This window comes from Ammospiza nelsoni, chromosome 1 (genome assembly GCF_027579445.1).
Source record: "Ammospiza nelsoni isolate bAmmNel1 chromosome 1, bAmmNel1.pri, whole genome shotgun sequence".
NCBI classification, from domain to species: domain Eukaryota; kingdom Metazoa; phylum Chordata; class Aves; order Passeriformes; family Passerellidae; genus Ammospiza; species Ammospiza nelsoni.
In genome coordinates, this window is record NC_080633.1 from 88,446,278 (window position 1) to 88,648,552 (window position 202,275).

Genomic DNA, 202,275 nt, shown 5'->3' on the forward strand with positions numbered 1-202,275 from the left:
CAGCTCTGTGGCACCTGAGGATTGCAGCACACCCTGGACCTGCTCAGGTAACTCTGAGATCCCAGAGTCCAGATGCAGCAGTTCCCACATGCAAGAGACAGAAAAGAGAAGCATGCTGTGCCACACCTGGCCAGATGCATGATTTTCCAGAAATCATGGAAAATGTTATGCTTTAGGAGGGCTTGATGGGACCCATACAACCCAGAGTCTTGCTCCAGCTCCTAGAGCAGGTCACAGAGTCAGGGTCCTGGCCGTTTGGCTGCCACTGCTGCTGAACCAGTCCTGGGTGAATCAGTCAGCATCATCTCTGCTGCTCCACTGTCCTACAAGACAAATGGTGACTGCATTTTCCAGGGCATTGGGAAACAGAGGGGATATTATCATGTCTTTCTAGGACCAAAACTCAGGTTAAAAAAATATTAAAAATTCTCTTTAAATATTTACTGGTGGAGATTTTGTTCTAAGTAATGAAAAATGTCTGATCAAACGTAATACTCCTCTGCAAATATTAGGGTAACAAGGCAAAGAGAGCATGGAGTGAAACTGCTCATTTTTTGAGGTTCTGCCTTCTTGTGGAGCAAGAAACTCTGAGGACTGTTTAATTTCAATTTCCCCATAAGTAAAAGCATGTTCAAATAAAGCCCAGGGCACATAAATCTTTGCACTTACAAATCTGTACAAGTTTTGTGCAAATGTGACACACACAGACCTGTGCTATTATTTGAACTGTGAGTCATAGAAAAAAGGAATGTAACAGCCAGCACAAGGACAGCTGAATGAATTTTCATCATCCTCCTTATAATGATGTGATAAACTGTCATCAGGGCTTCCTCCTGTTGTCAAAGAAAGCCCCACTACCTGTCAGAGGAGCAGGAACCCCTGGCACATCCCCTGCCAGCCCTCAGTATAGGCACTGCAAGTCCTTGGTGGTGCTCGATGAAGGCAGCTTGCACATGAAGCGTGGGCTTCATCAGATGATCACTGAAACCAAATTTGCTCCTTGGAAAACATGCACACATTCCCACAGTCCCAGGAAACAGTGGGCTGCCAAAAGAAGATTGCCTCAGCTGACCTGGCCTAGCTTTTTCCTAGCAGAAAATACATATTGAAAATCCTTTAGGCCAATTTGCCAACTTCTGCAAAGACCTCATGGCCTGTCCTCAGCTAAGTCATTGAATGGGCTCACAACTGCCCTTCCAAAAATGCTGAGGGCGGACAGCCAGGATGATTTTACCCACCTGTATTCCCACAAAACTGACCACAGTGTTGATCCAAACAGCCCTTGTGGGAGTTCCATGAGAAACCAGTGAATGTGCTCAGTGAATTTCACTCTGTTGTCACAAGGCTTCTTCCTTGGGCATCAATCCTGTCACACTTACAGTTTTATGAGTCAGGAGGTGAAATGCATCTGGCTGCTGGGGAATTGATAGGAGAAATAAAGGGCTTTCCTTGAAGCATAGCTAAGTGCCAAGCTCTTCATGCAAAGCTGCAGCCTGCAGTGTGCTGACCACACTGCCCTTACAGGCACAGAGAAATCAGGCCGCAAAAGCAATAAAGTGGCTATATGGTTTGCCAGAAAATCTTAAAAAAAAAAAAAAAAAAAGGAAGAAAGTATAAAAGCACCTGGATTTAGTCAAAGTTTTGCTTCAGAACAATGTGGTAACCTTCCTTTCCAGAGAAGGTATTATCTTGAGCTTTGGGTGGTGGGTTCTGGTGCAGGCTCTTCCATAACACCCATGATTGGTTTCCTCTCCCTATAGAAACAGCATTAGTCCATCCAGACCAGGTGCTCTGTTTGAGCCAAGACATTGCAAAGAGATCTCTGAGGCCAGTTTCTGACTGGGGCCCCAGAGTGCCTGGGAGCACACGCACCAGCTTGTCCTTCTTGGTTCCTCCTCATCTGCAGGAAGAAGGTTGGAGATCAGGCTGGGATCTGCCATGCTCCTTGCTGTGCCTTGTCTGTAGGGATATCACTAGGTGGCCCTGTTAGATTGCCTATTTCTAATGAGCAAGTTTTTAATCTTCAACAAAATATTGTACTGTTAGTGATTGGAGATTTTTAATTTTTTTTTCTTTCTTTTTGGATTCTAATTTTGAAAGAAATAATTTCCTGATTGTGGGAGCTTGCTGGTAGGTTTATTACCTATATTTTCACAGAAACCCTTCAAAACTACAACATTGGGCTAAAAGAAATGAAATTTCTTTCAGAAGAGGATTCTTTGTACATGGTTTGAGATGACCTTGGCTCTAAAGTTAGTAAATGCATATAAATAAAAGAAGATGGGCTTTGAGTAGCTGATAATCTGGTCTGCTTCAGTAGAAAGGTAAAGCCAAGTTTTGTACAGGTTGGCTCAGTGCCAGGTGGAAAAGGACAAGGTTTTTTTTTTCAAGTGGAAAAGCTGACACATTTGCTAGGACTCCTTACATTTACCTGGGACTGCTCAAGGACAATGCATCAGCTTTTCAATCCTGCCATGTGTTACTTGTCCTCTAAAAGGTTATTTGTGCTTCTGTGAGAGGCCGTTGCAACATTCAGCTCTTCATCACAACCCTTTCCAGTTAGAAAAACCAGGAGTGTTTATACAGTGAAGCTTGAAACCACTTGCACAGCTGCAGCACGAGGGCAGCATGGGAGGGAAAGAGTTTGTAACTACAAAAAGTCCCACAATCACATTTCCCAGCACTGAGGATCTGTGTTTCATTCCTTGTACAGCTGCTTGGCTAATCAGCATTGTGAATTTTATGGAGAGCACAGAGTATCAGCACATTGTGTTGAATTTCTTTTGGGTCTGCTGGGAGAAGGGAGTTTTAAAGGTCAGAAAAGAAGAAATTATTCTAATTATTCTCCTAGTGCCTGGGAGAAATAATGGGAGTAGAGGATGTGCTGTGTGGCAAAGAGTGATGCAAGCTCTCAAAAGTTATTTTTGAGTTATTGGTGAGTTACTTCCTGCAAGCAACCACCTCTGCTACAAAAGAGAGGTTGACACTCCACCAGTTAAGGAAAACCCAAAGACCAGTTTGGCTCTTCAGCAGTGAGCTGACCTTGCAGTCTGAACACCTGAACACCTGATTCAAAATTGTGCATGCTCCAAAAGATCAGCTGCCACAACAAAAGTCATGGAGATTAGAGAAACCAGTGAATAAAGAAGCCCACACCTCTTCAATATATTCACCAAACCAAACAGAGCAAATCTTCATCCCCAGCAAAGTGTCAGTGGAGAGGGGAGGGCACAGAATATTTGTCCAGCTGGCACATTATAGCAGAAAAACTGCATTTTAAAATGTTCACTGTCTTTACATAGGATGAAAAAGCAAATGGGTGGGTTTTCTCCACTAACATCAAGTCAGCAAACCCACAGTGACATCTGCCAATGCCAATGGAAGGAAATCTGTCCGGGATACTGCAGGAATGATGGTGATTGCTCCTTGTATACCAAAACAGCATCAGCCCCAGTAAGAGAACAAAGCCCCGGTTCTCAAAGCAGAATATTTCTGTTCTGAACATCCTGACTAACAAAAACATGAAAGGTCTGGCTTAGGACTCAAAAAGACCTCTCCTCTTTTTTGAAGCCATTTCACTTCCACAGTGCTGGAATTTCTCTGGGAATTTGCCGGGAAGCTGTTAGGAAGACTCATGCCACATGTAAGATTAGGCATCCTCTGGGACCCCTTCCTTTCCAAAGGACACAGCTTCCAGCTGAGGAGCTTTGAGATGAAACCATGACCATCTTGCTGATTAGGGCTGGCCATTTGCAAGGCTTTCCAGGGGTTATTTGCTTGTTCTAGCCCTGCACTTGAATAAACTAAACATTGCATTAAGTGGCAGAGGCCACACAACATCTGTAAAACCTGCAGACTGAGCTGCCTGAGAACCCCCTTTGTTTACCCATGGATGCAGGGAAGGTTTTGCAATGAGAAATGGCAAGGCAATTTGGCACAACAAGAGGCATTTCCCACTTAGAATTCTCATGATTACACAGGATCAAGTGGTGTGTACAGCCACACATGGGATGGTGACAGAGTTCTCTCTCAAACACTGCAGAAGCCAGCAGGTTTATAGCTGTAGCTCAAGAGAGACCTGTCACCTTTCAGCCACTGCTCTTAAACTTGAGCACGTGTCCCCTGTCAGGTGCCAAAATGTTACATGGAGCAGAAATAGAAATTAAAGGATACTTAATGCAGGAAAACCTCCCAAAGAAGAGGTTTCTGCTGCCTGCATCCCTTTCTTCAACAGTGGCACCCCTTATCCCAAGAATAAATTATCCACATATTTCTAAGCACCAAGGCAAGAAACAAGGGCTTTTTACATCTTTCCCAGCCTTGCCTTCTCCACACAATAGTTATTTTCAATTACAGCCAGCTTCCATCAGCATCCCTCACTCTCCTTGCTTGCAGGAGACAAGTTAGATTTGACTTTGTATTTTCACCTAAGTTGTTCTCTGGGCTGTGGAGGAGGAAAGGGAAAGAAAGAGAAAGTGAGTGTAAGTGAATATCAAGAACCTGCCTTAGATAAAATATTCAAATCTTAAAGTGAATAATACATGGGAATGGAAAACATTTTTCCAGCTATGTGCAAGCCCAGTGCACTGTAGCAGAGACCGTAGCAACCTGGCTAGCAGCACCTTTCAGAGGACCAAAGGAGGCAAAAATTCTGCACCGCTTCTGTTATTAACTAAATTCCCCTTCAACACTGCAGCAGCAGATGCAGACACAGAGCATGCATATGCTCACACTCACACACACACACACACATGTACACACATTCTTTACACTTCTGCTCCAGCAGCAGGGGTGCAAAGCAACAGCAGAACTTTGTCAGAGGTTTCAGCTGGAGGCTGGGCTGCTCGGTGCTGCTGATCAGCAGGGCCTATCCCCGAGATGATTAATAGAGGTTTGCTTTGCAGCTGCCTTGTCACCAGCACTCTGCACTCCTGCTGCCCCCCCTCTCCATTCCCTGGTGGCCATAGCAACATCCCCAGCACTGCCTGCAGCGCCAGCTCTTCCCTCCTTCCAGGCAGCCTCCGCTCCAGGAAACCATCCTCGTGAGCAGCAAACCTGTGCTCTCCACACTCACAGGCTTTGAAATCTGGGACCATTTCCCAGCAGGATTCTGACATGCACCAGGTGCCAGTGGCCCTGCCCTCCCCGGCCCATCCCACCACGGCCTGCTGCTGAGGAGCTTCCCAGGGGTGAAACGCTGCAGACACCAGGCTCAAAGCACGGCTGGCTTTACCTGCTGGCAGCATTTCATGGGCACCTTTGGAGGCACTTCTGCCCTTCACAGAGGGGATGAGCCTGGCTTTGCTGCAGCTCTGCTCTGTGCACTGGCCCAGAGTGCCTTGCCTCTCCTTTCTTTGTTCCTCTCTAACCAGAGGGTTGGCTGAGTTAAATCCTGGCAAGTCCCTTTGTAAGAGCTGCTGAATCCCAGCTGTAGCTGGGAAAATGCCATCCCACTCCACTGGATGGGAAAATGCTCATCTAAGGACATACTGTAGCCTAGGCTGCCTGAGCATCCATTTAATGGGTGCCACACTGCTGTGGGAGCTGCTCATCTCCCTGCTCTGACAGGGTGCAGATGTTTTCTTCAGTGTTATTTTGGTTTCAGGCACAAAGTGCACAGAGGCTGGAAAATAAGTAGCCCTAAGGGATTTTGTGAACCCCCCTTTTGCTGCCTCAGGATACTCATGCACCCCTGCTGTCTCGAGGCACTGTGCACATCTAGAAACCAGGAATAGGAAAGTAGACAGGAGAGGGAACACAGAGGCTCTCAATTCCCACTCACAGGCTCTGGGGAGCAACTCAGCACTTGTATAAATGCAGGGACAAGGGCCTGTACTGCTCAGCAGCCAATTCAGGTAATGGCCATGCCAGGCTGAAACTGCTGCTCTGGATCAGCTCTATTCACAGCATTCCTCTTTCCAATTTTTCCTGGCACAAGTGTTCCAGTAGGCTTAGCTTTCAAAGCACTTATTGCTGTTTAAAAAAAACCAAAAAAACCACAGACTGTCTCTAAGGCTTCCACAAGCATACATACAGCTAGAAGGAAAGATTTTGTTTACTTTTTAAGCCCTTTCTCGCCTTAAGACATAATTCAGTTATGCAAGCAGATAAAAATGTTTCTTATTGCAGGCCAGCATATTTCCAGACAGAAGTAATCATCATTAGCCCATTTGATTTCTAAGTAAACAACCTGATTAAGTATTGATCATTAATCTATGATATCGCTTGGATTCGTTTTAACTTTGCACATTAATATCAGATGCTGTGAGATGCAAATACAATAGATTCACTTTCCAATTTCTTGTCAGAATATTGTACATGTGCTACTGCAGTATCCCAGGCTCAGATATTGCATTTCTCCCCTGAGGTCCAACAAACAAGAATTTCAAGAGGGCAGCAAATGAATTTTTAGCCTGAGGGAAAATGTTTGATGAAAAAAGTCACATTGTTAATAGTTTTCATGGAAAATGAGATGAAAGTGGGGTTGAAAAAAAAATACTGGCATGGTTTTAGCTGTTAGTGCCACTGAGGGCCTGATAAAAGCTGTACCTTGTCATTTTTTAGACTAGTCTCTCTTGCACACCAGGGCTCCCACTCAGGCTCACACAAAGTATTCCTCACTGGGTATAAGGTAGGAGGAAGACTGCTGCTCCCCGTGGGCAATGTCAGGAAAGAGAGCCTGCCTGGTAAAAGCTAAAATATAATTCAGGAAGCATTATGATATCTGGATTGACTAAAAATCGTTATTTTTATTGGAAGTATTCCTTCTCATGGTGAGAAGTTCTTTACTCCTGTGAATAGCTAGCACGTTCCAAATAACTGTGAGAGCCCAATTTATCCAACAGAAATGTCGATGGAAATCATTTGGGTCAGCTTTCAGAATACCACCTTGCACTTTGAAAACATCAAGCAAAGTAGTCTTCCTGTTCTGTCCATCAGGAATTGATGGCAGACAGGCCAGGTGGATTGGACAGCAAAAGGGTTTTAGTGCACAGAGCTGCTGCTCAGCTCATGGCTTCATCACCAGTTGAAGGAAAAATGTATGGGGGCATTAAACAAACACTGCATGCATCACCACATTGTTCCCTTGAAAGTGAGGCATGGTGACTACAGAAATCCATCTGTATTGTTCTTGGATTCACTGTGAGTAGTAAACTGATGTGCAAAAACCCCCCAATTACAAATCACATATGAAATCCAAACAGTCCTGAAGTGCCAAGAGATTTCGTAGGAGCCCCTGGTGAGGCAAGATGCAGCTGGGGTAACCTGCTTCTTCAGCCTCCTAATTGCCTTGATCCATTTTCAAGGAAGAGGATAAAATGTCACAATGACATATTTTGCTTGAGCTAATCAATGCTGTGGGCTGCAAAGCAAAAGAAAACAGCCCCATTAATTCACAATAACCTTCTTCTGAAACCTTGTGGGATTTTATGCTTAGCTGCTGCTAAACAGAGGAGGTTAAATAACAAAAATGCAGAATCACTTGCTTTGCTTCTGAGCTCTGATGGGCAGCCTGATAAGATGGATGCTGTGATGGGATCCAGACCAGACACAGCAGCTCCCTCAGGCTCCTGTGCCAGCTGCATTGCCTGTGCTCACATGAGTCACTGCTGGGCCTCCTCCTCTATCCTCAGCAAGCAGCAGCAGACATGGTCTGAGGAGCAAGGGAGCCCCTGAGGAGCCTGCCCTGAGCTCAGGCTGGAGCAGCCTCAGGGCCCAGGAGAGCTGCAAGGCTCAGGTGGCAGCAGGACATGCCAAGCCATTCCTGTGTGCTCCTTCAAAGCCCTGTGTGAGTGAACCTCGGCAGAGCTCCTGGTGTGGGCTGGTTTGGTTAGTTAGTTTGTTTGCAGGTTTGCACTTCTTTTGTTAAATATGAACAGAAGTTAGGGTTAGTCAGGGAGGAGGTCCTGAACCTTCTTTCCCAAAACTGTCCTCCTGCCCTGACACAAGAATGCTTTCCCTGCCTCACTGCCACACCCAGGGGCTTCTTCCATCCCTTTCTATCTGTGCTCCATAGCCTATGTGCTCTGAGAGGGCAAAGAAAGCCAACAGTTTTCCTAGGATTACTTTTCAACAAAAATTACTCCTTTTTTAGCAAAACTTACTAACTTACTACTACTGCTTACTAGTTCAATTTATTTTAAAAGTAAAAACACTCTGAGGAAAGCGTCCCTTTAAAAAGCAAACAGACCAGTAGCAATGGAGTTAAAGCCATTGATTTCAAAGCAATTGGAATGCCAAAAGCTTGATAGGTGACCCCTGTGGATGGACTATTATGCAATAAGTTTATAGCTGTCTAGAAAGGGCAAGGAAGAGTAAAAATAATTAGTCTGGTATGGCAATGAATAATTTTTTAAAATATATATATTGTTTTTAGTCTGACAGGACACAGGATAAACTAGAAGTCCCTACTTAGTAAGAAAAATGACAGAAGCAGCCTGGGACATTCAAGAGGGCTGCCACAGGTCATCTAACAAGCAGCAATAGGTATAGAGTTTTAATTTATTTTCTTAAAAAAAATATGAAATCATTAGCTGAAGACTTTGGTAGCCTTCTCCCTTCCCAACACAAAGCAATGAAACAAGCAAGAGATTCAAGAGCTTCTTGGGATACGATGGGAATGATTTTCTGCAAAGTTAAATTGAAGAGGGAGGTTTGGAGGATAGGTAGCTCTCTGAAGAAACAGTATTGAAAGCACACACACACACACAGAGGCTCTGCCAGTGCGGAGGAAGCATTGCAGGAGAGCAGCTTGGCTCTGCTGGGAGCTATGAAACAGCCTGAGACTTGGGAAGAATAGAAAAATAGGACAGAGGGGAAGCTATTCAGGAGAAGCATGAGAGAAGAGCATGGATTTATAAGGGTAAAATCAAAGGCCAAAGACACAGAACAGACACAAAGAACAGCAATATCACCAGGAAAGTATGCAAATTAATACATTAGCAAGAAAATAGAGATAGATCACTACCCAGTGGGAAGGGAGCCCTGAGGAATGGAACATTCTGCTTTGACACAGCTAGGAGTGGATGGGCAGAAGAATAACATCCAGAGAAAGGGTAAAAGAGACAAGATGATAGCAGAAGAGAAGGAGCCATAGAGTACTCTGGTAAGGTAGAAAATGCTTGAAAGTTTGTTTAACTGATTAAACCTGAGGAAATGTACCCAGATTGCTCATCAGCCTATGGGAGAACATGTCAGAATGACCAGAGATTTTTGTTGAGCACTTGGAGAAAAAAATGGCACTTGGTAATGGGAAACAAAAGAGCAAAATGGTCCTTTAAAAAATTACTTCAATGTCCAGTGATAACAGAGCAAGTGGTTTCAATTGCAGCTCCTAGAAAGGCACTGGAACAAATGATCTAATTATATGTCAACCTGCAGTAAGCAAACGTTACAAGCAACCAACATCTCCAACTCATAATAAAACCCACATCAAATCAATCTAGTTTTTAACACATTGCCATACCAGAATATAAAATCTGAGAGGTTTGTGGGGATTTTTTTGTGATCCCCTCTCCATTGTTTTGGGTTTGAGCTGGGTTTTTTTCCCCACATCCAGCTAGGTTTGGAAAGGAGAAATAATTGGTCACTGAGTGAAAAAGAGGAACCTCGGGGGACTTTGGTAATACAGGAGCTTAATAATGTGCCATGAAATTAGATCTCTTTAAATGTTTCTCTTTATTTGTATATATTACAGTCACTGCTTTGTATCTCTGGCTATCCAGATCACTCACACAGGCTCCCCACCATGACACAGGTGCTGCAATGTATTTCTTTAAGCAGCACAGTAGGAATAAGGTTTACAAGGAAATCTGGGGTTCAGAAAAACCAGATGAATGTAAATACACATTTCTGTGTGCACATGAAAGCGTACTGCAGTGGCATCCAGAGCTGTTTCAAAAATAATTATGTGCATTAGTCATGGGGTTGAGCAAGGAAAGGTTTCATAAAGGCAGAGTTGTCAGCCTCCATCCACACACAGCCGCGTGTGGGGAGGTGCAGGCAGAGATCTAAGACGTGAAACTGGCTGATAATTACCTTACACCACCCAGCAAGAAAAACTAAGCTGTGAAAGCCATACAACACATGTGAATTATCACCCCACATAGAGGGATGGGTCTCTGAGGGCAGGGGCACAAGCTGCCAGCCCTGGGGGCAGAGGGTGGTGAAGATTCTCAGTGCTGCAGCTGCCTGAGGATGGACATGTAGGCCTGGGGAAGTTCTGGTGAGAGACATGAGACTGAGAGATTTCAGGGACCCACAGGGGAAACCTAGTGGGTGGCTGCAGGCTTTTCCTTGTGAGGGAACGTGGGCAGCTTCCAGGCCATGGTACCAAGCTGGGAAGGCATGGTAAGAGGGGCAGCTGACCTGAGTAGGGGTCTTGCTTTCAATAAGTGATGGGGACATAACAGAAGATGATGGGAACACCTGGAAGTTGTGGACTGTGGTTCAAAAATTCTACATATCAAGACCAAAAAAAATCATTGGTTAGATTCCTCTCCTCCCTGGGTTTCCTTGGCTCAATACACATCATCTAAATAAATCAAACCACTGGCCACTGATAAAAAACCAACAAACTAACCTCAACTTTCCAATTGTTTCAACCCAAATAATTAAGAGAAAAGTAACCAACCTTTTCAACAAAAACTCTAAATTTTCCCCTTTTCCTTTAGCAACCTCCTACAACACATGAACATAACTAGTGGCTGCATTGCAGACACCATCTGTTCCAGCACAACAGCAACTCACCCACTTCTACCCACTCAGCATGACCAGAATTTAGCAGTGCATGCTGCATGTGCAGGGGAGGCACATGTGTTGTGAGTGGTGGGGGAGAGCAAACTAGGATAAGGAAGGGACAATCACTGCTAGAGGGGGAGCAGAGTGCAGGTCTGCAATGATTCCTTCTTTTTGAGAGCATAATGAGTTGACCACACTCGAGTAGATTGAGAAAAATTCATCCTGGGATAACCAAATGTTTCACCATCTTGCAAACTGCCTAGTACTGATGCAGCCATCCAAACCTATTGCTTCCTTGCCACCAGCCACAGCCAGCAATCCAATCACTTTAGTGTGAAAATCTTCTAGTACTGTGCTCCACAGAGAATTTTCCACGGGTAGGGCATCTCATGGAATATGAGTAAATCATTCTGGTAGTTAGCCTGGGAATTCTGGCATCAGCCCCGGCACGGGCAGAGGACTACAACTTGGCCCTCAAATTCACTTCCCTCATCCAATAGTTTTGCTTTGCTGCCATGAGATTCTGCACCTAACCTTAGGGGAAATTCAAATTACTGCATCTCACAGGACTGTAAAACAAACTTTGCTTGGCAACAAGACACAGTACCTCATCTGTGGGAAGCTATACAAAAATGCATTCTCCTGCTGAACTTCAGCTCTAGCTACATCCTCTCACTGTCCCCAACAGGGAATGCATGAAATCTACCAAGACCTTTTTCTGTAAGCATTTTAAACAATTAGCACAATTCCATGAAGGCGCAATTTCTGTGAAGCAACAGGAACACAGTGATAACAAGGTTGTGCCCAGGGTTTCAATTATCTTTGCAGAAAGGGCTCTGTACAGAAGGCACTGAGAGCTTCCTCTCAAGGCATGCTGCCAGTGCTGTACTTCCAGTTTCTATGACTTTATGCTCTCTTGCTTGCTATACTTGGATAATCCAGGTTCCATGCAGCATCATTCCCTTTGAACTTGGATGCTTTGGTAATTCCATCAGCTCACACAGCTAAACTTCTGCTCTTCAAATATCTGCTGAAGTTATATCTGCCTCATTTCTGTAATTGAGCCGTTATTAAAGAAGTTATTTTCTCCTATATTTAACCTTTGTGTCACACCTCTGTTTCCTTATATACCATGGCTGTGTTGACTGTGCATGAATAAACTGTTCTGTCCCTCCTCTGCATTAACCCAAAAGCTCATTGGAAGTGGGATTGCATTTGATAGTTATGTGCTCAGCATCAAGAACCCTAACTGCATCAGATTACAAACTTGGATAATAATTGGCTTGATTAGGGCAAAAGGCATGATATGTAAACCAGTGCTTGAATATACACTGAATGTAATCATTGCTAGATAAAATATTTTATTTTCCCTGTTCTCTGCCATCTAAACTCCCTGAAATCCCAGGAAATCACTTTCCTAAGTCATTACCCTTAAAATAATCCTCAATCTACATAACCTTGTTATGACAGAAGAGCAAACAGTTTATGCAGATGGCAATAAAGCAAGCAAGATTCAGTGTCACTTGAAGTAGTAAATTATGCATGTATTACAGGAATCTACAAAAGCAAAATCCTATGCATATAAATAATAAAACCAGCTTATATACAGATTTTTTTTCAATAGTTTGAATCACGTTTTTACTTCAAAACAAAAAGTACCGTAGCACGCTAGAAAAAACCCACTCCTTATTTATACATATTATTGATATTACCTGTATGGCCAGCTTCATTTTAGACTGAACCTTTTTAATACTGTTTATGGTTGAGATGTCAAACTGAATATATGTGTTCTCTACCCATTTTTGGAGCTACTTTTGTTATTCACTTAAATGTTCTGTTGTCTCTTTCTATGCATGGGCTCACATACACATCTCTCTCTCTCTATACACCCCCTTCCTATCCTGTCTTGATAGAGAGATAATATTTGAAAGTAATACCATTTAAACAAATCTTTAGGACTCCTGCAAGAGCACTTGCCAAGATGGAACTTCTCAGTTACACAGCTGAGGAGTTGTAAGCCAGGCCAGTTCTGAGCAGTTGCTGCCATAGAGGGTGAAGTTGAGCAACAGAGGCCAAAGAGGAAAAAAGCAGCATCAGGCCATGAGGGAACAGATGACTTAGAAAGGGAGCTCAGACTGGCTGTGCCACTCCCTGCCACAGGGACTGAAGATGGACAGCTTGTTTCCCTTAGTAAAAAATCCAAGGGGAATGGGGAGGAGGAAGAAGCATAGCAAACTCCTTGTAAGTGGTTATCTTCCAGTCTTCAGCAGGTTTAATAACTCTTGGGTTCTGTAGGTTTCCTGCATCCTGAATAGCATCTAAGCTATATTCAGTCCTAACTTTCCTTCAGCTGGAAGTTCTACTTCTCCTCAGTTCCTGCTTTTCTTACCCAAGTAGGGGGAATATCCACTGTATAAGAAAGAGTTCCTACAGAGGTGGCATTTTCCAGCTGGGTGCCTTGAGACAGCTTGAGACATTTGCTCATGTGCTGACATCCCATTTGACAGAGCAGGCAGAGTTACTGAGGTAGCAGAGATGGAATATCACAGTACTGAGACCTGTTCTTATGGAGGACAAAACAACATCCTCTATTCAAAATACAAGTGTCCTCAGCAGTACAATGTGGGGAGGTTTTCTTGTAATAGTGTTTCTAAAATTGAAATAAAAGCCCAAAACCAAACCAAAAAAAAAAAAAAAAAAAAAACCAAAACAAAGCACGAAAAACATCACAAAACAAATGAAAAATCAACCCAGCAGGACAGATGAAAATAATTAAGCCCTGACTCTTCTAAAAAAAAAAAAAAAAAAAAAAAACCAAAAACCACAAAAAACCCCCCACTCACAACCAGTCAGGAGGCAGCAACAAGTAACTTTTTAGGCAAAATGTATTTCAGTTTCTGGCACGGTTACCTGAATGCTGGAGTCACTGCATCCTTTTAAGCTAAGTGTTATACATAAGCAAATTGGCCCCATTTGAAAGCAGCAACCTTATGCTAACTTGGAATCTGTATAATTGAATGCAAAGAGCTACACTACATTTCCATGACATTTATATGAACATTCATGAGCAGAGTTACCCAGATCAGAGCTGAGGACTCTCATGCTCAAAAAGGACAAACTACTTAGCAAGGAGTAACATCCAGTATTTAAATGAGAATTTATCAGGTTTAAAAGAACAGGGCATTTGTACTGATACAGAAAGCTCTGAAGGCCAAATTTACACTTCAGCAGGAACAAACCCATTAGCAATCAGCATTCCTATTCCCACAGCACTCTGGGCTACATCAAAATACACAGTGAGGGTTTTCACACACCTTTCCATCCTGTTATTACCATCTGACACCCCAGCTCACACCATCATTTGTGCCAGTGCAACCTGACTGTCCTTAAGCAATTAACCCCTGGGACTGAGAGACAGCTAGTGCTGAGGAAACCTTTTTCTATCAGTGCCAATTAACTAATTTTTTAAACTGTAGCTGATCCACAGATGAACTAAAAGGCTCCTGTTATAAATGATGCTGCATCTTTCGTGGGTGGCTGCTAAATACAATGAAATAGAAGTAAATCAGAACACCTTTGCTTAAAAATAGAGTGTTGCAGTTCTTTGAGCTCCCCAGTAGCAGTGCCAGGCCACACAAAGGTACAGAAGTGTACAGAGGACTCTGGCCTTTTATCATGCTCCAGTAGAATATTGGTGCCCCTTATTCCTGAAGATGGACCTAGGGATCTGAACCGGCTCTGAACCCAGAGATCAGCAGCAATGACCCCAGTCTCCCCAAATGACTCTCTCCAATGAGTTAGTCTCATAGGGTTCATTTTAACAAACTCTGAACTCTTAATTTTGCCACTCAAAATGAAGAAACAAGTTTTCTTAGCAGATTGGCTTTTGCACATGCCACCTTTGCATATTTATTTTTTAGTATATGAAACCCAGTTTTATTGCATTGTACTAGGACTGACCAAAAAAAGAAAATGAATCCCAAATGGACATGAAACCAGATATTAATAATTTTTATTACATTAGTTAAAATATTTTACTTTGAGTACTAAAAGGAAGATAAGCTAAATTGATTCACTGCTTCAAAATGCTTATATCACTGAACTAAGGCATGAAAAAGCTAGACATGAAAATAACATATATACTGGGGAATGCCATTTGACATTTGTATTCCCAGTTGTAACAAATTCAAGCAAGACTGTTCAAAGGGAGGTTCTCTTGCCTATGACTGCTTGTTAGGAGTCTTTTGACTTACATAAAGGCACTCCTTCCACATTGCCAGCTCCCTGGCTGAGCACCTCACTCCTCTGGTAGCCAGTACCATAAGGGGTAGCCAGTACCATAAGGATTTTAAAGGATTACCTTGTATAGAGGAATGGAACACTTTCATATCCAAAAATCAGGTGTAACACTCAGCAAGTTAAAGCAAATTAACACTCAGCCCTCTTCTCCCCTCTAGCAATCAGCCATGGCACAGCTACAAGCTTGGAGTTTACTTCTGCCATATCTCCTTCAAAAGGCCCTTCTTGCAGCCTATCTTGCTATCAAGCTGTGAAGATAGCAGTACATCTTTCCATAAATGGCTTCATTTGGATTTCCAGCAAAACCTTCATCTTGAATAGCTGTGTAGCTGTAAGAGACCCCAACGTGCACACAGATCCCGTGTCTGAGCTGTCCAGACAGGTGGTTTTGGCCTTGTGCTCCTTTTCACTGAGATTTTATTGAATTCATAACTTCATCATGAAGGGTTATTGGCCTCAAGCTTGAAAAGACTAATCAGCAGGCAGAGCCACGCCTTGTAAACAGCAAAACGTGCTGGCTGACAACCATCCCAGTTCTTAACAAAATCCCAAACATATTTTCAGGTCAATGCTCTATCCATCTGCTAGTGTTTCATTCAATGTGTTCTCTATTTTGAAACTTATGAACTTGCATTTCAATATGCATGTAAACAGAAATAATTCAAGAACAGCATCACTGGGCTCTGATTTGTTGTGAAAACGTGATCACCACCATGGGGCAACAGACGGTGGAGAAGATTACTCAGGCATGCTGGTGAGTCCCCTGAGAACAGAAATCCCAAAAGGAAGGACAGGCTGCAGATTTCATATGTAGGAGCAAAAAACAAAATCTGCACTCGAGCAAAAAAGAAAATCTGCACTCAAATGGTTATGTGGCATTGCATGACAAGACTGCAAAGGTATATTCACCTAATTAATCAAGAAAATCCTCTTTCATAGAACTTGTTGCAAGTGAAATATTCCTAAGAGTTTGTGACTTGCTTGTTTTCATTTTTTACTGTGGTATATAGACCAGACACTTCCCATTCAAGTTTGATTGCTTAGATAAAATTCAAGCTGGATCCACGTGTGATTTCTTAGATGATTCCTATCAAAAAGGCCAATAACATTTAAATGTAATTCTTATTTGCTTTTTGAATAAGCCACAGTAAAACCATATAGCCAAAAATGCTTTATTTGACCATTAGCCACATAACCAATATGCATAAAATGGTGACTATATTTTTTTCAAAACAGTTCCAAATCCCAAGAAAGCTCTACTGAAAACATTAAACAACCCTTTATTCCTATAAAAATAAAAAAGAAAAATTATACATTCAAGAGGTGTCTACACTTTTAAACAATAAATTAAACTTTGTAATATCAACATCAATTTACATTTCAAATGATTTAAAAGTACAGCGTAGAGTACAAAATAATCTCTTTCCTTACCTTCCAAATGCATCAAATACATTCTTTTATTCCTTTAATGCACTGGCACCTAAGATGCTAGAAGAAACTATAGAGTGCTTCAGGGAAAAGAAAAAAAAATTTAAAAACTTTAAGCTATAGTCCCCAGATGGATATTCTCTTCCAAGATTTTGCTGACAAAAATGCTAACTGAACTTCTATGAAAATACAAGCTTAGTGACTAGAAAAGTGAAATTTTCTTCAAAACTTGCAAAAAACCCCAAACAACTTCAGCTTTCCCAACTGTTATGCAATTTATCCCAGTACTATAAACACATTTCCATATCAGTTGTAATCAGTTTTAACCATTACATTATTTGTGAGAATGAGTGGCAGGCAGATTTTTAAAGCTTTTATAGGACTGTCCCCATTATATACCTTGTATTTCTCTATCAAGGTTACACAGTGAAGTGTGAAAATCTAAATAAATTATGTGTAGTGCTCACTGCACAGGTTACTGGAACGCAAGCACTGATACTCATAATTTATTTTGCAAAACTGGGATTAGAAATAGATTTACATTTGAGTGCATACACTAATTCACCACCTGATTTCTACAGACAGTAATTCAGTTCCTGCTAAGCCCCAAGTTTTCAATCATGTATGCAAAGCTCTGAATTAGAAAGGCCCTGATCAGGACTAACCCAAGTGCTGCCACACTCACCTGTTGCTTAACTGAAGCAAATGAAGCCCCCTGCAATTAACACTGCTGGGCTGAGCTTTTTTGGGTTTTTGGAATGAAGTGCTATGATATCCTTGCAAACCCATACAGATACACCTAATCTCACTTTGAACCAGACTGCTGAGGTTAGATAATACAAATACAACCCCACTAAAAACAGTCTAGGCTGTGGATTTACTGTGCATTTACTGTTTCTCCTTCCCAAAGGAAGGCAGCCCTTTTTCCTTACTTCCCTGCAATCAGGATTGCAGCCAACCATGTACAAGAAAGTTGACAAATAATGAGGCATTTGGGCTGATGATGCACTTTCTGTGCTTTAATGGCCATACTGCACACTAGCTGAGAGCCAATTTGCTTTATGACTAGGTCAGCTGCCCCCACAGCTAGGAAGGTACTTCGAGCAGCTAACCTTTGCATATTGTAAGAAAAACGATTTTTTTTCCTTTTAAATGGTATATTTTGTACAGAATTTGGTAAACAGTCATTCCTTACTTGAAGATTTAGATGTTAACTTTTTTTCTTTTTTATTTTAAAGCCTAAATTCTAGCTCGGTGCATGACCACTTCCTGATGCTTGGGAGAGCAAGCTCCAAGGACTATTTACAAAATGTTTATACTGCAAAAGGCTGATACAAATATGATGCCACTCTGGCTTAAGCTGGTAACTGATGTTAGGTGAGGGGTTTAATAGCCCTAACAAAGCATCATCTTCCTCTTATGCATGCAGGGCAACCTCAACAGGATTGCAGGCAACCTCAACAGCAGCGCAACCCAGTCAAGACATCAAATGAAAACAGACAATATAGTTTATAAGAGGAAAATATTTAAGAGTTTTTTTTTAATGTTACTTAAGAGCACAAACAAAGTAGATGAGGAAAATATTCCACTTAAAATTATTTTCTAGGTGGATTTGACAAAAATTAAATCCCACGGTCAACAGTATGGTGCTCTCTATCACTCACAAAAGTATTGTAAAGGAAAAAGAGTAAAAAAAAAAATCTTTTCCACCTTACTTTATCTGTTAAAAACATTTTCATGTTCACAATGTTTGATTTTTCTTCTTTTTATATTTAAGTTAAATCCAGGTCTTATCTGCCCCAAGGAAAACATTTCTTACATGCTTTTCCATATATCTTTATGATTTCTACCACTGCTAGCAGCACTGTTTAGAAAAGAGATCAGTCTGAGACTGAACACCACTCTGCCCCTTCAGCAGGTGAAAGAAAAATATCCTTTCTTAAGCAACAGTAACATAACTTTGCCTGCCTGAGACAAAGCCAGTTTCACACTTGTAGGAAACCTCAAAGTAATTTTATAAGGCAAAACAATGACATTTCAAGAAACAAAATCATGTAAGTCAAGTAAACACAAGTTAAACAGTTAACAGTAAACTTAAGTGTTTCACTAATGTCTATTAAAATAAACACTTTAATATTTTAAATACAACTTTAATTAAAGGTTAGCCTGCATCTAAACCCAAAATAAAGCACAAACTAAGACAACTCTTAGTCAAGTAGTCTGCAAGCAAATGTCCCCTCCTGAGATGAATTTGTCTTTAAAAAAAAGACAAAAGAGAAAAAAAAGGACAACAATATTTCCTGGTCTCTTACAGTCTATACAATTTGTTTTTTCCCATATTACTAATCCTCAACATTTGCTCTTTATATGAGTGGTAAGAATGCTACTGTCACAGTAGCATTGAGTAGCAATGTAGCACAGTAGTCTGAGCTGAAAAATGGTCAAATCCATTGATATTATGTGGTACTTCTTTTAATTCAGAGAAACTTCCTTTTTCTTTAGAATGACAGGCTTCAGTGACTGCAGATGCTACTGTTTGAAGCTTATACAGTGCTAAGTACTCTAAAAATCATATTGCATTAGACTGGTATATTTAAACTGTTAATGTAAACTAGTTAAAACAGTCAGTCATTTGAGATGGCTGAGCACTATCAGTGTCAGAACTTAAATGCAAGAAACTCATATAATCAAAACATTGTTTTATATAATGAATTAATCATCCACATGGCCATTGAACAAAATATTTAATGAAAATTTTACCTTCTGTATAGCTTCAATTAATAAATGCTTTTAACCAAGTAGACTGGTTGCAGGTTACTAATCAAAATATAAACATTTCCCAGCACGTTTTCTGGAAAGGCTGAAAGAATCAAATAAACTCGCACTTAAATGCTGCATTTCAGGATAGAAAAATAAAGCCATTATCAGTGAAATAACTATGTTTTAATTATAATTGTCTGAGTATGAACCACATGCACCTATTTTGAACATTTATGCATTTAGTCTGACATAAGAATACTGTCTATAGGGAAGAGCTTTTTTTGTAAAAAAGTATCATACTATAAAGCCAATGCAAAGTTCATTATATAGTTCAGAACTAGAGTTCTTCTAAAATAGATATATATTTAACCAAGTATTGCAGAGTAGGAAATATGAGGCACCAGAAAAGGAAAACCAACAGTTAAAAAACTGAGTGCATATGAAGACTTATTGCTGAATTTGTGGGTACATTTTGACTGCATACAATTTAGTATCAACACCTAAAAGACAGGGTAATTAAAAGCAAACCCCTAGATTACAATTATTTTTTTTTGTTTTTGGTAAAACACCATCACTATTCAAGGTTTGGTTGTATTTTAATGACTTGTATTTCATACATCTGGTTACACAAAAGGAATTCATGGTTTAGGGCACGGTTTTTCTTATTTTTAACGTAGCAAGACCTGTCCCTTTCACCTTTATCTCAGAAGTGTTCCTCTGTGAGATTTCTGAAGATGTGCTGAATAGGCAGTTTAGTTACTTCCACATCAAATATAAAGCCACTAAGTTAAAATTTGTTTAATTCTGTAGAAATAAATGTTAGTGTATTTCACAGTGATGAAAACGTCAAGGGTTTATTGCTCCCTCTTCATCCACCACCACCACACCAGACATTTTGAATACTTATTTTCATGACCATGCCAGCACAGGGAAAATCAAGGGTAAAATGTTTATGAAGGTTATACAGAATCTTTTCTTCACAGCATCTTCTACCACTTGCCAACTGCTTGATAATTAACAACTTTGTGCTCACAAGTTTTAACTCCCACCAAAATCCTCCCAAACCAACCATTTAAACCTATATCTTCATGATTTCCTAATTTTTGTGAAAACAAAAGTCAGCAGTAAGATGTTTTCATAATTATGCTTTCATTGCAAGATCAGATCTAAGGCATACTTCATTCAGTGCAAAGTCATCACACACTACAGAGAGAAGACAAAACCCCTTCAATTCTCCCATATGGATCCTATAGGTACACGTGCAAAACCCAGCAAGACTGAAATAAAGATGGACACAATATACAAGATACTTGTGTAGTTAATATTTCCTCCTAGGTATTTAAAAAAAAACAAACAAAAAACTTATAGAGATTACTATTTATATAGCTTTGAGCATTCTCTCTGTGGCCAGCAATTTCAAACAAGTTATTAAAATCCAAGAGCTCCCCAATGATATTACCAAACCCATCCAAGTTTACCAAAACAAGAGCAGCATTTGTTGTCATAACATGACAGTCATCCTTTAAATGCACACATACTAATCCAAGTCAAGCCTATACCATGTATCTTGAGACTGGAATTATACAAGAAATACATTTACAGTGCTTTGGTAAATACATATTAAACATGAAGAAACATAAATAGAAATTGGAATATAGGAATAACCTTGAACACAAAGAAACCATGAGTACTTCCATGAAAGTCACAAAGATGCTCTAAATATTTTCTTACAATTTATTTTCTTGCCTTTTTTCACTTCTTGACAAACTATTAAATGCAAGTCATGCCAACTGCAAGGGATGACTCTGAGACCTGGGCAGAGGAAAACTTAAAAAACAAAAAAGAGATGTTTTAACAGGCAGGCACACACGTAACAAAGCTTCCCAAGCAATATGTGCATGTCCACTACCATTTTACATTTGGAGCTACAGACTGATTGAGCTGCTTGATGCAATTTAGCAAGATAAGAGTGAACCAGTCTTTTGGTTTTTGATCTATGCCCAATCAAGCCAGATGACAATGATACAAAATATTACAGAAAACTCCAGTCGAAGTGAAATTTGGAATGCACTATGTAAAGATGAGCACAAACCTATTCACCATTCAAGCTAACAAAGCCAAGAATGTTTCCATGTTGCCAACTACTCTGCACATCTCAATTAAAACTCTTTTGATCAATAAACAGTAACTCTTCAGCTAGAGTTAAAATTGTAATCTTGGAGAAAGCATCAAGCCTACAAAAGACAAGTCAGGAATTTAGCTCATCCTACATGCACTTTCTAGTTACCTCCTGAGGGAAAAAAACCATAGACTTCCAGTAATATGAGAGATGCATATTGTACAGCTGTGATAGTTCCTATAATGAAACTCCAGCTATAAATGATAATATCCATAATACAAACCATAATTCTAAAATACATCTGAATATGTGTGTGCATATATATCTCTCTGAAAAAAAAATTATCTAATTTTCTCTTTTATACATATAAACATCTGGCTAATATGCCCCATAAAAACTTTACCCTATGTAGGACTAATTTTTTAAATAACAGAGTTTTAAACAGTCCCTTAGAATATTTTTTAAACACTATTAAAAAATTATCTCAGGTTAGTCAAAAAGCACACACAAAATAATTTAACATTATACAAATGTGGTTATACTGTTCAGAAAGTCCCATTCTCCCATCTGAAATGAAATAGAGACCAGTGTACCTTAGGGTGAATTATTCATCAATGAACAAATTCATTCTTTTTTTCCATGTAAATCTTCAGGTGAATTTAACTGCATTTCTGTATAAGCAAGAAACACAGTAAATCTGGAGAACTCTTGCAAAAGGGAGTCGTGTTTCGCTGGAAAAGAGCGCTTTGCTGGAGGGCAGCAAGTCGATATTTTATCGCCATCTGAACACTAGCAACACCTGTGCCCTTGTAAGCTTCACACCTTGAAATAGCAGCAACGTATTTGATGGGTTCAGTAGTAATTTTTCTTCCAGTATTGGATTAGACTACTTTGCATATACAGTAAGTCAAAAGTCTAGTACTTGTGTGCAACATTAATCCACATTTACATCTGAGAACTCATAAATACACGTGGAAACAAACATGACAGAGAATTAAACCTCATTTTAAGTTAAAATGTTTCCAGTACACATATAGAAACAGCAGTGAAAACTATAAAGGAGATGGACAGCAGAAACAGAAGAAAAGGGGTGCAATAACTAAAACTGTATGAAGTAGGTCACTGTCAAAAGGGCGAGTTGCAACTAAAATTGATCAACAGAAGATGTAGACTGTACCACCTGCATAAATGCCTAACTGCAGCATTATTTTCACATCACATACAGTAGATGTGATTTCTAAGCAGCATATTATAACAGCTGGCATACTCACTAATAGATTTAGGGTAACTGAATACTAAATTTCTCCAGCCCAGTGTACAGTAGTTATGCATTAACCTTTAAAGCTCTTCGTCAGCCTTTTAGTCAAGGTTAAAGTTCCATGGATATTTAGTATCCCAATAAGAAAGTTACAAATATTCACCTTCAATGAGCTTTCATATGATACAAATATATTAAATACCTTCTTAAGATGAACCATTTCAATAATAGGAGTTTTCCTTTTGCTATTTCAAAGGAAACACAAGGAACTTTGTAACTTCCAAAGTAAAGGGTGTTTAAGGCAGTAAAAGATATGTGTTAAGAGTTTCCATGATTGCTTATGGTTGTCTATGTGAATAAAGCATATTACACACAATTGCTGTCATACATTTATCTATGTGACTTTGTTATACTGTACATGATTTAGCAATCTTCTTGAGAAATTTAAAGTGCCACAGTTCATATGTGCTCATCTGTCTTTTCATGGGCTTCTAGTCCATTCTAGTTGCTTTCAGAAACAAGCCCTTGCTTTACTTAAAGAGCAGGTTTTTTAGGCAAAAAAAAAAAAAAAAATCATCCTTCACTGCTGTGCTAACTGGAATCCAGTGGTCGAACTAATACTTCTTTGTAAACACGAAGAATAGCTTCACAAACAAATTTGTATTGACTCTGTGGAGGAAAGAAAACACAAAACCATTTATGGATGTTCAGTTAAACTGCTGATTAGACAGTATTATTGAATAGGACTAACAGATCCACAGCTTCCTTTTTTCCTGAGCAATGACAGCAGAGGAGCTACAAGGATGGGAGGAGAAAATCCTACTCCTCTGTCTGTGTTCACAGTAAACAAAGCTGACATTTACTCTTCCTTGAAGGACAAGCATTAAAAAATCACACACCAAGGAAAATATAGTTCCCCAAACTAAAATAATACGTGCTTAATTTTCAGGGAAAAGAAACTATTTGTAAAAACTATGCATGACTTTTGACTAAATTTAACTTGATATTTACCTTCTTTATATAGCTCATCTATTTTGGGAGGGGTTTGGTAGTTATCTGATTATTATGAGTATTCTGAGCTTGCCAATCTTGCAGTTACACATTACTGGGCACATTTAAAGTTGACATACAGTATCTATAGGTGTGACTACCTAACGGAAACCCTTATTTTTTTCCCCCAAACAACCTAGAGTACTGCAGAAGGAGTCACTTTATTTTCAGTTTTTGATCAGACCACTTATCTCCTTTTGTAACAGAAGGGGATTAAAACCTTTCAAATTAATATTTTTGAAGATGAGTAGCCACATTAATTCTTCTCTCACTCAACATTTTTATCTCAATTAGATCTCAAAGTCTTCACAAATTAGAGTTTCTTTCCCGCATTATACTATTACAAAGACTAGCTCTTCCACGACCTTCTAACGTAACTATTTGTTAAAAACAATTAGCCTGTAAGCCTCTTCCTACAAAGTGATACAAGGAGACATTATCAATAGGACTAGTGCAGAACTAAAAATCCAGGTAGCCTGAATAAACTTTTTTGACTAACACAATCCTGAGAACACAAGATGATTGAAATTTAAAAGAACTTGCAAAGATCAAAGCATCCTCACTTCTGTGAAACTACTATTGTCAAAACCCCCAAATGAACCCTTTTCTCCAAAGTTTCATGACATATATTCAGAGAAGCAAAGCTTCCTATTTTTCATATCCCTTTTTTCCATCTTTGAAATCTTCTCCCAGCTGCTCTTGTATTGTCAGCTCCCATCAACTCTTCTGAAGCATCTGGAAACATTCTCCCACCATCTCCCAAAGGGCAGGGCAAAAAGATAACATTTGGACTGTGAAGGACCTTAGGTTGCCTCTATATACCAACAGTTAGGAATGTTATTCTTGCCCATAACATAACACAACACATTTTCTTTTAAGTACAGAAAAACTGAAAGGAAAACAGGAAGGTGGAAATGAGTTTTCTGCATCTCGATTTTCCTGCCTTTTCTTCAACCTTTCAGTCAATTACTCCCACCTTCAATAACACTTTGTTCTTATTTCTTAATTACCTTGTCTCTTCACTGTTATTGTCATTTCCATATTTCTACTGTTTGAACAAGCCAGGTGTGGTATTTAGCTCTCTGTTCAATACTTCTGTTAACTTGGGTGATCAAGTTACTGAACAAATAAAAGAATGAGCACTTCACCATTGCTTCCTCTGACTCAATCTCTGACTACTTGTTTTCCTTGCTCTTATCTGTTGCATGTATTCTTACTGCTCACTCAGCTGGTAGCTACTTCTATTATGTACATCCTAATGTATTCTGCATTGCTTACATACCTAATTTCTCTTTATTGGTTCATCTTTCTTTTTTTAAATGAAAGGCCATAGAGTTACACCAACTTTGTTATAGATTCATCATTTTGGTTGAATGATGGATTTGCTTTTTTTGCTGCTCACAGTAACAAAATTACTGGGGTCTTTGAGAAGCTACAGTTTCCACAAGATTAACAACAGACACTAAACTGACCAGGTAATAGCTCTGATCAGTTCATTCTTTTTGAGTATGCCCTGTCACAGTATGTATCTGGCAAATCATATCACCTTAGAATTGGAGCACACACAGAGTCCCCACAGGGCAGCTGAACATTCTCTAGGCAAGGCTATTAAAACTGAACTATCCCTTAATTACAACTGAAGAATCTCTAACAACTTCTCCCAGACACCCTGAGCAGGATCTCAAATATGAGCAGTGAGGCTAGCTGGAACACAGGCATGGGAATGGGATAGAGCACCCAGGACAAATCAAAATATTAGCATGCAGCTCTCTAGTATTCTGTTTTCTCACAGTTGAGGGCTTGCTTCTGTGCCTCATTTACAGCACAGAATGCCAATTTTGCTCATTGGCTTTTCACAACAGTATCTGCCTTCTTCAGAAATAACAAGCAAATTTAGTTTCACAGTATTGCTGCTACAGATCATCCCTCTCCTGACTGTGCTGACAGCAAACGGTGTAACCCAGCAAGCAAGGTAAAGAATCCTATTTTAGGTATTCATTTTCCACACCAGGAGCCTGACTGTAGCTGTATTTTTTACTATTCCCTGTATTCTTCAGTTATGTCAAAGCGTGGAGTGAAAGGACAATGCTGGATGATTTCTGTTGTAACAAAAGGAATTCAGTCCTTTGGCAAGCTGAAGTTTACTTCAGGTTTTTACATCTGATTCTCAAGAAGGGGACCACTTATAGAATGTTCAAGCTTGAACTTGTTTAGGCAATTTTAGAACCTGAGGGGTATAGACAGGTGCAACTCCAGAAGTTAGCAACTCAGCTTCCTTAAACTTGAAGTTAGTATTCTTCATCTCATGACCATCTTTATCACCAGCTCAGCTTCCACTTCAGCAAGGAACAGGCAGGGCACCCTTCAAACAACTCCCTTCCAACCACACAGTCCCAACCCTCTTCCAGAGGGTCCTTTCCTGCTGCAATGAACATGAGTCCCAGCAGCGTGCACGGACAAGCTCTGCTCACTGAGCACTCTAATGGTACACAGGCAGCTGCAGATCCTGACACTTTTATGGCCTTTGATGATCCAAGATTTCCCTCACATCTAATCATAATGCTAATTCTGCAGTCATTAACCTGTTAATGAATAGAATATGTCTTTTTAAGTTAACTATTTTTGTGATCAAATGGATTTGATTTCAATGCATTTCAGCCATTTTATTTATGAGACAGAAATGCCCAATTTAATTGTTGACTTTCCATGTCTAAACTCCCTTATTTTCATTTCTCATAGGGCATTTAGCTCTCCAAGATAACCCACACTCAGAATTCTTGTCACCCAGCCTCTCCTAAAGAAAGAACAATCTCTCATCCTTCATCTGTCTCTAATGTCAATATGTTCATTTCCAAAGCTGACAAAAAAATGGCTCTTACAAACTCAAGTTGTCTCACTTTCATCTTAAAATTGCCATCTACTTCCATGTTTCTGTTACTACTTGCCTTTAGTTTTTTTCCAACTGGGTAATGGTAAAATTTAAACAAAGGAAGTCTATATGTTCTTACAGAATTTCTACTCTAAAGTGGGCTTTTGAAAAGCTACTTCCTACTTTTCAAACCAGGCCAGAAACACTTTGATTTTACCTTCAACTTAATAACTTCCATTGGTGTTCTATACTAGAATAAAAAGCAAAAATTTACTCTATCTTCTTGCGGAGAATTTAGACAAAGGACCTGGAACAGATGATCAGTACAAGTCTGACTTTGGGCATTCTAGCTACTTACAATGTATCAAAATCAATTATCTTTTCATGGCAAGATAAGAGATATTTTAAAAATACAAAAATACATGCCTCATTAGAAAAGCAGCCTTTGCCGCTATGCTAAATTATGCTAAATTTATTTGATATATAATGTTTGATATAAAGTTTGATATATAATGGCAACTGAAGATTCATACGACTAGATCCTTTATAAAAATTTTGGACCTGTTTTATAACTTGACAAGTGCAGTATATACACAGAAAATGATGCTTCCTCTCCATCACTTACTGATGTTTGCACCATCATAGCTCTCTGGTCCCGCATTTTCCGTACAATATCCAGTGGATAAACAGGCTGGTTCCTTTCAATTAAGCACATGGCTGTTTCCATAGTGACCAACACACCAGTGCGACCGATTCCTGCACTGTGAAATACAACAGGAGAACAGTCTATAAAATGAGGCTTTTGCAAAACAGCAAATTCATATCACAATCTTAATAGTAGGACAGCCTTGGAAATTACAGGAAGACCCTAGTAAAATCCAAAGAGAGTGCAAAGTTTATTTTTACAGCAACTTCAGTAATAATTTCTGGTAATTACTAAAAAGAAAATATTTTTAAATATAAATAAAACTAAAACTTCACCTAAAGTAGATATATTTTTAAACAACTAAACTGCTCAAACTGTACAGGTTTGATATTTTTGTCTTTAAAAAGGTAAGATCTAATTGACTGCTTTCATGACATACACACACTTGAACAGCAGGAAAAGAATTTTAGCAGTACCATTCAAAATGAGATTACAACATTGTAGAGGATAAAAATCAGAAAACAAACTAAATTGCAGATTATCAGATCTGTGATAATTATGTGACTAAGCCATTTCACCAAAAGGTTGCAGAAGAAAGGAAAGACAAAGTAAATTCATCCTTTAGATATAGCATCAGTGTTTCCATCATCAGCAGTAAATGCTCGTATTGCACAGTTTAATATTTTCATCTCTTTCAAGGATCTATAAATGAGAGTTTTAAAACACAAGTACCTGCAGTGAACAAGAACTGGCTCATTCTTTACTCTCTTTGGCCTCATCCAGTTCACAAACTCCAAGAAGTCCATGGAGTCATCAGGAACACCATGATCAGGCCAAGCTACGTACTGGAGATGAGTGACGGTGTGCTGTTGTTCTGTCTAAAATACAATAAAGTTTTTTAAAAATGGCCACTCTTATGACTCCTGTATTAATGTTTACTAGAAACAAGTAATATTTTTCACAGCAATGTTTTTCTGCAGATGCAATAAGAGGTACATCGTGTAGAAAACGTTTGTGATTTAAAATTCAGTGTGAAGTATGGACATGTAATTCTCAGAAAGAATTCATAAGGCACAACATTTTCTAAATAAATGAGGTATGAAGTTTAACTTTTGTGATCTGAAATTTTTAATTTTTTTTTTTATTTATTGACTGTTGACCTATTATATTTTGACTCACCTGAGGTAAAATGCTTTAAGACATAAGCATAACAGTACTGCACAGTAGTTTAAAACTGGCTGGAACAAACAACTGAGAACAGCAGAACTACTGAGGACAATACCAATATAACAGGGATTTAGGGCTATACAATCTATTGTAAATATGTCTGTGCACTCTTACAGATTCAGGTATAATAAGGTTGCCTGCAACACTTGCTAAATCTGGTTTCTGTTAGAAAACAGTATATATACATATATATCAATCATACACACATGCTTAATGTACATATGTGAATGACATCTGTATAATCCACAGGAGAATATTTTTTTGTATGGAAGCAATATAATTAGTTAAAAGATTCTGTAGTACAGAGTTCTTTGTTTGAATTTTTGAATTATATGTAAAAACCCTGAGGTTTTACAGAAGTTCTTTCAGCTTAGCTTTTTGTTAATTTTGATTATGAAATCACTCAATCATCTATGCATTCAGATTGAGTTGAACTGATATGTTACAGATGTAACTACTGGTTAGGGTGGGAAGGAAAAGTCCTAAGATGCTCATGAGCTCTGAAGCATCATGCAGTGAGTATGTCAATCTTTACAAACTGAGACAGTCTTCATGATCCTTTATTCCTGCCACACATTTTGCAATAGTTAAGCTGTTACCTGCTTTTATTTTATGTCCATTATCGGACTTAACATTTGGCACCCCTCTGAAATAAAACTCTCCTTTATGACAGGATTAGTCTATAAAAGCTGGCCTTTCCCTAGTGGTCCACACAGGAAGGTTTCTGTGATGCTAGTGACTTTAAAAGGTTTTTCCCCTTTTCTCTTGTGCTCTCTACTGCTGAAATATATGACCTGTTTTAAATGTCTTCGACTGCTTGTTTTCCTCTCCCACTTGAGGATGTTCCACTGCTGGGGAACAGGCTAGTAGGACACAAAAGATGGAATAAGTACTCCCTATGTACTAAGTAGAGTCTTAGGGAATACATTTATTTCAGTCAAAGCAATTGCAGAAATTTACAATTGCCCACAGGGCCAAGAAGAAAAATTACACAGCTCATACTTTGCTTCTTAAAAGCAAAGCCTGAGCAATCAACAATTAAAAGGTACAGCATAAGGCCCACACGGACAACATAATCTAACATGAATGACCAAGCTCATTGTAATACAAATTACATCAGGATCCACCATCCAGGTCATCAAAAGATGCACAATGACCAGGATCTCTTCATGAAAAAGCATGCATGGCCTTTTGCTATCCAGCTCTACTGAGTAGGAAAAGTAGATCTTGATCAAATGATTGCCATTCACATTCTTCTGAAATGCTACAGATTAAAAAAAATACAAAAATATGTCTAGAAAATGTCATTAAAAAGTTCTCCCTGGAAAATCTGTACTTGCTTAATCAGAACCTCTTCAAAAGGGAAATGAGATAAAGCAGCAATTACATGTAAGAGTTTGAGCTGATTCTCTTAAATCAGAGATGTTTGAATTACAGCATCCTGGTGAAACAAATACTTGATTAATTTGAAAATTATCCAAGACTGAATATCCAGTTGCTTTCCATGTGCTTCAAGAACTTAAAGCTACACAACAGGGATAAGTGCCAGTGGCACACCTGAGAAACACTTACAGTGATCAGTAGAAGCAAAAAGTCACTTTACAAGCTTAGAACAAAGGAAAGAGCTGACTGAATTTTGACTTATCAGTACTTCAGGCTCAAATAGAGTGAACTGCATTTAGTCAAATAGTTTACAGACACTAGGTACAAAAAGTTCATTACATAAGACTTAGAGTAAGAATACACCTAGAACATGCACTTCGTCCTCACAGCTGCTGCTTTTGGTGTAAGCATCTTCAATTTTGGTTATATGCCCTAATCATCCTTAGAGACCAATACAGGTGGTTTTTAATTATTCCAGGTATGCCTCAAGCTTCGGTGCAGCCTTCCAACTATTTGTGCTTTAACATGATCAGTCTTGATTCTTCTGTTGAGCTCTTCTGAGATGATTCAAAATGCTGAAACTTGACTATTCTGCTTTCCACTTCTTTCCAAAATGCACAAGTATTTTAAAACACTTTATGTTTTATTAGCAATGTAAACAGTAAATATATTTGTGTATGTTAGAATTAGTTTTTCTGTGCATGAGTTTTTATCTCTCTCGCAGAAAATGTCAAAGCAGTACTCTGCTGAAGTCCAGATTTTTAAAGTTATTTTTAGCAGGGTTTTGGGCTTTTTTTTAAAACACATTATTTTCAAGTCTAGTGAAAGTCAGTTTCTAAATACAGAAAATGTCAGCCAATCAACACCCCACATGGAAATAACTTACATTAAAAGACCATCACAACTACTCAAATCTAGCACTTCTGCATGAAAAAAAATGCTAGAATTGTAGTTACTGGTTCCATAGCTAGGCCTACAGTACATGTTCTGGTAGCAATATTTATTTTTAAACACTATTCCTCTCAGATCTTGCTCCTTTGTACAACCTGATAATGGAAAATAGGAGGTAACTTTTCATATTCAAGTTATTAATCAGACCAGTATTCTCTACAACTCAGTTTAAATCTCTTCCACAATATTTTCTTTTAGCACTGAGGTTTTCAATGACAATCATCCTAATGACTGATAAATGTATAATTTTTCTTCATAAAAATCTGGCTTTGTTAGTCCTGTTTTATGAGTCTTAGAGAAAGTGAGACAGCAACAGCTGCTCATGGCTTGGTTGCTATTTTTGCTTAACTTGATCTTGTACACCTTGCTATTCCAAAATTATTTAATTTTGGTTTTTTTGCATTCATGTGGACTAAATTCAATGGAATTAATGTATTTGGTATTTCTCCAAATCAGCTTAAAAATTACGGATTAAAAAAAAATAGCCCAAACAACAGAGTCCAGTGACACTTCAGTAATTTGCCCAATTTGTTATCAGCCCTTTGGCCAACATTTAGCTTCTTCATGGCATTGATCCACATTTACTTAGTAAGGAGCTACAGAGGTGTAAGATATCATGTTTTTCTTACACTTCTACAGAGGTGTAAGACATCACCAGCTCTTTGTTATTGTGCTTCTTTGCTGTCACTACAGCGAAGCTGTTCAGCAAAACAACTCCAACAAAATTACTTGTGCCTCCTGGGCATTTTCAAGATATCTAACTGCAGAAGCAGCTTCATTGTGGTTAAACTAACATCCTAGATTTTGCTCAGAAGCACATGATCATTTCCAGTGAGCCTGTCATTGGGGCTGGAATTCCTGACAACGAATATGTCTGTCACAGGTAGTGCTTCAAATGCACTTGCAATACAGCTGTACTGTCAAGACCTTCAGCCACAAAAATATCCAATCTTCATCCATCTGCAGTTTGCAGCCTTGCTTATCATAATTACATCAAAAGGCAAACTTCCTTGTTTCATTCTCCTTAAATGATAGACTCTCCCTGATAAATAAAAGATTTGTGTGCTCTTCAGAAAATCAACACAGAGATCTTAGAATCACAATAATCATATAGAAAGTAGGAAATTTAAACTTGAAATGTCAACTTTAGTTCTTACTTATGTTAAAAACAAGCAATTGATTTTGCATTTCAATGTTTCAGTTAATGTCCTTTTTCACAGAAATTACAACACAATCTTCAATAATGAGACAAAAAAAAATCACAATGTAAAATTACATTAACCCTGAAATGGTCTAAGCAGGAAAAGGTGAGCTCTTTGCCACTGAGCTTCACAAACACACCTTGAAAGCTGAGTCTGAATGACAAGGGTTAAAGCTGAGTTTCTAAAGAATATATACTCTGGCAAATGGCATTTGTCATTTCTTGGACCACTGTTCATACATTATTGTGCTGCTGTGTACACTTGCCACCACATTTCTCACTTACTTTTGTTATTTGGTTCTTTATGTTTCAAAAGCAGTGAGATTTAATGGCCAATCATACATTGCAAGGCATTTATCTCAAAGGAAACAATGAAAATTTGTTTCAGGCCTCAAGCTATTTTGTCAAGGATCATAAAGAAATACATATCTCAGTTTACAAAATAGTGCACTGTGTGTTGAACTCTGCACTCTCACTACATGATTTCTTTCCTTTGGTCTGCTTGTTCTGTCCCCAAAGTGTTCTGAAGCTTTTTTTTAAAAATAAAAAGCTTCGACCAACCCCAAAAACTCCCAGACTTAGTGCTACAGTATAGCTTTTGATCTTGGTCTTGGAAATTAGACCTTTCTTCATTTTATGAGATTTAGAAAGATTACAAATAAATAATTTGCGGGAAAAGGACTAAAATTTTGGGTACATATAGTTGCAGCACTACTTTTATGAGGTTAATTTCTTCTATGCTGACATTCAGGTTTATCACTTACAGAGTAATTGGCCAAAATAGAGAAACAAATATCATGCTGCTCCCATACTGGGCAGTTTCTCATATCTAGAAATAGAAGTAGAGTAAACTATCTTGACTGAAAAACCTTTAAGGACTGACATCTGACATCTCACATGTTTATGACTGCAAAGGAAAAATTAATCACATTGAAACAAATTTGGATGCACTGTCAAGTGAGAGAATGTCAAGTTATAAATGTATGAGACTAAAGGATTGGTCATCTTGCTGTAAGAACCTGGATTAAATATTATATTTCAAAACAGATATTGTCTTTTCCTTGCTTACTACTTACTATTACTACTAGCAATTCTGCTAACAGTAAAAGCTACTTAACTATACAGAAGTTTAAAGGACTGACTGCAAATTTGCCTTTGGTGAGTACGCAGCAATTTCTTATACACCTTAGGATAGCATAAACCCTTCATCTTTTTAGAAAATACCTGTGGCCATAGAAATGTGGAAAAGAGATGAAGAAGGAAAACATATAGAAATGAAGGTCAACTTAGAAACAAAAATCAAACTTCAACCCATACAATTCAGGTTGTGGGAAGGCTAGATGTGACCTGAACATGGATTTCACAACACAATATGCTGTGTTTTGCCTTCTCTTTGCTTTCTAAATTTCTAGACATTAGTATGAAAGTATTAGGAGTTATGGAATATAAGTATTTTTCATGAATTTTACACATTTCAATTGAGATACATATGGACTTTTTTCTTTTTAAAAATCTGACTAAAGAAAATGAAAAGGAAGTGGTGAGATTCTGCATCTTCTCTCAAAACAACTTTATTATGCTTCACTTCTTTATTAGCTGTTCTAGCTGCATGTGCTATTAACCAAGTGATCTGTATTTCATCCATGAAAGGGCAGAGTTACTTAGGAAAAAAACTCTCTTTATAAATCAAAGTACTTATGAAGAGTCAGTGATTGCAAAACTGTTTAAAGAAAAGCACTAAACTTCCTTTTGATGCTTATTGCAGTACCTGTATTATAATAGCATAATGTATTACAGCATAATGTATTATAGAACTTCAAAAAGTGTGTCTTTGAAGAAGCTCTAAAGAAATAATCATACCATGTTGATCCATAGAATGTATACATATTCTGTTTTTAAAAATGTATGTGTCTGCGTGTGTTTATAGACACACATCATATCCACACACAGAGATATACACATATACATTGCCAAATAGTCTTCATCTTAGCATATGGGTATTCTTAGCATTTAGGATTCTAACATTTATCTACCTATCTATAAATGTATTCATTCAGCTTGTTGGGGGATGATTCAAGGCAAGGAGCATTTACCTCAATGTTTGTAATGACCATTTCTCTGACAACATAAGCAATTGTGCAGTCTTCAGAGTGGCACCTGACACGGAAGCAGCCGTACTCCATTACATCTGGTGGATCAGGCCAATACTGGTGACATTTGGTCTGTAAAGGAAATCAGGCACACATCAAAACTATTGGATACGAGCCCTTCCATTTCCAGCCTTCTTTCTTGTGTTATGGTTCAGGGAATTCAAGGAGTGGTACTAAATCTGTTTTAATTTGCTGGTTAGATTTTTTTCCATCCAAATTGAAAAATAACGGGACAAAATAGGCTAAGTTCTCCATAAATTTCTGTTTTAGTAATTTATAATAAATATTCAGGTAAACTGGATGCATGATGCTTTGTCTGCTGCTTATCTGTAATTGCAAGAATGACTTCTCAAGGCATAATGTGGGAGAATAAAGATATATTTATTCTGTCTTAAGAAAAGAAATGCAGGGGTTAAATGTCAACCTAACTTTAGCCATCTAATAGCAGGTTACAGCAAAGGCAAAGCCACACTTTTCTTAAAAGTGAACAATGAAAGGACAAGAGACAACTGTAAAGAAGCTGACTAGATGTTGGCAAAAACTTCCACAAAGAACAAGTACAGAAACAAGAGCCTTATGAGAATGTGGAATCTCCACCTGTGGAAATTATTAAAACTTGGAGGTGACACTGCAACTTGCACAAAGTTCAAAGTTGTTTTTGTCTGTAACTTTTAAATTGATAGAGTAGCACGAGCTGGAATTTTTGGAAAGCTAAAATTTCTTAATTTTACCTTTAATAGAGCTCAATTTTCAGAGGCTTGAAATTCAAATTATAACCATTATGCCTGAAAGTTTCACTGTAGTAATTTATCTTAACTACTTGCCTCTTCAAATTTAAGCCAAAATAATGTATTCATTTTGGGAAAAAAAAAAAAAAAAAAGAGCATTACTGAGGAAAAAAAAAAATCCTATCATACAAATCTTAACACCATTGGAAAGAGACAGTCTGGAATGCAAAATCTCCAGGGACTAGGAAAATGCTTGGCATTTGCCAATGGGGACATTCTTGACAAGAATATACATCTTTTTCTGTGCCTGAAAGTTCTCCCACAAACTGAGCAAATCTTAATAATTTCTGAAAGCAAACAAAACTTATAAATGTGTCTGGTGTGCAAAGGTACGAGCAGGATGATTAGAAGCTATCAACAATTGAACTGAAGTTTCCAACTAAAAGTATTAACTCCAGACTATTAATAATCTGTGTTCCCCCTCAATACAAAGAAATTAATATACCAATACAATCAAAAGATGCAGGGAGCATTTCTATGTCAGGTGATGTTCAATAATGTCTGCTTCCATGAGCAGCTACATAATGTGACTGTGGTGAAAACCTGATTGCTGCTTAACTCTATTTCCTTACATCTCAATCTTTATGCTGTTTAAGACCTAAAATACTCACTCCCTTGCTTTCTAAAAACACTGAGTTTTGACTGGTTTGCCAGATAAATTTGATAATGTAGGACAGATCACATACAAAATACAGCTAAAGGCTACAGTGAAGGCATATGAGAGTCACCACCTTCTCTACCTCTTAAAAAATCCAACTGTTGAGATTTCAGCTTCTAAAACTTTAAAACCAATATCTTCCCATTTAATCTAAAAACTTAATCTTTAAAACTGCAAAGGACAAATTAAATCAAAACACACCAGATTTTCACTGTGCTATTCCAAAATTCCAGGAGAAACAGAATTTATCTAAACATAATTAAAATAATTATCAGACCAATTCTAGGAAGGAACCTGAGATGTAAAAAAAATAAGCAAGCTAAATTCTAACCACTAGTAAATATCACAATGGCAGACTCCTTTGTACAGCTAGACTAGAAGATTTGCTCAACCCACTCAATCCTTACAGACATTTTCTGAATCTTTTGAAGAGAAACTGCCACATGGAGGCCAATGCTCAGGGAGAAAAATAACAGCATGTAGTACCAGTCTGATCAGCACAACTGAGTGAATGCAGTGATTTCTGTCTATCAGACAGCTGGTTTGTTTGCAAAGCAGCATAACAAAAAGCAAAATCAGGACTATCTGCCCTAAGTAATTCAGAAAGCCTGGCCCTCAGGAGAATAATTCAACTGAATAAGTTGGCCTCTTTTAGGGTTATTTAACAAACCGTAACAAAGGAAAAAAGTTCAAAGTTACAGTACATTTTTCAGCATACAGAGGAGCTGGGCACTTACCCGCCCTCGTTCAGTGAGTGTTGTTAGCATGATGATCAGTGATAATTTGTGATCCCAGACTACCTGCCAGAAGTGTGCACATGTGTGTGGAAGAGGTCCCTGAGTAGCAATGTACCGGTTCACAATGCCAGCAGAAGGAATTTCCATCTACAAAGAGAAAAAAAAAAAAAACACTCTATGTTACGTTCACTCTCACTACTCAAGTACTTTTTTAACTTTTGCATTTTATTCAAGGAAGTTTTGAGGGAAGAAGGCAAAAAAGCTAAGTAATAAGACAATCAAGATTACAATTTGATATGTAAAAAACTTTTAAATCATTAATTTACAACAGATGTAAAGCATAGATTCTGTAGTCCTTCATGCTGAACTATGAGCAGAAGATTAATAGTGAAAATGTACTTGAAAACTTGAAACTGCAAAGCTTTCTAAATTTTCTTTAATATTTAGTAAGGAATGATGTTGGGGTATATTCACCAAAGGTACTGCAAAGCTGATTATTGCCTGATACTAAACACAGGATGTTAATAATTGACTCTGTGATTTAGGTGCTTAGCTTATGTATCTGACAGAAATATATACACATTTTCCTCCTTTTTTTCCCTGACTCCCAGCCTACACTTGATTGATTAGGAAAATCAAGGCTCTAGTTTATCTTCTGGATCATTCATAGTTAGCTATGGTCATAAGCAGATCTAGAGGGAAAAAACAGCTTCATTTTATGGAGACAACTTAAGCATTTGAAGTATATGGAAAAATAAAAGAATTTTTACTGGTTAATAACTCTGCACATATCACAGTGTATCACTACATGGCAGCACTCACTGTGTATTAGGATGGTCACCTGTTTCACAACAGACACTATTTTTTAGGTTATGAAATTTTACATCTTTCACATTTACAAATCCCCCAAATTAAAATAAAATATCCTTATTCCCTAAAAAAGCCTTTTTTTTTTTTTTTCTGCTTAGTAATACAGAAAGTGAGTAAATGCAGGTCTCTGTATGACTTACATTCACATAATTTGCATTAATGTAATCTTCATCTCCTTGCAATATTATCCTTGTGGCATCATCTGCACACACACAAGAAAGAGGGAATAAAATTAGCAATTAAGAGACATACTTCCCCTCTATTATGTTTAAAAAAACCTGAGGACTTGCAGAAACACAAACAGCAGAATACAAACAGAGTAAATTACCTTTAGAAAATACAATGACCAATTACATGACTTCAATTATATAATTAAATCTTTAATCAGTAAGTTCAATATAACAGTTTTAAAAAGCAAAATAGGCAGAAACTGTACTTTAGACTCACAAGGTAGAACATCTTTGTATCTATTCTTGTCCATATTCTGAGGTACCTTTGCACATGTAACAGCCAATCCTGGTTTCTTTCTGTAAAGTTGCTGCAAAGTAGAATGAAAAATTACAAGATTTTGGGGGATGTGATTATGCTGCACACACACTAATTACATTCACACAAAAATACATAGACTGAAAAAACTACGTATTTTCTTTAATGTTTTTCCTATCCTTCTGCAAAATTCACTTGGGAGGTTTTTGTATTTAACATGACAAGAATTTCTGTTGTTGCTAGCCCATCAAGATAGCTAGAAAAATTTCTAGGAAAAAAGCAAAAACAGCATGTGAGCATCATTGATATAAACCATTGCTCTGCCAGTTTGCCTTTTGCTTTTAGAACTGCCTTTTGCAGGCCAGAAGGACAACAGTGATTGAGGGTGCAACAAGGGAGCAGTGAATGGCATCAGAACAAAAAAATAGCCACAGACTTACTCTCTGGAATCAACTATAATACAAAAATTTCAGAAAAGTTTTATTCTGTGGAATAAACCTATCCATTTCAATCCTGCAAGTAACTAAAAAACTACAACTTCAATGTATCAATCTCTTAACATGTGACTTCTTTGCTTTTGGGCCAAGGCCTATGTTGCAGACTTGATCTGGAGTAAATGGACACAGTAATGGGGTACATATTATGTGTGTATAACCAAAATTTTGAAGTTGGTGTGAGGTTAATGGTTGGATTCTATGATCCTGGAGATCTTTTCAAACTCTAATGATATTTGCTTCTATGTACATCAAACAAGACAAAAAAAGGTACAGAGGGGAAACAACAACAACAAAACCAAACAAACCCACAAGAACTGTATATATAACAACTATAGCTTTTGTGTATTAAATATACATGAAAGTACCTTACGACTGAGTTATTAAATCTGGATGTGCCACTGAACACTTACCACAGAGTTCATTATATATGAATTCATATGTTTAATGAAGATTTTGAATGTTGTTCCATATATAAAATGGAATGAAACAAATAGGAGGCTTAAATCCCATACTTCTGGTTGAGAGAAAAAGAGCAATACACAAAAATATTTATTCTACTGAGATTTGCTGGACCTTAAAATTCTGTGTTCACAGATCACTGAACTTTTCAACTTATACAAGTTGAACAAGCCATGTGAGGAGAGAACTTGATAATATATGTAATGGAAAAGTTTCTATCTGTTGTAAGCCAAGTTCCACTTTACTAGAGTCTGGATGCAATTTCTGCCTTTTTTAGGAAGACAGAGAAGAATAATTTAAAGTCAAGTAACCATTCTTGAGCTTCACTGTTGCCTGGCAAACAGTCACTTGCTATTGACATACTTCTTAAATTCTGACTAAATGGAGGATGATATTCTGGAAAAACTTGATTATTCACAGTCTACTGGCTAATTATTTACTATTTTACTAAAGTGAAAAAAGAGTTTGAGTCACCAAAGCTGATGAGTGGACACTGCCATTGCCTCTGCTTCTGAAGATCACTAAACAATGAACTCAAAGCAAGAAGACCACTAAGCCGTACCCTAGTTTATTAGATTTCAAAAAGCTTTCATATTTTTTCTGTAAAATCCTTTTATAAATATTGCCATAAAAAGATAAAATATAGGCTCAAATATCCTATGAATATCATAATATCATTTATCAGAATATCATAAAGGATCAAATATCCTATTAAGTTCACTACAGGAAATTTGTGTACAAATTTAGTCAAGAAATTTGACAATTAAGAAGATATTGAAAGTCAGTTCATATTTTTGAGCTACAACTTCAATAGCAGTAGCAACAGATTCATTGTAATTGCTGCATTGCATCCAGTACTGTGGATTTTGGAAAGCAGTTATGAACCATTGTCTACAATTCCTTAAAACCAGGGGAATTTTAATTCTCAGAAATCATAGAAAGAAAGTAAACCTCATAAAAAGAGTGGTTATACAATAAACAATACCACAACTCTTCAGCTGTTACCATTAAATTTTCCAGCTTTAAAACAAAAAAAGTAAAGGAAAAAATATCAAAAGGGGAAGAAATTTTATTGCTGTTTGACAAGTTTTCAGTGACAGAAGGAGTTACTCCAGAACCCAATGCCAATTTTATAAACCATAATAAACTAAGGTTTACTCAGAGCTACTACAAATGCTTGAATCTACAACAGTAAAGCAACCACAAACATACACACTGCACTCCATTGCCATTAGAGAAGCAGAGGAATTATCCTTTGGAATTTCTTATACTAACACTGAGGGAATTAATTTAATAAAATATGAAAATTTTATTAGCTAGTTTTCTAAGCTAACACATTGAAAAACATAGAAAAGGAAACAAAGTGCAAGAATGACCTCTGTCAAAATCCCACTACTCTACTTAATTAAACAACTACAAAAAAAAAACCAACCTGATTTAGTGAACTTTGGTTACTTGAGCCAAAAACAACTTAAATACATTTTTCTCAGCAGATGGTATTTTGTCTAAGACTTAAAACTCATTCTTCCTTATTCTAAGTAGTGAAGTGTGAAACTGATGGGCAAGTCAAATTGTTGCTCTCTTGAGATAAGATTGAAGAGGAACAATGAGATTTGCAACTAATTACAGCCCCTCCATTACTCACTGGTTACAGCTATTGTTCTACACTCACAGCATTACAGAGCTGAGTATTACTTACCTCAAACTGAATAAGGACAGTCCCACTTTCTAGCCCTCTTCTTAGCTGCTCCATAGACTCCTCCAGTGTATCACCACCGTATTCAGAACAGACAGGAAGAATAGATTCTGGCAGGGTGTGGGAATCAGCTTCATCTTCTGATATGGGATCCACAAACTGTTTAACTGCTGAAAGATGTGTATGAAGTTATAATCCATTACATAGAGCATTAATGTGTTTTTAACAGATATTAAAATTTACTAGCTTGAAATAACAACAGAATTTGCAAAACTTCAGAAAAGCAAATAATTAAAAGCCACAGTTTAATTACGCTTCTTTTTGTACTATATTACTGTAGAAACTATAAAGAGTATAATGTGCCTATGACCTTTCTGAAAGAAAAACTCCAAATGGCTGTTTATGAAGGCAAAGAACTTGAATTCCTAGCACAAGGAGGTTTTTGCAAATTTGTCTTGCCTGATGAACTGCTAAATAGGCTAATGAAACACAACATCCACCATGGTAAAAAACAAGGGAGTTTTACCTAAAGAAGTGTAGATCATAATTAGTGGAATATCTCTACAAGAAACTTCATTCAGTTTGGACCTCCAACAGCAAAACAAAGGCAAAAATCCCTTCATCACACTCCTTTGCCATTAGAGAAGGCAATTATCTTTTACAATTTCTTATGCAAACACTGAAGGAACTAACTAAAGTTAAAAAGAATTATTAGTCAATTTTCTACAACATTCCTTGCTATTGAAGAACATGACAAACATTAATAAGCAATCTGCAGAACAGTTCTGTCCCTATGAAATGTATTGTATCACCAGACATGTCCAGCTGTGGTTACCCTGCAGTGATGGGAAGAGTTCACACCTGCCAAACTTCAGAGAATGGGGAGCTGGTTATGCTCAAGCCTATAAAAAATTACCCATGGTATGGGGCCATGGGTCATCTTTAAGATTTCTCTTATTTGCAAGTTGGAAGGGGACTAGAAAATTAAGGGAAAACTAAATGCTGCATAAAGCCAGTAGAAAATAAAATAAAGAGCCCCTCTATCTTAGAAACACAAGAAGTTTTAAATAAAGCCAGTGTTACAGAAGTACCTATCACTTAGGCTGTTTCATTCCCTCTTATTTCCTAGTAATGCCTAATCCCTTCAGATTTGTATGTCTTCATGCAATCAGGAACTTTGTGTAATTGTGTGTGCTAATGTCTTACCATACCTTTTAAGGAAAGCAAATAACAAAATTAAGAGTCTGACATCATCTGAAAGCTCTTGGCATCTACAGGTGTTTAAATATGGAGCAAGCAATACCAAGCTGGATGAGTTTTCCATTTTTAAACATACTGGCTTAAAATCCTGCATATTTCAAAGATTGTCTCCTTTTTGCAGGCAGCAGTTCTGCAAGCAACCAACACAGGTTTATCCCAGTATTGTCACAAAATGTCTACTCTAAGAATGAGGTGAGGAGCAGCTTATTTGATTTGTTTCATCACATAATTGTGCACGGGAACAGCCCATGAGTTTTTGTGAATCTGCACTTGCAGGTTTTTAAAATTATGCTTTATTTACAAAAAAAAACAGCACCTCACGTCACCAAAAAAATCTTTTAAAGGGACTATTTATTCGCATAGATTTTTAGAACAAAAAATAAGAAGAAATTCTAACTTGCATGACTCTGTGGCAGTGGTAAGAACCTATATAGTTTAAACTACTTCTACTACTAATTTAAATTTAGTGAGACCTACTATTTGCACAGACCTACTCCAAGTGCTCTGAGAACATGCTTATGCAAACAGAAGAGAGTACACCACCAAGCACAAGAGCAACAGTCTCAAAAACACTAGAAGTGAATAAAATTAGCCCAGTTACCTTTCCTCCGGACCAAAAGTGCAAGCTCTCTTGTGTGGGATTCTCTGCTGGCTTTTATGAACATGACCACCTGGTCATGAGTGTGCTCTGAGATATCTCGGCCATTAATTAATACTATCTGATCACCTTCATTCAGCTTTGGAATGCATTTATCAGCCTGTTTCAAGACCAAAGAAAGACATTAATGTCATCACAATCAGTTGTGCAAGCAGGAACATATCAGCATATTAAATATATCGTGTAAGCAAAGTCTTCACAGTTCTCCTGGCAAAGTTTCATATTCTGTATCAGAGGTTCTATCAAAGGTTTCAGTTCTAAAGCTCTCGTGCTTCAAAGCTTCTCCCTAACAATAAGGAACAAACAATTCAAACAACATATTGATAGCTTTAAAAAGAATTCACATTAATCAAACAAATTGCTCTCAAAGATCTGTATTTCAGACTCCAAGTGTCAACAACCTCTGAATTTTTTGATAGTGTTTTGGGCACATGAGATAATCCAGTTCACTTTTTATGCAGTGAATACTAAGAAATCCAAACATGATTTTCATGAACATGATCAAAGTAACATGACATTCCCCACATATGCACTTTAAATTTCAAAGAAATCCACACACATTTCATATCTTTTTTACTTTGTAGAGTCTTCTTTAGATTTAGATTAACTGCTGGACTCCAAGGTTTGTTTTGCTTTGTTTCTGCCACAGTTCTCTGTATGTTTAGCCCTATGTCGAGCACAAAGCAATTAAAGCTATGGCCAGAATACGATGATGATGATGCTACAAAGATGTCCAAGGGACTAGAGCAGCCCTTGCATGCAGGAAGACTCAGAGAGCTGGGAGTATTTAGCCTAGAGAAGAAACGGCTCAAGGGGATCTTGCAATGTACATAAATACTTAGATGGAAGACACAGAGAGGATGAAGCCAAACTCTCAGAGGTGCTTAGTGACAGGATCAGAGGCAAAGAGCTCAAACTAAAACACAGGAGGCTCCATTCAAGCATCAGGAAACAGTTCTACTGCTGTGGTGACTGAGCACTCCAGCAGGTTGCCGAGATACTGTGCAGTCTCCCACCTCAGAGCCCTCAAAAGCCACCTGGATATGGTCCTGGACAACTGTCTCTAGGTGACTCTTGAGCAGAGGGGATTGGACAAGAGGCCCTCCAGGTCCCTTCCAACTTTCTGTGCTTCTCTAATATGAATATGCAGGATTCCACAATCTTTGAGTGTCAAGTAATGTAACAATTTTTTCATCATTACTATCCTAATCTTTGTCTACGAAGTCTCCAGCTACACAAGTGATATATAAACACTTCATTTCATTTATTGTATGAATGAGACATAGACCTTTACTGTTTTTATTTTTTCATAGGTGTTCCCTGTGTTTCCTTCATAGCCAGCAAAGGTTCCCTGGGCTTTATTCATCCAATATCATTAGCCCTACAAAACAACCATTACCAATCCCCTGTGAACAAGAAATTAAAACTTGATTCAATCCTGATTATGCCATGCACCAATGGCTCCTAATATATTACCAACTAGTAAATAGGAGATGGAAAGAAGAAATTATATCACAAAAAATATCACAAAGATGAAAAATGCAGAATAAAAAAAATAGTGGTAAGAAAATGAAGAAAATAAATTGGGAGTCATTTGTACCAGCAAACGGAGTTAAAGAAAAGAAAACTTAAGACCTGTCTTAGCGCCAAAAAACAGATAAAGAAGAAGAGAGAAGAAAGATGCATGCAAGGGGAAAAAATCGCATGCAGAAAAGCTGATTAAAAATTTAAAGAAGGAATAGTTGCCCCCAACTTTTTTCATAGAAATAAGAAAAGAAAATAAGGATAGGAAAGATTGACAATGATTCATAAAAAATGTAAACAGAAAAAGAATGGGAATTAGGAGCAGCCATGATGTTCTTCAATACTGATTTAACTAGGTATTCACAGGTCCCCTTGCCACATTTTTTACAATTTACAAAGGCAAGACTAAAGAATGTAACTATGAATGACTAATTAAATTACTCTTAAATATTGTTAAGTTTTTCTCTTTGAAATATAAATATTTGGGAAGATAGTTGATATAAAGACCATATAAGGTCAGTCTAGGAGAGTCAAGACATCAACAAAAACTTGAAAGAAATGGTTTCTGAGTTCCTATATCTGCCTATAATTTAAATTTCTTGGCTGCCTCCTATTAGTCTTTATTACAGATGGACTAATATCTTTGCTCAAACAAACTTTGTTAATCATGTGATATGTTAATGCACCAGCCCTCTTATTTGAATCATCTGACTATATAAAATATATCTCAAAGGAGAATTAATTCCTCCTATGCAAGCATAATTTACAGATTTTTCAGATTCTGAGCTCTTCCAGGCAATTTATTATGTCAAAGACTCTCTTTCCTATTGATACACCCGATGTGTCATTTTTATGCTCATGACCTGCTATTGCTCCAAGGAGCATGCATGGGTTTTTTTCCATTAAAAGCTCTATTACATAAAACTATAATGACCTCTTTAGCACCTGAGAGCATTAATACTGTTTGTGAAAAAAAATCTGTAGAGAACTTTAATTTAAAAAAACCCCAAGCCAAACAGATGCAATATATGGTTGTTCCTTCACTAAAATGTGCTTTCATAAAAATTTTGGGTACTCAGTCCTTCAGTTTCCCCAGCATACTACATTGCTGCTTTATTAAAAGATTGTTTTAAAAGAACTTTAGGAGGTGTAAAGAAAAATGCTGCCTTATTTTGGGGAGTAGATTTGCTTTCCCCTCCTCTAAAAAATACACATCTTTTTGTAGTAAAGTGAGAAAAAAGCGACCTACAGACCTGAGAAATAATCTTAGCAAATAATATTACCAAATAGCATCCCTGAAGACATTTTACAGGGTAATGAGTGAATCTAGAGGAAGTTGAAATAGCAGTAATGAAGGTAAGTTATAACTGAGCTAAAATAATATCAAAATGCATTCAACAGACTTAAATTTGAACTATCAGCTTCATTTCATTAAACAGTAAAGAACAGGTAAAGTTTTGTTTATGGAAAACAATATAATCAATGTTAATACCGCTATTCTCTAAAAATAAATGTATTATTTTCCTCTTGCTAACACATGACATGATTTCCCTAACACTGCTACTGAGTATTATATATTGAATAGCCGTTTCCAATTTTTTTCTGTGATCCTGGTTACTTTGACATAGTAACCACCACTTGCTCACTTGGTGGTTTACTAGGCTAGAGAGATAATTAGTCACTCTTGTCCATGCCTACGACACCAAAGGGAGACACTTCAATGAAGTGTTCAAAGTTGGAACACCTGCCGTTTTCAATCCAAGAGGAAAAAATACAGATCAATACTTTCCAGAGGACCAGCCAACTCTGCCAAAGGAAATTACTGCCTCTGGAGAAACTTCTTTCATTCTCTGATTGCAGAATGAGCCTGTTTGCCCTATGTAATTTCAGAATCTCAAATTACCCTTAGAATATTTGCTAGGTTGACCATGAAGTATCTTAGGAACTGTTTTATTTTCAATTCCTAGATGTAAGTTATAATTACAATTTCCTACCAAACACTTTTTCAAATAATTATTATGGTTCATAAAGGAGTGCTATGAACTGTGTAAATCAGGCCAAAAATCATAAATGTGACAAAAAAATAACTTCTCAAGCAATCTGTTTCAGCTGGATTAGCATCATGACATTTAGACATCAGTCCTGTGACTGCTTATCAAATTTCAGAAGAGTCAGAAGATTCCGAGTGCCTTGTATTTTTAGGATTAAGTCCGTAATATTTCCTAAGAAGTCTGCACTGAAATTATTTTATGAGAGCTAGGAAATATAGTTTGGAAAAAGGCAAGTGAAAAAATTTGATATAACATTTATCCTCACAATGTTATGTGATAATTATTTAGAAAAAAAGTTTTGAAAAGATTTTATGTTCCTATTATTATTTCAAAATTCAACAGAAGAACTCAATGGCTCTGCTGATTCTTATATATTTCACCTAGTCTATAAATATTTCCATAAGGAAAATTCTATGGCAAAATAGGAACAGAGCAAACATATGCTCCCTTTTTATGCTCCCTCTCTCCTGCCAAGTACTCTCCCATCCTATAAATAATTTTAGCCCTAAGGATTTCCTCAGCCTATTGTGGCTAGCTTAGTCAATAACAATAGCTTTTTTCCCCAAGTATTTGTCCTGTCCTGATCACACACAAAATTATTTTAACCACACATCCTTTGTCAAGGAGTTTCACAGGTCTACTATCTTCTGCACAAAGAACTACTTCACCAAACATGAAGAACCTGACCTTCACAAACTTAATTTAGTAGTCCTGTTTCTGCAGTCCTAATTTTAGTAGTCCTTATTTCTGCTGGAATTCCTTTTTCACAGTGCTTCTAATCTTGCAGATCCCTACCACATCTCCCTCAAACCAGCTATTTCTTTTAGGGTGCAGGGGCCCAAATTATTTACTTCTTCAGTAAATGATATTCCTTTTCCCCAGTTCTTGCCCCATATCAAGCATTTTCCAGTTCAGGATGCACTTTTTGAGATGACAGGAGAACACAAATATACTTTCTACTAATATCTGGTTTGACAAACTCTTCCAGATCTTTTAATCCGTGGTTTAAGATATCACTGGTTAAACCAATTCCTAATGAGAACAGTTCTGCTGCTATCTCATACTGGTTACAGGTGTCCAAATTTTTATGTGTACAGACCTTTGAGAGGTGGAAGGAGTAGCAATGGAAGGGATTAAAAGCCTCAGGAATTTACTTACAGGTGATCCTGGAGTTATTCTTGATACTAGCAATGGCATTTTCTGATCTACTCCACCCTAGAGGAATGAGAGGAATATCAAGTAAATAGCACCCATAAATCTATCATTAAGCATAAGCAGCATTTAAAAGAAGTAATTGCTTATTTTCTTTTTATATATATATTTTTATGCTGTGTCATCATGGACAGGGTTGGTAGGACTGAATTTTCATCAGTAAATGGGGCATTATGGGGTGAGTTGTGGTGTCTTTAAATGTACCAATTTCCAGTAAACTAGACTGAGTGTCTGCTTCAGGCTGTACATTCTAATAAGCATAAACAGATTAAATGGAACATTTTTTGTAACCCTGTGCTTGAAGCAAGCCAAATTTAACACTTGAACTTCCAAGGCAGACAGTTTTCTTAGATTTTGTGGCAAATGTGCAAGGAATCTGGTAGGATCAAAGTCCCAGACAATTGTACTCCTTTATTCTCTTTACATTACCAATAAAAAGCCAAGGTGAAATGACCAAACTCTAATTTTGATATTATGGCAAATTTATCATACTCTGCTTAAATGGAATTTCATTAAGGGAATTTAAAACATTTACAATAGTCAATTACCAACAATAATTTAAATTTTCTTCACAAATTAATTTTCAAATTTTCAATATGATTTCTAAAGGATATAATTAAATGGAACAGCACAAACTATTTAAATTGTTTTAAAATACAGAGGTCCCATTTTCCAAAAGGTGATGCCTTAAATTAGGCCTTCAAGTTCATATTTCAGCAGCCAAATAGGTGGTGTGCCTTGGATATGGGCCATACCATAATATATGCAACTGAAAACCAGAGAACTATTAGATGCTTATTTTTGTAAGTGTTGCTTTAGTACTTAAGGATTAGGCTGCCACTTCTAAAAATTCTCAGTCCACAGGACAGTCCTGTAAAATAGATTGCTTTCTCCAAATCATTATACTAAAAAAATTTAGTATAATAATTTATGAAGTAAATACATCTTATCCATAAAACATTTAAAGATAAGTAAAAGACAGCTGGTTTACCTTTAGATTAAATCCAAACTTCCCTTCTTCATCTGGTATGATACGCACCAATAGTAAATCTCCCTCAATTAGGTCATTCTGGAATATATAGAAAAAGAAAATGTTCTGATTTTTAGAAGAAAATATCAGCAAATTAGAAAACAGTGCAACCAAATTTAGAAGTGCTGAACAAAAACACTCTATGTAAATAAATCTTTGAAATAGGAAGAGGATATGGTTGTAGAACACACCTATGGTAGTAACCTTTTAAATAGTAAAAATAACAATGTACATCTCAGCAAATATTTTCTGGTTGCTCTGTCTTAACATCATTACTCTCATCTTAGCTTTCCTTCCAAATTGATAAATCCTATTAAAGTTCCAACCTGTTTTCATTAAAAGTTTAGGTGCAACATATGAATAGAAATGACTCTATTCCAAGAACAATGAAGTGACCATCTTTAGAGCTTTTCTCCTTTAAATGTGTTTATTTTTACGCAACAGATCCACAAGGCAGAAGAACTAAAAAGTGTCAGCAGCTAACAGACACGTTGGAAATGACAGAACTATTCTAACTAATTTTAGTTAGTTGTTTTAATTAAATGCAAGTGCCCACTTTTAGCCAGAACCCCCCTGGAACAGGCTGGGCAAGAATGATCCATGACCATAATGTTATCAGGGAGCAGCTGCTCTCCAGCCAGGTCAGAACTCAAAAGGATGATGTTCAGCCATCCTTAAGAGATGCCTGGGATAAAGCAGAGCTGTGTCTGCTTTTCAGAGATGCCTGGGATAAAGCAGAACTGTGTCTGCTTTTCAGACAGATAGCAACTTGATTTAGCTGATCTTTTTTTTTCCCTTGGAGGAAACAAGATTCAGTCATGTAAGGATTTCTATTCCACTAGGAACTTTCCCTGAAGATTCTAGAATGCTGGACACTTTGGAAACCAATGCACTTGGTAAGCTTGTTTATCATACAACCTTGGATAAATGTGAGTGGCAACACAAGATCTACTCTCATTACTACATAAAATATGCCCATCCTGAAACACAGCCACCACTTTGCCCATTCTCAAACCACAGCCCAGAGTCACACTCACTACTAGCCCTGACTTCCAAAGCACACAAGTGCCCCTACCTTATCACAGTAGTACTGACTGGAGTCTTCTGTCGAGCTGCTTTTTGTAACGTTGTCATACGTTTCTAGGAACTGCTTATCCACCCCTTCCAGTGGGTAAGAGCCAGACATGTTGTCAACTCCATTGGGAGAGCGAGCCAAGGCTTTAGGTGACAGACGGGTCAGAGAGCTCCGCGTCGGACTGTTTCCCAATATGTTCCTTTATTTTGAAAGGATAAATGTTATAAAGGTACTGTTAATCCAGATTTTTAAATTAAAAGATTTTAAAAGAGCAAGTTCTAAGTTAAAAGATTTAATACCACTTCTTAGTGGAAGTGCAGAGAAACAGGACTGGATTGTGATCTAAGCCTATCATTAATCAGTGGACAAAAATTCTGGAATAGCAAAACCATTTAATGCAAAATATTTGGATGTTAGCAGTGAAAGGCACTGTTGTAGTTGTACAGGAAGTCACAATAACACATGGAGAGGGCTGAACCGCAAGGAAAAGGCACTTCAGTTGCCAATTCTATCCATGAAAAAATCCTTTGCTGTGATTCCACTGTCATTCCTGCAAAGTACTTTTTTTTTTTTTAAAGATTTCTCCCTCTTATGAGTACCATCTCAACCTTGTCCCTGTGGGTGAAGGCAGTTTGCAGAAAAGCCAAGGTAAATTGTCAGAGAAACAGTAAATGAAGTGAAAATTAAAGGTTTAATTGCAATTAAAATACTGCGTTATTGAGGAGTTATAGCCATACTAAAGGACCCAGAACTAACTTAGGGTACAGATCTGGCATTCAAGACCTTTAGCATTCAATGACAACAAAAGTCAGTACCTAAAGCCCCCAAATCTGGCAGCTGGCCAAGTTGCCTGATGGTGCTCCAGGACTTCCCAAACATTCATTTAGCTACATTCTCTCTTATGAAAAGGATGACATACAGACCTCTCATACAACCCACCCCCTTCTTTAAATGAACCAGACTCATGGATACCATACAGACTAACCGCTCCATCCTTATAAATACTACCTAACATGAAAATATCTGTCTTGAGGAAAGCTCAAGGTATAGCAACATCACATTTTGACAGTATTAAAGTGGCAGAAGTAAATATCTTGCCAAGTAAACCTTGGCATTAAAATTTGTGAATTCAAACATTTATTTCTGCTTTGGTATTTGTAGATATATGTGAGCTTTACTGAACTATTTCCAGCAGATATTTAGAGCTGTCAATGCAGAAGTAATTCTACTCCAAGGAGTGTAGCTTTTAGCATACAGGACTTGTATTGCAGCACCCTTTGATACTGCAGCCACTTGTTTTTTGGCCTGTGAAAGTCTGATCACAGCAAATACAGGTGTCCTGAGAGGTGCCACCAAGGAAATGCATTCTTGCCATAATACCTCTGACTTTCAGTTCGACTATGTGTACTTGGCAATGGCAATGAGGTATTTCATGCAACACTTGTACTACTTTCAGTTACTACAGAAAGTGGCACTTTTTGAATGCATTCAAAGTTTCAGAATGCTTTGAAGTAGTGAACTGTAATTCCACTGTCAAAATTCTGGTTTTATCTGATAGCTTCCAAGACTTTTCATGATTCTGATGAAGTCAATGTTAAGCAAGGAGGAACACTGTGTATGTAAATACATCTTAATAAGTTTTTCAGAACACAGTCCAAAAAAACATTTCACTTACAAGTTGAAATTACAGACCGTGTAATGATTTTTTAATGTAGAAAAGAAATCTAACAATACCAGAAAAATATTATTTCAGTCAGTGTCATCTGGCACTATTTAAATAGTCACCATATAAAATTGCCAGTGGATTTTTGCATCATTGAACTTTTGCAACGGTTTCTAGCCAAGTTTTTTTGTTAATAGTGACGAGAGATCTATTATAACTTAAGACTTTCCAAATCCTGACCCCAAAACTTCCTTTTTTTCACAAATCTTTACAATCTTCATTGATTTATACATTTATTTGTGTCTTTTAATCATACAAAACCACTACTTTGAAAAATCAGTTGAAGTTATATATTTCCTTATTTATCTTAAAAAGGTAGGAGAAAGTATAAAGAAAACTCACTTTGGAGATTCTTGTTCAGATGACCTAGTAAAAAATCACAAACACAAAAACAACATTAAATGAACATAAGTTAAATCTTAAAAAAACAAGAACTAAACTCCAACTTCAAAAAAAAAACCCAAAACCAGAAAAAAAGCCTGCACAGAAACCAAAAGTTGTGCTCATAATGAATTAAAGAATAATTAACCCTATGGTGAAAGTGTGAATCAGATAACTAGGGTGTTTATGAGACACTCAGCAAAAATCCCAGGGCAGCTCTGATCACTCACTTCCACTTTTGATACAAGCCCAATACAGGCAGCACAAATCTGCTACTGCAACTCAAACTCTGCAGGAGTTTACACAGGCAATTATTTAGCCAGACACACTACATCATTCTAGAAAGTTTTAGGTGTGGATTACAATGACTACAGATGTCATTTTATAGAAGTCAAAATGTGGCAAGATCTTTATGTTTAGGTAGCCAGAAATGAGCACAAGTGGCTTCAGAAGCTTGACATTTCCAATGCTTATTCTCATGAAGCGAGGGCAGAGAAGGTGTTGACAGAAAACTTTGAGACAAAGTATAATGAAAGTAGAAGTGGTTATAGCAACGAGCACAATCTAGAATGGAAAAGAAATCAAAATTTGCACTACACAGCATTTTCCAATGCGTTCAATTAATTTCATCAAAAATCCCCTGAAACAGCAAGCTAAATGATATGACATAAATTAAAACCGTAGTAGCGCTACTAAGACAAAATTTAAAGTAAAAGTTACCAAAAAAGGTTCTTACAAAGCAAAGTTTAAGGCAGACTGGATAATTTTACAAATTCATTTAAGGAGTGACCAAAAGTCCTGGAGTGGTATATGTCCATGCAGGAAAAAATATGTGAAGTAGTTCAGTTTGAAAGTAGACTTGCTGAATTGCCAAGTTATAGGAGGCCATCCACAGTATGCAGTTAAGTTTTCAACTCATGCTCTCTAAATCATCATTAATACTAAGAGTTATCCACTACATTTCACTAAAATTACAGTAAAAATAGCACCAGTATCAGTCTAGCTAAGATTCCTTGTATGTAATTTGACAATATGAAGAAATTCTTCCTTGAGAGGCAGAGACGGTAAAACTTGATCCCTGGGGAATTTTGGAGGTTTGAGTTCTGTGTACTTTTAATACTTTTAAAACATTAAGTTTTTTCCCCTTTTATTACAGTCATATCTAACTTCTGACCCCACTGACATCCACCTCCATTCACCCACTAATATCTCTTGCTCTGTTTGTCCACAATCCCCAGAGAATTTTTGCCCTCCAAGTGTAAGCTGATCCTATGGGAATGCAAATTCACCTGCTGCCTGACCAACCCACATCTAAATAGGACAAATACTGAACTTGTACTTTTAACTCCCCAGTGAGAGGACAATATCATCTTAAAGTTTTGGGATTTTTTCCTGCCTAGTCATTGGTTTTCACTAATCTTGAGAAACTTTGCATGTTCAAAAACTCATCTCCTACTTTACATTTGATTGCATTGTCCAAATATTCTCAAGTGGAAACAGAGGCAGAGGGGCTGTACAATGACATAAGCCTTATTTCCTTAGGAAGCCACACTAAAAATAAAAAAAACATTGAATTTATTTCATTAAGCTAATGGATTTCCTTGTTAGGCAAAGAACAATGAAACTTGGTATTTCCAATGCTTATTCTCATGAAGCAACATATTTTTTACATTTTGCCACAGGAGACCTATTACCAAATCCTGTGCAGAATCAAAATTGCCCTGAGTAAACCCTTTCAAGAGTCTTCATCAAAAACTTACAGACATAGAATTGTGATGACAATCAACAGAATGCCCTGGTTTTAATATATTATCTCCACTCTATCTTCCCAAGAGAAAGAGGTAAAGAGGAAGAATAAAAACCTACTTGGGGTTTCATTCATAGACCTTCTATAAACTTACAGTAAATTTTTCATTATCTCTACCTTTGGAGACTTGAATGTGGGATATAAATTCTTAGTACTATTTGATGAAGATTTATTTGTTAAATTATTGCACTTTATTCAAACACATCAGCTCTAAACGATTGACTGAAAATTCTGCAAACTTTTAAACTGGGAAGAAAGGTGACCAAATATTTGACTGAGAAAAGCTATCAAATTCATTGTCTAAAAGAATTCATCAGAGACAGCACAGCTGCACCTTCCCAAAGTCCTCAGTAGGTCAGCATGCTAGAGCTGCAGAATTTTGCACCCCAACACAGTTAAATAGTATTTCTATCATTTAATTACTTAGCAATATGATGAAATACCTTAAACATGAATAACTAGGTGATTTTTTTTTTTGGCTACCCAGTGTTACCCTAAGCCATCATCCCCATTTCGCAACATACAAGGACTGTATTTTAAGTCAATGAAAGACAGCACTCACCAGACCAGCCATTCAACTTTTTCGTCAAGGAAGAGAGCCCTTCCTTGCAAGGAGATTAAGCTTTCCATTGGTGCAGCAAACAAGCAATCACTTCAAAACTGCAGGTAATTTCTCTTCCTCACTTCGCAATATAACTAAAATTATGCCATTTCAATCTTGCATTCAGTATGGATTGATCTATTGACAATTACCTTTAAATATAGGTCTTTGCCCTGAAAAGTCTAACTCTCCTCTTCTGTCAAAAGGACAGAATGGAAAGGTTTTAAGGAAAGACCCCTCCTCCTCATTTTGGTGTGACCTATCAGGGAATTCTGCTATTCTGAGAACTGAGGATGATGAACTACAGCAGAATAAAACCCCGAGAGAAAAGGGTCAACAGAAACAATAGCACTGTAGCAAAACTCCCCCTTTACAAACAACTGAAGGAAACATCTGTAGGTTTTGCCCTTGGGCTGTTCTTGAAGTTCTTAAAGCTTCTTTCATTGTAACACCTGCAGGGCTGGGGAAAGTGAGTACGCCAGCATTTCCATTATCAACTCTTCTCTGAGGACTCACCATTACAACTAGGGTTTTTTATTCATAAGCAAAATAAGTGGAAGGTACTTGCAGCAACGCCTTTCTGCTGCCTTTTAGAGGAGTTTATACTCAGAATATTCAGCATTTCTGTGAAGAGAATAACTGTGTAAAGTGTCATAAGTTTTTTGTACTGCATAATTAAGAGAATCAGTACAGAAAACTTGACGACTTCATGGCATACACAAGCTTTTCAGTGATTTCCTAGAAATTTCAGTCATTTGTTAACTTCTACCACCACCTTCAAAGGAATACTTTGTTACTCTGCATTGCCCCTATTGACGGTGCCCAGTTTACTGGCTTGCCAAGAAAGGTTCATGTGTTTTGATGCACAGCAACTGCTTGGGTTGCTGCAAGGTTTGCCTTATCACATATTTGCAATTCAACTTTGATACTTTCCATTTAGATGCAAAATTATTGCATTTTGAACTGGCAAGGAAAGCGTAGTACATTTGAATAAGGATATATATTTAAAAAGCAAAGTTTGCATCTAAGCAAAATATATACATGTACTATTTTCATGTATATTTGTGTGAAAAAGCACATAAAACTTAAAGTCTATTAGTAGTAGCATTATGATTCTAACTTGAAACTAATTGAAACATTCCCAGCTCCACTGTCTAGTATTAGGGTATCTTCCTTGAGATAGGCTGAAGTACACAAACAAGGGCAATAGAATTTTGTGAAATACAACAGATTTTGTAGAAACAAAGAAATTATCATATCTGTGTATGATTAGTACTAAGGATAAATAACAGTTTAAAACAAGGGGAGGGTTCTCTTATTTGCAATTTTCTACCCAAAAAGTAGTTACAGGGACTCAGCTGGATAAATCTGAAGAGTATTTTCATCAACAGTAAAGCTTCAAAAATTTTCCTCTCATGAAAAATCATACTTTAGTTAAACTAAAGATGAGTTCCCATAGTACATTCACCAAAGCTCACTATGCAGCTACAGTTATTGCCTATCAAATGCTAAGCTAAAAGAATTGAACAAATGCAGCATCCGTTCAGGAAATCTATTTTCAGTGCAATACCTTCACCAGATGATGCATCACACTCACACTAGGAACGTATGTGCACTTCCAGAAATTCATAGCACAGTGCAAGTGAATTTCCGTTCTGTATATTAGTTCATCATTTAATTTCCTTCCCTCCCAGCTCTGGGGCTGCACACATTACTCCATCTGTATCACTAGCAAAAGATAGTTTTACAATGTAAATTGAAAGATGCTTATAGCTTTGCAAGCATTTCAGACAAAAGTTTATGAAAAGATATATTGCATTTATAACAAGAAGAATTATAGACTCAAAATAATTTATGTTGGAAGGGAACCTGAGAGGTCACATAAACTCTTATTCAAAGAAAAGACATCAAAGCTAGGTGAGGGTATTCAGGTTGGCAAGCCATGTTGTGTTCTGAGGTTCTGCAAAGATGGAAATAACTCCACCTTTTTGCTGATGTATAAAAAGGCTAAAATAATCAAAATTATTATTTTAGCCTTTTTATACATGATTCCCCCCCCAATTATCTTTTGAGCATTTCCCTAGCTATAACTTGTGTCCAATACCTCACGTTTTTGCTCTGCATCTCCAAGAAGTATTGGCTCTATATTCTTGATAATTCTCTTTTGGCAGAGCAAGGCAACAATGTGACCAACCCCTCCTCGACTCCCCCAGCCTTCTGGTTCTCATGCATCATATGCTTGCACCTGTGAATATCTTGCCAGATTTATCTCATCAATCAATATATGACTCAATATATGATCTATAGCATCTCACCTGTCAGGAAGCTTTTCTTGCTGACTGTTACTACGCCTTATCACTTAGAAATATGTTTTACAATAATCTTCTTTCTGGTTAGACAGAAAATTTCACTAATCTTTTCTGTTAGGCCAGCAAATCTACTCTAAAAAAGTACCAAAACACTTGCTCCTACACAATCTGCTGTTCCAAACCAAATAGACGTGTTCAGTTTATTTAATTACAAGGTGAACAGGAGAAACAGAATACAAATCAGATAACAAGACCCTCCTCCACACAGCTTATCAGGTTACTTTTACAAGCCAATAAGCCAGTTATTTGTTCTCTTTAGCACTTTGTATATTGTGATGGTTTTGACTGAGGTTATTTTCTTCACAATGTCCAGTATAGGGCTCTGCTTTGGATTTCTATTGAATTGTGTTTTGGACTTGTGCAGGGCTGATCATACAGAGATATTTTTGTTATTGCTGAGTGGGGTTTACACAGAGCCAAGGCCTTTGCTGCTTTTTATACTGCCACGCTGATGAGGAAGTTTTGGGTGCTTGGGAGGTTGGGTGGAGACACAGCCAGGACCAGTGACCCCAATTGACCAAAGGGATATTCCAGACCATATGCCATCATGCTCAGTGTATAAAGTGGGGAAAAGAAGTAGGAAGGAGGAGAATTCAGAGCGATGGAGTTTGTCTTCCCAAGTCACTGTTATATGTGAGGGGGCCCTGACCTCCCAGAGATGGCTGAACACCTGCCTGCTCATGGGAAGCAGAGAATTAATTCCTGGTTTTGTTTGGCTTCTGTGCATGGCTTTTGTTTTCCCTCTTTAACTGTCTTTATCTCAGCCTATGGCCTTTCTAGCCTTTACAATTCTGGTTCTCTCTCCCTGATTCCATTCATGGGGGAATGAGTGAGTGGCTGCATGGTGCTTTGTTGCTGGTTAGGGTTAAACCAATGCTAATTTATATATTCTTCCTGACAAGTATACCCTTCCCATTCAGAAAAGTGCATTCAAAATCAGGAAGAAAGGCATTAAGAGGGCAAACAACAGCTATATAAATACTCCAAACTATTTCATCTATGATATAAAAAAAAAACAAGTTAAAAATATTTTAAAAAGCACAAGCCATTAAACCTGAATTTACAAGGTCAAAAATAAGCTCTTCTCCTCATATAAGGGAAAGGGGAAACAACTTCTGTGCAGGTAACACAACTAAGATTATTCTGAGCTGCCAAAATAAATTACTGTTTGTTTCAGTAATCCTTCGTGTGTAACATCTTTTCTTAAAGAAACCTGAGCTTACTAACATTCATTTAAGGGGCAGGTGCAGGTGCTGGCCACAACATGGGTCTTCCCACAAAGCCAGATGAAAACCTTAAGTCCATGAACAGAGAAGAATGGAGTATACTCCTTTTTTATAATGAACGGTAGAAAACCATGCGGCTTCTCACAGCTGGGTTCTTGGAGGTTAAGAGCATTAAACAACACTGTGGTTTTCAGTTTTCAATTCTTGTCATTAGTCTGTTTTCATTTCTCATTGCCTAATGAAGGGTGAACATCTGTATCACACCTCATGTACCCAAAGATGCTTGAGAAAAAGGAAAAATGAAAACAAGAAAAAATAAAGTCCAAAGACCCATAAATAGTATTTGGTTACGTTGGATTTAAGTTTTCATGGCAGACCTTGATATTTCAAGTTCACCAAGTGTTCAAAAAGTGTATTATTAAAACATTTAAAATTTAAACCAAACACCTTAACATAAAGACACGAGTGAAATCATTACAGCAGTTTAAGTTTTCACTTATTTACTTGAGGATAAAGGGCAGGCTAGTTTATTTTAAGGAGTTTTTCTTTTAGCTTCTTCTAAGAGTTCATGTATGAAGAGTCCTACACATATTAAGTTGCCTTTTTTTTTTTTTAAGCTACTAAGGCCAAGAACCAGACATTGCACTGGGGATGGCCAGTGCAGCCTCTCAGGAGAAAACCTAATACCTGATAAAAGATCAAGCATATCAAAGTACATGAGTCCAAAACAACTAGTCTAATGCCCTAGTTAAAACCAAGTTTGATTCAAAGGTCACTGCATAAATCAAGGATGTTTTGGAATTTCCCAACCTGATACTGAAACAATATCACATACTTCAGTATGACTATCTTATTTTTCCTGTACCTTTTCCCCTTAAGTGACACAGTAGCATACAGATCAGAGTGGTGTCAGGGAAGGCAAATCAGCAAGGATGACTTGTTCCTCTACATCTGTGAGTCTCTCCTTATTCCAAATTTGGAAACTGTAGTGGTACCTTTATCAAGACAGACTGCAACAGTGGTAATCTTCAAGCACTATGCCAGGCTAGACAAAGCAAAAATTGCAGTAAAAAAGAACTCCCTGGACAAGCCCATCAGTCTGCCTTTAAAAATAACCAGCTGTGGATTAAACCTGTTCAATGTCTGTGGGCAAAAGCCCAGGGGAGACATCCACATTTAATACTAAGGATATGCAAGGTAAACTTTTTTCTTACAAAACAGATTTAGTGGATAGGATAGGATTCTATCCATCAATGTTCAGCATTCATGGAAAGATTTTACTACACAAACGTGCCTAATTTCACTTTGCATCTTTCAACAAAGGAAGTAAGTAATAACTACTGTAAGATTGCAAAAGGAAAAAAACTGGAATGTGGACTAAGAAACTTCAGTGTAGAGAAAAAGTAGGTTTTTTAAGGGCTACTATTTTACCTCAATTGTAAAAAGGAAATGATAAATGACTATTTTATTTCACAAAAATCTAACAGTCAATACAACACAGGATCATTTATTCCATTCTTCTTCTAAACCACACAAAGTGAATTTAATGACTCAGATTTAAGCAGGCATTTTTTAATTTACTTGCAGAGTATCAAATATTATAAACATACCCAAAATACCTGATAATGCATTAGGGATAATACATCTTATCCCTCCCTAAGATGCAAGAAAAAAAGCAATGATTTATATGTGGTAGTACAGTAAAAATCTCCACAGTGAGTGATATTACTAAGATTCAGCACAGTCATTAGGACTCAGAAAATAAATGAATGCGCTATTTTCAGATTTAGAACATCCTTTTTTTCATTGTCTGTGAAAAGGCATGAAGGCAGGAATTTCCACTTCATTCTCAATAGGTGTAAGATAACTGAAACAGGAAGGAAAGAAAAAGCTACAGGGCAAGAAAAGAAAAAGCAAAATAAAAGAAGTCCTACAATGTGCTAGCTGGCAGGACACAATTTGCCAGTCACAAAACACAGCATGGGAACATAATTTTCTGTCTACAGCTTCTACCCTTATCATCTCTTCTTATGTCTGCCTCTCAGTATTTTTACTCAGAAAATACTTCTAAAAGTGTATCATCTGCAAACTTTGAAACACAGCAAAGACATGGTTTCCTATCTATGGCTATTCACAACATCTAAAGGCCTAACTTTTATGTATTATCATGGCTACTACTGCCATCAGTAATAATAAATTGTATTAAGGTTCAGCTGTCTTCCAGTCAGAAATACAGAAAAATGAAGTGACAAACTCAAAACACTTAATATACTCAAAAGAGTAACAAAATCCAAATATGCATACAACACGTTAATTTTCTCTTTTTAAAATTGAAAACTCTCTGCTATAATGTCACAATAATATTATTATAGAATTTAAAGAAAATCAGAATTTAAAGCTGTATTTAGTACCTGCACAATATCACAGAGGCAGGTGAGTCCTATCAGCTTCCATTAAGGCATTGCTTCTCAAAATACACCTTGTCTTAAAGTCACTAGGCATCACTAAAAACCATTTTTCTTTTGCAGCGCTACAAAGGAACATGCATTTCAATACACAGCATTCTCCCCAGCTCCAAGTTTTAAAGCAACTGTTTTCTTTTTGAGACTGAACAATTAATGACTTTGTACATTTGCGATAATCTGATATTCCTTAAGAAATGAGTGTAGCCATACATATAATGTAATACATGAACAAATAATCAGAGTGCACAAAGACAGGTGCTTCAACTCCTGGCAGCAAACCTAGCAGTTGTTAAGGCACTGCAGAGGAGAACAAAGTAGGTCCTCAAGGAATACAGCCAAAAAGCAGACACTGCCTTTAGATAAGCCATCGACAGTTCCTCTGAAGAAGAAAAAGATGGATGACCACCAGGATTATGAAGTTCTTGCGTACACCCAAATGCAATACCTCTTTCAACTGACAAGGCTGAGCTGATCATGTGGAATGTGAGTGAACTCTTAAAAGAGTTTACTAAGTCTTTCTCCCCACAAAAAAGGGTTTCTGACAGGTAGGAAAGGGTTGAAAAAGCTACTAGGAAACAGGATATTACATATTTGAACAGACATAACTTAGTAGTTCTTCTAATTTTACTAACAGCTCAACTACTATGTATTGTTTAATGATGCAGGGTTGGTATGCTTTTGACTTGCATTTTGTGTCATGGCATTTGCAGTATAGCAATTGGTCAAAACAAAGCTTATGCAAACAAAACTGTTTGAACTCGTAGCATTACAACTGCTTGTGACTGTTTCACACTACAGCTCTTTGGGTTTTTTGTTTGGTGCTTTTAAAAAACATCGAAATAAGCAATGGATGGTTGCCCAAGTCCTTACCTCCTCTGCGGACTACGGTTCTGAGAGAACTCTGAATCACTGTCCTTTGACGTTGGAGAGCCCTTATATGTGTAAAAAACATCCTCTGTTTCAGTAATATAACTAATCTCATTCGTAAGGTTATCTACAGATGAGTGCCGTGGTTTGCGGATTTCATGACGTAGTCTAGGACTCCGCCTTAAAAACACAGAATACACAAAGACACAGAAAACACAAAGGGGAAGATTAGAATATTTCATGAAACTTTATAAAAGAAAAACTTCTACCCTATTGCAGTTATGATCTGAATCTTCATACCAGGCCTATAAGTCTCACTTCAAAATAATCAATTTTTAAGCATTCTGTAAGGTGTACGAGGCAATCATACACTGCTAGGTTCAGTACACTGAACTGATTTGTGTTTCTCCCCCTGAAAATGCAACTTATATTATCATGTTTTAATCATCGGATGATTCGGGTTGGAAAGGACTAATGGAGGTCACCTAGTCCAATCTTCTGCTCAAAGCAGGGTCACTAAGGCCAGAGTAGGCTGCTTAAGACTTTATTCACTCATATCTCAAAAAATCTGAAGGATGGCGACCACAAAGCTTCCCCAGGCAATGACTGTCCATGTGGTGAAGCAGTTTTTCCATTATATCATGACAAAACCTCTTTTGTTTCAACATATACTTGTTGCCCCATCTGCCACTATGCAATAGTGAAAAACCCAGCCTAATCCTGTAGCTGGCCTCCTCCTAAGTAATTCTGGGCTGTCATTAGGCATCTGGGCAACCCCTGCTTCTCCAGGTTGAACATGTGCCACTACATCGGCCTCTTCTCTCACAGGGTAGGTGCTCCAACCTCCTGACTACCTTGGGGCTGGTGGTCTTTGCTGAGCTTGCTCCAGTTAGTGTCTGTTTTATATTTGCAGACACAAAGGGCTGCAGCATTCTAATGAAATCTGGAGAATGGTGGGCCAAAAGAGCATCACTTCCACTGACCTACTACCTAGAACTCTGTCAATTCTGCCAAGTTGGACTTGTTTGCTGTCAGGGCATACCAGATGGCTCATGTACCACTTCTGCCTATAAAAATTACCAGGCTGTTTTCCAGAAAGCTGCACTGTAGACAATACTGTTACACTGGGTTCTTATTTCCCAGGACACTATTTTTGTCTCTGTTGATTTTCACACATTTCCTAGTGGCCCATTTCTCCAGATTATCGAGATCACTTTGAAGAGCAGTCCTGACCCCAGGCTTATTGACTCACCTCCCAGCTTGGTGCCACCTGCAAACTTATGATCAACCATACCATTGCCTCCTCTGGGTCATAAAGAGGTTAAGCAGGACAGGTCTCAAGAGCAACCCCTGCAGTCATCTACCTTTTTTTGTTGTCCAGGTAGAGTGTGACCCATTAACAACTCCCCTCTTAGTCCAGTCATTCAACCATTTGAACATTTTTTTTTTAAACCATCTTCTTGTCCACCCATCCAGAAACATAATGTCTTAACTCGGGTAAAAGATTTTGGCAGAAAGCATGAAAGCCTTGCTAAAGTTGAGGTGACACCCAAGCTTCTGTTGTCATATATATTCTCAGAATAAAAATGTTTAAATATATCTGTACACACTACATAATTATCCTGCTAGAGTACATACAATTAGAAATGGTAGAAGGCTAGAAGGTGTGGAAAAGGCTGAAAATGGATTTACCAATTGGGGGTAACAGGAGGTGATCGAGAAGGAAGGCTTTTGGTCTCTAGGTGCTCAACTGATAAGGATCGTCTCATAGATGGGTTCCAAACCATCCCACCTATCACTTTTCTGCAGTACTGGTTGTTTACTGACCTGAAAAGATATAAAACAGCTATACGTGAGTTATTTTGCACAGAAAACTTAGATGTGCTTATGAAAGTCCATTTCATAATTTAAAGCATCCCCCTGTGCTTACCCCTCCTTACTTATGCATTTACATTCTCACACAGAGATATTTGCTGTCCCTCATCTATGACAATAAAAGTGATTGTTAATCCCTGCTCCATTGCTTATCATAAGCCTGGATAAAAATAACTTTATCTGAGAATTATTTTTAACCCAATCGTGTTTAAGAAGACAGAGGGGAAAACAGGAAATTCAGTATGTCTTACTGGTACTGAACTGAGTGCCTGACAAAAGAAGTTCAAATACAGGTAATATGTTCTGAAGCTTCCCTGTTAATACTCACAAAGGGGTAACAACTCCGCAAGAGCTTCACTGAGCACAGGACAACTTTACCCATCCACCTGCTGGCTCATTAAGAGCTAAACCAGACAAGACTCTATTGTGAAAGGAAGCCACATTGGAGTGATGTATTCTTTGTACAGATAAACCATTAAAAAAATCTGACATGAAAATAAGATCTCCAGGTCTGGACTGCTTCTTTTGACAAGAAGAAGAAAGATTTGAGAAGAAAAGGGCTGCAACAGGAAAAGCACCACAGCTAGGAAAGCAGTAAAAGTATCTTAATAGTGAAAATACACAGCATAAAGAAAATCTTGAAGTAGACTGAAATTGAGGTAAACTAACTCTTATGCATCATTTTATACAGCATTCCACGAGTCAAGCTGAGAGATAAGCTGCTCACCTTTAAGTTTACTGGCCTAGGATTTCTCATAGAAGAAACAATTTATTAGCTACAGAGAAAACACCTTCGGCCTATTAAGCTCTGAATTGTACATAATGGGCAGTTAGGCTAGCAGGTTATGTAAGGATCTTACTACAGAGCTGAAAAGCCTCAATTTTACATAGCATTGAAAAAGAATAAAGTTTAATAAAATAAAATTTTATTTTATTAAAAATAAATAAAATAAAATTGTTACTAAAGCTGTGGGTATTATGCTAAAATCAAACCTTAAGTACATGCTTTGCATTGTACTTTTTGCTAATAAAAGAAAAAGCAGACCATTTTTTTTTTCATATATACTGAAGTATTTTGCATATGTTGTTCATGATTTTAAGGGAAATCAATTCCCTCATTTTCTAAATGTACTTTAGAAGCTTCTCCATGTATATAGAAAACAGAGGAAAAACTTGGTATGAAGCATCTACATACTACAATCAGCTACCCATGTATGTTTCCATGCTTAGTAAACAAAGCTCATCAGCTCAGGAAAAGCTTTTGGCTATACTAACTATTTTATTTTTCTAACACTTTTGAATACAATGACAAGGTACCAGCTACTCATCTTCTTCAGAAACAGACGTCTTTCAAAGAACCCTTAGATAGCGGGAGCAGAGAGAAAGACTGGGAAAAGATGATGCATTATGAAAAATGCACTGTGAAGAACTCCATATTAATAAGCTTTTCATTTTTACAAGTGGCTGTTGAGGCATTTTCCAACACAGACAACTTGAAATGCAACATAACTTGTGTGATGGAAGCCAGAACCCTAAGCCCTTATTCTAATATTAAACCCCTAATCCTGACCACAAAATCACTTATAGGGTAAGTCTCTAGATATTTCAGTTAAGGCACAAAAGTTAAATAATCTCTTGAATTCAAGTAGATGCCCTTCAAATGCCAAAGATCAGCATATTTCTCAGCAAACATTCTGGGAGGCTGCCAAAGCCTTTCTGGAACGGACTGTACTATCTGTAAATGATGCTTCCTTTCTCCTATCTATTACTGAAGCTATCCTTGGTGAAAAATACAGATACATTTTTTAGCTTTTCAACAAGGAATGAGAATGCATCTAGGAGAGGTTATTCAGCGTTCAGGCCAGAATTTACCTCTCAGAATCTGGGAGATGTGATTCAGTCTGTTCCTTGAACAAGGCTTACAAGTGATTTATACAACTCAGCAGCTTAATTTAAATGGAATGCCTCTAGTACCTTAAGCTAAGAGAATCAAGAAAGGCACAGGTACCTGCAAATAAGAAATTGTACTCAAGTACTGCAACTATTTGAACTGATGCAATAAATGCCAGGCTATCTGCCTCAAATAAGTGTAGAGCATAGAACAAGAAAGCCACAAATTGCATAGGAAAACCTGTGATACTTAAGATGGTAAAACCTGAAAGTGGCAGCCTTTAAAGCTGATGGAAGCTGCATGAAATGAATTCTTGAATACAAGTCAGTCTTAAAATCTCCAGGACTGCACGCTGTGATCAGTGGAGCTTTTGTGTGCACATTTAGTTTTGTGGTTTGGTTTGTCTGTGTTTGTTTGATTTATACAATGCAAAAATTTCTTCCCTTTCATAAGGGAGAATGCAGAGTTACTTTTTTTAGTTGTGTAACTTCCACATGAGTTCAGAGCATCCTTGAAAAGGAACATGGAAAATCTTACAAAAATCTTGTTTATGATTCCACAATCATAAACAAGTCAGAAAGTAAAAATTTTCAATATGTGAAATCTGACCTCAGAAGTGACTTTTTCACAATTGTTCTTAAATCTTTTGAGAAAATAATTTGATGAGTTCATAGGAACTACTCAAAGCTTTTCAAAATTACTGTTGCTTCTTATGTAGTTAAGGAGTCTTTCATAGCAATGGTTGCTGAGTTACCTCTTCCTCATGTAGATCCCAAAATTCGTGCTTATTGCTAGTATAAACAAGGCCAAAGAGGTTACCCTAAGCTGATGGAAAGTATCTCTATAACTGATTCTCCTCCTGGAGATTCCTTAGAACTCTAAGTAAGCAATTCAGCAGAGACAATGTCTCAGAGCATTGAAATTACTTGAAAGGAATAAATTCTTAGTAATTCAAATCAACAAAGAGAACTGTCCTGTATGCTACAGACTAGTAAGATATTGTAAGAGCAGATTTGTCAAAATTAAAATGTTTGGTAAAAAAATGAAATGATACTAAACCAGTATCCTTTGGAACTCATACTGTTTTCTTTCTTAACATTACAAAGACTGTGGAATCAATGTGTGTATATATCTGTCCTATAGGAGGATCAGGATTTTCAATCTCTTTGCAAATTTGAAAGAAAGAAAGGACTCCATGCCCTGACAATCCAACAAACTTTGAGTCACCTCAACACCTCCACTACAGAGTTAATTCTAAAAATAAGGATTTTTAAAATATTAGAAAATTAGAATACTCTTTTGTACAACTAGGTTTTTTTTCCCATGTCCTAGAAACCAGATCATCTAGCTATGACTCCAGTAAAAATTATAACATTTTATCAGAATTCCTACATTGCCCTCAGGGGTTAATTGCTTTATTCACAAGCAATACCAGTGCACTTGGTATTAATTTCTGCAGTATCAAGAGACATCAGTGTGAAAAGCCAGAGAGCCACCAAAGTCTGAGGAGCCATTTGAAGCACGTTGATATCATTCAGAAGTTGAAGCTTATCCAAATAGAAGACGCCAAATCTCCAATCTGACAAATTGTATGTAAAGTTAAACTGTTAAGAGAACACGCTACAAAAAACTCACAAAAAGACACTACCCACGAAGTATTTTATAGCCAAAAAACCCAATAAAATACTTCTCCAAGAATCATGAGAAGAAGCAGATTTCTAGAGAGTCTACAGATCATCAAAGGGTCAAAGAACCCCCTCAGAATCTCACATCCAGAGAGGATAATGACACAAGACTTTCTTTTTCATTCACTATTAATATGAAATATTTTCTATATGTTTCATTACAGAATGTTTTTTGGGGGATGTAGGTAGATTGGGACGGGATGGATGAGACAATGAAGCCACAGGACATGACACCTTTGTAGCTGAATTGTTGATAAATGTAACAACAGAACAAATCAACATAACAGAAGAAATCAGAACAAATCAACATAACAGAAGAAATCACTGTGACTGATACTTATTAAAAAACATAAAAGCCTCTAAAATAAAGGAGCAGAGTAAAAAAAATCACACAGGATAGCCAAATAAGGGCTAACTGCAAAGAAATGGAGATGGACATTACAATGTCATGTGACTGGACAATAAACTGGCAGCTTAACTTTAATGACAATAGGGCTCAGTAACTGCATATGGGGAGGAATAATCCCAGCTTCATATAGGAAAATAACAGGCTCTAAAGAATTATTTCCTGGTAACTAAATCTTAAACAACACTAGTAAACTAGTGTTTCTAGTGCTTTGTAACGAGAAGAATCCAATGAGACAAATAAAGGATTAGAAGTGTCACAACAGGGCTATCCTGAATACCTGAATGGGAAAAAGTTTTTAATCTTTGTGTCAGTAATAAGTGGTTGGGGTGATACACTCCATAAACTGCCCTAACATATTAAACAGAATATGTATATTACACTAATGGCTAAACATTTCCAAACAAATCTGTTCTGCAAATTCTCTTACCGGATCATTAGCTACATGACATTTTTCCTTTCCAGTGTTTTTATACTTCAGACTGAAGCAACAAGTTGAAAAAATAGTAGTAAAATATATACCCAAACACCTTTTGAGGCAATTATAAGAAAAGTTCTAGTGTAAAGAGATCACATTGCAGAAAGTGAAACCATAACCATACAACTGGTCAAATGGTTCATCTATAGACTGAAACAAAGCTATGGACAGGACTGAACTCTGCCACTCCAACTTGAGCTACTACTGACACAAATCCTCCCATTCCCATCAAAGAGCAAAACATGCTTTCACACAATACTTACTTTGCTGGATTTCTAGAACCCAGAGTCCAATAATGTGATAATATCTTTTTCTCATGAGGTAGTGACTTCTTTGCCTGAAAAAATGTGTGATGCTCCACACAAGATTTCCAAAGATTTTTGCATGCTCTGTAATTTAACATGTTGAAGGCAACAATATGCTCTCTGGATTCATTCTGCAACAGAAGGGACCATGTTTCAACATATACAAGTAGATGAAACAGTAAACAAGATCATAAAAAAACAAGAATTATTTTAAGCTTAAACATGAAGAATACATTGTGGCAAACAAACAAACAAAAAAAACCCAGTATACAGTAGATTTTGAGCTGGAGATGGCCAAAATACCTCTATGACTACTTGAAATTACAAACTGCAAAATGTGCACTTTGCAAGTTCATGAAGTGCTAATAAAATATTTAAGTCCAGAGCAGTGAAGATTTTGTATATATGAGTATCATGTTATACTGATAAATATATTTTCAGGTTTCCAGTGAGATTTTGACCTCTTAAGACAAACAAAATTTAAAACATTCAATTAAGGGTGCAATGTCAAAAGAAAAAAAACCCTCATTCTTTGAATTCAAACTATTCATGTAAGGCTTCAATTCAATAATGTTCTTTCAAGTGCCATAATATGCAAAAAGGATATTCTTGATATTCTTTCAGAAGAAACTGAAGATGTTAACAGTGATCTTTCTTTGGGGAAAGAAAATACTTCTGATGGGACTGGAGCTGCTGCTACTGCTGTTGAAATCCACTCCTGCTTGGATGATAATGTGAGGCCACAATGAGGAGGTTCAGAAGGCAGCAGAATATAAAACTTGCGTGTCTCGATGCAAACTCTCACAAGTAACTTCAGTGCCAAAGTGCAAAACAATTGTGCCATCAACATTTATCCCAAGAGTTTTGTACAAGAGAAAGCTTTGGTTAGTTAATCTACGTATTGATGCAAAGAAAGTGGAATGAGAGCAAAGCAAAGAGTAGAAATAAAGGTAACACAAGACCTGAGACAATTGCCAGCATAGCTCAGCACTTCAGTGAAAAAACAAGTTTTCATCACTCATCTTTTCTAGCTCCTCTAAATTATGACTAATTTTGACATCTCAACATATAATTAGACAGGCAACCTTTTGCTTGTTCACAGCAACAATCCTGTTGGGAAGTACCTACAAACCATTTTGGCTGGTATAGTCAATCTGTTTTTCTTGTGGTTTTTTTTTATTCCTAGGCAGCCTATTACAATTGACACATATCTGAGACCAAGCCTGCTTTTTGCAAATCACTTCATGTCTAGTCCAGAGAATCTGTGGCTTTTAAGAAAAACAGTGAGACTCTCAAGAGAAAAAAAGATTTCCTCTTGATTTTACATAAGCACTGAAAAACATTTAACTGATTACAGTCTTTAAGGAATGTTTTCCCTATATCTATTAAAGCATTTAAAACATATTTTCTTTTCAAGATGTGGGTTTGTTATTTGAGTCTCTTACACATTGGAAACAATTTGCCAGTTACCACAATTGCTTCTAAGTAGTTACATAAAACAAAGCAGGAAAGCATAGCAAATCTTAACTCAGAATTTCTTGAAATACATGAAGCACACATCACAAAGGTTTAATGACAAATGCTATTTCTGACATACTCCCTGTCGGTTGAATACTACTTGAAGGATTTTACTCCTCCAGCAGACAAATAAAAGTAAGTGTATAGATATTTTTGTTGGCCTGAAGCACTGGCCTTTCAATTGCCACAAAAATTATTTTATCCAAACATCTCAATTATACTGAAAGGCTATAGTATAAAGATAAGGAACTGAGTATATCCAATAGTCTATTTTTAAATTTAGGTTTTATAGCAGCAATTAATTTTGCTTTTTACAAGTGTCCTTTTCTGTTATCACAGAACCTTCTTAGCAGCCTTTAAGTGGGCTGAAAGTTTCAACATGGATTTAAGCTAGGAAAAATATTTTGAGAAGTTTCATTAAAATTTATTCAATTTTTAGATTTACATCATCTTTTGTTAATAACAATCTGCCTCACTAACAGGTCACATTGCAACTTATGCTGTTCAATCTGTGTATTTTTTTAAAGGTTAGGAGAGCTCTAGTGGGATCCCAGGATATAATGCCCATCATACTTCTCAACTCAAGTTCTAAAAGAATGGCATTTTCATGATTATCAAGAAATGAGGGTTAGAGAAATTTGAGGTAAAGGGAACAATTCCACGTAACTAAAGTCTTTTGCTAGTTCAGCATATGGAAGAATTTCTGCTTCAGTTGTATGCCTACTCACTCCATTAACAGAAAATCTGAAAATATCTACAGCATTAAAGTGAAGATATATTTTAGTATGCAACAAATGAAATTGTTTTTAAACATTGGGTAAGCACATTGAAAATAAAATTTCATTTCTGAAAGGTACAAAATGTTGCCTTTAAACAGCATAGTTCCTATTCCTACCTTTAATCCTGCACCCTTCATTAAGCCTACATGTCATGAGCTTCTCTAGCATCAGACATTCACTGATTCATCAGTCTTGCTCCCCAGTCCTTATTTGGCTCTTCAGTAGAAAAAGAAATACTGCATACTCCTAATCAAGCAGCTGATCAACAGACCGGAGCAGGGGGAGGGTAAAAGAGAAGGTGAGTAGAAGGGAAAGAGTGAGATAAGGTAAGTTGTTTTTTTTCAGAAAAGGTGCATAAGGAAAGAAAAATGGAGTAAATGAAATAAGAAGAACAAATCAATGAAACATGGAACATCCCAGGGGACTGAAAATCCATTGCCTTTGGGAACTTCCTGTACATTTTTGAATCTACATACGACATATAAAATATAAAAGAGGTTCTATGGCACTCTCATCCTCTTTAGTCAAACCTTGCCTAAGAATATACAGTATCTTCTCTGTTTTCCCGACACTCTTTCATCTCTCTTACTTTCAGATTCATTTACCTATTTGCTTCTGTCTTTCCAAGCAAAAAACTGATCATTTTGAAGACTGGCACCAATGCAGTCATCTGCCCTCACACTACCCTCAAGCATCCCACTATTCTGGAGAAACCCTAGGACTCCACTCCCCTCTCTCCCTCTGCACGGCACCAGCAAGCTTTTCCAAGCAACACCACCAGAGCACTGCACACCTGATGCCCTAAATTTCAAACAAAGGGGGCTGACAAGGATGGATGTATCCACAGATTCAGTGGCACACCTGGTCTGCTTTTTCATATAAACTGAGGAGGAGTAAAAAGATCATGCAGCTGGCCTTCCTTTCCTAACAGTTTTGTAGCTCTTTAAGCACGACACTGCGTGCATTACTGTCATCTCTGGAGGTTATGAAACAAAGAACTATGATCACTTAAGAGAAGGTAAGCTAAAAGAATCAAGAGCCTTGAACTGTCATCATTTATCAAATGTTTAATTGAACAAATTAAGATTGCTGCTCTCTTCAAAAGTGACACAGGTCTCCAGAGACAAAAATTCTACATTTGACAGCAGTCAAGTCTTTATGTAATGAACACACATATTTTACATTAAGTCCACAGATAGTTCTATATTGACACTTTATTCTTCCATATTACAAAACCATTGTGAATACACTCATTTTCAGAGAATCATAAAATGGTTTGGGTGAAAGGGACTTAAAATCATTGAGTTCCAAGCCCTGTTGTACTAATCATTCTCAGAGAGTTCTGTTACTACATTTATTCTCATAGATCATTTGGAAGCTGCTATCTGAAAGTCTGCACTTATCTGCATATTTGAAATATTTAGATTTTAAAATTACTATTTATCAGTGAATTTTTAATCCTCAAACCCAGGAGAGAAGTTATTACTTGCAAGTGTTTACACTCAGAACTGAGTAGAATGATCTATCAACCACTCATTTCTTCGTGCAGTGTAATAAAAATGAACAGACTGCAAAATGTCTGCATATAGACAACATATTTAGAAACTTACAGCTAGTAAAAAAACTTTAAGATCCCCCTACAATGTGTAAGGACACACTCTGTGCATACTATCCGTGTGTGCAATCATTAGTGCTGTAACACCGTGTCTGGAAACTAACTCTTCTCAAACATGAGTCCTGAAATGTAACATGTACATACTTGCACACTCCTCAAATTTCAAAGAGCCCACCAAAATGGGAAAAAAGAAGGGCACACAGAAAAGAAAAAAGAAGAAAACATTTTCCTTTTGGGTAAAACTAAAAAGGCCTCCTTAGAAATCTGTGTTCAGCAAGACCTTCTAATCTATGTGTGTCAAGAGGTGGTCTTGTAACACAGTTTCTATAAATTTAAGAGCTTGTGTACTACCACAAAGAGCCTCCATGAACTTTAGATACAAGTTAACATTTACCTTTTCTTAAGCTTTGTCCTCAACTGAATTAAAATATTTATACGTCTGCTGATCACTAGTTTCTGAGAAGGTTTTTTTCACTGTCATATTAAATAATCGATGTTCTTTGTAAAAAATATCTTTTTTTTTTTTTTCATATTGTGGCAGCACAATAATAACCAGTAATCAAGATTTCCTTCCCCATTAAATAGACTAATATTTCAATTGTTCTGCAAAGAGCACAAAGCAACTAACAGAAGCCATCTCAACAGTTGAAAAATTTTATGTGTGCTTTATCAACTGTCTTCACATAATTTGCCAACTCCTAAAGCCCTCCATGTTACACAGAGCAGCTGGTGGGCTATTTCCCTTTTCAAACTCATGTTTTTCATCTGCAAAGCTCTCCTTTCCTCCAGGAACCTTGCTTTCTTCCTGAGCTCTGAGCCCCATAAGCTGAAGGGACCTCACAAACTCCCCCTAGTTGGGACAAGCAGTTTAGTAGATTCACTGCATTAAGGAACTCCACAGGGCAGGGAGAGCAACAAGGGGAAGGGCAGCAGATGCTGGTGAGAAAGGGGAAATATGCTATGTTAATAGATATTGGAGAAAGGATGGAGATATGCATTTCCCCGAAGTCTCCAAGGGAGAAGAAGCCTCTATGGGAAAGATAGGGTCTAACAGACTGAAAGTGGAGGGATGCAGTGTTGGAAAGGAAACAATAAAAGGGAAAAAGAGAGGGAATAAGCAGACCAGAACAGCAAGACCAAGTTAACAAAACAGAGTTTCAAAGGCACATTATCCCAACAGAGTCTTTTGATCAGCAGTTTGTAAGTTACATTCAATATAAAATATTGAATATGGTCACTAGAGCAAAACAATATTAGAGGACTACTTACATGTTTTTGCCGTTGTTGTATAAAAAACTTTTTCCTTTTGAAGGAAATTTTTAAAATGTTCACCCTAAAAGAGAGAAACATACCATGAAATACCGAGCAATGTTTAGAGTGATAAAACAATGAAAAATAATATTGTGTACAGTGAGCCTGAAAGATTAGAGCTGTAAAATATTCAATGAATAATATGCAGCCATCTCTTGTGTTGAGTGGCAAATAGATGTCCTCGTTTAATCTTTAAATAGTTCACAGCAGTTCTCTCCCACCAAATCTATTCTTGCAGCAAAAAACTCGATGACATCTTCTACACTAAGCTGCACAAATGTTAAATGTGTCAACTTTTGTATAACTTTAGAGTCATATGACAACTGTGACTAAAGGAACAAAATTTAAGACCCTAATGACATGACAAGGTTGGTCTTACAACAACTGAAACTTTGCAGAGGCTTTGCAGAATTGGTTTCATAACGTGAAAGATATCATGTATTTGTCTTAATCAGTAACCAAAATCTCTAGATAAAATCATCATTTTAGAAGGATGAAAACTGCAGGAATGAGTGTTAATATATTTTTGACTTCATTAACATTGCTATATAATTTATGTGGTAATTTTAGAACTGAACACATCTTTTTAAATATACACAGTGTGAGTACATATTTTCTAAGGTAACGATTACAACTGGAGTTGGTGCTCAAGCAATTTTCATTTTAATTATACACTTATCAGTTTTGCTAAATTAAACAAACTTCTACCCACCTGCACACCTTCCCACAGGAAAACAAGATTTGTCTAAAATACCTAAATTTTCTCTGCAATAGTTCTACTTCAGTAACTGAAAACCTGCATTCTTGGACAAAGAAATCTCTAATCTACTGTCAGCTGGAATCTTACGGAGGCCTTAAGGAAACCTATTTAAGGCCTAAACAAGTAATATTTGCCTGAAAAAAAATAATGAAAGAGTTTTGTAAGTTTACAGCTAAAAGTCTCATAATATTTTCGAGAATGGATGCTTTACAGGATGTTAGACATCAGGTATGAACTTTGTTGAAAGTCCTCTCAGTTTGGCACAGTTTCTGCATTACTCTCATCAAGTGGGATGGCATAAAAACTCATTCCCAACTGCTCACGGGAGAGGCACTTGAGTTATAGAGCAACATCCTTCACAGAGGATAAATTTATTTAACTGGCAAATTTATTCTCTCTTCACAGGAGAATAAATTTGCCAGTTACTAACAAGAATATTAATGGAATTATCTATCCCTCTTGCTGCACAAGAGGTGGAAAACAATGCCATTTTCAGAAAATGCTTTTCTCCATCAATTACAGAACCAGAAAGAAACAGGTATTTCAACACTATTCTTCAACAAGACAAACTGATGTGAAAATCAATGGAAAATTGAAATCATATCCACCTCTCCTGTTAGGCCAACTCTTAAAATACTTGTGTCATTTGATTTGCTACCTCAAACATCAGTGATCTGCGTTGCTCATCTAAAAGCTCTTGATTCTGAACTACCTGACAAGTCAGAAATTTTCAGTTGTATTTCCTGAGCTGCAGTTCATCGTATATTAATTCTTTGTTGATTCTAGCGCTACTCTGGCTGAACTAGTACCACTCAAGTTCTGTGCTTCTGGTTCTTTCTTACCACATTTCTTGACTTAGACTAAACTTCAACAAACAAGTTGTTGGAATTACTCCATAGTTGCAATCATGGTCTCGTCTTACCCCAACATGGAGCCAGCTGAAATGAAGGACACAGAAAACTAACCTGGCAGACTAAGTGAAAAACCCACCACCCAACAACAAAAAGGTAGCCAGCATCCTAATGTACCAAAACTCCCTCAATCACTCTCCACTACCTCCTGCTTCTTCTTGAAAAATCCCGAAGCAAGCAAACAAAAAACTACCAAAACTCCATCAAAACCAAAACAAGCCCCATGATTTAGTGCATGACCATATAATCACTTCAAACCAAATCAGGGCATTAAGTCTCTTTATTTTGACCTTCTCCTAAATAGAATACCCCTCTCAATTCCATTCATTCTTCTTAAAGTACAACTAAACCTACTTATTTCAGGCATGAAGAACACTTGCTACTCTGACATTTTCATTTAACAATAACTAAAAATCATTTGCAATGTTATGCCCACAAACTGACTGAATGTACACACCTAGAAAAATCTAGAAAAAAAGTCTAGGAGATTACGGTGTCAAAGCACTTAGACAAGTTCTTGAAGATGCCATACTCAAAAATTATATTAATAGAATGCATTTACTGTTATTATAACTGGTGGCTCAGCAGCCCTTCTCTCTCACCAATAATCTGTTCAGTGACTATGCAACATTCACAAATCATTAAATTTCATGGTTTACTTAAAAAGCACTCACTAGTTGTAGCATATTAAGAATGATGGATCTTTTGGGTCCCATCTTCCAATCATTCACAAGCATCAAAATAGATTTGTCACTCTGTGGGCCACAGAATCGCTAATTTTTTATTAAACTGGCAGTCCTGTCCTAGAACTTAGTACTAACAGCTGGTACTTGTGACTTGAAGCAAAGAGAAAATTTCTTTACCTGTAAATCCTATACTTTGCCACTGAAAAAAGATTCTGTCCAATTTGCTATGCAAGATACTTGTTTTCCAAGTTTTAACTAGCAATGTATTATGCAATCCTCAAGCAGTTTCTCTGAAATTTTCAAAGCAGTGAAACAGCATACACAAAATAGCATTTACTACCTAACTTTAGTTGCTGCTGATATAGAGTATTTGTATGTTTTTGCCATAATTATTTACTTGGAAAATTTGGAAATTACCACATAACTGTTAAGCACCTTTGAGAATAACTCTGCAGAGTGAACAAAACACTGCATTAAATCCAAAGCTATTTTTTAAACCTATCTTGACTTGCATTGTCGCTGACTGATCAGTCAGCTCTTTACGTAGGTTGCTTTGATTGAAAAGCATCTTTTTGCCAAGGCAGAGCTCTCTCACTGCCTCTATTCCTGAAAACTTTTGGTCCCCTTTGACTACTACCATATGGCATAGCTGTATTGTTGTCATCCACTGCAGAGTATTTTACTTAAAATTTTGGAAAGAGTTCTTCGATGGTGTTTGCTGCCACCTTGAGTTCTAACTCGTTAATGGTGAAGTTTGCACAGTCCATAGGAAAAATCACTTGATACAATTGGTGTTACATAAAGAGCCTAAAAAAATGCCACTTCAGGCATTGCAGAAATATATCCTGCTTTGAGATCTAAAATGAAATTGAGAATCTATACTACAAACACATCCCAAGCAACTCCACTCTGGTGATTTTCAATGTTTGCTTGTTTTGGTGGGATCAGGGAATGGACACCATTCCTGCACAAAGAATTATGATTAACTCATGCAAGATGCCAGGAATAAAATATCAAAAGTTAGCCCCTGTGAAGGGAGCTTTTGCTTTCAAGATGAAATTAAATTTTTAGAGAGAGGCAGAGAGAAAGCAAGAAAGTAGGAAAGCTTGGAACAACTGCATGAGCTGGCAGATGAAAATATTACTGCCTAAATCTCATATTTTAGAGTGGGAATTATTTGAACTGAAAAATCTGTGGGTTTTACTTCCCTCATTTTTTTTCTGTAAATGAGAACAGGTTTTTGTGAAAAATGTTTTAGCATCTGTGTTTTATTCCTCTGTGCTCTTCAGGAGTAAAAGTAGCACAGGAAGTTGTAGATTCCTCCTGTCCTGTGTGCTACAAACTATTTTTCTCTTCCTTGAAAAAATTCATAGTCACAGATTTTAAAATGCCATTACTCTATGATTTTCAGAAACAACTATTATCAATTCATATATTACTTAGGTCAACTAAGTTGGCAGAACAAGACTGGCAGAAGACAGAAAATGTGCCTGCAGCAGGCAGTTTTTAAAACCTGCAGCAGTTGAAAGAAGCTGAGAGGCTGATGTATGAAGGAGCAGCACTCAAGGCACAAAGATGAAAGACATGTCTTTTATGCTTCAATGTGCATTAGAAATGGGAAAATACAAGTTTTCACTATGCTGCTGCATGAGAGCATTATTATTGACATGCATTTACCCAGGATGATTGCAGTATATCCCAGGAAATTGAAATGCAACTCACAGCAAAGAAAAAAAAATCCAGACACCATGCAGTATATTTTCCCCCTAGAATTTAAATTGAGACTGATTTTATTGCTTTTCTATAGGAAATATCTGTTTGGTTGGGTTCATAAATGAAATAATGGGATGACACTAGTATTTAAAAAATACAGCTAGGGAGCTTTTGTTTTTTTTATAATTAAGGGCCAAAAAGCAAGTATAACCCACTGGAATGCATTTTTCTGTCATGATTAAGAACACTGTACTATCTTACTGAAAAAGTTATCCAGGACAATTGTTACAAATTCAAAGAACTCATATATAACATGACAAAGCTATAGTTTTATTAGGCATTAAAAAAAAAAAGTTCATACTTAGTTTAAAAAAGAAAGACTGGAAAAAATTTCTTTCTGATCCAATCCAAAAACCATAAGGAAATGCCTGACCTCCATATGATTTCTTATTCAGGTTATAATTTTAGTATGATATAACTAATAAAGCCCAAAAGCACTTTAAAAAAATTATAGCTTATTTAATTTCTCATGTCATTCATATCAGAGTTCCTGTGCACATTATTTCTTTGCAGAGGTTAGTTTCTACAGCACAATCATGCATTTAAATGTTTTATGTATCAGAGAATAATGTGAAAGTCTCTCACCTGCTTGTTAATGTTATATACCATATTTGATGACATTTAAAAATGTCTAAATTATATTATTTTACTTCCTGAAAATCTGAAACTCTAAAAACCTCGTTTTACATTTCTACTCCAAGAAGTGTCTTCTTGCTGAATGCCACATTAAAAAGTTCAGACTGAACTTAATTCAGACTGAATTAGGGGCTGAACTTTAACAGCAATACTGATTAATTTGTTTTTAAAGAGACATATTATTGGGCACAACAGCAGCAAATCTCTAAGACCACAAGGTCCTCCTAATAATCTACTCATACCTGTATGTAAATTAACTTGATCATGACTTCACACAGTGCAAGGACTTCAAAAGTCTTAAAAACTTGCCTAGGCAAGTTTTTGTTTTTATCTAAGCACAAGAAAATAATACAATATTCCATAAAGAACAAATATGTGTATTGTAGGCTTCTTTGGAAAAAACGTGAAAGCAAATGGACATAAGATTGAAAAAACTGGACATATTTCTTTACAATACAGGAATTTACCAGGGATAGAAGCTTGTACAGATGAGTTTTCTATATACAGCAATTCCACTGGATGCAATCCCAATCATAAGATCTAGATTATGGAGATCCTAAAAAAGAAAAATACTATAAGAACACAGATGCAGTTTGTGTCATTCACATTTATCTACTAATAAATTAATTTTCAAGCTTTCTATACCTAAATTGCTACACTTCAGGAATAAAATCAATTACATTTTTGAGTTTTGATTTTTGCGTATCTCCTTCCTTTGATGTTATCTATTACACATTCTAAATATTATTCATTCATAAAAGTTGTAACGTTCATCCTACTATCCTGGATGTTCCTTAGGTCTGCATCAAGAGTAAATTTGCAAGTCTAACCTTATTATTTCAGGAAAGAAGTTGAAATACTTTTTAAGATTAGTCAGGTAAATGTCACAGAATTTTGGGACCTGAACAAAAATTGCCTGATTCCATGCTGTTAAAAAAAGGATGGGAAATAATTCCTTACTTTTTCCTAAAAGCTCTTACCAAGAAAGACTGCACAGGAAATGACATCATTTCACATATCAGAATATGTTGGAAAAATACACACGTACATGAACATTTCATATAATAAATTAAATCCATTATTAACTAAACCAAAAGCTATGCATTAGCTTAACACATGCAACTGGGGAAAAAAAATCAGAATTTTACAATCCTTTCTAGGTATTGAGATACTCAAGAGAAAACATATAAGCAAACATTTGAGATTAAAAAAAAAAACCAACAAAAATAAAAAACAACAACAAAAACAAGAAGGCAGAAAGGAGGATGTTGGATGGTCATTTTGAGCGTAAACGCAGACTGATGTTAAAGAAGTTATAAATCTTGGCTTGCCAGTTCTTATGATCAATACACACTAATGTGTCATTACACGGATTTCCAAACAGACCTAAATGCATACATAAATCCACATGTAAGTAGAATCCATTGTTTCAAATATCAGGTTTGACTCAAAAGCAGTTTCAGATTGTTTTTAAAGGACAGCCAATGGTAGCAGATTCTCTTAAAGCCTTCAGTAGCACAGTTGCTCCTCTAGATGGTACTCTGGGCTCAATTAATATATGGCTTTCCTCCATGTCCAATCCCAAGTTCTTTATATTAGTAAGGTACGGGAAAATAGAACAGGTAGCATGTGCTCTGGCAATACTGTGGAAAGTCTAGAAAGTCTACGATAAATCCTTTAAAAACAGTTGAACAGAAGTGTGTTACAGCCCCATGAATGAGTGAAGTCCAACCTAATTTGCAAACCATAACACAGGAATCCAGAAGTGACATCCCTGTATTTTAATACTTGGGAAAAACACTGAGGTATTCAGGAGATTAAGTGCCTACAGTTTAGTTGTTTCTGCCATGATACGGCCACCCTAAAGCAGGGTAGAAAATTGTATTATTAGCACTTCTAGCTCACTCTAGCTTTCTGCTTTTAAAAATCAATACTGTGAAGAAAAAACAGCTTTTAAAGTAAAACCTCAGAATCGACATGATTAAGTAGAAACAAAGGATTATCTAAAACACTTGATGCGGATTAATTAGGCTAAACTACTCTATTTTCTCCAGAAGCTTTGTCAGAACAAAGTTCATTCCTTACCCTCCTCTGCACCAGCCCAAACCACTAAGCTCCCATGTTATTTGTTATTATGAATTCTCTTGTATTAGGCCTAAGAAACACAAAAACAAGATGCTGGAATAGCAAAAAGAGAGGGTCTCTTTAACAAAAAATGATACTGATGTACAGTTATTTCACTTTCAAAACATGCTGTTAAATTGCATAAGAAAGAAATAGCATGCATATTTTTATTAAAAAACAGGTAACCTGAAGAAGAAGATAATAATAAAAAGTTGTAAAGAAAAGTTGCAAAAAATTGTCATGCCAGGCATCTAGGTAGTGAAGTACTGATTCATATTTGATTTAATTTACAATTACCATTTTGATTTTTGTAGATAGGGAAATAATATTGATTAAAAAAATTTCTTATCTTGAAATGAAGGATAAGTTAACAGCAGATTAATTATTGAGCAGAGGGGATAGTGGTCCAGAGTGAAAAGGAGATTAGAAATTCAAGAAATATCAATATAGTTTTAAGATATTGAATTCACTCTCTTGAGTCTCCGAATACTATCGCATATTTTAATATTTTAGCAGTTCAGATTTTTCATCAGAAAAAAAGCAGAAGTGTTTGCAGATGAAAACTGAGCTCAGAATGAAGTTGTGTGTTTAATAAGTTGCTAAAAAAAGGCTTACACTTATATTAAATATTTAGCTTTGTATCATAAAAAAAAAAAAAAAATAAGGAAGCTATATATCCATCTGCTTGTCAAGAAACATCATCCAAAAGTATCCCACTCTCAACCACCAGTACAGGAGCACCAACTTATTTGGGCCATTAGTATAAAAGCCAAGTGTTACCTGGTTCTTCTGCCATCCACAATCTAAGAGGAACAAAATCATCAGAATCCACAGAGATAAAGCCTTTCACAGAGACACAGTTTAATTAGCCCCTGCTAAATCTGTCAAGGCACTGGGATGTGACAAAATTGGAAGGATGATTTAAAAGCAGTAGTGGGGGGGGGGGGAATATCAGGAGGCAGTGCAAACATCCCTGCCAGAGCAGGGGCAGGACATAATAGCCTCTGAAGAAGCAGCTTATAAACCTTCACTGTAAACTTCTTCTCATGTTGGTTGAGAGGTTTGCCTCATGGCATTCAATCCAAACAGGGACTTGCAACTGATGTTTTGGAAGGACAAAACTTCAGAGACAACCAACTACACCCTGACTAATGACTTCCCTTCTCAGCTTCAGGTCATTTACAGGTAGAGGATTTCCTGGTTTAGAAGCTCCTTTTATGTTTAATGGACTCCAGTGACTGCCTGACGGCTCCTGATAGCTATTTCACCTTGAGCATCCATTAAATCAGAAGTAACCCTTATAGTTCAACTGCAGCATTGTGGGAAAAGTTCCTTGACTTAAACCTGTCTCTTTTTGGGTAGACTGAAGATCTTGTTGGCTATTCACAGTCTCCACGCTGTTCACCTGCTACAGAAGGCTTTTCCTTTAAACATTCATGATTGTTATCCTTCTCTGTACTTTTCTTTTTCCATTACCTACTCCGAGATAAGGAAGGGAGAGGAAGAATGAAGATCAACATTCAAATGATATTGAAACTCAATTTGAAAAGCGGCATGATATTTTTTGGTTTGGGTTCTATTTCCTTCCTGGCAGCTTCTAAACATCTAGATGTCTAGTTCAATGGCTAGAAAAACCAGATCACTTCAAATATTTCATCCTTAAAAAAAATGAATTTTGATAAAACTATTATTTTGAATGGAAACAGTAGCAAAATCGTCTGCAGTGAAATTTCATTTAGCTAAAAATGTCTGAATCCAGTCTATTATCACTGCTGGCACTGGTAAAACCACTACTGACACCCTGCATGCAGTTCAGTGGCCTGCAGCTCAGGAAGGATAATGGAAATTGGAAGAGCTTTCAGAAACAACATCCTGTCAATATTAAGAGAATGGTCACAGTCTAGTGTGGAAAGTCTTAGCACTCAAGCTGACTTATCAAAATACTAGGCTATAATAGAAGTTAAAAGGAAAATATCCAATCAAGTTAAGTGCATATAGTGATCTCAAGTGTAACACTAAGAGCTTCTTCAATAAAGTAGAAAGATGATAGATGACCTAATGGACAGACTATACAAAGTCAGATTTAACAATTTCCTTTTCTTTCTACTTTTATCCATTATTATGCGTCTACCTTTTGATCACTGTATTTCATTAACATAAATGTAATTATAGTGGCTTCATAGTATTTTAGGAATTTCTACAAACTCAATGCAACACTCATTTGTGGCAGCATAAAGAAAAACAAGAAGAAAATATGCTAAAGGAAGCAAATTACTCATTCTATTCCTTCCTCATCATTAAAGAAATTTATCAATTTTTCATGCTAACTCTTCGTGTCAGGATTATTAACAAACCTCAAAAAATGTTAGGAAAACTAGAAGTCATCTTCATCTACAAAATCAATTATCTGTAGTACACTTCCTTTGGTTTTTACACTGCAAGTCGTATACAAAAACAATTTACTACTACACAGAAGTACAAAAGGTGCTTAATAGTAACTTGTACACTAGGATGCAAATAAAAAAAGCATTTTGGGGATTCACTTCAGATGAATAGTGTAGTCAAAAAATTAAATTGCAGTAGACAGTGAAATATTAAGACATGTTTCTTATCAATGAACACCCTGTATCTAAAAGAGTTCAAATATAGTTTTACTGGTCATCGCTCACACTGTTAAATATTTAGATTTAGCCTGGAATACAGGAATTTAAACAAGAAAAACCCTCTATATTCTTAACACTTAAGAAATTAGTGCTAGAAATTCAGAGAAATTAAACTCTTAAAACACCTGCCAACTAATAGCACTAAACAGACCATTTCATTTTCTTTCATGCTAAGACACTCAGAAACCTTTGTAAAATTATTAAGTAAAATATATTGCAGTAATTAAATAGTTTATCTTAAAAATTCTTTCTACACTTTTGAGGAGCTCTAGCTTATGTGGTTGAAATTCTAGCACCTATGTCACACATAAGTTATTGAAAAATTACCCAGCTTTCCTTAAAAATAATATATGATAAAGTCAGTGTTTAAGTATTACTTTTTTTTACTATCAATTTATGCAAAAAAAAAAAAAAGCATATAAATTTACTTTCCAAGGGAAAAATTACAATGTAAACATACTCTACCACTGTGCAATTCCACTCCATAGAATTCAAGTGTTCTTGCTATATTTATATAGCAGGACTCTGCTTCAGATTGCTTGAGGCCACTAGAAGAAGGGAAAAATAATAAATATGAACCACAGACAAGTCAAAAATAAAAGATATTGTATCATATTTATTCCAAATGCATAAAACCAGAAGAATGCTGAAGACAAGTGTCTCAGAAATAACCCCACACTAAGTAGTGCCACAATTTCTTTACTGGTGAATGCCCTGCTAAAGTACTCTCAAAAAATTAAGTGAATTATGTGTGATTTTATTACCTTAGCCACTCAGGACCAGCTATTTTTAGAAAAATCTTTTTGTTATCTGTCATGTTCAGAGGGATGAGGAAACAATTCCCCTATAAAATCTGACTTTTTAAGAAGAAGCAGTATCTGTAAATATTGTGCATTTCATAGTCTCTCAGAAAGAAGTCATGTAGAAGAAAGATAAGAAGCATGAATGCACTAATAAAATAAAGGGGAGAGAACAGACTAAAAGTTAGTTATGAAACTCACCAAGGAATAGCCATCTGATTTACCCAAAATCTCTAAGTCCTAAAATATTTTTTCTCCTGCAGCTAAGACATTAAAATCATAAAAATATTTGACCTTCTTGTCTTCAAGAAAGCTTCTATAAATACAGGTAAAACCAACTCTTTGCTAGGTAAGCTTCCAAAACAACATGCATAAAATCACATAATCAAATGCAATTTAGGTACAACCTGCACAAAGTTGACATAATAATGAGTTACGTTAAGAACTCCAGTCTCTATTACTTCCAATTAATATCCCTCTTGTTAAATGCAAAGCCATCCAAATACAATGCCCTGAAACTGCCACTCTAGGAAATCTTACATCATGCTGCAGAAAACTCAAAGCTACCTTGAACTGGAAAGCCATGGTCAGCATGGCTTGAGGATGGCATAATATCAAGAAAAAAGAGTAAAGATGAAGGAAACTACTGTTTGTCACAATACTGAGTTAACTGGTTTCTCAGATCTACAGGTATACTGACTATTGTCAGCTTAATTCTGAAAAACTTTAGTAGACTCTGTATCTTTCACTCTGTCAGAAAATTATAGAAGCAAACCAATGTGAAATGGCCATTTTATTATATAAAAGGATGCTGAATATGTTTGCAAGGCTACATCACTGTAATTTTTAAATATTTTGATCAAGTACTTTGTTCAGAAGGTGTGCTGCACACTAACAAGATATGCCTGCAAATTTTAATTCTCAGTTTGTGTACTCCATCTACACCAGACCAGTCATGCCTTGTGTCTTGAAGGGCCAAAAAGTATCTCAGACCAGACTTAGGTTTTTTACTCATTGTTGTTACACCCTCCTACTCAATTAGAGGTGAAATGAAACCATCAGGTCCCTAAGCAGATGGTAATTATTCAGTGAGATAAACAGGCAAGAGGAAACTGGTCTTGATGTTCCAATTTTTGTAGTTGTTGATACCCAAGGACTAGTGAACCTCATGTGGAATATAAGAATCCTATTTAGTTTCAAATGCATCCTTCTCACCAAACTGATGGCTGGATCTAGCAAGCACTATCAAAACCTTACAAATTTGGACAATATCTGCATCCTAAGATCTCGGGCTGCTTATGTTACTAAGCAAAACACAACAGGAAAACCACATTAGAACCAACTATATACAGAAAAATCCCCCTATGGACTTAGGGATGAACATAAAAGGAAAATTTCTGATGCTATAAAAATTCAACATGACAATAGCTGCTTTCTTAACAGCTACATACTATCCACTGAACAGTGTGACATGGACTTGTTCAGGGAATACTTCCTCAGATTTTGAAAAGCAACATAAGATCAAGGTAACAAAAACTCTGCACTGAGTTACAGCACATAACAAGACAACATAACTTCTCACATCTGTATTTCAGCAATTCAGGCCTTTTTATTTTCCTTTGTGAAAGTTTCCCAAAGCACAGACACTAAAGAATGAAAAAAGGATAGATGTTTATAGGGTTGGCTTTGAAACCCTGTAATATAAGAATACCAATTTCAAAGCTATAATAACTTACAGATAACCTATACGGTTTACAGCAATATTTTTTAATCCAGATTAGCAGAAATTTCATTCCAAAGGAACAACGTTCTCTCAAAGGTAAAAAAATGAATTCTTCCTTTCCATCTTTCCTTCCTAGCAGCTCTGGTGAACACCAGAACCATTCTTGTCAAGTATGCTCTTGGCACTGATCTAGTCAAATTCATGTCTGCGACACGGGAATGCCAAAGGAGTATGCAAGAAATACTGCCAGGATATACAACAATTTGTCTGCCTTTCCTCGCACTCTGAAGTAAATTGGCCTTAAGAACTAAGTTTCTAAAGATGTGTTGAAATAATTAAAAAAAAAAATTTCAAGTTCAATTTACTCAGTATTTTTATTCAGACCTTCAATTACCAACACCTCTGTTAATTTTAATACAGATGTTAAACTTCTCAACCATCAAGGCTTCTTCACCCCAAAGACACTCAATGAAAGCACTGATATCACTGAAAGGACACAGAGAAGAAAGGAGTCTTTCCAACAGACCCCACCACACCTTAGTCTGGACCAATGCTAACTTCTGATCTTTCCTCTGCAGTTTTATATCTCTTGCTACCACAGCACTAAATACCTGAGCTCAACCCAGCCAATCCAAGACTTTTCAGAAACTTGCCCTCACTGGTCTCCAAGGTGACTGCTTCCAAAAGACAAGCAGGTTTATTCATTCCTGTCTAAAAACTTCCCCTCAAAAAACTACTGAGCCTACTGGAAACTGCAAATTAATTTGGAAGGAGTAGAAAGAAGCATCAGCTATTGTGTGCTTGAACATGAACTGTTTGGAAAGCAGCCCAGATTAGTATCTCCAACAGAAAGGACAGCTGGAGTTTAGAGTTCAGTGGTTATCTTCTTTTGCTGCATAAATGACAAGGACTGCTCTGGATGCCTAGGGACCACACGTGAAGTTCGAAACTACTCACTACACCCACTAGCAGTAAAGAAACCAGAGGAAAAAATAAGAGTATTGAAAGACGAGAAAAAGGCAGCTGAGGGACACTAGGAAGACATGAAAATGGAAATATTTCAGGGTATAAATCAAAGAAACTAAGAGAGCAGGGAATTAGCTCTGCTGCAGTTAAGATACAGACAGAGAAAACAAGTCTACAGAGATTTGGATTTCATTTGCTCACGGACAATTTCTTAGATTGGTGTATTTGCATTCCGCTTGCAAGTATCTGATCAACACCACTAATTCCAAAGCTGCAGTCTTACAAGAGACAAATCAGCAGGGTCAGAAAAAATAATTAGCAGTGCACTGACTGGAATAATCTGTTGCAGTCTTTGTATTACACTCAGGAGAGAGGAGTGAAAGCACAAAGTTAATTGAAGTGGTTTATGGCTATGGCATTTCTTGGAGTTTATTCCCACATATATAGACAAAAAAAATCTGTAGAATTTGAAAAATGATCAAATGTTCTTCATGCAGCAAACTCCTCAAACATCTAGTATAGTGTTCTAGATTGTTGACTTCAATAATATTTAAGGCTAACTAATCTCCTGGAGGTTATAACTAGAAATTTATTTAAATGTTTCAATACATTAGCATCATACTCTGCATATAATTAAACTAGCATCTCTATGATAAACCCGAGTATTTCATTTAACAGCTACATAAAATACAACTGGCTGTTGTAATGAAACTGCTAAGAAATCGAATCTTCCTTTTGACATCTTTTTTTTTTTCTTCAAAAGCTCAAGAGGTGAGAGAGAACTAAAAGTTCACATTACCTGTGTTGCTCATGTAGTGTTTCTACTTTGGTAAGAAAATCTTTGTTCTGCTCTGGTATGAAGTTGTAATTTGAAAGATATCCTGAGCAATGCACTGAAGCATTATAGTCTCCAAGTTGTGCTGTTAAGAAACAAGAAACACATATACAAAGTTTTCATAGTTAATTGGATTTTTCTTTAGAAGAAATTCCTTCTCATTAAAACGCATACACTTATGGGAAAATGCAGAAATTACCAATTATTTCCCAACAGACAAGAAGTGTTGAACATTGGGAACTGTATGACCTCAGCGAGGTACGATTTTTTTCAAAATACACTTACCATGGCTATAATCTCAGGCACTGAATGACTCAGTACTTTATTTAGTTACTTATGTAGCCTCACTTTTGCATCACAACCAGTAACAGCACCAGACAGATGTCATGTGCTGTGCTGACACACACGTGCTGCACTGTAACATCAGAGAACACCAAATTGCTTCAGTAAGAGATGGCAAATGAAATCAGTTTGACACTTTTACTTGACTAGAACATATTAGAAGTTTTCAACAAGATCTGTCATTTACAAAGCATCCAGTCTTTCCAAATTCAGGTGAAATTTGCTCTTCTACCAACTGTGACACCGTCCTAGAAATTCAGCTGTGAATTACTTAACAGAAAGTGTGAAATAACTGCTGATTGACATATAACATTACCAAGCTGCTACAAAAAGTAAATAACTACAACCTGTACTAACCTCCTTTTTCATAAGGAGTATGGAATAGTGATTACAAAGCCTTAAAGTTTCTCAGAAGTTATTGGTATGATTTGCAAATTAATACAAATGAAAGTAACTGATAGACTGCAAACAATTCAGCATCAAACGCTCCTCAACTAAATCAAAGTTCAAGAGCACACTTTTAGGATATACTATCAATAATATTAACACTATTTTCCAGAAAATTTTTAAAAAAGTACAGCAGAGCTATTTAAGTGATTCAAGTTGAGGGGCATAAGAGGCACATCAGAAATAATTTACACATAGTAATTATGTAGGATGTGTAATGCAGGGGATAACTAATATTTCCCACATACATATATTCCAATTGCATGATTTATATGTTCAAGAAAATGGAACTGCAATGATACAATACAATTCCCAGGGAAATGCAGTCAAAAGCCAATATAGTTGCACACTTAATTGTCTGCATAGAAAGACATATTTAAATAAAAAAAGGAATGATAAAGAGAATCTGATTTACTTTAAATGCAGAAAGTCTTGCATACTAAGTTCTTTCTTTTAAAAGGTAGCCTAAACTTTAAATTAATTAGCAAGTGGCAGGCAAAGTACTACATATTTTCCAGGAGAGCCAAAACATGTATTTGAACATTACCGGAAAATTTATCTGAATAAGAACAAAAAAAACAAGAATGAATAAAAACAAACCAAAACAAAAAAACACGAAATCAAACAGGACAGATGATGCAGAAGTATCATAAGAAACTGAAATGGTTTTTAGGAATATCTATATACTGACAAAAGCCTAACAATGCTAAGTCTAAGGCAACAACAATAAAAGTGAAAATTTGAAACTTTTAGAAATAAGTAGTATGGTAATAGCAGTGTAAAATAAAACCCACAATTTCCCAATTACAGTAGTTGATTGAGGATCCCTTCCTTTGCTAGTCATTAACACAACCCATATTTTCTACGAAACAATCTACATCTTTAAGATTTACTGCAGCCAGTTTGAATTCCAATCTTGCCAACGGGAAAAGACCAGACTGCCAGAAATACGATAACGTCGTTTTCTACTTCAATTTTCTTTGCAATAGGAAAAGATATTGTTACTGTAATATTACCTTCTCTAAAAGGGGCAACTGTTATTCCTCCACACATTATGAAGTAGTCTTCTTTCTGATCTTCTAAATAGGCCACTGGATTTTTTTCCTCTTGCTACTAGCTACCTGAGGCCATGCCAACAAGGGGAGCAATTTAGCTTCTCCAACTCCCTAGCCAGCTGCTACAGTAGAAGAGAAACATCTTGTAACACTAATGATCTTGTGTAAAATTTAATTATCCAAGCAGGAAAAAAAGTTCGGACATATCAAGATGCCGGCAAGAATAATAACCCATGATGCTTCTATCTCTTTACTGATTTTCTCCAGAAGAGAAAAGAAGGGCAGAAAAAATTAAAGACCTATTTCTAATCTGAGTTTCTCCTGACATAGTTTCTGCTCTGATCATGAGACAGCAGATACTAACTCAATGAAGATAAAGTTAGAGTATAAAAATAATAACATTTTAACCTTTCCCCATTCTAGACCACTGTTGCTCTTTAATTTATTATAACTGGCAAACAATATAAAGCAAAGTGAGAGAAAGTGAAAGCAAGGATGAGTGAAAAAACAAACAAACCCCTGATATTTGAATATCAGAATATTGTATTTTAGACCTATATATCTAATATGAAAAGCTTTAAATGAAGGAATGTGATGAACCATTAATTTAGAAGGACATATTCAGTAAAAACAGGATATTTATTTTTAATTTCTAGTAAAAGAAGAGTTCAATATCCAAGTAGCCATGCCAAAACACTAGTTCTACAAACTTTCAATAAAGTAAGAGCTTATAAGTGCTTGAAACACAAGTCTTGAGATCATCTATGTTTACAGAACATAGGATCTGTAAGCCATATATCCTTCATGCTTTTTTCAAAAGTAATTTGTTCAGATATCCTTCAAGGTGCAGATGACATTGTTCTCCAATTCTACAGACTTTGCTTGTAAATAATAAGAAAAAGAATTGCATACGAAGTAACAGCACTGGAACCTATTTCTGCACATGGGCATTTCAATTAACTTCAGATACAAGAAGGGAAATGTATGAATGGCTCATCAGCTAACCATGATGAGAAATCAGTTATAGATCATTTGGACAAATTTACCCAAAGAAATGCCTACAAAAGCTAGTCTTTACAAAGTGGGTAATTTCAAATTTCTATACATCTAGGAAGTGTATCAGAAAAGAATCAAGCAGGTTCATATTAAATTTGTAAATTTATAGCAATTTTAATATTTTAGATCAAATGAATAAAGCACAAAATTGAATTGAGTTGCCTGTTTTAAAAAAAGGATAACTACATATAAAGATCAGGTTCACAGGGCAAAAGAATAAACAAACCACAGGAAGAGTCTTGCATATAAATTGTAAAACCTCTCACGTATAAAACTGCAGTCCAGGATTAAAACATAGTTAGGATCTTATGACTGGCCTCCAAATCAGGACAGTAATAATGACTCACATTCTTGAGATGAGGGTGAAATGTGTATTAAAAGCTAATGATTAATTTATCTTCATATGAACATTGAGGTACAAAAAGAAAATATCTTAATCTATACAGTTTAATCAGTTTAGAAATTTTAAGTGATTGCTTCTTGGCACAAAAAGAGAACAGAAGAAAGATGAACTTCCTAGTATAAACTGTTTCTGAAGAGTAACTAAAAATTATTCAAGTGTTAAAATGTTTCAGGAATCAAAAAATAATCTGCTACAGCAGAAGTTAGTTTCAAAGAACCAATATAAAAATGCAGATGCTTACTAAACACAGACTAAAAAGGTACATTGGAATGCACAAAATGACACCATGTTGAAAATGGTTTTCAGAGAGAAATTTTTAAAAGGACCAAAACCCTCAGAAGCTGAGAGAAGGAAACGTGTTTCAACAAGTGGAACCTGTATCCAAATAAGGATGCGAACACGAACACTAACCCACTCAGTCCTTAAGAAATTGTGATGTCCCTACAGGACAAGTAGAACTAGCTATCATGTGAGTTAAAACTAATTTGTTTTGTAAGAGGAAATAATGCTTCACACTCAAGTGCCCTTACAAAATGTTCAGCCTAGGCATGACTGTAAATAGCTGCTTATGACCACTTACAACAGCTGGCCAGAATGAGAAATTAGGCATTAATAAAAACAAAGGAACATTTGTAGAGGAAAAATAGAGAAAACTATGCATGCACAATGGTAGTCTCCAAGTTATTTAGCACTCCAGAATGAAAAATGAGCCAGTCATTGTAATGCCTTTTATTAAAAGAACTAAAAAATAAAAATCAGCAGCTCAAAACCCAGACACAGTCAAACAACAACACAAAACAATAGTCACAAGGAAAAGGAAGAAACAAATTAGAAAATATAAATTATAGTGAGTTGCTGTTTCTGCATCTCAAATACAACATGTACTTCAGAAACCATACAGACACAATCAAAAAAAACTATTGAGAAAAGAAAAGTATAATCCAAAGTACAAAAAGCATTCATTTTGAGGAGGCAGTAGGATAAAAGACTTACAGGAATAGTTACCAGTACTCCCAAAACATTGTGAGGCTTTACCAAACTAATGCATCTGACCCTCTGCCATGTATGCTGTTTCTCAGCATTCATCACTACTCATTTGAGAATCACAAAGTCATTTGGGTTGGACAAGACCTCTAAGATCATTGAGTCCAACCCTTAATCCAGCACTGCCAAGCCCACCCTAAACCATATTCCTCTGTGCCACATCTATACATTTTTTAAATACCTTCTGGAATGATGTCTTCACCACTTACCTGGACAGCCTCTTCCAAAGGCTGACAATCCTTTTGGTGAAGAAATTGCTCCTAAGACAGAACCTAAACCTTCCCTGGTGCAACTTGAAGCTGTTACCGTGAGTGTAATTCTGTATTACATGGATCTTGACCTTGGGAAACTCCTCTTTCCCCCTTTTTAGTTATGTTACACAAAAACATTTAATAGGTTCATCCAACTCAAAATACAGAAGAACAGTAGTATCAAATCTGCAGGCACTGCAGAAAGTCAGCTCCCTCAGCTACAGCACTGGCCAGTATCCCAATCTGGGATTCTCCACTCTGGGGACTATATCTTGTTTTAAAGTGTTACAGTTCAAAAATTATTTGTGGCTTAATGGAAGACCATCACAAACAATATTTGAAGCAATGATCTCCTGAAGTGGCTTCTGTATTGCGTAACACAAGTGCAAAATATAATTAGTGAAAACCAGCACAAAAGAGCTGGAAAGTTGCTGTATATAAACAATCAGGACACTTAGATGATCTGTTGTACAGAGATGCCAGCAAGCTCAGGAGCAGCAATCTAGAATTCAGTGAACTATATGGAAGAAAATGGGTTTTTCAATTAATCTCTCTAAGCTGATTCTTGTATTGGGAGTTTCATCACCATCACACAGATAACACTGGCACTGCTGATGACAGGTACTGTAAGAGAGGATAAAAGGTACCTCTGGCTGAACTGCACTGATGCAGGCTTCAGAAGAACAGATGTGACATGCACACAATCCTCAGACTACCCAACACACCTAGTAAGTAATTTCTAATCCTGGCAATTCAGCTCAAAGTTCTCTCTGCTAATCCAGTCTGATTTTAAGACACAAGGGTTAAAGATGCCCTGGAAAGAAGCAGAAACATGGATGATCTGTAAGTAAGTCTCTCAGCTTCTATGAGATGTCCTTATGAACACTATTTCACTTGAAGAAAGCATGGGTAGGGAGCACACACAGAAAAATCCCCAAATGCTAACCATTAAAAGAGAGAGGTTTCCAAAAACTAGGAAGTCTGAGGGGTCAACATAATTTTTATAAAGTGAGGTAAAATGATGGCAAGTCAGAAGAAAGAGTCAGGCCTCACCGTGCTGTTGATGTTTCTCTAAATCTTGCAGCCCACCTCTATCTCAGGGACATCAATCTTCTGGCATTCCCAAAATTCTAACACTCTTATTCCCAGTTCCTGAGAGACTTTCACACTGAGTTCACCTTTCCTTGACTCCTCATCGTCACCAGCCTCCCTTTCCCTAGAAGAGGTCCATTGGAAGCCCTAGCAGCCAGGTAACCCCTTGCTGAACAAAGTCCCAGAGACAGACTGCAGTGTGCTAGAGATGATCCCTGGGTCTCAAAGCAGGGCTGAGAGGAGCAGTACCACAGGAGAGAAGAGCAACTGATGCTCAGGAGAAAACAAGCTTAGAAGCATTCATTACTTCTTGTCTGGCTTTATTGCTGTGCTTTAGATTCAAGTCCCAAGTCAGCAGTGGATTTATTAACATAAGAGCATATTCTCACAAAACCCATGGGAGTTTCTTACATACCAGTAGCTGGACATTTAAACAATGGCCTGGAAATGGCAATTTGCTACATGAAGTGATAGAAAACAAGTGGTGCTAAATCACCATTTGAAATTTTAAAAAAGAATAGTCGTACTGTATAGGTTTCCTTATTTGGGTTTATAGACAGTACAACCTTCCCATTTTACACTACTAAAATCACATGATTTATCAATTTTTTTTCAGTATGAGTGTATCCTTCCAACTTCACAATGATAAAATTATTTGAAATGCACCTTAACAAGTTCTTCTCTAAAAAAAAAAAAAAATTCAAAATCCACTGACTGTTTCATCACAAAGCACATTCCTGATAATACACTAACAACTTATTCTTGAAGTGCCTCAAGTATGTTCGTAATCAGGTTCAGTCACATGTTCTTCAGACACAGTATTCACACCCACTTGCATTCCCCTGTAACTCAGCCCCACCAGGCAAGGCAGGGTGTGCTGCAGCAGGGCAGAGGGACACGTCAGAGCTTTATTTCAGAACCAAATGCCTGAGCACAGGGCACTACAGAGAAGCAGCATCTCAGCAGATATCACCAAAAACTGTCCCCTTGCAAAACTCAGACAAAGCCTCTGAAGGCCAACCATACAACCAGCACATGGAAGAACTTTAGTTAAGAAGCAAAAGCAGAAATATCAAACACCAGACTTCATACACTGTGAAAGAGATCTGCTTCAGCCCTCCCATCAGCAACAACTGCTACACCTTTTAAATAAACAACCCACAAGGTTATCAGACAACAAAGATTTCCCCTTCTGCATACAAGGGAAGCTACAGAAGGAGAGAGCAGCCTGAAAGCCACCAAGAAGTGGGAGTAAATAGCTCTGGTAGAGCTGATTCATGGCAACCTCAGACAATGGATTTCTTACAAGCAGCTACCTCATACCAAGAATTTCAGCTTTCCTTACTAAGTCAGATTAGAAATTAAAATGCTAATAGAAAACTACTTAAAACAATTTCTATTGACAGGAATCACAGCTAACATGACTCAGTAAGGAGACCGAAACCCTTGATTTCAAAAATGTCTTTCCTATGCCATGATCTTCAGATAAAAGCAAAAAACGAAAAAATTAAGGGAATATGTCTTTCTATTAAACATTTCATTCCCTACCAATGCAGAGAATAAATATCAGTATCACACATACTGCAACAGAAAGGAAAACAGATAGCAAAAAATAGTTACTTTTGGGTTTGGGGTTTTCTGTGAGGTGGCTTTTTGATTAAAATTAAGAAATAAAAAAAAAATCCCCACCACCTGGTAAAAGCAGCACTATCAGAAGTTAGAAAAAAGAGATAAATAGCTCAATGGAAAATCCAGAACACAGCATGAAAGAAATTATTAAAACACACTAGCATCCTTTGACAATCTTCACCATCATTCTATCATTCTCCTTTAGCACAGATAACTGTGTTAGTAGGTATCCTAGCCTAAGTACTAAAAAGGGAACAGTCGTAAAACTGAAGGGGAAGCAGGAACAGCTTGGGGATTTGGGGTACACTACATATATCATGATTACTTTCCCTTTCGATAAAACCTTTGCATTCTTCATTTTTGAGCTTTAGCACAATTGGATCACCAACTCATTTAGCAATCCTAATGGTGCAGAGTGTTTCAGCCTTCAAGTGCCCTTACTGGGCCTCAGAAACACCAGAGCAGGATGCATTTCATTTGGCACCAAAACTGGGACTATGGGAAATTTGGAAAATTTCAACTGTTCTTACTGAAGCTTGAATCTCATTACAGTTTCATTTTATAAAAGGGTGCAACATATGATATGCTTTAACATAAAAGCAAATGTTTCAAAGACTCTTAGGGTTTCAACAGATAAGAGTTTATCACATTCCTCTTTGAAAACCACTTTAATTATTTTAGCTTGGTTCTTATTTCAAACAAAAAATACCTCAATTGTTTCTGTGGGCCTTGTTAGCCTTTCCATAAAAGAAATGAGATTCAGTCTAATAGTTACACAACTATTCTCGCTTATTTTCCCCTGACTATTTTAACAAATATGCAAACTCCACTAAACCCCCAACCTGTTTTTTTTTCTTTATTTGTTTAATGAGAAAGGTCTTCCTCCAGCTGTTTTCCACTATCTGTTGAGGATGCTTGTGAGGCATTGTCAGACTCCAGTTTGGTTTTCCCATACAAGATGTTTTCTAGTATCATCATTTGAAAATTTTTTGCTAGCTGAAGGCAGATGAGAAGGATGTAAGTTCTTATATGTAAAGTCACCTTAAATGTGTTGCAAAGGGCCAGTTTTACATAGCTAAGAAACCAAATTCCATGAAACAAACATTGTGTAAGAACACTGTAGTTTCTTAATTGTGAGTTTACCTTCCTCTTATCTGTTCTCTAGATGACCACTTATTCCCTTGGAATGCTGTCTCGTAGCTATTAAAACACACAGTAAGTTTCACAGTTTTGTTTCCACTGACAATGCAAACCTGACTTTTTTTCAGCAGTCAGAATAACACATAAATAGCAACATTATTCTTGTATCAACTTTTTTTTTTACAGGCCTAAAATCATTCTTTTTCTATTTAGACTGCCACTGGAGGCTGCTGTAATAACCTTCACCTGCATACTGAATACTCTGCACAAATAGATAAGGAAAGAAATCTTTCCTGACTTTTCAGTGCCAAAGAGCCAAGAAAGTAGTTAGTCAAATAAATTTATTAACAAAATAATGGTTGATTAGTACTTACATTGTACTGCATATGATGCTAGGACAACAGCAGAATTAATGGGGCATGACAACCTGGAAAGGAGAGGAAATAATTTTATTTAAACATCGGCTGTATGTTTGTCTTATTGAAACTGTCTCACAATTAGTTCAGTATGTGAAGACTAATTTATCTTCAAAAGAGTATCTGATTTTTTCTTACTAAGTTTGATAGTTAAAGCACAGTACAAGATATTATACAGCCCTTTAAGTGAATGGAAGGAACTAATCAGAAAAGGACAAGCTCAAGCTCTTGCTGGATGCTTAGTCAGGAAAGAAAAAGGAGAAAATATTTTTATGAGGCTCTGGACATTACTTTAATAGGTATATTCTGGTGTATTTAAAATGAGACACAAACATTAAAATACCCAAATGACAAGTACAAAGACAGCTCTGATCTTATGACCAAAACTGACTCTATAAAAGAAAAAAACCCAACACCGGTAGGCAACTGACATTTGGCAGCAAATACTAGGACCATGTTTTCCTTGTTACTTTTTTTAAATATACAAACACATAGAAATCACAGCCAAATAAACCACTGGGTATATGCCCACCATACAGGTAATATAACCCTGAAATGAGAAACAATAGCATGAACTGCCCGTTACTATTCCTGATTACTGCACTAGGTATTGGGTCCCCAGGTTTGGAATTCCATGCCTGGCACACCAAGCCTTGCATAAATATTTCTGTGGCTGATGTTGAGCCTGTTGACACACAGCATCTCCTACAGCTCATTTACAACAGACTTCTAAACCATTCTTAATAAGTGAGCTATGAGAAAATTTGTAACATTTCCTAGCAACATGATTTTCCTTTAAAGCAATGTTTCACAAGCCATATTTATGGGATAACTGGGATAATTTTACAGCAACAATACCCTCAAGTCAAAGGCTTTTTAATTTTATTTTAAAAAAGAATTATAGAGAAAGTGAAGATTTGTCTTATTACCTTCCCTCTGCAATATCAATCTTCAACTGCAGAAAGAATAAATGCCTAGAAAATATTTTTTTGGAAAAGAAACAAATGTGCATTTATTTTTAAATTGTATGATTTAAATAGCTACATATATTAGTTTTACTTAATTAAATTTCCCAGCAAGCTATACAAACAGATGAACAAATATTAGTGGCATTTACAAATATGCAATCATACACCCACTTACTCTCACAACATTTTTAAGGATCTTTGGCAGTTTCTACTGCAGCTCCAAAGCCACAGTAGTAATGTTGCAATTGACTCTACAAAAACCAAATCACCACTGAACTGGGCTCTTTTTCTCCCTGGAATACTCATTTGGAATGCAAATTTAAAAAAAAAAAAAAAAAAAAAAAGGCAAAACACCCCAAATCTCAATCAAGGCTGACTGTGAGAGTCTATCTTGGAGCTACTCAGTGGAGGATGAGACATTTCTCTAGCAGCATATGCTGACAAAAAAGCTCTTAAAGAATTCCCCAAGAGCAGTTCAGTCTTCCTCTTATTAGAGGGTTTGACAATGTTAGTTTATAGTGATACTGAAGAGTGGGCATGTGAAGAACTTTAAAGAGCAGATCTTAAAATAATTTCAGTTTTAAACTGCAGAACAGCTTAAAAGTGCATAATTAACAAATACCAAAACAATCAAAAGCTAAATTTTCTACAAGAAATATAATTTCACATGTTGTACTACTTATATTCCCAAGTCACTGAAATTAATAAGCAATGAAAGTGCTACAGAAATGCCAGATTAATGGCCAGATTAACACGTGCCTTCAAATTCTAAACTCCAAATTACAGGCACTGAACAAAACAAGTATTCAATTAAAACCTTGTAACAAATTAATTGCAAATTGCTTACAATTCATGCACCTCACCAGCCCAAAAACTCAAAGATAGGTTTAAAAATAAAATTTCAGAAGTCTATTGTAAACTGAAGCATTATACATATTTGCATGTTACAAGTAATGGGCAAACTAGAAAACAAGAACTGTTATCAGTTCTTCACCAAAAAAAACAAACCCCACCCTCCCACACCCTCAGCACTAAATCTACTACACATGTTCAAAACTGACTCAATGTTGATACAAAACTTCTAAGATAGATAGACCTAGGGCATGCAGACCCAAGAAAAAAAAATTCAAGATACAAATAAATGTACTTTTAACACCGACATCTTTGTACTAACTTACACTCCAGCTGTACCTCAGAGTTGTGAGCTGTGTATATCAGAAACTACTCATTTGAGCATGGCGTCAAGCTCTCCATTCCAAATGCATTCAATACCAAGAGTAATAGAAAGTTACCCATGTAATAAAGCATAATTTGCCAAGCTGCAGACATGGGTAAGACACATTCTTAGTTCATGAAGGCAAATAGAAGTTACCTGGTTTGTTCTTGCTGAAGTGTGTTAGGATCAGGTATAAAAAACCTTACACGAAAATGAAGCGTGCAGGGAAAACCTCCTGCAATATTTTAGAAGAGCAAATCAATATTTAGTTTAAAACTACATGAAAAACCACATAGAAATCTCATGCATGAAACTCAAAGAAACTATGCAAAGTCTCTCCTGATGCCCAAACAGCAACTTTGAGAAGAAAATACTCTCAAATGCAGTAACACTTTAAACAAAAGTACTTTGCATATGCTACATAAAAGGCATTACTGACCTTCCTTTGCCTCCTAAGTATTAGAAGAGAGAAAAGCACTAAATATATTTAAGGTATCTCAGTTGGGATAATGCTCAGTTCTATCTAACATACAAACACATTAAATTACAGCAGTCCAACATGCTACTTTAGTATATGAATTGAAATAAAAATGCATGATCTGTAGCACAACGTAGAAATGAGAGTGCTGAAAAACATATCTCAAGTGTCACAGCCCAAACTGGGACAGTGCCACTCAGTGCCACTCCTAAGCTGCTCTCTGGCCAGGGTTATGCTGGCTGGCCTGTCCCTCTTGGCAGGCATTCTGTGTTACCCAAAGCTGCATAAAACAAGACATACTAGAACAACAGATGCACCTGGAAGTGTGTGGCATTGGTTTTTTTGGTTAGTTTTTTTTTAACAAGAATGTATAAATTTGGGGTTTCCTATTGTATGTGAGATAAGCAATTCTCAGAACCTATGCACAAAACTGGCTATTCCTCTCTCAATCAAAACTCCTCTTCCTTTGCTTCCCTCTCAGGAGGAATTCACTGGCACCACAATATGACTACTGCTTTCATGGCCATCTAATCATGTCTAAAACTGCTCAGAAACCAGGTTTAGCTGCTATTATAGCATCAAAGTTAATGATCTAACAAGTCTTATTTCCTCTCAGGTAGGAGTAAGGAGAAGTAGAAGAATCTGTTGAAAAGACTGGAAGACACAAGACTTGCTCTTGAAGCAAAATCTACCATTTGGACAATATGCATTTGTTCTAGCCATAAGAATGTAGAAAAACAGAACTGCAAAGTTACAATCAAGATAGTAAAAATAAGTCTTACCTTTTAACTGTTTTCTAATAGGTTTGCTTGGTTCAAGCCATCGCTGTGAAATGAAAAACTATTAGATGGATTAAAAATAGTTACAAATAAATACTGTTTATGTGCACGTGTGTGCATGAATATGTCTGTATAAATACATGTGTATATATTTATACACACATATACATGCACACACATTTACTATTTACTATACTTACAGGTGAATCTACAGAAGTCTCGTTTTGCTGTAAACCAAAATATTCCTTCTCTGTCACACCCAGCTGGTTATAGGTCATATCCAACAAAATCTGTCCAGTGTCTTGTTTCTGAAAATAAGAAAAGTTTATAAGTGGAATCTGCAACACTTACACATTTTAAGATACAATTAATTGAAGCTCATTTAGTTTTGGGTTTTTTCCTAATATAACTCAGGAATAAAATAGCTGCTAATTCATCAATTCAAAGGTTTTCAGCAGTAAGAACTTTACTCTGATAAAGGTTTGGGTTTCTTTCCAAAATACTTTAGGCACATGAAATTTCCTAAAATGAACAGATATTTATTCCAGCCCTTGATGTGAGTGCAGCAAATTAATTGCAAGCAGGTCACCTCTCCCTTGCCCACAGTGGGAGCCATGGCCTTGCCTGGAGTGGCAGCCTGCAGGGATGGCTTGCAGACACACGGGGCTGCTCTGGCCCCTGCTGTCACCACAAAGCAGCATGCTGTGCTTCCACATCAGCTAATAAAAGGCAAAGTAAGTATACCCCAGGATGGGGAAAAAAAAGGAGGGGATCCTGTGATCCAGCCATGAGATGCCATAAATCAGCCTGCACTCTCACCTGGCCCTCTGTGTCCACATGCTCAGCTGCCATTCAGCCACCCCATTTTGTGCCCAGATGTCCCCCGTGACAGGAATCACAGAAGAACTGGCACAACACAGTATCAAACAGGCAGCAGAGATCAGAAGTCTAAGGCTGGTATAATTTCCCCCAAACAAAAAAAAGAATCTCCATGCCATGGCATTGTGGAAAGCAGATTAACAAACTTCTGGCACAGAACATTATGAACCAATTCTACTTTAAAAAGCCATCAAACACTGAATCAAAAAAACAAACCCCCTCAACAAGACAGCAATCCTAAATATGCTAATAAGTAATACGTTTTAAGTCAAGATTTTTCCAAATGTCTCTCTGAAAAGCAGAAATAATCTGCACACATTAAAAACCCCAACCCAAACAAACAAAAACTCAGAGGAAAACTATTTGAAAACTGCAAAAGACAAGCAGTTTATTCTTGAACAAATTTCTTAAAAATTCAGCTCTGGTTTTATTACGCTCCAATTCCTTAAGAGAAAGTCTTGATTTTTTGAAAATAATCTTGAAACAAAGGACAAAGTATAAGTCACATTACTGTGGCTGGCCCCAGTCTTGCTCAGTATGTAAGTGTTCACTTATAAGCCAATTCAATTCTTTGCTTAAACGTTTTTTTTATAATCGAGCAGCCCAGTAAGGCCTGTTCAGAAGACAGATTTCTATGATTTTTAATAGGGTACAACACTATTATGATTGAGTACTTTAAATCTCATCATATTTCATAGTCTTTCCTTATTTCATAGGGGCATTCTTCCTATTAAGGAGATGGGAAAAGAAAAACAAAATTTCAAGCAATGGACACCCAGTTGGCCCATCTTATTGTGGAGGATTATCCAACATTTTCTACTGCTAGAGCAGAAGTCCTAGGAGCTCATTTGTGACTTGAATGTTCAGCTTTACCATATCTGGCTGTTGGCTTCCCATGAAAAGCTGTGCCCATTTTTCTGGAGTAAAGTCACATGTGGAGAAAACAATGTAGGCAACACCCAGATGTTGAAACTACCTTTTCCTCTCCAGCACTCTCCCATCTTACCTAACTTTCAGAGAAAACAGTTGAGATCTCACAATAAATGTGAGTCCCCACAGGCCTATAAAGGCTGTGTGACCACTGAGAGCAGCAGCTTTGCACCCTCCTTTTAACCCATCTGCACATTCCCACTCCCACACCCTCCTTTTAACCCAGCTGCACATTCCCACTCCCACTTTTCAAACAGGCTGCTGCCATAGTCAAACCACAGCATTGATCAAATCCCACTTTTTTCTGAAACAGCATAGGCCTAACATCCAGCTTAGAAACTGAACTGCCAGTCACAGGTAAGGACCATGCAAATGTGCATTCCTATTCACACAAAGCCATGGCACCATGCACCTGTCAGGCAGATCTGTTCATCAGTGGCATTGCTTCCACCATGCAGACTGAGATTTATCCATCGGAAATTATCCATGTGTGTACACAAGAGGGCCCCATGGAAACAGCAGATTGCACCTTATGAAATAATGGGCATTTCCTGACATCTGTAAGCTCATGTCTAGCACTGACCATATTCATTTCCCCAGGGTTGGGTTTTCAGAAGCAGAAAGTTAAAACACTTTTAAGTGTCATCATGACACCTGCACAACTCAGAAGCCTAATTTAATTGGACACCTATGGTGTGAACTTTTGACAGCATCTAAATGAGCTCCTGAAGTTATATTATGACCAAAAGCAGTAATTACAGGGGATGGGATAGATATTTGGATGAAAGAAGGTGTTCAGGAATATCAGGTTTCATTATAAATGGAGCAGAAACAAGACCACAGAGGGTAGATTCTTCTGCTAATTTTTAGTTTGAATTTCAACACTTCCTATTCCTTTTGGTGTCCTTTCTTCACAACAGCATTATCTCCAAATTCCTTTTTCAATTTCCATGCTTCCAGTCTTTCATCTCAATTCAGATCCCTTCACCTTCTCTCTCCCCAGCCCCTCACAATTGCATTCCTGCCTCTCCCCCAGCATATATGAATTGCTTAACCTTCCCATTGTTTCCCTGTAAAGACAAGCAAGCTCCCCACTATGACATCTTCCTCAGCAGAGTTCTTTCTTTGCAATGTTCCCATGGGTCTCCCAACCCTAAACCCAGCTGTTCAGCCAGCACTAGTCTCATCCACCTACACATCTATTTACTTCTCTTCTTACTCTCGACATTTCCTAGAAAAAAAATTAATTCCAGCATTACTTTTATGTGGTTCTAGTTCTTGCCCTCTGGTACTAAATGCACAGTTTGTTGGGGTTTTTTTTGTTTTGTTTTGGTTTTTTTTCCCCAGGGCATAGACCAAGCATCCAGTCAAGAAATCTAAGCTAAATAAAAAATGTTATTTTAAATTGTTCAAGTCTTGTTAAAATTCTCAGTTATAAGGGGGTTTGTTGTTTTTCAAGGAAATGTTTATTTACTTAATTTTGGTATTGCTTTAAGAAACATTTGAATTATTTTTTGGTCTATATACCTAAAAATGGCCACACAACTCATGCTGCACAATCTTCAACTTACTTTGTAAATTAGCAGATTTGAGACCTAGGTGTAAAGTGAGGCAGGTTAAGCACGTCACATCAGAGCTTCTGAATTTTGACATCCATTTCAATACAATTCATAGCCACAGCATATTCAAATACTGCAATGTGTCAAGTGCTTTACAACACATCCTATTTTCACTCCCCTGTGCCATAGAAGGGCAAAACCAACATGAACATTGCTCAGCTATACTGGGCATTAGAATCAAGTTCTCCTTAACCCTATAATCCATTAGAGCAAATATTTAAGGCATTTCTAATTAAGCTCCTGTTTTTCTATAGTGTAATTTAAAAAATTATGTGTCTTCCTCACTAGCCTGTGCTGCTGCAATGACACAAATTCTTGAGAATTTCAAAGTTTTTACTGAAAAGAAACATTTTCAAGAAGTTTGTGTGTTTCCACCTGAAAAGAACTATTTATTTCACCTTTATGAAATCTACCAATCCTTATTCTGAAGTATTAAAAGCTTTGCATCAACCACCTCATAACCACAACTATTCACCTCCATTTAAATCTGTCTTCAAATCAATTACAGCTTATGTTGGATAGGCCAAAAATTAATACTTCAAGCGCTCATAATTAACACCTGTTACATTCTACTCATGCCACAACAAGTTCCTACAACATTTAGGGAATTTAAGTTAGTCAAATTCAATTTCTAGTAAGTTAAACAACTGTGAAGAGAAAAATGCCCTCCATTACTTTTTAATGTCAAATACTGCCTAGAACCTGAAGTGATCAAGACTCACTGCCCTAAGAACAGCATAAACTTAAGTGGAAATTGTTAGAACCTTGGACTAAAGAGGTAAATCTGCATGCAAAGTTCTTCAGGTTGTTAACTTTTACAAGGGAAGTGGTACAAAGTGATCATTTTGGAGGACAGTGCAATGTAAAGCATATCTCCCTGTCCTCTGCAGAAGCTTTGCCCCCACTCTCTGGTAATGGTAACCTCCCAGTTAAGCACCACCTAAGCTTTTGCAAATTCAGTCTGACTTCAGACACAATGCTCAGTGCCCACCACGTGCTGTTTGAGGTCATCCTTTCCTAATTTAGCCTGTAACACTCCTTTGCAACCAGACAGCCTATGTCCTTCGGTCCTAAAAGGTGCACGAGCCTGAACACAGTGCTACCACTTCCTTTTCATTTCTGCAGTAATTTAACACACAGCCAATTTGCTCTTCTGCTATCTCTGTCCTTGTCTCTTCCTGGAATTTATTTACCAACCTGATGCCCTTATTCAACCATGGAAGATTTTGTTCATCTAGAATAAACAGAACTGGCTTTTTTTTCCTAAGGTACAGTTTTCTGCAGAGCAGCCTAGTTTTACTTTCTATGCCTGCCTGATTGGAACTTCCCTCTTTTGTCTGCAAGTGGCCAGGATCCACATGTGACATTCCCAGGAGGGTTGCCTCAATGCCAAGACTAACGCTGCTAATACTTCCTTGACACTGGCTGAAGATTCTTGCCTGGTGCATGAAAGCACTCACCTTTTCAGAACAGTAATACATGAGCAGCTCAGTCTGCAAACTGCCACTGCTCTCTATTGTTTGCAACTGAAAACTGAGCTTAAAAAAACATTACCTCATCTCATAAAAGCTATTAGTTTACACTACTGATTCTCCTCACTGCAATTACTCCTTGTTCAAGATAACCTGCTACCTCATATTCCTGTATCTTTTTGTTGTTAATAAGGCCTCAAACTTAATATTTTTGATTTTTGGAAAAAGTTTCAAGAGCAACACATTAATGAAATCTGACAGTCAAGAACTCCCTTTAAAGCCCTCGCATCATTTAATATCTCCTTCTCACCAAGATCTACAGCCACCTCCTCAGCCAACTCCTGGCCCACCCTGTAATGTTTCTAGATTCCATATACTTTAGCACAGTATTTTCCTACATAAAGGTCATACAAAATATTTGTCCAAGGACAGCGCTTTAACCCACTGCATTTCCTCTACCTCACAAAAATGATTTAAAACAAACATATATATGAGGTTAGTCATTCCATTCTAACTTTAGGAAAACTTCCCCGCCACTAATTCTTTCCTTCAGCATTTATTATTAAGTCTTGCCCCACAAACGGCTAAGACTAACAAGCCTGCTGTAGGGCAGATCACTTTCTCACTGTCCTCAGAGGCATCATCAAATTTCATACTGTCTTACTGCTTTCCAGTCAAGTATACTGACCTGACTCAATACAAAACTAAATATTTGCTGCCAGCCTGAAACTTCATACAGCAGTTCTTTCAACATGCAGGGACACAGAGTAGCATTAAACCATCCTGTATTATCAAACAAGTAGGAAAACTTGGTGACAGATACAAAAAAATTCTGCAAGACTGCATTTTTCTATGAATGGTTTAAAATTATAAAACTCACACCCACAGTCAAAAAGAACCTCTAAGACTTGTACCTCAGTTGATTATTTTAAACATACCATGAGTAATTGTGTGTGTTCATTTTAACCATCATATTCCTTCTCAAATACCGGAACAAGAAACTTAACTGAGGTGCAAGGAAAAGAAAAACATTCCTTACAATTCAAGCTTCAATTCTTGCAACTTTTTGAATTATTACAGCTTCATAATTTTATTTCTAGAAGGAAACACTATTACTAAAAGACAACTAGTCTAAAAGCAAAAATCCCAGGTATTAAACAAAAACATAGAAAATGCAATTCAGAAGTGATCTGCCACTCTCAGTTTTATACCTTCTCAAAAGTCAGTTTACTTGAGAGATGCTTCCCAAGTGGTCATTCCTGGTAAATGAGTCAAAGTAGAGCAAAACCAGAAAATACCTGCATGTTTATATCAAAAGTTACAGATAAATTTACATTATTGCACAATGGAATATACATAATATAATAAATACCTATTAAACACACTCATACATGTTATATGAGCAAATTCTCTATATATCAGAATGACAGCTAACATTATCTCCAGGTGAAAAGCCTATGCATTATAGTCTTAGAACACGACAGAGGTAACAATAGGGACAGAGGTGAGTTAACCTTACCATAAAACTGAAACACCCAAAATTTACTAGGGGGCTTCAAGAAGCCTGGATATAATTAAAGTCAAGTGCAACATTCAGCACTAAATGCAGTCAAGTCTTTGCCTCAAATGTGGTTTTGAAATAACATTTCCAATTCTCAGCTTCCATGCACCTTCAGTTTTTTGCCTGGACTTTGGACATGTTCCATGTAAGTACTGGAACACATAACAGTGGAACAAGAAAGGCCATGTCAGCCTTGCATAGTTAACATACTCTGTGGACGGTAAGCAATGCAGTGGAATGTGTCTGTCTGTTCTCCTATGTGAACTTTCTTGATAAGGATGACCTACAACCAGCACATACTACAGGTTATACTGATGAACTCTTTGTGATACCATGAATCCAAATTTCAGATTCACTGCAACTGTGGTATAACACTTTTATATAAAAACATTGAACAAAATAGCTCATCACTTCACTACTCTGCCAAAGTAACAAGTCCAGGAGAAAAGCAGTGCTGCTCTCTTGCAATTAAATCTTTGTTTACAGCTAGTCAGAATACCAATATTCTTTGGGATAAATGATTAATAAGAACAACTTTTAAGAAAGCAAATTATGCAGCTATCTTCAGGTTTCTCAATAGATAGAAAGTTGCTCTGGTTACATCCATATGCAAAATCTACCTTCTTTTTTCCTTTGTCCAGGTTTACAGTACTTGGTTTTTATTCCCTTCCTACAGACAGAACCACTGGGAAAACAAAGTAACATCTGAAATATCATTCAGCAGAATGATTAAGAAGAAAGTTACATATAGGTGGACCTATAAAAGTGCCATGTCATCTGGTAACAAAATGTGATGAAAATCAGCTCTGTAGGCTCTATAAAGATCTTGTTCCTAAAGAACGAAATGAAAGTTTTATCTCTATTCTCCCTGTTCTACTCTCTGAAAGATTCAGTATTTTGAGATACCATTAATGTTCTACCACCATTTTCAAAGATGTTAGTACTAGTTCAAAACTCCAAAACATACACATTTTAATGTGTTGTAAGTTTATACTATTTAATCAATTGTCTTTCTATTAAATTTAAATCCACCCCATATTTTGTAGTCTCGAGCATATGTACATTGTCAACAAGATAACAGAAATGACAACATAGGAATATCCATTTGTTTAAACTTACAGTAAATTTATCTTAAGTTTCTTCTTACCCATGAGATTTGTTTTCTTTAATGTTATTTTCCTATATACTCCCCTTACGACTTTGAAAGAAAGAAATCCTTTTGCAGTAAGAATTCTGTGTTCAGAGAGCTGCTACATGACAAGCAATGCTCAGTTGGTTCCATCCCACTGTCTTTAGAATGAGAGAACTCTCCAATTCCACTTATGCTATTATATGGACAAAGGCCAAGCTTCAAGTATTCTGCTTTTCCACAGTTACTTTCTACTATTTGTTGATGAAAATATAATTATGTCAATGAACATAAAGCATACTTATGCATATGTAAATATTAGCCTAATGTTAATTCAAAGTGCAACATCTATCCAAATTTTGAACCTTCACAGACCAGAACCAGGTACCACTAAAACACAAACAACCCTGAAGAATTCTCAACTTTAATTTTCCACTGATAATACTGACATTCTTTAAAGAGAAAACACTGAACTCTATGCTTTAGAAGAAGTGATCCTGTTCAGGTCTAGTTCTCCAAATTCTGACAGATTAGAAAAATTCAGCATATTTCAGCAATAATTGTAAAAGCAGAGAAAGTAAAAAACCTAGAAAACTTATTTAAAATATCCAAAATTCAGAGTACATATTTTTATCCATATATCTTGTATCTATGTCTAGTCTCTTCAGAAAGCACGTTCCATTTTAATAATGTACTACTGCATCATTTAATATATTTCTGCTTATTTGTCTTCTGGATAATTATGCCATGTGATATCCATATTTAATTTCTTTAAAATATGGAACTGTCAATTAACACATCATCCAGAAATGAATTTAATGTGGAGAAAAACATCTTGATACGAGAAACAGTTTCTCTGAAGCAACAAAGAAAGATTTCACTAGTGGGGAAAATCTGTTCAGAGCAAAACTTTTTGTTCTTCAATAAGTACATGCCCTTCAGTTCATGACCAGCCGACTCCCAGACTGACCACAGACCCAAGTTATTCTTTGGTCTCTTTGGTCACAGAGATAAAACTGAATTATGCTGGCAATTAAAATAAACACACAAACACAGAGTCAGGCTGAATTTTTCTGCTAATGTAAGCAGAACTTGGATACAGAAATTTTCTGCAGCTGGTTTCAAATCCTTTTGAGAAATGGACCTTATGACACTACCAGAGTGTGGCAAAGCCTGTTCTTAGGCTGGTATCAAGGTTAGATAATCAAGAAGGGCCATCCTCACAGAAAAGTACAGCCTCCCTCATTACCAGCTCAGTACTCAAAGAACATAAATCTGCAAAACCCTTTTCTTAGGCCATAACACAGCAGGGTAGCTGCACTCCCTGCTTGTTTCATGTAGAGCAGTAATGAGTTCTACATCACCCCTGTGAACAGCTCAGCATCACAGCTGCAGTAAAGGAGGCCCTTACAATTCCTGGATGGAGGAGGTAACCAGCAGTGGCACCCTAAGGATACACTGAAGTTCAGGAGAGAAATCAGTTGGGTTCAGAATTTCAAAACAAATCATAGAATGGTTTTGGTTGGAAGGAACCTTAAATGTCATCTGGTTCCAACTCCCCTACCATGGCCAGGGACACCTTCCACTACTCCAAGTTGTTCAAAGCCCCATACAGCCTGGCCCGGGACACTCTAAAGAATGGGACAGCTGCAACTTCTCTGGGCAACCCATTCCAGTGCTTCACCACCCTCACAGCAAAGAATTTCTTCCTAATATCTCATCTACATCTCCCCTCTCTCAGTTGGAAGCAAGTTCCCTCTTGTTGTATCACTACATGCCCTTGTACAAAGTCCCTCTCCAGCTTTCTTTAGGTACCAGAAAGCTGCTTTAAGGTCTACACAGTTCCTTCTCAATGGTTCCCGTTTTGCACTCACTGCCTAAAGGAGGAAATGGGGAGCAAATTTCACTTGTATAGTGCTAGCCTTCAGGCCAAACACTACACTTAAAGCTGTGTAAACATCTGTTTACAAAGAAAAAATATACTACTATGCATTAATTTAATACCATTTTGAATTCCTCACTTTACACAGATCCTTGTGCAGGGCAGGTGGCAATTATGCCAGCTCACTGACAGACAAGACAATTCCTAGGGCATGGTGGAGACAAACAATGGAAACTATATACTAACATGTTGGTCCTCCTCTTACTCTCCTTCTACTCCACTTCCCAGTATTACACACATATATGAACAGATAGCATGTAAAATACGTACTAAAATCAGACTAATTCTGGATATACTATGGTGAAAATAACTATTTTAACCTATCAGATAACTTATATTTCAATCAATATCCAATGTCCAACAGACAAAGTTAAAAAACAAAATCAGTCTGCAGAGAACTGCAATAAGACTTGGGAAAATACAACTTCTGGGTGCACTTTTGAATGTCCTATTAGAAAGCATAGTGTAGTCTAAGATATCTAAACAATACAACTTCCTCCGCCAAATGTTTATTCTCAAATAAGGTAAATTGGATAAAATAAGTATAATATTAAAAAATACACACAAATCTTACACACAATTCTACTTAAATGTATCCACAGTTTTTCTGCATGGTAAAATAATTCTACTGAAAGCTGATTCAGAAGTTTCCCTTGTTTTCATTTAAAAATGAACTGATATATTAAATCAGTACTAAAGGTTATAAACCTTGCAGAATAAAATACATTAAAAATACAGAGTACAAGCCTCCATTAACTCCCTTTCCCTCCCCACACCCAAATAAAGAGACCGTACTGAAGTACAAAAGACTGAACAGAATAGTCCTACTGAGCCACAACGTCTTCACTGTTTACATCTTTGCATTTCTGAAAATATGTACTGACATCACTACAGGAATTTATAATGCCTCCTTCTTTCAGGAGGAGTCCTTTCTACTAGTCCTTTGACGGAGAAGCATATCCCAGTTGAGGCGTTTCCTTTAAATATTAATTACTTATTCACAGTTGATAATGATCACCAGATCTGTTTCTTTGTGGTTCCCATATCATATAGAAGACTTTTATCCAGACATAATCTGCATGCCAAGATTTTATGACATTGAAGTTGGTTGGCTTGAAAGTAAATTAAAACAGCACTTTTTAATTCCACTTCATAAGCAGTAATTCTGCAATTTGTTATGACAAAGCTACATCTTTAACATCCTTTGGAGATACCACGCCTCAGGGAGGGTCCCATATTTCATCTGCAGCTTTCAAACAAATTTCTATGTATTTAAAAAGAAAGTAGTTTTCCAAACTTACGTTGACTTTGAAGCTTTGTACTGAGCCATCCAAAAAGTGGACGTTACAGATTATTTCTGATCGGGCTTTATCTTTTGGTAGCTCTGATGCTCGTATGTTATTTATCCTCCCACCTAAGGCTCGTAAACGGGAGTTCATAACTATTGCTGAATAACCTATAAAACAAAAATTACGTTTAATGACAGTTCTTATAATTCTCTATATTTGTTTTTCAGAGTAACTTACAACATCATGAAGACCTCATTACACCCCAAGCTAACAAATGCTTCTTATAGAAAAGAATAAGTTGTAAAATTAGCCTGTTGTAAACCAGAACATAAATGCATAAATATGGAGGGGTTCCCATACTGTAAATGGGAACATTATCAAGAAAATTACAGGTAATCCCTGCAATGTATACCTGGGTTAGGCATGAGTCACTGCCTCAGTTTAAATCAGTAAAAAACCCCAAACAGCTACTATAATGTAGGAAGGCAACATCAAGACAAGTTTTTATCATCTGTAGCCAGGAAACCCCTTACCCCCTTTTACATTTCCTACATATTTCTGCATTTACAATACAAGTTCCACTACAATAATTCTGTTTACTCTCAGGTGACAAAACAGTCTTGAGTTAATGCAAATCAGGTTCTATCAAGTAACACTTTGTTTCAGGAATATATATGCAAACACCATATGTAAGGCAAGCAGAACTAACTCTTAAAACATGTCAATATTTTACAGTCTAGCATACATCAATTCAGGAAGCCAGAAATTAATATCAAGGAAGAACATCCCACAAGAAAACACTTCTTTTGTTGCTTAAGCTTTTTTCTTTAAAAAAAAAAAAAACCTCTTAATGAAAACCAAAACTCTAAAAACCAGTATTTACAAATTAAAACAAACAAAAGAACAACCCATCAAACAAAAAAAGCCATTCATTGAAATAAGAAGTGAATTAAATTCAGACAAGCCTGTAAACATTTCAAGCCTCTCTTCACTGGATCAGTTTACCAATTAACATCACAGCGTTTAAAGCCAGTTGGCAAGCGAAGCAGGGGATAGTTTTCCAGGTTAATTACCATACCAATTACCAAACCATTCCTCACTTATAAGGGGACAGCTACAAAGAGACTTGCATAATGCGAGTGTTACATAGACTGCTGGCCAAACTAGACGGGACCTATATGAGCACTATTTTGCCATCTCCCCTTTTTTCTGTATCTGCCTTAAAACACAGGCTGGCTTTTCTTTTATGCAGCTACAGAAATTGACCAATTTAGAAAAAAAAAATCACTCAAAATAGCAAAGCATTGCCTCTACTACATATCTCTTTGAAAGGGAAACATGAAAAGCATGAAGAGCCATGAAATGTACAATTGCATAAAGTGCTCTTTTTGGGGTTGCAAAGACAACAAAGCAGCGCAGTGATCCTTCTCAAGTCTGTGTAATCTATACTCAGAAGCAGCTAAAACAATTGCCTTCTCAGAGACAGCTCAGAAGTCAGACACACATTGGCATTCAACACTTCCAACAACACTCTCATGGGTTTTCCTGTCAGCCAATTGATAGTTCACCATTGTATATTTTCTAAAATCAAAACTGTAAGCTATCAAGACTCATTTTTTTAGCCAGCATGCATTTTTTTACTCAGAAAAGGTGTGGGTTGGGGGTTTTAGATATTTTTTTCTCTGGTTCTTTTTTTTTCTTTTGTTTTTAAATGAGGGGATAAAAAGGAAGAGGTAATCTTTAGGAGAATTATGAACAATATTTCCATATAAACCACCAAACACTCCTGTTGCTTAGAAATTTTTCTTGATATACAGTCTGCATTTAATCATAGTTTTGGTTTTGGGGTTTTTATATCCAGAAAATGGGCTAATTCATGACCGGTTGCTGTTAAATAAAGCATACAGTTATCCAATTATCAAGAGTATACAAAAAGTTGATGACAAACTAGGATTGTAAAGGAAGCCTTCAGTCTCACATTCTCTAATTTTCTAGCAGCTAAGTTTTAAACTATTTATTAAGCACTATGTTCACCTTTCACCAAAAAGTCAAGTGGCTACATGAATTATACTACAAAGTCTTTTCTCCACTCTCCCCCTCAGCTGGCAAAAAACACCTTCTCATTTGCAAAGTAGCTCTCTACCCACTAGTCCAGTGTTAAGTGGAAGGTTATCCTTCACTGTGGACCAGCCACTAGATGAGAGAGAATGTTTTGGCAGCCAGATTCAAAGCTTCATCAGCCTGGCCTTAAGGGCTCAGTCTGCATTCCAACACCTAACAGTCCCTAACACAGACTTCTCCATTCCTGGGAGAAAGGCTATTTGACCCCTTTTGCTTATAATGCCCGACCTGTCTTACACTTCCACCATTCCCTCTCTCTATGCCCTAATTATATTCAAACTTTGCCAGGCTTCAGCAGAGCGCAACAGTCCACAGGAGTCTCCAGCACCCTGCTCCTGGTCTACCCAGAGGGAGTAAACAGTGCTCAGCCCCTGAAGCCCTAGTGCAGAACATGCTTCAAGTTAAGCTACACCTGGAGACCCTTCAGACATTTTGATACCTAAGTCTAAACCCTCTCCAGCACAGCATTATTTTTTCAAGTGTTACAATATAGCCAGATCTTGCTACTCACTTGTTCAAGCTTCCAATGCAGAAGCCAATAAAATAGCACCAATAACATTTATATACATATGTGCTTGCAATCCAGAAAAAAAAAAAAAAAAAAAAAAACCAAGAAAAAAACACCAGCAAAAAAGAAAACTCTTATAACTGCAAAAAAATTAACCTGAATAAATCAAACTGAAGATTTTTATTTAAATGACTGTGCATAGTAGCACAAGTAATTACAGGTCCATTTCATACCATGGTCCCTCTATAGGAAACCCAGCCTATCTATCTCCTGGATAACCTAAGCCATCCAGGAGCTAACAGTAACACATACTTTTGTATTGCAGTTCATTATAAAATGAGAGGTGCTTAGTTTGAAATTTGTAGTCTTGTGCTAGTTTTTCAGTTACCTCTGGTTTAACACCTTCAGGTGATCTGCTGGATGCTGGGTTATATGCCCCAAGTGAAGCAGTGAGTTGGAAATTTATAATGAGAAATTCAAACCTGCTACTGTGACCAGTTTGCATTGGGTTCACAAATGAAAACCTGAAATTCCTTTATTTTTACCATTTTATGTAAAATCACACCAGGAACACAGAGTTCATAGTTTGTGCTTATGGCAAGCAAAGAGCCCCAGCTGGGGCTATCCTCAACAAAGCCAGCTGACCACAGGAACTGTGCCAAGACAGGGACAAATGGCTGAGTGTTTGGATGCCACAGCTATCAGTCAACTGGAGCTCAAGGGGACTAATCAAGGCCTAGGGAACTGCCACCAGCTGGAGTCCCCAGCAGAGAAAGCCACACCTTCTCCTTCCCACCTCCATGGCCTTGAGCACCACTGCGCCAAGTGAGCTCCTCAGGGAGCTGTGTTAGGAGTGTCACAGCACAGGAACCTGCTGACACCACTTTTGTATGTCCCACCTCAGCGTGCCACATGCTCAGCAAGTCTGCAAGGAAACAACTTAGAGAATCCCAAGCCCAAAGGGCAAGGGAAGGAGAACAGGAGACAGGTGAGCAGCTGAGTTGTTGGCACCTGCTCCATGACTTTTCATCCATAAGTGAGCTGTTTAAAGCTGCATTTTAACTTGGGCCAGATTACTGGAATGGCTTATGGACCCCAGTGCAACACATAGAAGCACATGAAGGAACCTGCAATGGCAACTGCTTCTGGGGAAGGGAGAGGGGCCACTGAGATGCCCAGCACAACCAGAAACCTTATGCTTCTAAGACAAGGGCTCTTAAGCCCCAGCAATCACCCTCCAGCCCTGAGCAACCAGAACCAGCCATTACATGCAAATCTCAGTTCCTGTTTGTAGCCTCAGGAAGAAGGCTGATTCAGAAATGAAACCAAATTTTAAAAACCTGTAAGACAATTTAATATTATCAACAAGTCAGTACTTCAATGATTTTTCCCTTAAAAAAACCCAGGAAGTTGGGAGGTATATTTTAATTAAACAAACAATCAAAACACATTGAAAACACAGTTATTTTCACAGTTATAAAGTATAAAACAAACTTGTGGAATTCTACCCCATAATGAAATCATGCAGTAGGCTTACAGGAGAAATACAAGAACAGATATGGAAAGAAGTTAATGTTTTCCAAGTACATTAAACACATTTCTGGACAAGTTTGGTTATGCATGCCTTCTCCTACAGTAATGTTGCAGTCAAGCAGAACAAAAATAACATGTTTTCCTCATCTTTGGTATTGAAGACTGACTTTTAAAACTACATTTTTTCCATACCAGCATTTGATTTCTTTGGAAATTGCTGGTAAAAAAGCATAAGACTCCATTATCAGTATAACTGCTATTAACTTATTTTTTACCAAGTAATTAAATCAAGGGCAGATTTGCTGAGTATACACTCAAAGACCTTCTACATATAATCACACTGTGTATAACTGTTAATAGACTTGTTGGGTTTGTGATTGTTTGAGGCCTTTGTTGTTTTTTTGGGGTTTTTTTTAATAAATTATTTATTACCTCCACTTCTTCAGGTCAGTAGGGATAATTTACTCCTGTAAATGGGTACACTCATGTTTTTTGTAGGAGGAGACTACTGCACTAAGTTTTTTCAGTTTATTACAGACTTGACTGAAAACACTGGCCTCTAAAAAATCAGAGATATTACAGAATCAGTGGGAATGTCATATACAAAAGGATAGTGCTTCCAACTCACTTTCATTGTCTGAGTGACCACCCCAACAAGGAAGGGGAAAACAGTAGTACTAACAACATGGTCAAGTCTTGTATGTCCTTTCAATAACAGTGACATTTTATGGTTATCTGTTTCTTTACTTAAAAGGTACAAAATAACTGACATGGGAATGGAAAGAGGTATAACAAAGTAAAGGTGTCTTTGTGGCAATGTATATCCCTAAGACAACTGATACAAATGCTCTTCAGCATGCATCAGCCCACGTAGTCAAGAATTACTTACACAGAGCCCTATCTATCATCAGTGCATCTTAATGATGACTAAATTATTCAGCCAGATTTTCCAAATAGAAGAATTAGGCTTAACTCACAACGTATGAAAACCAGGTTCTGCTTCCACCTTCTGCAGAGGAAATGCTTCATCTTTTCCACATTCCCAATAAGAAACTAAATGCCCCCCTATTAATAAAAAATTCAGCTCTTCTATTTCTCTTGGGAAAATCTCAAGAGGTATTTACCACAATACAAATTACCAAGCATTACTAAAGCAATACCCAAAGTAAAAGATAAACGTCAGTTTGAGCAGTGGGTGCAGATCACCATTTTATCCTTATTTGTAGTTATTTCTTCACCAAAATTTCCTGACATATTCATGTAAGTTATATAGAAGGTAAGTGTGGAAGCCAGAAGCAACATGACGAAACTTCACATTACTTGGAAAAACAAAAGCTAAAAAAAATCCGATCCAAAGTAATTAAACCATAAATATAGAACAAGCATGAAAGCTTTAGATGATTAAGCCTTATAGATTATGGTATAAAAATACCTCCAAACTGAGATATAAAGAATAAAAGACTTGTTGCAGCATGGCCTTCCTTAGAACAGGAATAAAGGTTAATATCCATATTGAAAGTTGGTGCATGTGTGTAGATACACACACAACTTCCAAAGCAGTAGCTGCAAGTTTTCAAACTACTTCTCTTTAAGAAGGGCAGCAATATCATTATAATAGAGACTCTTCACAGCAAAGTTAAAATCAAAAATTAATTTTATTAAAGATTTGGCTTTCTTAGATTTGTTTCCAGTGGCTATGACACCTATGACATTTTCAAGCACAGCAAAACTACTTATCTGCCGTGTAAACAACCAATAGGTCTAGCTAAGTATTCTAAGAATGATATCAAAAATTGAACTACTAGTGCTTAAATCATTCTAGTTATCATCTTTGGTTTTCCAGAAAAAAAAAAAAACCAAACCTATAGGCAGAGATCCTTCACAGAAAATTAGTTCATATAAGCAAAAAACATAGGCATTTTGAAGTTATACCTCAAACAGGCATAACACATATTGCCAGCCCATAATTTACCAGAACCAGCACAGAACTGAGCAAAGAGAAAACATCCTTCCACAGTAAAATATAATGATACCTCTTCTTCATTTAATAGCCCTTAATGCCAGAGTTCACCCACAAATAAACCTTCAGGGTAGACCACATACAGTATGACACCTCTATTTGTTTATTTAGAGCGCATTTCAAAGCATTTTAGTTTCAATGAAGGTAGGTACAAGGAAGAAAGACTCATTCTAAAAACAAAAACCAGACCACAACTAATTGTGAATGCTCTTTCCTCTTCTAACCAGCATAGAATTGGAATCTAGCTTTTTATTTCACTTTTAAAAGGCATAAGTAAATAAACTAGATTTGTTCCTAGGAATGTCTAGGAATCAGGTACCTACCTATCTACAGTAGTCATTGACTCTCAGAAGAGAATCCAATATATGCAGGTGAATAAATTTTAAAAAGTCCCTATACCACAACAAGAGGTTAGATGCTTAATTAGTGCAAAAAATAAGTAATCAAGTGATTTGCAAGCCTTCCCTGCACTTCATTTAGCTTTTCATTATAACACAACCCTGGTAAATTCACATTGCAAAGAGTTTTCATGGGAAATCCAGCTATTTTAAACTCTGGATTCAGCAAGACCAGAAATGAATATCAAAAGCAGACTAGTAGAGATGGATGGGGAAGGAAATATGCCTTTCATCTCTAGCATTATAATGTACCCTGACTGACATGCCACTGAGACCCCACTAACCCAATATCATACTGAAGGTAATGCCAGCAGTGTGAGCAGCTGCAGTATCCGGTGCAGAAAAGCCATGCACCACAGTAAGCTACCAATCCTCATTTCAGTTCTGCTGCCTGGGACCTACATACACTCATGCAGCTGCACTGGGAACATTATTTCTGTTGGGGACCATCCTAAGTGGCAGAGTAAAAACACTAAGTGACCAAATTATCCTGAAAAAAAAAGGGAATAGTCACATCAAACTTTTGTTCTATATATGCATATATACTCATTCCAATGCAAGTCTTAGAGACAAAGATTTAATTTCAACTTTTCTGAGACCCTTGTTTCTTCCTGTCCTCCCCTTTTGAAAAGGGCGTGCTGTAAAGATTTACCAAAAAGATTTTTACCCAAAGAGTTGTAAAACATGCACAGCTTCAGCCATCCCAACAGTTCTTGCTGTTAAGACTGAAGAGGCAGAACAGGCTGCCATCAGGGTAACAGAGATTATTAGACCAAAATAACCATACTCTTTACATAGTAATAGCCTTTACATGGGGGACTGGGGGTTAGAAGGATTATCCCAGCCTTTCAGCAACATGCTCAGCAGCAAAGACTGCTTATCTGAAAACTTAATCTTGAAATCAGATAACCTAAAGGTAACTAAACTCTAGAAGAGCTTATTGGTGGAAAAACAATACTGACCATGAATTTCAGTGTTGTTCAGATCTTGTGTTTTTAACGTCCCTTATTCCAACTTCTGAGGTAAATATTTTGGTCACATTTGATTTGATTCAAAAAGATTGTATGAATAACTCCTCAAACTTCCAGGGTATAAATCTGGTAATGCCAACTTCACAAATGCTCTTTTGCATACATACAATAAAACCACACAGGTAAGGCACTGTAGAATCCAACGTGTCATTTCAGAGAGAATGAAGCATTATTGCTAGACCTAAGACACAGCATTAGCACAAGTAAAGAGATGGTATCTACTGCATGCAGAATGACTGAGAGCAGAAAAACTAGGGGGAGGAAAAAGCAAGAGACCTCCCTACACTGCTAAAATACTGTGAAATACAGGTGAGAACAAGACACACCTACAATGCTTTCACATTTTTTGCAGATTTTACTGCTCACATCAGAAATCTTTATGATGCTCATTTTCAAAAACCATTTCTAAAATAACACCTTCAGCCAGTGTGTTGAGGGCAGTAAACAGCATGCTGCTTCACTTCCTGCACAGTGCCAATCAAAGAGTTCAGGAACTCTATGGCTTCCTCTATTGCCTGCCTCAGCTTTAAGCAGACCACAGAACAAAAGAAAATCATCTCACCAAAAAATGCAAGGGCTACCATTACTTTATTTTCCAAATAATGCCTTTGGGTGGTAACTAACAATGTTGCATGAATTCAAAATAAAAATTGCTGAAAGCCAAAGTTCACCTTCCCCAGCTTGGTAGTGCCGTACACTAACAACACTGAAGAGTGGAAGTGAACACTGAGTCAAAGTGAAAGCTGAGCACTGCAGTGCCCAGCTGTCAACATTTTCCATAAATATGAGAGTTTATATAGAATAAGTAATTTACACCTTCAAATTTTCAAAACCAAGTAAATAAGCATCCACCACTGAAATTTATAAAGACAAGCAGCTAACATATTCAGAAATCTTAGTTAGCAAATTAATCATCACATCCAAAACTGAAATACAAAAAATACCTCATTCTATTGGCAATGAGCCGTGTGTCATGAAACTTTTGTATGACACATAACATGAAACAAGAACCATCATGTCAATTTTCCTGCCAAGTAAAGCTGTTACATTTAAGCAGAATTATAATCATCTCCATGACAGATTCAAGATGAGATGTAGAAAAATAACCAAAGCTTTAAGGATTAAAACGTATTTCCAAAACATGCTTTTAGAGGGAAATTCTACTTTTTTATTATATCCGTAGTATGATACTAATCAAACAGTCAAGAAACTTTCGCTTCTACTTCTGGTTTTAAAAATGCCCTAAAGTAAAACTGGGATTATTCACACAAATCTCACACTATCCACTATGCTTACAGGTTAATATAAATCTCTACCCCATATAGGGTAACATAAACAAATACATATAATTTTCACTTTTAAGAATGTTGGTGAGAGTGTCAGAAAAGTATCAAGTCCCCATATAATGTACTCTATGTGAGACACACTCTTTTCTGATAGCAACTTTGAACTGTTGTCCTCCACTTATAAGTTAAATCACAAACTGCAGAAAATGCCTCTTATGGTACAGGCATATTAAAAAAAAAAAAAAAACCAACAAACACCAGCTTTCTAAAACAATCCTCTTCTCATATCTCAAATACATGCCTAGAGTAATTTTTCCCGTGCATATTAACCAGACAAATAAAAGAGACCTTTTACAACTTTTGCCTCCAATTAACACAGTATGTTTGAATGTCAAAGCTACAGTGATCTAAGATTTCAGTCTTTGCGACAGGACTCATGCCATTGTACCTCACAAAGCAAAACATATTTAAGCTGTTTTTTAAGAAGCAGGTAAACAGCAGATTGCATGCAGAACAGAGTACAGACTCACACATAAAGGTGTGAATCTAGATGTTCACATACTATTTCTGATGCTGGCACTATTGACATTTTGTGAGCCAGTCGCTTTCCTCCACCTCAAATTGAACATGGACCAGGACAGAAATAATTGGCAAAGCATACTTTTGAAAACTGTGAAAAAGCAGGGGTATAGGTAGCTGGAGTGTGGATACACTTAAAAACTTGTTCTTCTATATAAGGTCTGAATGGCCCTTAAATCTGTCAGCTCAGAAATGCTGCTGGCAGTGGTGACTGCCATTTTTTTGCCAAGGGGGAAAGAAGGAAAGAAAACACCTTAATCATGGATGTGAGAGTATTAATGAGTACTAATGTCATGGAAAGCTAACTCAGCCTTTAAAGAAAACAGAAATTCCACACAAAATTCAGTGCTGGATTGTTAAGAAATAGCCTGAAATTGAGAAATAGCCTGAAATTACAGATGACCAAAGTTTCCTTTGTGCATGGACACAGATGAGTAGCGGATCAAGATGTGCCACTGTTACCCAGTGTTTTCCACTGTGGGCAATCTGCTCAATCTGCTCAATCTACTTCTCAACACAACAGAGGACTGTGTACCATTCAGGCTTGGGAAGAAAAAGTCTTATTACTGGCAACAAAAAAACCCAGTTCATACATTTTGCAAGAAAACATTTCGGACCTCAGAAGAAAACCTATCTTGTAAATTGCGTTAATGAACAAAAAACTCTTCAGAATTACTATGAATTATCTTTCTGAACCCAGATACTTCTTTTAGAACTTAAAGCTTAAAACTTCACAGAACTGTTTTCTATACATTCCTGTTTCATATATTTTATAATACACATTCTGCTGCAAGCCTTTGAAATATGTTCCGTTAAGCATGATAGAAGATTTCTGTTATAAATCCTATGGCTTCAAAAGGTCTCCAAAAGGATTTGGAACACAGCACAGGCAATCTGCAGTTAACCACAGAATACTATTGAAAAAGATTAAATGGTAGAATAATCAAATGACAGCAATTCTTCCTTTAAAAGAAAAAGGAAGGACACAATAGCAATCTGCAAATTGGAAGTTATGCTATGAAGGAGAACTTCAAGCTGTATGGAGAGAAAAAAGTATTTCTTTTAAAGACTATAATTCTATAATGCACTTTATACTCCAGCACTGTTCAAAATGATGAGTTCAGGAGATCCTCAAGTCTCACAAAACTAGTTGAAGGAATTACACAAAGTTCTACTTCATGATTATTGGGAAAGAATTTAAAAACGTGCTGCAGAAGTCTTGCATCTTGGAGTCAAAACCTAAACAACATGATAAAATTAAAACACCTCCTGATACTTTGATCATAACGTCTTGTTTTTACATATTCAGATAAACAAAACTGAAGTTGTTCACGTAAGAAGTTTACTTGCCCTGTGAGGGGACTAAGGGAGAAGAACACCTCCAGAAAATTTACAACTTTTTATATGGGCATCTAGTGATAGGAAAGGGGGTAATGACTTAGGCTAAAAGAAGAGAAATTCAGTTTAGGTATTAGGCAGAAAATCTTCACTATGAGGATGGTGAGGCACTAGGATGGGTTGCCCACAGAAGCTGTGGATGCCTCACCCCTGGAAGTGTTCAAGACCAGGCAGCATTGAGCTTTGAGCAACCTGGTCTAGCAACCTGGAAGGTATTCCTGCTCATGGTAGGGGTCTGGAACTAGGTGATCTTTAGGGCCCCTCCCAACCCAACCCAACCCATTATATTTGATTTGTAAGTCAAGAAGAAAAAGCAAACACACACTGTGGAAAGCCAGTCTAGGAACATCTGCATTTTGTAAGCACTCGCCAGAGATGAACAGCTTACTGCCATTCTTTCCTCTCTTCATCTCATCTTCTTCCCGCATTTATGACTAATAGAAGTATTCGTATTTTAAGCTTACGAAAGCACACTCTCTCTTCCCTTTTCAAGTTTTTTCACAGACTTCAAAACATCTAGTATCACAAGAATTTGTATCAATAAGATCAAACTGTTCTCCAGGACCTGCAGGAGCACTGACAGCAGCTCTGCAGCTTTTGTACAAGTCCTCCTCCTCCTGCACAAAGAGAATAGGCAAACAAAAAAAAAAAAAACAATGTCATCCAAACTGGATAGACATATTTCCAATTCCTGCATGTGCTTCGACATCCTTACTTTAAAAGAAGAAAGTAATTCCTCCACACAGTGAAGAAAAGATAAAGTAAACATACTACAAAACACGTCCTAGCTTGCAAGCAATTTGTGCTTTCTGGTTTTCCTTAAGTATTTAAACAGTGTATGTTTCAAACCAGCAAAATCCAAACATTTACATCTTTACATCCCTGTTAGACAATTTTTTTTTGTCCACCCTACAAGATTAACATACACCCTGTGACCATGGTGCACCACACTAGAAGGAGACTGCTCCAAAAAGCACTCACCTAAAAGAGATGCTCCTGCATCTTCCCTCCACTGCAAATCCAGTGCCAGCTATCTCTTGGTCATTTTCTTCCTTTCAACACATAACTTCAGGCCCCAAAGAGCCAAAAAGCAACTTCCCAGTCAGGATTCAACAAGGTTTTGGTGCCAAGCTCAGGCTGGACAGCCCTATCCTTGGCAGCAGATATCTCTCTAGACCAGGGAAGGCAGAGCATTCCTCCACCATCACAGGCTGGAGTGAGTATATTGGGACAGCTTTTAGACAAATACCCCCTAAACCTTCTGCCATGAGGCCACCAAAGCAGAGTGAGCATGAGCCATGCAATCCAAACTGGAGTTTGGGGGAGTACAATTGAATGGATTAGAGTGAGATTTTGTAAAGGAGTCTGGTAAAGAACTGCTTGCTCTTGGGTGAAGTACTGCTTTGGTTTTGTTGGGAAACAGGGAAGGGGGGCTGTTTTAGGGTTTTTTGTGTTTTGTTGTTTCTTCTCCAATTCTTCTACTGACATATAACACTGGCACAAGTAAGGCAGGCCACTTAGGTCCTTTTTGTTCATTTTTAACATAGCTGTCCAGCAAATGGGCATTTATAAAAAAGCCTCCTGTTGCCACCTGAAGTAATGCAAGTCTCTTCAGTCTTGTTAAAACTCCCATGCAGAGCCAAGATCACATAATTTAGAGATTTAAACCATCTCATTTTTGAGAATGCATCCCTATGTATCAACTGCTGCTATTTTTCAGAGTTTATAATTCAGAGCCTAGTTTGGTTTTTAAGTTCCAAATCATTCAGTGCACAATACAATGCCAAGCATTTTCAAACAAACACACCAAATTTTGCCAAGTAGATCTGACATGCCCCAAGCCTTTCTATTTCAGTTTTTGTATTCCTGGCTGGCAGGTAGAATATTTATCTACTTCCCACACAGCAATCTTAGCATGCTGTGGCAACCGATTACAGAGGAATGCAGGCACTAGGCCAGCATTGCTGGTTTATACTGAAACAGGAGCAAAAAAAGGAGAGCTCTGCTTACAGTCCTGAGATCCGGTATCTCTCCCAGTTTCCTCACTGCTCAGCACTTTTACAATGCAGAGGTAATGGGCAATGCCTCCCCACAGGCAAATTCCTCAAAACCTAATGTGGAAGGGCTGGGAGAGGTAGAGGGATTTGGCTGCAGCATCTCATCAGGTTAGAGCCATGATCACAGAATAGCTGGAATGAGAAACAGGACAGAAGTCCACAACTACTAATGTTTTTTTGCCCTTATGTTTGTTCATAACCCAGCAATACACCAGAAGTACATTTGAAAGGAAAGGCATCAAAACAAGGACTACTTGAAAACACAGTACTGTATTTCTAGTTTTGCTTAAGACTAGTCAATTGACCAGAAATGAACAGTACAGCAAATCAATGACAAACCAGCCTTTTTTTCCTGGAAATAGCTGATCATCATGAAACCTTTAATGGAGAAATTAATTTGAAATGGGCTCTTCAATGTCATCAAGCTTATTTTACCTTAGCAACTGAATAAAACAGATTAGCAACTTGATTTTGAAAGCTATTAGCTAAACCTTTACATAGATCTCTAATATTTAAGCTTATGCTGTAATCAGTAACAAAGGTAATGACCCCTACTCCAGATTGCCTACCCTAAATTACACCTAAATAAAAATACTCAGCTTTGTTTATTTTATCTTAATTGCTTTCCTAGTGCAAAATGTACCTTGTCACGACCAAGTAAGTGGTCTGCTTGCCCACGAGAGCTTTCTGAATGCGACATCAATATTTACTCATGCCGAATGCTCTCAACTGCTACATGATCTTTGGAATTAAAGTACAAATTCTGACCCACGCCACATACACTTTCCTACTATGAATAAAACCTAGTATTTCACCCAAGCAAGTTTGCCCCTTGCAAAAATGGGGTGGGGATTCAGCTTCAGCATGCACTGCAAATTAACTGCTAGATCTAGCCAAAACTTGCAAGGTATGTAACCTTCCACCGGGTTAAATTCATGCAGCAGCACAGAGCCACCCTCTTGAAGCATATGACAAGAACAGAAATTCTATCAAAGTAAAGGCAATTTGCAAGACTAGAAAGAATAGTTGGTAGGACAGTTTTGCTGGGGACTGACTGCAATGACAAGCTGGCTGCCTACCCTGAACCAGTAAACACAAAGCAGCCAAAGTGAATCACAGCAGCATGTTAGGAAGGGAGCTCTAAGAGATCTTCATAGCAGAGCTCTGGCTGGGAAGCACTTCAAAACCTTGAGGAAAAAGCAAGAAGGGAATGCCTCCTGCTTTATTTCTTATCATATTCATGAAGAAAGAGCTCCCTTTTCCATAAATTTCAAAAGCATTATATCAGATGAGTTCAAACATAAAAATAAATCAGGACTGATAAGACTAATTGAATCAGGAACTAGTGCAGGCTCTGAAGAATATAAGGGGTTTCAAGTAGAATAAGCAGAAGACCAGGCATAAAATCAAGTGCTGGATGAATAAAAGCATAATGGGACGGAACAAAGCAAATGGTAACACAGGTATAACAACCATGCAGAGGTTGGAAGAAGAAGAAATTAGATAAGACAGTGAAGGGGAATTACCTGGCATCTTTAAAAAAATGAATGAAGTTTGCTCCTGAAGAACTAGATCAGTGCCAGGCAAAAAAAAAAAAAAAAAAAAAAAAAGTATTAAGGATTTGTCCAAATTCCTACTATCACCCTTAAAAAAAAAGGGAGAGAGGTTAAACCATTGATTATTGTGAAATAAAATATGGTGTTTGGGGCATTTTTTTGGTTTGGGGTTTTTTTGGGAGGTCATGGTTGCTTGGTTTTTAAAATGTCCATTGAAGTTTCAGTATCTTTTGTGGGTTTCCCTTCATAAATGCTAGATAGCATGATTTCATGCTGAGTCTGAAGTGCTTCCTTGAAAGCACCCCATTTTAGTCCCAGCCAGTCTCAAGAAATGTTATCTGCACAGTTGGGTGAGAAGTCAGATGCATCCCATTCAACTATCTGACATTCTCTTACTACTGAATTTGTCACCTTTTTCTCCATCATGACTCAAATTATTTGTGTACAGACAGCTAACAGTGACCACATATACACCTTAACTTCTGTGACAGACATGTACTACTACACTTAAACACAGGTCTTAACATCTTGTTTTACAGATAAAGGTTTGATCTGCCACAAATATTTTGCTATCATTCACGTTTAATGCTTCAAGACCAACTCCTCAGGTCCACCTTATTAATATCTCCAGAAGGAGAGGGAAATGAAAACCTCAGAAGAACAAGGATGACAACTCTTTCTGGTGGTATTACTACAACCATCACCACAGACTGCACTAATTACTTTCTTCTACCTCAAGCTTTCAGTATGCAACAGTTTAGCAAACTATCACCTTCTTATCTCTAAGAACCTTTTGCTCAATGGCCAATATTAAATCATGAAAGGAAAAACTGGCAACATTATTAAAGATGTACAAAATTAGACAAGCACTGTAGTGTACTAAGCTTGTAAAAAAGAAATGTACATTCTTACTCATGTAGGTGGAATTAGAGGATTTATACTGCAATTTGCTTCAGAAAAAAACCAAAATTATTTTGATCAATTAATCAAACTTGGAGAGCAAAAAGAACAGAATATCAGGGTAGTTGAAGTAAAAATAAAACCTTAGGAGGCTGTAGAATTTTTGATAAATTTAGAAGTTCAGCTACTACAAAGTGTTATCAAACCTACAAAATTCAGTAATACAACTGCCATTACAAATGCAGTAAAGAAAGGATTAAAAAATTCAAAAATGCAGATTTAGATGGCTACTTTCCTCTGGTTTTCAGCCTTGCAAACCTCCAAAAGAGGCCTGAAAACTGAGCTTGGAAGAGAAGCCTGGCTGTGCTGGGCCCACTGCCGCCCCCAAAAGCGTGGCTGCAGGTCCCCAGCCCAGCACACCCTGCTGCAGGGACACCATTAAGCAGCCCCACGCTGGGAACACGGAGATCCAAGCTACTCATTAACCAGGGCTGGGCAGGAGGCTCCCAGAGCCCGCCCGGAGATGGGGCTGTTCCCAGAGCCAGTGCAGCACCTGCTCTCGCCTGGAACAAACTCCAGGGAAAGCCCCTGCCCCGGCACAGCGGGCACAGGCGTTCAAAACCACCAACCCCTCTGTTCTAGGACTAATCTGTTTGAAGATCTTCTCCCCCCTTCCCTGCCCTGTCACCTAAATTATAATATTTTTAATTGTGCAAACAGTAGTTAATTATAAATCTAGCTATCCAGAGAAAGGTGACAGCACACCAGAGCCTGGAGCAGCGCTCTGGTTCGAACATGGTCTGTGATGGATGCAATTATGCTAAGGAGTCACGAAAGAATAAAAACTTCTACATCAAACATCTCTTCTGAAAAGCAAGCACAATGCAAACACCTTTCTGCCCACTTCAAGAGCAGGTCCTAAAGTGGTTAGGTGCCAGGAAAACAAAAAAAGTAGGGCTGATCTAAATGCAAAGAAAATATGATATCAAATCATTTTAAACAAGCAACAAAGAAAAGAATAAATCATTAGCAACACCAGGTAAAAAAAAATACAAAGTTTTCATTTTGAGAAATGCTGACCTTGTAACTGTTTTTCTCCCTGCTTGAAATAATTTTACTAGCTAATGAAAAGAAATAAAAAAGTTAAAAAAGAACCTGATGAGTCATTATAAAACAGGCTTGTTAAGTATATCAGTATATATATGTACTCCTCTTCTATTGCAAAGTTAAGCACTGGAAACAGCATTTAAAACTTGCTAAATATACTCAAACGAAATCATAACTAAACCAAGTAGTCCCTGCACCTAATTTTACAAGCAAATCAGTCACAGGTTAACATAAAAGGTTTTGAATATTTAAGTATACTTTCCCATGAAGTAGCTTACAGGATTTTGTTATCTCCAGTAAGAGATCCTTAAGTTCCACTCTGAAAGCCAGGTCTAAATTTTTAGGTCTCCTGTACAAATTTTACATAGTATATGCACAGACATCTCCACAGACCTCAGGACTATTTCCTGAACCAGCAGACAGCAGAATTACCTTGGCAAAATTTGAAAGGCTAATTTGAAATGTCATACAGGGAATGCCAATAGATTACATTGACTTTGTAACAATTTCTACAATGAATGGCTGGGACAAAACCAAAAAGACACCAAGAAGGCCAACCACTACACCTGGCCAATTTGAAAAACAGACAGAAAAATTAAAAAAAGAAATCCACCAACAAAAATGTCCAGAAACCAACCACAAACTGGATATGTTTACTTCAAAGTGTTTTGAAACAAATATAGCTCCACCATTTATAAGCTTGTCTTAACATGTTCAATTTGTTCTGCAGCAAACATATCAATATATATGTTATTTTCATATATATACATATACATAGACAACATGCCATCAGCCATAAAACCTTCATTCAGGCATTCATAATTTACATAAAACCAATAACAAAGGGGGGTAGAAAGTATTTGTTATTATTAGTCAAACGCTTTCTGATTAGGTTTGAAACTAGGTTGTTAAACACTACTCAAGTAGCATGGTGTGTGTCAAGCAAACTCCTTACAGGATGCAATCTCCATAAGAGCTCTTTCTGCTCTCATATAAGTAAAAATAACTATCACCATTATACCTATTTCTCTAATATAGAACAACAATGAAAATTCTTTTAGTAAGTTTATCATTGCACACTGGCAACGATATTGCATTGGCAGACTGATTTCTCACATTTTCCTTTATTTTAACAAGATTAATGTATACAATATATATATATATATATAATATTAATATTTTATATAATATTATTAATATTATATAATTATATATAATAGATCATATATTATAGATTATATCATTATATATATTACATTATATTACATTATATATAATGTATATATAATAATAAATATCCTTTATTTTAACATGATTAATGTAATTTCCATTATACTACCACAAATATCTTGGAAAAACATGGCTATATATGACCTAGATCACAGAATCATAGAAAAATCTAGGTTGAAAGGGACCTCTGGAGATCATCTGATCTAACTGTTCTTGAAAGTAGGGCTTTAAAACAGATTTTCCAAGGTCCCTTCAGGTCAAACCTTGAATACTTCCAGCAAGGAAGATTTCAGTACTTCTCTACATAATCTATTCCCAGAGTTACATAGTTCTCAAAGCAAATATTTTTTCCTCTTATATACAGACATCTAATTAAAAAAAAAAAAACACCAAAAATGAAGAAAACAGTAAACATAAGCACCCTGCAAATAAGGCAGAATAATAGAATTTATTGTCTGCAGAATATTTAAGTAAATAGAGATTTATAATAGATGTAATTGGTCAAGTCCTATAATTTTTACTAAATAACTTGATAATATATCAGTGATCCCTTTTGGTGAGTACCTCTGGCACAATCCACTATCCGAAGAGGGTCATATAGGCATTCCCAGATGCCTCTGAGCATGCAGCTATGAATGCTCTCATCTCTTAGGGTTCCAAGGTGCCAGCTCCCCAAGCCTGAGCCCTTCCCCTCTTCTCCCAGACCCCAGGCCTTTGCGAGTCCCACACATTCCTCCATACTGCCAGTCCTGCCCAGCCATCAGACAGAGGATGCAGAGAGCACCCGTGCAGGTAGTGACTGAACATAAATCAAGCAGCTGCTCACTCTCTGCCCTGTGGGCAGAGCAACACAGACATCTGCAGAGCCTTTCACAGCCCTAGGGCAGGCAGTAAGCTCTTGATGTAGTTCACAGCTTGAGGTCTGTAAGACATTACACATATAAAATGTGTTGAAACCAAGAGGATCGAGCATTACAGGTGCAGGGATGGACAACCAGCACGCTTTTTAAACGGCAAAACTCAGGAGTGGAGTGTTTATTTGACCCAATCTTGCTTGAGGTCACCTGACAGCACATCAGAGTTAAGTGTATGAAGAAACACAAACCTGTACCTCATTTACTTGTCACACATCAACTGCCAAAAGGGATCCCTATGAATGGAAAAGGACATTAATAAAGCCAGGCTCCTCATGCTGTCTAACCTTATCTGTTGGCAAGAGGCACATTTGCTGATTGCCTTGAAGGTGCCTCTAATCAATCCAGTAAAACAGGCTTTTTTATTACCCATGTTAAAAGTTCAACTTTGCCTATAACATGCAGATGGTTGTAAAGCCAGTTTTTCTCCACACTGCCAGAAAAGAAAAGCAAACATGCTTCAAGGAATGCTGTGAGCAGTCTCTAAGCAAGAGAGGCCATTTCACAGCTCTCAGTGCTGGCACGTGGCAGCTGAGGACCACTGACAGACACAGGACTCCTGCAGTGCTGTGACCATCTACACAACTGAGGTGACACCTACAGCAACACTTTCTTCAGAGCTTCCACAACATTAGGTCTCCTGTCTACTTCTGTAAAAAAAGTTGTAAGAATAAGCATAGTACCTTCACATTAGAAATAATTTTACTTAATTAAATAAACTATGCCTTCTAGTCCCTAAAGGGGGACTATAAGAAGAGAGGGAGTCTTTTACATGAACATAGTGGCAGGACAAGGGGGAATGCCTTCAAACTAGGAGAGAGTAGATTCAGGTTAGGTATTAGGACAAAATTCCTTCCTGTGGGGATGATGAGGCAGTAGATGCCTCATCTATAAAAGTGTTCAAGGCCAGGTTGGATGGGGATTTGGGCAACCTGTTCCAGTGAAAGGCGTCCCTGCACACAACACAGAGGTTGGAATTTGATGACCTTTAAGGTCGCTTCCAACCCAAACCATTCAATGATTCTATGATGATAAGCAATGGAGGAGACAGACCATGTTTGGTGGTTACACTAATGTGTTCATAAATGTCTGAGGGACAGAAGGCAGAGGGACAAACATAGGCCAAAAAAAATCTACTTTTGCCTTTGGTAAATGAGGTGATAATAAAGACACAGTGCTGGACACTTGCAAGACTAAGCAACATGAAGATTTATTTCCTTCATACCCAGTTAACACAGCTTGTAATTGTCTTTGGCAGATTACTTTGACATCCTAAAGGGAAATTTTAAGCCAGTTTTTATACTTCCTGGGTAATCAGCAAATAAAAGCAAAACTAAATAAGGATGACCATAGTACACAACACAACTCTACTCCAAGTCAGTCCAACGTAGCACACGCTGGTTATCAAGTAACCGAGGCTGTATCTGACAATAGCAACAAAATCACTTGCTCCTTAGAGTACTTGGTGACAGAGCTAACTTTAGACACAATATTACAGATTCTGGAGGCTTGGTTTTAAGATGATATTAATTAATATCTGAAAATTCTGTTTTCAGAGCATATTATCCTTCAAAACTTCTTTTAATAAAGAGTTAGAATCCTCCTTTGTAAGCTAAAGAAAAGAAAATGGGTAACACATCATGAGAAAGGTTGGTTTCCTGTATAAAACAACCACAACTCCTCTGCAATCCTTTTGCTCCAAGAAGATGGAGGGTTGTTTTGAAGAAACATTATTTATATTGTGTTTTCAGAACCAAGAAGTCAACGCAAATAAGAAGAAATTATTTGAGTGATCCATTACCTTCACCAGAATCATACAATCACTTAGGCTGGAAAAGATCTCTAGGATCATCAAGTCCAGCCATTAGCCTAGCACTGACACCACCCATCCATTTCCCTAAGTGCCACATCTACATGCCTTTTAAATATCCCCAGGGATGGTGACTCCACCACTTCCCTGGACAGCCTGTTCCAAAGCTTGCTAATTCACTTGGTGAAGAAAATTTTGCTAATTCTGAATATGCCCAACCTCATATTCCACTGCATTACTGTTTGATTACCACAAGACCTCTGACAGCTCACAAGTCACATAAATTTAGTTAGAAATCAAGTATAGTTAGATGAATGACACACAGTAAAATCAAATGTCCTGCTATCTCAGGATCTAAAGCCAATATCAGGATCTAAAGCAAATATCAGGATCTAAAGCTAATATAATACTAACATATAATAAACAGGGTTTACCAGTTTAGCACTGATTTTAAGCAACTGCATAATTTTAAACAACCGTGTAATTCTTCTGTTCATAGTGACAAGGAGAACTAACTGTGAGGCTGCAACCCCATGCAATCTGCTCCAAAAAAGGTATGATGTTCCCAATTCATTCCAGGGAGATACTACCTGATATATGCAGAATGCTGTTGGCCAGTTCAGGCTTTGTAATTGAACAGCAATAGGACACTTAACATGATACATCAGTTATTTGGTACCTCTGGTCAAAAGCACCAAGTATCACATGAATGAATTGAAAGATTAAATATTTATCTGAAAAATAATAAAGCACTATCTGTTCAAAACAGGTATAAGACAAAAAAAACTCCAAAAACCACAAAAGACACAACCCACAGCTTTTCCCACTATCAAACACTGAATCACTTCCTAGTTACCAAGAGCCACTGTGCTTCCCTTAATCCTGGAGCCTTATCAGCTGCCAAGTGCCAAATCACCAGCTTCCTTAAAATAGGCACCTTTTCTCCAGATGTGCATTTACAATATGAATAGGAAGCACAGTAACCAAAGCTGGAGAATAAACTTCAAAAAAATTGAACTTAATGAATAGAAAGCTACTATTAGGACAGCTGCTTTACTACAAGAGTATTCTGGGGAGTTCTAAAATATGTTAGGGATTTCTGGTTTCTTGATTTCTAGTGCTCCCTGAATGGTGTGGTCTCACAAAAATTTCCTTCACTTATTAAATTTTCTGGCAACTACTTCAAAGAAAAACTGTTGCTAACGTTGAACCAATCTGAAAGCAAGAAGGAGAAACCTCCATTGTGGCTGTAAAACCCTACACCTATGTGCAGTCTTACTAAAACCTGTTAATTTTATATACACAAAGTATAGTATCACAAGCATTTTGACAAATTAGGAGTTCCCTAATATTTGCACATCTGAATTTTCTCAGTGATACCTCAAATTGCTTATAATTTTGGAGTAAACCAGAAAGCACTGATTCCACCCCAAACTGTTCTCCACAACTCTAGGTTATAAACAAGTATTGGATTTTTATCACTGGTTTGCAACCTTCTATGGTACAGCCATCAAATGCTGCACGGCTCTCCAAGTAGCATATGTTGTCTTGTTCTACTATTGCATTTTTAAAATTGTTTTACTAAATACATGGAAAACTTAAGTTTTTTAACTAAGTACTCATGCTTAGCTAAATTCTTAGCAACCTTTTCAGGCATCATACTAAATAAACTATATTTACAAAATCATGCTGTGAAGATAGAAAGGTTTATGATCATTAAAACAATAAGGTCTTTCTGTAAAAATATTATCAAAAGACATAATCTCTTTTCAAACTAATTATTAATAGAATAATGCAAAAGACAATTTTTAGAGAGGCTTATGCTCTACCCAAAGTCAAGCTCAACAATGAGTTACCACCATCAAGTGAAAACTGTGACATCTTTTTTAGGCATCTAAAAATGTCATAGATGGAAGTGGCAATGGGCAGAACAGATACTAAAATGGCAACCAGGTTTAGTTTACACTATTATTAATAGAAGGATTGTTCTAATAAACAACTGCACTGATTCACAAATGGAGAGAATAAAGACTAAAAATTGAGTTAGGCATATGAAAGGGTGTAAACATTAATCAAATAGCAGTAGTCCAGGCAATTCTATGTGAAAGAAGAAACTATCAGAGTGCAATAATTTTATCTCCTTAAAGTCTTTTGATAATCAACACAATCCACTGACACACTGAACACAAAACTAAGAAGCCAAGGACATCATAAAAGCTTGAACTATACCATAACTATGAACTTTATGCACCCTGTTGGCCAGGATATTAGACAAATGTTTTTAAACATGTTTCCAAAGTGCTTTAATACATCTTTACTGATATACAGATATAGATATATAGATATATATGGCTAGAAGCATGTGCAAAAACTAGAAATGATCTAATCCTACAACAACCTCTGAAACCCAATAAGGACAGCTTGTGCTCACTGGGTTGTTCAAAGACGCCTTTCTTTCCTACAGTAAACATGGACTCACATATTCTGAAAGAACAATGTAAAGATAAGGCAAGCTGTACTTTAACATGTGCTAGCTGACCTTCAACTTGACCAAAGTACAATCTACTGTAACTACAGGCTCTTAGTGTGCTAGCTAGAATATCAACAACACAGTCAAGAAGATACTTTCTTCCAAACCACTAGCATTGAAACCATAGCAAAAAAAAAATTAATACTTGCATGTCCTGAACTCCAGGTACACATTCACATCTGCCTCAATCAAAAGCTGTGCCTCTATCTACACCATTATAGTTCCAGAAGCACAGTACCTCCCCATCTACGTAAGAATATGCAAAAAAAAAAAAAAAACCAAATCACAAAAAGTTATGAAAAGCATTTAGACTGACACAGATGTAGAAACAGAATACTACTGTACATACATGGAACAAAAACCTTAAGTTTAAAAGAAAAAACCACCAAAAGTGAGTGAAACTGCGGAGATCAGACCTCTACACACTTGGGCCAATCCCTGGGGAACAGCCCATGTTGAACAAGAGGATCCATGGCCACAGAACTGCAGGCAAACAGCGCAGGAACAACACTACAGTAGGAAATCCCACATGTATTCCAGTCACAGCTCAGGCTCCCAGCTTTGATTCATAAAAATGCGTCATTCCAGAGAGCGTAACTGTATCACATAACTTGCTAGGGAAATAGCCATGGTTACTCATCACAGCTTGCTGTTATGAACTGCTGGCTTTCCATAACACTGCACACACCAGATTAAAATCTCTCTGGGGGTGGAGGGAGAGGATAGCAGGAAATCAATGAACAAGATGTCAAATCATAACTACTTTCATACTTCAAAGTGCAAATAAAACAGCATTTGACTTAGTAGTGAAATACTTCACTGTTGATTTCAGCTGCTCCTTCTCTAGAACTATTTTTTAAAGTCTTGCTCAGGCTAAGAGAAGAAAAAAGCCTGGATCAGAATAAATAATAAATTACTTGAAAAGAGGCTTTTTGCATCTTACTACACAAAACCTTAAAAGGTAGCTTTACTTTGTGCACGTGCACATTTAATTTGACCTTTAAACCATATTGTTGAGGCACAAGCCTTGGTTAGCACTACTGGCACCTGTCAGAATCACCAAAATTACAGCTACCTCCAAAACACTGCAACTGTATTTGCCAGCTACAAAGGCTGAAGCATTTTATGATTTCACACAAATTTTAGCATTACTTCTTCTTCAGAAAATATTGAAGTGAAGCATATTTTGTACTGTCCACCTTAACATCATACATTAAATATTTTATCTTGTTCGAACAGTTATGTGAACTGAAAGAAAGAGTACACAATTATTTTTATAATACATTGCAATAGAAGAACAAAGAGTTGGAATCACTTTCTGTACACCCAATTTTCTTCTCCTTGCAGAGAACTTAAAAACTGATTTTATTTTCACCTTGAATTATTAAAACTCTCTTGAACTCCTTGTAAAACTTTACTTCTCACTAAGATACCACACATTTGAATTGAGGGTTTGAATTGAAGACTTACTTTTTCTTCACTTTTAATGAATTTCTATGAGCACACCAATTTACATTAGTGGGAGAGTTCCAAAAACAAAACTAGTGACTGAACCTGTGGTTGGTAAGTTACTACCTTAGTAACACAGTATTGATTGAGAGCAATTACCTAACCAATTTCAGAGTGCACCAGCCACCAGCTTGAATTAGTAAGATAAAATCTGGCTGTTGACAAAGATGATAGAGTAGGTGGCTGTGATAAGGGTTACTACCTTGCCTCTTGAAACATACTCACTGAATTGGTCAATACAAACAAGCATGCAACTTATTAGCTTGGCTGTATTTCAACTTTGTGATGCACGGAAAAGAACAATTTCATTTTTGGCAAAACACCTTTTAGAAAGCCTAATACTCCTCCTGCCAAAAAAGGGATTGAGATCACTTATCTTGAAGAGTTGCTCTCAGGTCCAAATTCTGAAAACCACAGTTTCCTCAGAAGTGTTTTTAGTCATAATTCAAAGCTTAGGACACTCTCTCCCCCCCTAACATATGTTGCTGTGCTTGTATCAAACCCAAACTTGCCAAGAGAGGGAAGTGATGAAATTACAGCCAATATGACAGATTAACATATGCTCATAGCATGCACACTGCTTCTGGGATTTCTGTTTTATTTGTAAAACTGCATTACCTGTTTAATGTTCTGTAATCTTCACATTGAAGAGACATTTGCAGAAGTTTAACAGAGGGAAGTTAGTCAGAGAGATACATCAGACAAGACCACTCCTAATGATTTTCATTTCAAATAGAGGCCATTAGGATAATGTGCTGGCTCAGACTTAGGGACCCAGAGCCTGCAGAGAGCCACCACATCCCTTATGCAGTGATATGCTCTCCTGTTAAATCAGTGATGACAGTTCTTGGACAGAAGAACTGCATTTCTTAAAAGGAGAAGAATTGTTATTGGAAGGAGACACATGCTAAGAAGGGATAGTAAGATAATGTGAGACAAAAAGGCTCTTGAACCACAGAAGTGTGACAGAAAGCCAGAGGAACCCCTGGTGAAGAGGCAGATAAAGTTCTGCTTGTATCTTTTTCAACTTTTTTCTGGAAACTGATTAAAAAATACCTCGCATCTTCCTGAGGAGTACCAGATGGATAATCTGTATTCCAAATGTATGTCTACAGCCCATATTTTGGGACATCTCTTACTTGTAAGCCAAGAGCATGTGAGACTCACCAGGTGAGCAACAGTACAGCAGTGCATCAAGAACCTACAAGGTTTTCAAGTCTCTCTTGATTCCTCTTGACCCAGAAGATAGGAACCCTTTGTTACCATTACTCATGTGTAATGTTTGGAAATCTAAACCAAAATCTAGCAGACAGACATGACCCGACTTCAGCATGGACCAGATCTCAGCACAACCCAAGCAATCAAATTATGTATGAAGTATCAGTGTTTTCTGCCAGGAGAAGGCTCTTCAAGATTGTGAATGCTGTAAGACAATAGGAAGAAAAATTAAGGCCAAAAATAAGCTTTATAAAGCAAGCTATCAGACAATGTTTTCTATAGTATCTGATTTTGTAGCATTTCATGAATGCCAGGGTATGAAAAGAAGAAAGAGAAGGAACCCAAAGTCGCATAGTGGGCACGTGACTGAGTTTCATATTACAATGCTAATAATAGAAATTAGAACTACTCAGTGAGGTTCAGTGCATGCTGACTGAAGGCAATGGTATCATAGGGTATGGGCAGATTAGAATCAATTATCTCAAGGTATGTCAGGATGAAACTTGCAGCACATCTGTTACTCCACTCCAGGCTTGTGTGCCTGCTCTTTCTCCTTAGTAAACACCTTGACAGAAGAATAATTTACCTCCCATAAATTCCCACTTGTCATGAAGAAAGCCCACATACACCTTCTGACTTCTAGGCTTTGAGAAGAGGAAAACACTACAGATCATGAAAAGCATCCAACTCCAAGACAAAACTGCAGGCAGAGCATTTCTAGTTAACACTGACACTTCCCTTTGCTGGATTAAGTTGCCTAAACTCTGTCTCTCTCTTAAGAGATGACCCCAGTTCAGAGTTACTTGACTGATTCAAGTGAACCATCCCATGCTCCAGTCCAAGGTATGGGATGCTTCCATCAGGGGCTAAAGTGCCAGAGCTATGGCTTCTCATCAGTGTTGTACCAAACCTCCCCTCCCCTGCTGACTAACATCATGCACTCAACACCATGGAACAAAATGTACACTGCGCTGCTACACACAGGTAGCCAGAAGGGAAACCAATGCTACAAACACCAACAAATACAAGTGGGAAGCAAAATAAATATTTTTTGCTTAATATACTTTTTTGAGAAAACAGCTGAAAAATGTTGCTCTCTGATTTTCCTGAGTGAACTTTCCAGTAGATGAGCACAGTGTTGCCTCTGACAGACATCAGTTCTCAAGTTCATAGTTTTATGAAGATTAGGGAATGTGCTTCCCAGTCAAAAAACAAACAAACAAAAGAACCCCCAACAACTGAAACCAAACCCACACCACAAGGTTTCCACAAAACTTACAATGAATATTTACCACATTTAAAACAATGAGACTGGTAACTGTGGTGCTCATCACCACTAAGCTACATTTTACTTTTAACTGGTTGAGTTTTAATGAACAAATACCCTACGTATAGATGCCAGCACGGCAAATATATACTTGTGAATGAAGTGACACAACAGAAGAACTGCTCACTGTACTGATATTTAGTCCACTTTGGAGAATCTAACATTAATGACTTCTGTGCACAAGACTTCTGGTGTTGTACCTATGTAAGGTTACTCCTCCAGTGTCTATGTAAAGCTATCATTTACCCATCAGTGTAAAAAGTAGGTCACAGCTTAGAAAACTATGCACAACTGTCTCTGCTATAATACTGACTGCTAAAAAAACAGTCCACCCAAGATCTTTAGAAATCAGCTGATATTTTAGACTCCTGGAATGGATGAAAAGATGGTTTACCACCTGGTAAGCAATGAACATATTCAAGAAGATGATGATACTACCACTGGCTTTTTTGTTACTACTTTTTTGTTGCTTCTGTCTACTGCTTTAAGCATATTACACCAATAATACAAAATGATGAATTGAGAAGCAGTCATGGAGCTTTGCAATTTAATAGCATATCACTTAACTATAGCTTTATCAGCATCTTATTTTGTACTGAAAGTATTTTGGAAGCATGAAGGTAAAGAGTTAAGTACTGTAAAGTACAACATGTCACTGTGATATCACTCAAATTTATGTCCTAAAATAATGAACTGTCCCGGTCTTAGAAGATGCAAAAAGTTCATATGGGAACATTAGAAATGCTTATTAAGTCAGAGAGAGAGATGACAAGTGTTAAGAGTTCTTCCAGGAATCCACTGCTAGCAATATTAGAGTGTTTAATGAAACAAAATTAATCTTATCATCACAAGTTGATCCTTCAAATGAGCTGTTATGTTAAGTGTACTTAAGAACTATGTGGAGTATTACATTTTTTTCTTATGAACTAGAAAACAAAAATGTATTAGGTATTTGTCCCCAGCCTATCAAGACACTTTTGCCACAGGACAGTGCCAGAGAACTTCACCATCATAAAAATTTAGCATTTGTATTGCACTGGTGAGCAAGCCTTTCTAGAGATGGTAACCGAGGAGACTGTTCTTCCCCACAGCTCTGATTGCTGACTCTTTCCCTTATGATCAAACCCACTCAGGTAATAGGGACAACTTGCTTCTTGTACAACTAGTTTCAGAAAAATTTCGTTTAAAAAAAAGTGAAAATGCAACTGCCCTCCAAAGCTAAGTAAGTATCCTACACATCTACATTCACATAAATAATCCTTCAATGCAACACTGTGCAAAATTAATCCTTCAGTAATATATGCATTTCTACTATAAAGACAGTTTGTGCGTAACAGAGTAGCAATACCAATATTTAATAGCATTTAAGAAATAACTTGTTCTGCTTTGTTACATAGTTATTATGGCAGTAGCAATTTGTGACAGGCTGAAGAGTGCCACAAGGGAAGCGACCATCGCAGCAGAGAAAAAATCCCAATTGCATCTTTGAAAGAGAGGAAAGCAAGGAGCAACAGAAGGAGAGACTGACTAATTAGTTCAGATAAGTTCATTCAAGAGAGGAAACAAGAACTGCTGCAAGATGAATGAGAATTTTATATTAAAAGAGGCATCCTATTTTACCACTGTTGCATCTGTTCCATAACACGAGTGAGGCAAATAGTTGTCACACTTGACATATATGAACATATTATATGTATCTTAAATATATTACAGATATACTGGATATTTTTGCATCTCTACAGGGCAAGTCAGCACCCAAAACGCTGAAAAGTATCCGCTGTGGAGCCCCGGCAGCCTTCGTGGCGGGGGAGCTGCTGCTAACTAGTCTGTGGTGCTGCATCTCCGGGCTTTGGGGCTCTGATGCCCCGGCAGACCCATGGGGCAGGGGCAGGGCCGCTCTGCGCCCGCAGCGCTCCCGTCTTCTGAACACGCCCGAGGCACTCGGGGCTCGACAATACTCTCAAGTCCGGTACTCTGCCAACGATTTGGGGGGGAAAAGCTGGGAATAGAGAAGGAGCCAAACTCGCCCTATATTAACAGGCAGCAAAGGCGAGAGCAGGGGAGCCCGGGGACGGGACCTTCCCCGCGCCCTCCCCCGTGCCCGGCGCTAAGCACACAAGGCGCGGAGCGGAACAGAAAACGGAGGGACAGCGCGGAGCGGAGCAGCGCCGCCCCCCGAGGGCACGGCTCGACTCGGCTCGGCGGGCGACGGGCTGACACCCAGCCCGGCACAGCCGCGCACCTTCCCGCTCGCTCTCCCCCGCGCCAGCCGCCGGGAGCAGCGCTCGCCCCCGCGGGGCCGGCGGACAGCCAAGCGCGGCGCGGGCCAGCCGCCCGCCCGGGCACTCCGCCGCGCCGCCGAGGTGCGGGAGGAGGAGGAGGGAGGTGCGGGGGCGGCCCCGGCGGCACCGCCGCCCCCGCCTCCCGGAGGCGCCCCGGCGGCGCCAACTTGCCCCGCGCCCCGCGCCGCTCCCGCCGCCCTGCCCGGTACCTGCCGCGCCGCCCCGCGCCGCCGCCGCCGCCGCCCCGCTGCCCCAGGGGGCGCAGAAGGCCGTCACGGCCGTCGCGGCCGCCGCCACCGTGCGGACCGAGAAGAGCAGGTGCGGAGCGCGGCACCACGGAGCCGATCCCGATCCCGCCGCCGGCTCCGGCTCCTGCGCCTGGGCTGGCCGGGCGGGGCGCGGCCGGGCGGGGCGGGGCGCTGAGGAGCGCCCGCCGCCCGCGCCCGCCCCCTAGCGGAGGGAGCGGCCCAGGCCCACGCCCGGCCCCCGCCCGTCCCGCCGCTGCTCTCTGCCTCGGCTCCGCTCGGAGCGCTTCGGGGCTTTCCGCCGTTCCCTCAGGGGGAACCGGAGCGGTGTCACAGCGGATGGCTGGGCTGGGGCTGTTCTCTCGCCTCCCTTCCCGCCCCACAGCAGGGCTGGCGGGGACTGCCCCGCCGCCACCTGCTCCCGCACGGCCGCGGTCCCTCTCGGGTCCCGCCGTGCCCACAGCTCCTCCCGGGCTGTGCCCGCTGGCAGTGCGGCACGAGGAGCTCTGGTGGCCGGCTCCAGAAGCTGACACGAGCTCGTACCACACGGCCGGCTGTCGGACCCTGCCAGGGGACGAGGAACCGGCTGTGCCTCGTGCCATGGCCTGGGGAACAACGGGGCCGTCACAGGAGGTGCGAAGTGTCCCCAGAGTGAAGTGTCCCCAGAGCCCGCAGTTGGTGGCACAGCCCGCCCCATGGCCTCCCCGCACGGGAGGAGGGCAGGTCTGGCCGCCGGCGAGGCTGGCCAAGGCTCGGGATGCGTGCGGTGCCTCCCGCTTCCCCCGCGCCCCTGCTCCCCGCCGGGCACCGCGCTCTGCAGCGCCGTGCCGAGGGATCAGCTCAGGTCCTACGAGCGGAGCAACTGGGTCAGGGCAACTCTACACCCGTGCTAATTAGCTGAGCCTTCCTGCGGCGCTAATTAACTGAAGCTGAGGACTTCAATGGGCAAGCAATCCCGTGGCATGCTTTCTCCTGTTTTAAAGGAATTTCCTGGTGCTTGGTCCTTGTGCCCTTCTGCTAATGCGAATGTACATAAGATCAATGAAACAGTCTGCTTAAAGTATTCAGAAAAACCCTCCAAAACTGTGTGAAAGTGTTATGATGCTCTCCTGATCTGTTTTGGTCCCTGCCTTCATCCCTCTCTGTTAACTCAAATGCAGGGGTGGGAGCAGGGAGAGAGTGAGCCGATGAACCAGAAGCTCCCTGCAAGACACCCACGCCCAGAAAAAGCCCCCGGAGACAAGCCCAAGAAAAGTTTATCAGACAATTCTTTGACATGGCTGTATTGTTTCAAATTCCATATTGCCTTTCCAAGCTTAGTTCAGGGACCTCTGTGCTGCAGTATGCAGTACAGATATGTCTGCTGCAGAGATGGGGTATTCCGAAATGCAACTTAGCTCTTGCCATCTTCTTATCTGTACTGCCCTTCTAGAGAACCATTTCTTGGGATGCCACGTTCTTGGCTAGTTTGGGGAAAGTGACATGAAGGCAGCAGCTCGGGTGAAGGCAGAACAGGAGCCAGTTTGAGCATGTCTACACAGTACTGCCTATCTGAATTTGAGTACTGGGAGGAGCATAGCTGTGTCACAGATTTTCCCACCAGGTACAATGCTCACTGCTACTCAGCACAGCTGATTCATAGGATTTTGCAGATTTCCTACAGCCTTCTCTGAATGGTTCTGTCTCATGCCCGTGTTCACTAATATCTACCCTGAAAAGTGTTCTTTCCCAAATGCTTGAGGAAACCATCTAATAATCTAATCTCCAGTCATTTATTAAAGGTGCACAAACTTAATGTTCCATGCATTTAAACCTTAATGCAATATTGAGACTTCATTCTATTTAACTGTTTCTGAGATTCAGAATGAGAATTAGTTCACTTGTTAATTCTATAACATTACTCCAGAGTGTGAGCTTATTTAACTCTGGAAAAATAAGAGTGTTAAAAAACATTGGCATTGCCTTCCCAAATCAGCCCATTAGGTCACTGTGTTTCCACCAGAACCTCTGCTACTCAATAAATGAGGATTAGACCCATATAATGCTTTGTGTTCCATGGAAGGAAGTTAAATATTCTTTGAACTGATACTCAGCATTTTCCAAAGTACTTTGCAAGCAATAGTCATCATCTTTTCTTTTAGAGAGAGTGCAGGAAAACGGTGCTACATAACAAATACACAAAGTGAACACACCACCAAGGGCCATGCTGCTGCTCCCCATATTGAAGGTTACTGCATCTTGCCCTTCACATAGTCCCATGTAGTTCTGTAAGAGCATCAATTCAGAGGCATGAGAGCCTATCCATTGCAATTAATCACAGTCAGGACCTGATGACTTTAGAGATGAAATACGAGTCTATCAGGCTTTTGATTTAGTGCTGCAGTTCCTGGACTCAGGTCCAAATCTGTGCAGCAGAAAACTCTTTCATTACAAGCATCAGAAATTCTACTGCTGAGCCTTGAAGGAAATATGTAATCCCAGTCTTCCCCTGAGTAAAAACTACTACTTATTTCATCAGGTGCTACCAGTCATGCCAGTGAAGAAGAGTAACCCCCACTTTTGATTGGGAGTTGTAGATTTAATTGGAACAGACTACAGATTCTATTGCACACAATTACTTTCAGCTCAAAAATTCTGTTCTTGGAAAGCACTTTCCCAAATTCCTTGACTTTATGGAAAGGTAGAGAATCCTATATTATTAAGACCATGGAAGAGAAAAAGTAATTTAATACCTAGGATTGCCACACACAGGATACCATAGAAGCAGTGTCTCTCACCAAGAGATGATTTGTCCCTCAAAATGTGGTATCAGCTTATAGCAAACACTTCTGAATCCTCTACTCATCACCTACTTGTTAAAATTGTGCTAAATTTGATAAATATTAATTAATTTAGTGTAAATTTGTTTTCCCATCACACAATCAAAAATGTGGACAAGATACTAATTCCATGAGAATACCAACCTCAAGTTAAAAAGAAAAACCACTACTCCTCTCAGAAAAAAACCCAGACAAACAAACCCCATAAAAACAACAGGATAAAAGTTGTGTCTGTTATTTTCACCTTTTATGGCTGAGGCATTGTTATTTTCTGTAATTACACAAACAAACTCTCTTTTTGCAGGATCATCTTCCATTCACTGGACATGTTAATCCCTACAGACTGGACGTCTGTTTTCATACTCTTAAGTACCCAGCTGAAGACATCTAAGACACAGTTTTTCAACTAAATTTCTGAATGTGTTTATCCATATCTCTGAGCACTTCTTTAAATAAAAAGAAATCACAACCTGAACCTCTGGTCATTTTACTCAGAAAAAAAAAAAAAAACCAAAAAAACAACACAAAAAACCCCCTCAAAACTCAATTACTGATCAGAGGAAAGAAGTCCAGCTGGAGTAACTAACTTCCTCAGCATCGCCCATAAGTGTTGTCACAGTAACAAACATCTCTGAGTGCAGTTGGAGCAGCTCCCTGGCCAGGGATCAGGTTAAAACCAGATGAGGAAAAAACCTGTGAGTAGTGTTACTTTTAATATAGACAAATTCTGCAGTTAGGTTAGCCAGTAGTGATTTGAGGAAAAGTGTGCAGCTGTAAAAAGCTGTCAGTGTTCTATCCCAAGACATGTTAAAGGGCAGGGTGAGGGGATCTCTGAGCCACGTGGTCTAGTGGAAGGAGTCCCTGCCCATGGCAGGGTGGTTGGAACCAGATCTTTAAGGTCCTTTTTAACCCGAACTCTTCTATGACTCCATAAAATATCTGCACACACAGATTTTCAGAAATTAATCAGCCAAATTTAGGAGGAGTTACTTCTTGTCAACAAAAGACTCCTTGCTGTCAGAATCATGAACATGCTAAAGCTTCTCAAAAATTGGTTACAATTAGGGAGTTTGTGTGATTGTTTTATATTAGCAATTCCTTATCGTAATTCTTCTTGAGAAGGCAAAATTATGATCAGTTCAGCCAGAGGTAGAAACTCATGATGTGAAACTTCATCCTAAATAATTACATTCTGACACAGTTGCAACAAAAGCAGAATCTCTATAAGAAAAATATTTGGCAATCTGAGCTGTGGTTACTCTGCCTTATAGGTAGATCTGCATATGCAAGCACAGAATAAACTTCTCTCCACTTCCAGAGACACTACAGTTCTAACCACTGTCCTTATCTCAAGTTCACAAGGCATTTAAAAACATAAACCAATTGTGAACTTTAAAAAAATAAAATCCTAAGTGGCTTAGAGTATGTTCTCATTACCACAAAACACCAGTTTAAATGAATACAGACTGGGAGTGTGAATACACACAGCCAGAGAATGTTCCCAGCAGTTAGACAGTAAATTGTCTGGCCAAAGTAATTTATGTGCTTGCACAGCCTTCATGGGTATTATCCTCCTCCCACACTTTGGCTGACATTTTTGAAAGTGCTTGCATTTACTTACAAGCATGTATGAAGCAAGTCATGTGCTGATTCATGAAATGTGTATCGTGAAATATTAATTAAACAGAGTGGAAGGGCGCCGGAAAAAATTGAAGCTGGGGGTATACCTACAATGTTGCACTTAAACCTAATCAGTGAAAGTTGTACCAGGCTGCAAAAAAGTATTTCTAAGGGAAATAGTGAAAGTACAATCAATTCAGGCTTTTAAACTTCAATACATTTGAACACATAGCTGGAAAATTTGCATGTAGGTACATAAAAAAAATTGAGTAATCATTTTTATATCTACTTGATTATCTGATCAGTAGTATACTGAATATGTATTTACATGAATATTGGCCTTTCTGTTACTGACAAGTGTTCAACTCAAATTATCATTTTGGCATAGTCTTCCTTTACTGCTCCTTATGGCCACTCAAAATTTCCTCTTATTAGTAATATATAATGACTATAAATTATGAAAGTTGGAGACATATTGCTGGAACTCCTATAAATTTTTTTCATTCACCTATAACAGTATTTCCCCACTCCAGGACATATCTTTTTTAATCAAAAAGTATGATTCATAGGAAAGAAGTGTCAAATAATTTTTGTTTTGTCTAAAATTTGCAAATGTTTTACATTTAGCAATTAACCATGAAAAGCATATTTAAATTAATCCTATTTAAATGAACCCAGCATATATATTTAATATAGCTGCACAGGAGAAGCAACATGGTACTATGCTAATTTTCTGTAAAACATACTTCGTTCCTTTCAAAATTACCACTCCCTGAAGTAAAACAGGAGTCCATTTTAAGTTCTGCATCATTTGAATTTGAGATGGAGCATTGAAGAAAGCTGCTTTAATTGAAGCTTAAAAGATATGGAATTGAGCCTTTAGGGAGTGTTGGGCACTTTTCTTGTCATTCTGGTTGATTGATTTGCATGATGTAGGTGGGGAATGTTGTTGATCAGGCTGTCCATTTTAATTTTGTACTGGTTGTGTCAGCTTTAAAGTGAGGGGCGAGCACACAAGATTTAGTACAGACACTGTGCTGCAGGCCAAAATAAGTAAAATAGCATTATATACACTCTTGAAAAGTGTGATATTTAAGTCAACTCAGTATATCATATGCTGCAACATGTTATTTTTAGTCTCATATTGAGCAAGTGCCTTCTCTTTTTTTCTTTTCCCAATTCACATGTGTATAAACAAGGTGGAATAAAAGTCTTTAAACCTAACATGTCACTGTCCTGGTTCCTTGAGAAGTACTGTTCTGAATTTAGCAGACAACCAACAAACCTTAATGATGAGACTTGAGATGTCCCCTAAAGGAAAAAAACCCTAAAGCTTATTTTGCTCTTCTGATTTACATTGCAGGGTAGGCCAGATTTAGCTGCCATCCTGTGTCTCACCACTGCCTGATATCCTATAAAATCACTCGAATTAAGAGAGGCTGGACCAGTCTCCTAATTTGTTGTTACATACATACCTATTGCGCTTAGACTTCTCTTTTAAAAAGGCAGAACTCTGCTCTTGCAAGTTCTTTGTGAACCATTTCTACCCAGGGGGTTTCACTGGGTAACTGTTTCTGCCTGCATTGCTTGTGACGCTGCTGTGACCGCTGTGAAAATCAAAAGCACCTTCCAACAGATGGCACACAGGCCAATTAGTGACAGCAGTGCTTCTGCCTTACCCGGTGTCCTATATGAATGGAACAAAAAGCCTTCCCTTTCCCTGTGTTATCCTACAATAGTGTTCATTAACACTCAAAAATGGGGAAAAAAAACCTGCCACCAAAAAAACAGGTCTCTCTTCCCACCCACTCCCCACCCCATGACAAGGAAAATATGTTTCAGGAGATGAGTAATAGAGCAGCTTTTTTTCTAAAGGTTAAAATCAATGCAAAACAAAAAAAAAAAAAAACCAAACAAAAAAAAAAAAAAAACCCAAAACAAAAAAAACCCCAAAAAACAAAAAGCCAAACCAACAACAAAACAAAACAACAACAACAACAAAAAAAAAAAACCAACCAAAAAAAGCCAAAAAAACCAAACACAAAAACCCCCTTAACTATACTTCTATTAAGAGGTTCCTAATGAAATGTGCAAATGCGTCAGCATTTTTGTATTCAGCACAATTCAGTCCAGTAGCACATGGGGTTATAATGTACCTAAGGGGAGAAGACATAAAGAATTAGGTCTGGAGTCTGGGGAAGTCAAAAGCTTGGCTAGACTAATTGATTTTGCAGGCTGATGTTTTAAAAACCTATACAGTGAAAATACTAATGAGTTCCTTTTTTGGCGGGATGAGAAGAAGTTCTAAATTTAACTACGAACTTCTATTAACTTTCAGTAACTATGAGGTCTTTTGCTCCAGGTATTTAGGATATAAAACAGCTGGAGAGGTTATTCTCCTATGAGCCCCCGAAAAATGTCTCAGATATGTCTGGTGCTATTTGTTGTGACAGGCACAAAAAGGCAGAGTATCCAAGAACTTAAAAGCTGAATGTTGTAGCATTGAACACACAGATGCCCAGAGTAAAATTCTACTTTCAGCTCTTGGGCTGCTTCAACAGAGTACATAAAGAAAGTTTTCCAGTTCAGGTTGTGTTGGAGAACTGTGTCAGCACATTGAATCAGGAGTGCTTGGTCACTGTTTTCAGCAGAGAGGTGCCAGTGTCAGTGGTTGGAAGTGCTCCCTACACAGGTACCTGTCCAATCTCACATCTCTGCCTCAGGTGCTCCAGAGAGGCACTTCTGTTCACTTGGGATCTGTTTCCACCAGTGTGTTCTTACATGCAAGTAAGATTTATGTCCCTTATTTCTGGATTCTAATCAGGACCAGGTACTCTCCAAGCTGTGGTTTCACAGCCCTGTTACTGCAAGTGTGAGTGTGGGCAGGAGTGGAGCTCGAGGGACATCGACTGCACATTGCCAACTCCAGGTGCAGCCCCAAGGTCTGTAGTTTGTTGTCTGGTAAACATAAAGGGTTGAGATGCAGGAGTTTTAGATTTAGTCTAAATCCCACTTTAGACTTTCTAGATACCCTTGCTGTCCCTGACTTTTCATGCTGTTCATACTTATGAACAATTCTCATGAGAAATTATTTGATGCTCTGAAAAGACTGTCATCATTCTATGGATTACACACATAGAGAAGAATTTAAAGAAATCGACTGAAAGGTGTTAAAATAATTCAGATTTATAATTCTGACCTCCTGGCAAACTCCTCAATTACAACATCCCATTTATTATTGGACTATTACATATTCCTTGTCACAAAGCTATCTTTTTGGAGGTTACTGAACTGTGTTAAAATGTTTGCCACTTTTGAGAAGAAACATAACCTACTGATTTTCTCCCTCTTTGTTACAAAACCATTTCTAAAGTTCAACATGATTTCTCAAAAGTTAGTCTTTGAGGCAGCACAAAGATATCTAGACAATGGTGTTTAGTTTTGTTCTCCCTGAATCACCTTATGATGGAATTTGCAGTGAAGCTGATGTCCTTGCAAGGCAAAAATAGGAAAACAGGCTCTGAGTTGCTACTTTAGATACTTAGATTGACTCATTCCCATCCAGAGTAAATAGGAACAAAATTTATTATCCAGGTCCCAGGCACTGCAGTCAAGCGTTCTCATTTCTAATTATTCCAAGCAGAGTGAGGCATATTTTTTCCCCAGAGTGACCAGGTGCCTAAGCAACCTTTAGAATTGCTTTAGTTAGAGAAAGAAGTCTAATCATTATATCCTACTTTCCTAGCAAAAAATAAATGCCAGCATTTCTGGATTAGACATGTGGTAAGAGTGGCATCTAATGGCTCTGAAATCTTCAGGATGGTGGAGGAGGACATACTGATTTTTAAAGGGTCACATATAGGTGTTTTGCTGTTTTATTAGGAAAGGTAGGAACAAACCAAGAATTTTGGATGCCACTAGGCATCTAGTTCCACTGGGATCTGCAGTTTTTGATGCACAGATGCATATGGAACCTGTGTGGAGCTAGTTTGCTGATGTGATGAGTTTGTGTACTCTTGGTTGACTACCACCCCTATAAATAAACAAATATATAGCACTGTCACATGTTCTTCCTTTCCTGCCTTCCACTCCATGTGAAATTTTTATAATTCTTGAATTACAATATGACATAATCACCCACATTTCCTCTGGCAGCACTATATCTCTGTAAAGCCTGATAGCTAACAAAAACTGTTTTCAAAGCAGAGCTGATCTCATTGCTGATGCTTGTCCATAAAGATGTTTTGGCATGATAAGATTCTGTATAAACTGATGTGTTTGTTATTGAAACAAACCTTAAGTTTTCATGCCTATTCAAAAAGGAAAAGAAAAAAGATGGTAACTTCTTTACTGGATGGAAATGGCAAAGCAAAAAAGATTTTGACATTTTCTAGTTGCTAAAAGACTATTATAAATATGAAAAGAAACAAATTAAGCTGATAAGAGTAGGATATTTAGCCTTTATGCAAATGATTCCTGATGCTTCTCCTCCAAACCTTTCTTTATGAGTCAGTAGCTCCAAGTACCACACACTGAACACTGCTGCAACCTGGTATGCTGCTATCTGGAAATTTCAGATTAGACTCTGTTTAAAAAATTGTCAAGGAACAGACCACAAAATAAAGAGGGGGTGGGGGGTGAGGAGAAGGGGAGGTGGCAGTAGCTGCTTACAGTGGGTTAGATAGAGGCTGCTGTTCTGGTCAGAGAATTATTTGGAGCAAAATAGCTACAGTTATAGGTAGGGAATATAAATGGAAATTTGAATGAAATATATACAGTTATATGACCCACTAATGACTCCAAAAAAGGGCGTAAGATGAATGAGTCACTGAGTTTTAAATATAGTTCCCTGCTGCAATGGTTTTATCATCAAACAAGGCTCCACTTGAATTAAAGGGGAGTGGGGGCTATATGATGGGGTCGTACAGCTATGCCTCAGTGACAGCAAAGGCAAAGGCTACACAAGTTGTTTCCATTATAAGCAATATGAGAGAGAAGCGTTTGCAAAGGGGTGACTCAGATCAGAGAGCTTTCAGTTTGACTCTGATACAGTAGTTCAGATAAATGCGCTCATTATTTTCTATAGTCTGTGACCTTTCCTGATTCATAAATAGTAACATTTATTTTTCTGCACAATATTTATTTTAACACTGTTACTATTGATTTCACTGTATTTCATCATTTGTTCCAATTATAAAGTTAGGCTCACTTACTAATATAAGATCAGCAGCTTTCTAAAGGCAAAGAAAATAGCAAAGTCGTGCTAGGATTTTAACAGCTGAGAACAGAAATAGCCTTTGACACAATGCTTTTAAACTATTTTTTTTAATTACATGACACAATTTGTTTTTAAAGAACTGTGATGTATCTTACAGACACATGTTTGGCAAAGCATGGTCATTAGAGAGGTAAAACAAACATAATGACTTCTGCTTTGCTGGCCACCAAAACAGCACAGGCAAGGAAGTGAAGAGTTTTACAAGATCCTTTGAAAATATAAACCCAGAGACAACATTACAAATGTTCTACCTATCATTTGCAGTGCTGTCTTTGAAGGTCATTTCTAATTTCAGTCATGATTTGCATGAAGTAAAAAAGTAATTCAGATAGACTGCTAAAAGGTTTGTGGGTTTAAGGGGTGATATATTGCTATACAAAGCTTCTGAGTGCTTATATGCAAAAATATGTCACAGAACTTCAAGAGATTTTCTTTGCATTTTTGAAAAAGTGAAAGGAAACTTCAAAATAATGATAAAAAGTTAACCTATTTTTTTCCCCATTTCTTCTCTCCTGCATCACATATGCATATTTCTAAAGAGATAAGAAGAATGAACTTCACTGCTGCTCTGCTGCAAACGTCTGTAGAGACAAACTTAAACAATTATTTATTTCTCAGAATAAATAAAACAAACAGCAGCTTTCTTTCCCTGGAAATTTTGGCATCATTTAGTGATAAGAAACCTCAAAAAGCTTCTGGTATTTAAAAGCTATTAGGAACCCAATCCAGCCAGCCTTTCTCCTGTCTCCAGCCTGAATGGATTGGCTGGCTCTTAGGAGCGAGCACAGCATGAGAGCACAGGGTTTGCCCCTTGGCGTGGGTGACTGCTGTGCAGCATTGCCCAAGCTCATCCTGCCACAGCAATAGAGCTCAGAGTTTAAGCTGCCCTTCAATCCCTGCTTTAGCACAAGCTGTTTATAAGCTCTCTGGTAGCTTGTTAATGGAACAGTTTACATTGATTATAATGACACCAAAGAAGTAATTAAGGGGGAATATTTTAACTGTACCTGAATTTAACTTGCCCTGTGTTGCTATGCAGATTGCCTGGTGTGTATATAACCTCACCTTGAGAACATATTTGTAAAGGTAGAACGTAAAAGATAAAAAAGTAGATAAAAGTAGTACGGAAACATAACAATATTATATGTGAGAGGGGGCATGTCTGGCTGATTTTTTCCTGTCAATACCAAGACAACTGTTATCTGCAAGAGTTTCTTTGAGTTAGCATGTTCAATAAATTCAACCTTGGCAACTGTGCTGACAACCAGCATTAAGGTTATAGACTTTAGATTATAAAAATCTTTTCTCCCACCTATTGTGAAATTCAGGAAGTGCAGCTCAAAGAAATGGAAGAGATACAGCAGGCCTGAAGCAAATGCTGAAGAGCTTGTGATCTCCCTGTGCTTATTTATGTGATGAGTCCCAACAACAACATTGGCATTTCCTGCAAGTCACATTTGTCTGGGAGTCTTTGGAGATTTGTGACAGAGAGGACAATGCATCCTTTTGTCTGCAACCTGTGCATGCCTTTTAGGGGTTTCATGGGTCTGTCCTGGTATCCCTTGCAGTTAAATATCTCAGTGTCTCTTCCACAAGCTGGGATAATTGCCACCACAGAAGATGTGTGTGTTATATGTTTAGACATATGCTCATGAAAATCCAATCTTTTTAAGGGCATGCAGTTTCAAATAACCCACTTTCATAATGTTCATAACTTAGTGTGGAATTAAATAAGATTTGTAATCCATGCTGTAACAGGAGTATTTAGTACATAGAATATTTTGTGGGGTACCTGCTGTAGAATGCTATTGCCATTAACTTTGCAACTCTAAACTTCATGCAAAAATTTGGTTGATACCTGCAGTACCAAGTGCCTAAATATTAATGGAACTAGCACAGATTTTCACATCAAAAGCATGCAAATATTCAGAATGAGTTATTTACTTTTTTATAGTGAAGACCTAGAAAAAGAGTCTTAAGTAAAACATTATAGCTCTAATTTTTTGATGGACTTATTATAAGGAGCTTGGTGAGTTTTGTTAAAGAATTATTTGAAGAAATTGACAGTGGTGATCTATATAACACTGGGGCAAAACTCATGCTGTTTTCATATGAAGGTAGATACTTTTGAAACATTTCTTGTGTACTTTGTATAACAAAGAGAACTTGTTTCAATATAATATTTCATGATGAAAATAACATTTTGCCAAGGGTATAAAACATGAAGTTTGATTTTCATTAAAATTTTCGGTCAGGAAGGCCTTGGTATATATTAAAAATCAATAACTGTTTCAGTCTGTTTTTAAATCTTATTTATTTCTATTCTAACAGAGGGTGGGAATAAGAAGCCCCCTGGTGAAAAAACTAGTATCTTTGTGTTGAAATGGGTATTAAAAATCACATTATGTACTTAGGGACTCAAAACTGTACATGTTCAGGTGCTTTATTCTGTGCCCATAAAGAGTCCCATGAAAACTGAAGAGGACTGTTCATATGCATGAAGTTAAAACACATTTCTACACAGTTGAAAGTTTAAGATCTGGTTTAAAAAATTCATTATGGAACCATAATTTTATTGCCTTTATATTTCCAGTGAAAAGAACATTTGGTATAGTATTTTGGGTTTTTTTTTCATATCAGACAAAACTGCTCTGGAACTCTACACATCATAGGAGAGAAATGAAATGCAGGAAATAAAAATCACTGTCAGCCCAACTGTGCAAGTTTTCTGTGGGACATGTTTTTTCAGTATCTTGAAGTCACTCCTCCAGATTGTATTTCAGGGACAATATGAGAGTTTAGACTTAGAAAGTGACACCAGGATCCAAGCACTGGAAAGCATTGCCTGTCAGTCACTTCTGAGGACAACTTGAAAATGATTAATGCAACAAAATAAATTGAGCATGAACTCAAACGACTTGGTAAGGCTGAGTCATAGCAAAAAATTTCTATGAAGCTGACTGGCTGAGAAACCAGGCCTTTCTGTTTCATAACGGCATAAACTACTTTTTTTAAACAGTCAACAGTGCTGTTTTCTGGAAATGCAAAAAATCTTCCTCTACACAGAAGACAGATTTGTGATTTACTCCACTTTAAAATGCAGGCAAAGGACCATATCTGCCACACACTGTATTTTTAATTTATTTTATCATTTTCAAAAATGCAACATGAGGAAATGCCTTGAAAAATAAATAGCTCAAAAGGAAAAAGACAATTTGGCCCATAGATGAGTGGGGTTCCAGATGTAATTCTAGGGGGTTTTTGCTGAAAGGAAATGACCTTATAATTAATATAAGATGGTATGATCAACCAAATAAAACTTTCCGTTTCTGAAAGTGCAACATGGGGGTTTTGAGCATATGGAAGGGAGGAAAACACTTTTATTACAGTCATACATTTAGCCGAGAATGAGCAAATAGATTATATTTAAAGAATGCTTTTTCTGGTGACTGGGAGTAAGGCTCAGAAACAAATCCTTTTAACCACTATTATTAGCCATCTCAGAGGAGAGAGGGAGATATTTTATCTGACTCTGCCCCAGTTTGAAGACCTCTCAGTAATTTTAAGAAATTGAAGTAAAACTACATGAAACTCATTTGTCCTAATTTCTAGGGCCTACTAAAGAGATCCATATTGCAAATCTAATCTAATCTAAGGAACGATGCTTTAGAGGGCTAGTCCCCTGCTCTCAAACATAAAGATTTCTTCCCACCAGCTCTTCTCCTTTGCCCTAGAGAGGTTGGGATTTTATTTTATATTTCAAATATAAATGAAACTCTATCATCTTAATAGAAGCTGGGAACATTTAAAATTCAAGATATAGTTTCTACATAATGGCAGAATTGTATTAAGGCACAACTCACAAGCACCACTTTCTTTTCTTGCTGCATTTATTCATTTGGTGACAATCTAGGTGTGGTCTCCTAATTCAATTTACATTCAGTTAAATGGCCAAAGAAAAATGGGTGGTTGTTTGTTTGTTTGCTTGTTTGTGGTGATAACCTTCCAGAAAATTCTCTTCTTCAGAAAATTGCCACCTATGTTTTCAGTACCCTGGAAAACTGATGGAAATTACCATAAATATGTGTCAGTTAGAAAAAAAAATAGGAAGTGTGTGAAATTGTAGTATAGCATTTCCTATGATAGCACCATGAACTCATGAAGCTTTAAGAAATAAAATCTAAAATGAAATAAATCCCATGGTGTCTTGAGTGGTTTTGAAAGTGTTTGAGCTGGGAAAACCATTAGTCTTTAACAGCCAAAAATACTGTGGATTTCTGCCAAGCTTGTCTTTCTAGGTTTGTATCAATCCATATTTTCCCTGTCTTTCTGATGGCTACTTGCCTTCTCAGTACCTTAACTCAAGGGTAAGGAATAAAGCTATACTTGGCTAGCAGGCCAGACTGATAAGTCAATACAAATTGCTATCTTGGAGGCCAAAAATAACTTTCTTATAATGGAATCGTGGAATTTTATTTAAATTGACAACTAGTACTTATAGCAAGTGTCCATGTTAAAAAATAATGTTCTGGATACTACAGGCACAGAGGACACAGCAGAGCTCAGGCATTACTTCCAGTGACATCCAGTCAAATGGATACACTGTCCAAGGTAGCCACAAAATTTGCAGGTTTCTATTGAATTCTGAAGTGAACCCAAGAAAGCAGATTTTGTAGAGAGAAGTAAAATTTCATTAGTTGAACTGACCATGATATGCTTAGTCAAAGAACCTATTCAGTGTACACCAGCAATGTGTGTTGCATCTTTCTAAACAGAAAATACATTGCTTCCATTTCTGGCTACATTGTGGGAATTTAATAGGTCATTAACAGTGCCTGACGATTGAAAAGAACAGCATAAAACTCCTGCTCAGCCCTGCTCACTTTCTAGCACTACAAGTAAAGAACATCACAATCTCTCTTTGGATGCAAAAGGAAATATCTCTTGAATAAAATCAACACTTGAACTGGTGTGAACCTCAGTAGAAAGATACCTGTGAGTAATTTTGTGCATGAGTATGCTGTTGTGGGGCAGGAGTGCTGCTTTGCAGGTGGGTAACTCATGGATGAGTCAGGAGCAACTCAGGTGACAAACCTGCAGGAAGTGTAATTCACAAAAACCCTTCACACTTAAACTGCCTTCCAAAGAATGTCTGTCTGCAGCAGCAAGTACTCTGACATCCACAGCAATAAAAGTCTTTGCAAATCAGAGAGCTGAGATCAGTCAGACCACAAAAGCAAAGCCTGTGAAAGTGGCCTCAAATTACTAAAAGAAAGTCACAAACAAAATGATCATTCTCAGAAAGAGCTGGGGAAAAACAACCCCACAAAGCAAAAACCCCCAAAAGAAAAGACAACAAAACAAAACGCTCTCAGAGTCCTAGCACTTCTGAGAGTTCATAAGGTTCTGGAAATACTGCTGCAGGTTTTGTTTCCTTTTTTTTCCCTCTAAAAAGGGAAGAAAGAATGACATAAACATAAAAATAGCTTTTAGGCTGACAAGAACTAGTTCACCGGGATAACTGCAGGACTGTTTTCCCCGCTCTGCCGAGGAAGATGCTGATGCGCCTCTGCACAGGTCCTGTGCCGCCCTCTGCTGCCCGCCGCCCGTCCCCGCTTCCCCGCCGGGGAGAGAGGGAAAATGCCATGTCTGCAGGAGGGGAGAGAGGGAAAATGCCATGGCTGCAGGAGGGGAGAGAGGGAAAATGCCATGGCTGCAGGAGGGGAGAGAGGGAAAATGCCATGGCTGCGGGAAGGGAGAGAAGGAAAATGCCATGGCTGCAGGAGGGGAGAGAGGGAAAATGCCATGGCTGCGGGAGGGGAGAGAGGGAAAATGCCGCGGCTGCGGGAGGGGAGAGAGGGAAAATGCCGCGGCTGCAGGAGGGGAGAGAGGGAAAATGCCGCGGCTGCGGGAGGGGAGAGAGGGAAAATGCCATGGCTGCGGGAGGGGAGAGAGGGAAAATGCCGCGGCTGCGGGAGTGCCGATCCTGCCCGTGCTGCTCTGGGCACCTCGGCTGGCGCTGCACAGCCCTGCACCTCCGGGAAGACGCATTCCTGCGCTTGCTGGAGGTGTGCCCGGCGCATAAACCCGGACCTGGGTGTCCCCGGTTATCCCGCAGCTTCCTCTTTCCTGAGCAAAGCAGGTTTTTATAAAGCTCCACATTTCCAGCACTCAAGTTCTCTGTGGAAATACCCTAAACCTGAAGCTTTCAATCAAGCAAGAAACTGTGAACTGGAAGTCTGGAACTCTAAGCAAGCAGAGCCTTTTCTGCGTCCAACAACGCCTTTGGAAGAGATCCACGCTGCTGTTTGCATTGCAGGGCAGCCGACCAGCCTTAGTCATGGGCCAGGAACCTGTTTACACTAGGTTGCAGCATGGTAATAACAATTTACGACTCCTGGAAATGAAGGGGTTTTGATTTGGGTGGTTTTTTGGTTTTGTTTTAAACTATGTGACATTAGCTGTAAAGAAAACAGTGGAATTCCCAGCTGTGTTAGCCCTGGTAAACTGAGCTGAGGGGTTGTTGTTGCTGATGCTCCTGTTAAAAACAAAATATAAATTTCCTATCTAAGGATCTCATTCCATAACTCCATTTTTCCTCTCTCAAATCCTTTCTGATGTATATTGCAGCCCTCACACTGCACAGTTCCTTTTCAATACCATTTTCAAAAGTTTTGCCTTTTTCTTTTCAGAAAGCAGTTTGCCATTTTCCAAGGATGCTCCCAAAAAACTCTGCTCTGTTTTGCTACTTATCTTTGTTATGATGATACACTTTCATAAGTGTTTGAGCCTTAAAATGTAGATCAAATTAGATTCTCTGCAGTGAGGAAGCAATGTAAATTGAGATGAGGACTTGAGAGACATGTTTGCTGCTGGAGGTCCTTGGCTGTTTGGCAGCCAGCAGAGCTCAAAACTGAGCAGAGATGAGTTAACATCAGAGAGGAGAGCCAGAAGCCCTGAAAGAAAGAGGAGGAATAAGAGTGTGACCACTGAATCATGTGGCATGTTCCTGTCTGTGTCTGTCACGATGGGAGGAGGTGTGTTATTGAGCAAGCCACGCTGTTTCTCATTGCCTGTAATTACAGATACACCCATAACTGCACACACAAGCTTATCACAAAGAGGATTTCACCTCCCTTTGGACATGAGCAATACTACTATGAGTTTCTGTCACAGGCAGCACCTTTGTGCGGATGGAATTAGGTAGAATTCTCCAGAATGCTGTAAAGTCTTTAGTTTTCTAGCTACTGTGATAATCTTTTCTAAATTGTTCAGTACTGTAGCTCAGATACCAGTTCTGGGTCATCTCGTGTAAGAGTGACCCTCTTCACTCTCAGGAATCCCACAATGATAGCAACATTTTTGGAAACATGTGGTCATAACAGGAAGTTAAACACACAATAATCCTGTCTCTACCTCACTACTCTTTGTACACAGGCAGAGTCTGGGGAAAAAGAGCAGCTCCTAGTCACATATAGATCATCTGTGTTTGGACAGTGCCATGTGCACAGTGCCACATGCACTGAGATTGCAGGACCAGCCATCATTCCATCTCCTTGGCTGGTAGGTCTGAGGATTTACCTCCCCTGCAGCCCTGAGGGGGTTCAGATCCTAGATCCAAATGAGGCATATTTAAAAAACAAACAAAAAGCCATCTGTTCCTGTATAAGCTGAGAGCAGAGACTTCAAGACCTGCAAGTTGTAACTGCTTATGACTTATTTCTGGTGAAGTCAGGACCTGTCCTACATGTCCATAGCCAGTGTTTATGGCTGTCATTTTTCTAGCCAAGAGCTAGATTCCTAGATTTTCCCAGCTGCCAACTGAGTCCTTGGACTCCTTGGCATACCTTCTGTGCTAATCATTTGACTCCCTGATGAGGCTGTCAGTGTGCATAAGGACTTGCTGGACTGGCGGCTTGGGGTCCAATCCATTTCTTCACTGAAGATAAGAGGAAACTTTTTCCTGACATTGCTAAAAGTGCAAAGGGACCACAGCAAAATGAGGGAGACTACGCTCCACATTTTCTTTCATAGCCTTCGTAGCTCCCTGAAACTGGGTAAAGAGGTAGTTCTCCTTTACCGCTGAGCAATAAAATCATCACAGCCAAGTAAAATTAATATTTTTTTGGTGACATTTAATGAAAAATAGCTGGATCAGCAAAGCATATCAACAGGCTTGATCAAATACTTATAACACTTACTGATATTTTCTAGTTTTGTTTTCACATTTCCCTAAGATAATGAATGGGAACAGGGTAAATACATGCACAAATTATCAACTGAGGTGCGTTGCATAAGTTTAATATGGGTTTTAAACATGCTTTAATGAGCAGTTTGAAGGTTGCTACCCCACTGACTTCTAAATGTTAGGCTCAAGATCAATTTTATGCTCTTCCAGTTTACTCTGAAGTACACAGTAATTATTCCTATTTTTATCAGCTAACAGCTAACAAAATTATTTGATGCTATTTCTTCCATTTGTTTCCAATATAGGAATAAGATTTCCCCCACATGCGTTTGGCTGCATTAAACCTTAATTAGAAAAATGAAAGAACAGATCTTTGAGAATTCAGTTAACATTTGCTAGCACTTCATTAACTAATGCCAAATGCAGGAAGGAAGCAAACATTCCATTCTTTAGGAAAATGAATGAATGTTAGTACATTATTATATGGAAAAAATAACATAGGAAACATTATCACAGGTAGAAAGTGTATTATTCCATTCTGATACTAGAGGAGAGGGAAAGCAAACTCTAACTTCAGTTTTGACCAGCTCATACAGTTGTTTTACCACTGTTGTTTTACGTTGAAATTTGCATTGTACTTGTTTCCAACAGCAAGAAAAAACACCTGGGTCTGAGTTTACCCCTTGCTTTCCCTGGCTGTAGCAAGCACTGCCCAAGGTAGGGGTGACTTCAGCTCTGCCTGCCCCCACTGTGCTTGCAGACCCCGTGAGGTGCTGGGGTGCGCTGGTTGGCCTGGCCACACTGTGCTTATTGCTGCCACTGAGTGACCTGCGTGGATACAGCCAGCCCTGGCTGCCCAGAGCTGTGACTTTTTCATCCACAGAGTCATGTGGAGAGTCATGCTGCAGATAACCTAGCACTGGGAAGTGAGTGCCAGCCTCTGAACAGCTGTGATCTCCAGAGATAAAACCCGGCAGCCTTCCTCTGCTCCCAGTTATCAACATCAACCAGCCACTGAGTGGGACCTTTGTTGGCCACAGCCGTGCTGAAATCCAGTGTCAAATGCTGCTGTGATGGCTGTGCCTCCATGATGATCCCTGCCTTCCCTCTGGCCTTGGGACTGGTGACTGGGCAGTGAGCTGCCCTGCACACATGTAGAACAACACACCCATGTATATCTCATCATCTGCATGCAACAGTTTAAAAAGCTGAAATACCAATAGTCACAGCATCCAAAACAGAACTACTGTAAATATTGAATAGTTACTGTAGTTCTGTTTTTCGGGATAAATAAATCTTGAGAGTCACAGGGAGCTCCAATAACAGAGGCTATTCAGTTCAGAAAGGAACAGGGGTGTAAATGTCATGGCCTTTTAGGGACTGCATGCTTTGAAGGAAGATGGCATCACAACATTGTCCTTTACCTCTTCTTTTCTCTTAGAGCTTTCCTGAACCTCAGTGCTTTTGTGCTTAGCTGAAAGGAAAATCCACATGAACATCATTCACTGGGTTCCTCAAACCCATAACGCTGTAATGCTCTCTGACTATGTTTCAGGATCAAGACAGGACCTTTTATTTCCTCACCCCAATGTATGGCCTGATGAGAGTAGGTGCAACTTCATTTCAAGGGCTTTAACTTTTCCTAGTTTGTTACAGTGCTAAATATCTTTGAATCACAGCAATAAACAAAATGTCCAGCACCTTGTGATAACAAATACCAAAACTACTGCTGTGGAAGATGGACCTTCAGAATTCATCAGAGTAGGATTTAATTTATAATTGCATTTTCCATGCACAACTTTCAGTAATCTGCTGATATTTGTATTGCTAAAGAAATGTTCACAGGGCTCAGTTGCTCAGCTGGATTCCTGCATGTTCTTAAGAAAAACAAAAACTGGAGGCAATTAGTGTCTGTAAGTATCTGAAGCAGATGGATCCAGGCTTTTGTCAGCAGTGCTGAGCAATAAGATAATGGGCAGAAAATGTCACTCAGGAAGTTCCACCTGAATATGAAGAAGAACTTCTTTACTGTGCAGGTGACTGAGCACTGGAACAGGTTGCCCAGAGAGGTTGTAGAGCCTCCCTCACTGGAGATATTCACAAACCATATGTATGGAATTCTGTGCAATGTGCTTGAGCATGGAGATTGGAGCAGATGACCCACTGTGGTCCCTCCCAACCTGACCCATTCTGAGATTTTGTGAAATATCACCCTGGGAAAGGCTGGTCACTGGAGAAATGCCTCTCTGCCTGGTTAATCTGTAACCTGTCCACTGGAAATACTCACACTAGGAAAGGCTGATCATCACTGAGTGCTGGGCTGGTACTTCACACACAGGTTTGTGGTACTCCTGATGGTTGCTAAGCAGTAATCTATGTGAATTTGAGGAGTCTCTTTGGAGGAGAAGGATGATTTAGGTGCTGTACAGAGGTAGTGTAACCCTGTGGCTTTTTCATCTCTAAGACAACTGGAACATACAAACTGAGTGCACAAGCAGCAGGAAACTGGCATTTACCCTGTACCAGATCCTGTCCTGGAAGAAAAAGGGCATTTCTAAAGGCATAAACCTTTGCAGGACCAATTAGCAAGGAAGCCTGTAGATTCTTCCTCCTGCTCTGCACCTGCCTGGGCCCTGCTTGGTGCTGGAGGAAACAAGTGGGAAAGGCTGCATCAAGTGCACTCCAAGGCATAATAGCTCTGAAACCTCTCAAGCATTGCTCCAGGAAAAAAGGGAAGGGAGGGGGCAGAACACACCTTCAGCTTTTACCTTTTCTATATGCCTTGTTCCACGGAATGAACTGATATGAAATAGTAGAGTAGCCTTAAAAGAACAGCTACTCTTTCTTTTTAAAATAGATGTAATTATTTACAAAATGAGTCCAACACTGATTCAGTGACAACCACAGCATTACCAATGGTCCCAAAGGTAAAGCCACAGCTTAGACTGGATGTATGTGCATGAAAACTTAATTGTTTATTGAAGCCAGTGATAATTTCAGTGGCTTCATCTTATGATATGTGGATAGAAAACCTAGTGGCAAAGCCACTGGGAAAGAAAGGACAAAAGTAACCTTCACTTTGAGGTTGTATTTTGTTTTGTTCTTTTTTTTTAGGTTTCTGCCTCAAATCAAAATTGGTTAATGAAGTCCTTCACTGTGAACAGTAGGTCAATTACTGTAAGGATGACATTTGTCTCTAATGAAGTGAATCTTACTGCAATTGCTCCTGCTCAAGGATATTCTAATAAATGAAGTCTTGCATCCTGATGAATTTCAAGCATATTAGAAAATTGTGAATAAATAAAAAATCCCAAAATATTTTTTAATTATGCAGGGATTTTCCCCAAAGTGAATCCATCTCATACAGGAAAGTGGCTTTAAATACCTGGTCATTTAAGAAGAACCATTTCCAAAGGGAGTATTAGAAAATTAATCTTTTGCAGATGCTACACTCATGGCATCAATTAATTAAAGAAGCTGGAAATCAGTGCAACTTTAGTACAGAAATAGTTAAAAAGCTATTAAAACACAAGCATCTTAAATAGAATGTCTGATTTGTTTTTTCTTCTTGTTTATACCAGTGTAAATCCAAAATTGGACTTTGGGTTATAAAAACTTCCTGAAAAATAATCTTTTCTATTTGCACAATTAAGACTGTGAGATGAAACATACCTCAGGCAAAAGCCCCTTAGTTATTGTGAAGTATAAAATCATCACTGAGATAACTGGAGCTGTACTGATAAATCCCAGCAGAGTGCCTGAACCATCCAAGTTTCAAAGCAGAAAAGAACTGTGGTTTGACACCTGCCTATTCTATAGATATTTCAAAACCCATGTGACTTCACCTGAAAATAAAATGAGCCAAATCCAAATTCTTCAGATATTCTCCTTGCTAACCTGCCAATCTCAGTTATCCCATTCTCTGATTCTGATTTCTGCATTTAATACCAAGTCTGATCATCTCAGCTGAGTTAAATATCTCAGTGTTTTTTGGTGCAGTAGCTAATCCATCTTTGTGCAGCCATGCAAAAGTATCACCAACAACTACCACAGAATTAGACCTCAGCAACAAGCCAACTAAAGCTGTGAGAATGGGTGAAGTGCCTCTGAACTCATGTCCATAGGGCATAAATCCGAGCTGGCAAATCCAACCAGACTTCCATGTGAGTGGGAGGAGGCATGGTTAATTTGATTAGAAAGTGGCTAAGGTGCCCATTCCTGCTACCACTGCTAAAATAATAGTAGGTGAGGGCAAGAAATGAAGATGACACATTTGCAAACAATCTAAAAAGAAGCAGTCCTCAAATTTACCTGTTCCACAACCTTCCAATGCCTTTACAACAAGGGATGTGGGTTTTCTTATGACTGTTTTTCCAACAATAGAAAATTACTTGATGTCAACTTCTGTTTTTGAATGGCATGAACTGAGTTGGGTGGAGTAGGAAGGAGCCAGCCAAGAGGAAATTTGAGGCTTTTTTGTTTTTCCCTGTAAGCAGGTATGCGTTGACTGTACTGCTTCCAAAGGCGTATGCTGCAACTCAGCATTAATAATAGCTCACAAAAATGTGGCTAAACCTGTATAATACACAAGATGTAGTCATAGCACCTGGTAGGACAGCACCCATTATAGTGCAACCTCAAGATGTCTAAGTAGTAAGTCCTCTGCCCTCTGCAAGGCCACCACATTTACAACCTATTTGCTCCCAAATTCCTCTGTCTCAGAATGACCCTGTCTAATAAAGGCAGCAGAAATCAGGTTCATGGGATTTTCCAACGAAATATTTCTACTGGAAAATTCCATTTCTGAGAACTGAAATGGTCCTCCAAAATGCAACTCTAAAAGAACAGAGAAATAAGACTTCCTGAGAAGATACTCAGTGGGCTTTGGTGCCCCCACATCTTGTAATGCCTGTGATTACTTGTGGGTTTTTCAGTCAGATTCCTGCACAGCCTTGCCACGTGGAGTGAAAAATAATCCCCAAGGTTTCTGCTGCAGAAACAAGGGGCTGGTAACCCTTAGGGTTTATCTTCACTGAACCTTAGCTTTAGACTGTGCAATACAGGGCTGGAAAGCCTCAAATCCCTGTTGATTCAGAGGTTTCCAGACTTATCTCACAGCTGGTCCCTCTTCTCATTGGCTCTTAAAAGCCATGTGGCAGCAATGGAAAGTGAACTTTCAAACTCGATTTTATTCCTAAATAAAATATTTTAATTTTTTTCTAAAACTTTTTTTGGCTGGTTGGGGTTTTTTGGTGGAGGGAGTTGGGGTTTTTTTTTGTGGGTTTTTTGTTTGTTCGTTTGTTTTGTTCTGCCACTGTGGAACATTTAGAACTCTTTTTCTTCCATTTGTCCTCACTTGGTATCTCTGGATTCCCAACAAGAAGGAAAAGTATCATTTTCACTAGCTTTAATCAAAGTCCAAAAATATAAAGAAAGAAGGAAAAAACTCCCAAACCTGTAATATGATCCCCTACTTGGGAAAGCTGTGGAGCTTTCCATCCTAACAGTGGAATTGCATCATTGGTTAGAAAGAGCAACTCTCAGAATGGTTTTGCATTGAAATACAGATGAACAGCAGAGTTATGGCCGTTGTCATCATAATCAGAAAACAAAGAGTTGATTCTGTTATTTACATAAGATAAAGATTTTTATTTCCCTGCTTTTCATTTAAGTGGTTTTTTTGAATCTTGGGCAGTGAATAAAGAAACTAGTTGAGAGTTTCAGATGATGTGAAAAGAATGAAAACCCACACTTTTAAAAATTCATTGAAATGCTTTCATTAAACAAACTTAAATTGTGACCTTTTATTCAGATTCCCTAAAATTTTATTTTGAAATATTGTGGAGGACAAAAAAGTTGTCTGTGATACACTTTGGTCTGGTGTCCTAAGAAAATAAGGATTACATTATCATTCTCTCAGTGTGTCTCTGCTTGCCTGTCCTCCTTCTCTCTTCCCACACCCCCAAAAGGTTTTGAATCTAGTTTTGATGAAATGTGTCAGAATGTTCTACAATTCTTACAGTCTCAGAAAAGTAGGCTTGAGAGTGAAGCTGGAAAAGAAACACTATTAATAGACCATTAGGGGTACAAGAACAAATATAAATCTTATTAAACATGGGAGAATTTGCACCAGAATTTCTCATTATAGTCCCACCACTTACAAATCAGCTCATTAACAGTGTTGGGGAATTCAGGTTCTCAGTGTGATGGTCTTCTGGCTGAACGCATAAGGAGAACCCAAAAGTTTTAAAGAAACAGCAAAATAGAGACAAGGATAATGCTCTGAAGAAACACTGGGGAAGACAAATATTCAGGAATTGCCTTCAACTAGGAATGGTCTAAAAGGATGTTTCTTCCCACATTTGGTCACAGAGAAAAAAAAGAAAAGAAGGGTCCAAACTATTGAACTATTTGTCCAAACTATTGAACTATTGTTATTTAATCTAGAAATCTATTGAGGCTGAATGATCTGTGAGAGTTATGAAGGAGTTTGAATTGCAAAAAGGCAGGCCCTGAAAGAGAAGAAAAAGCCTCCCCATCACACAAAACATTGCTCCCTGACAGTGATGGAGATCTAGGCTGAAAAGAACAAACAGGTGCCTTCAAGGAAGTCTTCAGAGATTGAACACTGAACCCATTTAATAGTTTTTTACAATGTATTATGACTGTGAATAGAAGAATCCGTCATGTTTTGAAAAAACTCTTCACAGGTTATTAGTTAATCACTTATATACCTTCCATAGGAGCAGCCTTAAACTTCCAAGTGCAGCTGGGCAGGGGAGGTGTGGCAATACTGGGATCCCACTAGGAGTGGTGGCACTAGGGGCTCATACAGCCCAAGGCAGAGGAAGAATGAAGATCACACTTAAGAAGGGTTCAGGGTAGGGTTTGAAAAAAACCAGGTTACACTGCACACCTGAGGGAAACGTGGTGTAAAGTCCAAAGCCATTTAAAAAGAAAAAAACCCCAAAATTGGAAAAATAGCCTTTGAATGATTGACAGAGGAAACAAGATTGTTTTTGGAGCAGCTCCTGGTGAGTTCCCATCTCACAGTTTTCTCTTCAAAACAAAACTCTCCACTCCAAGTAGTTCATAGCCAGGTTTGCTGCCTGGGTGCACAAGTCAGAGGGATTGGGGGCACTACAGAGCCAGGTGACAGCGAGATTGCCTGAGCAAGGCAACAAAACCAGCCAGGCTCTATCGAGTGCTCTGTAGCAACTGCCCCATGACAGTAATCCCTCATAGTAAGCAAAAGCAGGATTAACTGGTCTGCAATTACCAGAAGGGTTAATTCCCTCCTTTTAACATAAACATAGATCTAAAATGAGATTATATTACATCAGAAACAAGGCAAAGTTTGAGGATATTTGTTGAAAATTGGCCTAATGACTCTTTTGTCATTGTAATTCACACCTTTCACCTTGCTAATATCCAGCAATTGCAAATTGGCATACTACCAGAAAATGAAAGTAGTACCTTTCACTTGTCTAGTTTGCTTTATCTGCTCTTTCCCCTTCTTTCTTAGGTACTTTTCAGACACGATGGACTTCCTTCTAAAAGCTGCTAGTCATTTCCAATTTGTGACCACTGTACAGCCAGCTGCCTTTTTGTTTTTATAACAAGAACCTTTTTTTCTTTTTTTTTTTTGCTAAGCTAATGATATCAAAGTACCTCTGCAGCCCTGTGCATTTTACAGTCCCTGGCTGACAGCAGATTACACCAAAAGAAATCAAAATTCCTTAGCATGTTTTACACCCACCCAGGACTCATGGCTCCAAGGAATTTTGTTGAAGGCAAGGAAGAAACTCAAGAGGACAATTTCTGGATGTACTAGGCATTATCTAAGCTTTTTTAAAGCTGGCACAGAGTAGGTGCTTTGTAGAGACTCAGAAGGGAGCCCAAGCCATGAACTGGTCTGCCCACATGTGGAACACCATACAAGGGGCCTCCAGCCATGAGCACCTGCACTGTGGGGTGGGGAGAGCACATGGTGGGCACTAGGCATGGCACTGCAGGGATGAAACCCCAGAGAGGTGAGGAAGAAAGGCAGCTCAGGCTGTTTTGAGGGTGGTATTGCTGAGCTGGGCTGGGCCCCAGCTGTCTGCCTCGCCTGGACCCCTCCCACAGCAGACAACTGAGAGCTCTGTGGAAGCTGTTATCATCTGCCACCATGAATTACTCCTCCCTTTAGTCCTCCAGCAGCTGTCTTGTGGCTCAGATTCAGGAAAATCGCTACACCCATCTTGGACACAGTAGACAGATCTTCCAGTGGCACTAGAAGCAAGGAAGGAATTTGCCATGCCCTTATAAAGACAAATTTTCCATGTACCCAGAATGACATGGACTGCAGGGTTAGGAATTGCCCTGTTTCAGTTAGCACAGGCAGGCTGTGCTGCCACTGTGCCCTGAGGGTAATGGTGACATCTCCTAAACTGATATATCTTTACATTCGATAGTTTGTTATTTATTAAGTATTCCTTTCCAGAAGAATCATCAGTACTAACCAGACCAGAGGGGAGAGGAGTCCCCTTTGCCAGGAATCTTCTCCTCTCAAGATTCCAGTTTAATGAATCAGATTTCTGTTTAACTCATTTTTTCTGGCACAAAATACAGCAGATTCATTCCAGCAGACAAGTAACAGCAGAAAAGGATGCAAGCATTTTCAGGGGGCAATAAGCTAGCATATGAAGGGAAGAAGTTAGTATAACAGTCCAATTCGATAGCTGTCTTTTCTTCAAGCACACAGAACTTGCCAAGTAGATGCTCTCTGCTGTCAGCTTTTAGCTTTTTTTTCTCTCCCTTATCACTCTGGTAGGAAGCAACACTCATGTTTTGTAAACACCTGCTCCCCAGTTTAGGAAAGAACTGTGGCTATAGGGGCAGCAGGAAGAATTTGCAAGAGCTTTGTTACAGTGATGACAAGCTCTCAGTGGATATAGGGGCATGCTTGATTCACACAACATCTGACAGACCTGTTTTCCAAGGTTTGGTGTAAATCTTAAAAAAATATGTGGTATGAAAATACCAGATTTTGAGGCTGAGGTTAAAACACAGCCTTGCCTTTCCACTGAGAGCCTGAGGTGCATGCTGTTGGCTTACTCATCACAGTAACCAGTCTGGCGCATCTTTCCAGGTTTTCAATATTAGATTATCTGAGGATATAAAATCAAATTGGGAGACTGAGTCAGCTGATAGATTATTGCCTACTATAGAAAAAGCACAGGAATGTCATGATATTTGCCTACAAACAACCACATGTACCTATGAGGTTGTAAAGATGATAAGCATGAACTTGATTACTGCTAATATGCTCTGCTTCATGTCACAGATATTTCTTTTATATAATTTTTGTTAATATCCTAGAGTTGATAAAATGCTTCAGAAAAATTAAACTGATGAATACTGTTTCACTGGCCTCATTAAAAATACAAACAATAATGCCACAATAGCAATAAAAGTAATTGTTAAAAAAAGCAAACAGTTCCAGCTTAATGGTATCAAATACAATTAAGAAAATGGCATATTAACTCCAATATTAATAGGAGTCTAGTTTATATGGCTAAAATTCTTTTTTACTGTTATGGATGCCACACCTGAAAATTAATATTTCACTTTACACACATATGTTACATATTATCAGCTAGAAATGGGATAGATTGCAGTCTGGCAGTCGCTGCTGCTATAACTTTACATGGCAGAAAAAAAACCCCAACAGCAGAAAGGCAGAAATGGTGGTGGTATTCAATCAGTTGTCCCTCTGGAAGCTGGAAACAGTTGTCCATTCTGCCACTGGGAGCCTGTACATTCTCCCACTCTTTTCCTGACATGCCTGCAGTATAGCAACTTGACGGCTCCCCACAGGTTTTCCCTCAGGTCTGGTCTGACCAAGGGAACAGATGTGGCGGCCTCACTTTGCACTCTGCAAGGAGCTTTCTTCTGCATGCTGTCCTGTGGGGCAGGGAGCTCAAGCTACAGGAGGTCATTCAAGAAGACACATCAGGAGACACCTGCTCACCTTTCTCCTGATGTGGCCAGAGTACTTTAGCTATAAATACCATATTACCAGTGGGGCTCTTCAGGGAGAGCTGGAGGGAATCACAGCAGCAAGGTGGCCTGAGTAAAACTGCAGGGCTGATGCGAGGTGTTACCTGAGTTTCTCCAGGTAACAAAGACCCTGTTTCCACAGAGATTTGGATTGAGCCCTCACAGCCTTCATCTGAGTCCACAGGCAGTGAGAAGACCTGCACTTCCCCATCAGGAGCATTTTGAGCATTTTGGAGGTAAAAGCCATCTGTGGAAGACTGACTCTGACTGGAAACCAAGTGCTCATTAAAGCCAATGGGTCCCTCCCACAGGAGGTGGCCCTTCAGGAACAGGCTGCTCTACTGTGGGTCCCCCATGGGTCACAAGTCCTGACAGCAACCCTGCTCCCATGTAGACTCCTCTCTCCACAGGTCCTGTCAAGATCCTGCTCCAGCCGGGGCTCCCCATGGGGTCCTTCAGGTACCTCCACCTGCTCTGGTGTGGGCCCCTCCATCGCTCCAGGTTGATTTCTGCTCCACTGTGCTCCTCCATGAGCTGCAGAAGCACAGCTGCCTCATCATGGTCTGCACCACAGCTTGCAGGGGAACCACAGCTCCAGTGCCTGGAGCACCTCCTGCCCCTCCATATCCACTGACCTTGGGTCTGCAGGGCTGTTCAGCTCACATATTCCCACTCCTCTCCCGGACTACAGTTGCTTTTGTACAGTAAGTTTTCCCCCTTCTTAAATATGCCATCCCAGAAGTCCTGCCATTGCTGCTGCCAGGCTCAGCCTTGGCCAGCAGTGGGTCCATTTTGGAGCCCCCCAGCACTGGCTCCATCAAACATGGGGACATTTTCTATCAACTTCTCACAGAATCCATGCCTGTAGCCTCCTCTCAGGCTACCAAGACGTCACGCTGCAAACCCTATACAACATTCCACCCTTCTGGCCTCCCTGAGGAGAGGCTGGTTATCAGTCCTCATCCAAGGTCTTCTCCTCTCATGGCCAGAGGGCAGAGCCCTCAGTGATCACCAGCGAGGGGAAGCTGATATTGAAAGAATTACTGCACAGAAAGAAAACAACTAAAGTGGAAGCAGCGAGGAAAAACAACTAACTGTGATACTGTTATGTGGAAAGAAGACAACTTACCTGAGCCCTCCTACAACATACAAAGCCACAGGCCAAATCCAAAATGGCAGAGCAGATCCATGATTTCCATAGGCTTTTCTGTCACAGAAGCCATGACTACTAGCTGTTGGAAAAGACTTAATGGCCAATAGCTTCCTGCCATCTCAGATAGTTACAAACCAAGAGGGATGCAGGTGCTGCCAGCCTGTCCTGTGTCATGGCCATGGTGGCTGTCAAATGGCATGCCTGGGGAATGCCACATTTCCAGAGAAGCAACGGTCCCTCACTGCTCCTGAGGGTGATCTCCATGGATAGAACACCTTCCTACAGCAATATACTTTTTTCTTCCCCCTGGATAATTTCTCTCCAGTGAAGCCTAGCAAAATTTCCCAGTATTGCTTTCTCTGAGCATGAGCTGCTTGTAGGATGGTTGACTAGCCCCTACCTGCAGGGAAGGCAGGGAGGAAAAGGCATGCTCTCTTTAATTTAATAATGAAAATAAAATTTAACAAAAATGAAAATATTCTTCATGAAATGTGGTTCTTTCTTTGTTTTCAATAAAGAAGAAAATGCAAGAAAGAATAGTGACCCAAATAGTTCTGATAAACATCAAAACTTCCACTTGAAGAAAAAGAGTTGCTGGAAAACATTTATGAGGCCAGAGAGAATTCTGTATTTATTAACAAGAAAAGTTCAAAAGATTAATCATACAGAGTCTTTGATATTTTATCATGCAAAAGAATAATCTTGATAAGAAATATGTTTTGGCAAGAGCACCCTCACTGTTGAACACATGATGGTTACTCTGGAAGAGGGAACAAGATCTAACTTGTTGAAATGGCACTGTAAATGCAGAAGAAAAGCAGGTTTTGCTGAACACTGGTTCTAGACACTTATGTTGGTTTTTGTCCAATGTCTTGGACTACCTCTCACACAGCACCGGTGGGAGAATGAAAATAGAAAAGCCATCTCCTTCATGCCATTTATTTTTCCTCTTTCTCATTCCTGCTGGTTTTATCATTGGTAAAGGATTCTCTAGGAGGCTCATAAGGCCATTTGTCTCTGAATCACAGAGAACAACAGGCAGCTCAGTGAAAAGCCACACTGGGGGAAAAGAAATCCAAACCACAAGCCATCAAGGTGAGTTAGTATTTCCGCCCCTGGTTTTGCAAGGGATTAACTATTAATAAAGATTTAACTAATCCCTGCTTTGCCTGTACAGCTGAAATATTAATAATGGCCATATATCTTGTAGATCTGTTGTATTTCCTCCATGGCAAGTCTGCAACAGTGAATATAGCTCCAGGCTGTTTCTATATTACTGAAACTCACATCATTGTGCTTTTCTGACCCTTTCCCCCCATCATCATTAAAAATAAAAAGGAAAAAGTGTTTTCTTCCACTCAGACTCTGCTGTCACTCTCCATTCCCACCATATGCTATTTTCCTTCTCATTATCTCAGGCACAACAGTAAAAGTACAGAATGAAGCACAGACAAAAAGCCTGGAGCTACCTTAGAATGCCTGATGTCACAAGAATTACCTAACTAGCAGCTTCCCTTTGCAATCAGACTTGATGTGATACCACGGCTGGAAGCCTGTAAAGTGCTTTTAGTTCTGACTTTACTTCTGCCCCTCTCTTGTTTACATATTTTTTGGCATCTCTAGAAGTTTATTTTCTTTACTTTGATTTCACAAATATTCTTATTCGTGATTTAGGTTGCATGAATGTCTGAGGTTTCTAGAGCAGACTAAATCTCGGTCTTCAGGACAACCCACAACTTCTAGCTCTATACTAAAAGCCTTTTGCCGCAACCTGTAAAACATGCACCACTATGGAAAATGTTTATTGATAGCCTTTTTTCCTCTCCTGGTTAGGAGGTACCTCAAACTTCAGGACAACTTAATTTCTAGCCTCATAAATTCCCCTAGTGCTATGAGCTGTACCCCAGGTTCATCCCTGTGTCTCCTCAGGGTGGGAGGAAGGACAGGGAAGGTGGGCATCCATTGCCGTCCTAAAAACACCAAAGGAGGTGCAGGGACTCCAGTCACAGAGGTCTTGGAAATGGGCCAGCTACTGTGTGTGGAAGCCAAGGGAAATGCAGATGGCAGTCTCAGTATTTTGAGCTGTTGTGATCTCATATTATGACACCAAATTAAAAAAAAAAAAAAAAAGAAAATTAACTACATCAGATTTGACCTTTTCCAATTCCAGACAAAACATTATCAAGGACACTTTTGGCTTTCATCTCTCTTCAATTAATATTTATCTCCCTAGCAAATATTTTATGAATCCCATTGGTTTCTGTGCAGCAAAAACAAATGTTGAAAGAAACCAATCTGAAGGAAATGGTTTGGCTTTTGGAGTGTTGGGCATTTTTGTTATTTTTTTTCCCTTTTTCCTTTTTTAAAATTTGTTTTTTGATCTCTACTTTATTCTTTTGTCCTGAAATTACAAAATTGGTTCCAAACTTTGAACACAATTGTTTATGACAATAAATCAGTTGACTTCACTGTTTCAGTGCCATCCAAAATGACTTTTTAATCTGGAGAAAAATAATTGTTCTGAGTAGAAAGGGAGCAATGGACATTTCCCAGGCTTTTTTGACCTTCTGAGCAAGAATTGGAACTTGCCTGGTGGTTTAGATGCTAATCTATCTACCCAGTGTGTGGGTGTGCTCTGAGTCACAGCCAACATGTGCAGTCACTTCTAAAACAGGGCTTCCTAAATATTTTTGTAAGGGTAGCTTTTGTTTAACTTTCATTTGGCAGAGTCCCACATTGGGAACAGTCAAAAGCTCAGGAAGGACCATATGTTGCATGTAGAGCTGCTAAGGACAAATTTGAAAGTTTTCAAATCTTTTTCTCTCAAATTGAAGAAAAGACTCACCCTTCTCCCTAACATGATTCAGATATTGCTTTTTTCTCACCCACTTGCCAGAAAACCACATCTGTCAGACTTCAAGTGTGCAACAACTGTCTGTCCACAGTGAAGATAAATGTCTTTTTGTCTGGGTTTTTGTTATTGTTGTTGGGGGGGGGTTCATTTGTTTTCATGTTTGGTGGTTTTTTTACTGTTTTGTTTCATTTTGGGGTTTTGTGTGTGTGTGTGTGTGCTTGTTGCATTTATTTTTTTAACCCATGTCCAGCTCCCAAAGCTCAAGGGGCATTCTGCTGAGGATGTTCGAGGCTACTGTAACCCTGTAAGTCTGAGCAAAGAGGACACAGTGGCCATACAGGCAGCGGGTACTGCAGACATTTCTGCAAGAAGTGGTTTTTGGATATTTTTCTCCCTGTTACATAACTGGGAATGGGGGTAATGAACATGTTTCAGTCAAAGCATCAGAGGTGTTACAAATTGCTTTCTCTCTAGGAGGCCCTGTTATTAACCCAGTTACTCCTAGTAATAATACCTGCTGCTCTGCATATAAACCTGGAAAATGCACTGGGGCCAGATTCAATAAAGGGCTTTGGTGACTCAGAATAAGTTGGTGTAATACCCCATATTTAAGATCTCAGGCCTTTGAGCAGAGTATGAATCCTGAGCAATAGATCTATAAAGTGCACAAAGAGTGTTAGGAGCTAGCAATAACAACCCCAAGGAGCTTAGCATGTACCTGCACAGACCTAGCCAATAAAGCTGGCTGGGTGGAGAGAGAAACCTTAAAACCTACCTGTCAGACCTGCAAGGAGATACTAGCATCTGGTTGGGATCTGCAAACTGGATCCCTTCCAAAATATAACTTTTGGGGCTTTTCTGCCCCCTTTATTTATTTTCCTTTTCTTTTTCTTCTTCCCTTCAGAGAACTGTATAGGCCTTAAGCTTTTTCATGTTCCCTCTTTGCCACAGTTTCCACACAACCACAGCAGACCCTTCTGCTCAAGCAGTGACCTGGGAATTGGATATCCTGAGTTTGGCTCCTCGCTTTGGCTGCACAGTGCGTGTGGAAAGGGGACTGCAGTTCCTGCCCACCCTCCTTCCCTCCAAGCTTATGCCTTTAGCAGCTCTAAAGTAGGTCAGGCTGAGTGGGCTGGAGGGATGTGCTCCTCATCCTCCATCTGCAACTGTGCAGGAAACATTTCAAAAAACACTACTCCATTAAGAGAAGGAGCATATTAGGCAATTGAGTCAGGTTTCCTCATGCTCAGGACACTCACCTGGCATGAGGGCATCCAGCCTTCTGGCCCTTGTCTCTGCTTGGTTTTCTGTGTTTTATCCACTGGTGGTTGAATGTGAATGACAAGGAAAAAGTCCCAGCAGGGAAACTAAAACTCAGGCCTGTCCAGCTCCGCTTGAAATGAATAACCAGAACCAGGCTGGTGGCATGGTAGAAGTGGGCCTGCCTGTTGCCAGAATAGCCTCTCTGCTGCTGGCATGGCTGTGTCTCAAGAGGCTGAAAAGATCTCAACATTCTCTATTCACATAAGGAACAAAAATCTCCAAGGCCTCTGAAGTAAATACTCAGTCTACAAAGAAGTGCTTGGGCAAGAACAGGAATTCTGAACTTTGGCAGCAAAAAGCAAGAGTCACTGTTCATAATAAGGTGAGAAATATGTCCCTGAAAGCTGAGTATGGTTAGAACACATTTGTGGGACCAATTGTCCCTACAATAGGCTTAGTTAGAGGTATGTACAAAGTGACACTTGAATTACCCATTCAACCCCACTAAGACTGGGACATCTCAGGATATAAACAGACATACAGCTTCAAGATCTTGGAAAACTGAAGAGCAAAAAAGCTTTTAATCACCAGCAGCTTTGTTGGGATTTTAGTCTTAAATGTCTCAGCTAGGTCAAATCCCAGGTCAGAAAATCTGATGTGGATTTGACACCTTGCTCCTTTTAAATGAGCAGCAAAGGACAGTCTCCTGCAGACTGCAGTGCTCCAAATCCCATCACTCTGGAAGGAAACACTGCAAAATTTTGTTCTCATTTACATCATTACAACTTTGACAGCATAACTGGGCCAAAAATATGATAGCAGGATTGCTTTGTGGGGTTGTTTGTTTTGGTTTCGTATTATTCATAGGCAAAGTTATGCTATGGTATGGTGAGAAATACAAGTAGACACCCCAGTACCCCAGTACCAATAGCTTTGTGTGGCCAGTGCAGTAGAATGTCTACCCCTAGGGAACCCAGTAACGCAAAAGTGATGAAGATACTTACAGATGTGATTGAAGAAAAAAAACCTTAAGAGAGCCAGAAACCTTCCTGGACCCAGGACTAGATGTGTGGGCCATAGATGTGTGTATGATGCCTTTGAGATGTGACATGTACCCCAAGTGATACTGCAAATCTATTCTGAGTCCATTTTAAACTTCTGTCAGCTGTTTTCTCCCTGAACATTGTTTCTCTTTCTGGCAGAGTTAGCCTAGGCCAGCTCCCAGTGTCCCCCAGAGCCCATCTCCCTGCACGGGGAGCTGCACGCCTCCAGCTCTGGTGGCGTTCCCACCCGCGTTACCACAGCAGCACAAACAGCCAAACATTCAACACAAGGATCCTGTGTGGGCAAAGTCCTGCATCCTCCGGGCTCCTGAGCAGCCTTTATGCAGCTGCCAGGCCCCTGGAGGAGCCTGCAGAGTTTGGGTGTTTGCTCCATCCACTTTTTCAGCTAAGCCTGGCATTTTTCTGGGACATATAAAATAACCTGTGCAGAATGAGTTTTGATGTTTGTGGTTATACCAACGTTATGCAGAGAAGATTTTTAGTGGCCATTCTATTCAGGAAGAACATAACTTAAGCTGTTTCCCCAAAAATACTTCTCTGTAACCTTTGACAGGCACATTTGTCCATCTTATATGTCTGCCTGGGCTCCACCCTTGCATTGCATAAGCCCTTCTTCCAAAGATAATTCAGCACACAGGAATTCACATGGAAGTATCTTTCAATGTGGCTCTGAGTGGAGAAGCATGTGAATAGCATGTGTGTTGCTTTTGGCTTGTTTTCAGTTTATTTTCACTTCCTTTGGACATATCTGATCTTCAGAAATTAAGGAGTGATACAGACTTCATTTCCTATTAGCTGACTACAGCTATAGATTGGATTGACATAAACTGATGCGTTAATTTGGCAAGATATCAAAAAATCAGCCAGAAAAGCTGACAGGCAGCACAGTTCCCTGGAAAACAGATTTCCTTAAATAAATCTTTTGTTTTGACAGTATGACAGCTCTGTTCAAGAACTCTATCTGTATTAGAACAGTATATTTTGATTTCTCCAAGACATGCAATTTAACTGTACATGGCTTTTTAATTCAAAATGTGCATTTACTGGAACTTACAAAGAGTGTGTTAGATAGATTAGAAATTGATTCCCTGTTAGGTTTTAAAAAGGTAGCTGTTCATCAGGAGATAGCTAGGGCTGTTTTTCTTGTGATCCACCTGAGACCAGTTCTTAGTCTGACATGATTTAATATGTTAATCCACAATTCAAACAAAAGAAAAGTCTTTACAGGCACATTTGAGAAGTGATTAAAAAAAGTGATATTGCTAACAGGGAATCACCCTGCTTTGAGGATGATCATTAATTTAAGAATCTTAGTCTAAAAAAATGCCTTCTAACATGATCAAACAAAACATTTAGATTTGAAAAGGAAAAAAATGAAAAAAAAAAATAGACTGAGAATGAGGAAGTGTCTGGGAAAACTGTTTCAAATAAAGACTTTTTAAATACTCCTCCTAGGCAACCACCATATTTTTGTCTTCTCAAGACAGAGAGAGAGCAGATATTTCCCACATCTTCTCATCAGCACACACATAACACCACAGTGCTGCTCTTAGACAGCAAGAATGAAATATATTAATTGTACAATATTTTTTCAAATCTGAAATCTAAGTAAGCCATCCTGAAAGTGTGTTTGACATTTCAGGGCTGAGAAACAGTGGTCAAAAATCAAGCAAACGAACAAAAAAACCCTGATCTTCTCTACAAGCATAATTTGTGGTTGAAATATCTTTGTTTGCTTCTAAGAGAAAGTTGATTTGCTTTTAGAATAATTGAGAAAACTAAAGCACAAGCACAATTGTGTTGGGGTTTTTTTGTGGGTTTTTTGTTTGCTTGTTGGTGAGTTATTTTTGTTTTGATTTAGGGTTTTGTTGGTTTTGTTTGTTTTTTTGTTTGTTTGGCTGGCTGTTTTTTGGGTTTTTAATGCTTAGACCAGTGAATGCTTAGACCAGTGTATTTTTGTCATATGCTCTTCTAGAGTTAATAAATTAATAAATAAATAAATCTAAATTTGGGCTTTGGGAATGTACAAATATTACCTAAAGAAGCAGCCTAACATAAGATATTCAAAATACTCAAAAGATATGAAACTATTATTGAAAAAGATAATAATGCAAAGCAACAAGTGCAAAAAAACCAGCTTCTGTCATTTTCCTTAGAAATTTACATTTGCAAGCAGCTGTTTAGGAATACTGTGTGACTAGGTCACATAGTTTAGAAATCTGTTCATCCTATTCCAGGAACAACAACATATTTGGTACACTTTTTTCTTTCTAAGAGGAGTAAAATCCATTGTAATGGCTAATTTACTATTTTTTCCTTTGAAAGCTGCCTCTGCCTAGGGAATTTCTAATGACTTCAACAGAGTTTGCTCCAAATACCTCACGAAATAAGGCTACAGACCACAGAAAATCCTAGCTCATATTCCCTTCAAGGGAAGACAAAATATTCACCTGTGGACTGATTAACATGACACTACAGCACTAGACCCTCACACTTCTATGGAAAACATGCCATGTGACTAACTACATTGATTTTTCGATGTTCTAACCATTCTGGTTTGTCTTAGAGGTCAAAACCCCAAAGATCTTAGTTTTCCCTTGCAAGTCTTTTAGGGAGACAAATGGCATTAAGCAGAAGACGCATGGAAATGCATCATTACAGACAGCCAGACCTTTCGTTCAGGTATAAAGTTTTCAGTTTCTTGTTGACTTCACATAGCAACAGGTAGAAAACCAACAGCTCCCAACAAGTAGGTCCAGACTTCCAAAGACATACCATGCTGAGCAGAAAGAATTTCCTAAAAGACTCAGTTTTTTATTTATAAGCTTAAATCTCCAGCAGTTGGACCTCTTGGATCAATCCAAGACATCACTTAGCTTTGAGCTGAAAAGCATCACCCACTGAGACATAATTTGACCCTTTACAGCTGGAATGGACCCATTCAGTGCTCCGTTTGTCTTTTCAACGTGTCAGACACACACCCTACCTGGTGTGGGCAAGAGCTCAATGCTGTAAATGCAGCGAGGCTGGTCCCGCACATAGTCCTTTCCTAAGCCCATGGGGTAACCCTGTTGGCTTCAGGGGGGTCACTGCTGATTCACGGCACCACAAGGTGTAATTAGTGAACCCAGCTCATCCATCCTGAGGTATTACATGGTTTCCTTCCTCCTGTGGATTTAGTTCCTTTGGGCTTGATTTGATTTCTCTATGCAATTTTTTCAGCCCCTACAGCGCTGTGTGTCAGATTTCTGTGAATTTGACAGCCGAACTGAGACTGAGAAATCTCTCTCACACACATGCAAATACAATGACACACAGTAAGAAGTTAAATTTCGTACACAAAACTGAGCAATTTGAGAGGTTCAGTGACTTTTTAAGTTTTCCATAAAAGGCAATTGCACGACTTTAACCCACTATGACTCCCATTTTCTATTTAACATTAAAATGAACAACAGGAAAAAAAAAAAACAGTCCGTGAAACAAAAACAATAATTTATATTGCTGAGGTTGCAGCAAAGCTAAAAATAAAGTATTGTCATCCTGCTTTTTAAAAAACCTTTTAATAGGACACTAGGCAGCAGAAAGGAAAGTGTGGTTTGGTTGGGGGTTTTTAATAGCACAGATGTTTTAACTCCAGGTTTCATTTAAACTCTGTCACAGTCAGTTGGTTATGAGCTTCTAAGTCAGCTCAACAGGACACTGTGGTAAGGATGATTTTTATCTCTCTTGCCGTTTGCATACACACAGCAGGAAGTAGAAAACAAGACAAAAGTGAAAACATCTCTCCACAGGTAAACTGCATTTTGCTGACATCCCTGTTCTATTCTGCTCCCAAAAATGAACACAAAGCCCTGTGCAAGGTCATAGTTTTACAAACAGAACAAAGACAATCCTTTAATCTGGAGTAAATTTTAAATAACCTCACCATGAAGCAAGCTAGGCCATTCAAAAAGCAACATTTCTTTAGTTGAAAGGGAGAAGGTTTTTTTGTTTTTTTTCTCTTGCACAGGATTCTGTTCTGGCAGTGCACTGAAGCGGCTTCAGGGCATACCAGTTCCATTTCTATATTTGCTTAATATTTTGTTCAGACATGTCCAGTCCACACTTAGTTACCTGACTTTGTTGCAGTCAGCTACATTTCTACCTTTCTGTCATACTCATCTTTAGCATGCTGGAAATCTGACTTGGTTATTTCACTAGTCTTTTAAAACATTCTCAGGCATTTTGAAAGCCAATATGTAGAGATTTTATTTGGTTTATTGTCTGTATTATATTTTCTGCTAATAAAAATAAAATTTCTTGTTCACAAAGAGGTTCTGTGACAGTGTGCTTTCAGGAAGGAGGGATGGGTTTGGGTATATTCCCACTGTACCCTAATTTCAGCTGATATTGGGATAAAATATCAGAAATTGTGCTGATGTGTCAGGAAAAACAGGCATTGCATTGTTAAAAAAGTTGATTTTTTTTTTTTTAAAACTGTTGATTTTAATCACACCGTGTCTTTCTTGAAAATGCTTTCTTTGCACTCCAGTCTGCTTCTCAAGTAACTAAATCAAAGCTCATTGTTCATGTTCTCTACCACACAAGCAGCTCCACACCACAGCACTTTGCAAATACAAACAGAAAGTCAAAGATTAAAGCAAGTTTCTTCAAGAAGCTTTTATATCAGAGTTGTGCATACAAGCATCCTTTCTTTTGCTTGCAAGCACGCTAATCGCATTTCAATTGCATGCCTACAATATAAAGAAGTTAATAGCTTCCTTATTTCCTTCTTTCAGCATTTCCCCTCTACTCCCTCAGTCTTTTCAATTATACAACCTAGATAATTTCTTTCATTTCCTTCCTCCAGCCCCCTTTTCATTTCTTATACAAAATCATATTTGGTCACTTACACTTTTCTTGAGGATAAGCACACGATAGCAGCATCTCTTGCTCCACCATGGCGCTGTCTGTTGCAGAGGTCAGTGGTCTCTTGAATAGCGCTTTAAGAAAATATTTGGGAAAGCTGAGCTCACTCATGCAGGCTTCTGATCTTCTCCAGCGCTCTTGGCTTCTCTGTGTGCTGTCACATGTTAGCCTCCCTCCCGAGAAACCTGTGAAACGGGTCTGGCAACACACAACTGGTGTGTCAGAGGAGTTTTAATTGATTCATTGCAACAGGTACCCACACTCATTAAAAAAAGCTGTTGAAAGGAGTAGTCTCTTAGCGCCTCGTTTGAAATTACAGAACCTGCCCAGTGTCACAGCTGGTGCACTTTAAAGGGAAACTACTTGCTGGGTTTGCGAATGCTCAGGAAATAATTTCAAATCAATCTTAATGTGCCAAATAAACCACAAATAGCGGGAGAGTTGGGAGCCTTCTGCACTGTGGGAATGCAGGAATCCTTCTGTTCTGCAATCAGGTGGGGAGGCTGCCCCTGCGTCTCTCCAAGGCACGATGTCCTGAGGGACAAAGCAGCTCCACATTGCTGTACAGAGTCTCCATGCTCAGCCACTCTGATCGCTGCTGAAGGGGAACAATTGTGTGGGCCTGGTTTCTGAGCAATGCCTCTTCAGGACCATGAGGTTATCAGTGCCTCAGTGCTTGCAGGGAGGATTCCTCCATGCAGCAGCCATGGAGGTGGCTCTGCCTTTCAGTAGCCCCTGTACCCACCCAAGGTTCGGTGAGGAGCCTCCAGCACTGCTCTGCAAGCCCCTCTCAGATCAGTTACCATTTACCTGCTACCCCTGGGACCAAGAAGAACTGCAGGTGGACTCTGATTCTGATCCCATACCAGCTTCACATCAGGTTGCACTTTGCAGTACTCCCATAGCAGTTCCCTACTGCTTTTACAAGCTGGTGATACCATCTCCAAGTGAGGCTGTGGTTAGCAAGGAAGCAAAAAGCAGGAGACATGGGATTTATGCCTGACTCTGCCTCTAATTTGTCCTTCACCTTGGGCAAATCGTTTTACCTCTTGGTGTTTCTGTTTCCCCATCTCTTCCATGTGCATAATTACAGTTCACTTTCTTTGGGAAATGTTTTGAAATCTCTTTACAAAATGCAGCATGAAAAAGGGAGCTATCATTATAGGACACTTGTAAAACATTGGGATGTGGCAGACAATAAACTCCAAGCATATGAGATTTTAAGCATATAAAGTGTTTTATTTAAGAAGAACTTGACCTTATTGTAATAATGATTTTTAAAAAGAGGCACTCCTACAGAATTTGGCAAAAGCTCAGAGTCTATTTTCACAGTGGAATGATGAGAGAAAAATCTAAATCAATTCTCACTTCTAGGATCACTACGCCCTCCTGGAAATAACAATTCCACCAGAGGCTCCTCGCTGGAAAATGATAAAATGTGGCAATTTCCTGCTTTTCTTTCACCTAGGTTAATAAAATCTTTCATTTTATAGCCTGTGACTAGTTACATTATACTCAATAGGTCTAAATCCTCACCCTCATTTTCTTTCTATCTCTTTGAAAACTGAAACTCAACAATGCTTACAAAGATTGGTTTTGGTTTATTTTATTCATGTGCAGGTAAGATTGAACAGATTGATGCAAAGTTGTGTTTTCCAGAGGTCAAATTCACTCATATGGGAGCCTTATACTTCTTTTAGTACTTCAGTGAACAAACTGAAAGGGGTGCCCAGAGAAGCTGTGGCTGCTCTGTCACTGGAAGTGTCCAAGGTCAGACTGGTCTGTACTATAAGGAACCTGGTCTAGTGAAAAATTTTCCTGTCCATGACAGAGGGCTTGGGTTAGATGATCTTTAAAGATCTCTTTCAACCCAAACAATTTTGTGGTTCTGTGCATACTTTCAGTGTTGATCATCGAGGAGCCTTCCTCAATGGGGAGCATTGTAAAAGGCACAGCAGTGAACCTATTTTCCCCTGGACATAAGAGAAAATAATTTTTCACCTGCTCTGCTTGGGAAAACAGCAGTAGCTGGGCTGTGAGAAGAACAAGAGGATCTGCTTTGCCTTTCCTGCCTGTGCTTCTGCTGCCATAATCCATGTATTTTCACCATCAGGCTGAAGGCATCTCAAATGATGGCAACATTCTTGAGATGATACACTAAGGACTCATATAAGCTTGAAAACTAAAACAAATTTGCAAAAGCTTTCAGGACTTATATTGTTGTGTGGTCTGTGAAGAAGCCAAGTTACTGTTTTTTCCCCCTGCTTCCTCTTTCTCAATAGATATTTATTTATCCACTGTCCTGCTTATACTAAAATCCTTAACGTGGGCGATAGCTCAGAGATTAAGCTGGGCAACACTGAACTGAAGATAAGTGGATGTGGAGAAATAGCTTTTTGTGAAATGCCCTTTGATTGCACTTAATACTGACACATTCCAAAGGCTTACCTGAGTCTTGAAACATAATTCTCTACATGACTTAACATGGCCAGCCAGCATTATTATAGACCAAGATAATAATGCATATAATAAATGCATAACCTACTTGCTTCTTACTCCATAATCCACTAACTTCAGAGTCATGTTCTAGGATGTCCTAAGGTTACTGCACTGACAGTTTATAGTATGAGGTGAATAACTTGGAGCTGAAAGCTCAGAAACTCTTGGAAGGGCGTTTGCAGAGGAGTGTGTATTCATTTGCCTTGTCTGAATACATATAGTTGCAGTAGGTGACTCCTCAATAATCACATTCTCAAGTGAAGCACATTACCAAACTCCTATTGAGCATCAGATAAGCGTAGTTTGAATGTCAGTTTTATTTATTTTTATTTACAAAAAATAAATAAAAGCTTTCTGTAGAGAGATAGTATAAAAATTGCACAGGCAATACTAATTTTTTTTCCTCTCTGTATAATTCTTCATGTGAATGAAACATGTAAGGAATTAAAACAGTTCCTCAGTCTTTGGAAATCAAAGGTACAGTCTGACTTGTTTCCAACTTTTTACAGCACAGAAGAGAAAACTATCAATTGAAGCTGTGCTATTTGAGGTCACACTTGTATGAGTGAATGCATTTGATTAAACATCAAATCTGAAAACCTTCCATTAAGTTAAGTGAACCAATATTGTCAAGTTTAGCCAGAACACCAGGAAGAATCAAATTCACATAAAATAGCATTCCGTTGCAATTACGAAATTAGGAGTATGAAGTGATATCAACCATCTATGTCTTTGGATGGACTCCAAACATTCAGATTGATGCATACATTTCTATGTCAGTTCCTGCCAAGTGTTCAGATGACAAACATCCCATAATTGCAGTCCTTGACCTTCCAAAAGGCTCATATCTATAATTATAACCATTGTCTGAAAAAAAATCAAAACAAACAGCAATTGATGCTTGTCCCCACTTCTGTTACTGAAGTGACAAAATAACCAAGTCCTTCTCTTACCTGCTTCCTTGTAATGCTACATTTGCCCTCACCTCAATATCTTGCTGCAACCTACAATCATGTGTCATTAATTTTGTGGAACTGATCAAAGCTTGTTCAGTTGAAGGCTGATTTGGGAATATGCCAAAAGTCTGAGGGTGGAGGCTAACTGGCATCCAATGGATCAGGTTTATGCAACTGTTCCTTTAAACAGCACAGATTTTCCACTACAGGTAATGACTCTGTTATCCAGTGCTCTGTGAACACCAAGTCTTGAACACGTTGGTGCAGAGAGATGGGTTATGGTGTCATCCAAACCATCTGGGTAATCTTTGCCTTTCTGTTCTAACTGAAGAACCTTAAAATGCTAAATTTACACAGCAGGAGAGTGTGTCTTTGAAAAAAGATTTCTGGTATTGCTGCACAGGTCTTGTTTTATTGCTGGACTGGGGCAAGCAGAGGAAAGGGAGCCAGAGCTTTCTTTGGAAGATGTGAAGCTCACTTGGTGAGAAGCTGCACTGAAACTGCTGCCTTGCCCTGGAAGCAGTAAGCTGAGAGGTTATGAAACACAGAGATGCCAACCATGGCACTAGGGGACCACACATCCACATCACCTGTGTGCAGGTGAGAGGCTCAGCACACACTGGGACCAGGGCTGCTGTGTGTAAAAGGCTTTAGGAAGTGCAATCTTGCTCCAGCTATCTTTAAAGGAGAGGCTGTATCCCGAATTCCAGACACCTGTGCTGTAGATCCGTGTGTGTGAGGTGGTCAGCCCAGGCTGTCCCCACAGCCATGGAGAGAACCAGGCATGCTGAGGGTATAAATTGTGTGAGCTGTTCCAGACATGTCCTTCAGGAGGAGCTGAGCCATGCCCTCCTTCCCTTTGAGCGCTGATTCTCTCTCCGTTGTCTGTCAAGGGCATTCCCCCATGACCAGCTCTGAGGTGAGCTTCTGCATGTACTGAGATGAATTCTGCTTTCCAGATGCTGCACAAAACCAAATAGGTTCCATTTGTTTCTCTAATCTACTTTTCTATCTATTTTCTCAGACAAGGGGATGAATAGCTTTCCCTAAGCTGCATCCTGCAGACTCCAGGAGGACCCTGGGATCATAAAAGCCAAAAGAGGAACCACAAAGCAATACATAGCCTTAGCAGTGCTGAACATGTCACTGCTGAGCAGTAAAACTAGGGGACCAGCATAGGTCACCTGAAATTTATCTTAAAACCAGATTTTCTGAACATGATATTAAATTATTGAATTTTTTTTTTAGGTTATTTTGGTTGTTCATGTGTTTGTTTTTTAAATTTAAATTAAACAGCAGCTCAATGTTGATGTCTCCAGATCACAAACCAAATGTCATCACGTACTTTTAGACAAAATCTAGCTCAAGCATACACTGGCAGGGTAACTTCTGTGTGATGTTTATCTGCTGTCAGATACAATGCAGATTTCTGAAGAGCAAATAGTGGTAAGATAACTTGATACACTGGCTACTTCATCTGGAGTCATTTCAATGAAAGCAGATTTAAATACCACCCCATTCAACACTACTATCAAAGCTTTTCCTTATAAACTTCCAGTTCCTGAAGGTAAATGAGCAAATCCCAGCAGGTTGAAAAGACCATGGGAATGAAGTCAGCCCGCTAAGTTGCTGCAGAAACCTGAAGGGCTCCAGGGACCAAAGGCTGGGAGGAAGTGATGTGCTTTCCCACTCTCTGGGAGGGTGATGTCATGTGTTGGGATCCAGTGCCACTTTTTTTTTCTCTAGCTTCAGCTCAAGGGATCAACAAACACACCTGAAGGCAGCAGGGATGCGTTCAAACAAAGGACATGTGAACAGATTCAAACCTCAAACTTAAAACAGGCAAACAAAAAGACTGCATAAGGGAAAAAGGAGGCAGTTGTAGTAATTGCAAGGGCAAAACCTTGCAGAATAATGAACCCAGCAATAAACTGCTGCCAGCACACACAGATTTCTAGTTAAGTCTGTAGGCTGTTCCACTGCCAAATCCTGCCTGTTGAGGGGGGCACAATCAGGTAGAACATTTTTTTTAAGGATTAAGTTCTTTTTCCAACTTGTCTTCTCTCCATATTTGGTTATGTTGTGGTGTGAGTGTTTGGCTGACTGGCTGCTGAGCCAAGAGGGCTGATGCCAGAATTTGCTCTTGCTGTATGCTCCCACTTGCAGCAGTTCCCCTCACAGCCCCTCTGGCTTCATTACTTGCAGCCTCGAATTACTCAGGTCTGTGGCTCTTTGTTTTGCCAGTAGTGAGTCATGCTACTCCAGCATGGATGAAATAATGTCAGATGGAAAATGTGAAAGCTCCATCTTACAGTCAAAATTTCATATTCTGGAGGTAAATGTTGTTCTTGATGAAAAAAGTAGGGAGAGGTAGATATTCATGTATCAGCTCTGGAATTCTTTATCATGACAAATAAGGGCAATATACAATAAGTTCTCTTTTAATGTTCCTACATTAAACAGAAAAGAAAGAACTTTTTTTGTTGTTTCCATTCAAAATGTATTGATAGAGAGCAATGTGTCCACCACTGGTTGTGCTTGGACCATTTTCCTCAGTTAATCTCTGCTAATCTCCCTAAAACAAAGGAGTCAAGAAGCCAAATTAATGTAGGTCAAAAAGGGAGGATAGCTGGAGAAGGCAGAGATATATCCCTTGGTTGTGGAAACCTCAGTTAGGTGCCCCCCTCAGTGTGCATTTGTGGCTGTTTCCATCTCTTACAGCTTCTGAGAGTACATCAGGGGCCAGAAGCCTCCTGGAGCAGTACAGGGTTAGGTGCAAGCAAAGCTGGCTAAACCCCCTGTTGGGCATGTTCCTCTTGCAGCTTATAATTTTAAGTGATTGTCTGGAATTTAATCTATTTTTCAACTACAATTAGCATAAACTGGCACTTCCTCACCCTTAGTGCTGAAACTTATTTTTGTCATGAACAAAAAAACCAGAGAGGTATAATAACAAGAGGAAGAGGGTAGTCTCGCCTATTAGTCAGTGCATGCAGCCAGGTTCTTTTAAAAAACAATAATTAAGCATAAACAGACTAGATCATAGAATCATTGAATATCCTGAATTGGAAGGCACCCACAAGGATAATTGAAGTCCAATTCCTGGCCCTGCACAGGATATCCCCAAGAATTACATCATATGCCTGAAAGCCTTGTCCAAATGCTTCTTGAGCTCAGGCAGGTTTCATGCTGTGACCACTCCCCTGGAGAGCCTGTTCCAGTGCCCAGCCACCCTCTGGGTGTAGAACCTTTTTCTAATATCCAACCTAAACCTCCCCTGACACAACTTCAGGCCATTTCCTTGGTCCTGTCACTGGTCACCACAGAGAAGGGATCAGTGCCTGCTTTTCCTCTTCACCTTGTGGGGATGTTGGAGACTGTAATGAGGCCTTCCCTCAATCTCTTCTCCAGGCTGAACAGACCAAGTGACCTCAGCTGCTCCTCTTTTGGTTTCCCCTCAAGGCCCCTCACCATTTTTGTTGCCCTCCTTTGGATGCTCTCTCCAAGTTTAATGTCTTTCTTGTATTGTGACACCCAAAACCTCACACAATATTCAAGGTGAGGCCACCCCAGCTCAGAGCAGAGCAGAGCAGGACAATCCCCTCCCTTGCCCAGCTGGCCATGCTGTGCCTGATGCCCCCAGGACAGGGTTGGCCCTCCTGGCTGCCAGGGCACTGCTGACTCATGGTCACCTTGGCACTGACCAGGAGCCCCAGGTGCCTTTCCGTGGTGCTCCTCTCCAGTATCTCATTCCCCTGTTGTTTGTCCCATTCTGGGTGCAGGATTCAGCACTTGTCTTTATTAAACCACATATGGTTGGTAGATAATTCCAATCTTTGCTGGAAATGATAGACAGGAACTAGAGGACACTCTGAGGGTATTAAATGTACAGGAAATTCCTAGTGTGATTTTGTAGGTCAACTGAAAGATGGGGATTATTCCGAGTGGAGGGCAAAAATGCAACCACAAACATTCATTTTAAAAAATCATAAAACTGATCATTTAGGGTGTAGGAGGTTTCTCAGAGTTAGCTGGAAGGTTTAATTACCCTGTATTTCTTGGATGAGTAAGCTTCTTGACTTCTTTTCAATGTGCTGACCAGAGGACATGTGTAAGCTTCACTGTATTTAGTAAATACCTTAGGGTAGAGGAATTCCAAGTGACATCCCCATGGTTTCATGCAGCAAAATAGTGACATGTCATCACCACCATGTTATCATCATACGAATTGTCAACATGGCCATGTTATTCACTACTGAGTGTGACACCTTAATGACATGGAGTGACACTTTGCTCCTTTTCAGCACCTGTATGTCTCAGAAGTGTGGCTCCTTCCTAGCCTAGTTTTAAGTCCCATCAATCCTTTTGTATTGACACACAAGCATGACTCTTGCACACACATTACAAAGCAAGAAGTGCCTACTAACTATATCTCCAAATTTTATCAAAGCCTAACACAGAAGGAGCTGGCCACCAAAGGATCCAGAATAGCAAAAAGGCCCTGCAGAGGCAATCCAAATTTGGGCAATCTCTGAATAAAGCTTTAACCCTACTAGATTATTTGAGCCATTTTCAACAGTTGAAGTGAATTTGAAGCTCCAGATGCATTAAGCTTTATGCTTAAGGAAGGAGTTAGAAATATTCCTATACAATTCTACCTGGACTAGAGAGTCAGATGGGTCCATGCAGACCAGCAAAGAAAATGTCCCAGTCAGTCAGCAAGACAATGGGACACCCTCTGTTAAACCACCTCTCTAAGAACTCTGCAAACTTGGGGTGCAGACCAAAAGTCAGTTAAGTGCTCAGGTAGATATTTGTCATCCTCAGATGAAAGGAAGTGATGTATTTGATATACATTAGCTTAGAGATCAATAGCGAAAAACTGTTTTTAAAGCTGCATAGGACTGGTATTTCAAGAATACAAGTTTTAGAGGTATGCTAGTTGAATTTAATCATCTCTACTTATGCTCATTACACCTAGATGATACTTTATCTTCACATAAGGCTCCAGATTTCTCACATCTATGTGTGAAATGCTGCATACCTAAGCATTTTGAAGTATTGTATCCATTGATCTCTTTGCAGCTATGCACACACAAAATTTTAAGGATTTTTTAATGTTTTCAAATACTCTCTGCACTAGAGGATTTCATTTAGCTTATTATCCACTTGGCTACTGATTTCTTTGGCATCTGTGCTTTGCCTGCTGGGAATCAGGAGATTCAACCAAAGATCTAAATAAAAAAAAAACAAAACAGTCTAGGCTTAACTTCATTTTCTTCATTCAGGTAGCTTAGATGTAAAAGTTAAACATGTTGCATAGTAGATGAGGTTGTTGGGCAAAGTAAACATGAGTGTTTAAAAGAATATTTTAATGCTTGATCTGACATTAACTTCCAAACAGTGATATACTTGCTCACATAGCTATTAAATTTAACTTCAATAACAAAATAATTTCTATTCAGTTTATTGTACATATCATGCTGGTTTTATGGTAACATCTGAAGGAAAAAGAAAAATTAAAGCTCTATATTCAACACTACTTTATGTATACATACACTTCTAACATTGTGCTTCAGCTTACCAAAAATATACTGTCCCTTTGTGGCTTGTAAAAGGAGGTCTGTGATAAAAAGCCAGCATATACCTCTCAGTATTTCTGCTGTTAATTGCCCTGGTCTTATGAATCTACATGCCATGACTAAAAATCTTACTCTCCAGCATGGAGAGTGAAGGCATTGAATGTTGGGTCTTACAACTGTTTTATAAAAATCTCTGTGAACACGAAATATTCACAGCTAATACAATGCCCTTACAGAAGAAGAGGTTAACATTCTCTGGAAAACAAATCAAACCTGTTTATTATCCACACAAGGACACCTCTCCGCCTATGAAGGAAGTGCCTCCAAAAGAAGGCACAAATGTAACACTAAGAGTTTGAAATGCATCTTAAGATGCTTTCTCAGAATCTGTTACTGCTTTTGACCACTACAGTTTTTAAGCCATAATTCTAACCAAAATAGCTGATAACACAAGTTAGTCCTTGAGCTGATGGAAGTGTTTCATTATTCTTTGATAACTCTCAGTGCCTTGTTCTGGCACTGACAGTGTCAATTTTCTGTCACTTGTGGCTTTTTTATTATTTGAGGGTTTATTATTTTTTAATTATTGTATTTCTTAAATAATTTATGGTTTGCAATCTGATCTTTTTTGATATGCCCCTTAGGACCAGGTAGTTTGTAATTTAGTGAGTGTGGTCACAAGTGGTCCATTGGTAATTGAGAAAACAAAGGAGATAAGGTAATTAAGAGGAAACTGATCCTATTCTTATTTAGCACATATTTTATGCCTTGAGAAAAATAAATCTTTTTCTGTGTCTGCTGCTAGATGTAAAGACCAGTGATCACTGCATTCCAAGTGCTGTGTAGCAAAGGCTTTGAAAAGAAGTGTGAGCTACCACTGTGTGTTGTGCATTTCTGCTTTTAAGGCCAGATATTCTGTTTTGTAATTTATATCAAAGTAACATTGGTTCCATTAACTATATTTAGAGTGATACAAAGCCAGATATAAAAAAAATAGATGATACATCTGATGCCCTGAGCAAAGATCCACTAACCAAAAATCCCAATCCTTTTGCAGGATTTTTTGGATACCTCATTTCATGAGGCAGTGGTACCTCAGCATATAATGTTCTTCAAGAGCTAATGACGTGAGCAGATGGGACTTTTGCTGTGAGTCAGCTCCATATTCATGATACAACTTCATCAGCATTTTAGTCCAGGTGAGGAGGGCGTGCTGAAGTGACTCTCAGTTCCTGGACTACTCAGCTTTGGCCTGGGAGAGCACTAATTGGATCAAACTCCAGCCACAAAAAAAAAACAAAACAATCACTCCTTGGAGTAGAACAATCCCTGTGACAGAGATTTTGGACACGTTCTGTGTAGCCCCTGCTCTTGCTCTGCGCTGATTTCTAATGCAGACACGGCCTCAGGGTGCCCAGTGTTGTTACTTCAGTAAAATGTTGGCGGGTTTTTTGGTGATCAAATCACATCACCTCTGACAGTCTATGTTTCTTTAAAACAAAAGGTCTTGGGGGAAACAGACCATGTTAAGGGAGGGAAGGGTTGGCAGGATAATTGAAACAATTCATTATCATGGAACTGACTGGGGTCAGTGGAGGCTGGGGGCTTTTTGATTGACTTGGTTCCAATTTCTTACAGGAGTTTAGCTTTTTCTATATAATAAACTAAGAATTAAAGCATTTTAACTTTATAAAAATGTATTTTAAAGTTATTGTTCTGTTTCCAAATGAGAATATATTACCTTAAAAGAAAGAAACAAACAAACAAAACCAAGGAACCAAGACAACCAACTAACTAACAAATAAAAACTATTTATCATCTAAATCATTGAAAAAAACTTGCATGATTTTGAAATTCCACAGTTTCTTATTGGACTAGGTTTCATTTTCAAAGAAACTCTTTTTTATACTATTCCTGAACTGGCACAACTATAACAGATATGGCCAAACGTGTTTCAGAACAAAACCATCTACTCCAATTCCTTTCAATAGCTGCTGACACCTTGCACCCCCTCTCTCTGCTGAGAGCTATTATTTCCCAGGAAAAGGTGGCAGAAAATTAACTTATAAATCCAGATTTGTGGTAAATGCCCAAGGAAGCTCACCTTTGCTCCTGTTAATTTGTCCTCCTGCAAAAAATTCCACAGTGCTCTACATTCATGAAGTTTTGTGCATTTGCAAGGAGTCAAAAGAAAAAAAATCTTTCCCGTGGTGCAGGCTCTGCCCCTTCCAAGGAAGAACATTCTGAGCAGGCAGAACAGCAAATATTCCCTTCCTTTCCTCACCTAATGCCCTGCCACCACCCACAACATTTGGACTCCTCCCAAGGTCAAAAATGACAGTTGTTTCTCTTCCCAACCTGAAAGATATGCCATTAAAACCATTAGCATGAAGGTGTGTGAATCTTGGAGAGCACAGAGCTCACCTGCCCTGCCAAGGCAGAGGAAAGATTTATAGTTTCTAATTTATTTGGGTTGCACCCCTTTTATTGTGTTAAAAATTATACTGCTTTTTAAAATCCTGCTACTGCTGTTCCCAGACAGTAATGAGTGGATGCTACAATGTGTTTTTTTAGGATTAGCCACATAAGAGCACGCACAGTCAACTTTGTGCTTATAAAACAGGTTTTGGACATTCCGGTAGAGCTTCTAATGCCAGGAATGGGCTTTGCAGGTGACCCCAGTTATGGCCATTTGTCTGGAGGCATTTTGGTTTTATTGGGCACTGTCTTACCTCACTTTCTGTGCAACTTCTCCCTCTTGCCACCCAGCAGGAAGGTTATCATCTGCAGCAGAACGAAACCCTTCTGTGATTTCAGCTTGGACACTGAGAGAGAGAGAGATCTCCTCAAGGAAGCAAGGACCAGAGTGGGGAAAGATGCTCAGGATTAGGGCAGTGGTGCTCAGCTGAAATGGTTCAGGAAAAAGCAACCAAGAGAAACCAGAGAATGTTTTTGGTCATGGTACTGTGGGCAGCTGATGCTTGGTACCCTGAGCTACCACACATGGGAGGCAGTAGGATGATTTGAGGCCACAGAGAGCCTGACTCAGCCTCCTGGGCAGCAGGGGTGGAAGTGCTGACCTGCTGTGGCCATTTGGGTAAGCCAAAGGCAATAACCTCATTTGAGTAATTCCAAGGTTTTCAACAGTTTCTTAATGTGTGGGTAGCCACCCTGCTGTGTCATGCTTTTTAGGGACAGAGAGGCATCTTCTCCAGGAATGGCCAGCTCCCTTTTCTCCTGGTTCAGGGTCAGTAGCTTCTTTTCCTGCCTTTGCTGGGGCATGGAGATAAAAAAAAAAAAAAAAAAAAAAAAAAAAAATATATAGGTATAAATATGTTTAAAGTTGCTGTTTACACTGGAAAGGAAAAGGTTGATATATTAGCAAAAAATTACAGAACTTCCTGAAGGTCATATTAAGGCATGCTTCCTGACACCAGCTTCAATTAGTGAATGGACTCTCAGATTTCTTTGGAATTCTGCCCATGTCTAAGGGCTTCTTCTTAACCCTTGCCTTGACTAGTTTTCAAAAATCCAATTGCAAATAAACAATATCAGTTTGCCAACACTGTGAGCAAAGCACATGCAACTTTAACTCCTGCAGCCAATCACAATGCCCTGTGACTCAGTTATTCATGAACTGGTCTAATTTTCCTGTGAAAACTATAAAGAAACTTTCAAATTGCTTGCACACAAATGCTTTTTGATCAGCTCAGCTCTATTTTTGGAACAAGCTCTCATGAACACATTAGCAGTCAGTCCTCATATTTATATTTTTCATTCTGTCTGAGTTTAGGGGAAATATGTGTCATTTATAAATTGGCTTATTATAGCTTTGTGTTGAGCTCATATGTGGAGCACACTGGTCTAAATTGGATTCCTTCATTATTTTAAATTGTAGCCCTAACAGAGGAGCTAAATACACAATTATATACTCATAATAACACGACTCTGGCCAAAGGGCAGTGGGGAGGGCTGAGATACTGACTGAGCCAACTGGTCAAGCAACAACACAAGTCCTTTGTACAGCCAGCCATTCTCTCCAGGGCTTCCTTGAAACCCAAAGAGCACTGTTTACATTAGAAAACCTTCTCACAAAGGAAGCCCAGGCTGGGTTATGAGCACTGGCTCTCCTTACATGGGGCTTTCTCCCTCTCTTCACTGCTCTGGTGACACCTGGCAGCCCTGGCTTGGCTCTGAATGTTGGACTGGCCTTTAGATGTCAGCTCCTGTCCATAATGCCCACCTGTCCATGTGCACAGGAAAATAACTGGCTGTGACAGTGCATTACTGATGGATTTCCATTGTAGTATTATGCTGGGTCTTTGGGACTTTGGGTTAAAATTTATGATGTTTTTAATGAGATCTGGGATGCGTCTGCTCTGGAGAGCTGGAAGCTGAGCACAAGCAGACAAAAGCACTTGATACTTACTAGGCACCCTGAAGGATAGGTCCTGCTTGGAAAAGTCCCATGAACTGAGAGTTAATCACTCAAAGGAAAAGAGGAAAGATAGCAACATGATGTAGGTCATGCTCTGGAAGAGCAGATTAGGGATGGATCATTTGCAAATGCCATCCGGCTGGCAGTCACTCTCGCCCTCCTGGTAATGAAATTCACTCAGCATTTGCTATCACTATGAACATAGTTTAAGATTATGTATAGGCTGGACTTGCAAAGCATAACTTTTCCAAAGGCACAGAATTTTTTAGCTTGTCTTCGTCACACATTTAGAAGTATGATCCCCAGCTATGAATATATACTGCAGTGCAGGACAGGGTGAGAGTTCCATCACATTTGTTACTGAGATAGGTAAAGAAATTCTTTATTCCAAAGCTCCATTTCATCAGTATTAAGAGACATTTTTGATTTGTGAGGACTTTCATAAGATAAGCATACACATGCATTTCTAGAATGTTCTTAAAATATATATCACCAAAAAAGTTGGTGATGAACCCAGCTCATGAAGTACTGCAAACCTCCACCCTCTGCACATTTAATGAGGGAGACAGCAGAACACAAACTCAGATTTAACTTATTCTGTACCTAAACTGCTTCTCAGTTAGAGCAATGCAAAGGAGATGAAAACAAGAGTCCAAATTGTAACAGACTCATTGCCCACTGTAAGTGGAAGAAGGAGATTGCAACCTGCCTTTCTAATTTGTTCCTCCCTCTTCCTATCAGGCTGGACGACTTACCTGTGTGAGTGCTTCTGCACCCCACAAAAGGATAATACAGCCTCCATGCACTGAGCTGGGTGTGAGAGATCCTGTTCTCTGGGTCTGCTCCAGCCCCAGGGCATAGCCTGAAGCAAAGAATCTAGGGGTGTGTTTAATTTGCATGACCTGCTCCTTCACAACTAGAAAACAAGGCCAATAATAATTTCCTCAGGTCTTTCCATTGATTCTTACTTGAAGGTGCTGTAAAAATACAATACAAGATATATAAATATTCAAGCACCACTCACAGATCCACTTCTGAATAGCTTGAAGAAGAGAGGAAATAAAAGTGCCTAAAAGTCAGGGCATGGATGATTACATGTGTAGTCAAAGCATCAGTATTTAAAAAATAGAAAGGAAGAGGAGACCTTAAGTTTGAGTGAAGTTCTGCTGCAATACACAGTAACCACATCATATTTCACACACAAATCCATGAGGAAATATGTCCTCTGCTCAAATTTCCTAATTCACTGGCTGCTGTTTCCTTCACAGCTTCTTCTACATAAGAGTCTGTTCACAGCTTCTTCTACACAAGAGTCTAACACCACCATTTTTCTCAGCAGTTACACACACTTATCTGATAAAGATTTTTCAGCGTTTATCTGGATGCTTTGGGATGCTCTGACCTTGAAGGAGAAGGTCTCCATGCACCCACCCGGCAGCCAGGGGCATCTTTTGAGTAGGATGAAAGGATTACCTGCTGTGGAAAGCAGCAGCTCAGGTGTTGGTTGTTCCTCCTTGCCACGAGGCAGGACCAAGGCCACCTTGTGCAAGAGCACATTGCAGGGATCTGTGGAGCCCTGTCCCAGAGCACTGCTGTGTCTCACTGGGAGAAGGGTTAGCCCTCATTTGCCAGTCAGGCTGAGCTGCTGAGAGCCACAGGGCAGGGATTCCCACCACCCTGCTCAGTTCAAAGCGATATGCTAAATATATGCAAAGGCATGAAATCAGATGCAAAAGGGAAAGGGAAAGCTGATTATCTGTGGACCTTCCAGAAGGCTGCATTGTGCCATTGCCTTAGGGAGGAAGAAAAATTCTCCTTGGGACGTCGTGCGCACTGGATCATGCTTGCTGTGTCCTTGCTTCTAAGCAGAGGCAGTTAGCCTTTTTTCCTCTCCTTCAGTGGTAAAATTAGGAGTAAAATCAAGAGAAAACAAAATGTGTGGCTCAGATCAGGACAAATTAAGTTGTCAGAGCTTTCTTGTCAACATAGAGAGAAATAATTGTTGTGGACAATATAAGAATTCAATGATGTCCATGGACAGTAATGGCCAAGATTATATTGCCATGCATTTTATGCACCGGCATGTAAGGACATGGCATATTCTCTTGTTCGTTATCAGTGAAAAGTCTGATTCCATAAAAGATGAAAGAATTACATTAATCCACTTCCCCTGCTATTTTGGAGGACAGTTGATGTGTGATCACAAAGTGCTCAGAGGTGAGTGGTGACCCTAAGCAGAGGAAATGGAGAAAACAGGTTCTCTTGGTGCCCTGACTGGAATGGTTATGCAAGAACCAGGCACAAACCACTTCATTTTCATTATCTAGGGCAGGCACTGTCCCCAGGGAAGGGAAAGGCAGGGAGCCCGAGGCAAGAGGAGAGAGGTTGTGAGGGACAGGATTGTGTGCTGCAATGTGGAGGTGACCAAGGAGGCTTCTGTCCTTCTGTCCTTCTGTCGGGGAGGAGAGATGAGGAACCCTCTCCATGTGACTCAGCCGAGGTCTGATCAGCAAAACTGCTCAGAGCTCTGGGTACCCCTCCTCTAGAATGCAAAGCTTGCTTTCTAATTTCTATCAAATCCCTGACCAGACAGAGGTCAAGTGGTGCCAGCAATATTTTCTGGGCTGGGAAGACTCACTGGTCCAAGCTGGGAAAACTGACTTGAGGAAAGTTGGGTGAGCTGGGATAAGCTACAGGCAATTTCTCTGACAAGATTATTTGAAGGGTGGAGGTGAAAAAGGGAGACAAATCATCTAAGGCAGAGTAAGCACTATGGCCAGTTCATTATGTACTTTTACAGCACTTAAAGAGTGATCAGACATTTTATAAAACAAATAAAAATCCATGGTCTGAGACCCTTATGCGCTAATCAGAGGCATAACAGGATGCATGACTGAAGGAATGAAAGGCAGGAAAACAGAGATTGAGGGATATAATAATATTTAATGGGCTGAAACTAAGACAGGACAAATGTAAATTGAAATTAAAATTCAAATAGATCATTAGACCCATTGCAAAATCATCCAAAATATGGATTAATATTCCATTCATGACACCTGAACAAAATGTCATGTATAGCATCACTTGCAAAATGCATGAAAGTATTTCTTCCTAGAGGAATTCACAAACTGTTTCAGACAGGAGAAGGAACACAGATGAGTTCTCAACAAGGGGAACACAGAAACAGTGCAAAGAGCAGAGCACTGGACACAAGCATTGGCCTCTATGGACATTGTCTCATTTGTCCTCAGAAAATGCAGGACAACAGACATCATATAGAGACCCATTACACCAGTGATACACCACTCAATTGGGGTTTCCATAAACACCAAGAATCTTTTTGGAAGCTCTTTCTGTTGTGTCAAGCATTAGGGCTGGACCCCTATCCTGATTTCCAGAGTGATATGGACTTGATTCCTTGTCATATTGCTTCCCAGTAAATCATCCAACACCATAAAATCCATAACACAATTCTGTGTCCCAGCACTACCACCACACTTCAAAAGACAACCTAGGATGCAAAATAGCTGTTCTTTAGTAACATTTTTCTTTAGTATTGAAATACTGGATGCACACAAGACCATCTTACAGGAATTTTATGCCAGAAAGTCCACTGGTGTAATTACTAATTACACAGGACCTAGATTTGGATCAGGTCTCAGGGCAATTTTATTGATTTCCTCATCCTATTTTTGATTTCTTACACTCATTCCTCACTGATTTAGCAGCAGTGAAAGTGCTAATTCCTAGAAAAGTTGAGGCAGAGAGAGAGAGAGAGACTTCCCTCATATTCAGCACAGCCTCTGGGAGTAAACTGATCCACATCTCCATCACTAGGTAAAGTAAAAATATTTGCAAAATAGGCCATCTTTTAAAAAAAATTAATTGTTTACATATTCCACAACTAAACACATTTCTCAATAAATTGGTGCATCATTCACAATTTTGTTTTCCTACAGAAACTTGCTCAGGACCCTAGGAGCTGATAGTTCATAACTGACAGAATGGTCCGAGTAGCATAGAAAGTTTTTTCAGTGCGGCTGAGCCTGAACACACTAATTTTAGAGCAGATAAGATAAATAGAACAGATAAAGCTTGCCATCTAGAGGAACTGTACAGAAATCCACTTTTCTTTCTACTGAACCTGTTCTTGCTGTTACTCATTTGAGTGTGAGACCAACAAGAGCAAGTGACACATTTTAGTAGTGATCAGAACTCAGCAGCTACCAAGGAGATTGGAACAAGATGATAGAGAGACCTGCCTTCAGCTTGTCATTCTGCCATCCAACTTCTCCCTCCTTTTGCACCCAGTATAAAGATCCCTGCTCCATCTTGCTCCCACAACTACTCCATGGTGAGATTCCCTTCCTACTGCTTTCTGTGTGATAATGAGAAGGGACAGCAGAGCAGAGGGGTGAATCGCTGCCCTCACTTTTTGCTGAGGTAGAGTCTGGAGGATAGGTGAGGGAAATGCCTCAGGGGACTGAAGTATCAATTCAAGACATCATTCTCTGCTCACCACAGAAGGACAACCTTTAGACCATGAAGAATATCACAGGGACAGAAAAGGACCCAGGCCACAATCTATTGGAGCTGCCTGAAAAATTCAATTGATAAGGCAGGGGTAGGATGGTACAGCTGTGTCCTGCTAAAATCTCAGAGGTGCACTGCAGTGCCTGGGTAGGAGATGCCTCTTGGTGGGAGCCCCGGAGCAGCCCCATCTGACTTGCTTGGTAAAGTTGACAAGATTTCCAAACCCGTTTGTGGCTTGGAGCGGAAGGAAGGTGGCCATGGTGGGCAGGGATGAATGCATCCAGGCAGCCAGGCCAAGGAAAATCAGGTCTCCTGCTCTGGAGGTGAAAGCAAGCTGCCCTGGCTGTGTGCAATCCAGTCGAGGCTGCTGTGCCACTCACCCTGGCCAAACACACAAGGTGACTCCCAGCTACTTTCTCTTGCATAAGAGTGTGTTACATAAGCAGCAGTGGTGGTGCAATTATTTGTCTGGATACAGCACTGGGCACAAGGTCAGTGACGCTGCCTGTTAAATTGCCTCAACTTCAGACCTGAGCTTCTGCCTCGAGTGCAGACGCTTCAAAGAGATTGTGAGAAGAATGAGCACCACTCTCATTTCACTGAATGGAAAGTAATATGTCCTTCCAGCTTCAGGCCTAGCAAAAACAATAAACTGAGCTTCTCATGATTTTCACATTTGGGAGAACTTCATATAATTAAGAGAATGACCCTGTCCTGCTTCTCTTGAAATCAAAAGGAGTCCCGCAGTTTACAGGAATTAAAATTGTAGCAGTGTTCACTGTGCTTTTGCCATTTCACAGTCAGACTGATATCAGAAGAGTCAGGTTAGTGGAAATCAAGGAGATGCTGCCAACTTACACCAGAGCTGGAGGCAACTGATCATGAGCTGTCATCCCTCAGGCTAATTATGAACTCATCAGTTCAAGGATTCTTCTGAGTTCACTTTTAGGGATCAGTGTGGTTAGTCCTCCACCTCCACTAAACCTAATTTTTAGCCTTACAATGACATACCTAAGTACTTGTTTAACTTCTGAGTTACCACTCCTTTGGGCTGGGAAACTGATAACAATTTGATGAGTTGTCCCCAGATCAGTGCTGGCCTCATATTTCACCCACCCTGCTGTACCCTGTTGTTTAATCATACCTCACTGCTCTTAATGAGACTCATTTGTCTTACTCTCAAGTTTCATACTGTTTCCTGCTTTACTGACTTTTGTGATGAAAGCAACAGAAACACTTTTAATTGATGCCTTTCAGGTGACATTAGCCCTTGCAAGAGCATCCATCAGTGGTGGTAAACATCTGTCTGATAAGAATTTTCCTTTTTATATTCCACTTTGGAAATTTAAAAATAGCTAAAGCTCTGCTGATAAAGGATAAGCAATACACAGCCTTCAACTGACAAATTACAAGGATGGGGAGCCTGGTAACAAAAGTCTCTCAGATCCTTGGTGGCATGGCGGTGATTATAAGACCAAGTTAAGCAGACTGACAAAACCCTTTCATCAAGAGCTGCCCTTTGCACATTAATTTGCATGAACCTGTGAACACAGTGTCCATAATAGTCTGGGTGCACTGCCAGACTGGGTCAGCTCAGGGGCAGCAAGAGTCTCCACGTTCAGCTGTTAGTTGAAAAATAATCACCTTGGTCTTTGGCCAACATCAGTTACCTGGCAGAAAGTAAAAGTCAGGGAGCAAATCAGTGGAACTGACTGACTGAGGTGTCCAGGCTTGTGCAGAAGCAGACTGACCACTTTGGTCCTCAGTCAAAGCAGTTACTGCTGCTTTCTGTGGCAAATGGAGAATGATCCTGATTGTCACATGGAGAGAGTTGAGTGTTTTCAAGAGCACTTATCCCTAGTTCAGGCCTTGAGGGCACTGATATGGCACAACTGCCCTGAGCAGTGTCCCAAGACTCCGTCCCTGCTCAGCCCAAGAGACCTGTCAGCTCCATCTGGGCACTCTGTTCAGCACTGCCCTCTGCTGCAACAGGCTGGGGATGAAGAATGCTGGAGTTAGGGAACCCTTTTTGATCCCTTTGTCACCAGCCAGGTGATCCACTGCTATATTTGGTGCTCTTCCAGGGCTGAGGGAAACATTTGACAACATCTCAAGGACTCTACTCCCTCCATTTTGCTGCTCTTCTCTAAGACACCAGGATCATGTTCATCCTTGAGATCAATTGCACACCATTGCAAATATTGAAGTCTTGGGAATCTTCCAAGTGATCTGCTGGAAACGCCCAACTTTGTACAGCTCCTTTGTAGCTCAGCTAGATAACATGTATATGAGGATATCCCATCAAAGGGAAGAAGAGCTCATAAAAGCAAGAAATGTTGATTGACTTACTAACAACATCTGCCTGGTAATAAAAGACTTGTCTGCAAGGACTTTCAAATTCATAACCTCAACTGCTATGCTTGCAACATTTGCCTACTACAAAAGAAAAAACAATTAAAAAGTAAAAAAATTGGTAATAATTTTGAGCCCTGTCACCTCAGCAGACAAAGAATTTAGGTTCTAACATCTTCTCAACTTCTTTACAATACAAACATCCTACTAATCCGTGTTCAACATCACCTTGGAATTCATTTAGATTATTCATCACGTATGCATGGGGATTTCAGAACGATACTTGTGGGAAGGTTCTCTGCTCCCATGTGATTATAGCTTTTATATGTTGCACTGGGACAAATAAATATGCCAGGTGCCAGGGAAAGAAAAACGAGGCTGCTCAGCAGTTCAGGCCTTATTTTGTTCCCGTGATTGCCTGAAAATCTCATTGACCTATTCTGCCTGATTCACACTTTTTGCACTGTACATGCTAAAGAGAGAAGCACAAAGATACATTTGTGAACAGCTGTCAACTTTCTCTTGCCTGCTGGCAGTGAAACAGCTGATTAACTGCTTTCAGATGTGGTTCATTTAGTAAATTAGGAAGTGGTACATCTTTGTCTAAAGTTTCAGAAGTCCTTGGGTTGCATGGATATTTGACTGTTGCACTGCTCAGTCAACCCAATTTTTATTGAGTGTTTAGCTCATGCTTCTAGGAAATCAAATTTGTTAAGTATCCAAAACTGGGTATGCAGAAATGGAACTGCCTCAGTTGCATAGCAACTTACTGAATATTGTGGAGATCCATTTAGAACATATTGAGGGAAGCAAATATGATTACCACCAACCTAGAGAGGAAATGTGAGTTTACTCAGTAAAGATGAGTTTAATTCTGCTGCTGACTTCATTCAGACCAAGATTTCAACCACATTCCAGTCTTGCAAAGAATGTACTAAACACCCCATCCCTCCCAATCCTTGAAAATAAACCCCCAAATTTTCCATGATTAAGTCAAGGGAGGTCTGAGGATTGCAGCACAGGATGTATGAGGTGATGCTGAGGGAGTGGGTTTCTTCAGACTAGAGAAGAGAAAGCAAAGGGCTGGGGGTGCAATTACCTATGGGCCAGGGGTAGAGACCAGTCTTCAAAAAGATGCACAGTGAAAGGATAAGAAGCAACAGCCTGAAGTTGAATTTTGGTCTAAAGAAGGACTTCTTCATCAGAAGGTGGAAAAGCAAAGGACGAGGTTGCCCAGAAACATGGTTGGAGGGACTCAAAACTCAGTTGGATACAGCCTGAGAGACCTGATCTAGCCCTGAAGCTTGGAGCAGTGTTTTGAACTAGAGGACATTCAGAAGTCTGTTCAAACACAGTTACCCTGACACTGAGAGCCCCATTATCAAGAGGGTAACCAAAAATTAATGAATGATAGTAGTACTCAAAACAAAATTTCCCATGAATGAATTCATGCAAAACCCATCATAAACATTTTTAAAAATTTATGAAGTTGTTATTGCACAGCAATATTTTGGCTCATTAAATGAGAAAACAACTGGCTTATAGTGATAAAAGGATTCACACTGAAATACACAGCTTTCTAATCTCATGTTTTTTTCTTTTTCAAATCCAGCTTTGCTTTTAGACAGAAATGAGAAATAGCTGAAAGATAGAGGGGACAGTTCACTTTTAAGGCAGCATTTCCCCATTCTCAAGTCCATTCATAAATCTGTGGTTGCATTTTCAGATGGATTACCAGGCTCATGACTCCTGTTGCCCTAAGGGCACCAAGGGGTCTTGTTCTACTTACAGGCTCTAAAGACGCTTCATCTCCCCTGCCATTCATGTTCAGACATCCTCTTCCAGCCTGCAGTTATTTCTTTCATGGAAAATCCAGGTTAAGAAAGGCTGAGTGTATGTCACAAAAATGCCAGCATCAAGAGGTCAAAAATCATGATGTTTCTGAACCAATAAGTCTTGCTATAGCTAGAAAGCTTTTCAGCTTTTTATTGCAGTATTAAGGTCAGAATTTTCCTCTTTCTGAGAAAGAGTGCATCTCCTCATGAGGCCTTCCCTTATGATTTTAAGGTTTGCTCTGTCATATAACTACATTGATTAGCAACTTTATCTCCATGCCCACATCCAGCATGAGTATCTCTGTCAATAATAAGCTGATAACAACATTATTTCAGCGACTTCTATCCATAATCTGGCAGTCAGAGGGCTGTAAAAACAAGAACTGGTAAGACAAACTGTGGCTTGGGTGTTCAAAACCCAAGAAATTGTTTTCATTTATATTAATGTATTTTAGAAGTCTTAGATTGTTTTGTTTAGTTCTGTTATTCACTTTTATACTTATTTTCATATTATTTTTAAATGTAATTTTCTTCCTACAGAGAAAGCTGTAGAAAATCAAAGCATGCTGTTTTCATTTAAAAAATTCTATTATTTTGCTGTACTGTGGCACTTTCCATCTGATACCACTTTGCCTCTCAATCTCTACTTGTTCCTTCTGGCATAAAGATCATCACTGGAGACTTCAGAAAAATAAGAACGCCTACTTAAAGTAAATGTCCTAATTTGAGTTTCTGAGAGAGAGATGTGTGTACTTATGGGATTTCTCTTCCAGCAAGCATTCCCACTGAGCCTCAAGCCTCAGTGATGCCTGACTGCTTCTACTCTTTGATAAGTGCCATGAACATTTTTCCAAATGGCTCGTTGTGTAATATCAACATTCAGCTAATTTGTAGTCTCAGTTTAGAAAGTTGTGTCTTGTTCAGGAGTTTTCAAAGTTCAATTCCTCTTACTGGATAGAAATTGTAATTTAAACAAATAGTTTGCCCATCAACATTTAGGGGATGATAGATGCAATCAGAAGAAATGCAACACAGGTTATAATGACCCTCCCAACGCAAACTTATTCTTATTTGAAGCAGACCATTGATTTAATATATATGCAGATAAATATGCTAATTTAATACCTGACAATCTCATTTAGATCACATATAGTTTCTTAAATGCATGATTGATGGCTTTTATTATCTATGCACTTAACAAAAAGGGCTGGTAGGAATCTACTTACATTCTTCCCAATGTTTCATGCAGGTCCCTGCTCCACACAGCTCTCAGTCTTGCTTGACTGACTTAACCAATTGTTTGAGATTACCCACTCAATAAAACCTCAGATTTTCTCTTCCTCGACATAGCCTTCACTTTGCAAGTAAATAGCTCCAAATTGCCATGCTGTGCCAGGGGGAAAGGCAAGGGAGACTGAATGAATACCAAGTGACTCCATGATGCCAGTAGGAGATATAAAATAGTATAATAACTTGACAAATCCTTCCCTCAGAAAAAAACATACGCAACTAGTGAATGAAAAGTCCTCCAAGGCTGGTAAACTAAATTAGCAAAGACTGTTGGGTTTTAATTGATCTAAAAGTCTCTGGCCACAATATACAACTCCTGTGATACAGCAGTGGCAGCATTCCAACATTGTCCCTGGGCCGCTGTGCCACTCTCTCTCTCACTCTCTCTCTCCATCTTCTTTTCTAACTGACCAGACATTTCTGAGGAACATTGTAGCTTATTCAAAGTTCTGGCTGACAGATGAAGCAACTCAGACAAGAACCTTCACTTTTCAAGTGTATTAAATCACAACATCAAGCTTTGGATAGCAAGTCAAACAGAGAAAACTTACATTCTTGCAATCATAGAACTATTCAGTGTGGAAAACACCCTTAAGACCATTGAGTCCAACAGTTAACCCAGCACAGCCAAGTCCACCACTG

The 202,275-nt window shown here is 38.5% G+C and overlaps 1 protein-coding gene across 4 annotated transcripts; it reads right to left on the reverse strand.

Moving 5' to 3' along the window:
• Positions 1 to 19,804: 19,804 nt before the first annotated feature.
• PTPN3 (protein tyrosine phosphatase non-receptor type 3) lies at positions 19,805 to 178,208 on the reverse strand. 4 transcript variants are annotated; one of them, XM_059479242.1, is made up of 27 exons: positions 178,133 to 178,208; positions 109,411 to 109,565; positions 98,778 to 98,885; positions 98,581 to 98,638; positions 97,477 to 97,555; positions 96,066 to 96,110; positions 95,095 to 95,147; positions 86,226 to 86,346; positions 82,398 to 82,485; positions 77,618 to 77,706; positions 72,343 to 72,406; positions 67,120 to 67,292; positions 62,214 to 62,348; positions 60,525 to 60,701; positions 51,148 to 51,171; positions 49,083 to 49,281; positions 47,969 to 48,046; positions 46,924 to 46,980; positions 42,134 to 42,290; positions 40,276 to 40,442; positions 37,582 to 37,672; positions 37,275 to 37,336; positions 36,265 to 36,411; positions 34,025 to 34,153; positions 27,902 to 28,047; positions 27,149 to 27,284; positions 19,805 to 23,273 (listed from the first exon to the last, which is right to left on the reverse strand). In XM_059479242.1, exons 1-27 carry the CDS (start codon positions 178,179 to 178,181, stop codon positions 23,196 to 23,198), a joined length of 2,865 nt encoding a protein of 954 aa, XP_059335225.1. In that variant the 5' UTR covers positions 178,182 to 178,208; the 3' UTR covers positions 19,805 to 23,195. The 4 variants fall into 4 exon arrangements, with proteins under 4 accessions (XP_059335225.1, XP_059335241.1, XP_059335234.1 ...); XM_059479258.1 differs by having other exon boundaries at positions 98,581 to 98,623; positions 178,133 to 178,200; XM_059479251.1 differs by having other exon boundaries at positions 40,276 to 40,439; positions 178,133 to 178,200.
• Positions 178,209 to 202,275: the final 24,067 nt, after the last annotated feature.

Excerpts from the sequence above, each read along its gene's own strand:
- PTPN3 (XM_059479242.1), bottom strand. The coding sequence starts at position 178,181 with ATGGTGGAGCAAGAGATGCTGCTATCGTGTGCTTATCCTCAAGAAAAG. Across the intron at positions 62,349-67,119 it reads GGTTCTAGAAATCCAGCAAA|GTCAGTAAACAACCAGTACT; the intron begins GTAAGTATTGTG and ends ATATCTTTTCAG. Across the intron at positions 40,443-42,133 it reads ACTTTTGGTCCGGAGGAAAG|CAGTTAAACAGTTTGTGGAT; the intron begins GTAACTGGGCTA and ends CACATCTTTCAG.